General features: G+C 37.8%; 19 protein-coding genes and 2 long non-coding RNA genes across 22 annotated transcripts; 10 read left to right on the top strand and 11 right to left on the bottom strand.

Moving 5' to 3' along the window:
• Positions 1-3,048: 3,048 nt before the first annotated feature.
• On the top strand, positions 3,049-6,141 carry LOC119766088. Its single transcript, XM_038250480.1, has 5 exons — positions 3,049-4,105; positions 4,793-4,990; positions 5,032-5,137; positions 5,289-5,394; positions 5,656-6,141. Exons 1-5 carry the CDS (start codon positions 3,049-3,051, stop codon positions 6,139-6,141), a joined length of 1,953 nt encoding a protein of 650 aa, XP_038106408.1.
• Positions 6,142-34,613: 28,472 nt separating this feature from the next.
• Positions 34,614-41,232, bottom strand: LOC119767207. The gene is made up of 2 exons (XR_005277393.1): positions 41,158-41,232; positions 34,614-35,536 (listed from the first exon to the last, which is right to left on the bottom strand). It is a non-coding gene; the product is annotated as an uncharacterized LOC119767207 (long non-coding RNA).
• Positions 41,233-55,608: 14,376 nt separating this feature from the next.
• Positions 55,609-104,364, top strand: LOC6048287. Its single transcript, XM_038255257.1, has 8 exons — positions 55,609-55,884; positions 59,067-59,355; positions 59,429-59,894; positions 64,453-64,579; positions 91,981-92,101; positions 92,812-92,888; positions 96,009-96,390; positions 102,844-104,364. Exons 1-8 carry the CDS (start codon positions 55,848-55,850, stop codon positions 104,024-104,026), a joined length of 2,682 nt encoding a protein of 893 aa, XP_038111185.1. The 5' UTR covers positions 55,609-55,847; the 3' UTR covers positions 104,027-104,364.
• A 10,965-nt stretch (positions 104,365-115,329) lies between these two features.
• On the top strand, positions 115,330-124,658 carry LOC6048289 (sodium- and chloride-dependent glycine transporter 2). Its single transcript, XM_001865192.2, has 7 exons — positions 115,330-115,489; positions 115,559-115,772; positions 115,906-116,323; positions 121,009-121,747; positions 124,019-124,228; positions 124,305-124,478; positions 124,537-124,658. Exons 1-7 carry the CDS (start codon positions 115,484-115,486, stop codon positions 124,630-124,632), a joined length of 1,857 nt encoding a protein of 618 aa, XP_001865227.2. The 5' UTR covers positions 115,330-115,483; the 3' UTR covers positions 124,633-124,658.
• Positions 124,659-124,704: 46 nt separating this feature from the next.
• LOC6048290 (ankyrin repeat, SAM and basic leucine zipper domain-containing protein 1) lies at positions 124,705-132,372 on the bottom strand. Its single transcript, XM_038255022.1, has 3 exons — positions 132,149-132,372; positions 125,176-126,131; positions 124,705-125,117 (listed from the first exon to the last, which is right to left on the bottom strand). The coding sequence occupies exons 1-3, from the start codon at positions 132,230-132,232 to the stop codon at positions 124,772-124,774; spliced, it is 1,386 nt and encodes a 461-aa protein (XP_038110950.1). The 5' UTR covers positions 132,233-132,372; the 3' UTR covers positions 124,705-124,771.
• Positions 132,373-132,556: 184 nt separating this feature from the next.
• On the top strand, positions 132,557-133,875 carry LOC119767159 (zinc finger protein 43-like). Its single transcript, XM_038255024.1, has 2 exons — positions 132,557-133,092; positions 133,150-133,875. The coding sequence occupies exons 1-2, from the start codon at positions 132,635-132,637 to the stop codon at positions 133,871-133,873; spliced, it is 1,182 nt and encodes a 393-aa protein (XP_038110952.1). The 5' UTR covers positions 132,557-132,634; the 3' UTR covers positions 133,874-133,875.
• A 5,349-nt stretch (positions 133,876-139,224) lies between these two features.
• On the bottom strand, positions 139,225-140,872 carry LOC6048291 (zinc finger protein 135). The gene is made up of 3 exons (XM_038255021.1): positions 140,298-140,872; positions 140,014-140,244; positions 139,225-139,959 (listed from the first exon to the last, which is right to left on the bottom strand). The coding sequence occupies exons 1-3, from the start codon at positions 140,774-140,776 to the stop codon at positions 139,248-139,250; spliced, it is 1,422 nt and encodes a 473-aa protein (XP_038110949.1). The 5' UTR covers positions 140,777-140,872; the 3' UTR covers positions 139,225-139,247.
• A 31-nt stretch (positions 140,873-140,903) lies between these two features.
• On the top strand, positions 140,904-142,351 carry LOC119767158 (zinc finger protein 286A-like). Its single transcript, XM_038255023.1, has 2 exons — positions 140,904-141,438; positions 141,498-142,351. The coding sequence occupies exons 1-2, from the start codon at positions 140,987-140,989 to the stop codon at positions 142,348-142,350; spliced, it is 1,305 nt and encodes a 434-aa protein (XP_038110951.1). The 5' UTR covers positions 140,904-140,986; the 3' UTR covers position 142,351.
• A 328-nt stretch (positions 142,352-142,679) lies between these two features.
• Positions 142,680-146,217, bottom strand: LOC6048292 (zinc finger protein 665). The gene is made up of 5 exons (XM_038250479.1): positions 145,505-146,217; positions 144,684-145,443; positions 143,760-144,265; positions 143,609-143,710; positions 142,680-143,550 (listed from the first exon to the last, which is right to left on the bottom strand). The coding sequence occupies exons 1-5, from the start codon at positions 146,101-146,103 to the stop codon at positions 142,770-142,772; spliced, it is 2,748 nt and encodes a 915-aa protein (XP_038106407.1). The 5' UTR covers positions 146,104-146,217; the 3' UTR covers positions 142,680-142,769.
• A 53-nt stretch (positions 146,218-146,270) lies between these two features.
• Positions 146,271-149,910, bottom strand: LOC6048293 (zinc finger protein 91). Its single transcript, XM_001865196.2, has 4 exons — positions 149,094-149,910; positions 148,310-149,034; positions 147,258-147,876; positions 146,271-147,203 (listed from the first exon to the last, which is right to left on the bottom strand). The coding sequence occupies exons 1-4, from the start codon at positions 149,603-149,605 to the stop codon at positions 146,525-146,527; spliced, it is 2,535 nt and encodes an 844-aa protein (XP_001865231.2). The 5' UTR covers positions 149,606-149,910; the 3' UTR covers positions 146,271-146,524.
• Positions 149,911-149,987: 77 nt separating this feature from the next.
• On the bottom strand, positions 149,988-152,123 carry LOC6048295 (zinc finger and SCAN domain-containing protein 12). The gene is made up of 3 exons (XM_038255020.1): positions 151,356-152,123; positions 151,229-151,291; positions 149,988-151,169 (listed from the first exon to the last, which is right to left on the bottom strand). Exons 1-3 carry the CDS (start codon positions 151,952-151,954, stop codon positions 150,392-150,394), a joined length of 1,440 nt encoding a protein of 479 aa, XP_038110948.1. The 5' UTR covers positions 151,955-152,123; the 3' UTR covers positions 149,988-150,391.
• On the top strand, positions 152,076-156,672 carry LOC6048298 (zinc finger protein 62). Its single transcript, XM_038250478.1, has 7 exons — positions 152,076-152,171; positions 152,248-152,852; positions 152,909-153,664; positions 154,872-155,288; positions 155,330-155,578; positions 155,644-155,706; positions 155,763-156,672. The coding sequence occupies exons 2-7, from the start codon at positions 152,257-152,259 to the stop codon at positions 156,610-156,612; spliced, it is 2,931 nt and encodes a 976-aa protein (XP_038106406.1). The 5' UTR covers positions 152,076-152,171; positions 152,248-152,256; the 3' UTR covers positions 156,613-156,672.
• LOC6048299 (zinc finger protein 501) lies at positions 156,664-158,282 on the bottom strand. Its single transcript, XM_001865202.2, has 3 exons — positions 157,720-158,282; positions 157,503-157,664; positions 156,664-157,445 (listed from the first exon to the last, which is right to left on the bottom strand). Exons 1-3 carry the CDS (start codon positions 158,184-158,186, stop codon positions 156,713-156,715), a joined length of 1,362 nt encoding a protein of 453 aa, XP_001865237.2. The 5' UTR covers positions 158,187-158,282; the 3' UTR covers positions 156,664-156,712.
• A 184-nt stretch (positions 158,283-158,466) lies between these two features.
• LOC6048300 (ATP-dependent RNA helicase abstrakt) lies at positions 158,467-160,501 on the top strand. Its single transcript, XM_001865203.2, has one exon. The coding sequence runs from the start codon at positions 158,568-158,570 to the stop codon at positions 160,425-160,427; it is 1,860 nt and encodes a 619-aa protein (XP_001865238.1). The 5' UTR covers positions 158,467-158,567; the 3' UTR covers positions 160,428-160,501.
• A 3,174-nt stretch (positions 160,502-163,675) lies between these two features.
• On the bottom strand, positions 163,676-165,575 carry LOC119767965. The gene is made up of 3 exons (XM_038258072.1): positions 165,465-165,575; positions 164,486-165,407; positions 163,676-164,427 (listed from the first exon to the last, which is right to left on the bottom strand). The coding sequence occupies exons 2-3, from the start codon at positions 165,392-165,394 to the stop codon at positions 163,735-163,737; spliced, it is 1,602 nt and encodes a 533-aa protein (XP_038114000.1). The 5' UTR covers positions 165,395-165,407; positions 165,465-165,575; the 3' UTR covers positions 163,676-163,734.
• A 1,958-nt stretch (positions 165,576-167,533) lies between these two features.
• LOC6049609 lies at positions 167,534-169,176 on the top strand. The gene is made up of 2 exons (XM_001866301.2): positions 167,534-167,739; positions 167,803-169,176. The coding sequence occupies exons 1-2, from the start codon at positions 167,641-167,643 to the stop codon at positions 169,075-169,077; spliced, it is 1,374 nt and encodes a 457-aa protein (XP_001866336.2). The 5' UTR covers positions 167,534-167,640; the 3' UTR covers positions 169,078-169,176.
• On the bottom strand, positions 169,166-184,118 carry LOC6049608 (superoxide dismutase [Cu-Zn]). Its single transcript, XM_001866300.2, has 4 exons — positions 184,003-184,118; positions 183,837-183,919; positions 169,943-170,314; positions 169,166-169,632 (listed from the first exon to the last, which is right to left on the bottom strand). The coding sequence occupies exons 2-4, from the start codon at positions 183,900-183,902 to the stop codon at positions 169,201-169,203; spliced, it is 870 nt and encodes a 289-aa protein (XP_001866335.2). The 5' UTR covers positions 183,903-183,919; positions 184,003-184,118; the 3' UTR covers positions 169,166-169,200.
• Positions 184,119-184,643: 525 nt separating this feature from the next.
• LOC119767989 lies at positions 184,644-185,418 on the top strand. The gene is made up of 2 exons (XR_005277835.1): positions 184,644-185,004; positions 185,061-185,418. It is a non-coding gene; the product is annotated as an uncharacterized LOC119767989 (long non-coding RNA).
• Positions 185,419-194,580: 9,162 nt separating this feature from the next.
• LOC6049606 lies at positions 194,581-243,870 on the bottom strand. Of its 2 annotated transcripts, none has more exons than XM_038258156.1 (8): positions 243,702-243,870; positions 226,099-226,521; positions 216,403-217,074; positions 199,630-199,914; positions 199,318-199,517; positions 199,059-199,214; positions 195,335-195,638; positions 194,581-195,272 (listed from the first exon to the last, which is right to left on the bottom strand). In XM_038258156.1, exons 2-8 carry the CDS (start codon positions 226,217-226,219, stop codon positions 195,106-195,108), a joined length of 1,905 nt encoding a protein of 634 aa, XP_038114084.1. In that variant the 5' UTR covers positions 226,220-226,521; positions 243,702-243,870; the 3' UTR covers positions 194,581-195,105. The 2 variants fall into 2 exon arrangements, with proteins under 2 accessions (XP_038114084.1, XP_038114086.1); XM_038258158.1 differs by lacking the exon at positions 243,702-243,870 and adding an exon at positions 243,223-243,489.
• LOC119767988 lies at positions 227,976-228,878 on the top strand. Its single transcript, XM_038258160.1, has 3 exons — positions 227,976-228,219; positions 228,279-228,456; positions 228,512-228,878. Exons 1-3 carry the CDS (start codon positions 228,164-228,166, stop codon positions 228,629-228,631), a joined length of 354 nt encoding a protein of 117 aa, XP_038114088.1. The 5' UTR covers positions 227,976-228,163; the 3' UTR covers positions 228,632-228,878.
• Positions 235,977-237,910, bottom strand: LOC119767987 (proteoglycan 4-like). The gene is made up of 2 exons (XM_038258159.1): positions 237,293-237,910; positions 235,977-236,234 (listed from the first exon to the last, which is right to left on the bottom strand). Exons 1-2 carry the CDS (start codon positions 237,737-237,739, stop codon positions 236,040-236,042), a joined length of 642 nt encoding a protein of 213 aa, XP_038114087.1. The 5' UTR covers positions 237,740-237,910; the 3' UTR covers positions 235,977-236,039.
• Positions 243,871-288,358: the final 44,488 nt, after the last annotated feature.

Here is a 288,358-nt window from a genome sequence, read left to right as displayed (position 1 = left end):
TAAAAATCGCAACACATCAGGCACTTTAGTTGTGGTGTAAAAATGATAAATAAACTGCCGGACGAGTGAGTTACACACTAATTGACTGTTAAAAGCCGCTCACATGGCTCATGACTGAGGATGTGAGGAACTAAAGGAAGGAAATAAACAGTGAGTTTGTGGCATGTCCGCTATTTTTGAAGAGTGCGAGTCTCTCCTCCTTCGCGTGACATTTTAGTAAAATTAAAATTGAATAAGTCAATTCCTGAATATCGGAAGATCGTTCCTCAAATACAATCGCTAGCAAAACGGTGCTGTCATATTTTGCAGACGACCAATGTTTGCAAGCAATTTGAAAATGATAATATCTTAAGATGATTCATAAAATAAAAATATTTCAATGATTGATGTTCTTTTGAGAGTCCGGCAGAGATTTTTGTATTTCATCACGTCTCACGATTTATGAATTTCCATCGCCGACTAATACTTTGTATTAACTGATAAAATATTATTGAAAAAAAAAAGTTTTTTGTTCGACAGTGTTAGGATTATTTGCTATTTTTTGCTTGATAACATGAGCAAACATTTAGTAATCAAGACAAATGAATGTTAAATTAGTAGAAAACATTGAACAAAATTGTCATTGTTATCCGAGCATTCGTTGGTGAAGGTTGTCTGAATCAACATGACTCGTCGCGTCCCGGCGCAAAACGCCGGCAATATTGCCCTACCTGCGGCTCAAGCAGGCAAAAAAGTGGGAATTTCCAAAAGGAAGGTTGAGGCCTCAACTGATGGCCAAAAACCGGGAATTTCCAAAAGGAAGGTGCTTTTGGAAGTGACATCGAACAGCAAAAAGACGAAAAAGAGCGACGGTACTGTACCGATGGACGAGGAGGAGGAGAACTCTTCGTCGCACGAGGAGCAGCTATTGAAGAACAACAAGTTTGCTGGACTGCCTGACGAGGACCAGGTAGCGGAAGCAAAGGAGAATGAAGTGAAACAGCGAAAGGAGAAACTGCCTCCTTTTTATGTGAGGCAATCAGCAGCAACGATCGACTTTCGTGCGGGGCTGGTTGAACTCATCAAGTCTGGGAAATCCAAGGCAACATTCGTCTGTGTCAGGACGGATTTAAGGTGCTGGTGCAATCCAGGCAGCACTATCAACTGGTCAAGGATTACTTGACCGAAAACGAGGCGGAGTACTTTACCCATGATGTCGTCATGGATAAGCCGTTCAAAATCGTCGTCAGAGGTCTGTACGACATGCCAGTGGAGGAATTAGCTGCCGAGCTAAAAGTTTTGAAACTGGATGTGTTGGCCGTGCACAAAATGAGCCGACGCAACAAAGACATCAAGTACCGTGACCAGCTCTACCTGCTGCATTTGGCTAAGGGATCGACGACGCTTCCTGAGCTGAAGGCGATTCGAGCGGTTTTCAACATTATCGTGTCGTGGGAGCGATACCGACCAGTGCATCGTGACGTCACACAATGCTTCAACTGCCTGGGCTTCGGGCACGGAGGTAAGAACTGCCACCTGAAGCGTCGTTGCGCCAAATGTGGTACCGATGCGCACATCACATCCCAGTGCATCCAAGATTCGCTGGTGAAGTGCCTCAACTGCAACGGTGAGCATTCGTCAACCGACCGAAAGTGCCCCAAGAGAGCTGAGTTCGTGAAAATTCGGCAGCAAGCATCGACGAAGAATCAGCCTCAGCGTCGTAGAACTCCTCCAGCCCTGGTGGAGCAACATTTTCCACCTCTTCAACCGCGACGCCAGGTCCCGAACTTGGCACCGTTGCCGTTGGATCCCAGGAAGAGAGCTGAGATGAATCATCCACGGCCGGGTTCCAGCCAGGAGCCGAGACCGCCACCACCGGGCTTCAGCCAGGAGCCAAGACCAACCCAAGAACCAGCAGTTGAGGAAAATGGTAATGATCTTTACACCTCAACCGAACTCCTCAATATTTTCAAACAGATGTCCGCTGCACTGCGTGGATGCAAAACCAAGACCCAGCAGATTGAAGTGCTGACCTCGTTCGTCATCCAGTATGGATCGTAGGTCCCTCAAGCTGCTGAATTGGAACGCTTGCTCCATTAGGAGGAAGAACTTAGAGCTGGTGGATTTTCTTCGCGAGAAGGAGATCGACGTAGCTGCCATCACGGAAACTCATCTGAAGCCCGGTGAAAAAGTTTATCTGCAAAACTACAAGATCGCGACGCAGCTCGATAGGACCACCTCTGGAGGAGGAGGTGTGCTTGTCGCTGTTCATCGTGATCTCAAGCCACGCCGGCTGCCACACTTCAAGCTGGACATCATCGAGGCCGTTGGGGTGGAAATTCCCACTTCGGTTGGCCCAGTACTCTTCATTGCTGCATACTGCCCTCGTCAGGTGAATTCCAGAGATGGTTCAGCAGCAAAACTGAAGGGCGATATCCAGAAGCTGACACGGCGGAGCTCAAAGTACATCATTGCTGGTGACCTCAACGCGAAGCATGAAGTTTGGGGCAACAGCAGGAGGAATCGGAACGGAGTGATTCTGCACAACGATCTGCAAAACGGATACTACAACGTTGTGAGTCCGGATCGTCCAACGAGGGTGGCTCGGTCTGGGAATCACTCAATCATCGACTTCTTCATTACCAATATGGCTGAGAACGTGGCTCATCCTGAGGTGTTTGAAGAGTTGAGTTCTGATCACTATCCGGTGGTTGTGGAGGTTGGAGCTTCCGTTACTCCACAGCGGCAACCAACCCGGAAAGATTACCACAACGTTGACTGGCAGCAGTTTCAGCAAGTGGTCGACAGCAACATCGACTATGATCAACACCCGGAAACTTCTGCCGATATTGATCGTTCGCTGGAGGTGATCCAGCAGGCTATCAACCAAGCAGAGGCTGCCAACGTTCGGGAGGTTCCAGTTAATTTTAAGGTAACTGATATTGACGTAGATACTAAACACTTGATTAAACTTAGGAATGTTTATAGGAGACAATATCAACGGACTGGGGACTATGACAAAAAGATTTCAGTGAACAATTTTTTTTCGACTTCGCCACCTCCAAAAACATGGCCGTACGAAGTACCTGCTTCCAGCACAACCTCCGAGACAAGTACACCTGGAGATCACCGCAAGGAACGGAATCACAAATCGACCACGTCGTAATCGACGGTAGACACTTTTCCGACATCATCGACGTCAGGACCTATCGCGGCGCCAACGTCGACTCGGACCACTATCTGGTGATGGTGAAAATGCGCCAACGACTTTCCCTGGCGAAAAGCGTTCGGTACCGCCGCCCTCCGCGGTTGGATCTGGAGCGGCTTAAGTTACCGGAAGTCGCATCCCGGTACGCGCATTCGCTGGAGGCTGCGTTGCCAGGGAGGGTGAGCTGTTGGAAGCTCCTCGAGGACTGCTGGAGGAGCGTCAAGGCAGCCATCACCAACGCAGCGGAAAGCACCATCGGATTTGTGGAACGAGGACGACGGAACGATTGGTTCGACGAGGAGTGTCGAGCGATTTTGGAGGAGAAGAATGCAGCACGGAGGGCAATGCTGCAGTACAATCTCCGTGATTACGAGGAGGCGTATGGACAGAAGCGAAGGCAGCAGCACCAGCTCTTCCGAGCAAAAGTGCGCCACCAGGAAGAGTTGGAGTTTGAGGACATGGAGCAGCTGCATCGCTCAAACGAAACGCGCAAGTTCTACAAGAAGCTCAACGGATCCCGAAACGGCTTCACGCCGCGAGTCGAAATGTGCCGGGATAAAAATGGAGCTATCTTGACGAACGAGCGTGAGGTGATTGACAGGTGGAAGCAGCACTTCGATGAACACCTGAATAGCGCAGAAGCAGAGGCAGGGGTCCAAGGCGGCAGGAGAGAGGACTTCATCGGTACAGCGGGAGAAGGAGAGGAGCCAGTTCCCACGATGAGGGAAGTTAAGGATGCCATCAAGAAGCTGAAGAACAACAAAGCAGCGGGTAAGGATGGTATCGGTGCTGAACTCATCAAGATGGGCCCGGAGAAGCTGGCGTCCTGTCTGCACCGACTGATAGTCAGGGTCTGGGAGTCAGAACAGCTACCGGAGGAGTGGAAAGAGGGAGTAATATGCCCGATCTACAAGAAGGGGGACAATAGGGTGTAATATCAAAATCGATTTTCCAGCACAGCACTTTTCCAGTTCCTTTTGGGGTCCTAAACAACTCCCCAAAGTTTGGGCATGATTGGTTTAGTCCTCACTTTGCGCAAAGCGATTCAATTTCCCATATAAATTTGTATGGGAAAAACCATTTTTTTGAATTTTGATATTTATAAAATCCACGTTTCAAGCTGTACTAAATCCGGATTCATATTCGGATGCTCTGAAAGGTGCTCTACAACTTTCCCGAAAAGAGTATGGTGCTAGCATGTCCCTGAAAGAAGATACAGCGTCCTCAAAACTCGTCTAAAACGTGATTTTCGAGCAAAAAACACGTTTTAGACGAGTTTTGAACACGCTGTATCTTTTTTTAGGAGCAAGTTAGCACCATACTCTCTTCGGGAAAGTTGTAGAGCACCTTCCAGAGCATCCGAATATGAATCCGGTTTTAGTACAGCGTGAAACGTGGATTTTATAAATATCGAAATCCAAAAAAATGGTTTTTCCCATACAAATTTATATGGAAAATTGAATCGCTTTGCGCAAAGTGAGGACTAAACCAATCGTTCCCAAACTTTGGGGAGTTGTTGAGGACCCTAAAAGGAACTGAAAAATTGCTGTGCTCGCTAAATTTGGACAACTTTATTTTTTTCCATACAACCATATTACACCCTAGGGGACAAGTTAGATTGTGAGAACTACCGTGCCATCACAATCCTCAACGCGGCCTACAAAGTGTTCTCCCAGATCCTCTTCAGCCGCCTATCGCCAATAGCGGAAGGTTTTGTTGGAAGTTATCAAGCCGGATTCGTCATGGGAGATCAACAACCGACCAAATCTTCACTGTGCGACAAATCCTCCAAAAGTGTCGCGAGTACCAAGTCCCCACGCACCACCTTTTCATCGACTTCAAAGCCGCGTACGACTCAGTCGATCGCGAAGAGCTATGGAAAATTATGGACGAGAACGGTTTTCCCGGGAAGCTGATCAGACTGATCAAGATGACGATGGATGGGGCTAGGTGTTGTGTGAAGATATCGGGTGCGGAATCGGACTCGTTTACTTCACTTGGGGGGCTTCGGCAAGGCGATGGGATCTCTTGTCTTTGTTTCAATGTCGTGCTAGAAGGTGTTATGAGACGAGCGGGCTTCAATATGCGGGGCAATCTTCAGCAAGTCCAACCAGTTCATCTGCTTCGCCGACGACATGGACATTGTTGGCAGAACGTTCAAGGCGGTTGCGGATGCGTACACCGACTTGAAGCGGGAAGCAGAGAAGGTTGGGCTAAGGGTGAATGTGGCGAAGACAAAGTACCTGCTGGCAGGAGGAACCGAGTCCCTTAGGGCTCGCATTGGACCAAGCGTTACAATCGACGGGGACGAATTCGAGGTAGTGGAGGAGTTTGTATACCTCGGATCGTTGGTAACGTCGGACAACAGCTGCAGCAGGGAAATTCGGAGGCGCATCATCGCTGGAAGTCGTGCCTATTTCGGTCTTCACAAGAGCCTAAGGTCCCGGAAATTCTCCCTACATACGAAGTGTTCCATCTACAAGTCGCTGATAAGACCGGTCGTCCTCTACGGGCACGAGACGTGGACAATGCTCGAAGAGGACTTACGAGCGCTAAGCGTCTTCGAACGTCGAGTGCTAAGGACCATCTTTGGCGGCGTATATGAGAACGACGGATGGCGGCGGAGAATGAACCACGAACTTGCACAACTCTACAACGAACCAAGCATCCGGAAAGTCGCGAAGGCTGGACGGTTGCAGTGGGCGGGTCATGTTGCAAGGATGCCGGAACGAGCCGACCACTTGAGCCAACGGAACCAGAAGATCAATCCTGCGAAGTTGGTGTTTGTGTCGGAGCCGGTAGGAACAAGACGTAGGGGGGTGCAACGTGCGAGGTGGGTGGACCAAGTGGAGAGCGATTTAGAAAGTGTGGGTGCGCCGCGAAATTGGAGAAATGCAGCCATGGACCGAGCTTGTTGGCGGAGAATCGTGCAGCAGGCCAAGCTAATGGTGTAGCGCCAATAAAAGTAAAAGTAAGTAAGAACAATTTGAACAAAATCATACAAGACCGACTTGACAATATCAGAAATCAAGAATTTTCAAAACATGTAAGCCAGCTTGGGAATTATTCAAAACCATTTTGGAAACTTTCAAAAGTTCTTAAAAACAAACCAAAGCCTATTCCTCCTCTTATTGTTGAGGATTCTCCTTTGATTACATCTGAGGAAAAGGCAAATGCACTTGGGCTTCATTTTGTTAGTTCTCATAATCTTGGCGCTTCCATGACCAGCCGTAAAGAAACATCAGTTGCCAATAGTATTTCAACAATTAATAACTCTACCTTTGAATTTCCAGCAGATTCCCATGTTTCTGGTGAGGAAGTCAAAGTTGCAGTAAAACAAATGAAAAATATGAAAGCTCCTGGCTTTGATAACATTTTTAATCTAGTGTTGAAAAAACAGAGTGATCAGTTCTTTCAACATCTAGCCAATATTTTCAATAAATGTTTGCAACTTGGTTACTTCCCCACCAATTGGAAACTGGGCAAAGTCATACCAATTTTGAAGCCTCAAAAAGATCCAACATCGCCAACAAGTTATCGTCCCATTAGTCTTTTGAGTAGTCTGTCCAAACTCTTTGAGAAAGTCATCTATTCAAGGCTTTTGGATTTTACCAACGATAATAATATAATTTTGAATGAGCAGTTTGGCTTCCGAAAGGGGCATAATACTGCTCATCAGCTTACGAGAGTAACTAAAATCATCAAGCAGAACAAGCTTGAGTCTAAATCAACTGCTATGGCTTTGTTGGATGTTGAGAAGGCTTTTGACAATGTTTGGCATGATGGTTTGATACATAAACTGTATTTATACGGTTTTCCAATGTATCTTATCAAAATTATCCAGCACTATCTTTCGGAGAGATCGTTCAGGGTTTTTCTGAATGGGATTGCTTCTGGATTATTCAACATTGATGCTGGGGTTCCCCAAGGAAGTATTCTTGGCCCACTTCTGTACAATATTTTTACATCTGATTTGCCTACTCTTCCTGGTAATGGTGTGTTGTCACTTTTTGCTGATGACACTGCCGTTATTTATAAGGGTAAAATAACCAGATATTTAGTTGGCCGCCTTCAGAAGGGTCTTGACGTTCTTTCCGAATACTTTGGCGACTGGAAAATTCGCATTAATGCAGCCAAAACTCAAACCATCATTTTTCCACTTTCCAAATCGGCCAGATTTGCCCCAAAGGATGATGTTTTGATAAAAATGAATGATGTTTCGATACCCTGGTCGAAGGAAGTTGTCTATTTAGGTCTCATACTTGACTCGAAACTATTGTTTCGGCAGCATGTAGATAAAATATTGAACAAGTGCAGCATTCTCATCAGGTGTTTGTATCCTTTAATTAACAGAAAATCAAAGCTATCTTTGAAAAATAAGCTAGCAGTTTACAAACAAATAATTTACCCCGTTATTGAGTATGCAGTACCTGTTTGGGAGTGTTGCGCTAGAACTCATAAATTGAAGCTCCAGCGTGTCCAAAACAAGGTACTCAAAATGGTTTTGAATGTTCCTGGCTGGACAATATCAAGTGAGGTTCATGAATTAGCAGAAGTAAAAATGTTGGATCAGAAGATTCAAGAAAAATGTTTGAAATTCAGGGAAAAATGTGCTATATCTGAATACCCCTTGATTCAAGGATTGGTTTAGTTTATGGTAAGATTAAGTTAGTTTTAGGTTAGGTTATGTTTTCTTAATTTTTTTTTTCCTCATTGTACTTAGTGTTACAAAAATGATAAATCATATACTTTTAAAGTTAAGAAAATGAACAGTGTTTAAATCACGAAAAGCAAACTAAAGCTGAAGAGCCACAGCTGACCACTTATTATGTAAACCAAATGTAATTATTATAAGAAAGATTCAATAAAGAATATTTAATTCAAAAATTGAACAAAATTGAAGAAAGAAAAACAGTTTTTACAAGCGTTGGCAAAATCTTTACCAAAGGAATTTTACTGAACAGTCACGAAAAATTGGTAAATGTCGTGAAAATCTAAAAATCTAAATAAATATTAAATAAAAAAATCTAAATAAATATTAAATTTTCTCTTTCGGGCAATATCGGCAAAATAATAGTTTATTCTTGGATTTCTGAGATTTTAAGAAGAATGTGAGTCGTGATTTTGAAATTCTGAAATTATGTTTTTCAAAGCGATAAGAAAATTTCAAAAAGGTCCTAACCCATGACGGATAGGTTGTTTTGAAAATTTAATTTAGAAATAACAATTTAATAAATAACAATTTATCCTACACCTAAAACTGAGAATAGTGGTACCATTCACGGACACAGATAACACAGCTCGAGATGGGCGAGAGAATTATTCTCTAGAGGTTCATTTGCAAAAAAAGTTCATCGATCAAAAAAAAAAAAGTGTCGACTACGGGAATCGAACCAGAGACCCTTGACAGACTAACCCAACGACTTAACTGGTTCGGCCACCACATCTTGGTGAGTAAGGAGTGGTCAGATGTCGATGAATGACACTTGTTGGAGATTTATTGTATCAATTGACGAATGAACACATTTGTTATAATGGTGTGATAGAATTATTCTTTCGTTTTTGGTTTTGAGCTCTCAATAAATTTTGAGGGAACGATTCTCTCGGCTCTGGATTTTTAGTATACTCTTCATTCTTTGAAAGGTTTTACCTCAGTTACCAAAGGGCGTATCGACAATGTATAAAAAGAAAACTGCAGCTATTTTAATTTTTTCAGAGAGGTTTTTTCCCCTAAGGTTTGGTTATAATTCGAAACGATGCACATTAAGTGCAAGTAGCACAAAAGTACTTTTCGATTGCTAATACAATTTTAAATTCAAATATGAAGAGACGAATCCACGAAAGTGTAAAATTACTACAAATAAATTAAAATACAAAATCCAAACATGAATTTTGAAAAAGACGGTGTTTTACTGAACTTTCGTAAATTAGGAAAAAAAATCTATTTAGAATTTTTGTCCCTCGGCCTTAAGCCTAACTATCAAAATTTTGTTGCAAAAAGTATCACAAAATGCTCTAAGAGAAAGTGTGGCAAGACAACCATGTGGGGCAAGCCATAAGAGGAACAATTGCTCGTGTTTAGTCACACGGGAAATTCTGGAGTTTTTTTTTTAAATGGTCCAATAACCCAAATTTCCAGTTTTTGCTTTTTGGGTTTGGGTGTTTTTGAAACCGCCTTGCGTCAGGGGTACTAAAATACTCCCAAAAAGCAAAAACTGAAAATTCGGTTTATTGAACCTTTTCAAAAAAAAAATTCCAGAATTGTTCCTTTTGCCCCATACAGCCGTCTTGCTCCGATTTCCCCTATAAATTATTTTAGTACCGCAAATTTGGAAAATATCAATGACATTATGAATATGTTTTTTCCTAAATATTTATTTTAATCTTTTTTTTTTTTCTTTTTACGTTAAATTCAAAATTTAGCAAAACCTAAAACTTGATTTAAAATACAAAAATAAACTTTGTACTTTGTAATTTATTTAAAATAGTTTGCAATTAATTGTACAAGTTTTTTGAATGATTTTTTTTATTAGTTATTATTTCTTTGTCCCTTGATTTTTTGGGAAATTTTTGAAGGCGAGTGAAGTCGAGTGAAAGCGGGGAGAATGTGCAATGTTCTTACTATTAAAAAAACATGGCTTGGTCGAAATCGTCGAAAATAAAAAGATCCTTCATCCTAGAATGCGGATCCCTTTGGGAATTGATTCCAATTGAAGTTTCGTAATTTATACCGAAATGTGTAACTTTTTTTACTGCAGATTTTATCATATAATTTTGCTTGCTGAGTCTGGATCGAGCTAAAGGATTTAAAAAAATGCTGTTAGGACATCATTCGTCCGAATTTCAACAATTAGGGGAAAGTGGGGCAAGTGTAACAAGCTAAGGAAATGCTCGTTATAACCCATTAAAAAGTTAAAAAATCTGTCGGATTTTATATAATCATCTTTTTCTAGGTCTTGACTTAGACTTTGTTAGAAACAATTTTTAAAAATCCGGTTTTTTAATGTAAAAAATTGATTTTAAAATTTTTGATTTTCCGTACGTTCTACTCAACTAGTGGGGCAAGACGAACAACCCGTTGGGGCAAGAGGAACAATGCATGAAAAAACATGTTAATTTGCTAACAATTGAACTGTTATCACTTAGATACATCAGATTAGAATATATTTGAAAGGTTTCTTCCATTTTTAGATTAAATAATAATATTTTACTAAAAAATTTATCGTTTTTACGAATAAAAAATATTACTTAGATGATAAATAGTAAATTTTCATAACATCACTTTATTTTGTATGGACATTTTTTTTAAACAATTGTTTATCAATTTTTAAGTACTATCAAGTATTTATATCCCAATAAAATATGTTGTTGCAATTCGTATTTTTTTCATACTAAAAAATCCATATGGTACACTTGCCCCACCTGAACAAGATTTTTTAAAAGCTCTCAACAAAAATAACCAAATGTTAAATCATACTTCGTAATAGGTGCATGTCATTGGTAGGGACACCCCGAGCAGGGGTAAATAACACGGGAATACCAAATTTTGGTATTACTTGGCCAAATAACAGGGACCAAAATGTGCCCTTGGTTGCACAGTAATAGATGGTAAAATACCATGAAATCATACCAAAGTCTAGTATGTGGAAAGGCACAACAATACCAAACCATGTTATTCCAAGGGTAAAATAATACCTCAAAATAAAACCATTTCAATACCATGTTGAAGTCTTCTGGATTTTTGAACATTGCTTGAATACCAAAACTTGGTATTGCTATGGTTTAATTTTAGGTATTCCCGCGCCCTTGGAAAATCAGATTTTGGTATTCCTGTGGTCTTCCAAATACATGATTTTGGTATGATTTCATGGTATTTTACCATCTATTACTGGGCAACCAAGAGCACATTATGGTCGCTGGTATTTGCATAAGTATTACCAAAATTTGGTATTTTCATACCATTTTTAGTGCAGCAGTTGCAGTTAGTGAAAAAACGGAAATGATCCATATGCAACAGCCAACTCTACTCACCTGATGATTCCATGTTGTTATTAGTGATATTCTTCACCACACCGAATGCATTTGTCATTGATGAACGGCCTGTGCTTGAAGTTCTTGAAGCTTCTGAAAAATAACAAGATTGAAAAATAAGTATTATTAAAATGAAACTGAATTGAAATTCACCAAAATTCAATAATCTTTCGATTGACTTGTTTTTAAAAGTATTTGGTTATAGCGACTTAGAGAAATTTCAACGTTTTTTTTTTTAAATATTAGTGGGTATATCACAAAAAAAATTAAATCATCTTTATTGTTTTTGGTTTGAAGTCATTTTAGCGCAAAATTAATTATCCCGTCAAATTTTTTTAAAAATTTCCCATATTTTCAGAGAAAATCGATGAAACCTTTCAATACCAAAATGTGGCATCCTGACTTTTCCACATTTTTCCACAATTTCAAGTCATTTCTTTAGGGGGTATATCAAAAATGTTTAAAATCAAGTTTGATATTTCCAGTTTTCAATGAAGGCATTCGCTTTGAGACATCATTTTAGCGCAAAATTAATTATTTTGTCAAAATTGGTCAAAATTTTCCCATAGTTTCAGAGGAATTTGATAAAACACTGTAATACCAAAAGAATACCAAAATGTGCCATCCTGACTTAGAAAATTTTCCACAATTTCAAGTCATTTCTTTAGGGGGTATATCAAAAATGTTTAAAATCAAGTTTGATATTTCCAGTTTTCAATGAAGGCATTCGCTTTGAGACATCATTTTAGCGCAAAATTAATTATATTGTCAAAATTGGTCAGAATTTTCCCATAGTTTCAGAGGAATTTGATAAAATACTGTAATACCAAAAGAATACCAAAATTTGGTGTTCGACCATTGACAAATTATGCAATTTTGCAATATCAAAACAATACCTTAAATTTGTATGCTACCACATTTTGCTCTTGCATAATCCTTAAGACAAATTTTAAAGGGTCCAGGAATACCAAAATTTGGTATTGATACCAGAGAAAGGTATTATTACGCATTTCCCTTGTTATTTACCCATGCTCGGGACTACTGATCTAGGAAAAATAATATTTTTATAAAATGAGCCTTAAAACGAACCCAAAGCCTTATTTTGTACTTTCCAAATATTATAAGAAAACGAAGGTTTAAAAAAAAATCAATAAATCTTATGCCCCGTGGCGTTTACGTCGTTTTGGCGGTTATGTGGTAGTAGAATCAGCTAATTGCATTGCTAGCAACAATTCCTCATACTGGAAATAATAAAAATTGTAAAAATTACTGCCGTACGAGCAATTGTTCCTCTTGCCCCATATGGTCGTCTTGCCCCACCTTCCCCTAATCCAAAAGTCAAACGCTACCCAATGCAATTCTGTTTGTTTAAATCATTAATGCAAACTGCGACAACGCCAACCGAAGCTAACTCACGACAGACTGCACTATTCTGCATCGTGCATCGCGGAAATTTCCACTGCATTTTCTAAACTTGGGTATAAAATCTGCAGCTGTGCATCGGCGCAGCCGTGCAATTCGCCACTTGAAAGTTTCGTCAAGAGAGGGCAAAAACTTGTGTGATACCACCGTCGTCGTCGCCGTCAGAAAGACAAAAGAAATTTCAAAATAATTAAATGACAGAGGAAACTTGAGCGCTATTTGGGAAATCGAAAGAAAAACTGAGTGTCGAAAATCGCGGGGAAAAAGTTTAACAAGATAGATTAAAACTGCTTGAGGCTTTTTTTTTCATGTCGCACGTCAAAAGTAACAGCTGCTTAAATTGTTCCCAAAGAGGCGTAACGGCAAAATAAAGCAAGCAAAACAGATTAAACGACACCACCACCTTAACGAGAATCTTGGCCACAGCGACAAATTGGGCGTGGGAACTGTCAGTTCACCCAACGCAAAAGTGTCTGTGCATCATCGTAATACGAGGTGAGTCAACACGGTGAAAACTCGATGGTTTGACAGCGATGTTGTTAAGTCTTTTTGTGTCTTTCAGTCTTATTGTGTGGTAAACAAACAGCTGTCAATATTAAAAAGCCGCCTGTTACAAAATGCAGACCGAATGATTGCTAAACATCGAGCAGTTGAAGTCGATCCAACAAGAAAAAAATATATATTTTAATTGATGTAAAATGAAATCATATATTTTTTAAAAACATTGTTCTAAAAAATAAAAAATAAAATTAAATAGAACCTTTTGAAAGACCTGATTGTTTTTGTATTTTTTTGGCTAGAAAATTGGTTTTGATTTCCGTTTGAATGTGTTTGTCGATATGAAATGTTGTCAAACTATCAACGTTTCACTGTAGTCAGGATTGTTTGCCAAGAAAAAAACCAAATTCATCAGCCCGCCAAAAGTTCAAAGTGGCACTTTACGTCACAATCTTTGGCACTCTTTTGTGCGGCGCCCGCTCTGCCACCTGTTGGTGGCCGACGTCGACGATTGTTTTTGTTTGTGGACGTCACAATTTTTAAAGTTTGCAATTTAAAACGGTTTCGGTCTAGTGCAAGGATGAGGTCCAAGTCCTTGAAGCCGTACACGAGAAGCCACACTGTAAGAGCTGACTGTTGTGGTTACAAAGCATGGCACGACACGACACCAGAGAGTAGCAGCAGCACTCTTATATAACAGCATTAAAACTTTAAAATCCGTCACGCCATTGCGAAGGGGATTTTCGCCACACAAAGTAATTTTGTAACACGATAAAAATTGTTGTAAAATGCTTGGAAAAAAAATCCTGTTTATATTGTTATTTGATCTTTTGATCCAATTGAGAAAATTAATTAATGTAATTTTTAACTACTCGTCGACGTGCCCTCCGAGCTGCGATGCCATGCGAAGGACTATTTAGCCAAATAATTTGTTGAATCATTTAAAGTTTTTGCTGAGTTCTGTGCAATCTGAGGAAATTCTTTCAAAATTGTTCTCAACTAACAGTAGACGTGCCTTCCGAGTTGCAATGCCAAGAAAAAGGACTTATTCAGCCAAATGAACTGCCAAAGATTTCAAACTTTTCACTGTGCGCAATTCCGTGCAATCTGAGAAGGATCGTTCATGCGAAAGCTGCTGCACAATTTATGCCAGTGCAATGCGGTATGCAGCAGCTCCTCCAGAGTGGATGTGGGAAGAAAATTGTGAAAACCACAAAGTGGGGACAGGGGGGTCCTGCATTACGACACAGGGAAAATAATGATACCGATTTTCCTAACTCTTTCAACTCCCGGCTCTCGTGTGAGCGACGTCACACATCCACACGCGAAACGCGCGCGCCCATGCTAATGTGCGAAACGCCACCAGGAAACGGCTTGCGTCAGGAAAATGTGCCATTTTTCAAAGCGTTAGGAAGGGGTTGGGAGCGGGGAGGGTAGCTTAGAAGGTCAAGTTCGTGTTGTTTTTCCCATGACCATGTAAGAGCGCCAGGCCCCCCCCCTTTTAGTTGAGCGTTGCAGATAAAGGAGGGAAGTAGCACTTCTATATGGTATCTCCTTAAACTAGGACCAGTAAGTATAAAGAGGGGTTTCTTCAATTGAAAACAAAAAGGTTTATCTGTATCATAGTCTAACCATGTTAAATTTTATGTGCGAATTAAAACATTTCACTTTGAATAAACATTAATTAACATCAGAATTTATACATTGATGATGATTTTTAAAACATATTTTTTCTCCACTTACCTAGTTCGAAGATTTGAAAATTCAGAAAAACAATGAATTTATGTTACAAATGTTGTTTTGGTAATTTGAGCTGGATGCTGAAGCGTGTCAACATTAACTAATTACTAACTGCGTCTCAAAAAAGCGTTTAGCTACGCTAGGCTGAAAGTAGAATGATTGACAGAAGGACAACATCAGATCGCCATTATGCATTTTGTAGAGCAAGCAGGAAGCAGGAAAAAAGACAGTTGACAAACATTGCAATGTTTGTTTTGCTTCACGAATCAGTTAGAAATTTGTTTTTGTTTTTTAAATTGAGTATTTGAAATATCTAAGGTATTTTTAATTGTCTTCTTTTGTTAGGTTTTTCATTAGATAATTTTATAATTGTTACGCATTTTAGGCATTGATGTAACTTAAAAATTGAATTGAATTTAAAGAAACTTTCGTTTTTTTGTTGTGCAAACGAGAAGCACACAATTTAAAAAATGTTGAACTACCTTAATTTATGAGTAAGCTCTTCAAAAATTCAAAAAAAAAAATTAACTGTGTACCTCTGCAAAATTTTGATTGGCCAGCGTTTAAAAAAAAACAAGGAAAAAATAATGTTATTTTCGATCTTCATTTTTAGTCAGTGTTATTTATAAACTAATGTCATTTTTCAAATTCATTTTTTTTTTAAAGGAATTTCACCATTTTTTTGGGCATTGGAAATCCGATCAAAACTTTTCAAGATAAAGATCATTTCTATTTTTTATTCTTTTAAAGGACATTTTATTCATTAAAGATCAGATCGAGAATGTCAAAAATATAAAATTATAAATGATTTTCCAAGTACTTGAAAATATTTTTATCAGTGTTTTTTTTTTCTCATAAAATTGGAAAAAAATAAATTTTTTGAAATTTTAAAATTAGAAATGGAATGTATGACAAAAAATCGAAAGACATAAGGTCGAATGGACAAAAGGTCGAATGCCAAAAGGTCGAATGGACAAATGGTCGAATGGACAAAAGGTCGAAAGTGGACAAAAGGTCGATTGGACAAAACGTCGAAAGGATAAAAGGTCGAATTAAAAAAAACGTTTGATGTGAGCCTAAATGCATACATATCGAAAAGCAGCTATGAAAAAGGTGTTTTGAACGGTTTTCATTGATTTCACTCCTTTATTCTTGAAGAACTGTTCATACCTGAAAGAATGGACAAATTCACCAAAATATTACGACAGTCATGAAAAGGTTGCCTAATAAAAATAAACTTAAAAATATTATTGAGGTCGACCTTTTTTAAACAGAACTGCTCATGTTTGAAAGAATGTAAAAACTCTCAAAAATATGATGTCAATCAAGAATAATATTCTATGTTTTTGCCTTACTTACGTTACTGAGGAAAGGCTATAAAATCACTCGAAAAATGAACTTCTAAATCAGATCTCCTAGACCCATCTTCATGTATACCTATCGACTCAGAATAAAATTCTGAGCAAATGTCTGTGTGTGTGGTGGGATATTGATCAAAAAATTGTCACTCGATTATCTCGACATTGGCTGAACCGATTTTGTCCGTTTTGGCGTCATTCGATCCGTCTTGGGGTCCCATAAGTCGCTATTAAAAATTATGCAGTTTAGTTCAGTACTTCAAAAGTTATGCTTAAAAAACGATTTTAACAAATGTCTGGAAGATTGTAAAAAGGGTGTTTTTTGTAAGAAAACCCGTCATGCTATACATTTTCAGAAAGGTATTTAAAAGACCTTTCCAACGCCATTGAAGATCTGACAAATCTATCAAAAGTTATAAGCACTTAAGTGTTATTTATACGCTTTGAAAAATATTTGCAGCGGCCTAAATTAAAAAAAAAGTTTGTCGAAATCGAGTTCTGTGAGTCTATGAAATTAAAAAATTACGATGAGCATTTTATGAAGACACTCATTCTCTTTTGGAATCTAATTTTGAGTTAAACCATTTTTCTTGTCAAAAACTTAATTTTAAAGGAAATTGAAAAAAATGATGGCAATTTTTTAATTCAATATAACATTATTACGGTTTACAGTTACCGATGTCAAACTTTCTTGAACCGCTCATAATCTTCCCTAGACATCGTCGTAATCCCCACCCAATCAGTGCCAAAAGCTCAAAAGATCCTTTTCCGCCAAAATTACGCAACTCCGCAAGTTCTAACGAAGCTTTCAAGTAAATCACCACGCCATCGTCATCATCATCCTTCCCGTCTCTGAAAACGCTTCCATCCAAACCAAAGTCTGCAAAAGTAAGTGCTCTTCAAATATTGCCAAGAGTCGCCGCCGTCGCCGCTCGCTAGCCGGTCGTCTTGAAGGTTATTAAATGCCATCACTGACGTAATCCTGGCCAACCAAGTCCCTTTTATTGAATTTAATCTAGCGGAGGAATGTGCTCCAGGGCGGAATCTACAAAAAGCCACCCGCCACTTCTAGTAGAGCGGGGTTTATGGGGTAAATAGACGTCAGGAGATTTCTAGCGTTTATTTTTCGTCTTAATTAAAACATGATCATCTGTTTTGCATTCAGTGACGCGCCTTAATTACTTTTTAATGGTACGCGGCATCTGGCATTTTGGTGCTTTGCATACTCATAATCAAATCGATCAAAAAGTGTCCCCACAGAAAATGCTTCCGAATTCCTCTCCAGCACGGTCCAGTTGAATGACGTCAACTGGCATCGGTCCAAAGCGTTCCAATCGATTATTATTCTTTTATGATCCAATCCTCGTTGAGCAGAGTGACGTTCTGACCAGGGTCCAGGGACTGAGTTAATTGAACGATACCAATTTTCAATTTCCGTCCCTCTTTCGTAACATCGGCGTGCATCAGCCCACCAGGGGAATGCAAAACATCTACCGACTGACCGGTGTGACTATTAGCAAACGGTCCTGTTTTTACCCCTGTGGGAGGCTGTTTGAATTTGTGTATGTGTGTACGGAAGAGCGTCAGAATTCAATTAAATTATCCATTCATACTTCAAAATCGATTCGATGACTTTGACTGGTGTACCAAACAAGACAGTGACGGTTGGAATTTGTTGAATACACATAAAAAAATAAAAGATTTTTTTAAATCAGCATTTGGATGCTCGAGACATCAGTTTCACAAAATTTCATAACTTTAAAGTATTATTCTTTATTTACAGTTGATAAAGTCTTACCCTCACAGATCGATGAATAATTGAAAGGATAAACGCATATTTGAGCTTGACATTTCAGTCAAGTAGGTTTCCCATACTGGTGGGCTACTTTTTTTTGTGTACTACTATGTTTAAAATAAAGTTTAAAGTATTTAAGAAATATTTTAAAAGGTTGGTAAAAAAATCAAATTGCTCAATGTCACCCTCGCTAACGATAATTATTGAAAAGGTAATATTGAAATGACCATTTTAAATTGTCAATGTTGGTTACAACATTTTTAAAAACATTTTTTCGAGGTGATTAGAAATTTTTTCCATAACTTTTTTTAACATTGAAAGTTAGACCATTAGTTTCTGAAATATTGGTTCTGGAAAAAGGATGTTTGGATTAGACTTAAAATACTTCTATTTTCTAGTTTCTTTTTTTATTCACATTATTTCAGAAACCAGCGGTAAAAATCTTCAATGTTTCTTAGGCTATTTGATTATCAATTTTCTGAACTGTTCGGAAAAGTATTTTGAGGAAAGGACATTAATGGGCACAATTAGAAAAAACGAATAATTGTAATTTTTCAGTTCAAATTAAACTTCAAGTGGCTATATCTTGAAAACGGTCCACTTTTTCAAAAAAATATGTAAAATACTTTTGCACTGCAAATTTGATTTTACATTAGGAAGCGTTCTTTTATTACGTAACGCAAAAAATCGGATTTAAAAAATCATGTTTTTTTTTCTAAAAGTCATAACTCAACTTCAAAAAGAATTTTAACACTTTTCTATGGTTCAAAACTTGCGATTTTTTATTCCATAAAGCTGGTACAAATTTTATCTAAAGTTTTTGTCTACCTCGGCCAGAAAACTTTGAAAAACATTTGCATCAGCCTAAATACATCAAAAAATTTCAAAAATTAAAAAGGTTGATTATCGAAAAAAAATTGTGAAAAAAAGTTTATCAAAAAATGAACACTATTTCCAGTTATTAGCAATGTAATTAAGCTTATATCTGGAAACCTTAACATTCAATTGAAATGCTGTCAAAGACAAACTTATAGAAAATTGGAAGAGCTTTCCGGTAAAAATATCTACTGAAAAACCAAGTTTGTCATATACTGCCCCTGATCGCATAAATGTCCCATATGCATTTTTATCGATTTCGAGTTATTGATGCAGTTTGATTCAAAATTGTGTGCTCTTTCGAAAGAGCCTATAACATCCTGTACTGCCCACCATTGAAAAAACGGCTAATATCCACTTTTGGCAAAAACGAGATATTAGCACCAGGTGGTAGAGGATGTACCAACGCATCTTCTGAAACTTGAATTTCACTGAAATAATGTTTAGACTTGGCTGCCGATGCGAAAAACCAAACGGCTAATATGCCACTCTAATGGGAAATTGCCTTGACGGAGATTTTGTGACAAACACTAAATCGCGTTTTTCTCGGAATACTTGATTTGGCATAATAGCCGAATTTTCAATTATGGGCAGTGTACTTTGTTCTAGAAATCAAGAGGAAATCCAGTTTTTTCGCAAAAACTTAACACGTAGCCTTATGGATGGGACAAACTTCAAATGCGTTTTTCTCAGCTTGCTGTGCATATGGGACATTTATGCGAACATGGGCAGTATAGAAATTGCCAAAAACCACAATAAACCCATTTTTTTCAACATTTTTATTTTTAAAACCGCTGTATCTTCCCAATGATTGGACGTAGGACAATGGTCAATATGGAGACTTTTATATAAAATTATTTGAGGAATCGATTCCCGCTACCGGTTTTTGAAAATTTTGACGTTTAGACCACTTTTCAAAAAAACTGTTTTAGTAAATGATTTTTGTATTTTTTTAGGAGAGACATACCATCCTGCATTTTTTGTCAGTCTTTTGGTTACATCTTAGGGTATTTCCTCAAAAATTTTAAGCGAAAAAAAATTTGACATCACCTTCAAATTTAACTTTTAGACTTAAATTTGAATAATGTCATAAAAGGGGCGTGTATTTTTCTTTCAGTGTATTTTCCTACAAGTTTGTCTTTGACCACTTTTTGATACGACGCAACGACTTCGAGATACAGTAATTTTTAAATTGCAAAATACATACAAACATATTTAAATACCTTACGCCCTTCTCAAATGTTATTCTCGAGTACTATTGGCTCCATATACACAAAAATGGCTTATATAGGCCTAGGATAACATGTCTACAAAGTTTCATTGAAATCGGAGAGGGTCGGGTACAAAAGTACCAAAAAAATCCTGATTTGAGCTGGAATTGCTCAATAGATGATTAATTTTTTTTTATTAATACAGTCGACTCTCTGGCTGTCGATCTTCTCGATATCAATAATTCTCCATCTATCGATGAATTCTTCAGTCCCTTCAATCTGCATACTTCAATTATCTTCATTCCTCGATATTTTCTCTTGCTTGAAGGATCTCTTCCTCGACGGTCCCTTGGATTCTGTTTGCTTTAAAAATCTCTTCCGGTTGTCAATAATTTCACTTTCTCATGGCTTGCATAGACATTTTTCTTCGCGAAACGAAGCTTTTAAGGGTGTTTGACATTAGTTTGTTTTTGTTTGATGGACGTTGCCATGATTCTCTCCCATAGCTGGGTATCAAGAAAAAAATATTTTCAATCGAGTCTTCATTTTGCATCGTTCTGTAAACTGATGATTCTCTTCCTCGACGGTCCCTTGGATATTGACAACCAGAGAGTTGACTGTATTTATATAATTTCAAAAATGTACCTTTTCATTCTATTTTTTTTTTTAATATTTTAAAGGTCAAGACAATTTAATTTTCTTGTTTTGTAATTCTTTTTTTAATTTTTGATTTTTTTATAGAAATTTTTATTTTTTCAACCAAACGCTTGAAAAAGTTGTACCAAAAATTGTTCAATCTTTCAACCAGTAAAAACTGTTTTGATCAGCAGTGTCTGTGCACAATGTTTCATCCAATTCTCGCAGCAGAATGCCGGTAACGAACGATGACCATCCCGCTGCCACTAGGTGGGTAAATGGTCAGGACCCTCCGGCAATCAGTTTCATCGTTTTTTGACCCTTCCACACTAAAAAGGCAGAGCACAGGTGCTTCCATCTATAGCAGATGCTATTTTTTGTTTATTTTTTTTCTTCCTAGCAATGAATCGATTTGTGTGTGCGAGATTGATGTTGATTTTGATAACTAGCGCAATAGATTGTGGAAGAAAGTGGTTCAAAGTTTGTGACTCAGAAAAGAAGAGAACTTTGATGTTTATTTTTCATAATGATTTTTAATTCATCTTTAGAACAATTATGTTAAACAAAAAATTGTTTAATCAACTGAAAGTAAAATTGTCTTCTCTATTTGTCTTTGATCCAAACACTTTCATCGAGCACCTTTCCATTTCGGTGAAGCATTCTCGTTCTGCGCCACTTCAGTTTATTGGAGTCGTTTTTTTTTCTCCGTCGAAAAGGAAGAGAAAATTATGATTGGTTCGACTTTCGTTCACCTGAGCGGTCTCGAAGGGCGAATATTGATAAATCGAAAGCAAATCAATGGCTCTTGCGTTGAACCGTGAACCATTAAGTGCCAAGGGCATTCAAACAAAATTTATGGTGAGTTTTCGCAGGATGTTACGCTAATTTTAGGTTAAATGTTACCTAAGACGTAGGCTATTTAAAAAAAGGTAGTTCAAAATTAGAACGAACTGTTGACAAAAAGTGACTTTTTCAACTTTTTGTCAAAAATAACGCTCTTTCAGGGGCGCTTACCACAAAAGACACGACGGTCTTTCACGGTTAGTCACACTCGCGTGTGCAAATTTCACGACGATTTGTCAATTTTGCCTCCGTTTGACAGGTGTCTTGCAACTAAACGAAATGTGTGACAGTCACAATTTGTGAATGTCCCCCGGTTTGGAGTGATGCCCTCTCCCATGGAGTTGGTCGCGTATGCGCTGCTGATGTGGCAGACATTTCGCGATTTTTGAACAGTGATGCGAAATTTCTTGTAGCTGTCAAACATTCGAGAGGAAAAAAATCACAGTAAAACCTCGTTAGCTTGACAATTTTCATTTGGTAAACACATATTTAACAACAAGATATAATTTTCCTTTTCATATTCGCTTTATATTTTTGCTGATAAGATTAAAATTTGGTCAAAGAAAAGTTCCGTTTCGAATGATATGGAGGTGTGGCCGCATTAAAGGACCATAAACAAATGACTTGCTCAAAGTGGTGCCAAGCCTTCCATTACTAGAATCAATAGCATGTCATCCTCCATCGGACATTAATTTATCACTCTAGTATTTTACGCTTGTCACTTTCCAAACCTAAATAAAGGAATTGTCAAGATGATCAAGGTTAAAACTAACATAGGTTAGAATCCATCAATTTTGAAAACTGAAAATCGTGAAAAAATACAAATGATAATTTTGTTTTGTTTTTATCTAATAATATCATAATCATAACAATTTTTCAAGACCTTGACCAAAATTTGACCGTTTTTGACAGTTCTCTAGCATTTAATCTCGTGATTCCACCTCCTCCATACAATCACCCTAGCGTCGTGACTCGCGTGAATGAGTCACGACGGCAGACCGACTGTGACTTTGCGTGACGTGACCGCTGCCACGCAGCGTGAGTTTCCGTCATTGTTTATCCGCGTACTTGAGAGGAAATACTGCGGTGAAATGGGTGTGGTCTTCCGTCTTTTTTCCGATACATGCGGGTGACCTTTGGAGCGAGCAGACACGAAAATTGCGCGGCACGTAATTGTTTCGTTTCGAGTTGTTTTCGGAAGTTGATAACAGTGAGAGCAAGTCTTACTCATTTATTTTTGTGAAATATACACCCCAAAAAGTGGGTCAGTTTCTACTGCCATACACTGAACATGGATTAAGAATCTACTCAAATTCTACACCCAAACGACAAATCTCTGACCAAAAATTACGATTTTATTCAAGTCTGTTATTGTGCGTCTTTTTGACGTCTAAGAAACTCACGAGCGCGTGCTGCTCACGCTTTTTCTCTTTCTGGCATTCTCTCTCTTTCGTTGATCGGAAAGTATGATGCAACCGCAAAATGAACCAACTTGCATGCAAGTTTTAGTCGAATTTTTCCAAGAGTAATTTCACCATGCAATCCCAAAGTGATTCAATGTTGAACACCACTAACTAACACAGTTAATTCTCAATAATGATTCACAGAAAATCACGTGACCACCCCCTTAATTGGACGTTACCTTAAATGACCATTTTCGTCCAGAGTGGACAAACCCTGAATGACAGCACTTGGCCAGAACTGCCCTTCCTAAAAATAAGCGCAATGCTTCATTTACCTCATTTGAATGCCGCTGCCGCCATCATTCACCAGGAATGCAGTTTGCTTGTGGCCAGATGGATCGGGTCCAACATTGCGTTTGACAGCTTTTTTGGGGTGACAAGTGGTATAAATTTCAAAAAGGCAAATCTGATTTATAAAGCGCATGAAATCTAGACCCCTAAATGATTCATTCGTCAAAACCTCAAAAAATGCCGCCTTTTGCGCAGTTAAGCTCCCTTCAAACAATTCCCAGCTGCCCCATAAATCGAACCACGTGGTCCGCGGCGGCAAATCTGGTCGTAATTCTTTTGCTGGCCACAGGTAATGAAATATTCACGATGCACCCGGGCCAAGTCGTCGTTGTCGCATTCGGGGCAGGTTGCCAGCAAAATTTTCGGCCGGGCCAAATGAATGTATCAGAAAACACGATAAATATTTTCTAATTTTATACCAGGCGGCGACCGGCGGCGGCGGCGTTTCCTCCAATTGGCAAGATTCACTTTTTCGGGACCGGTTTCTGGTTGCACCACCAGCTGTTGTTTGGCCTGATGAAAGTGGCCCGTATCTTGTGTGTTTTTATTATTTCACAAAAAAAAATCCCGCTTTGTATCATATTTCAAACGCGCGATAGCCTTCACCAAAATAGAGAACCTTTCTTCTGTCACTTTTCACATTTATACCAGTGGAGGAGAAGGAGAATGCCAATGCCAAATGTGAAAAAAAAACTTAGTAGTAGGCGGTTGCGTCAAGTGTGTTGTAACGTTACAACAAAGTAAATTGTACCGCCTGTCAAACTATTTTTACAGCTGGGTGCCTGTCCGCGAAAACGGATTTGAAATATAAAAATTCAAAAAGAAAAAAAACTGCTGTCGAAAGAGCCATGTTGTAACGCGATGTCGATGGGTTTTGATATTGTCGGGCGGTTTTTTTTTGTTTGTGGCGCTTTTTTAACTGACTGACTGTCTCTCTCTGTTATGATAATGCTATTTTTACAGGGTTCTTGTGTCGTTGTGACGTGCTGCCCCCCGCGCCATATCAACACAACATTGAACTCGAAGAGTTGCGTTAGGGTGGTTCAGTGTGAAGTTTGATAAAAATTAACACGTTGCTGACAGATTCACACCTTGAACTATAGAAACCTCGCCAGTATGACACCTTTGTTAGTTGATAGTTTTATTGCCAAATGCAGATGTCTCATCAATGTTACCGTCCAATCCAAAAAAGCAATTTTGCCTAATTTATTCCATTACTCCATACAATTTTATTCATTCAAAAGTGCTATGAAAATGTTCATGATCTTTGTCTTGAGAAAAAAAATGAAAAACCCTTAATTTCGATGCTTCAAAAAATACTAAAATTCAATTTTATTTTTGATTTACAAAAATGGAATTTAAAATATTTAGATTCCTTAAATTTATATATTTTTGAAACATCAAATTTTCATATTTTTTTATTGGATTTTTTTTCAAATTGTTGATTTTTAGAGCTTTTTTTATTTTTACAATTTTGAGTTTTTTAGTTCTTGTTTTTTTTTTGTTTGAAATTTTTGAGTGTTTTTGTTGTATTTTTTTCTATTTTTTTAGTTTTTTTTTTATATTCTGAAATTTAGAATTTTATCTTCAAATGTTTCAGCAGATTTAAATTTTGAAAGTTCTGAATTATTATGTTATTGAATTTTAGAATTTTCAGAATTTTTGAAATTGTTAGATTTGTTAGTTTTTTTTATTTTGAATTTTTGGTTTGATTTTTTGAATTTTTATTTTTTTTTTTTGAGTTTTTGAATTAGGCCGTTGCAAATATTTTTTGAAGTTTATGTCCCTCGACTCTGGTCGAGGTCGAGGGGGGGGGATCAAAAAATATAAAAATTGAAATAACAAGGCATGGTCTCAACATTTGTATGAAAAAAGTGTTTTAAGGTGCATTTTACACCTGCCCAGTTGTTTTGCAATTATTAGTTTTCAAAATATCCAAGTATTGAAGAGATTTTTTTTTCGTCAAAAAAAAACTTTTTGCGGTGCTGTACATCGAAATTCCACAAAAATTGAAAATATTTTTGATCGATTCCAGACATGCCAAATATGATTTTAAACGCAGGAAAATACATTTAGAATTGTTTTCAGTTGATTAGACTTCTATTTCTTTTCAAATTTTGAAGTTTTTTGAAAACATATTTTTTTGCCCCCTGATTTTTCGCAACGATTTTGAAGGGGGGCGACATAAACTTTTCAAATATTTGCAACGGACTTATTTGAAAACTATATTTTTTTTTTATTTTGAAAATATAAAGTTTTGAATTTGGCCTCCGAGTTTTGAAATTGTTAAGATTTTTTTTAAATTGATTGATTTTTAATCTCAAAATTTTAAGATGTTGAGATGTTGATTTTTTTGGGTTTAAATATATTTTTCCAAATTTTCGTTTATTTTTTCATGATTTTTATGTTTTAGAATTTTTAGCATAAGCATAAGCATAGGTGCCCACCCGCAGTTGCTACTCCGTTATTGACCAGGACCTCCAGAAGTTACATCCACGAGCCGTGGAAGATAAGTGGGAGCTATCTTTCCTCGCTTCGCAACTTCTCAAAGGCCCCTATCATGCTGATCAATACCGGCGCCGGCCACGACCAGTGGTAGGGTCACGGGGAAGTGGATGGGAATGTTAGTCCGATACTTGAGTGATAGAGACCGCCCAATCGACTGCATCTCCGACAAAGTATCACATGAGTTTTGAGGGGTTAGTAGATGGGTATGAGGTCAGGATTCACGAGTGGCAGTGATGTGACCATGAGCATTTTGTTTATCGGTTGAAAAATTTAAATCTTAGGCAGCCGGCTGCGGAAAGATAGATAATTGATCATTTAAAAAGTTTTTTTTTTATCGAACGCGTGCCAGCCGAGCAGTAGTGCTATTGGCTGGACTTATCAGTATATTTTTATTACTTTCAATTTAGATAACGCGAGCAAATTTCAAAAATAGTAAATAAATGACGCTTTACTCTTCATAAAATCGATCGATGCCAGTTGGAATAAATTTTTACGATCATTTACGATGAAAATTATCGCGAAAAAACAGGACTGCGCGTCCCCAGAAGCACTGCACTTATGATGTCCAATAAGTTATAATAACCAATCGGCCCCATGCACACAAACAGCGACATAAAAGAAATGAAAATGAGCATGCAAAAACAAGACAGCGCGTCCGCGTGGTCAGTGCACTAATGATGCCATTATTTAATGATGCCATTATTTAATTATAATAACCACTCACCCAAGCACACAAACAGCGACACAAAAGAAATGAAAATAAGCATGCAAAAACAAGACAGCGCGTCCGCGTGGTCAGCGCACTAATCGATTTTTATGTTTTAGAATTTTTATATATTAATTTTTTATGGTTTTTGAATTTGAATTTTGTTGAACCTTTAATGTTTTTTTTTTGTTTTTCTTTTTTTATTTTTTTTGTTGCCTTCCTCACTGAGGTAAGGCTTTAAAAATTAACTTTTTATATATAAAGCTCGGACACCCACCTTCATGTACAGTCAACCCCCGGTGGTTGGTCTCTTTTTCGTTTGACTTTTTTTTTGTTTTTACCCCGTTGGCTGGTCAAAGTCAAGCTAAAAAGTGACGAACTGTCACTTTTTACAAGGCACTCACGCACACTATCAAAACAAACGTTTGGTAGGGTATGTGAACTCCGTGTAAAAGGGGTGTTAAACTAAAAAGTGACCCCGTTCTTTGACAACAGTTGGAGTCAAACCATTGGGGTTTGAGTGTATATGTTTTTGGATTTCAATTGTTGAATTTTGATTTGATTTTTTTTTTCAATTTTTCTACTATTTTTTGGTTTGAATTTTAAATTTTTAATGTTTTTGAATTTCATTTATGTTTATTTTTTTTATAATCATGAGTTCCATGGTTTTGAAATTTTCAAGCTATTTGTATTTTTTTGGTCTTTTGATTTTTTTAACTGTTTAAAATTAAAATTAGTTTTTTTTTAATTTTTTTTAATTTTTAGATGTTTTTATTTGTTGAACTTTTGAGTATTTTTTATTTTCAAGAGTTTTTTTCCTTTTCAATTTTTATTGATTTTGTGACTTTTTTGATTTTAAGTAACAAATTTAAATTTTTTGAGTTTTTAGATTTTATAGTTTTGAATTTTTGTCTTCATCACTGAGGCTTAAAAAAATGATATTTTTTTGGAAACTCGGAGAAGAAATCGAATTATACTTATCGACTCAAAGTTGAAAACTGAACAAATGTTGGTGTAACCATTTTTTCTCAGTTTTCTCAGCGCTTGCTAAACCGGTTGTAGTCATTTCGGTGGCATTTGACTTGGTTTAGGGTCCCACACATCGCTATTATTTTTTTAGAAGTTATGATAAGTAGTTTAAAAGTTATGTATAAAATTTGTGTTTTGCCTATATCCGGATATTCTAAAAGTGTTGGAAGGATAAATTTAAAAAAGAAGATGAAGATTCTAGCAACTCTGTCTGATATCATGATATTTATGTTCTTTTTTGAAGCCGCATCTCAATTATCTGTACAGGAAACTATCTTTGGATTTATCGTCCGACCTATCGATGGTAAGGTAACCCTTAAAGACCTTTCTAACGATTCCAAATGTTTGAAGATCTGGCAACCCTGCCTCAAGTTATGAGGACTTTTAAGTGACATGTTACTTTTATGAAGCCGGATCTTACTTGAACTAAGTTGGTTCCGTGTAAATAACTTGTTTTCATTTTGCTTGGATGATTCGACGCACTAAAGTTCAATTTTTGCACCGCCCTACCGTCCCAAACCATGTGTTCACTTGCCACACGACAACTACTCTCGCCATAACAGCTGTTTTTTCTTCTTCGTCGTGGTTGCTATTGTCGTCGTTGGCATATTTGAACACCACACACACTGCCAATTTAACATTCAACACTCTTATCGTGTTGAATGCTGTCAAGTGGGCGCGAAAAAGGCAAATAGAACACACACACACTCGATTTCACTCACCATTCAAAACTGGTATCACTCCCGCCAAGGTCAAACAATTCAAAAGGGTTTGAGGGCGCGCAAGGCCCCTAATTGACAAGCTGCTGGATGTGTCCGACAGCTGCCGCTGCGAAGTTCGACACCGAGAACAGGAAGCTTAAAATGTTACTCTTTGTGTTGTGTAGAATTGACACACGTGTTAAACCGGTTCTAGCAACGTGGAAATGTTTTAACTAATCGAGTGTTTTTTTTTTCTCTTTATCCTTTCCTCATTACAGGTACGTCCAAGTGTCCTGATCTGTCTCGTCAAACCTCCCCAAAACGAAGTTCACTTAATCACTGCGGTAAGACCGAGCGGAATTTTCCCCTTAACGGCCATCATCATTAGCATTACTCACTGCAAAGAGCGCATCTAGACAAACGCAGCTCACCCACCTCAATCAATCAAATTAAGTCAAACTGGCTGAAACTAGTGGCGCGTGTGTTAGGTTAGCTTTGTGTGGTACTCCTACCGATCATTATTCATGTCGCACCACCACAACTGTGTTGCAGCTGAAATCAGCTGTGTTGAGAAGTACGATTCTCACGAGAAAAAAAAACGAATAGGCAAATTGAAGAAGAAGAAGGGGGTTTGAATAATTGAATCAATTAGCACGGGCAACGTACACAAGTCAGCAAAGTCGGCAAAGAGGCCGTCAAATGATACAGGAATTGTGCTGCTGTTTTGGCTTGATTTGTGAGACACACGAATTTGAGTTGCCAGTATGTACTCCTGTTCTGCAAACATGAAGGAGGGATGTGCATTAAGAATTGAGATTTATGTTTTTTTTTTTTACATTTCTTAGCAAAGAAAATTATTTACTTTGTTGAGCTTTCAGACTATCCTGATGATTGAAAATCTAGGTATCAACTCAGAAAAAAAAAGTTGCCCCAAATCCTCATCGATTGTTGTGAAACCTTGTTCCTTGATATTAGTCCTTGATCTCAAATCCGAGGTCCATCTTTCGAGGGAAGGGAATGCCCCAAAAAAAATATTTTTCAAAAAAGAGAATTTCACCTTTTCAATATATTAAAATTTAAAAAAAATAAATTTATTAAAAAGTATTAAATCCTCTGCCAGTTTGCGTTACTCAAGTGTACAAGTCGTGAACCATTAGGGTGTAATATCAAAATCGATTTTCCAGCACAGCACTTTTTCAGTTCCTTTTGGGGTCCTAAGCAACTCCCCAAAGTTAAGGACCGATTGCTTTAGTCCTCACTTTGCGCAAAGCGATTCAATTTTCCATATAAATTTGTATGGGGAAAATAACTTTTTTGGATTTTGGTATTTATCAAATCCACGTTTCATGCTATATCAAAACCAGACTCATATTCGGATGCTCTGGAATGTCCTCTACAACTTTGCCGAAGAGAGTATGGTGCTAACTTGCTCCTGAAAGAAGATATAGCGTCCTCAAAACTCGTCTAAAACGTGATTTTCGAGCAAAAAACACGTTTTAGACGAGTTTTGAACACGTTGTATCTATTTTTAGGGGCAAGCTAGCACCATATTCTCTTCGGAAAAGTTGTAGAGGACATTTCAGAGCATCCGAATATGAGTTCGGTTTTGATATAACATGAAACGTGGATTTGATAAATATCAAATCCAAAAAAAATGGTTTTCCCCATACAAATTTATATGGAAAATTGAATCGCTTTGCGCAAAGTGAGGACTAAACCAATCGGTCCCAAACTTTGGGGAGTTGTTAAGGACCCCAGAAGGAACTAAAAAAGTGCTGTGCTCGCTAAATTTGGACAACTTTATTTTTTTCCATACAACCATATTACACCCTAGTGAACCATGTTATTTAAGGGAAAATTTAATGTACTTTTTGCAATTCCTTTCATTCTATAGTAACGAAATCGTATACTTATCATCACTGTAAATAACTGTATCAAAAAGTAATACTTTTCGACATTGCTTAACCAAGTAAACCAAACACAGGGACGCCAACCTATGCGCGGAAACAAACGTTTCACTGAAAAATCCTGTTTAAAACTGTTTTTTTTTCGGAATCGCATCAGCAGAGTCTAGAGTAACACGAGAAAAGGGCGGATAAGCATTTGACAGTTTGAAGTATTTAGCAAATTTTCAAGCTTCATGAAAGTGTTGAAAAACATCATTTTGCAACATGTTCTACACCTTTTTTGGACATTGTTACACTTTAAAAAAATTCTTGCAAAGTTACGAAAAACACGTCACTTTAAAATTAAATCAATGTTTTAAGGGTGCACACGCACAGCAACCAATGAAGTTGTTGTCTTCTTATTCCGAAATTGCCAAACTTACGGACCCAATCCTGCAAGAATCTGATTGTAAAAATAGTCAAACATTGTTGTAAATAACATTGAAAACTTTAATTTAGGGGATGAATAAAAAATCATATCGATAGTACTAGTAGTTTAGAAGATACTAAAATGTCTGTAACAGAAATCTGGGTGCAAAAGCTTTGGTTGATGTGTACCGTTAAATGAAACTTTGACCTTTCTGTTTCTGAGGAATGGAAAAAAGCCATTAAATTCCCCTTTGAATGAGATATTTAAAAAAATACAGCAAAGTAATGAAAAATAGCTAAAGTTTACAAAAGTGCGAATTTTTTTTTCTGATGGGTCATTCACCGCCAACTCACACAGCCTTTTCCCAACCCCTCTTCGATTTGCGTGAAACTTTGTCCAAAACTCAAATTTTGGCCCCTGATCACGAATCAGAATCCGATGTCCATTATTCGATATCTTGTGACGGTGGGACGGCACGACCCCTTCATTTTTGAACATTCGAAAAAATACGCATTTTTGAAAATAATTTGCAGCTTGAAATGGTGATGATTTGGAAATTTTGTGTCGCCCGACGTGATGGCTTACTCAAATACGTATTTTTTCATTGAAAAAAAATACAAACATAGTTTTAAAGCATCTGCCATTTTAAGTAGTTCAACTGTTAAAATAAAATTGGGACATGGGAAATTTAAGGTACTTTTGCAAATCTGCAATAATCCAATAATGCAATAATTTTCTCACTTACAGCAAAAATTTTCATTTTAAAATATCGTGTTTATGCAACTTAACAGGGTTTTTTTTAGGACCGTACGAATATTCTACATATTTGTTGAGCAGATAATTCAATGCTGATGTATATATAATCATAAGGGGTTTGCTTGTAACCATCAGGAGTACAGGTGTTATTGCGATTTTATGGAAACAAGTTTTGAAATAGAAGCTTTTTTTGTTACACGTAGCCTCTTATGTTTGTACATTTTTTTAATTTTCTGCTCTTTGTAGAACATTGTTACACTCTAAAAAAATCTCTGCAAAGTTACAAAAACACAATATTTGAAAATGAAAAAATATTTTTTTTATGGACAATTGTCCACGAGAGGGGCAGGGAGGTTGAGACTTCCAAAAAAGTGTTCACGTGGTTTATGGATGGACCCCAGGATTCGTGAAGGGAACTAAAATATGTAAGTTTAAAAAACTATCAGCTAAAGCTGGTACCGTAATCTGGGGTGAATCGGGACTACAGTCTGAATAGGGACAGCAATTTTAAGAGCTCTTAAAGCTTTTAAATTTGGAAATGGATGTACACATTTTGTTGGCCTAAATCTGCTCTAACCGAAACCAACCAGAAAAATCAAAATATTGTGCTCGAACATGGTTAAAACTGCTGTCCCAATTCGCCCCATGTGTCCCGATTGACCTTAGTTTACGGTACACATATTTTTTTAAGTTTTTACACAATGAGTTTGTTTGCGCACGCATTATGTTCAGATTGTAGATTTGTATCAGTTCAGTCAGATCTAGTACTACAGAATAATTCTAAGCATCTCCAAATGAGTTCTTGGCATTGTTATAGAATTTCCCGCTAGAACTACCAGCTTTGGTCACAAGAATCTTCTCGAGAAGTGGCCATTGCTCCGCGAGACACAGTACAGAACAGTTCAGACAGAATAGAACCGTCCTGTTTTGAAATACAGCTCAAGATGTAGAAAGTTACAGTTTTCTCGTCTAATTACCGTCCAGTACAGTTCAATAAACCGACAGAAACCAAGAGCAATAAAGTTTTGATTATAATTTACTGTGCACCAGCTAACCCGCGAGTTTCAGTTCTGTCCAGATCCGATTATGCCACGAACCAAGCACCAGACGCTCTTATGTGCGTTAACAGAGTTATTTTGGATGAGCTTGTAAAGCAATCGTTTTTTATAAAGCAATTGAAAAAAAAGTTATGCTTAATAAAAGTTGATCAAAATCCCTAACTTTAAAATATAATAAAAACCAGCGAAAAAATAAAGAACCTTGATTTTGAAAACATTTTAAAAAATTTCACCGAGCATGTTTTTTATTCCTACAAAAAAAAAGTGTTCTTTCTAAAATTTATTATTTAGGGGAACAGTATCTAATTCCAGCGTGCCTCTATTGTTGTCATATCAGCACTTTGACATTCAATTACAGCTCTCTAAAGCGTTTTCAACTGAATTCGAGTGATAAATAGCTTAATAAAATGTGAGCAAGCAAGTTTCTATCAACAGTTTTGCAAAATTAGTTAGCTGAAACTTTTTTGGTGCCTTCGGTATGCCCAAAGAAGCCATTTTGCTTCATTAGTTTGTTCATATAATTTTCCATACAAATTTGTCAGCTGTCCATACAAAAATGATATGTGAAAATTCAAAAATCTGTATCTTTTGAAGGAATTTTTTGATCGATTTGGTGTCTTTTAATTGGTGATTTTAATTTTTTGAAAATATTTTTTTCGAAAATATCCGAAAATTTTACGAATGTTTCATGTTTTTACATTGTAAATCGGACCTATAGTTGCTGAGATATCGACATTCGAAAATGGTTGGTTGTTTGGGTGAGACTTAGAAAACATCATTTTTTCTGTTTTTAACCTTTGCATGGCAATATCTCAGCAAATATGGGTCGTATCAACAAAGTTCAATAAAGCAAAATATAGAGAATTTTCTCAGCTTTTCAAAATTATTTTTTTCAATGGTGGGCAAACATGGGCACTAATTAAAAAAAAAATGAAAAACTGCGACTATTTTCAAAAAAGTTACCTAAAAATGGTTATAACTTGAAAACAGTGCACTTTATCAAAATTTCACTAAAGTACTTTTTGATTGCAAATTTGATTTTACATCGAAAAATGAAGTTTAAAAATTTTTGCAACCGATATTCGATTTTTTGAAAAAATCTGTATTGATTCAAAAAATCATAACTCGGTCAAAGATTTTTTGCCCATTCTGGTGTGTAAGCTTGTGTAAGCCTAGTCTCTAATATCATTGGGATTTCTTTCATTTTTATTCCTTTAGCACAGAACGACACCATTTTCACTTTAACTCCAAAAATATGTATTCTTAGATTTTGCTTAATTTTATTTTAACATTTTTCACTATGCCCCGTGGCATTTTGGTTGAATCTGTGCATCGTAGCACTTACATAATCAACTCCAACTCCCAACTGCAACTCTCAACTCCCACTCTTAACTCTTTCCTCATTTTAACTCCCCTGATTCTAAATCTAACTTAGGCTTTTATACTCTGAAGCGTTTTTAGTCAAGACGCATGCGCAATATTCATCTCTACGGGAGTAGCTCAGCCACGTGCGTTTTGACTACACCGCGTTGATCTTGAAATCTTTCTGCTCGAAAATTCTCAGCAGGGATCCTGGCAGAGTTCATGACCCTTCTGTTTTTGCTTTGTGCTTTTCCTTCCATCCTCCTACTGTGTTTATTTATATCTTAACCTACGTGCTCCTAGAAATATAACACTTGACTCGTGTCAACATGTGTTAATGAGTGCATCTGAAGATGTTGCACTTCGTCTGATTGTAAAGACCAATGTACTTCTGACAAATTCTTCCCTGTTGGTCGAACTAAAAATCTAAATTTATATTCTGATTAACTGAGGGTCGCTACATACCCTTACACTACCCAGCTAGATGTTTGTCTGCTAAGATAATCATCTACTGTAAGCCTACGCTGGTTCTTGATAAACGTTGATTTTTGGAAAAAATGTTTTTGTATATCTGAGTACTAAATATAATTGTTGTTCACGTTCTGTTGTCTCCTCTGCGTTGATATAATTGATAAAATAGCTGGCTTGATAATTCGTCGATGTTGTTCTTCACTTGACTTTTGGTTTGAAACTTGAAAACATTCAATAAACCACATAGATTGAGACATTTGACTTTGTTGATTTGACTATAGTGGATCAATTCTGCCAAACATTATTTGATACATTTTCCTTCTTGTCCTTTCCTTGATGCTTTTTTCTTATTGCATAGAGATCTGCGTTAGTCCTTCTTTGTGTTCTGCAGTCGATAAAATTTTCGTGGACCTCAATCGAAACTTTTCATTCCATTCCATAAGATCTGATTGTAGTGTACAGATCATGTTTCATCATTTTGCCATACTTGTTCCTTTCCATTAGATCCGAGAATTGTATTTGGATGTCTTGCCTTAATTGTCAGTTTTGATATATATTTTTCCGGTTGAGAAGTTTTTGCTTCTGACTGAACAAACAGAAACTATTCCATGTAATATAATTTAGCATCATAACCATTCTTTGCCTTGTATCTCCATCATTGTTATGTTCCACCATTTTTTTATACAACTCATCTCCTGTCTCAATTTTCTGCAATTTATGAATGCAATACTTCCAATAATTCGTTGATGCCAAATGTGTTGTCCGAAATGTTGTAGTTGTATTGCTGCTATCCGCTGTATCCGAATGTTAACGTTTGATGATATTTGTGTTCGTGTAGGTGAGATTTTACATATTTGTGTAGTGTCGTGTTACAGATTTTTTTTTTAATAATTTCCTAAGTGACTATCAATTTAACAATTCTTTGTTTAAAGTTGATATTAATCATTGTAGCAAAGTATATTATAATTATAATTTCCTAAGCCTATCCTGCATCTACTGCTCATTGTTTTTGTTTTTTTAGTTTAAAATTTAATCGGATGCCTTTCTTTTACTCTAATAATTTTAAATCTACACTGGCATTGGCTAAAAAGTTTTTCAAAATATTAGTTTTTTATACTTACTCCGCTTACTCTCACGTTTTTTACTTCAGTTCATCGATAATATTTGTGTTTAAGGTGCGTTGTAAAGATTTTGTTTGCAAAATCCTCTTCCCCTCTCTTTTTCCAGGTAGAATTAGGCTTGTTTGAATAAGGACCTAAATTTTTTCCTAAAATGAAACTAAATACATACTTTATCATGTGATGTGGGATAATCTATTTGTGTTTTCTCGACCCACACTGCATTTTATTTTTCACACACAAACACATGTATTCTGGGCTGCAGTCCCTTGTCCAATCACGCATCAAAACATCATTTATCCATCTCAATTATACTGTGATATCATTTATTGTACTGATCAGTAGAGTGCACTCTTTTACTTAATAATCCCATTAAATATAATTATTGACGTCTTTAAACATATGTTATAATTATGTACCACGTGGATTTAATTTCAGTTCATGTTTTTTTACCTTGATAATCTTTCTTTTCTGCACGTTGTAATTTATAATCTATATTCATCTTTTACCTTCCCAATATCTTAGTCATTTGTTTATAATAAAATGCTTGTTCATAAATAAAATCCTCGTTAATCATTGAATTTTCGCAATCTATTATTGTGAATCTTTTCCAACTTGTTTCCATTCTTAATTACTGTAGTTTGTTCACTTGGTAAATCAACAACTTCATATGGACCTCGCCATAAACTTTGTAACTTCTTTCCTACACCTGTGGGAATGGTTTCTACAATAACCAAATCCCCCCACCAAGGTTGCCATTCTTTTGCATCTTTGTCGTAAATTTCCTTTCTTTTATGTTTTGAAGCAATTACGTTTTCTACAGCTTTGTCGTGGACATTTTTAAAATTTGCTTTCATTTCCTTTATGTAATCATCGTAATTTAACTCTCTGTCAGTAATGTTATAAACTGTATTTGGAATTCTCGCTAATCTTCCGTACAATAATTCAAATGGTGTAAATCCAGTAGACGAATTAATTGTTGTATTATACTGGAAAGTGAAAAATGGAATTAATTGATCCCATGTTTGCGGATTTCCAACAATAAAGTTTCGCAAATAGATTTTCAGTTCTCTATTTGATCGTTCTACTAAATTTGCTTGTGGATGATATGCACTTGTATTTATTTTCTTTATTTTCAAAATTTTGCATACATTTTTCAGTAAATTACTCATAAAATTTGTTCCTTGATCGGTAACTACCTCTAGTGGAGCACCATAGCGACAAATAAAATGTTCCACGAATGCTTTAGCGACAGTTGAGCTTTCCTGATCAGGCAATACAGCAACTGTTAAAAATCTTGTTAGATCATCTTGAATCACTAAACCATAACGATTATTGTCGTCAGATGGGGTTAATATTACAATATCCATGAATACTTTTGGAAGGGTTCCGTTGAAGTCGTTGTTATCTTCATAGGAATCTTATTCTTGGGCCAAATCTTGTTCTTTTGGCACAGTTCACATTGTCTTACATAGTTTTCAATATCTCTACGCATGTTTTCCCATGTGAAAAGTGGACTTATACGTTGAAGCATTCTTTTACCTCCCACATGACCTCCAAGGGGAGCATCATGAAATTCTTTCAAAACCGTTTCTCTGTCTTCTACTTTTACAAACATTCTGTCTTCATTAGATGCATATAGTGTAAACATTTTATCAAATTTTCCTGCCATAAATCTTAGAATATTGACATCGGGAAGTTGCTGTAAATTTCTAAATGAAATAATTTGAATATTATTAGCTGATTTGGCAAAATCAGGACATTTAACAAAACTTTCTAACAAACCCTCAAATAATTCTTCTCTATTAGTAATTGAACGTTTTGATCCATTCAAAATAAAACCCCACAATTTGTTATCTGGAAATGAAAAAATTCTTCCATTTATATTGTCCTTCATACCATGTGGTAGATCCACCAATTCACTTAGCTCTTTGAACGCTGTCTTACTATTAATGATGACAAAATTAGCATCTGTATTATTCACATTGATCATTGTTTTTGTAAATTTAAGTAAACTAAAATTAATTTCTTCTTTGTTTTGAGCATCGAAAAAGTCATCCAATGTAAACTTTTTCCATGAATCATCATCCTTTTTGTCCATAATATCGATAGCCTGTAAGGAATCAATAGTTATGTCTAAATCATCATCATTGTCTGAAAGATTATCAGTAGTATAATTTGAATTCTGTTGTAATAAAGATTGATTATTTCGAACAGGTTTTGAGTTATCAATTAAATTTGAATTTTGACGTGTTTGTTGTCTAGTAACAACAGCAATTAAATTATTATCTGAACTTTCCGAAACATTTTCAATGTTTGCATTTGAATTTTCTTCGTGCTTGATACGAGAAAGAAAATCAGCAACAACATTCTCTTTTCCCTGTTTATATCGGATATCACATCCAATACCTTGAATTTTTAATCTTAATTTGGAAAGAGTCGGTGAGGTCTCTTTTAGTTTCCAAATTGCAATCAGCGGCCTATGATCAGTATAAACAATAAACTGTTGGTTAAAAATATAATGTTTAAAATATTCAACTGCCCAAACTATAGCGAGTAATTCTTTTTCAATAACGTGATACTTCTTTTCAGAAACACTTAATGCTCTACTAGCATAAGCGATTGGGTTATCATTTGTTTTAGCATTTGATAACACGGCTCCAACAGCATAATCACTAGCATCTGTTGTAATGACAAAGGTATCCTTATAATTCGGACGTACTAAAATTGGTTCTGAAATTAAGCAGTGTTTCAAATCATGGAACGCTTTTTTCACACTCTTTAGTCCATTTAAATTTTACATCCTTTTTCAATAAATTATTCAAATGTTTGCGTTTATCTGCCATATTCGGAATAAACTTGCCGTAAAAATTGATTGTTCCCAGAAATGAACGAACATCCTTAACATTTTGAGGACGTTTTAATTCTTTGATTGTTTTGATGTTATCATCTGTAGGCATAATTCCATGCTTATCAATCGTATGACCCAGGTAATTAATCTGTGTCTTCAGAATGGTACATTTTGATGTTTCTACCTTCAAATTATTTTGGTATAATGCTTCTAAAATCTTGAATAAGTTTTCATTATGTTCTTCAATAGTTTTTCCAAATACAATAATATCATCGAGATAAACAAATGCTTTAATTGGTTGAATCGAGTACAAAATAATATTCATTAATTTTTGAAATGTTGCTGGGCTATTTCTAAGACCCATAGGCATTCTTAAAAATTCATAATGTCCTTTGAAGTTGAAAATGCAGTTTTAGCTGCATCTTTGGGGTTTATAGGTATCTGATAAAAACCTGACTTTAAATCAATTGACGAAAAGTATTGTGCATCGCCAATGTTATCCAAAATTTCATTAATTAATGGAATCGGGAAAACAAATGGTTTTGTTATCATGTTTAGTGATCTAAAATCTACAACAATTCTATATTTCTGTTTGCCGTCAGCTCCAACCTTTTAGGTATACATAAAACAGGAGCATTCCACGGGCTTTTACTAGGTTTAATAATACCCAGTTTGAGCATTTCATCAATTTGCTCATCAATGTGCACTTTTGTTGTCTCAGGCATCCTATATTGCCTCTTATTAATGGGAATATTCGTTGTGGTTTCTATTTCATGAATTGCTGCATCCGTAAAAGTCAATTCATCTCCTTCAATAAAAATAATTTGCTAAATTTTTCAATCATAGAAACAATTTCATCAAAATTATGTTTATTCAAATGTTCTAGATTTACTAAATCAATTATTTTCTGAATTCTTTCCCTACCTTTAATGCTTTTAAATTTTTGAATTCCGTTACATCACCATCTTTATCAATGTCTAAATTTAATTCTGTTGGCATACAAGGTTGATCATCTAATTTATTTTCAAATCCATCACTTGTTTCATCAGAGTGTACAATATTTTCGCAAAACGCAACATTATTTAGTATTTCTCCTTCATACTTGACTTCTTGGTCTTTTTGAAAACCACTGGCATCATTTTGATAGTTAGTAACGCTTGATTCATTATTTTCAAAATTATTTTTCTTATAGATTTGATTTGATTCAACATTATTCGATTTAAAATATATTTTTGGCTTTTGTAATACAATGAATTTAAAGTTTTTATCGATGAAGAGAGTGTGCTTCTTTAAAAATTCTGCTCCAATTATACCAGGCACAGACAAATTCTTCATAACATAGAATTTTGTGTTATAAATTGTTTTACCGATTAATAAATCAATAACCACCGATCCTATCGTTTCAGCTAATGTATTACCAATGCCAGTTAAAGTAATTTTGTCCTTAAAATTAACATGAGTGTAACCTATTTGATTCAAAATATTACTACTTATTACATTGACACTAGCACCTGTATCAAGTAAATAGTAAATAGAATGAAATGGATTTTGTTTAGATGAAATTCTTAATCTAAATTGAAGATAAGGAGTTAAAATTATTCTTAGTACTTCATGGGGAGGATTGTAGAATTCTCTCTGAGAAGTCAAATTAAAATTATTACGAAAAATATTGTTTCGTTTTCTATAATACCTAGGAGCAAGATAATTGTAGCGTCTGTTATATAGATTCGCATTTTGTCGGGTGTTTCGGACGCCAAAATGATCGAAAACCCCATCATTCAGTTTTTTCGCTGTGTATAAAATTGTTTAAAATTATTCCTGAATCGGTTTTGATAATATCTTTTGTTTGAGTAGTTATATTGATTTCGATAGTTATACAATCGATTTTGATGGGTTGAAAAGTTACGATTATCATTCACGTCTTGCTTTTGATTTGAATATTCATTTTTAATGTTTTGTGAATTTATTCTTTGTTTGTCCTTGTACAAATTTTCAAATTCCTCATTACTTATACTTTTTTCTTCTAGAATACTCAAAAAATCTCTAAAGTTTTGTATTGTTAAATTTCTTGCACTTTGTTGCAAATAATTATTCTTTAGTCCCGCAATAAAATGAATTCTTAGATTTTCCATTGCAAAGCTATCAACATTTTTATCGATTTCTAAATCGAATAAAATTTCTAGTGCCCTGTTCTTGTATGCTTTAAAAGTTTCATGTTCGTACTGCGAAAGAGTATCGATCCGTTTGAAAATATTTAAAGGAGACTTTTTATCACCAAACTCATGTAACAAATTCTTTTCAATTTCTTCCCAAGTAAGTTTTAAAATAGTTTTAGTAAATGGTTTAGCTTTACCTTTTAATTTCAGTTGTATTACATTAATCAATGGTGTAAGAGAAACGCCTTTTGGAATTTTATTGTAAAAATAATTAATTTGATCAAGGAAAGAATTTAAATCTTCTGATTTACCATAAAAATCTGGAATACACTTAAGCGCAGAATCCATTGGAAACTCGGTATCCTCCATCACATTCAATTTTAAATCTATCAAACGCTCTTCTTGATTTAGTTTACTTGCAAAACATTCAAGAGTTAACTGAAATGATTTGACAGTTTCATTAAAATTGTTCACAATCTTGTCATATTCTTTGGGAATTGAAATCTCTCGTAACTCAATCAATTTATCTTTGTAAGAATTGACTGTCACTTTTGCTTCTTTCATTTTTAAAACAATGTCTTCCTGTTCATTAGGAAAATTATTGGAAAGAAAATTCATTTCCTTAGCAAAATAATCATCTAGTTTCTTTAAATTATCCATATTGAAAGAATTTAACAATTTCCCTTTTCAAAATAACATTTAATAAAAAAATGCCCATGAACAAAATTATCCACTTCAATTTAATTACAAAAATAGTAAAATATTACAACTTACCCATTTTTCTTTGCTGGTTTTCTGAATGTTCTCCATGGCTGGCGGTTCGATGAAAAATATTTCGATAATCGTGATCCTAAAGCTTCAATCGTCACAAAACTGAAGTTGATTTCCATGGTTTTGGCTGATGGTTTGTCACATTTTTTTAATCATCATGGCTGGCGTTTGAACTGCCATCTTCACTCGTCACTAAATGTTTGCTTTGGCATTGGCTAGCGGTTCGACACTGGTTTTTTCACTTGTCCGAAAAAAACGTTCCTGTTTCAAATTGAAACTTTTACGCTGTCACCACATGTGTAAGCTTGTGTAAGCCTAGTCTCTAATATCATTGGGATTTCTTTCATTTTTATTCCTTTAGCACAGAACGACACCATTTTCACTTTAACTCCAAAAATATGTATTCTTAGATTTTGCTTAATTTTATTTTAACATTTTTCACTATGCCCCGTGGCATTTTGGTTGAATCTGTGCATCGTAGCACTTACATAATCAACTCCAACTCCCAACTGCAACTCTCAACTCCCACTCTTAACTCTTTCCTCATTTTAACTCCCTGATTCTAAATCTAACTTAGGCTTTTATACTCTGAAGCGTTTTTAGTCAAGACGCATGCGCAATATTCATCTCTACGGGAGTAGCTCAGCCACGTGCGTTTTGACTACACCGCGTTGATCTTGAAATCTTTCTGCTCGAAAATTCTCAGCATGGATCCTGGCAGAGTTCATGACCCTTCTGTTTTTGCTTTGTGCTTTTCCTTCCATCCTCCTACTGTGTTTATTTATATCTTAACCTACGTGCTCCTAGAAATATAACACTTGACTCGTGTCAACATGTGTTAATGAGTGCATCTGAAGATGTTGCACTTCGTCTGATTGTAAAGACCAATGTACTTCTGACAAATTCTTCCCTGTTGGTCGAACTAAAAATCTAAATTTATATTCTGATTAACTGAGGGTCGCTACACTGGAAATTTCTGAAAAGTTGGCATTTAATGTCCTCTTAAACATATAAAAAAATTAAAAAAAATAAAAATAGTGTTTTTTTGAAAATCACGTTTTAGTGACAAAAAGTTAAATAAAAAATCACTTTTTTTTACCGTGTATTATTTTTTTACAGTGTAGTCCATATCCATACCTACAACTTTGCTGAAGACATCAAATCGATCAAAAAATTCCTTCAAAAGATACGGATTTTTTAATTTTCATACATCATTTTTGTATGGACAGCTGCCAAATTTGTATGGAAAATTGTATGGACAAACTAATGATGCAAAAAGGCCTTTTTGGGCATACCGAAGGCACCAAAAAAGTTTCAGCGAAATTAAAAAATCAAATGACTGAAATCGCAGAGAATTGCTCAACTGAATTTCAGTGATAATTAACAAAGTAAAATGTGAGCAAGCAAGTTTCTATCAACAGTTTTGCAAAATTAGTTATTTAAATACTGCCCACCATTGAAAAAACGGCTAATATCCACTTTTGGCAAAAACGAGATATCAGCACCAGGCGGTAGAGGATGTTCCAACACATCTCCTGGAACTTGAATTTCACTGAAATAGTGTTTAGACTCGGCTGCCGATGCGAAAAACCAAACGGCTAATATGCCACTCTTATGGGAAATTGCCTTGACGGAGATTTTGTGACAAACACTAAAACGCGTTTTTCTCGGAATACTTGATTTGGCATAATAGCCGAATTTTCAATTATGGGCAGAATAATGAAAACTACTTTCTATATTTTTTGTTGTTGTAATTATACAGCAATTCCCCACGAAAACAGCATGGAAAAAAACAAAAGTCCTCGGATCGGGCTCAAAATTTTTCTGGGGGTTCCCTGGCCGAAATAATTAGACCCGTATTTTTTTGTTTGGCCATTAGGGTGACCTACGCCGTGTTAGGGTGGTCTGAAAAATGGCCATTTTCGTCGATTTTCGCAAAAACCACTTTTTTCGAAAAATCATAACTCCTCGCCATTTTAACCGATTTCAATTGTCTTATACGCAAATGAAAGGTGATAAGTTGGGCTTTCATATAAAAATAGTAAGAAGTTTCAAAAATCTAGTCTAACATATGAAAAGGGCTTATGAAACTTTAAAATGGCGTTTTGACTGTGTCTGGACCAAAGAGCCTATGTCTGGAAATATTTTTATCGGATTCCCCGGACATTTTTACATAACATACTACAAAATGGGAGGAGTTCATTAACAGGATTCCGAGATATGATTTTTTGAAAATAAAATCCATGTTTTTTGACGCACCGCTCGCAAAAACCGGAGAATGACGAAATTGGCAAAAAATCAACATTTTTCACTAAAACTGCGATAACTTCAAAATTTCAGCGATGACCTATAGATGTTTGGGTGCCAAAATTTTCGTAATTAAGAGACGCAACTTTTGGTACCCAGACATGTATAGGTCATCGCTGAAATTTTGAAGTTATCGCAGTTTTAGTGAAAAATGTTGATTTTTTGCCAATTTCGTCATTCTCCGGTTTTTGCGCGCGGTGCGTCAAAAAACATGGATTTTATTTTCAAAAAATCATATCTCGGAATCCTGTTAATGAACTCCCCCCATTTTTTAGTATGTTGTGTAAAAATGTCTGGGGAATCTGATAAAAATATTTCCAGACATAGGATCTTTGGTCCAGACACCGTCAAAACGGCATTTTAAAGTTTCATACGCTCTTTTCATATGTTAGGCTAGATTTTGAAACTTCTTACTATTTTTATTTGAAAGCCCAACTTATCATCTTTCATTTGCGTATAAGACAATTGAAATCGGTTAAAATGGCGAGGAGTTATGATTTTTCGAAAAAAGTGGTTCGACGAAAATGACCCTTTTCAGATCACCCTAACACGGCGTAGATCACCCTAATGGCCAAACAAAAAAATACGGGTCTAATTATTTCGGCCAGCGAACCCCCAGAAAAATGTTTAGCCCGATCCGAGGACTTTTGTTTTTTTTTTCATGCTGTTTTCGTGGGGAATTGCTGTATAATGAGTTCTCTTGGATCTTTTTATTGAAATTTATTTTTTCCAACCTCTCTATTTCTCTATTTCGAAGAAATTTATTATATTTTTATTAATTTAAGATGAAAGGCTCCACATAAAATAAAAGAGACTCTACCTCTTTCCTAGATGGATAACACCAGCGTCTCTTCTTGACAAGAAGCAGCACTGAGCAATAAGCCTTTCGGTCGATGAAAGAGAATCCTGTGTAATTGCACATTGCTTCTCTTTTATTACCATCGTTATCTCGCAGGACGGGGATTACAACATCTTCTGGTTTTCTTTTTGCATGTGACATGATGCCCTCTCCCATAGAGCCTGCCGAAGAAAAAAATCAGGAACAGCTTTGAGATGCTACTAAGAGTAATGTACATCTTGATGAGGGATAGACCCACCAAATTATAGCTACGTATAGATTCTAAGTATAGCTTTTATTCTGTTTATTTATGGTTATATCGTATAACATGTATGATTTCTCTGAGAATAGTTTTAAACGTAAAACTGGCATTCGCACATTTACAACTTATAGAGCTTTATGACGTTTCGCGTACGCACAAAATTTAACCTCACTTTTTTTCGTGTTCGTACACGCAATACATACGCACGTAGATAGCTCGTCTTGGATAGCAGCAAGTAACTTTGATCGTAAAGAATCTTGGCAGTACCTAGTTTGAGCATTTTCATTTAAAATTAGTTCGGGTTGTAACGTCATAACCTCTACAACCTAAAGCAACTGTTGCCATTCGGTCTGACAAATAGTAACATTGTCAGCATCACCGAGCATCACCAAGCATCATTAGCTAGTTGTTGACGGACATTTCCCACTCTCAAATGACTTCCCCGAGGATGGAAGGCATCGGTTTGCTGCTGATTCAGCCAGCATTAACCTACCACTTTAGATGTGGCGATTTTCTGAGCTACTTTAGCTCTGCTAATCTACCCTGAACTGCCCATTAATCGAATCAGTAGCGAGTTACTACTGTTCTTTGTCTCCACCAGGAAGGTTAGATAGCGGTATTCAATACGGACAGTTTGCCGTTTTTCGCTCATTAAACGCGTGAGAGTTCAACTCAGCGACGTCGCTTTGTTCTATAAGTTGTAAGGATTAGACTCGTACTACTTTGTGGCAAACGGAACCGGGAACTATTCTTAATCATTTCTCTCGGGATTTTTTTTGCTTTCAGCGTGTCAGTACTCGAGTGGAAAAGTCACGTACAAATATAGAGCGTCCAACTATCTATGCCATAACAGGCGAAAGAATTTGACTTCGTTATCTGCGACTAACGAGGACTTGGCAAAGTAGTGCAAAGTGCGCATTAATACGCGGGAAATGTGTCGACGTGAACCTACACCAGCTTAAAAAGTGTGCGGTTGCGTTTGTGTAGAAAAAAAAAAGAAGCAAAACGTCGATCAAAAATAGTTCAAGTGCTTCGGTTAAATTACGTTGTGCTGGCTGTATGTTTGCGTGGGATGTACTAAGGTTCTTCAGTGTGTTGTATATCGAACACTTCGTTCGTTCATTGACGGCAAGTCGTGGACACGTCACGGATTTCTGCTGTTGATGTGAACTCAGTGCATCAATGAAATCGTCGAGCATTGATGAAAGAAAAACAGTGTGGGAAGCTAGTCAATAAGGGTAATTTAGCCGTCCTAAATTGGGCTCGTTGAATTCAGGTGGGTGTGTAACTGAAAGTTTGGCTATTGAGAGAAAATCAAGTTGTCACGATCACACACACAATCACAGGCACAAAAAAAGTATTTACATTAATGCATCTTGATTTTTATCATATATTTTTGAAATTTAGGGCTAAAACAGTGTTGTTGTTATTGTTAATATACTGTTAACATAACTGAAATTATTCATTTTGTGATCTAACAACAACTGCTTTTCTTCAATTCTTATTTATGAATACTATTTTGAAATGTTTCTATAAACTGAACCACATTATATAGAAAATTAGTTTGTATTTTCCCAGGTGCTGAAAAAAATCGAATAAACAACTCATATTTTGAAAATTGCGACGCTTGATTTGGATAAAACTTTATCATTTCCTATGTCAAAAGAAGCTGTTATGCCAAGCTGAAAAAATCTCAGGGGTGTTTTTCTTTAAACTCGAGATATTTTCATTTGAAAAAGTCTAATTTTCAAGGGAAAACCTTATGGGGCCACCCTAACGAATTTCGAAAATTGTCCAAATATATGTTTTTCTATGTAATTTTGCCCGCTGAATCTGAATCTGCCCTCAGAATTTACTCAAAGTGTCGAAAATCGATTTTTGGTCATATTTTGAGTTTAAATGATAATTTTACATGGAAACCTAAAATATGTCTGCAACAACTCTTCTGAAGACACCAAAGCTCCAAAACTTCATCATTTTACGGAAAATCCATTTTCCACTTAATTTTGCGATCTGGACCACTGTGCAATGTACAGAAATAAACTTTTTTTAATACTTATTTCAATAATTTGCCACCGGTTTTTGTGATTAAATTTTTAATTGTGAGCAAAATTTGGTTTAACCCTTGATGATGAAATTTTAAAGGGGAAGAGACAAAAACATGAAATAAAATTTGCATTGGTCTTAACCAATTTTATTTTTTTGTTTTTCTATCTATTTAGGGGACTTAGTCATCAAAAATCTGATACTAGAGTAAACAAATACTAGAATGAAAAAATAAGATATGTTCAATAGTAAATGAAACACAGTTCAAGTTGCCACACCCGAGCATGGGTAAATAACAAAGGAAATTTTGGTATTCCTGGACCCTTTAAAATTTGACTTAAGGATTATGCAAGAGCAAAATATGGTATCATACCAATCTAACATTCCAACGCCCAGGCTCCAAAAAAGTTGGAATGGTATCTTCAACTCAATGGTTCTCGGGCATAACTCAACGAATCAAGATGACTCTTCTTTCTAGTGATTTGTTAGGATGTCTAGATGATTCTAGAACTTTTCAGAATTGAATTTGCGATCAAAAACATCGTTCCAACTTTTTTTTTTGCGTGTAAAAAAAAACGTCAAAAATTCCTCAAAGGCAGTTGTTTTAAAAAAGGTGGAACGATGTTTTTGGTCGCAGAAATTACAGATTTGTTCGAATCAAGTTCTGCAAAATTTTAGAATCATCTAGACATTCTTACAAATCACTGGAAACAAGAATCGTCCCGATTGGTTGAGTAATGCCCGATAACCAGCGAGTTGAAGTTACCGTTCCACCTTTTTTGAGAGGCTTGGGCGTCCGTGTACGTTGGACATGCGTTGGGCGTTCCAGTGTTAAAGTATTGTTTTGATATTGCAAAATTGCAGAATTTGTCAATGGGCGGACACCACATTTTGGTATTCTTTTGGTATTACAGTATTTGTCAAATTCCTCTGAAACTATTAGAAATGTTTTACCAATTTTGAAAAAAATAATTAATTCAGGATACCACATGTATTATTTTGGTATTAAAATGTTTTATCAAAATCCTCTGATTTTCTAAGGGTGCGGGAAGACCTAAAAATAAAATCATGGCATTACCAAGTTTTTGTATTCAATCAATGTTAAAAAATGTAGAAGACCTCAACTTGGTATTGAAACATGGTTTGGCATTGTAGTGCCCTTCCACATACAAGACATTGGTATGATTTCATGGTATTTTACCATCTATTGCTCGGCAACCAAGGGCGCATTTTGGTCCCTGTTGTTTGCCCAAGTAATACCAAAAATTGGTATTCCCGTGTTACCCCTGCTCGGGCTTCAAGTTTGCAATACAGTTTTAGGCTAGGTTTTAGGCATTTAAAGTATTTTTTTAATCTTAAATATTTGAATTTTTTACATATTTTATAAAGACAAAGCACCCAAGTAAAAAACATTTTTTTAAAGCGAGTCTTACTTTTGAAAATCCTTGTTTTTAATCCCTTTTGGAATGTTGATCTAAAAAAAAATTACTGAGAAACCAATAAAAGATAGGCTTCACTTTTTCAGTCTAAATTTCTATTTTCAACTCTCTTAAACCTACCCGAGCTTCTAAAAGGGATTCGACATCAAAAAATTACAATCAATTTTTGATTGCTGAAAGCAGTTCTTACAATTTATGCAAAAAAAATGAGTTAGAAGTTTGACTAGTTTTATGTGAATTTTCCAATTTAAAAGGGGGAAAAAGTGCAAAAAATATATTTCAAGCATAATATTCAATTTTTTCAAAAATGGCATCACAAAATACTTTATGTGTTGTGTCGGAAATTCTCCTGCATTTTTTTTTTCAAACTATAAACTACTACTACTAAAACTACGTACACCAACGAGTAGAGCAACTTTTTGTGAACATTTCTGTTTATTTTCACTTCTATTAAAAGTTATGCTTTTTCTTTTACAAGCATTAAAAAAATATTTCCCAAATGCATTCTAATCAGTCGAGTGCATTGGGTCACGCCCATTTTTCTATTTTCAGCTTAGGCTGGTACAAATATTTTTAAAAGTTTTTGTCCCCCCCCCCCCCCCCCCTTCAAAATTGGCCCGAAAAATCAGGGGACAAAAAAATATTTTACAATAAACTTCAAAATTTCAATGAACATTCAAGTGCAACCAACTGAAATCAAATTAAAATACATTCTCCTGCGTTTAAAATCATTTTTAGCATGTTTGGGTTTATTAAAAATCTTAATATTTTTGAAAATTTTCGATGCAAAATCTTTTTTTCGATACAATTTTTGTTTTTGTCAGATCTTAGATTTTTTGAAACCTAATGATTGCAAAACAACTGAACTAGTGTAAAATGCTTTTTAAAACACTTTTTTCATTTAAATGTGAAGACTATGGCTTGTTATTTAAATTTTTATATTTTTTTTATTTTTTGCCCCCCCCCTTGACCTCGGCCAGGGCCGAGGGACAAAAACTTTTTTAAATATTTGCATCGGCCTTAGTTCTTTTTTTCTTCCAGCGCTCTTTTGGGTCTGCTTAGTGCTGCCAAAATTGATGAAATTATAAGCGAACACACACGAAAAGTAGCAATTATAGAGAAAATTTCCTGGCATCACTGGCTTACTCCAACAGGCGCTGCATGTTGGTGGTGTTGGTGGCCACCCTTTGTTCTTTATTTGCCTTCGCTTGCCTCGGTTTTCTTCAGCCTTCGATTGGAATGGGTAGTCAAAATTGAAACGTCAAAAGACTTAGCGCGTTTGTTTTATGGATGACGCTTGCTAATTATTTACATGTTTCGGAATTATTTTTCCAGTGAGTGACTAAAGAATGTGCAAAAGAATATGTTGCCGGTAATTGGAAGCAATTTTATATCTTAGCGCTTTAAAATCGTTAGCGCAAGTGAAAAGATTTTGATGGCGACTTTCGTTAAGCAGTTCACCTCTCATCTTGCGTGTGGATGTGTGTGCCACCAAAATGGTGAGAAATGGTCTCGCAAAATACAAATTATGATCAAAAGTGCATTAAATTTGATCTTTTGGGCCAGTAAATGGCATAAATTTGCGTGCTAACTCGAGGCGGTGCCGTTGCTGGTAAGTTTATTGCCTAAATAGTATTTTTGGAGCTTTAATCGAGCATCAAACTCTTCATATTACGAAGATAGGTGTTTGATTAGAATGGGTATATTTTCCCTACATCTTAAACGAAATGTACAAAAATGGCAAAAATAAGAAAATCAAAAGAAATGTGACAGCAAATTCAATGGAGCCGTATGGTTCTTCAACCAACCCACTGAAAAACCTCCTCAACCACCTCGCGTCTCCATGGAAACAATCAAGCATTTTCCTGCTCACAAACTCATTTCCAAATTTTTCCATCACTACCTGGAAGTGTGTCCGCATGGCAACACGGATTTCGAAACGCCCCCCAGGTTTAAGGTGACTTCCATCCTAGTGCACGCTGCCAGGCCTCGGCGGTCGTGTAAATTGTTTATTTTATTGCACTTTCCTGCAAATCCAAACAAAACCAGAACTTGCGGTTTAAGTCGGTCTCCGACACTAAGCGCGACGACACGCGCTCGACCCGTTCTACCCAGTGTTACCACATGCTCGTCTGTATCAGAGGGTCCAAAAATCTGTCTTATCTGCACCAAGCATGGCGAATATCTGTACCATTATCTGTACGGTATATTTTTTGTAAAAAACTTTTTTTTAACATGCATTTTGCACAATCTTATGACAACATTATGCAGCTCGAAAGGAACGCAAAACTCCATATAAAAAACACCCAAGAAACGGCCAAGGAAAGAGTTTCTTCGCGTGACGTTCCTTCGCGTGACGTTCCTTCACGCGATGTTTGTTTGCAAAAGTTCTAGTGAAAAAACTTAAATATTCAGAATTTGTTTATTTTATTGCAACTGAAAGTCATAAATGTATCAATAATCTTGTAATCGATACTATAATATTGAAAATTCCGAATTGCCTTTTGATGCCGAATCTCAAAAAGCAGAATCTTGAAATTAAAAGGAAGGATTTTGTATTTTGCATGAAAAGAAGTTAACCAAAGAGAAAATCCATAAACACACAGATTCAAAAATACAAATATTAAAACTAAAAAAATCTAAGATTAAAAAAATAAAAGAAATATATATGCAAAACAAAATTTAAAAATAACAAATTCAAAGCTTTAAAATTCTAATAATTAAAAATTAATAAAATTAAAAAAAAATATAATTTAATAAATCATATATTCAAAATCCTTCAAATTCAAAATTATAATCCATAAAATTTAAAATTCTAAATAAAAATCTAGAATTTCAAATCATACCCAGATTTAAAATTTAAAAAATATCAAAGAATTTAAGAATTCAAGAATTAAAGCATTTATGAATTTAATAATTTAAGAATTTAAGAATTTAAGAATTTAAGAATTTAAGAATTTAAGAATTTAAGAATTTAAGAATTTAAGAATTTAAGAATTTAAGAATTTAAGAATTTAAGAATTTAAGAATTTAAGAATTTAAGAATTTAAGAATTTAAGAATTTAAGAATTTAAGAATTTAAGAATTTAAGAATTTAAGAATTTAAGAATTTAAGAATTTAAGAATTTAAGAATTTAAGAATTTAAGAATTTAAGAATTTAAGAATTTAAAATTTAAGAATTTAAGAATTTAAGAATTTAAGAATTTAAGAATTTAAGAATTTAAGAATTTAAGAATTTAAGAATTTAAGAATTTAAGAATTTAAGAATTTAAGAATTTAAGAATTTAAGAATTTAAGAATTTAAGAATTTAAGAATTTAAGAATTTAAGAATTTAAGAATTTAAGAATGTAAGAATTTAAGAATTTAAGAATTTAAGAATTTAAGAATTTAAGAATTTAAGAATTTAAGAATTTAAGAATTTAAGAATTTAAGAATTTAAGAATTTAAGAATTTAAGAATTTAAGAATTTAAGAATTTAAGAATTTAAGAATTTAAGAATTTAAGAATTTAAGAATTTAAGAATTTAAGAATTTAAGAATTTAAGAATTTAAGAATTTAAGAATTTAAGAATTTAAGAATTTAAGAATTTAAGAATTTAAGAATTTAAGAATTTAAGAATTTAAGAATTTAAGAATTTAAGAATTTAAGAATTTAAGAATTTAAGAATTTAAGAATTTAAGAATTTAAGAATTTAAGAATTTAAGAATTTAAGAATTTAAGAATTTAAGAATTTAAGAATTTAAGAATTTAAGAATTTAAGAATTTAAGAATTTAAGAATTTAAGAATTTAAGAATTTAAGAATTTAAGAATTTAAGAATTTAAGAATTTAAGAATTTAAGAATTTAAGAATTTAAGAATTTAAGAATTTAAGAATTTAAGAATTTAAGAATTTAAGAATTTAAGAATTTAAGAATTTAAGAATTTAAGAATTTAAGAATTTAAGAATTTAAGAATTTAAGAATTTAAGAATTTAAGAATTTAAGAATTTAAGAATTTAAGAATTTAAGAATTTAAGAATTTAAGAATTTAAGAATTTAAGAATTTAAGAATTTAATAATTTAAGAATTTAAGAATTTAAGAATTTAAGAATTTAAGAATTTAAGAATTTAAGAATTTAAGAATTTGAGAATTTAAGAATTTAAGAATTTAAGAATTTAAGAATTTAAGAATTTAAGAATTTAAGAATTGAAGAATTTAAGAATTTAAGAATTTAAGAATTTAAGAATTTAAGAATTTAAGAATTTAAGAATTTAAGAATTTAAGAATTTAAGAATTTAAGAATTTAAGAATTTAAGAATTTAAGAATTTAAGAATTTAAGAATTTAAGAATTTAAGAATTTAAGAATTTAAGAATTTAAGAATTTAAGAATTTAAGAATTTAAGAATTTAAGAATTTAAGAATTTAAGAATTTAAGAATTTAAGAATTTAAGAATTTAAGAATTTAAGAATTTAAGAATTTAAGAATTTAAGAATTTAAGAATTTAAGAATTTAAGAATTTAAGAATTTAAGAATTTAAGAATTTAAGAATTTAAATTTAAGAATTTAAGAATTTAAGAATTTAAGAATTTAAGAATTTAAGAATTTAAGAATTTAAGAATTTAAGAATTTAAGAATTTAAGAATTTAAGAATTTAAGAATTTAAGAATTTAAGAATTTAAGAATTTAAGAATTTAAGAATTTAAGAATTTAAGAATTTAAGAATTTAAGAATTTAAGAATTTAAGAATTTAAGAATTTAAGAATTTAAGAATTTAAGAATTTAAGAATTTAAGAATTTAAGAATTTAAGAATTTAAGAATTTAAGAATTTAAGAATTTAAGAATTTAAGAATTTCAAATTTCAGAATTTCAGAATTTAAGAATTTAAGAATTTAAGAATTTAAGAATTTAAGAATTTAAGAATTTAAGAATTTAAGAATTTAATTTAAGAATTTAAGAATTTAAGAATTTAAGAATTTAAGAATTTAAGAATTTAAGAATTTAAGAATTTAAGAATTTAAGAATTTAAGAATTTAAGAATTTAAGAATTTAAGAATTTAAGAATTTAAGAATTTAAGAATTTAAGAATTTAAGAATTTAAGAATTTAAGAATTTAAGAATTTAAGAATTTAAGAATTTAAGAATTTAAGAATTTAAGAATTTAAGAATTTAAGAATTCAGGAATTTAAGAATTCAGGAATTCAAGAATTTAGGAATTTAAGAATTCAGGAATTTAAGAATTAAATAATTTAAGTTAGACTGTAATCCATATTCATACAGACTGCAGTCCCGATTGACCCAGTTGACGGTACAAAACATGATTTATCGAAAACTTTCAATAAAATTTACTTTGACCAGATTCCATTTATTAAATAGTTTAATGTGACATAATGGCGTTACCTTTCAAGAAATAAATAATAATATTTTGAAAAACGAGGATTAAATTTTTTAATATTCAGGCAACTACAAGGCGGTTGTAAATATTTTTCATATTTAGGGCATGTAAATAGAGGGTGACGATTCTCGAGATTTTCAATTTCCCGGGAATCGAGAGTTGAATTTAGCAATTTCCCGGGAATTCCCGGGACCCGGGACTTTTTTCAACTATGCCAGTAGTGCCAATAATGTATAAAGAAAAGTAATAAATGTGTTTCTTTTCAATGAATTCAATTGCAATTAATTCATACTTATTCAATGAAACGTTATTTAGTAGCCTCATCATTTTCGCAAACTATGAAACCTTTTATTTTTTTTTCCTGAATCTGCAAATACAAGACCGTTTCTTGAGCTTTTAAGGACTCAAAACTGTAGGTTAAAATGTCTACGAATCTTAATCGCACTGAGTGATTTTTCAATAAAAGTAAAAAATTGTTATTAGATTATTGTGATGTAAAAAAGTTAATGTATAATTTCCTAGTATCGGGATTATTGCAATATGATAAATAAAACGACGCAGAACAACAGTTTAAATTCGTTTTCTTTCCCTTTTAAGATCAATTGTACATATTCATTCAAGAAATAGTAAACAGGAAACCCCGAATGTTTACATTTGGCAGACCAAGATTTTCCAAAATATAATTTTATAATGAGGTTGATTCGAAACACAAAATGAAATGACTTATTGAAATAAAAAAAACCTTGATAAAGCGTCATTAACTTAATGAGAATAAAAAAAAAACAAGATTATGACGGTTACAATGCTCGAAAGAAAACATGGAAATTATACTTAAAATTTAAAGGCCTCTCAGAAATAATAAATAAAAATAATATTTGAAAAACTTTAGACTTCATTTCTGGGGTACAACAGCTAAGTATGTTTTAAAGTAAATTTTGGGGTCCACATTATTTTGGGTTCTCTCAATTATAGTTGAATTTTTGATAAATTAAAATTTACACTTTCTGAATAAGAATTTTAGATCAGCATTGGTTTATTTGAACATTAAACATCCAATGTTCTAAACAATTTCGATTTTTTAAATGTTTTACTGATAAGTTTATATAATTTTGCTTCGATATTTATGAATTTGAAATTTCCCGGGAGTCTCGACCAAATTTCCCGGGAATCGAGAGGTAAAAAAATGGTCGATTTCCCGGGAATTCCCGCTCGTCACCCTCTACATGTAAAGTATGGAATGCTAAAAAGATAATTTTTATTATCAAACTTTTTTTTTTGCAAAAAATGCTTTAAATGCAATAAGCAAGATTATGAATATAAAAAAAATCTTGTTGTTTTCATATAATTTAAAAATATACTCAAATTAATAAAAAAATACAATAAACTTTATGACTCATTATTTTCTGTATGATTCAGTACAACTTTTAATAAATTTTTGAAGTATTTTAGATTGTATTTTACCTGTGTTCTCCTTAATTTCAAAATCATTTTTGAGAAGAATGGGAAATGCTGGAAATTATGTTATAACTTTATTAGAACGAAATGCTATAAATTATTTTTATTAGGTCCTTGTCGGTACTGAAACCTGGTTAGCAATGAGTCTGCTATTGTAAATGCAGTTTTCTTAAACCTAAGAAAACCTAAAACTACAGAGGATCTTGTGTGTAAATGTTAGTGGGAGGGAGCCAATTACCCGCGGCGTACTGGGGGTTAGTATTAAGAGAGACTCCTAGTTCAAAATATTCTAGCATAAATGGATCTAAGATCGTTAAAAAATATAAGCTTGATCCATTTCTAAATGTTTCAAAAGTTAAACTAGATTTAATCAATGAAAAGTTCTTAAATGTTGAGATAATTGCAATAACTTAACTATTCAATAATATCATTTTGAGTAAGAATCTGTTTTATCTGAAAATCTGTAAAAATCAGTACGGTGATCCAAATATCTGTCATCTGTAGGTACAGATTCTGTACTCAGATCTTTGCTGAAAATCTGTACCATGACAGATAAATCTGTACATGTGGCAACGCTGGTTCTACCACCGAAAACAAGAGAGAAGAGAGCGACTTACCCTCGCTCCCTCTCTCTCTCTCTCTGCGTTGCCTGCGAGTATTGCGCATTTCGCTCCAATTCTAGCGAGAATCGTCGTCGCCGCGCAAAATTCGCCTCAAAGTTCCGATCTTCGGCTCGGCCGCTCTCAGTCGTTCGCGAGCAGTCTCCAAGGAAGGAAACGTGCAAGTTGGCAGTTTACTCTCGAGTTGAGAATTGATTTTTTCGTTTTTGAGTGTTACTAAGGCTAGTGTCGCCGAGTCTGGGTCCACTTGAATTTGATCCGTGCATTTTTCCGTAGAAGGAACAAGAAGAAGTAGTGTTGTGTCGTCGTTTCAAAACACGCGGTTCATCGTGCGAAACATGACTCACGAATGATTGCCGCGTCGGGGATTTACGCCAGTTATCAAAGTGAGTTCTCCAGCGGCTTTTTTTCTGTTTTATTCCTGAGAAGGAGGAAATTCGAAACCAAAACGACGGCGATAGAAGAGAGAAGTTTTTTGTTTGGCTTTCGGCTCATCGAAGACGGCTGTGTTTTGACTGCGGAACCTGCTGAGTGATCCCGATCAGCGCCAAGTCACATGAACCCAACAGTGCCACACGAAACTCGTCGCGAACTAAAACAGAAGAAGAAGACGATCATTGGCGATAATTATCATGGGCACGCGCGCGCGCGTTGACACATGAAACGAAAGTGAATCGTCGGCAATTTTACAGACACACGCTAGTCTGAACCAGTCTAACTTGTCCAAATTAGGGGGAAAAGGTCGGTTAGGTCGTAATTCGGACAAAGGCTCAATTAAAATTTTGCTGACGACTGGCGGCGTTTTGATTTATGTCGGCAGTTTTTAGTGGCTGTGTGGCATGACATGAAACTTTTCAAAGATTTTGAGTTTTCTTTCGGGGCAGATGTGTTGCATTTCCCGTCGTCGCTCGAAAACGCCAAAGCAGAAGTCAGCATCCTGTTTAGTGAGGATTTATGGACTTGTTTGTTGGTGTTGGGAAATTCGGATGTGTAATTTGTGAAGAGTGACCAAAATAGGCAAATGGTTTAGAGTGACATAGTGTGACCGGCAAGAATGTTAATTAAAACAAGTGAAGAGTGATTTGTCTGAAAAAGTCAAGTTTCTAAAAATATGAATAAAAAAATATATGATGAGGAAAATTCAAGAGTATTTACATCAGATAGAAATCAGTCCTTGAAGTTAGAATTTGTGAAGCTTCAAATTCTGCATTTCGTTTGAAATTTAATAAACATTTTCCTTAAACTAAATCTGAGCATTTGAAAGTGATAACGTTTGTTGGGGTGAAGTCGTTAAAACCAGTGGAATGGAAATCTGGCTGAAAAACGGAGATTCTTAGCATCCTGTTGAAGTATTGCAGTTTAGTCAATAGTTTAGTGCTTTGATTTTAAAATATTAAAAATATTAAACCATCCTTTGTGTAGCTCGTTAAAACTGTTTTTTTAAATAAATATAAGCATTCTATAAATAAAGTTCATACAGCCTAAATATTTGATGCAATACACCGTAAGGTTCAAGAGAGCTTTTTTTATCAATTAAGTTAGTAAATCAATAGTAACATGTTTAAAAACACGCGGATGATTTAAATTTTTTTCAATAACAAATTATATAGATAGTAACAATGAAATTAATCACGAAAAATAACAATTTGGATGTATATTAATTGAAAAATATAAAGGATTTACAGAACGAGCCAGGACTTCGAATTTGATGTTCAGTATATATTAATTTTCCCAGAAATCAGCTATTTCATTTATTTATTTTTTTGGTAATTTTTACTTGCCTTGAACTTTGTAGTGTTACTCAAACAAACAAAGTTGACTGCAATCCATACAAAAGTTGTAGGCATAAATAACTGAAGATAAAAAGGTGCACTCTAATAAAATGCCTTTTTTCTTTTCACATTTTAACTCATAAAATCGATGTGTGTAAAAACAATATTTTTTGAAAATTTGATTTTTTTTACTTATTTTAAAGAATTTTTAAAAGACAAGTTTTGAGCTTTATTTCAGCAAGGGCAAAACAATATTTGGCAGTGTTGCCAGTTTTTTTAAATCATGATCAAAATTTCGCTTCTATTTGAATTGGTTATTAAATTAAAATTGGTTTTGAAATTACTGAAATACTTTACAGAAATTTTTTGTGTGCAGTTTTCTCTATTAATCCACCTCAAGTTTGAATTTTACGATAATTTTATAATTTATCATTTATTTTTTGAACTAGTGTCCAACTTTTGAAATATTTGTTTCCGAAAATTTCAGCAAAAAAAAAGAAAATCTATAAATTTGTCTAACGAACCTTGAAGATTTGACTTCATGTTGCTCAAATACAGCAACAAAATGAAATGAAAATTGGAAATTGGGCTTTTTTTGTTATAACTCAATCCTACACTGTACTCTACATTAAAATGCCGAAATCTCAGTAATCCGGTTCCAAATTTTAAAAACCTTAAAACACGTTAACATGTTTGCTTATGTCGATAAAAATATTATCGAAACGAAACTATTGGCACTACGCCCCCCGGGGCATGGCCTTCCTCTAACGTGGGATTTCTGCTCCAGCGCCTCTGACGAGACAGGAGAAACCGGGACCGACGTTTTACTTCACCATCCGATAGAAGCTCAGTGGATAAGGCGGGAATCGAACCCGCGTCTCATAGCATCATCGGGATCGGCAGCCGAAGCCGCTACCCCTGCGCCACGAGACCCACAAAAAAAATATTATCATAATTTTTAATTAATTACTGACAAGCTCCGTTTGTAAAAATATTTTTTGCATTTTTTTTAAACGGCTTAGTTTGTAGATATGTCAAATTAATCCGTTTTCAAACGTTAATTTTGAGTGTAAATTTTATTTGCGTTCTTTCAAAAGCTAAGCCTTGATTTCAAAATTACAATATTTAAAAAAGCAACTCACAAAATTTCATTTTGAACGTGACAAATTTAACCAAAAGTTTCAGATATCGCGTGTTGACAAATAAAAAAATAATAATAAAAAAAGGAAAGTGTAGCGATTTTTTCTCAGGTAATATTTTTGCTGAGGTGCCTTTACTTCATTAGGGTATTTTTAAGATTGGTTAAGGTGAAACAGGATCTAGCATTCAACGTCTAAAAATTGAATGAATAACTCCGGACCCCCAAAGGGTTTGCGAGTTTTCACGCTCCATACAAAAAATATGTTTTTTGTCTACGAGATAGGAGGGGGTGAGATTTACAAAAATGTGACCATTTGGTTTATGGATGGCCCCCTACCTCCAATCAGTTTCAAAAAATGATTTTGTTTTGTTTCTATCGCATCAAATTCTACAATTCTGATCTCTCAAAAAGAAAAATTGCATCAGCCAACCGCAAATTTCACTACCCTCTCTGCTGCATGACAATCTTGGCACATAATCCGACTTAAGTGCGTGACCTCATTCCTGAGATAACTTTCAGAAAGTGTTCTGTTGTGTCTCGTCTCGCATTGATTGACTAAAATTTGAATTAGTTGCATGCTGTTGAGTGTTTTAATATTTATGACCTTCTCGATACTAACTGTCTTCTTCATTTTCTTTCTCTCCCTTTTTCGCAGAACCATTAACCGTGACTAGTAGTGCGGTGGACAGTGTTCAGTGCCATCGTCAGTGGCTGGTAGAGCCGACGGGACATTTCGTTCTCAAGTGCATAGGAAAATTCGTTAAGGTGGCTCCGCAGGCCGAACAACGTGGTTTAGTGAGTCGAGCAGCCAGGTTTCACTTTCCGCCGGTGGTACTAACGGGTACGCCCCCGCCTGACATTGACAAACACCCTTCCCCACCGCCACCGTCGTTACAACAAATCGTTACACGTTGCCGACCGAGGGTACAAATTTCGCCACAAGGGTATGGTATATTTTCTGGGACATTGGGGCATGGGAGATACTGAACGCACTACAACTCAGCATGTCTCCAATAGTGTGCAACAGAAGCAAAACAGTTTTGTTTACAACGTCAGTAGCCAACAGCAGCAGCAGCAACATGCAGAATTTGGCCAGCAACAACTTCAGCAGCAGCAGCAGCTCAGACAGCCAAGCTCGACGCCCGTTGTCGTTGACTCGTCGGCGCTCATTTCCAGCTTCTGCCTAACGCCGAAACGGCGAAGCAGCGCCAACGAACTCTCGCCGTACTTGAAGGATCACCACCAGCAGCAGCTCGCCAACGCGCATCACTTTTCCGGGGTCGTGCAGACCAGCTGTGCGCTCGAAGGAGGTGGCGTCGGGGCGGAGCAGTGTTGTTCGCCGAGTTTTCAGACCCACCACCAGCACCACAATCACCACGCGCATCATCATAATAGCAATAGTATCCACCACCATCATCAGCACCAGCAACATGACACGGAGAGTGACGAGGACGAGATCGCGCTGTATCCACTCAACAATCAGGTGAGTTGTTGTAGACATTTGTTGTGTGGAGGGATTGTAATCAGAGTGTCGATTTATGGGTTATCTTTTCCAGCTTTGAGTCTTTTTGACAAGAAGATTCAACAATGTTTAGAACCATTTTGATTCCTTGAAATGTGCACTTCCCGGAGAAATAAGTAACCTTTTCTATATAGCAATGTCAGTGGGAAGATTTACTTTTTTAACAGGACAAGGGAAAATCTCCACGGTATCCTCCACGGTATTCTGCAATTTTGTATAGTCCTGAAATTCAACTTGAAGTTTGAAACTTGTATTCAAAGCTCAGTCTTGGCTACCAATGCTCCACGGTGAAGTGGAGAGCATTTTTGCTTGCCAATCCAAAGGACAGGATTTCGAGAACCCCGCCGACGACTTTTTTTTTAATTTAGTAATTTTTTGACAGTAAATAAGATTTGTATAATTTTTTTATGCTTTAATGATGCCTCTGGTCAAAGGCAGGGTTGCCAGGCCAAGTTCTAATAAAAAAATCTGGAAAATGAAGCAAGCAAAATGCAACAGTGGCGGATGGATTTTATTTGTTTGGAAAATACACAGAAAAAAAATCATGGTAATATTTCATCTGGGAAGGGGTATATTTTTATGTCAGAAAAAAGGTGTAATTTTACTTCTGGAAATGTGTAATTTTACCACTTTTCTGGTGTAATGTCACTTTTTCAGTCTAAATTGAGGTAAAATTACATCATAAAAGAGGTAATATTCAACCTTCCAAAATTACAGCTTCCAAATTTACATTATTTTTTTCTGTGTATGTAATTCGCCACGTTAAGACCATAATTTAATTGATTTAGAGGTATTAAACTATGAACATCATAAGCTTAAGAAAGAAATGTTGTGATTTTTACGTTTATTTTGTTCACAAATTTATTCAAAATCGGCAGAAAATTGAAAATCTGGTAAAATCTAACGAAATCTGTAACAAAATTTGGTTTATCTTTATCCTGTGGGGCATTTTGAAAATCTGGCAACCTGGCAATCCTTAGTCGAGGTCGCCAAAATTGTTTTACGATGTATAAAGGAGAAAAGCTCGGAACTTAACCTCAAAGGTAAATAACCAAATGAACTTTTTTGACAGGTGTCAGTGCCGGGACTTAGAATTAAAAATTAAAATTTTGTTCCGGCTGTTCCGTTTTGCATGGACACTAACACACGGTTAGGACACGGCCACAGGAATGTCCAGGAACAGGCACCTACACGGCCAGGGACACGAAAACGGTCAGAAGCACGGGCACGAACACGGGCAGGAGTCCGGACAAGGAAACGGCCTAGAGCACGGCCACGGGAATGACCAGGAACACCTACGTAGTCAGGTGCACGTACACGAACACGGCGAGAAGCACTAAAACAAAAAAAAACTCGGGTTATGACGTTTCGCGCAATCGGAAGCAAATTCAAATTCAAAAAAAATGCTAAGTTCCCTCATTGACACCTGTCAAACCACTCAAATGGCACTCACAAAATGAATACTGAGTTCTTTGAGTTCATTTGCTACGTCACAGTTTTGCTTGCCTTATTATAAACAATTTTAAATTAATTGTACAAGTTTTTTTCAATGAATATTTTCAACATTTAGTATTTTGCCCCCTAATTTTTTGAACAAATTTTAGAACGACAGAAAACTTAAGGGGTTACATACATATAAATCGGCAAAAAAGTCAGAGAGTGGTTTGAGCATACCCTTAAAGTTTTTTTGAGATCTGTTTTCAGGGCATTAAAATATACATTTTCATCAATTAACAAAACAAATTTGAAAACATTTGCATTGCCGAGATATACCTATTTGAAGTTAGCAGTTTAAAAAAACGGGTGCCATGATATCTCAACACTGCTTTGACCAAATCGGATCAAAATTCTGGTGAAGACTCGTTAAAATGGTTCTGTGTCCATTTTCAAAAAGTTTGTTTTAAAAATAAAATAAAAATATTTTATTGTTTTTCATATAAAAAAATCGCCAGTTTTTGGTTTATGTAGGTATGTTTATTGCCGAGCTTCCGTGGCCGTGAGGTTACGGGTTTCGCCTTGTAAGCGGAAGGTGATGGGTTCGATTCCTGTCTGGCTCGGCAAAGTCAGATCCCTTCAAAGAGTAAATCTGCTCACTGGGAATACTGACCGGTAGGGGATGGGTTTCGACTCCAGAGGTCGTGAGAGTTTTCAAGCCAAATTTCAGCCAATTAGGTCCATCCCATATCGACATATCGTGGCACCCGTAAATCAACTCGGTGTTTAGAGAAAAACGCTCAGAAATTTTGATAGTTCGCTTTGCGCATGGAGAAATTTTAAGCTTAAATCGTCTGTAACTCAGTTTAATCATTAAATATCATATTGTTTGTGGATTCAATAAATTTTCAGTAATATGATTTTTTTTTTAATTTTCCTTAAAAAAAACATTGTCGAACTAAAATGAAGTAAGTAGGATTTTTGTGATGCTGTAAATCAAATTATTGATGGCCTGAAATTAATAAAGTTCTTAATTTGCTTTCGATTTTATGTCCATCGGCACGTTTTACTACAGTAATTTTCTTTGAAATGAATGGTGATAGCTCATGAGTAGACTTAGTGATTTTTCACGCTCGAAAATAGCAAATTTCACGGGGACCTCAATTTTAAAACACCATATTTCACGCAAATTTCGCGGAATGTGAAAAATGTTAAAATAATTCTGAAAATCTTATGTTTAAATCACAGAAACTACTTTTTATTCTTGATTATACATTGTTACAAAAAAAATCTTCACTAAATTTGACCATGACACAAAAAAAAATCTCCTAGTTTTCAAAAAAGTTTCCACCAGGTGGATTATGGGTATTTGAATCTACTTATATTTTGAAACAAAATGTAGCGCATGACTATTCTCATTTATTGAACTGCTTTTTTAATATTCGACGATATATCAGTTTACATTTTTTTAAATTTCATATCGAAGCAATATTTAATAATCTTGTCAAGCCAAAATGAGTAAAACGGTTTGAATTTTCTGCGACATTTAGCCCATTCGAAATAATTTTTAAGGTTTTCATCTCTCTTTTCAAAAACTAAATCTAAAATCAATACACAAAAATAATGTAATTTGTAACGAAATCAATATTTTTATTCAAAATTAGAAAAGAAAACAAAAAAGGTGGTATTTTTTAACTTTCATGGAAATAATCACCCAGATTCCACCTAAATATCAAAATCCACCTAAATATATATACTTTCGCGAGAATCATTCACCCAAATAATCGAATTTCGTTAAAATTAAATAGGACTCAGAAAAAAACTGAAATGTTTTTAAAAGGTTATTTGAAAGATTAAAAATACTGTTCATTTTATTTTGAATAAAACCAAGTTTGATTCTTTTAATTTCTTTTGAAATTATACCATTCAAATAAAAACGTATTAAAATTTTCCTACAGCGAATGAAAATATTTTTAAATTTAGTTAGTTCCTAAAAATACTTCAAAAACTGATTAATTCTTCTAATTGTTCATATCAAGCTTTTCAATTGATAACTAATTAAATTTACTTAAATAGTCTATATGGTTGAAATTTTTATGATGATATTATCTGAAAAAAAATATTAGGGAAAATTAATAAATTTCAAGAATTTCACACAGTCTACGAAATCAAAATTCTCTAACCTGAACGAGTTTATGTACTACTGTTCTTAAGATTATTTTTATTCCTATTTGAGTTTGATAAAATATGTTGAGAAAAATTGTTACAGCTTCACACAAACATAAAATTTTACGGGATTTCGCGGAAAAAGTCAGATTTCACGGATTTCCGCGAAATTGTGAAATTTCACTAATCCTACTCATGAGAGCGTTGCCAGATTTTTTTTATTTATGAAATACAAAAAAAAATCCTATCAAATTGAATGTACAGGAAAACGGATCAGGATGTCTTTTGCACCTAAACTTAGGATGTTCATCGTCAAAAATTATGCAATTTAAACTAACTTCTCACCATTTTAGAAAGTGTTACAGTCCAGACTCGATTATCCGATGCCTCGAATATACGAAATTTCGATTATCCGAAGGTTTTTATGGGATTTCGAATAACCGAGTCACGACAAAAAAAATCCCATTTTATTCAAATTTGTATGGTTGATTGCCTAATACAATTAAAAAAAGCATTTTTTCAATATTTAATTACCGCCATTTTGGCCGCCATCTTGGATTTTAAAATTCTAAATCACTTGAGAGTAGTTTAGATTAACTATCAAAAATCATCATAATCATTATCCGAAGTGAATTTTTTGAATTTTGACATCGTCATTCAAATTCGAATCTAAAATTATATGAAAATCCTCGTTATTATCGATTACTACTTCGAAAAAATAATAGTTTTTATTTTCGCTAATTAGAATAATTTAAACATTATTGGGTTCTAAATCGACACTTTGACTTTGGACTTTGGTAAATTTCTTAAACATTACTTTATCCCTATTCATGCTCTAGGCTTGAAAGGGTGGAGTTAACAAAAAATCCTGAATCTAAAATAATACTTATGTTTTCCTTATAATTACTTATCATCCCAGGTCGGCGGCCACACGCGCCTGCTGCTGTTGAACCAGAGCACCGTCATCAAACCGTTGAACCTGCGTGAACTAGAGTTCTACCAAAACATTCCTAGCGACATCCAGCAGTTCGTTCCCAAGTATCGAGGTAAGTTCCGATTTGTTCGCTGTTATTTTATTGTTTCATGGGTGTGACAAACTTTTTCGTGAACAGAGCGGATTTGCTAGTTTGATCGCAGTTTATTTGAGTAAATGACAGAAGGAACAAATACATTCCAAATATTGGAATTCCAAGTAACGTATCGCATCTGTACTGCACGAGTTGTTGCCCTTGAGTGCTTTTTTCCAGAGCGGAGTGCAGAAACCTCGTTCTGCCATTGACATTCGACCATTGTCGTCGTCGTGTGCGAGGTCAATCGGTGCCAGAATCACACACTCATACGAGAGTACACATTGGCTTTGCTGTCGTACCCACTCGACGCACGTTGTGTTGTGCAATTGTTATTTAAACGAATGTTTTCATTACATTTTTTACTTGAAACATTTAATAATTGACAACTAAAGTCAAAACAAAATATTTGAAAATAAAAAAACTGGCAACTCTGCAATCAACATTACAGCAAAAATGGCAACACTGTACTTCTTTTTGTTCTCATTTTTGCTTGTTAAGTTTCAATGCATCAATCCAACGGGCTGGTACTGTACTCCAAACCGTCTCCACGCCAAGAGATCACACCACTGACGATTCTTTCCCTCTGTGTGAGTGCCGCAAAAAATGCATTTTGTGCTGTGCGAACGTGTGTGACACTCATGGCGGTGGTTGCTGCCTCAAAAGGGACACTTTCTATTTTGGGAAGCGTTTTTCTTTCGAGCGCCGTGATGCAAAAAAAAAGCACTCCAAGTTTGAGCATGTGTGTGTGCGGGTTTGTTACTGTCAAGGTCGATGTTAACTAGAATTCCACACCGTATTCTATAGCTGCAGCAGTAGCACTACACCATAAATATCTTCTTGCTGTCAGAAGGGTGAGCTGACGTGGCATTACCGAGAGGGCAAGGCTAATTAAATGTCGTGGAAATTGCGAAAAATGGGAAAGTGAGTCAACTAAGTTAGTTTTTTTATTGGTATTAAGGACAGATATTCTCAGAAATACAGAGAAGTTATTTTCCTATGAAAAAAAGTTTACTTACCCACATTATTTGAACTTTTTTATGAATTACTTTTAACAACAGCAAGGCTGTCAATCAAAGAGCTCTGGTTCGGTTCTCAGTCAGGGAAAGTTTTTTTTCAATGCAACATTAATGTCGAAGTTTATTTTAAGAGTTTTGCGGAAAGGAAGCAAATTTTCCGACATGGCGCCATACAAAGTCTCACAAGCTCATGTGTGTTGAGCACAAATGGTGCAAAAGGTGTGACAATGATATATTCTGGACACGTTTCGCCACCGATTGTGTTGTGTGTCGTGTAAATTGCCGTGTCTTTCTCCTCCTTTCACAAGAAAGTGTGGTCGTTTGTAAAGTGATGGTAGCAATTGTTGTCGGATTTAATTGAAGCGTTCTGAATGGTGAATGGTATCATCATTTATGGACGAACCCCTTCTTTCCATACAATACAAAAGGAGAGTGTTGAACTGTTGTTTGCTTTTTTAACACGTTTGCGACAGTTACACTTTTCAAGGTGTAGGTCAGTGTCTTAGAACAGTGTCACACTGGAATCTTGACATTTTTTTTTTATTTTTGCTTGTGTTGATTTACAACCCTAACAAATTTAAATCAAGATAAGTTTAAAAGGTGAAATAAGACTTCTCGACTAATCGAATTTAGATTCAACCTAATAAATCACCCAGAAAGCAAGAAGAATACCAAATCTAGAATACATTATCAAAATATCAGCTGTTTGAAGCTTTGTCCCCTAAACAAACATTTTCCCCCTTCCCAACACGTCCCGATAAAAAAACGAGATAAGACTGCCAAATGAAGCGCGTGTCGCTTGCTGGGATCCACACAAAAACCGGTTCCGAACCGGTTCTGGTTGGTTGGAAGCAATATTGGCCCAAACAATGACCACAATTAGACGCGTCGTTGGCGACATCGCACGTCAATAAATTGAACGAGATAAGGAAAGTGGAGTGAGTTCTGGAAATTTATGGGGCGTTTTTGTTGCATTGTTTGCAGTTTTTTTATTTCAAATTTATAAATAAAGATTTGAAAAGAAAGTGACTTGCAATATTAGGCCGAAATGAAAATTTTCCAATAAAATTGAAGCGTCGCACTCAAATCGACAGCACGTTTCTGCACTAATGAGTTTCCTCCATCATTTGTCGGGTTTTCATAAATTTTTCACCGCACGAGCTGTCACCAAACATACCGTGGCGCGACGGGGCTAATTTGGGAAACATGTCCAACGAAATGATCGACAATCAGTCATTCGTTTTTAACCCTTTACTGCCCACATTTGGAGGTCGTTTTGAGCAATTTTTGTTCCACAAAAAACTTGAATTCTTTTTTTTCGTTTTTTTGCCTTCCTCACTGAGGTAAGGCTATAATCCTGCTCTAAAAATGAACTTCGTATAAAAACGTCGTAGACCCACCTTCATGTATACATATTGACTCAGAATCGAAAACTGAACAAATGTCTGTGTGTATGTGTGTGTGTATGTGTGTGTGTGTATGTGTGTGTGTATGTATGTATGTGACCAACAAACTAGCTCATGTTTCTCGGCACTGGCTGAACCGATTTGACCCAAATCTGTTGCATTCGACTTGGTTTAGGGTCCCATAGATCGAGTTTTATACAGATTGAAGTTTTGATAAGTAGTTCAATAGTTATGTATAAAAATGTGTTTTCACATATATCCGGATCTCACTTAAATGTATGTAAACTATGTCCGGGTCCATCATCCGACCTATCCTTGGTTAGGTTATCAAAAGACCTTTCCAACGAGCCTAAAACATTGAAGATCTGGCAACCCTGTCTCGAGATATGGCCACTTAAGTGATATTGATTTACTTTTTGGAAGCCGGATCTCACTTAAATGTATGTAAACTATGTCCGGGTCCACCATCCGACCCATCATTGGTTATGTTATCAAAAGACCTTTCCAACGAGTCTAAAACATTGAAGATCTGGCAACCCTGTCTCGAGATATGGCCACTTAAGTGATATTGATGTACTTTTTGGAAGCCGGATCTCACTTAAATGTATGTAAACTAAGTCCGGGTCCACCATCCGACCCGTCGTTGGTTATGTTTTCAAAAGACCTTTCCAACGAGTCCAAAACATTGAAGATCTGGCAACCCTGTCTCGAGATATGGCCACTTAAGTGACATTTATGTACTTTTTTGAAGCTGAATCTCATCTAAATGTATGTAAACCATGTCCGGATCCACCATCCCACCCTGCGTTGGTTAGGTTATCAGAAAACCTTTCCAACGAATTCAAACATTGAAGATCTGGCAACCCTGTCTCGAGATATGGCCACTTAAGTGACATTTATGTACTTTTTGGAAACCGGATCTCACTTAAATGTATGTAAACTATGTCCGGATCCACCATCCGACCCATCGTTGGTTAGGTTATGAAAAGACCTTTCCAAAGAGTTCAAAACATTGGAGATCTGGCAACCCTGTCTTGATATATGTACACTTAAGTGATATTGATGTACTTTTTAACTCCGGATCTAAAAAAGAGATGAAATTTTTGTATCTGAAAGAGATGAAATTTCATATCTGCCATTGTTGGTAATAAGTGAGGAAGGCTCTAACCACATAAGTGGATTAAGTTAGTTTTTTAAAATAATTTTAGTCCGCGAAAATATATTTGAAACTTTCTAAAATTAAAAAAAAACTTTTAGTGATAAAAAGTGACATAATAAGTTGCAAATGAGCAGTTCTCTACGATTTTTTTATTTATTTTAATTTTAGTGTTTTTTAATCCGGCTGAAACTTTTATGGTGCTTTCGGTATGCTCCAAAGAAGCCATTTTGCATCATTAGTTAGTAGGCCGTCCCAAAAAAATGAAAATTTGTCAAATCTTCGGTGCTCATCCCTAGAATGATAGATTAGAATCAGGAACAATGTTTTCATACAACAAAAAATTCCCAAAAATGGTTTACAACTCGCGCGCTGGGCTTGAATGAAAAAAGTGCATTTTTCGAGTATTTTTCAGAAATGCGCGTAACAATCATACTAAAGTCATTCAAATTTGGTCGCCTTGGGCTTCAAGTTATAGTTTAATGTCCCCTGAACAAATTCCTGTACAGACACAGTCCATAAAAGCTTGTGTTTGGGCTTTGCAGGGCGTTTTAGGGAGAAAAATTTGTACCTTTTATCCAAAAAAAATCAAAAATCACTTCCCAAAACGAGTTAGAAAATTTTGTAGCCAAAACTAATGCATTCAGCTTATAGGAAATTTTACGGAGATCATTTTGCTTTTTTAACATTCAATTTATGTTCACGCAAAGCCGAGATATTTGCATTTTAGTGAACAAAAAGTGACGAATTTTCAAAATTCTTGGTATATAAGCGTTTTTAGCATAAAACATTGGCTACTATGATTACAAACGGGAAGGCATATATTTTGAATATTTTTATTTTGCTCGCTCAAAACCGATATTTGTTAATAACATTTCATGAAAAAACATGAGATTTTCTCACAATGTGACGTAAACGACATATTTATAAGTACTGCTCTGTGCTCTTCTCGATATGAACAAATAAAGCTCTAATGGGTAACTTTTTTTTGAAAAAGTAATTTTTTTATAAATGAATTTGTTTCATTCGAATGTACATACATAAAAAAATCACGTTCACAGCTTGGAGATATGAACTTTAATAAAATTAATTTTGATTTATGATTATTTGTCGTTTACGTCACATTGTGAGAAAATCTCATGTTTTTCATGAAATGTTATTAACAAATATCGTTTTTGAGCGAGCAAAATAAAAATATTCAAAATATATGCCTTCCCGTTTGTAATCATAGTAGCCAATGTTTTATGCTAAAAACGGTTATATATGTACCAAGAATTTTGAAAATTCGTCACGTTTTGTTCACTAAAATGCACATATCTCGGTTTTGCGTGAACATAAATTGAATGTTAAAAAAAGCAAAATGATCTCCGTAAAATTTCCTATAAGCTGAATGCATTAGTTTTGGCTGCAAAATTTTCTGGCTCGCTTTGGGGAGTGATTTTTGGCTAAAAAGTACAAATTTTTCTCCCTAAAACGCCCTGCCAAGCCCAAACACAAGCTTTTATGGACTATGTCTGTACAGCAATTTGTTCAGGGGACATTAAACTATAACTTGAAGGCGACCAAATTTGAATGACTTTAGTATGATGTTACGCGCATTTCTGAAAAATACTCGAAAAATGCACTTTTTTCATTCAAGCTCCGCGCGCGTGTTGGTTATGGTTATTTTTTGGATTTTTTTGTTGTATGAAAACATTGTTCCTGACATCCTAATCTATCATTCTAGGAGTGAGCACCGAAGATTTGACAACTTTTCATTTTTTTTTTGACGGCCTATTAGTTAGTCTTTGACCAAGTTATGAATTTTTGAACCAATACTGATTTAAAAAAAAAATCGAAATATTGGTCGCCAAATTTTTAAACTTCATTTTTCGATGTAAAATCATATTTGCAATCAAAAAGTACCTGAGTGAAATTTTGATAAAGTGCACCGTTTTCAAGTTTTAGCCCTTTTTAGGTAACTTTTTTAAAAATAGTTTCAGTTATTCATTTTTTAAAATTAGTGCACATGTTTGCCCACTTTTGAAAAAAATATTTTTGAAAAGCTGAGAAAATTCTCTGTATTTCGCTTTTTCGAACTATATTGATTCGACCTTTAGTTGCTGAGATATTACCATGCAAAGTTTTAAAAACAGGAAAACTGATGTTTTCTAAGTCCCTCCCAAACAACCCACCATTTTCTAACGTCGATATCTCAGCAACTAATGGTCCGATTTACAATGTTAAAATATGAAACATTCGTGAAATTTGTCGATCTTTTCGAAAACAATATTTTCAAAATTTTAAAATCGGGACTAACATTTCAAAAAGGCCTAACATACAATATTACGCCCTTTTGAAATGTTTCATCGATACTGAAATCACGTAATTAATTGCTTTATGAGCTTTACAAGAAGTAAGCCATCAGATTAATCTCGAAAATTTTGCAAAAAAATGTTAAATTAGTAAAAATATTGAATTGGGAAAAAAATTAATAAAAATTGAGAAAGTGTTTTCTTCTGGTGAGATTTCAAAAAAGTGTCCACGTGGTTTATGGATGGTCCCTAAGGGGTATGTCCTGTTTGTGAAAACGCTCTTAATCTATCAAGATACATAGATTTCCCCTAGTTGATAAAAACAACAATTTTAATTATTGTGCAAAAAAACTTCGTATTAGAGGTGGGCAAAAACGCTCGTTTTTAGGAGCCGCTCATTTTCGTTCGCTCACTTAAAAGAGCCGCTCTTTTGAACGGCTCTTTCGCTCTTTTTCAAAATTTTGATAAAAATGGTGTTTTTAAGAATTGTGTCATTTTGCGAACTCTTTTCTAAATTCTGATTTAATCGATAAAGTCTATAAACACTGAAGTTAAATCAGGCAAGAGAATTATTTTTTTTCCATAATCTCTCAGCTATTTAGTAGATTTTTGGTAATATTTACAAGCGATGCAATTTTAAATGCTCAAATTTGTATTCGGATAATACTTTAATGTACCGTCAGTGGGGGTGACATTGGGTCTGGGGGGTGAGATTGGGTCAAAGTGATTTTTTACGGATTTTACCATTTCTCAGATTCTTTTCAATGAAACTGAATTCTGTTAAAAGGGTTGTGTAGGGGACATCTTAAGATGACTTCGCTGAAAAAAATTCGTTCCTAGAACATATCCTGTTATTTTGGCAGGTGTCTAAAGTTGGGGTACGTTTTTGGCCAAAATGACCTCTCGAAAAATCATTTTTCTAATATTTTTGTTAGAATTGCTCGAAAACTACCCAAGTGTTTGAAAATCTCCACTTCAAACATTGTAGCGTGTCAATACGATTCCCTCGAACAAGAAACGCTGTTGGATGACTTGTTTTTACCATATCTTTGTATTTCAGCATCATTTTAGTTTCATTTGACCCAATGTCACCCCCTCTAAGGGGACCATATTTTGGGAAAATGTTAGTAAACTATCTAAGAACAAATCTACGTTAAAAGATTTTCGATGTTATTTAAATTGTTTTTGTTATTAAGAAATTTCGAGAGGTGTTTCGTTTTTTGACCCATAGTCACCCCCACTGACGGTACGATCAGTTATATAAAGAAAAGCTTTTTCATTTTGTTTAGTAAATCATTTACTTTTGGAATTTCAAAGAAAACTAGGAAACTGAAAATATGTTTGAAAAGTTTAAAGTGATGTTTGGCAGCAATGCTATTTTGGGAATAATTTTTATAAGCAATTATTTTTCAATTGAGAATTGCATTTTCAATTCTAAAAACAAATTTTGTGATGCAATTTGTTCGATATTCGATAAATTATATTTATAACAAGTTTAAACGTCATTCTATCTTGGAACGGTTCTTTCAAAAGACCGGAGATTCAAAAAAAACCGCGGTTTAAGAGGTGTAGGTAGGGATTGAGATTTAATGTTTCGTTTTTTTTGTGATGGGATGTCGATTTTTAAAAAAATCAAACGAGAATTGTTTCGACAGGAGCCTGAGAATAAAAAAATAACCCATAACTCTATTATTCCAATGTTCGTAACGCTTGCTTAGGGCGTATCCTTTGATTTTCTCATCAATTTTCTAACTCCAAGCGGTACTTATTTAAGGATACGGTGGAAAGTTTCCCATGTCCCCGTAAAAAAGTGGAGCATGAACCCTTCTCATCTTCAAAATCATTTTCCTTACCTTCGGTGTCCGTCTCTAAGCGAAGTGAAGCGATAAGAGGAAAATAACGAAAAATAATTAACTAAAACTTGATTGAAAAAAAAATAATTTTCAAAGCAGATTAAAAAGTTCTTAAATTAAAAAGCAGAAATTTCACAAACGTTCCTCATTTTGCTAACCTGTTCTGGATAATACAAAATTGAACAGTCATCAACATTCCGTGCATTACACATTTTTTTGTAAGACTATAAATAAGCAATCCGTCCCAAAACTCAAGCAGCTCAAAATAGCTCCAAAATGCCATTAAACTTGACGTTTCTTATCTCATTCAGAGCCGACGCCAGCCGACCCGCCCAAAGCTTGCTACGCCTCAAATTACTACTTCACACACAAAAAAAAGTTGCACACTTTTTGGTCGAAAAAATCGTAAATAAACAAACGTGCAAGCATCGAAAGATCAGACCGAAAATATTTCGCATCCGCGTACTTGAGCGCCATCGCTTTTTTTTCTTTTTGCTTCTTATTTTGGAAGCAGCAAGAGTTGTAAACAACCACTTTGGTACATTTCATCTCAGGAATGGTCTCTGATTTACAATCTGGATTTTGACCGGAATAAATAAGCAGTTGCTGGAGCGAAGCTGCAAGCTTAAGCTGATGTTTCAATTAATGAAATTTTTGTGATTGGGAGTGGGGGAGCGATCATTCACAAATTACGACTCTACTCTAACCTTAATGATTGCTGCTGGACGAACGTTGCGTCATTTAAGGACGGTTCCCCTTTTTCCCGTGCGCAATTTTCCGCTTTTCTTGCAATTTGGGTTTTCTTCACGTCGATCGCTCGTCGAAAGTAGAGTTGAGCATTTATATAAATAAAATCCGTGTTTTAATCCATAAGAGAGCCAAAGTGGTGGAATTTCTGACCACGACGGCGACGCCGCGTCATGGCGCCGTCGCCAGTCGTCGACGACGACGTCCAGGGCCACTTGTTCAGAGTCCGGAAAATCCACTCACAGCTTGATGTTTTTTTTTCTCGGTGTTCTGTTTTTCAAAGTGCGAGTGTATAGTTTAGATTTATGGGAATATTTTGCTCGCTCTCGTTCAAGAGCAACCGCATGGCGAGATGGGCACTTAAAATAATCAGTTTGATCGACTTTCGAATGTTGTTTGGCAAAGCAAATTACGAATAAAATATTTCAACTGATTTTTTTATGCAAAATAAGCTATGTTTCAAAATAATTTTGTATCTTTTTTAAATATAAGGTGAACAAATAACTTTATCCTACCAACAACTTTTAAACCTGGGAAACTTATTTATGAGTGCAACTTTCGTTTCAGTGAAATCTTGAAATTCCGAAACATTCATCACTAAAAGTAAGTTAACTCGGAGAAACGGAATTCCAAACCACCACTTCAACGAGCTGTTGACTTCAGCTGTTGTGCTACATCATTTTTACGACTGCAGTCCTTAAGGAAGAAAGTTCGCAAATTCCGTTACGAATTCGAGTTTCTATTTATAGTTCAAAATGTTAGACAATATTTCCTAAAAATATTATTTTAAAAAGCGAAATTGAACTAAAAGATAGACCGTTTCGTAATTTCCCGTCCTCCCCCGCATTCCAAAAAAAGTTTGCAACACTTTCACCGTTGTTGCCAGGCGGCCCACAATCAAAATATGTCGTAAATTGTTTCGAAAATTGTTTTCACCGTGGAAAGGTATTTTTCGACTCCCCAAAAAAACATCATATAGCTGTATGGCGAAGATTTGTCAACCGATTTCTTTCAAAAATAAACCATTCCAAAAATCCTTTTTATAGCCCCCATCAGCAGCCCCCCCCCCCTTTAACTGCTGGAGTGCCAATATTACTTCTGGGCGACACGCTATTTGACTGTCGGTAATTAACTTTTAAATGTCAGTTTGAGTCCCTTCCCGAAATCCACAGCAGTGGGTTCTATTTTTGGGGCCTTTTCGACCAATCTCGGCTTGTTTTATTGAAAGTTCGTCGGCGTTGTGCTTGCTTGCCGTTGTCGACATTTCGAAGTGTTTTATTCTGTTTGAACTCTGCACAGTAAGTATTGTGAATGAAAAGAAACAATGCGATATGTGATTTCCGAATGATCCCCACTAGAGAGCCTATATGGAGAGGCGAAATGTCACTCTCAGGGTTCCAATCGAACTGTCAAATCAGGGTTCCAATCGAGCAACAAGATCATGCAAGAACAAGGTTGGAATCAATTTAAAATAGTTTTGGCAATAAAACGAGACTTATAACAATCACAAGTATTGTAAAACTATTGTTGATAATAATCTGGTAGTTTTTGTTATTTTTGTGCTTGTTCGGTACAAGAAAAGTGCCAGCATCAAAGAAAAACTACAAGTTTTTCAACCTTAAATTTGAATAACTTTGGGTGTTTGAAATTTCGCCCAGAACATTTCATTTCCCTATGTAGGTCCCTAACCCCCACTGCTGCAGTTTGTAAACATAAACAAAGTAGCAGGCTTTGTTCAAGCTCGAACATGAAACATTTATGAGTTTAATGATGCAACTTTGATTGTTTACCTTTTCAACAAAACATGTGTTGCTAAAGCAGAAAACGTCATTTGACCTGAATCAAGTGCCAAAATGGCCTGTACGACAAGCGACTTTTAGTGCAACAAATTTATTCGGCAGAAAGGTTCCAACCTGTCACTTTCCGTAATGGTGCACTTGGCATCGATTTGGTTCACGATGATTAGGTGAATCAGTTAAAACAGAGAGATTGTATGCGTGTGTGTGTGAATGTGTACAAAGGTTGATGTCACTTTCATTCATTATCACGAGTTACGATAGACCGTCGAAAAAACACGAAAAATCTCGAAAAGACAAGCAAAAATAAACGAATTTCGACGGATTTATTGTTGTTTAAATTTTCTTCCTTTCTTTCTTTTTTCTGCACGAAAATACGTGTAAACAAAATTGTTGAATGGGTGCGAGTGTGAAAAAATGTTGGGTTTGAAAAAAGTGCTATTATTAATTTTTAAGTGGATTCACAGCAGGGGGAAATCATGCAAGTCATCGCTCGAAAAATTAATTATTTTTCTGGGGATTTAAAATTTCCTACAAATAATTGGCACTTGCTTTTATTAATTAATTATTTAAGTCAATTCCAACATTGGCACCATCATTCAATGACTCCCAAAAAAGCACTGTTTGGAGGCCGATTTTTGCTTTATTATTTATTGCAGTCGAAGTTTCCCAGACTCGCCTTGCTCCATGACCTAGAAAAGAGAGCCTGTGTGCATAATTCAAATTGAAGATTCCATTATAGCATGGTCGGGTGGTCACTCGTGCCAGTGACAGTTTTAGAATAAATAGAATTTACGCCTCGCTGCGACGCACAGTGGTTCTTGAAAACACATATTGAGTAATAAAAATTTTAAAGAATCAATACAAGAATTCAAAATTCAAGCCTATTTTTTAAATATTGAGACAGAAAATAACAGAAAATATTTAAAGCATTACCACCAAAAATATGAAAAAATCGAAGAATTCATGATTTTGTTTCATGAAATTTTATGTCTTTTTTCCAATCTATGGACGCAAAATTCAACAATTGTCCCAGTTGAATAAAAAAGATAAATACTATTGTATAAATTTATGTTTTCAATGAAAAATCCATCTACGGTAATAATTTGTTTTGCTCTCTGATTTTAGAGATTTTTTTACAGAGGTTATCTGCCGTTCTAGGCATAATTATCCCATGTCATTTTTTGAAGATTTTGACCTTTTGACATTTTTAAGTTTAGTTTATAGTATACTTTTAGAAAAACATATAAAATCTAGTACTTTGTTCGGAAACTCATCAAAAACAACACCAATTCTGTTTGTCATATCGTTACACTTCTACGCATAATTGTCCCACCAAGAATTTTTCTTTCACGGAATCATTAGTTACACGAAGCATTGAGTCTTGTTTACATACTGTATTGCAATAGGATCATAAATAAGAGTTATAAACTTTTAACCGGGGTGATTGGGGACATATAGGGCGAATAGAGACCCACGGGACAATTATGCGTAGAAACACAGAAATCGATGGAAAAATTTCAACCGCGTTTTTCTCAGTTGCACTTTTTTGAACATGGGACAATTATGCGTAGAACGGCAGTTATATTCAAGGAAACATTTGTTCTTAAAAAAAAGTTAAACTAATCTTTTACAAATTAATAGTTAGTTTTAACATACATTTAAGATATTTCAAACTAGGTACATTGATCTTTAGGCTTTCAGAATAATTTTTTTTTTAAATTTTAATTGTGTTTAGTTTAATTCTATACTACTCAAAAATAATCCTTTTCAAGTTTGATTTAATTTTGACAGATTACTTGCAACACCATTTAAAAAAAAAATGCAAATTGTGCGAAGCGATCCGAATGATTCAACCTTTTTCAACACAAGTTTATTGCTTCCCAAAAATTCTAAATTAATAAATTCCGTTTTGAAATACCTTTCCTGTCATTCTATAAAGGCGGAATGTCTTATTTATCATCACCAAAAATAACAATGCTGAAAAGCTCAATTTAGCACAAATTTGAGTGCTCAAAAAAATCTTATTCAAAGTCTTAAACAGTATTGCATACAAGATTGTATGCAACTCGCTGCAAAATTTATTTTTTTTTTGCACTAGTCTAATTTATTTTAATGTACGATTCGTGCTTGAAAAACCATAATTTTTCAACCAAATCGATTACTTGCTGTGAAACCTTTCAAAAAAGTTCTTCTCAAAATTGCAAAAAAATTATGAAAATTGCAAAAAGAAGCTTTTTCGCAATTCCGTCGTGAAACTACTTACTTTTCCTGTCATTCTTGAACGACGAAATAGCCTACTTTTCTGTACCAAAAATTACGGAATCGAATAGCAACACTTTTCAAAATAAATACTGAAAAGTTTCAGCACTGAAATGGGTGCTGACAAGTTGAACTTTTCAGCACTTGTTTCAAAAAGTTACACTTTTCAACATTTTTTTTTTTTTTGATTCGAACGATTTATTGACAAAATACTTGAAAATTTGGCTTAAAATTTCACTCAATGGGTGTTTTCCGAATTGCAAAAAATGTTGTATGGAACTCGTTGCAAAACTTGATTTTTTCAGCACTCATCGTATTTATCCAACTCGGTGAATCTCGTTGGATAAATGTACGACTCGCGCTGAAAAATATCTCTTTTTGCAACTTGTTGTAAAAAGTACTATTTCGAAACAAGTGCTGAAAAGTAGAAATTTTCAGCATTTATTTTGCTATTCAATTCTTTTATTTTTGGTACAGACAAGTTTGCTATTTCGTCGTTCAAGACTGACAGGAAAAGTAAGTAGTTTCAAGACGAAATTGCAAAAATAGCTTTTTTGACATGAAAAAAATCACAATAAGTGAAAACCCAAAAAAACATTTTGTAGATATTATATTTTATTAATTTTATTAATAACGTTTTTTGGACAAATTTGATTTGTTTTTGCACCCACTATGCAATGACGTGGACAATTCCCCCGCTGGGGTCCCATAAATTCTGATGCAAACTTTTCCTTCATTATTTTGGAAGAGGAAGCTCCTGGTATCTGATGTGTGTTTGTATGTGTGTGCTGAAATAATAGAGTAAGGTTGAGTAAGTGTTGAATTGTTTTGCCAAACGAAAAAAATACACAAAAAATCAAATCTTGTTGAGATAGATAAAAAAAACTAAATTTAGGCATTTTTGGCACGAGAAATAAATGTGTTCCAAAATGAAAGCACTTTACCCTTGCGTCGGAACGACCGAGTCCAGCGAGGGGGACATAAATTCTACGCCACATTATGTGCCAGAAACAGATCCGACGACGTGCCTCCCCATGGAGCTTCTCCGGATTCTGGGCCAAGTAACATTGCTGTGTGCGGAAATTTTAGCATCAGCCACTAAGCAGGGTCTGCTCAGCTGGTCGTTCCAAGAATTCTTTTTAAGCATTTGTGAAAACATTTAAAAGTCGATTCATTGTAGAGCTTAAATTCCTACTTAAACCTCCAAAGTAAATAAGTCTTTTTTTACGAGGAAGCCATACAACTTTAGTGGCACATTTTCCGGGAAAACCCCATCAACGACGACGACGACGAAAACAACGTAATTACACACGGGAAATTATTACAAAATAAAGCGACGAATAGAATTCCACTTTGGAGATGCAGCGACCTCAAATTTAAATCATTAAATTTGTCCATTTTTCGAACCTCACCACAGTTCTGACCATGCGCGCTTACGCAAGCATAAATAATTTTACCCGTCGACTCGCGTTGCGCGACAAATAATTAAGCTTATGTACTGGTGTGGATCATGAGTCATCCTCACTTGAAAAGCCCTTTATTAAATTTCGCCAATTGTTAGGCAATCAATAAAATGGTTAAGCTTTCAATTATGAATGTGCGATGTTATTCCACAGGGGAAATTGAGGGTGTGGCTTAACCAAATTCATTGGCATGTTTGTTCAATGGAGAATTCGACCTTCTCATTATTGACCAACATTTTTGAGAATGTTTTAGGAACATAATTTTGATATTCCAATAACATAATTTAAAGTCTCACGACAATGGTTCGAACCCATGACTTCCGATTTTGAGGTGTACTCACTACACCATAGGGAACGTCATGAAGAATTGCAGAGATCTGCATAATTTAATTCATGAGGTTCATCGATGCTTCTCATCGAAACGGACCACTTTTAGTAGAACAAAATTTAGTAGAGTTTTCGGGGACTGACTATAAAAACCCCAAAATTCTTGAGGAGGGCAGTTAGTTCCAAAATTAGTTCCAGTCAGTTCCAGCCAGCTCCACTCCAGTCCAGTTCCAGTTCCAGAAGAAGCCCCAGACCAGCCGGACCCGCCAGCAGCCACCAGTAGCAGAGGCCCCAGTCCAGCCGGACTTAGCGGTGGAGGCCGCAGTCCGCCGGGACTTAGCCGCCGGGAAGAGTCCGCCGGGACTTAGCCGCTGTGAAGAGTCCGCCGGGACTTAGCTGCCGTGAAGAGTCCACCCGGGACTTAGGAGTTCGGGGTCTGGCATGGCTCGGCGCAGAGGTCTGGAGGACAAGTCTGGCTTCGACGTAGAGAATTGGCTCTACGAAAGTCTTAATGAAATTAGCAACAAAAAGTTGAGTGATGTGATCGTGCGCGTAGAAGTTGAAAGTGTTACCGCAAAAATGTAATCTTCAAAAAGTGTAATATACAGATAAGTGATGTTTACGGATCTGTTTTGACTCTACAAGTAAATATCACAAAAATCCTGAAAGCCTAAACCGCTCGGGCCGTTCAGGTGGTGACTAGCGGAAAGCAACGCTGTGTGTGTTTGGACACGCCATTATGATTGGACAAAACCGAGAGTTGAAAATGTGACTATGTGTGCAGTTAATGAACAAAATGATGTCGCGAAGTAACAAACAGTTAAAATAGTGAAAAAAAAACGTTAAATTGAAGAAAATGTTATGTGAGGAGTTCTAAGATGGAAGCAAATGTGCAGCAATACGAGATGGAACCAAAACGGGCTCGACCAATGGCAGAAGCATCGAAAATTTCAAAACCGGCCAACGATGGACAACACTAGGGATTCAACAATGACGAGATCATCTGGATCAACTGGAGACGAAATTCAGCCGCATCGAACACCCAAGAAGACGACCATGGAAATCTGGCAGTTTAGGGTGAGTAAACAAAAGTTATACCGAAATTTGATGTAAATAGTTAAAAACACGCTTAAAAGGGTGCACAGCAACCAAGGAAGTTGTTGTCTTCTTATGCCAAAATTGACAAACTTACGGACCCAATCCTGCACAAATCTGATTGTAAAAACAGGCAAATTTTGTTGTAAATCACTTAGTAGACAGTACTTTAGGGGATAAATAAAACATTATATTGATAGTTCCCGTTGTTTCGAAAATACTAAAATATCTGTAACAAAAATCTTGGTGCAAAAGCTCTTGTTGATGTGCACCGTTAAAGATGGCGAATTTGGAGATGACGGATTTAATCGAGCTTATTCCAGAATTTGATGGGTCATTAGACTCACTGGAGCAATTTTTAATATTAATAGATTATTATGCTGATCAAATTCCTGAAGGCGAAGATCAGAGTAAATTTTTAAATATTGTTTTTATGAAACTAAAATTTAAAGCAGCAGCACGTATTAACCGAATTTATGCAAGCACTTGGGAAGAAACCAAGACAAATTTAATTAGAGAGTTTGGTATCAAAACTACTTTTGGTAGTATAATTGAACAAATTGAAACTCTGAAACAAGGACGGGATGAATCATTTAAATCATATGCAGGAAGAATTCTTGACATAAAATACGAAATCATAAAAATTGATCAAAGTTACAACGAAAATTCATTTACAGCTTATTGCTTAAAAAGCCACTTTATAGTTGGAATCATAAATAATGAAATCAAAGCAATTGCCACTAATAACCGTCATATGAAGTTGGAAAATTTGCTAGAATTTTTAGAAAATGAACGAATGGACAGAGAGTCTTTAAGAACTCTCGAACAAAGGTTACTTGCTAGTACTGAAAATTCAAACCTTAATTTTGACAGAAAATTCAGAAATTTCTGGAACAATAAAAATAAAAATTTTTATCAAAGAAATAATTATCAAGCTAACAAATTTTATGAATGTTATAAAACGAATACTGCAAAGAGCACTTTTAAACGAACTTATACAAATAGTCGGCGCAATAAAAATCAAATTCCAAATAATTTTAAAATGCAATTTAACGAATACATTCCACCACATGAAACATTAAAAATCAATTTCAATAATGATTCAATATTTTATGCAAATATTGCTACCTTGGCAAAGCCAACAAAATTTCACAAATTTATAATTGACTCCGCATCATGTAACAATTTTGTAAGATGGGATGTGGTTAGTAATATGCGTTTAACTAACATTGATTTCAACGATAGAATTTCCATTAGAGGGGTTCATGGAATAGCAGAAGATACAGTAGGATCTGTAAATATGATTTTATTAATAGGAAATTCAAAATACGAGGAAAAGTTCTACATTTTGAAGCATTTCGCTGATGATGCAATTCTTGGAGCACATTTTCTAAAGAAATACACTTTATATATTAGTCAAAGTTTCGACAACATAGTTTTACGAACGCCTGACACAAATAATATGCAATATACTAATCATGAAATGACCAATTTATTTAGAATCAATGACATTGAAAATATAAACAAAGTAAATATGACAGGTATTGGAGCAAATAGCTATGACAATTTTAATACAAATTATAATGAAAATAATGAAAATAATTATGATTATGACAATGGCTGCAATGGCAGAATCCAACCGTACATTGAAGAGTATTATGACGATCAAATTGAAATTGATGATGATAACCAAGATTACCCAAAAGAGATGAATTTAGAAAACGATCGGGATTATGATGTGATTGAAAACATGAAGCATGAGAAACTTACAGGCAACGAAAGAATGAGAAAAATTTATGAATTGGTTAAAACAGACCACTTGAAAGGTGATATCAATCAAGAAATTAATAATATTTTGAATGATTTTAATGAAATATTTTATTTAGAGGGTGACGAGTTGACTTATACCAATTTAACCATGCACGATATAGAGACAACAACTGAAATTCCAATTAATAAAAGACAATATAGATTTCCTGAAGCTACCAAGAAACACGTAGAAGAACAAGTGGAAGAAATGCTAAAATTAGGGATAATACGCTCAAGTAAAGTCCGTGGAATGCACCAGTATTATGCATCCCAAAGAAAGACTTAGACGCCGAAGGCAACAAGCGCTACAGAATTGTAGTGGATTTTCGAGACCTAAATACAATTACTAAACCATTTGTGTATCCTATACCGCTTATTAGCGAAATTTTGGACAGTATTGGAGAAGCTCGATATTTCTCAACCATTGACTTGAAATCAGGATTTTATCAAATCCCAATTAACCCAAAGGATGCTGCGAAAACCGCATTTTCAACATTTTTAGGACATTATGAATTTTTAAGAATGCCAATGGGACTGAAAAATAGTCCATCAACATTTCAAAAATTTACGTTCACACTTATTTATGAAATACAACCAGTTAATGCGTTTGTATACTTGGATGATATTATTATATTCGGTAGAACTATCGAAGAACACAATGAAAATTTATATAAAGTTTTGAATGCATTACATGAACATAATTTAAAAGTTGAACCATCAAAATGTAAAATTTTACACAAAGAAGTCAGATATTTAGGTCATATTATTAGTGAAGAAGGGATTCGACCAACTAGTGAAAATATTGATACAATCAAAAACATGAAAAGGCCGCAGACGATTAAAAATGTGAGATCATTTTTGGGAACTGTTAATTTCTATGGAAAATTTATTCCAAACATTGCAGATAAACGTAAGCCACTTAATGCATTATTAAAGAAAAATGTGAAATTTATTTGGACAGAAGAATGCGAAAATGCGTTTGAAGAATTAAAAACCATTTAATTTCAGAACCAGTTTTAGTTAGACCAAACTACAATGACAAATTTGTTTTGACAACTGATGCTAGTGATTATGCTATCGGAGCAGTTCTTACTAATGAGAAGTCAAATGATCACCCCATCGCTTACGCAAGTCGTGCGCTTATCGGGGCTGAAAGAAATTATTTCACCATTGAGAAGGAACTACTAGCTATTGTTTGGGCAGTAGACCACTTCAAACATTTTATTTATAACCAAGATTTTATCGTTTACACAGATCATAGACCATTGGTAGCTCTATGGCATTTGAAGGAAACTTCACCAACGTTGACAAAGCTTCGTTTAAAAATCCAAGGCATTGGATGTGAAATTCGTTACAAGCAAGGAAAGGAAAATGTGGTTGCAGATTTTCTCTCACGTTTAAATAATGATGAAGATCATGCAGATGATAAACAAGCATCAAAATTAGTAGCAATTACAACTCGTCAACAAGCAAAACAAAATAGACAAAATATTTCAGATAATCAAAACTCAACAAATACTCCAAACAGACAGAATTCATCTAGAAACAATAATAATTGGAATAATAATATGAATGGACTTCAACAAATTGACATAAATTTAGATAATGACGATGATAGCAACGACAAAACATTTACCTACAAGGATTTCCAAGATACAGATATCGATTTTAACGTTTTAAAATTTTCTAAAAATATTATACCATTTGAACAAGCCGAAGCTACATTTATGATATTAAACAGTGTTACGGTACACAAAGAATTGAGTAAATACATTGACCTTCCACATGGTATTAAGGATTACACCAATGAAAATATATTTGTATTCCCGCAAAAGAAAATTTGGGGTTTAATTTTGAATGGAACATTTCGTTCAGCAGTTAAGAATGAAGAATTTTTCGATGGTTTATTAAAATGCTTTGATGATTACCCTGATTTTGCTAAACATGCATCAGTGATACAAATTATTTCTCATAGAATATTTAAAACAGAGTTGGAACTAAACTTATTACGATTTTTTGCAATGAAACTTTCAAAGTCATTTATACTATTTGCAACAGAAAGTGAACGAATTTATGTAAAACCAGAAGATAGAGATCAAGTGCTTAAAGATTTTCACGACGCACCGTTGGGTGGTCATGTCGGGGTAAACGAATGATTAAAAGAATGAGTCCTTTATTTACATGGGAAAATATGCGAAGAGATGTTTTGAATTATGTAAAGCAATGTGATTCTTGTCAAAAGAATAAAATATGGCCAGCAAATAAAATGCCAATGAAAATTACGACAACATCGTATGAACCCTTTGATAAAATTTATATGGATGTGGTTATGTTACCAATTTCTAATAATGGAAACAATTGTGGACTTGTGATACAAGATGATTTAACAAGATTTTTGATTGTAGCTCCCATGGAAAACCAAGAAAGTACTACTGTTGCTAGAACTTTTGTTGAAAACTTTGTTTGTAAATTTGGTGCTCCTAAAGAAGTTGTAACCGATCGAGGTACAAACTTTGTAAGCAAATTATTGCAACATACATGCAAAATATTACACATTAAAAAGATCGTTACAAGTGCATATCATCCTCAAGCTAATTTAGTAGAGATCAAATAGAGAGTTGAAAGTTTATTTACGAAATTTTATTGGCAAAGATCCACAATGTTGGGATGAATTAATACCATATTTTATGTTTGAATACAACACTACAGAAAATTCATCAACTGGATATTCTCCTATGAACTTTTGTATGGAAGAAAAGCTACTATACCAAGCACAATTTATAAAATCAATGATTCAGATTTAAATTATGACGACTATATTTGTTCAATGAAAGATATATTCAAGGATGCTCATGAAACTGCTAGAAACAACTTAATATTGTCAAAAGAAAAAGAAAGGAAATTTATGACAAAAAGACAAATGATTGGGTACCAATGTGGGGAGATAGAGTTTTGGTACAAATGGTACAGACAGGAATTGGTCAAAAGTTACAAAATAAGTGGCGAGGCCCTTATGATATCGTTAAATTTAACAGCGATCAAACGACCACTATTAAAAATGGAAACAAATTTGAAGATGTACATAATAATAGACTAAGAAAATATAATGATTAACAAAACACTAAATGATAGTTCACAATGTACCCGTATTAACATACATTTAACATAATTTAAAATCAAATGCTCTAATACAAGAAAAATATTTTGAAATGACTATTACAGTACAATTAAAAAAAAAAAAATAAATAAGCGATTTATGCAATGAATGACATAGTATCATAAACGATTAATATCAAAAGACTACAATGAAGGAAAATATTTATTTTTAACACACGGGATTATTTATGTATATTGAACAAAAAAATAATAATAATATAAAACTTATTGAATTGATATGATTGATGAATTAGAAAAAAACGATTGTTATCAAGAGAACTAAATGAATCAAAACAAATGTGTTACAAATACCGATTTTTTTTATATAGAAAAATAAACATGAAAAAAAAGAATATATGATTGATTTGATATGATAAATGAATTAATGTTGAGTTAAACAAAATATGAATGATTATTATCAGAAAAATGCGCAAACAAGAATGTTATGAATTGGGGATGAAAGATAATTTTTATAAATGATTGAATTGATGGGGTTTAAACAAGAAACAGATTAAAGAAAATACCAGTACTGAGTTTATACATTTTTTTTTTTTTGAAAAACACGTGAAGCGATAATGATCAAATATAAACATAATAATGAAGCAGTGATGAAACACGTTAAAACAATTATGAATCAAAGTGCAAAATCGTGCCAACCTTGGCGAGTTTCGCCGACTCGTAAAATAAACAGACGTGTTTGGGGACGACACCACTTTCTTCAGGTTGGTCAGCGGTTCGTCAAACTTTGTGAATGACCGTGCGTTTCCAACGGGAAAAGAAATTCCAAGCGCAGTGAAAAATGATGTTTACACTCTGAATTTGTGTTAATATTGGACATTTGGATGATTTATGCTGGTGTTGTTCGTGGAAAACATGGTGAAAACGAAATGTTTATGAATTCCGCCGAAAAATATATACACCGCGATCAAAGTTGAGTGACTTTCATTCAGCTTTCTTCGCGAGCGCGAATGAATAGAGCAACGTCTTTAAGTTTATGATATTTTTGGAGAGGTGAAATGTTACTCTGTTATTCTATTATAATCGAACTGTCAAATCAGGGTTCCCATCGAGCAACAAGGTTAAAGTAACCATACAATATTTTGAATAAAAAACTAGATTTTGTGCATCAAAAATTTGGAGAAACCTTTGTTTCTAAAATTTGTGTTGTTAGAAATATCGTTTTTTGTTCGAAATTATTTTAACGTAATTTCAACCTAATTCTGGCAAGGTCTTGGTTTTCGATTCCACTTTTTTTGAATTTTATATCAAAAAAAGAGGTTAGATCGAATTCAAAATAGTAGTTTATGCAACAAGTTGCAAAAAGAAAAATTTTTCAGCACGTGTCATACATTTATCCAACGAGGTTCACGAGTTGGATAAATATGACAAGTGCTGAAAAAATCAAGGTTTGCAACGAGTTCCTTACAACATTTTTTGCATTTCTGAAAAACACCCATTGAGTGAAATTATAAGTCGAATGTTCAAAATACAATAAATCGTTTAAATCAAAAAATATTGAAACTTTTCTTGTCATTCTTGAACGACGAAATAGCCTTCTTTTCTGTACCAAAAATAACAGAATCGAATAGCAACACAAAATAAATGCTGAAAAGTTCTACTTTTAAGCACTCAAATGGGTACTGAAAAGTTGAACTTTTTAGCACTTGTTTTGAAAAGTAACTCTTTACAACATTTTTTTGATTTAAACGATTTATTGACAAAATAATGAAAAATTGACTTAAAATTTCACTCAGTGTGTGTTTTTTGGAATTGCAAAAAATGTTGTAAGGAACTCGTTGCAAACCTTGATTTTTATTTATCCAACTCGGTGAACCTCGTTGGATAGATGTACGACTCGTGCTGAAAAAATCCTCTTTTTGCAACTTGTTGCATAAACTACTATTTTGATTCACTTCATCCGAGATAAAATCGCACTCCATTCATCGATTTGTTTAGAGAAAAAAAAAACAAAATTTCCCTCGTGCAGCAATCTTGATCGATGATTTCGACGAATGCAATTTCCGGTTAACAATGTTGCTGCTGAGAAAATCAGACCGATCTTTGCAAAAAAGGTCTAACGGCTCAACCTCTCAAATTAGCAGCAGCAGCAACGTATAGAACAAGCGCGTGGATCTCATTTGTAGGGCACGTGTTCGGATCGTTAGCTACCACCAGAAATAAGTCTAATTAAACAAGTCATCACAACAATTCGGTCTTGTTGGTTAGTTTCAAACAGAAAACCGGTTAATAGCGCTTGAAGAAAGTGATTTATCATCCCGCCCTCACTTTGTTGTCATCAACTGTTTTTGTATCTGTGGGGTGACATCCGAGGGAACGGAATGTGACACATTAGTCGAAGCAAATTGAAGAGAGGGCATGTTTTCTTGATCTTGATCCTCCGGTTTTTTTTTCTCAGCGAGCAACGATTCTAGATCATCTGTTACACAAATTTGCAGCAGCTTTTTAAGATGTTTTAGTTTCATGACTTCATGACTTGCAGATTTGTTTTTTTTTTTTTTTGCTGAAAAAAATAACTTCATAGCCGGCCTACCCCGCTATTGAATTTATAATTTGCTAGAAAATTAAGTTTTTCTTCGCGTCATTTGTGACAATTTTGCAAACAAAATGTTAGACGCCAGCCATTTGTTTTCGTAGCACAATGCGGTGCACTGTTTTTATTTTTACTTTTTTTATTTGCAACTTATGGTTAACCCAGTCTGTGTGATTTCAGCTGGCTAATGTTTGCAGCACATGTCGGTTATTTAACTACGTACAGTATGTACACAGAAAAAAATATGTGAATTTACTCGACCCGGAAAAAATGAATCACATGTAAACTCAGTTGATGTAAACTTGAGATTCGACGTAAACGGTTGAATCACACGTAAAATCATGTTTTTACGTATAATTTGTTGCAAATTTACATCAAATTACATTTAAATTTAAATGTTTAATGACGTGCAAAAGTGTTACATCATAAATGGGTCATTCCATCTCAACTGTGCACGAAAAAGTGCAAATTTGAAAATTACCCTCTCCGATCCTGCTCAAATTTGGCAGAGCTGTTAATACTATCAAAACATGCAAGAATCCAGAATTTCATCAAAATCGGACCACCCCCTCAATTTTTGTACCTCCCCAAAAAATCGACTTTTTGGCGATTTTTGACCAAACCTTCAAGTTTCAAACGTCGATAACTCAGGAACCACAAATCTTAGAGGGTCGGTCTTGGACTCAATTTTGAAGGAAATTGGACGTAGAATCCATTTCTGTGGTCAAATTTTTGATTAATTTATTTTTTCTACCTGTATTGCGCAATTGAAAACTTTAAACGGCCGTATCTCAAAACACCCCAACTTATATTTTTAATTTGACCTCACCATCGTGTTCCCCGGCCAATTTTACATAAGAATCACTTATCGACAAAAAGGAATATGTTTCGTTCCAGAGATATCGAATTTTAAAGTTTTGTGTTTTCGAGATTACCTACATCAGCTTCATTCGCCGCATCTGCTAGAAGCACACAGGCGGGCTGATCAATAACTGCTACCTGGTGTTCTAGGAGATGATTAATTTAATTTATATTTTCATAATTTTACGCAAATATTTATTCAAATGGCTAATAGGGAAATTCTGGTATGTTTGGCAGGTTAAGTCCTCGCTCCTAGTTTCGTCCAATTTGCTCATTTTCACTATTTAAACAACAAATTTTGCAAAACTTTTGATAGAAACTTGCTTGTTCACTTCTTATTGAGCTATTTATCACTCGATTTCAGTTGAAAACGCTTTTAATCAGCTGTAATTGAATGCCAAAGCGCTGATATGGCAACATAAGAGGAACGCTGGAATTAGATGCTGTTCCCTACCTTGATCAATCTATTTTTGTGAAAGGAATATTTATTGGGTTATTTTACGTGTTGCTAACCGTTTTAGAGTACCTCCGAGGCCATGACTAGGGCCTTCATCATGAGCGGTAGCAAAATAGTGCCATTCAGCAAAAACCCCAAAACCTGCTTTATTATTATTGTTATTATAGTTCATTATTGACACTTTACCATAATTTGGCAAATCCTATTTATGGTTTAAAAGATTGATCATATTAAATCAATTTTAATATTGTGAGCCAGCTCCATTTGATTAAAAGAATCCAAGAATGATGTAAGGAAAAAAATACTGTTGTCCGGACGGTGTCGAAATCATCGCAACTAAATTTGGGGAATTAGCCGCTTTGCAGCAGATCAAACTTTGTGATTTTCTTACATTTTTCAGTTTTATACTTTCCAGAAATCCTTTTCCTACTCCTTGTGATCGTCCTTCACTAGAGTACAACGTATCAACAAATTTTATTAATTTTTGTTCATATTTTTACTCAGTAATGTATCGTGTACTTATTGTTCAGTGTTACTAACAAGATTAATTGCATTTTCCTGCTCGCTCCGTCGGAATCCAATTCTGCCCTTTACTGTGTGTCGTTATTACTCTGTCCTGTGGGTTAGCACAGAAATTCACTTCATTCATTTTTTTGAGCAGATAAACATTCGTGACTCAACTCCAGTTTCCTACAGTGTTATACAGTAAATTTTTGCCCAATTTGATAAAGATTATTTATGATGAAAATTATTTCAATAAATGACCAGGTAGCAGTTATTGATCAGCCCGCCTGTGTGCTTCTAGCAGATGCGGCGAATGAAGCTGATGTAGGTAATCTCGAAAACACAAAACTTTAAAATTCGATATCTCTGGAACGAAACATATTCCTTTTTGTCGATAAGTGATTCTTATGTAAAATTGGCCGGGAAACACGATGGTGAGGTCAAATAAAAAAAATAAGTTGGGGTGTTTTGAGATACGGCCGTTTAAAGTTTTCAATTGCGCAATACAGGTAGACAAAATATATTAATCAACATTTTGATCACGGAAATGGATTCTACGTCCAATTTCCTTCAAAATTGAGTCTAAGACCGACCCTCTAAGATTTGTGGTTCCTGAGTTATCGTCGTTTGGAACTTGAAGGTTTGGTCAAAAATCGCCAAAAGTCGATTTTTGAGGAGGTACAAAAATGGAGGGGGTGGTCCGATTTGGATGAAATTCGGGATTCTTGCATGTTTTGATAGTATCAACAGCTCTGCCAAATTTGAGCTGGATCGGAGAGGGTAATTTTCAAATGCTGTTCCGCTTCAGATGGAATGACCCAAATGATGTAACATTCAGAAATATTTTTTTGTGTGTACGCCTGAATATGTTGACATTTGTGATTCACTTAAACTCTCTGGAGACGTGCGATTGACATTTCTTCTGAGGAGAACATTTAACGATGGAAATATCTTAGATTCAATTCGCTCGAAAAACGTTACTCAACTTTGATCGCTGACCCAACAAGATGTTTGCATCAGGCTTTCCGCAAACAACACCAGCGTAAATCATCCAACCGTCCAATGTTAACACAAATTCCGAGTGTAAATATCATTTCTCACTCCTTGGAATATTTATGCATTTTTTTTATTCTTGGATGGAAACGCATGGTCATTCACAAGTTTGACGACCTGCTGACCAATCAAGAGAAAGTGCCGCCCCAAACAAGTCTGTTTATTTTACGAGTCGACGAAACTCGCCAAGGTTGGCACGATTTTGCCTTTTGATTCATTGGTGACCAACCGGCTACTCAACAACAACGAGACATTCTCCATCTGGTGGCGCCGGCTGGGACTAGTGAACCAAAACAAAACGACAACAGTCATTAATTCGGCGAAACGTTTTTTTAAAGGCTCGCATTTGAAACGAAATTATTTGGCAATTCTCACTCCTACACAATGTAAACTTTTATTTAAAAGTAGGCGTCAAAGTTACGCCCTTTTGAAACATGACTGTTTGGCTGAGTTTGGTCCAAACCTGTTCGGACACTCAAGAATTGGACACGTTCCCCTTTTGACCTCCATTCGGGAGGGTTGCTGACAGCTGACTGATCGTCCATCCCTCTGGAATGTGAGAGAGATTGTTTTCAAAATTTCTAAAATTTATAAAATTTCTTAAATTTTTTAAATTTCTTATTTTTTTAAATTTTTAAATTTTTTTAAATTTCTAAAATTTCTAAAATTTCTAAAATTTCTAAAATTTCTAAAATTTCTAAAATTTCTAAAATTTCTAAAATTTCTAAAATTTCTAAAATTTCTAAAATTTCTAAAATTTCTAAAATTTCTAAAATTTCTAAAATTTCTAAAATTTCTAAAATTTCTAAAATTTCTAAAATTTCTAAAATTTCTAAAATTTCTAAAATTTCTAAAATTTCTAAAATTTCTAAAATTTCTAAAATTTCTAAAATTTCTAAAATTTCTAAAATTTCTAAAATTTCGAAAATTACTAAAATTTCTAAAATTTCTAAAATTTCTAAAATTTCTTAAATTTTTTAAATTTCAAAAATTTCTAAAATTTCAAAAATTTCAAAAATTTCAAAAATTTCAAAAATTTCTAAAATTTTTAAAATTTTTAAAATTTTTAAAATTTTTAAAATTTTTAAAATTTTTAAAATTTTTAAAATCTTTAAAATTTTAAAAATTTTAAAATTTTTCAAATTTTAAAATTTTAAAAATTTTTAAAATTTCTATTTTTTTAAATTTTTCAAATTTTTAACATTTTTAAATTTTTAAAATTTCTAAAAAAAATTTAAGTTCCAAAATTTCTAAAAAAATTAAAAATTTTAAAATTTCTTTAAAAACTAAAATATCTATTTTTTTAAATTTCTAAAATTATTAAAATTTATATTTTTTTAAATTTCTAAAATTTTTAAAATTTTCTATATTTTCTTAAGTTTCTGATTTTTTTTTAATTTCTTTTATTTATAAAATTTCTTAAATCCACAAATTCAATAATTTAAACAATTGACATTTAAAAAATATTCCAAAATTTAAAAAAAAATTAAAAATATTTAATTATTATCTTTTTGTACCAATGCAATCTCTGCAATTTACTAACCAATCCGATCTTCTTGTTGTCTTTCCAGGTGTTATGCAGGCCACAACGATGGGTGGAACCAAGCTGGAAAAACGCTACTCGCCCAGCTTCCGTGACGATCCGGGCCGGAAGACGGCCGCCTCCAAGCGCAAACGGGAAGAAGTGCTACGGTAAGCGTCCCTTTTACCCACCTTTCATATGTAGAAATAACATCAAAAAATCAACATATTTAAATTCCCAAATAGATTTACCCTTACGATCCTCCTTGATTTTTTTTTTATGTTTTCTTCCTCTTTTTTGCGACCCATTACCATACCATATTGTGTTTTTGTGTGTTTTTTTGTAATCCAAATTGCAGCTCTCTCTGTCGCTCTCGAACTCTTGCTGCGCCGCCACATTGTGTGTGTGCGCGACATGGCCCTAAAAAATGCAAAAGGGCAAATGCACACACGTGGCGCGCTCCTCTCACGTGGGCTGTCTCGCACGCAACTGAACTGACGACGGCGCGCGCCCTCCCCCCCAGAGTCAGAGAGTGGTGTGTGTGGTGAAGACGATATGGTAATTGACTACACTTACCTACCACAAAATATCAAAACCCGAAACCTTAAGAAGTTCTGTTCCTCTTTTTGCATATATTAGATTGAACAGCGAGTGAAATTTCCTTTTATTGAAAATAAAATATAAAAACTTCATATTTGCTTAAATTGATCATTGTGATTGTCCACATCGAATCCTAATAAAAAAAATCGACATTGATTTTCCGTCTTATATCTCAAAGTCTTGAGTACAACAATCACCCTCACTACCCTTCTTTTGTACCAGATCGAATACTAATCGTTTACTTTCCCCCCTTTATCTTCTCTTCTCTCTTTACTTGCAGGATGAAAATACATAAGAACGGCATACCGTCAGAAGTGTTAAAAAGTATTTCACAGATTGACAACTCCAACAAACAATGTTAGTATCTGCTGTCACCCGTGTCTGTCACACGCCAACAACAACAACATGCATCAACCGCAAATGCTCTCACCTACACCTACATGATGCTACGCCGCGCCTCCAATTTCGTCGCCATTTCCGTCAAATCATTTGCTTCCCTTGTTCCCTTTCCCCTTCCTCGAATTAGAACTCGAAACATCACTAGTTTCTACATCACAGGGTGGCAACTCAATTACTCCGTAATCTTTAATAAATGTATTGGTATTCTTTACTGAAAAATGGCTTAAAATGTTCCTAAAAAAATATTTTTTTAAAAAAAGTACTAAAACGCTAAGCAATTCGATATTCTGGCAACTCAGTTATGAAATATCGTCACTTTAGAGGAATTTATCGTACTTTTAGAATGTATTTTTTACAGTGATAAAAATGATAATTCGATTTTGCTGTAACTTCGTTAAATTATCTAGATTTCCTTTGGAGTACCATCCGTTTCACTCTTTTTGAAATATAGGGTAAAGTACCCAGACTCGTCAAGAAATATAAGGCAAAAAGTCTTTTTCAAATCAAATTTACAGCCAAAAAGGCGAACTTTTTCAACTCTGAATAAAAAAAAATTGTTTCATTGAATTATATCATTTTTTTAACTCTTTTATGGTGATATTGAACCCATTAAAAATTGGTAATATTAAACTCAAAAATCCAAATGATGTTTTAAAAATTGTAACAGCTTATTGACACTCAACAATCCCCTGTTTTCACTTTTTGTTCGTGTATTTTGGCACAATACTTTTTTCCGCGTAACCCAGCAACAACTTGATCATTCATCTAACTATGTATACAAATTTAAAAAAACAGTTAATCATGACTTCTACAGAAGTAATTCTATACAATTTCGCAATATTTTTCATCATTTTTAATGTTGTATCTCTTGATTGGGATGAAACTTTGTCCACGCATTTCTTATGTCAAAGATGCCATTTTGCATCATCAGTTTTCGAGGCTTCCAACAAAGGCTGATCATACAAACTGGGCATGGGAATTTTCGAAAATATGTGTTTTCGCAAAATACGTGTTTTTTAAAAACATTTTCGAGATTTTGGATATTGCATCTTTTGCGCTAGATTTTAAGGCGGTGAAAAAAATACATTTTCAGACACAAAATCAAATTTGCGCCATTTTCTAATCATAAGCATTTTAAAGTTAATTTTTTTGCAAAATTCTCAATTTTTGTAAATTTCAAATACTTCATAACGCAAAAGCACCCATGCATAAAAATCGTAAACCTACTCGTAAGTAATGTGTAAATATTGTGAAAAGAAGAAGCTTGGAATTTTCAATGTAAAAAAATAAACTGTTGTGAAGTTTTCTGCTGCTTTCTACAGAAATAATGGCGATTTTTTGAATCAAGCTCAATGTTGAAATTTCCAAAATAAGTGTTCAAACGTTACGTTTAAGTAAGCTAAATGTATCCAGCTTCAATTGATGATATCTCCAAAACATTTTTTAAATAATGTTGAAATCAACGGGTCAAATTTGTACGGACGTTTTTTAAATGTCTGTCTATTTTGCAAATTTCAGGCAACGGGGGACTTATTCACAAAACTCGAAGTTAAAAACAATAACTGGTTTATGCTAGGGACCTACATAGGGAAATGAAATGTTCCGAGAGAAATTTTGACAGTTCTATTGGAACCCTGAGAGTGACATTTCGCCTCTCCATATAGACTCTCTAGTTTATGCAGCTACCTTCACACAAAAGCACAAAATCAACACTGTGGATTTTTTAAAGTAGTTGCCTGTTGTCTCGGCATTTGCAGAAAAGTTTCAGCTGCCAACATACCTATGCGCCCTATTCAAATATTGTTCCAGATGTGTAAAATTATGTTTTTAAAGTAACGCATAATTCGACAATTTTATTTTTTGAAGGAATAAAAATCCCATATCCATTAAAAAATCAGCACTTTGACGTTTAATGAAGCCTTCTAAAAGGCCTTTTCTACAAAAATCTAGTAATAGGCAGCTCAAGTTTCCATCAAATGCTTTGCAAAATTATTTGTTCCAATAGTTAGAAAACAGCAAATTTGATGGTAATAAAGGAGAAAAGCTCGGTACTTAACCTCAAAGGTAAATAACCAAATGAACTTTTTTGACAGGTGTCAGTGCCGGGACTTTGCATTAAAAATTAAGATTGTGTTCCGGCTGTTCCGTTTTGTATGGACACTAACACGGTTAGGAGCACGACAAGGACATGGCCACGGGAATGTCCAGAAACAGGCACCTACACAGCAAGGGACACGAAAACTGTCAGAAACACGGGCACGAACACGGTCAGGAGTCCGGACAAGGAAACAGCCTAGAGCACGGTCACGGGAACGACCAGGAACACCTACGTGGTCAGGTGCACGTACACGAACTCGGCCAGAAGCATGGACAAGCACACGGGCACTAATACTGAAAAAAACTCGGGTTATGACGTTTCGCGCAATCAGAAGAAAATTTAAATTCAAAAAACTGCTAAGTCCCGATTTGACACCTGTCAAACCACTCAAATGGCACTCACAAAATGAATACTGAGTTCTTTGAGTTCATTTGCTACGTCACAGTTTTCTTGTCTATAGGCAATCGAATCCTTAACCAGTCAAACATGCAAGAATCAGGATTGAGTTTCCACCATGTTCCTCCTCAAAAGCTAAACACTAGCTTCCCATGTGCGTTTAAATCGCTTGCATTCGCGCTGTTATATTAGCTTTAATTCATTTTTTTTATTCCGACCTCCCTCTTATCAGTGTTGAATTTGTTTTCTAAATTAAACCCACACCCCCCTGCGCTGCTTTTCCCAAGGCCGTCTTTGTTTATGTTTTGTGCGCGACGATCATCATCCATCACATCTCCGCATCACGTCGCATCCCACGTGGCCTGCAGCAGCCTACTAGATCATACACGGCATCCAGACCAGAAGCGATACCGGAGAACCCCGTGAACTCGCGTCTTCTGTGTCAAGATTTGTGTGGTCACCTCCATCTCTCTCTCTCTCTTCCTCATTGCTCTATCAAGCGTGCGCGCGCGCCATGTTGGAACTTTGCTCGTGCAAGAATTTCCGGATAAATGTTGGTCTCTTTTTTTTGTCTCCCTTTGCAGACTTCCTGATGCTGGAGAACATTACGTCCGCGTACCGGCAGCCCTGCATCCTGGACCTGAAGATGGGCACCCGGCAGCACGGGGACGACGCGTCGGCGGAGAAGCGCTCCAAGCAGATGGCCAAGTGCGCGGCCAGTACTTCGGCCTCGTTGGGCGTTCGCCTGTGCGGCATGCAGGTCTACCAGGCGGACATTGACCATTACATGAAGAAGGACAAGTACTGGGGCCGCGAGCTCAACGAGGACGGGTTTAAGGGCGCGCTGCACAACTTCTTCCACAACGGGTTCCAGCTGCGGGTGAAGGTGATCGCGCGGGTGCTCGAGAAGCTGGAGCAGCTGCGGCGGGTGATCGAGAAGCAGTCCAGCTATCGGTTCTACTCGTGGTGAGTGGCTTCGGGGTGCTTTATAGTTGTTATCAATCTTGATATTTTGGGATAAACAAATGATCTTTTTGAGGAAGGAAGGGGTCATTTTTATACAAAATAAGCTGAGCTTTCCAAAAAAAAACTGTCAAAAGCACACGATTGAGTTTTAGGGGTTAAAAATTCGAAAAACTGGTCAAAAATGGTCAAAATCATAACTTTTTCCAAAAACTTTTTTTGTAAAATTCCGATAACTCGTGAAGAATACTTGCAAACCCCTTATGTCTGTGTATCAAAATTATTGTTTTTGTCTGCTCTACTACTTTGTAGAACATTGTTACACTCTAAAACGTAACCCTGCAAAGTTAGAAAAAACACGTAATTTTAAAATGAAAATTTTTGTTCTAAATGTAAAAAAAACCCTTCTGGGTTATTTCAGATTCGAAAAGTACATTAAATTTCCCATAAAATTACATGTCTCACGATTTTTGACAGTTGAGTAACGGGAAATGGCAGCGATTTTAAAACTATTTTTTAACTTTTTTTGAAAAAAATACGTTTTTTCTGAATTTTGAGTACGCCATCATATCGGGCGTCTAATTTTAAACAAAAGTCCCTTTGACACCAAATTTCTATCTCTTCACGGTTGCGAGCTACAAATCACTAAAAAACGTGTCTTAGTAAAAAACCAGAAAATTAAAGGGGTCGTACCGCCCCTCCGTCACGAAATATCAAAAAATGGACCTTGGATTCGTGATCAGGGACCAAAATTACCCAGAGCAAAGAGAAAAGTTTTACGCAAATCGAAGAGGGGTCGGGACAACTGCTGTGTGAGTTGGCGGAGAATGACCCATTTCTGTTACAATTGAGTTTTTCAGAAAAAAAATTATTTTTTCATACTAATGGAGACGCCTGCTACTAAATAAAAATATAAAAAATTATTACAAAATACTTTTTTGAAAGCTTACACTAATCAAAAGTAAAAGAAATGCAAAAATATTTAAATACAACCTAAATAAGACTTATTTAGAAAATATTAAAAATCTACTTGAGCGACCATGCACCTCCTCCGATGCTACCTTACATGGGAAAAAAGTTTTTCCCGTAAAGCACAATTTTCTCCAGCGGATTTTTTTAAATCGAGCATATTCTTAATAAGGAAGGTGAAACACAACTTTCTACGTGTAAATCTTTTACGGATCATCTCGATTTATAATATTTTGCATCCGCCATACCGTGTGGCCTCTAGTTACTGAAATACAGCGGATAAAATAAAGTCTTAAGTCTTTCCTGAAAATATCCCCTCGTCTGTTTTTAGATATCTCAAATTGAAATTGTCAGTTTTTCATCAATTTATTTATAAATTTTATACGGGATCATATTGATAACGAGGTGATGATTGGTAAATTGATGGGTAAATTGATTGATAATTATGGTGAATTCATTTCTTTTTGTAGAAAATTACTACAAGCGATTAAAAATCAACAATAAATGAGAACATCTTTAGCCCAAACATGTTATGGGTTAACATTTAAATGAGCAATTCTCTACTAAAACCGGAAATGGATTTTATTTGTATTTTTTTGATTTGGCTGAAACTTTGTGGGGACCTTCTCTATGACCAAAGAAGCTATTTTGTGTCATTGGTTCACCCATACAAGCCTCCATACAATTTTGGCAGCTGTCCATACAAAAATGGTACGTTAATTTTCAAACAGCTGTAACTTTTGAGTGAATTTTCTGATCAATTTGGTTTCTTCGGCAAAGTTGTAGGTATTGTGGAGGACTATTCAGAAAAATAGGTACAGGAAAAAAAATGCCGATTTTTTTATAAACTTTTTTTCCACAAAAACTCATTTTCCCAAAATACGTATTTTTTCGATTTTCGAGATTTTTGATATGTTTTAAGGGACAAAAACCCGCAACTTTTGAGACATAGAGACGTATGGTCATAAAATCTACCGCCAAGCTATAATTTTTTGAAAAAATAGCGATTTTTGGAAAAAAATCATAATTTCATGCAAAAACAAATTAGAATTAATTTTTAAATGTAAAATTGAATTTCCAATCGAAAAGCACTTTACAGATTTTTTGATAAAGTGCTTTCGTCGCCATCGTGCTAACTTGTCGTACGTGCATTTTGGGCCAAATTGAGTTAAGAACGCCATTTTGTGCAGCTCACAATGCCTCATCTTTTGACCTTCACAGATCCCCGAAATTCGATTTCAATCCTGAGATATTCAATGAAAACCAAAAAAGCTCCGAAAATTTTTGTCACTCTACATATAAAAGAAGTTTCAATCCTGTCGTGCTATCTTGTCACTCTCTGAAAATTGATGTAAGTGCGACAAAGGGCAAAGGGATTTCAGGTCAGGATGCGTTTGACGCACGTACAAGTTAGACTACCGTAAACATTTTTAATTATAACTCGGGACTCCAGCAACCAACTTCAACCAAACTTCGGGACAATGCACAGAATAGTCAGCCAAACAAAACGTGTTTGTTATTGTTTACATTGCGTGCTTTCGTTTTTGTTTATTCAAGGTCAAACATTAAAACGCGTTTTTCTCGGAACGTCAAAATGGCGGGTGCGACATGATAGCACGACGACGTCGCTTTGTTTTCAAGATATAGCCACTGAAAGTTTGATTTCAGCGAAATATTTGCAGTTTTTTGATTTTAAAAAATAGTGTTCATGACTGACCATTTCTATATTATTTTTTCCAAATGTTCAGAAAATTTGCTATAAAACTGTCCAAAAGACATTGAAGATAAAGAAAAAGATTCAGGAAAATTTATGTTTTCTAAGTCTGGTAATATTGAATGTTTGGTCCTTTTAAAATGTTAGTCTTGATTCAAAATATTTAAAAATATTGTTTTCGCAAAGATCGGAAAATTTCACTAATGATTCATTATTTTAACATTGAAAATCGGACAATTGGTTGCTGATAGAGGTGCTCTTTTTAGGAGCCGCTCATTTTCGTTCGCTCATTAAAAAGAGCCGCTCTTTTGAACGGCTCTTTCGCTCTTTTTCAAAATTTGTATGAAAATGTTTTTTAAAGAATCGTGTGATTTTATAAGTTATTTTACATTGGACTTTCATGAATATTTCTAAAGTTTTTTTATAGGTCCTATAAACATATGAAAGACAACAGTTTATTGGAACTTTTCAAAAAAAAAACTCTAGATTTGATTAAAAAAAACTGAAAACGAGAACATGCAATTTGAAATGCTCAAATTTATATTCCGGTAATACTTAGTTTCCAGGAACAAATAAAAAGTACAATCAATTGTACAATGAAAAGTTTATTTCATGGGAATAAGTTTTATAAGCATTAAAGTTTTTGAAATGATATTTTCAGTTCTCAAAAACAAATTTAAAACTACTTTTTTTTTTGGAAATTCAATAAATTATATTTGAAACACAAATCATGCCATAATGAAAGGTTCTTTCAAAAGACCGGAGTTTAAAAAAGAACCGCGGTTCTTTTTTTGTGATCCACGGTGTTTGTTCGCTCTTTCCAGTGAACCGGCTCTTCGAGCGGCTCGCTCTTTTTTTGCCCACCTCTAGTTGCTGAGATATCGACATTATAAAATGGTGGGTTGTTTGGATGAGACCTAGAAAACTTCAATGTTCGTGTTTCTTTTTCTTTAAGCCGCTGTATCTTCTTCCAATCTTCAATGTCTCTTAGACAATTTTATAGCAAATTTTCTGAACTTTTGAAAAAAACATATTTTTAGAAATGGTCACTCATGGTCACTTTTTTTTAAATCGAAAAACTGCAAATTTTTCGCTAAAATCCCTAAAATCAAACTTTTGGTGGCTATATCTTGAAAACGGAGCCTTTTACCAAAAAATGTGTAAAGTAGTTTGCGATTGCAAATTCAATTTTACATCTAAAAATAAGGTCATTTTTTTGCATGGAATTTTGATTTTTTCCAAAAATTCTTTTCAAAAAATCATTACTCGGCGGCAGATTTTTTGATCATGCTTCTCTATGGCTTAAAAGTTGCGGGTTTTTGTCCCTTAAAACATATCAAAAAATCTCAAAAATAAAAAAAAAATACGTATTTCGGGAAGTTGGGTTTTGTATGGTGTTTTCGGAAAAGTTGTTTTAAATTTAATGAAGGTCCTGCATCTGAGAATTAGGAAGATTGGACGACTATTGCGCCCTTCACAGGTAAAAAACTGAAACAGTAGCTTTTCTCCATACATTCTGACAATTTTCACATACAAACTTCAAGCGGTCAATCTTTGATTTCAGGAGGTTGCCCCGAGAAAGCTTGAATTTGGACCACCCTACTGTTGATATACAAATTAAACTAAGTAAAATGTTTAAAGAATAAGCTTAGGTCCAATTTCCCAAACGCAGAATAATCTAGTAAAAATCGAAATTCAGAGAGGTCTTTAAGAAAAAACGTTACTTAATCCACCTAGGTGAATGGGGGCTTCCTCTTCTCGGTTCATACACAAATAAATGTATTGAGAATGTACATGTATGTATAGAGACGATTCGTTGATTGAGTTCTAAAATTCAACTAAATTGCTAATATTATTGTTCACAATGATAAAGCTTAATTTTCTGGGTACAATGACCCTTTGTACGACCGCAAAGGATTTAAAATGGATTTTTAAAACAATTTCAAATAATAACTTTGCGATCCTTTTGACTGAAAGCAGAATACTTAGTATATAGTCTAGAGACTTACTAAATCGAATGCTATTCAATCCGAGTAGAAGTAAAATACGCCTATGTTCGTCGACGAAAATCCATGTAAGCAAAGCACGCGAGTTTTAACACCGTGACGGCATAGGGGGATGGCGTCACTATTTTTAGACCACGTTTTCCACTTTTTCTTATCGAAACCGACTACTTTATCGACTTCATTTTGCTGGGTGAGATAGGACGCCGTCTATTTTTAGACGATGATTCAGCACTTTTGCACTTAAAAAAACCAGATGGCAGCACGATGTAACGCCACGTCCCTATGCAGTGCTCGAACGAGTCAAAATTTCCGTAAACTCTCTCCTTCTCTCGCCTTGCATTCCGCTCTCACCTTCTACAGCTAAAGCGAAAATTTAAGAAAGAGTAAAAAGTGTATCGCTAACGGAGTCGATCGATGACTCATGGATAGGTATCTAAGAACACATTACATATTGTCATTTCCCGAAATGACTTGACTTGTCTTGGCTTGGCGAAGACGTTTTTGAGGCTATTCTGGTCCTAATTTAGGGACGACAGAATCTTAGCATGCTGGACGCGATTCACAAAGGGAATTTTATTTCCTAAAATGACATTCGAAGCACGATGAAAAATGCTTTCGAGTGAAGTATAATAGTTCTGGGTTTTTAGCCGGATGGGCGAACCAGCATGTGATAATGCATTGGTATCGTCAAAAATAGCAGTTTAGTGCAGATATTAGCGACTAAGCCTAATAATTCGTCGAGATATGTATCTCATTGGATTGGGTTTTGAAAAAGCTTTACAAAAATGTGCAACATGCCGAAATTTTGGTTAATTTTGGCCACGTTTTAGTCGATTTGGAAGCGGCTGAATGCAAACAGTTTTCTTAAAGTGGCTGTAACTTTGGCAAATTTCAATGGATTTTTGTCCCGTTTCAGCCGTGGATGGAGGACATTCCAGACTACCTAGTTGTGCAAAAATGAAGCAATTTTGAAAATTTTTCATCGTTTTTTGTTTTTTGATTTTAGTTTTGCAAATCGTTTTTCGTAAATATCTTTTGACAGGAAAGGGCTACGGGGAAGATTTTCAATAGCGACTTATCGGAAGCTAAGAGGGATCGAATGCAACCGGAAGTGTCCAAATCCGTTCAGCCATTTCCGAGAAATCGCAGTGACATTTTTTGGCCAATTTTCAAGTGATTTTATAAGGCATTCCTCGGAGAGGAAGCCAAAAAATGTGATTGGGAAATATCTGACCCTTTACCGTTTCGTGCTACCGTTCCCAAACATAATTTGTCCACAACGGAAGGAATCGGTTACAATTAATAACCTATTGGGGATAGGTATGTCTTGGAGACACAACTCGACATTATCGAAGTTGATGTCACTAAACGCTTCAGTTTTGTCAAGGTATGATAGATTTGGGCTCCCCGAACGTGCGCTAATCGATCAAATTGATTTTTACTGGATTCTCTGCTAATAAATAACAATTTGGATATACGTCTTTTAAACACAAACAAGGGTGCGCATGGTTGCTTAAAATAATTCCATAGAATTTAAATTATACCAGAAATTTAAAAAAAAAATTTGCAGGGAATCCACTAAATTTATCATAACATGACGAAATTCAAGCGTTTACTGACACTAACTTCAATAATGTCTAGTTGAGCTATCTAAGGTCATATGAACGTCCTGTGACCAATTCCAAGGTCATGAAAAATTTCCAAGGCATTCATACCAGAAACAGTAAATTTAATCATTCTTTCTCTTTTCTCTCCCTTCCCTCACAGTTCCCTTCTGATCGTCTACGAGGGCTACGAGGAACCGGTATCGCCCAGCGTCCCCGTCCCGTCCGACAACGCCTCCGACTATCACCTGCTCGCCGAAACCGAGTCCAACTCGTACTGCTACGACGCGGACGCGTCCAACAGCTCAATCGAGCAGTTTAACCTGTCCTCGTCCCACGAGGATCAGCACGCGCCGCACCTCCACGAGCACGAGCTGGACATGGCGGCCTCGGCCCACCACCGGTTGAACGCCTCGATGGCCACGGTCGCCGCAGCGGCGGCTAAGGCAAAAGCGAAGGCGTCCTCGACACCGGCCGAGTCCGTCCCGTTCGTGCCCATCTCGGAGGAGACGGTCTACCCGGGCGTCGCCGCGACCATTCCGGCCGTTCCGATGGGTACGCCGCAGAACGTGGTGACGAGCTCGAGTCCGCACTCGATGGACTCGTGGATGAACTACAGCAGCAACAGCAGCAGCGACGATTACGCGACGGCCTTTGTGGTGCCGACGCACGTCCAGAACGAGGCCGGGGCGAGCTCGGACTTTGAGGGTGGATTCAGCGGTCGGGTTCCGCCGGTGAGCGGTGGCGGCAGCGAGGTGGAGACAAAGTTGGCACCGCCGACGGCGACCAAGACGACGCCAGGCAGTATTAGTATTAGCAATACCAATAACAATAGTAGTAGTAGCTGCGGAGGAGGTAAGGCTTACGACCAGTCGGACGCGGGCTACCACGAGGACGAAGAGGTGGACGATGATCTGGACGATGACGAGGAGGGTGCCGTTGATGACGATGATCACGACGACGACGACGAGGAGGAGCATCTCCAGGAAACGATCGTCAGCTCGAAGCGCCACCGCGGCAAGGACTCTGGCAGCGGCGGCAGCAGCAAGGTCAAACCTGCCCTGCCCCAGCAAACGTTCCGGCGGAAGCTCAGCTCCAAGTCCAAGTCGTCGTCGATCGGTGGCGTTGGCAGCGGTGGTGGCCCAGCCGCCGGAGTCTGCCCCTCGGGGTTGGCCGACGTGCGGATGATTGACTTTGCGCACACGACCTTCGAGATCAAGAACGGCGGCACGTCCATGTGCAGCCCGAGCACAAACGTCAAGGTGCACCACGGCCCCGACAGTGGATTCCTGCGTGGCCTGGACAGTCTCAAGCGCATTCTGGCGGAGATTTGCCAGGAGCACTGAACAACCTTCTTACACCCGTGAAGAAAAATAAAAAATATCTCTCTTTCTCATCGTCGTCGTCGTCGTGGCTAGGGGTTCGGATTATGTCGTAGCAGCTGGAAGAACAAAGTTTTCTTTTTAAGGAACACAAGAAAAAACAAAAAAGCGATCGCGCGCACTCGTTCGTTTAGAGTTACTCGATTTCGGTTTAAGTTTTTTGTCGTCGTCGTCGTCGCGAGAGAGATATTGTGATACTAAAGCATTTTTTTCATCCAAGGTACATACATTATAAAACGTATATATTTAATATGAAGAGAAGAGATAAAACAAAAACAAAAAACCTTTGAAAATTAAACCCCGAAAATTGTAATCGGCATTGATTTTTAGAAGAAACATCCTTTAAACCGATTGGACTGTTGGAGTTGGCTTATCCCTTAATTTTTCAAGAAAGGGGATAAACTTTGATCTGGGAAGTGCACGTTTCAATGAATGGGTCTGGTGGGGATTTCGACGAGTTGTATGTTCACTTTGTTCTGTTTTTTTCGGTTGGACTTTTCTGTTTTCTGTTACTAGTAATGATGACTTTTTGGAAGAGCTGATTTTTAAGTAAGTACATTTTATTAAAGGATTTATTTAAAATAAATATTATATAAAATCATTTATTTAAAAAAAAATCACATTTTAACATTTTTGAAGTTGATGTCAGTAAAAGCTTCAGTTTCGTCAAGGTATGACAGATTTGGACTCCCTGAACACGCTATAATCGACAGAATTGAATTATACTAAATTTAAATGCTCAGAAATTATCTTAATTAACCATGCGCATCCCCTTATTTTTGCTACCTGACAGATAAGCGTGGGTGCGCATGGTTACTTAAGATGTTTCCATAGCATTTATACCCGAATTTTACCATTTTGTATACACTCAACCCCACTTTTTCGTTTGACACTTTTTAGTTCGTTGGTTGGTCAAAGTCAAACTAAAAAGTGACAAACTGTCACATTTTACACGACGCTCACGCACACTATCAAAACAAACGTTTGATAGTGTGTGTGAACTCCGTGTAAAAGGGGTGTCAAACTAAGACGTGACCCCGTTCGTTTGACAACAGTTGGTGTCAAACCATCGGAGTTTGAATGTATTGGCAGGAAATTTACTAAAATTCAATTCTGTCGATTGGAGCACGTTCAGACAGCCTTGACTAAACTGAAGCGTTAACTGACAGCAACTTCTAAAATGTCGAGTTGTGATTGATTGATAGCAAACAATTTCGTATTGAAAACATGAAAAACACAAAAGGGCACAGAAAAAGTTCACTTCAAACCAAAAAAAAAGTTCAAATGTGCCCTTTTTTTCGTTAGTTTTTCATAGTTGAGCAACGTTTTGTGTTATAAAGTAAACTTTTCATACATTCTTAACACTGATTAACTTCAAAACAAGGTTAGGTTTACTTTTCACCAAGGATTTCTACAAAAAATAGTTCGTCTTATCTACATTTTTCTATCACAAAACTTCACCAATTATTAAAATTACCACTGAATTCCTCATTGAAATCACAATGAAAGGGCCCGTTAACATCATTCAAGCAAGCAAGGAGGTATTAGACTATGGCAAACAAACAAACAAATCCGCACTTTTGTGTTTGACAGTTTGCCAAACTCGCAAACGAAGCCAGGGTACAGGGTGACGTTTCTGCAAACAAATGCAGGCAAAAACAAGGCATGCAAACTGTCAAAGATTTTGCTTGTTTGCGAGTTTGTTTGTTTGCCATAGTCTAATAGCTCCTTCAGTGTTAATGCTCTTTCAGTTCTCTTCGAAATTGCATATAGAAATTGCCCATTATGGACAACAGTTGGAAAATTAAAAGGGCCTAATGATAAGAAATTTTAAATTATGAGTTTTATTTAAAAAAAATCCACATAAATTAAAAAGCATCGTAATAGCATGATAATACATAATTTTTTCGTATGATCAGTGAAAAAAGCAGTGCCCTAATGAAATGATTGGCTCGATGTGTTGGATGGAAGAAGAGTGGAAATTCATTCCTCATCCGTAGAGCGTCCAATTTCCCGGGGTTACAAAATTCCCGGGAAACGGGAATTTTTTAACAAATTTCCCGGGAAATCCCGGGAATTCCCGGGAAATTTAAAATTTATTGAAAATTGATCTTATCCTGCTTCTGTTTGATATTTTGCAACAAAATTGTATAGAACTGCAACTTTAATGTTCAAAATGAGTGTAGGGGCCAATTAATGGCTTGACTGCTTATAAAAATCATACAACTTAGTAAAAAAAATAAAAAAAAATTATTCTATCAATTGATTTTTTTTGTTAAGAAGTATTATTTTTTTAATTAAAATATTGAACCAGTGAGTAAAATCCATGCTTCTTAACCATAAAAATGCTTTTAAATTTGTCTCTGTTACCATTTCAAATGAATATGTTTAAGAATAACGTTGACTCATAAAACAAAAAAAAATAAAAGCATGCAGAAATTATGTTTTTTCATGGCAAATAACTTGTTCTAGACCGTAATTTTATCAACAAAACTCATTTTAAAGATTTTTAGGCAAAATTTTGACTTTTTATCAATTTCACCAAAAATTTATAGGTAAATTGTTAAAAACTTATAAACTATGTTAAGTAAAATTTACACATTGATTTTCTTTTTCTTCTTAAAAACTTATCAGCAACCTTAGTGATTGTGTAAAATTTGAACACATTAAATCTGATTTTAACAACAAATATTTTGTACAAAGTCACCCCAATATGCTAAATACAATTTTCAACGCCACTAATATTCAAATACTATTGAAAAACATTTTTTCCAACAATAGTGCATGGACCTTGTGTGGCCCCAGTACATGTTTTACAAAATAATAATCTTGAAACAAACCTTACCAGTTGGAAAAAAAAATATAAAAACAGAATGAAATCCTATCATTGAAACCCCGTTTTTCTTATAAGTTCAATATGCACAGTAGATTAAAATGAATAAAATTAAGTTAGGTTCTCTCTTTAATATTTTTTTTTAATTAAAAAAAATTAGGACCAAAAAGTAAGGAAAATGTATACTTCCGCTTGAATTTCGGGAATTCCCGGGAAATTTAAAAATTTCCCGGGAAACGGGAAATATTATTTTTCGGGAAATCCCGGGAATTCCCGGGAAAAATTTTCCCGGGACGGGAAATTGGACGCTCTACTCATCCGCCATTTTCTTCATGTGCAGATTGATTGTGATAAAAAAAAATAAATCGTTTTTTAATTTTTGGTAATTACAAATAATTGAAACACAAATAAAGATTCTATGAAAATGAACATAATTTTACCGAAAATAAGTTGAACGATAAACGACATTATTACCGAAAATCGGGAAGATTTGACCGCATTTTGAAAAAAAGTAATCTAAGTGTATTGGCATCGTTTTTGGAGACATTTTGAAGAAAAAATGTAAAAATGTAAATGAAAACTTAAAAAAGCAAGAAATTAAGAGTTTCTAGTTTTTTTTTTTTACATTTCTATCAAAATATTTTTTTAACAAATATTGTTATAATAACAGAAAGTGTTATGGAATCTTCTTGATAAATCAATTTTTGCATAAAGGTTTAATAACAGTTTATGTTATCATAACAAAATTTGTTATTGGTCTGATATTGGTTGAAAGCCAAAACAACTATGGAATAACATTTTTTGTTATGGAAGAATACCTCCAACTATTATTGGAATGATCGGATTAGTTGTTAAAATAACAAAAAATAATAACAAAGATTTGTTTGAAGAAAAACTAAAAATTTTATTAGTCTGTTATTACAATAACAATCCAATAACAAAAAAATCATAACGACGAATAACAAATCTTGTTATGATTAACATAAAATCTCGAACTTTTTTTAAAAGGTCCTATAAACAAAATTTTCACTTTTTGCTTTTTTGGTGTTTTGAATTACCCCTGACTCAAGGCGGTTCTAAAAACACCTAAAAGCAAAAATTGAACATTTTGTTTAGGCCGATGCAAATATTTAGGTCAAGGGGGGGGGGGGGGCAAAAAAATAAAAAAATATAAAAATTTAAATAACAAGCCATAGTCTTCACTTTTAAATGAAAAAAGTGTTTTAAAATGCATTTTACACTAGTTCAGTTGTTTTGCAATCATTAGTTTTCAAAAAATCTAAGATCTGACAAAAACAAAAATTGTATCGAAAAAAAAGATTTTGCATCGAAAATTTTCAAAAAATCTTAAGATTTTTTAATAAACCTAAACATGCTAAAAATGATTTTAAACGCAGGAGAATGTATTTTAATTTGATTTCAGTTGGTTGCACTTGAATTTTCATTGAAATTTTGAAGTTTATTGTAAAAATATTTTTTTTGTCCCCTGATTTTTCGGACCAGTTTTGAAGGGGGGGGGGGGGGGGGGGGTGACAAAAACTTTTAAAAATATTTGTATCAGCCTTATAGGACCTTTTCAAAAAAAACTCTAGAATTGTTATTGGCCAAGTATTTTCAAACATCAAAAAAATGCTATTCCCACGTTATTTCCGTCTGCTCGGGAATGGGAAAAAATTGCGCTTCGAAACGAGTCATGTGGAAACATACAGTTTGGGTTACCTTTCGAATAAAAAAAAAACATGAGAGCCGAGCAGAATTGGAAACAAATTTCTATGAAGAAACATTTTTTTAGCATTATTTTTTATTTTATTTTTTGACACCGAAAGTTCCGCTCTAGTTTCCATAACATTGTTTTCATGCTGAAAATTTAAATAGTGAGCCAAACTCCAAGAACAAAAAAAGGACTCATTCAACGAAGAACGTGCATCTTTCCCCAAAAATATTAGCAAATTAGATTCGCTGTGCGTTAGAATTGACTGTTTGTCCTCCTGCCAGCCAGGACCCAATTGTCTGGCCTTGCAGGCCAAAACGTGTTCTTTTAGCAATAGGCTGTGAGTTCGCGCAATGTACAGAATTCAAACACATTTTTTTTTGTTTATTTCAACCTTGACACGTTTTTTTTATAATGCTAGAACGCTGTCGTAGAAATGTTTCGATATTCTGTAGTAGTTTAACGACTCACGTGAATTTCTTACGTTTTTTGACTGTTCTTAATTTCGCTCAAGTATCAAATTTGTAAGGAAGGAAATGTTATTATTAAATCACGTTACTTTTGATCTCTGTCTGCAACAAACCCTTAAACTTGTCGTCGTCAGTATTATGGTTTACATATCGTACTGAGTGTGCGTGCACTTTTAGTTGAATTGATCACTAGAATTACGTTTGGTGTCTTTTGTAATTAGGTTCAACGAGGTGATTCTGTGCATAGGTTATAAAAAGAGTGGTGTTTGTTTGTTTCATTAAAAAAATACTGTTCTTAGTTGGATTTGTACAAGAGTTAGGACGTTAAAAATGGGTAATTTACTAACACAGTGGAATCAAAGACCTGAACATACCTTACTAATATTACCTTTAAACAAACAAACAAAAATAGTACATAGACATAATCACGCAACAACAACAAAAACGGAAAGTTGTAAAAAAAAACAAATCCAATCTTACTGTTAAAATAAACAAAAAAAGAATTGAAATGAAAATGCCAACAAACAAAAAAGTCATCTATGTAACTACTCCAGCTAAATCAAACACAAACTAAGGAAATATGTAATCTTGAAGAAAAAACCTGCACACAAATCGAACAACCTTGCATTAAAAAATACAAACAAAAATATATTGGTAATTGTAACAAAGACATGTACATTGTTGATCTAACCAGACAGAGAAAAAAAACAACAACACAAAATTGTGCTCTATAGTTGCCGCAGTAGTGATGAATCCGTTTTAATTTTAAAAACTCAAGCAAAAACTTGCACATGTTTAACAGTTAGCCATCCAGTTTTTTTTCCGATCACTGCGTTGAATTAAAAAAAAAAGTTGAATGCATGCAGTTAAAAATTGTCCTAAATTTCGTATCCTTGTTCTGAAACAAACTAAAAAATGTTGATGAAAAAAATGCAATACACTTGAGGAAATTTGCCAGCATAGCGCATTGATGTGGTTGAAAACCGTAGTGCTCTTTCTTTCCCTAGAAAAACAAAACAAAAAAAAACAGAAAAATAAAACTAGCGATACACACACAGACACACCTTATAACCTTTGACGAAGTTGCTCTTATCCACAAACAGAAAAGAAATCACACAAATTAAATAAAAACCTAGCAGCAGACTCTACCTTAAACACTTGGAAGAATGAAATATATCGATCGAGTAACGTATTTATTTGTATAAAAACAAAAGAAATTGCGGAAGATAAATAAAAAAAGTCCTAGCATTTTGAAAAATTTAATCTGGTCTTGCCTTTAGTTATTACACAAATGATGACATCTCCAAAAAGGGTTGGAAACCATGCGCTTTTAATTTGATTATTTTTCTACAATTTTGCGGAACGAACTTCTTTTCTCTACCAACAATAAAAGAATCGAAAGGTAATACTTTTCTATACAAGGGCTAAAATGTAATACTTTTCAGCACTGAAAAATGTGCTGGAAAGTTAACCTCTCTAACGCCCATGGTTACAACAGAGCACCACTTATTTTTAACACTGCACTGATTTAAGGAAATAAGCTTAAGAAACTTGAGAAATTTAAAAAAAAAAACATGAAAACTAAAGAAATCAGAGATGTAAAAAAATACAATAACCTAAAATATTAAAATTAGGATATTCTCAAAGGTACTTTAACTACATAGTATTCTTCAAGTACCGTTATCTGGAGTGAATCGAGACACATGGGGTGAATTGATCATCCATAAACTTCGTGGTTTTAAAACCACTCTTTAAAGTACATAAAATGAAAAACTTAAACCACAAAGTACATACATTTTAATGTCAACAAATAAATAAATTCCACCTTCACCCTAACTTTCTTGCAGTTTTGATAATGGAGCACCCGCAGTCGAGCAGTTTTTGACAGTTCGCTCCATAAGAAATACAAGGTAGAAAAAAGCAAAAACTGCTCGAATGGAGATGCTCCATTTCGAATGATTTATAGGAATATGGTGGGCAAAAATTGGCGAACCGCTCAAAGCTCAAAACTAGAAATGCACGTGTAAAACAAAACATCTAAAATATAAGATAATTTAACTTTGAATTATTTTAAGTTCAAATGAATAATCAAATTAGAGCTTTTAAACATCCTCAAATGTGAATAAATATCATGATGAAAGAGTTTTAAGAATGGCTCGCTCTTTATTATTAAAAAAAAAAGTTAATTTTCGTCCCTAATCACTAGTTAATAAGAGCCGCTCTTTTTATAAGCAAGCGAAAATGAGCAGCTCATCAAAACGAGCGATTTTGCCTAGCTACGAATGGTATTTCCCCCCTTGGATGTACTACGTGAGTAATTTTTAAGAATTTCGCGTAAGAGATGCTTTACGTATTCTTTTATGTGGATGAAACTTTGCAAAATTGTAAATATGAGCACTACTTAGAAAAAAAAAACTTGGTTCACGAAAAAAAACACTTTGCACATTTTCTATTATTTTTTTTCCAAAAAAATAATTTCCCAAAATTTATAATTTAAAAATTTTGAATTTTTTAATATGTTTTAGAGGACAAAAAATTGCAACTTTGGATGGACAAAAAATTGCCGCCGAGTTATGATCGTTTGACTTTTTTTAATAGAATTTTAAATTGAAAAATATTTTTGGATTCAGTTTTTTAAGTAAAATCAAATTTGCAATTGAAAAGCTGGGTGCAGAATAGTGATTCGCAAAGCGGCCTCAATTTAGAACTGTCAAAGCGGAACCAATTTACTGTTCGCAAAATGCTACCAAGAAGTGGCAAGTATTGGGATCGATCTATAACTTATTTTGTTTTGTCATCACGTGGAAAACAAAAAAGGCCTCTTTTGGCTTCCCATCCCAAGCGCAAAGCACTTAATTTTTCAGCGAAAACTTTAATATCAACAGATCCTAATTGTTTCTAAACAATTCACTTAAGCAGCAAAAAATATGTCACGCTTGAGCTTGAACATAGCCTTCTACTTTGTTAATGTTTACAGCTGTAGTGCAGCTGTATTAGTGGGGAGCAGTGGAGAGCTTTCAAAAATCACGTTACGCAGTCTGTCTTTTCAGCACCCAGTTGAAAAGTATTTCACAGATTTTTATAAAGTGCACCATTTTCAAGATATAGACACTTTAAGTTTTTTTTTTAAAGTGTTTATGATTTTCCATGAAGGTGACACGAAAAAAATTAAAAATTGGAAAATCTTAAGAGATACCCCCTGGTTCAAATCTTTAGGTAAAAATAAGTAACTGTGCTAATTTTGAAGCAAACCGGTTAAGGTATAAGAGTCACTTTTTATCGTTGAACTTTGTATGGAAAAACCGCAAAAATGTACACAGAAAAAAATGTGTAATATTACCTCTGAAAATGTGTAATTTTACCACTATTCTGGTGCAATGTCGCTTTTTCAGTCTAAATTGATGTAAAATTACATCATAAAAGAGGTAATATTCAACCTTAAAAAATAACACCTTCCAAATTTACACATTTTTTTACTGTGTATTAGGAAAAGCAAAAATTTCAAAATTCCACCAAAAGGAGGCGTTAAATGTAGGGGAGAGTAGGGAGACTTGATCCCCGGGGACACTTGATCCCAAGCCTGTATCTCGTCAACATGTGGGTAAAAAAAATAGCTTTGTTCTTGAAAGTTGTGCGAAATTAACTAAAACTCATTGTAGAAAACAAAGCAAAAAATTAAAAAATGTTTAGATTGAGTTACACACATTTTTCTAAAACGAGCTGCAAAAAACTTCCAAGAGATCTTTTTTTCTTTGTTTTTATATGTATAGAAAACACTCAAAAAATATTCAAAAAAATATTTTTTATACATGAATTGTTTGATAAACTTATCAACTCCAAAACCCTTACGCATTTGATGTTAAATTTATCGTCATACTATTTTTACAATCAATTGTTTAAAAAAGTGCGTTTAGGGAGACTTGATCCCTGCATTTTTTACAGTCACTGGAATCAGCCTCAAGATTAATTAATTGGGCTGGGTTTTCATACATAGTTTCCTTTAGTATAGTTGTGCATAACTTACTGCAGTTTGAACTTTTTTTTCAAAAGTTTTGTAAACACAAATTTCCAGCATTTGTAAAAATGCTTAATTTTGGTCTAAAAAATAATATTTTAAGTTTTTAAATATTTTACATACTAAACTTGTTATATTTTGAACACAAACGTACAGGTTTTATGTGAAATTGCTGTAAATTATAGAAAATTAAAAGTTTGGATGAATAAGAAACATTTTGCGTAAGATTTCTTCAAGATGTTGAAAGGAGGATCAAGTTACCCCTAACATTTTTAAAATGCCGGTTTGAAATATTTTTTTAAAACGCTTGGCATGATTCGAAGAGTTCATCTGATGAAATACCCTTATTAGCCAACCATAGATAATGTTTAAGCTTTCAATTCATGCAACAAGTTTATAGTTTTGTGAGAAATTAAAAGAGTTATGTGTGATACAAAAAAAGGGGATCAAGTCTCCCCACTCTCCCCTATCTGATTATTGTCAAGTGTGAACTTCTTGAGTAAAATTTTATGACAAACAACATTGTCCAAGACCGCAACACGATCCGAGTTACCCCTAACAAGTTATGAGGGATTTAAAGATGAGTTTTTTTTTTCGCTCAAAATTTTTACAGTTACTTATTTTTGCTTAAAGATCGAATCAGGGGGCATCCCTGAGGTCGATTTTCTTTTATTGTCAGCGTATTGTCCATTCTTGAAAGTGCTTTTTTATAGAATGAGAAAATTAAAAAAAAAATTACTTAAGAGACATTGAAGATTGGACCTCTGGTTACTGAAAACAGCGAATAAAGGAAAAATATACAAGAAAATTTAAGTTTTTGAAGTCTCATCCAAACAGGCTTTTAATTTCTAGTTCTACATACCAATATCTCAGAAACTAATGATTCTATTTTCAATGTTTCAAAATGAAACATTTGTGAATTTTATGACCCCTTTGAAAAAAATATTTCAAAAACGTCAAATTGCTTTTTGCTTTTTTAAAATAATAAAGTTATTTCCAAAATTTCAAAAAAAAATCGGCAAGTTGTTATATTTTTGTATTTTTTTGACATGTTGAAAATTTTCTATAATTTTCTACTATTTTAGATTTTGTTGTATGGCTTCATCCATAAAGTACGTCACGCTGAAATCAGCCAAAATTTACCCCCCCCCCCTCCCCCCTTTTGTCACGCTTTTCCTATGCTTATAACATACAATGTCACATTTGCTCAGACCCCCTCCCCCTAGTGCGTGACATACTTTATGGATGACGCCTATGGAGTGCTGCTTACAAAGGCAGACTTTTATAGTATAAATCTTGTTAAAATGAGTTTTCTTCAGTTTTTCTAAATTAACTCTTATTTTTAACTGACGATGTCTCGGAAACTATTGGTTCGATGGTTATTATAAATAACATTTCATTCTCAAAAGTTTGTATTCAATTCTTTTTTACTAATTTTGCAGACAAATCTCCTAGCAATCTCACCCCGGTTTACAGTACTATTTTTCTTTCTATGTTACCAGGCTAGGTTATCTTATCTCCAAAACATCTGATGACGAGCAGTCGTTTGTTGTTTGTTGCAAATTTGGAAGCTTCTCGAGCGAGACCCGCCCCCGAACAACAAACATCCCATACACAAGATAAGCCGAAGGCACTTGCCCCAAATCTTGTGTTTGGTTAGGTCAGGTGTTTTGGTATCTATACATTTCCCCCTTGGGTAGACTATTTTCGCGCACTCATCTGTTTGGTGCAAACAGTAATTAAAAATGACTCCCTTTTCGTCGGCTGGTTTTAAGCCGCCACGCGGATGCAAAATATTTGCACGGAATTATAAATAGAGCGGGAGCAACCGAAGCTGGAGGATAAACGTCTCCGTTGGCGGTCGGATCAAGTGGGCAAATATTTAGCACGCCGGAACCCGGAGCATCATTTGAGTTGCGAACGTGTTCGAACAAAATACGGATGCTAATTAAACGGCGTGCAGGGTGTTTTTGACCTTTTGGAGGATTAAAAGAAGAATGTGCTGTGGTTGCACATTGAAATGGGTCGTTGAATATCAATAAAGAGGCCAAGCAATCTAAATTATTAAAACGTTTCATCTCCAAAGAATACTTCACGTTTGAAATTTTCACACATTTTGTGCTTGTAATCCGGCCTGGAAAATTTTCCATCAGGTACGATTTACACTCTTTACACTATATTGATAAATTGCATTCTATGACGCACACAACACTACCCTTGCGGCATTGACCGTTGAAGATGTGCCACAATTTATGCGCCCATGCGAGATGTTTAACATGTGCGCGCCAAACCTCCCTCCGATGCGTTGGAGCTGGCCATCCGGACCGTGACCATCACTCAGTGGATGCACTCTCGCGGTCGTGACGAGTGGCCACAGTGGTGAGGAACAAACATGGAGGTAAGAGCTTCTGTGATTAGTTTGTCTAAAGTGGAAGTTCTTTGAAGATTTAACCATTTCTCTCAATAGTACAAACCAAAATTACGACGCGTGAGTACACAGACCGGCACGTGGGTTGACCGGAGTGTTGCGTCCGGTGTCGCGGATGACGAGCAGGACGAAGTTCTGACCCGGCGTGGTTCCTGGACTGGAAGGTTCGATTTTCTGTTATCTTTGCTGGGGTACTCCGTGGGACTGGGAAATGTTTGGCGATTCCCGTACCTTTGCTACAACAATGGAGGTGGTAAGTTGAGTTACGATGTCGATTTCTTCCCAAAAAAATGATTAAATGGAGACGGATGGTACCTTGTGAGAAACAATGTACCAAGCGTCTCCATGAAATTGAACCCAAAATTTAAACCATTCAAACTCCCCAGGTGCCTTCCTAATCCCGTTCACCGTGATGCTCGTGATAGCCGGACTACCTCTAATGTTCATGGAACTCTCCCTGGCCCAGTATGCCGGCCTTGGACCAGCAGTTCTGTTCAAACGACTGTCCCCGCTTCTCCAAGGACTTGGCTTTGGAATGGTTCTCGTTGCCCTGGTCGTCATGCTCTACTACAACGTAATTCTAGCGTGGACCCTGTTTTACATGCTGGCATCGTTTGAGGAACCGTTGCCGTGGAAGGGATGCCATCATGCGTGGACCAGTCGGCAGTGCTACTCGTACGACGAGGAGAGCCAGTGTCTGGATCTTAATGGGACGTACTATATGAGGGAGTGTTATGCGAACGCTAGCTTGATTGCTAACTTTACCAAAGTGGCGAAGAAACCACCCGCGGAGGAGTTTTTCAAGTAAGTTACGGTTCCAAGTTGTACACAAATATTTGTTCGATTTATTTAATTAATCGTTATATCAAACCGCGTACAGGTCTTCCTTATATCTGCAATTTTATTAGATTTTTAAATATATTTTATTAAAATTAATCGGAAATCCTATTTCGATTTTGGAAGCGTTCATAAACTACCGTGCGCTTCCATCAAATTGCTTTGATAATAGTCATTCAATGGAAACGCATGGTAAACATCACTGAACTGTTTTTGTACTTTAAATTACAGATTTGTACAGATTTGAAGGTTTTTAAGCAGTATCATAATCTTAGTTTGCGAATAACTTCAAAAAAAATAAATCATAGTGCATTTCTTGACTTTTTTTTTTGATAAGGTCCTATAAACAAATGTAAACATTGAGTGTATCCCGCTTACTCCGATGGACTTTGACATAAGGTGTGAAAGGGATACACTCAATGTTTACATATGTTTATAGGACCTAATCAAAAAAAAGTCTAGATTTTAACCATTAGAAGATACCCTATAGTGGAACCGGGTTCATAATCCGATTGTGGACCCGGGTCCACTATAGGAAAACCGTAATTTTTATATCAAATTTAACTGATATTTGATGTTTTGATGCATGGTGTTGGTCTAATGATAGATATAATGAATAAAAAAGACCTTTTGTTCACTTTTCATTGTAAAAATATATGTTTTGTAAAAAAAAATATGGCTTAAAACAACATAAAAACCGAACAGACTTTTAAACCATTTTTTTTACAAAAATGGTCAAAGAAAACGTGTTAAAAATCACTGTGTATATTCATGAATAAAAAACGTAATTTTGATGTAGATTTTTCCATACAAATTAGTTAAATACATAGTAGAAAATAGGGTCCTAAAGCCCTATGTCAATTTTTATGTATAAGGCCGTTGCAAATATTTTTGGAAGTTTATGTCCCTCGACTCTGGTCCAGGTCGAGGGGGACGGCAAAAAATATAAAAATTTAAATAACAAGCTATGTTCTCAACATTTGAATGAAAAAAGTGTTTTAAAATTCATTTCACACCTGCCCAGTTGTTTTGCAATCATTAGTTTTCAAAATATCCAATTATTGAAGAGATTTTTTTTTTTTCGCCGATAAAAAAAAACGATAGAAAAAACGGTGCTGTACATTGGAATTCCACAAAAATTGAAAATATTTTTGGCCGTTCCCAGACATGCTAAGTATGATTTTAAACGCAGGAAAATGCATTTCTTATTGTTTTCAGTTGGATGGACTTATATTTCCTTTAAACATTTTGAAGTTTTTAGAAAAAATATTTTTTTTGTCCCCTGATTTTTCGAACCGATTTTGAAGGGGGGGGGGGGCGACATAAACTTTGAAAATTTTGCAACGGCCTTACGGTAAAAAACACGATTAAAAACCATTCACTATGATCACTTTTTAATAATTTTAATGCAATAAAATAAATTGACAAGACAACATTTTTTTCTGTAGATCAACTATGGTCCCATTAGAACGAGCTTTCAAGTAGTACCTTCCTGTCAAGTAGGTAGTACCGCGAGGTTAATTTTTCAAAATTTATTTAAAAATCCATTTTAAACTTTTTGTGGTCGTGCAAAGGGTCATTGTACTCAGAAAAAATAAGCTTTATCGTTGTGAACAATAATATCAGCAATCTAAGCCTAATTTAAGGACCCAATTGTGTAAATTTGGAAGGTATAATTTTGAAAGATTAAATATTACTCTTTTAAGATGTGATTTTACCTAAATTTAGGCTGAAAAAGTGACATTACACCAGAAAAGTGGTAAAATTACACCTTTTTTATCTGACATAAAAGATGTACCCCTTCCAAGTACAGATTGTCAAGGGAAACAGATTGGTCGATGCAAAATAAATCGGCATTGGCAACGTGTGTTTTGCGCTTGCAACACTGCCAGTTTTGCTGGGTGGTTGGTGTCCAGCGCGTTTGAATCTGTAAGGCATTGGCCAATCTGTTTCCCTTGACAATCTATACTTCCCAGATCTAATATCACCATGATTTTTTTTTAATGTGTAGTTCACCAATACAAAACAATAGATTTGTTTACAGTTGCTGATAAAACTACACATTTTGATTTTCAAAAAAATGTTTTGTTATTGATTTATTATTATAACTTTTACCCGACAAACTTCGTTCTGCCTTTTTTCGTATGTTGACGTTTTTAACTTTTTTGCTTATTCAGCCTCCTGTGATCAAAATTTGATTTTACGTAACTTTTCCCATACAATCTCCAGTTTTCCGGAATCGGTTCCAGAGTGGCCAAAGTTGTAACTTTTTGACGTAAGAACCTTCCTTGAACTTATACGGACCCAACGCAACAAAAAGCAGCTCAATCCGATGCTCCGTATTGATCTGATTCGCGTTTGAACAAAACCGTCGAAATTTTTTATATATATATAGATAGATATCATTTCAAACATCAATTATCATGTTTGTGTTAAGTACAATAAACTATAGCATTGATTTATTGTAAATTCTTACGGTTTCAGCAACTATAATACCTTTAACATAAAAACAGTTATTTTTCTATCATGATTGAACAAATATGCAATTTAGTTGATCAAACAAGCATTTATTGCATGTTTAAGGGGTTACATACATGTAGAAAATGACAAAATTTCATATTACAGAAAATTTATTAAATCAACTTAAAAGATGATATTCTATCACTCCTGAAAGTTTTATGAAGATATTTCATGATTAAAGTAAGTTGCAGACGATTTTAGCTGGAAATTTTGCCATGCGCAAAGCGAACTGTCAAACTTTGCGAGCGTTTTTCTCTGAACACCGAGTTGATTTACGGGTGCCACGATATCTCGAGATGGGATTGACCAATTTGGCTGAAATTTAGGTGAAGACTCGCAAGACATATCCCGTGTGCATGACGAAGCCCGATTTTGAAATTTTGCATTTTAAAAAAAAACAAAAATCAAAAACTTTCGATTTTTTATATGAAAAACATACAACATATTTTTATCTTTTTTGAAAATAAACTTTTTGAAAATCGGCCTTCATCATGCACACGGGACCGGTTTAACAAGTCTTCACCAAAATTTTGAGCCGATTTGGTCAAAGCAGTGTTGAGATATCGTGGCACCCGTTTTTTGAAACTGCTAACTTGAAATTGCTATATCTCTGTAATGATGCAGCCAAATGTCCTCTAATTTATTTTGTTAATAGTTGAAAATGTATATTTTAATATCCTGAAAACAGATTTAAAAAAAGTTTAAGTTAGTGCTCAAACCAACCTCTGACATATTTGCCGATTTACATGTATGTAATCCCTTAAGAAAAACTATTGTTCAAATACAACATTTTCTTAATTTTTGTAGGTTAAATTAATAGGGTTCCACTTTTGGATAAGTTAGGATTTTCATTGCAATATTTTTCAAAGTTAATGTCGCACTTTCACTTTTAGTGATTTTTTTGGTTGTACATTTTTGCTCAAGGGATCCCTAAAATCCCATTTTCTGGTGAAAATTTTATCAAATTCGTGTTCCTGAGTAAATTTTGCAATAGAAACATGCATAAAAATGTTTATTTTTATCCATTTAAACCAGGCCTGCCCAACCTTTTCGGCTCAATTTTCACATTTTTGGTTGTCAAAATTACAAATGTTGATTTTTTTATGGTTTCTTTGATGGAATCGGTTCTCAGATGTCCAGTGAACATAACTTTGATAAAAGTTTGGAAAAATATTTTTGCAGGTCGTTTTTATGTAAGTTTTAAGTGCAAAATTGGTCCGGCCCGCGGGCCGGATTGATTTTTGACGTAAAATGTAGATAAAAACGACTTGTATAGATATTTTTTCAAACTTTTGGTAAAGTTATGTTCACTGGTCATCTGAGAACCGATTCTTTCAAAGAAACCATGGAAAAATGAACAATTGTAATTTTGACGATCAAAAATGTGAAAATTGAGCCGAAAAGGTTGGGCAGGCCCCTGATTTAAACCCTTGAAAAATTAAAGATTATGCATGCATTATGCATGCATGCACTAATAGCAAAGGGGGAGAGTCCTGCGACTCGCAGCAATCATGAATACTGCCCATTTGCCACTTCTAATATATTGTGAATATTGAAATATACAAAGAGACGAGTTGTTCCTTTTAATTCCGCTATATATAAGGAACAACTCGTCTCTTTGTATTCACAGTAATGCATTCTGCTAAAACGCTCAACCAAACCACAATTGAAATATAATTGAATTTTGCCTAAGTTACAGCCTTTTTAGGATTTTGACGTTTTTGAACTTTTAAACCTTGTGTTCCGATTTGCCCCACTTCCCGATGACCCCTGAAAATTTTAGGGAAATTGGTGGGGTGCAAATGACGTCCCATTCAAAGGAGTATGCCCTGTTCGTGGACTCGCTCTGAATGAAAATATTTTTTTACAGTCACCATAAGATGAGTGACTTCAATGATTTCATATTTGAGCAAGCAAGAAACCTTTCATATCTGGAGCAACATTTGAAAGGGGTGGTATGACACTGCTCTTATGGCTTTTCGTTCCATTTGTTTAAATGGGATGAAAGGCCGTAAAAGCAATGTCGTACCGCCCCTTTCAAATGTTGCTCCAGATATCTGACCAAAAATATTTAAAAATTCAATAGAATATTTTAAATATTTTTTACTAATATAAGTTGAACCTCATTTCAGAAACTACGTCCTCCAACTTTCAAGTGGCATCGAGCACACCGGAAATGTTAGCATATCGCTATCATTCTGCCTGCTGGCTGCCTGGCTCATCGTGTTCCTGTGCCTCTGCCGAGGAGTCAAATCTTCCGGCAAGGTAGTCTACTTTACGGCCCTGTTTCCATACGTGGTCTTGATAATGCTATTCGTCCGAGGAATCACACTTCCCGGTTCTTACACCGGAATCATGTACTATCTAAAACCGGACTGGGAAAAGCTGAAAAGTGCCCAAATTTGGGGCGATGCCGCCGTCCAGATCTTCTTCGCACTGAGTCCCGCCTGGGGAGGACTGCTCACGCTCGCGTCCTACAACAAGTTCCAGAACAATTGCTACCGGGATGCCATCATCGTGGCCGTCACCAACATATTGACTTCGTTCTTCGCTGGATTTGTGATATTTTCCATTTTGGGATTCCTGGCGCACGAGTTGGACACCGAAGTGGGAACCGTGCTGGACCAGGGAGCGGGACTTGCGTTCGTGGTGTTTCCGGAAATGGTCACAAAGCTGCAGATGCCAATGTTCTGGTCGGTGTTGTTCTTCTTCATGCTGTTGACCCTTGGCCTGGACTCGCAGTTTGCGCTGATGGAAACGGTTGTGACCGGAATTTTGGACACTTTTCCCCAGTGGCGGCGCTGGAAGCTGAGGGTCGTGTTTGGTGTGGCTACCGTGGGATATCTGGGCGGGTTGGTGTTCATTACAAACGTAAGTCAAGAAATTTGATTTTTTATGGGCTTCAATTCGCGTGGGTTTGTTTGTTTGTTTGTTTGTTTGCATATCCATGTCAGATCATGGTATCAACAAATTTTGCGATTCGGGACTATAATCTATTCAGGGCCTTTGATGTTTTAATCAAATTATTATTCTATTGAGTTGGTTTTTTTTTATTTTTATTTTATTTAAACATTTATGGAACTTAAAGCATCATGCGTCTCCACCTAAATATATGTAGTTAGAAAGATTTTTGTGAAAATTACGGATTTGAAATGTATGTTTTAACATGTTTTGTGAAAAAGAAGGGGGTGACGAAAATCGAGATTCTTGCTTGTGTTGATGTTATCAACAGCCCCATCCAATTGAGCTTGATCAGAAAATGATGATTTCAATTTAGCACTTCCTTTTTTGTGCACCCATTTAAGCACTTACTGATACATTTTGCTTCAAAATTTCAAAAATCAGGCTTGATATTTGAAATAGGTGGTTATCTTGAGCAACTTTTGTATTTCTAAAAGTTTACTTCTTTTATTTAATGTTTCTTTAAGATCGTTTTTAAGTAATTTTATATGCATTAATCTTGTTTATTTTTTTTTAAATTGTTAGTTAAGGCCCGCTTTAGGGTAGAGAGTCAAAGTCATCAATAAATCAGCAATAAAATTTAGCCTTTGGGATATTATTGTTCACAACGATTAAGCTTATTTTTCTGTGCACAGTAACCCTTTGTACGACCGCAAAGGATTTAAATGGATTTTTAAATCAATTTTAAACATTAACTTCGCGGCCCTTCTTGACTGAATAGGCTCTACTTGACAGCTTGCTTTAAGGGGACCATACTGCCCCTGATCGCATAAATGTCCCATATGCATTTTCATCGTTTTTTAGTTATTGATGCAGTTTGGTTCAACATCGTGTGCTCTTTCAGAAAAGCCTACAACATCCACACTTTGTTCTAGAAATCGGGAGAAAATCCAATTTTTTCGCGAAAATTTAACTCGTAGCCTTATGGGTGGGACAAATTTCAAATGGGGTTTTCTCAGCATGATGTTTTTGCAAATGGGACATTTATGCGAACATGGGTAGCATAGTTGAACCATCGAAAAAATGTTATCTTGTCAATTTATTTTTTTGCATTTAAATGAAAAAAGTGATCAGAAATCACGTCAGAAATGGTATTTTATCGTGTTTTTTACATTGTACAAAACAATTGAACGACTATTGGAACGACTGACAGCTGTCAAAAGCATGAAACCACGTGCTCGGAAATCGACGTATGAAAGATACGCATTTTTTTATTTTCGATTTTTTTTACAGTCCAGACTCGACTATCCGAAGCCTCGATTATCAGATGTTTCGATTATCCTAAGTTCGATTATCCGAAGGTTTGTATGGGACCTGGGATAATCGCATCACAAATCAATTTTTTATCATATTTTTTATTATTTCCTTTTTTTAAACATCAAATTCTGCAACCCCATATTAGTCAAATTTGAATGGTCGATTGCCTGTAAAATAAAAAAATTGCATTTTTTTAATACTCGGGTGAGTTTTCAAAAAGCCGTAAGAGCCACCATGACCTCTGACACTAATATTCGTATTTCTTCAAATTATAACAAAATTTCATTTATTGGGGCACTTAAAAGACGTGTAGATTAACAATATTTAGCATTTTTGAAATTGCTTTTCCGTAAGTAGGTCGAATACCGAGGCAAAAAAAGGCTTTGTTTACCTCTTAAGGCTTTTTGAAAACTAATCCGAGAATATTTCATCATCGCCATTTTGGCCGCCATTTTGGATTTAAAAATTATTAATTACTTTAGAGTAGTTTAAGGGAGATACTAAAGCTCAACAATCAAAAATAAGACAACGAAAATATTTTTTTTCGTGATTCGATTATCCGAAGTTTCGATTATCCGAAGTGAAATGTTGCCAAGGCCTTCGGATAATCGAGTATAGACTGTATTTGTTTCAGGGGACTAAAAAATACATCTTTGAGCCAAAAAAGACATTTTTCGAATCTGCAATCGAAAATAACTTTATTTTTTTATAATTCTTTAAAAGCACCGCTTCAGTGGCCAAAGTGGTTAACATTATGTAACAATATAAATATTGTCTGAAAAATAAATGAAAAGCACATAGCAGGGAAAAGAACATTATACAACAACAGAAAGTATTTCATTAATCAAATTTGGCTTAAAAGGTCGTGGTCGAGAAAAATATAATTTCTATAGATATTTCGACGTTCTCAATCCCCTTTTTCAGAGTGGCATGTACTGGTTCCAGCTCGTCGACAAGTACGCCGCCAATTGGTCTGTGCTGCTGATCGCCACCATCGAATGTGTGCTGGTCGCGTGGATTTACGGCTCCGAGCGATTCATCCAAAATATTGAGGAGATGATTGGCCAACGCTCCAAGTGCTTCGTCGTCTTTTGGACCATTCTCTGGAAGGTGGTTACGCCGGCAACGCTGTTGGTATGTTTTTTTTTTTTTTGGTTTAAGTTTTAGATTACAAATCAAGGTTGGTTATGGATTTTTTTTCTTCTTTCAGTTTATCCTCTGCTTCAACTGGATCCAGTATAAACCGGTCTCGTACGGGAAGTACGCTTACCCCGAATGGGCGGACATTGTCGGTTGGATTATTGGACTGCTGCCAATGGGGGTGGTGGTCCTGACGGCAATCTACAAACTCATTGCGGATATCAGCGAAAAGTCGCTGGTGAAGGTTTGTAATTCAATGGTGGTGATTTAAGTCGTTTATTTGTACTTCAAATTTATTTCAGAAAATTATCTCACTAGTTCGACCAACCGACGAATGGAGGGCAGCAAAAGTTGCACTTTATCATTTTGAATATGATGAACCGGTTACAGAGCTTTGAATTACAATGTGTTAGTTCCTTTTGCTTAATTAAATATATGGAAAGTTTCTCAAAACAATCAAAAAGGGCGTGTAGTCATTCTAGTTCTTTATAAGATAACATCGATAGAGGCTATAAAACATCGTTTTCAAATATCACCTCAATTCTTGAGCCGCCTGTAAACCATAAACGATACAACTCCCGAAAGTAGCGAAAACTTCACCATCTTCACCAGCCATCGACCTTTAAGTTGCGCCTCCCGCTTCCCATCAATGTGCATCACTGGCCGGGGTGCGGTCAGCTCGTGAATTCTTTTGATCTCCTCGCTGAACTCATCCACGGCTTGCCGCAGCTCTGTGGCTTTCCGCAGGCAGTCCCGAATTTGTGGCGTGAGTTTGTTCTTGATCTCCGCCGGGGGCATCATTTTGGCTACGAACACCAGAGAAGCCTGCATCACCGTCACCTGCTTTAGGTGGGCGCAAACCGTTTCTAGCAGGTCGAAGGAACTGGAAAGGGGGAACTGTTGTTAGTTATTATTTACATTGATGAAAGAGGAAAACTCACTCGAGTTGCCGGTCCTTGCTGAACTTGCACATACTTCGCTTGCTCCAGGCGCGTCGATGGAACTTCAGCAGTCCGTACAGAATCTTCTTCCGCTCGAAGGGCAACGTAAACCCAAGCTCTTTCAACTGATCGTCGTCCAGCGTGAGAAACCGCGTCAGATCAATGTTCTCCTTGGCGAATCGCTCCAAATGCTGCTCGCTGTACATTCCGTACAGTAGCAAGCCGATCTCCGGATAGTACCCGGGTCGGTCCACTTCACTCTCCCCCTGCGTAATGTCCTGATAGCGGGCGTAGCTCATGTACTTGAACGGAATGTTAAAGTGATTCTCGACCGGAAACAGCGCCACAATATCCGCGTAGCCCTCGAACTCGGCCTCCTGCCTGGGCGTGAACCCCCGTCGGTTGATTATATCCGTTGCACTACCCGCCTTCAACAGCATCTCCACAATCTCCACGTTCTTCGAGTTAACCCCGTGGAACAACGCCGTCAACCCATCGTTATCCGTTGCCTCCAGCGATGCCTGGTCGACCAGCAGCCGTACAACCTCCGTATGACCCCGCGTGGCCGCAAACATGAGCGGCGTCTTCCCCTGCCGATCCTTACAGTTTATAACCGCACCAAACTCCAGCAGCAATTTCACAGTCTCCAGCACGCGCTCCTCATCCGCCATCGAGTCACACGCAACCATCAGAGCCGTCTTCAGGTCCCAAGTTTCGTTCACATCGATTCCGCGCACCTCCAGCAGGTAGCTAACAATCTCCGGTCGGGCCTCGCTGGACGCCACCAGCAGCGATGGCCACCCGGTGCGCAGACAGGCCAACTCCAGCGTACGGTCCAGCTCGAGGAGGCGTCGCACCTCCGGCAGGTTGCCCTCCAGAATGGCCCGGTACAGCGCGTCATGGTGGTCCTCCCTGGCCGGTTGGGCGAGCCAGTGGGTGTTCGGGGCGGGTTTGCGCTAGTGAAGTGAGAGGAAATATGTTTTAAAGGTTTTTGTTGCGATTCTTGAACGAAAAGCATCTACATTTTTTTAAATCTATGCAGAAATCATAATTAAGAAATCCAAAAGAATCTCATTGAAAAATCGTCAAAAAATCATTTTTGACCAAATCCTGTTCTCTTGGTCTTGAATGAAATATTAGGATATCTTTCAGCAGACTATTCTACTGCGATCTTCATCGTTCATCACTTCTAGTACTCCTCCTCGACGTGATCCAGTAGTAGACCGATTTCTTCACACAACATCTTGATCTGCAGGTTCTGCAACGGCTTCGTAAAAATGTAAGTCAACATCTTATCAGTCGGACAGTACTACAGATCGAACATCTTCTTCTCCATCAGGTCGCGAACGTAGGAGTATCGGGTTTCGATGTGCTCGATCTTGTAGCCGTCCACGAGCTTTATATAGCTTTGATTGTCCTCGTAGATCAGCACAGTTGCTGGCCTGCCCAGTCCACGTACATCTCCAGTCCAGCACCAGTAGATCCCAACTGCAGTTTGTGGTCGCTGTTCCCATCAGATAGCAAAGCACTCGCTTTGCTTCTTGCCAATCCAGCTGCTTCGTACGACTCGACTTCTGGGCAAGTATCGATATACTAACGGCAATGTCCGCTCCTGTGTTAACAGCTCTCGTCAATTCGGGCGACATGGCCGGCCACCTGAGCCTCCCGATCTTCGCCTGGGTGACGATGGTCGGTTCTTCAAGAAACGGTTCATGCGTCATCGCCACACTCCGTCAGACACCTGCACTCCACCATAGATCGTTCGTAGCACGTTCCGTTCGAAAACTCCAAGGGCACGTTCGTCCTCCTGCCGCATCGCCAGGTTCGTGCGGCGTTGCACTCGATCCGATGTGATGGTCTTCCGTAATCCGAAGTAGGCACAATTCCCAGTAAAAATACGAGTCCGGATATCTTTGCTAGTATCGTTGTCGGCAGTTACCAGCGATCCCAAGTACACGAGCTTGATCATCTCCTCCAGCTCATCACCATCCACAGTTAGAGGGGTGAGACTCGGGGACCGACGTCCTTCGAACCCCTTCCTATCATGTACTTCGTATTCGTCGTATTCATGCCAAGTCCTACACGCTTTGCTTGTACCTTCAATCGGGTGTAGATATCTTTCGCCGTCTCCAAGTTTCTTGCCACAATGTCGATGTTATCAGCAAAATCAAGCAACTGGTAGGACTTGTTCATAATCGTGCCACTCGTTCCGATGCTCGTCCTTCGAATAATGCCCTCAAGGACCATGTTGAACAGCGCACAGGATAAGCAATCACCTTGCCACTGCCCTCAGCGTTTTTTCCTTGGATGGCCCACCTCTTACCCATACACAGTTTTTGTAGCATGGAAGGATTACGAGGAGATATCTTTCGATAATTCTATCGTCTATTATTGAGAGTGTCCTTTGATCTAACTCTACTTCCGTGTGTGCCCATCCGTTCCTCTCTTACTTCATCTCAAGGCGCTCTTACAAAATCCTGTGTAGAGTCCTTTTGTCTATCACTCAGATTGCAGCTTCCATTTAGGGTATTGAGATCATTTGCTATCCCACACACATATGAGCACATAGGGTTAAAACCGCGCCCAGATTCGCGTTACTTTTGATCAAGCTTACATCATATGAGGCCCAAAGTGATCCCATGCGACATGTACCGATAATGAAGATGGCCGGCCGTCATAACATGCTCTTCCTCACAGTACAGTCGTGGTTCACTTTTACTCCATCGGTCGTTGACGCACGAAATTCTTACACAAGTTTTTGAACTCGTTGATGTTCCTGGTGTTCTTTGCTGCTTCCGGCAGCTGGTTGTACATTAGCCCGGGTCAAAAAAATTAAAAATGCTCAAATCAAAAAGTATATGAGATTGCCCGAAAGAGTACTCAAAATGGGGCCTCCAGCCCAAATTTCAGCCCATTTGGTTGAAAATTGGCTTGCCTTGAGCAGGAACAAGTTTAAATGGGAATTAACCCGTATAACTTGAGCAATTGGGTACATTGCTCTGTACAAGTCTGTCGTTGAAATTTAACGACTTTTGCATACCTTGGGGTCCAAGGGGATGGTCTGAGAAACAATTCCTCTGAAGGGTGCAAGATGATCCGAGGCCTCTAATCTTGCCTAGAAGCAGATTCATTCCGGCGTCGCCGAAATTCTCATGGTCCCAGCAAAATGTTCAGGGATAAATCAAAGCACACTAAGAAAGCTGCCTCGATCAGAGGACGCCACATGTCAATTAGCCAGCACGTGGCAGGGTCTCGTGGCGCAGGGGTAGCGGCTTCGGCTGCCGATCCCGATGATGCTATGAGACGCGGGTTCGATTCCCGCCTTATCCACTGAGCTTCTATCGGATGGTGAAGTAAAACGTCGGTCCCGGTTTCTCCTGTCTCGTCAGAGGCGCTGGAGCAGAAATCCCACGTTAGAGGAAGGCCATGCCCCGGGGGGCGTAGTGCCAATAGTTTCGTTTTTTTTAGTTACACGAAACACAAAAATTAACGTATTGTACTCGATCCTTTGACGAACAGACATCCACTGTAAACAATCCAGCATGTTTTGCCTTGGTGTTAAACGATCACATTTCAAAATAAGTTGCATCACTTTGCTCTGCAGGACCTGCATTCTTTTCAGTTGTTGACGAGTTGCTAAAAACAGGATAGAGGCACAGTAGTCGAAATGAGGAGCAATCAGGGATTTGTACACGTTTATTTTGGCTTCAGTCGTCAGTTAACGGTTAATTCTGCAGAGTACTCCAAATTTTCGGGCTGCTTTCCGTATTGTGTAGTCAATGTGGTCATTAAAGTTCAATTTTTCGTCCAGCATCACTCCGAGATATTTGATCGTCACGACCCTCTCGATTTCCTCGCCATCTATCCGAACCGCTCTGCTTACGCCGTCGCTTGGTCGTGTGGTCACTATCATGCATTTTGCTTTGCTGACATTCAGCTGTAGTTTCTTCCATCTCAGCCATTCGGTAAAACTGGCAAACTCAGTATTCATCACGTTAAAGCAATCTTTAAAGCTAGTTCCGGTCAGAAACAGTACAGTATCATCAGCGAAAAGATTTACTTGAACTCGTCTCAGTGCTTGCTTCAGGTCGTTGATATATAAAATAAAGAGAAGCGGTCCAAGCACACTGCCTTGAGGAACTCCAAGATCTACTGCCGTGGCTGCTGACGTGATGCCGTTGTAACGAGTCACCTGCGTTCTGCTGTCCAAGTAGCTGCTAAACCATTTGAGCGCTGAACCGCGAACACCGTAGCGACGCAGTACTGCTTTCAGTTGTGTTCGGTCAATGGTCTCGAAAGCTCGCTTCAGGTCTACGAACACCGATAGGACGATTTTCCCTTCTTCAATTGCCTGTTTCCATTTCAGCAGTAACAGGTTGAGCGCTGACTCACAGGAGTGATGCTTTCGGAAACCAGACTGCTCTTCGAGTAAAACTTTCGTCCGATCCACAAACGCCAGGAGCTGCTCCTTTACTATAGTTTCCAAAACCTTCTCATAGAGTGGCAAAATGTTGATCGGTCTGTGATCTTCCGGGCGCGTCGATTTCGGTACCTTTGGTATCGGTATCACCAAAGTCCGCTTCCAAGGTTGTGGGAATTCTCCGCTTTCCAGGGATCTGTTGACAATCGCCAACAGCTGCTCTCCAACAACGTCAAATGAATCCGTCATGACCCGTTTTGTCACGCTATCAACACCAGCGCAATCTTTTAGCGAGTAGACTGTTTCTTTCAGTTTCGTCAAGGTGATTGGTTGAAGCTCCGTTAATAAGTCCTCGCTGCCATCTTCGTTTACCCTTACTTCTGCTGGTGCTACTGCTGGTTCCACTTGGGCTGGTGGGATGTTTCTATGGATTGTCTCTACACTTTTCACGAAGAACTTATTCAAGCGTTCCGTCGTTTCCCTTTCGCTTCGCGCTCCCTCGAAAACAATTTCCATTGGAGGTTCTCCACCAGGCCGAATCAGCGATTTCAGGCTTCTCCAAAGCTTCTTGGGATTTCCGTGACAACTTCGAATTTCCTCTTCTACTGCCAGGTTCTTTGATGATCTCAGTCCTCGGACGTAGCGGTTTCGAAGCACTTTATTAAGGTTCCAATCATCCAGCCTTTTTGTATGTTTGCAGGTCCTGTCGGCATCATCCCGCTCGGTTTTCAGGTTTCTCAGCTGTTCTCCATACCACGCGTTTGAGACTTTCCGGTCATTGCTACATAAATCGGTCAGATCCGCAACCGCCGTCGCCAGTGTTGAGCCAAAAGTTTGTGCAGCTTCTCCAACGGTCACTCCAGCGTCAGCTCGATCAAAAGGGTTCTCCCGAAACACGCACCTGACACATCACACCATCCAATCAGCCAGCCTTGATCAGCCGAGTCGGTTAATCCGGGAACTCGTTCTCGTGCATAATCTGCCAAAGCTGCTCGCGGTCGAGTGTATCCGCCTTGAGGTCGATAAAGATAAGCCCGCTTGGTAGGGCCCCACGAACCTCCTAATTACCGCAGTCCAGCTTACCAGTTACCACAAACCGTTCTCCTTAAGTGATCTCTACCTCATCGTCTATTGCATCATTTCACAGCTTCGACAGCGGGATCTCGAGTCGAGTCTCGCCTCCACTTGTTTCCTAAACGATCTCATCATATCCAGAGACCGACCTGGATAACGGGTACTGATCACAATGACCACCGGGAATCTGCTAAAACCGTGAAGAGACTTTTTGAAGATCCCAACTTTGCCGAAAATAGTTGATTTTTTTTTTGAACAATTAACTTCAGTACCAACACTTTCCAATTTGTAATGTTAGAAGTTTTCAAAAATATTATAAATTTTATATTTGAATCTACTGTACTGCCCATGATTGCATAAATGTCCCATATGCATTTTCGTCACTTTTGAGTTATTGATGCAGTTTGGTTCAAAATCGTGTGCTCTTTTAAAAGAGCCTATAACATCCAGTACTTTGTTTTAGAAATCAGGAGGAAATCCAGTTTTTTCGTGAAAACTCAACACGTAGCCTTATGTGTGGGACAAACTTGTTTAGCGTTTTTCTCAGCTTGCTGTTTTTGCATATGGGACATTTATGCGAACATGGGCAGTGTACACATCATACTAATTGGGTACTAAAGCCCTATGTCAATTTTTATGTACAACGGTAAAAAACACGATTAAAAACCATTTCTGATCACTTTTTTTCATTTTAATGCAAATTTTTTTTTCACTGGACAACATTTTTTCGATGGATCAACTATAGTCCCCTTGGAACGAGCTGTCAAGTAGGAGCTTTTCTGTCAAGAAGGATCGCGAGTTTAATTTTTCAAAATTGATTTTAAAATCCATTTTAAACTCTTTGTGGTCGTACAAAGGGTCGTTGTACTCAGAAAAATAAGCTTCATCGCTGTAAACAATAATATCAGCAATCTAAGCTTCATTTTAGGACCCAATTGGGTACTAAAGCCCTATGTCAATTTTTATGTACAACGGTAAAAAACACGATTTAAAACCATTTCTGATCACTTTTTTTCATTTTAATGCAAAATTTTTTTTTGACAGGACAACATTTTTCCGATGGATTAACTATGGTCCCCTTGGAATGAGCTGTCAAGTAGGAGCTTTTCTGTCAAGAAGGACCGCGAGGTTAATTTTTCAAAATTGATTTAAAATTCCATTTTAAACTCTTTATGGTCGTACAAAGGGTCATTGTACTCAGAAAAATAAGCTTTATCGCTGTAAACAATAATATCAGCAATCTAAGCTTCATTTTAGGACCCAATTGAGCATAAGCAGCATAAGGTTTAAACACAGTGGTGACTCTTTTTTACTCTGTAGTTTAAAGCTTTAAGATTCAGTTAGATTTAGTTTTTAGATTTGTTAGTATATGTTGGATCAATTGTAAATTTCCGGCTAGTTCCTTCCTTGACTTGTTACATAGTTTAACTAACAAGTTATCGTACCGAATAAATACTTAATACTTAATAAATAACATACTTCAGATTTGTCGCGACCATAGCAGAAGTCATATTCTGAGTCGGAATACGAATCCGAATCGGAATATCCAGCCGGACGGAACATTTCTTATCCAGCAGCACGCACTATTTAAACGTATTCACGGCAAGCACTCTTTTAATAATTTTATAATCGACACGTTTTTCGAGACAAATTACGCCGCCAAACGGGATCCATCACCATCAGCAAAAAAAACCGGCAAGCATCAGCGTGTAAACAAAAACAAAACGCGCAACCTTGACAATGACAGTTCAGTCGAGACACAAACCCGTGCACGTTTGCCGGCTTCGTGGTTGGAACGGGCGGAAAGTGAAACGAAATTTGGCGATTCAGTCAGCTGTTTCGAGTGAACGTGTATGTTTTGGAAATTGAATTTCCAAAAAGGATAACTCGAAATAAACGTGTTAAAATTGTTGACAAACAAATCAGTGCTGAATATCCGTTTCGCGATTCTGAAACTCGGTCAGAATGTCCACCACTCGGGCAGCGGACCTGTGCCGCGTATGTGCCAACCCGCCGGACGGTACGTCAATGTGCGCACTATTCGACGAAGCGAACAATCCCCGGGCTCTGGCCTTTATCCTTGCGAGGGTTAGCGACCTCCCGATTATGACCGTGGACGCCGGAATGCCGCGGAGCTGCTGCTCTGAATGTAGGCGGAAGTTGGAGGAGGTCGAAGAGTTGCGGAAGTTGTGCCAGGAAGCGAATATGAAGTTGAGGAAGATGGTGCAAGATGAGCCGGAAGAGTTGGCGGTTAAGGAGATGTGTCTGCAGGAGATGGATTCCAAGGACGACATTGTGAAACAGGAGACGAGCTTCCTGTCTGAGGAGGAAGAGTGCGATTCTGAACCGTTTGAAAACAGCGACTCAGACTATGTCGAGGAGAAACCTAAGAAGAGGAAATATGTAAGGAGAATCACGGAGAAGTAAGAAAACTTTGAACACCTTGAAATTATTTCTTAAAAATATATATTTAATTTCAGCTCAAATTCGCTGAAGAAAACTAAAAAGCACAAAAAGGAAAAGAGAACATACCAATGCGCAACCTGCGGTCACTTCTCCTCCACCGCTGGAAGTTTGAAAGAGCACGAAATCACACATCGAACGCACTACCGGCCCCACCACTGCGACAAATGTCCAAAAACATTCGCCCGGCACACTTCGTTCCGACGACACCTGGAAACCCACGAGCCAAAGACCCACTCGTTCCGCTGTGAAGAATGTGACAAAGCCTTCAGCTCCGACCGAGCCCGCAAGGAGCACATCCAGGCCGTGCACAAAAAGGAACGCCCATTCAAGTGTAAGCTCTGCCCCAAATCGTACCCCCGCGGATCGACGCTGTGGGCGCACGTGCAAGACTTCCACCACAACCGGAAGCCGTTCAAATGCGACACGTGCTCGCGCGGATTCTCCTCCAACTACATTCTCACCCGCCACAAACTGACCCACGAGGGCAAGAAGCTCTACCAGTGTCCGCACTGCGACAAAAAGTACGAATCGAACAACTACCTCAAGCAGCACTTTGCCGAGCGGCACCCGGAAACGATGCCGAACGTGGCGCGGTGCGCGTACTGTGGCATGGGATACTACGCCGATGGGCACTACCGGAAGCACGTGTCGCACAAGCACCCGGAACGGTTGGACGAGCTGCTGGAGCTGTTGAAGAGGAAGAAACAAGAAGAAGTGGGTGGTTCTGTTGTGGTTTAGAAAATATGGCGTTTTATTTGCTTTTTGTGAAAATGTCCCTTGTCTAGGACATTAGACCTTTCTCGACAACTTACAATCCCAAGCTGACAAAATATTTAGACCACTTTCAACTCATCCAAGAGTATGTTTATGGACGAATCAACGCTACAATCTGACCCTGATACTCACTGTGACTCTACACGGACATGAAGCGGGACGCTAAAGAAAGCGACCAGGCACATGCATTTCGAGATGTACCAAGACTACAAGCATGCTGATATCGTGAAGGACGGCGAGAACCGAGCGTCTTGGACATCTTCGACTAGTTCAGCGTTGGGTCTATAGATCTTTGCTGATAAAGTAAGGTAAGTACGTATTTGCGCTTGTGCACGATCCACCAAGATTTACAACCAAATTCTAAACCCTGATGGAGCTTTTCTTCTCAACACGACATAACAAGCCACTCCTCAATACCCATGCGGTGTTATGACCATACTGGCCCTATTCCCAGGGTTGTTACGGACGGCGCGGATTTGCTGGCTAATTTTGCTCGAGCGGATGGCAATTTTTATATATAAATTAAAAGAGAGAGATAGAATTTCTTTCAATCAAATCAAATTATTCGCTCTACAGCATTACCTTGGCGTTCTCAATTACGAGATTCCTACTCGAAACTAGGTGTCCGAAGGTTTGATTGTTGAGGCAATTGCAAACCTCTTTTTACACCTTAGCATCCATCCACCCCGGGATTCGAACTGACGACCTTTGGATTGTTAGTCCAACTGCCTACCAGCGACTCCACCGAGACAGGACCCAGGGAGACGACTCCTACACCTGGACTGAGCTAACGACCTAACCTTTTTAGGTTAGTCCGGGGCCAACATTTACTTCCCGTCCGATGGAAGGCGTGATCAGACAAACAAATCTCGTCTCAAAATTTGCCACCGGGACCTTCTGGGATCGAAACCAGGCCGACTGGGTGAGAGGCAATCACGCTTACCCCTACACCACGGTCCCGGTCAAATTTCTTTCAAGTTATTAAGAAAAATATTATCAGGAATTACGATAATTTATTTTTTTCCTTTGAGTGCAAGAATTTAAATTGTTTATAGATTAAATTTTCTTCTGAAAATGTTTGTATTTTCTTAATACAAACCATCGAAAAATGAAAATGAAGATTATGTAGAGATTAATTTTTAAATGTATTGTTGAGGATTTCTTAAATAAATTTATTACTACACTAAACTCATTTCTCAACATCTCCGGCTCTGAATATGTATTTAATAGGATGTAACAAAAATGACTTTTTGGCGGGCATTCAAGGGTTTGTTCCGGTGGGCATACTAAGCCCAAATCCAAAATATGAGCTTGATTGGACGTAACAGGAGCTGGCGCTCCGCCCTTCAATTTTAAATAAGATTTAACCCGTAAAAAAATATTTTTTCAAAAATGTCACTTTTTGAGGCATTTTGGCCACTGAAGCGTTTATTTTCAACATCATTGGCGTGTAGGCCAGATCCTTGCGCATCTGTTGGTATATATAACATCGACATTTGGAGCACCCTGGAGCTCGGTACAGACCTTCAAAGTTTGGCATTTTTTCGAAAAATCGGTCCCGGCAAAATCAAATGGCGTCTAGGGCGTCGCAAGGCGCGACGCATATCTTTTTTGCCGGGACCGATTTTTTGAAAAAATGCCAAACTTTGAAGGTCTGTACCGAGCTCCAGGGTGCTCCAAATGTCAATGTTATATATACCAAAAGATGCGCAAGGATCTGGCCTACACGCCAGTGATGTTTTTGGTAAACGCATTGGTGGCCAAAATGCCTCAAAAAGTGACATTTTTGAAAAAATCTTTTTTTACGGGTTAAATCCCATTTAAAATTGAAGGGCGGAGCGCCAGCTCCTGTTACGTCCAATCAAGCTCATATTTTGGATTTGGGCTTAGTATGCCCACCGGAACAAACCCTTGAATGCCCGCAAAAAAGTCATTTTTGTTACACTCTAGTATTTAATTTCTTTTGAGTTTTGAGTAATGTATTTTAACCTTTTTTTTTTTGATTTTATAATTTCTAAAATAAAAATTTCTAAATTTTAAATTTTAAAAATCTGAAATTCAAAACTCCAAAAAATTAAGTAATCGAAAATTTAAAAATTTCAAAAAATTTCAAAATTTAAATAGTCAAAATTTTAAAAATTACAATTACAATTACAAAATTCAAAACAAGAAAAACAAATCTCAAATCTCAAAATAATTTAAGAATTCCTAATTCCTTAAATTCCTATATTCTTAAATTCTTAAATGCCACAATTTTTGAAGTCATATTTTAGGATAGAGATGTTGACATTTTGAAAGAAAATATTTTAAATATCGGAAATGAAATTTCTTTCGGAGTGAAATTTTAGCGAGGATTTTGGAATACAAACTGTATTTAAATTCACAGATTTTGATTTTTTTTAGACTTTCGAAATTTAAAATTAAGGGGCTCCGTAAAAAAATGTCATAGGGTGGTATGAGCACACGATTAAACTTTTTTTTAAATCTTTTTGCAGGGAATTCCCATTTACATTTTCATCTATTAACAAAATAAATGTGAAGACATTTGAACGTTCCATTGCCGAGATATAGCTATTTTAAGTCCGCAGTCAAAAAACGGGTGCCACGATATCTCAACACTGCTTTTACCAAATTGGCTCAAAATTTTGGTGAAGATTCAAAAAAAAAATAATTAAAAAAAAGATAAAAAAAAAAGATGAGGAAAAAAACTATATAGGGTATTTTAACCATCAGTGGACCCCCTAGTAGAGCCGAAGCACATTTTTCACAAATTTTCAATGTTTCAAGCACTTTTTCATAACCCTTTGTACAAAACAATGGAAACTGAAGTCTTTTGAACAATTTTGACTACACTCAACCCCCGGTGGTTGGTCACTTTTTCGTTTGACACTTTTTTAGTTTGTACCCCGTTGGTTGGTCAAAGTCAAACTAAAAAGTGACGAACTGTCACTTTTTACACGGTGCTCACGCATACTATCAAAACAAACATTTGGTAGTGAGTGTGAACTCCGTGTAAAATGGGTGTCAAACTAAAAAGTGACCCCGTTCGTTTGACAACAGTTGGTGTCAAACCATCGGTGTTTGAGTGTATTTGTTTCATCAGTTTATTTGTTTTTGAGCAGAAAAATAGCCATTTGAAAAAAAAATTATTTGCCTGTTACGGACCCCCTTTTCCTATAGTGGAACTGGGTCCATAATCCGATTGCCCTTCATAATGTGCATAGACATCCAGGATTGGTTTGACTTTTTCTCATAGCTTTTGCAAATTACTGATAAAAATTGATTTTTTTAAAACCTTAATAACTTTTTGCAACAGCCTCCAACACCCATACTCCCAAAAGTTAGGGAATTTCATGAACTATAAGCCTACGGTATTAACTTTTTGGCCAATCGCAGTTTTTCTCATAGTTTTACGATTTTTCTAAAACAAACATTTTACAACGTTGGTTTTTTCCCTGTAGGTTTCCATAGAGGCACTTTTTGGTCCCAATTTTGACATATTCGGAATCCTCAGAAAATTTTACACTAGATTGAGGTGTTGGAATTTGGAATTTGATTGGAAAAAAATGCCATTTAGAATTAATTAGAATATTATTTAGCATTTTGTCGGATTATGGGTAAAACAGGTATTCGCCTACTTGATATTGCATTTGACGTATTGAACACAGGGTATGAAAAATCTAACTTTTTTCATAAATATTTTATTTAATTATTTTCTTAATCAAATTCAAAATTCCAACACCTCAATCTAATGTAAAATTTCCTGAGGATTCCGAATATGTCAAAATTGGGACCAAAAAGTGCCTCTATGGAAACCTACAGGGAAAAAACCAACGTTGTAAAATGTTTGTTATAGAAAAATCGTAAAACTATGAGAAAAACTGCGATTGGCCAAAAAGCCGTAGGCTTATAGTTCATGAAATTCCCTAACTTTTGACCTATAGGAGTATGGGTGTTGGAGGCTGTTGCAAAAAGTTATTAAGGTTTTAAAAAAATCCATTTTTAACAGTAATTTGCAAAAGCTATGAGAAAAAGTCAAACCAATCCTGGATGTCTATAGCACATTTTGAAGGGCTTCAAAAGACCATTCGAATGCATCTAAGAGAGTTTTACGGAAATGCGAGCAATTTTAAGATTATAAAAGTTAAAAAAAAATAAAAGTTAAAAAAAATCTTCGATTCACATTTATTGAAAATCAAGCTCGTTTCCAAGGATACTAGATGACACCAGAAAAAGCAGCTTTTTATTTTTTTTAACCGTTTTGGTCTCATTCGATCTAACATTCGATCCGTTTTGGGGTCCCATAAGAAGCTATTATAAATTGTGCAGTTTAGTTAAATACTTCAAAAGTTATGCTAAAAAAAGGATTTTAACAAAAGTCCGGAAGATTGTAAAAAGGGTGTTTTTTTGTAAGACACCCCGTCATGTTATACATTTTTAGAAAGGTTTTTGAAAGACCTTTCCAACAAGTTTAATAGATTGCAGATCGGACGATCCTATTAAAAGTTATAAGCACTTAAATGTTATGGCCTATCTACAATCACTTAGCTTAGAATAATTAAGTAAAGTAAAATGAATGAGTTACTTAGAAAAGTACGCAAAATAACGGCCGTCATCTACAATCAACTTAGAAAACTTGCTGGACTGATATACGTTGCTACGCAGTTGTTTGTTTACCTTTGATATGGAAACGTCAACTTATCGTAGATTTTAAAATTTCCGAACCATACGTAAAGTTTCTAATTTGATTACTTTTCCATTGTAGAAGAATAGATTCTTTTCAATTGATTCAAATTCCTAAGCTAAGTGCAATGTTCTAAGTAAAGTGATTGTAGATAGGCCATTATTTATGCACTTCTTAGAGGTCGGATCTCAGATAATATCAATATATTATATTGAAGAAAACGTTGTACGGATTTATCATGCGACGTGTTGTTGTATAGGTAATCAAAAGACCTTTTCATCGACTTCAAAAGATGAATCAAGTTGATAGCACACTGAAAGGTCCGCCCTTTTTTATTCTATTCTGGTTAGCATTACCCTCTAAATGTGAGGAAGGCACCACTAAGGGTGGATTAAGTAACGTTTTCATCAGATACTTTCTGTATTTTTTGTTTCTTGTTTTTCTTCATTAAAAAATAAAATTTCTTAAATGTTTGTCGCGTTTTTTTCTATATGGCGCGGATTTCGCGCGGATTGGGTTTTAGTTCGGCGCGAATTTTTTTCGGCTTTCCCGTAACAACCCTGTATTCCGTTAAACTCGAGAAAGGATTAGAAAGGGGCAGCTTCAAAAGGCAATATTAAAACAAAGCTTCCTCGCTTACAGATCTAAGTTTATTCAATTAAAATTATTCAGTGCATCTCGTTTCGCTTTCAAAACCTGATCCAGCTCAGCCAAATGCTCCGGATGCTTCTTGGCCACATGCTTCCGGTAGTGGCTATCGGTGGTGTAGCCCAGCCCACAGTACAGACAGCGCGAGATATCTCCCGCCTTTTCCGGATGCCGCTCGGCAATGTGCTGATGTAGATAGTTGTTCGACTCGTACTTTTTGTCACAGTGCGGACACTGGCTGGACTTGATGCCCTTGTGCTTCATCTTGTGCCGATCCAGGATGTACTTGGAGTAAAAGGTGCGCAAACAGACGTCACACTTGAACGGTTGCTTCTTCTCGTGGAACGTTTGCACGTGCCCGTACAGGGACGATGCGCTAGGGTACGTTTTCGGACACAATGTGCACTGGAATGGCCGCTCGCCTCGATGCTTCACGCTGATGTGGTTCTCCAGCCGCTTGTTGCAGTGGAACGCCTTGTCACATTCGTTGCATTTGAATTTGCCCTCGGTTTCGTGCATTTTAATATGGCGTTTGTAGTAATCTCGTCGGGCGAATTCCTTCGGGCAAATGTGGCATTTGAGAGGTTTGTCCGACGAATGAGTTGTTTCGTGTTCCTTCAGGTTGTGATTGGTTTTGAAGAAGCGACCGCACCATGCGCACTGGAATATTTTCGCTTCCTTGGGCAGCTTTTGCTTGGGCTCGGAAGTTCTCTTTTTTCTACAATGGAAATTATTAAACAGATGGTACGAAACAAAAGCTTTGGCTGCTTACCTCTCTACTTTCGGTTTATCGTTATCTTTCTTAAGTTTCTTTGCGGTATTCGGTGGCTTTTCCTCTTGAAAATCGGGATCACTATCGTCTCCGTCGGAGTCATCTGAGGAGTGGTCAGATTCTTGATTTTCTGTCCCACCATCAATAATGGGCTCCTTTTCTGGTTTCTCTGGTGATTCTTCTGGTTTTGAGAGGTTTTCTCGCGTCGATCTCCGTAGATTTTTGCTGGGTCTGAAACAAACCTATTTTAATTTTATTTTATTTTATAAGAAGCGCCAACTTGCCTGTTTGTTTCGGCCTTCTCTTGCTTTCTGCTTCTTGTTTTCCGAACTTTTTCCTCTTTCGCCACATACTCCGGATCACTATCGTCGTCACTGGAGCTCAACCTGTTTTCCGCATCATCCCAGTACGAGTACGTTTCCGGCAATTCAATCATCTCTACCTTGGGAATAGCCTCAATACCACTCCCATTGAGTTCCTCATCCGGCTCTTCTTCTTTTACCTCAATGCCAACCATTTTGCGCAACTTCCTGTCCGACTCCTGACACAGCGTCCTCAAATCTTCCACCTCCTGCAGCCGGTTCCGGCAACGAGAGCAGCAACTTTTCGGCAGTCTGGAATCCGCTACGATTCCGGCCACCTGCAGGAAGATCTCGGCCAAGGCCAGCGGGCCAACCGCCTCGTCAAACAGCCGGAACATGGCGGAGCCCTCGAACGGACTGGCACAGACACGGCACAGGCCCAGTTCCTCGGCGGAGGACATCGGGGAACGGTGAGGATCGATTTCGATGCTTCTATTTTTAAACAGGACTCTGTTTGCAAACAAAATTTTCGCATCGCTTCTGTCAGAAAAACACGATCGTGAAAAGTTACTCAAGTTGTAGGGTAAATTCGAATCAGTGCCGTCCTCGTCAAACGTTAACAAACTCAACAAAACAAAATGTAATCGACGATTCAGGTCAGAAGCGTCCAAATGTCTTCAACGGCGGAAACGGCCCTGTGCCGAGTTTGTGCCAACCCGTTCGAAAGCTCCACCATGATCCGGCTGTTTGACAAAGCGAATGGTCCGCTGGCGTTGGCGGAGATCTTCCTGCAAGTCTCCGCAGTTTCAGTTGGAGATTCCAGACTTCCGAAATGCTGCTGCTTGCGCTGCAAGAACCGACTAAAGGAAGTGGAAGATTTGAGGGCGTTGTGTCAGGAGTCGGACCGGAAGTTGCGCAAAATGATTGGCGATGATAGGAACGAGGAAGAAAGCGTCGATATTTTGCCAAAAGTGGAAGTATTCGAATATTCAGAATCATACTCTTGCTGGAGTGACCCGGAGCACAGGTTCAGCTCCAGTGACGATGAACAGGCTTCTGACTTTGTGGAGCAAAAGATGGCTAAAAGACGCTCAAATCGAAAGGTTAAGACAGAATGCAAAAGGTGAGATTGTCACTTTGTTGTTGAGTACATATTATGATTCTAAACCCAGTTTTTTATAGCGATGTTACAAATCAAATAGATCCAGAAAAAGAGGTTCCTGTCAGCCATAAGAAATCCGAGAATGATCCAGACTATGTTGAACCGATTTCGAAGAAATCGAAGAAGGCAAAGTCCGAATCGCAATTTAACAAAACGCCTAACCCGACCGGAGAACCCAAGGGCAAACGAAAACGGGTATACCAATGTTCTTTATGTGGTCAAATTTTTGCTTCCGGATACAACCTAAAGGAGCATGAATCAGTCCACAACCCAGAACGTCTTATAAAATGTCCCTTGTGTCCGAAGGAATTCAATCGGCGCAACAATTACAAACGCCACATGGTTGTGCACAAAGAACAGTTCAAATGCACCGAATGCGACAGATCATTCCGGAATGGCTCAACACTGGAGGAACACATCAGCACGAAACATCGAGGCGAACGTCCCCACCAATGCAAGCAGTGTCCCAAAACGTACCTAACCTCTGCCTCGTTGTTTACCCACGTTCAAGCGATCCACAAGCAAAACTTCCGATTCAAATGCGACATCTGCTTCAAGTCGTTCCTCACGAAAACCATCCTGGAGCGCCACACGCTCAAGCACCAGGGAGTAAAGTTCAGCCACTGTCCGCACTGCGACAACAAGTACGAGTCGAACAACTACCTCAAGCAGCACATTGCCGAGCGACATCCGGAACAGATCGAGAACCTCGCGCGGTGTGAGTACTGCGGACTGGGATACGCAACGGATTGCCACTACCGGAAGCACGTGGTCAAGAAGCACCCCGAGCGGTTGGTGCAGTTTGACGAGTGGTTGACGGCAAAGCGAGAATCGGTCAAGAATGGTCAGCAAATAAATGCGAAAGTTGAGTGAAGTTTGAGATTATTTTTTTTTAACGAAAAAAAGTTCCCGAAGCACACCAACATCTTAGCATAGTGCTCCCAACGAACAGTTGCCTTAAACAACACTCAGTGCTCAAACCCAACCCACTTTAACGAATCGTCGCTGCGGTAAACTTTACGCAGTAGGCCTGGCGCACTACAAATGTTAATAAATGACAAGAAGAAGGCTAGGCGTAATCCTACCAATATTAAGGCTTTCTCCAAGATCCCTTTGAAAGAGTGGCTGCGCTAGGATTAGATTAGAAAAAAAAAGTTCTGTGGGCTGTGAATTATCTGTTCTTCAAAATATATGCGTTGTTGTTAGTTGCTTTGGAGATTTTAATTCAATTTTTTCCATTAACAAACAATATACTGAGTTGGAGCTGGAGATTATAAATACTAAAAGGATATTTAACCAGTGATATCCAATCCGTCAGATCTACCGACATCCGGAATCGGTGTAGTTGCAGGCTGTGTTCCCCCAAGCAACGCGTCACGTTTCGCTTTTACCCACTGATCAAACACTTCCAAATGCTCCGGATGCTTCTTGATGATGTGCTTCCGGTAGTATCCGTCCGTACTGTATCCCATCCCGCAGTACTGACACGTACTGAGATTCTCCACCATTTCCGGATGTCTCTCGGCAATGTGCTGCTGCACGTACGCCTTGAACTCGTAATCGGTTCCACAGTGTGGACATTGGTGCAACTTTATTCCCCTGTGGCGGCCATTCATGTGGCGATCGTAGGCGGTTTTGTTCACGAACGACATCGTGCACTTCTCACATCGGTACAACTTTTTCCGGATCTTCTCGTGGACCGTCTTGACGTGCATGAACAGCGTAGATGCACGGGGATACGTTTTCGGGCACAGTTTGCACTGGAAGGGACGCTCGCCGCGGTGTTTGATGCTGATGTGCTCCTGCAGCAGCTTATCCAAACTGAAGGTTTTGTCACATTCGTTGCATTTGAATTGGTTCTCCGTTTGATGCATTTTAAGGTGCACTAAATAGTAGTTTCGTCGGGCAAACTCTTGCGAGCAAATGTGGCATTTGTGGTTCATTCTGTCCGGAAAGTGGCTCGTTTCATGCTCTTTCAGGTTTTTGCTAGACTTGTAGATTTTGCCGCACAGCGTGCACTGAAATGTCTTAGGATCTCTGGAAGGTTTTTCCTTTGGTGTCGCCCCATCCTTGCTAGAAGTAATAATTTCAATGTTGATATCAATTGCTAAAGATTAGGTCGTTACCCTACCCTGCTTCTGGAGTTTTAGGAGTTCGTTTCTTGCTCTTCCTTTTTGGTGTCTGCTCTACAGTATTTGGATCAAAATGGCTATCATGAGATTCAAATGACGTCCTGAAAAAAAGCAACATTAAACATAATCCAAATTGACAAGTACTCGTACTTTTCTGATGCTATATTTTTGCTTTTTCTGGATTGCTTGACTTTAGGCAGTTCTTCCGTTCCGTTTTCTTCTTTATCAGATTCATGTCTGTTTGCCGTATCATCCCACCACGAGTAAGATCCGGATGCTTCGTGTATCTCAATCTTGGGAACGACATCTACCGTACCCATCCCGAGATCCTCGCCCTCTTCCTCCTCGTTCAAGCCCAGGCCAATCATTTTGCGCAACTTCCGGTCCGATTCCAAACACAGCGCCCTCAAATCTTCTACCTCCTGCAACCGGTCCCGGCACCGAATGCAGCAACTTTGCGGAAATCTTGAATCTTCCACCAGGATCTCGATTTCCGACACTCGCCAGAAGGCTTCCGCTATGGGTAGCGGCTCGTTCCGTTCGTTAAACAGCCGAATCATGGTGCAGCTTTCGAACGGAATGGCACAAACACGGCACAGGGCGTGGGCCTTGCCGGAAAAGGACATTTCTGAGGATGTTTGTCTATAAGAAGTCGTTCAAAAGTCGACTGGTTTCGTGAAAAGTTGAACTAAGAATGATTTGACAGCTTTCACAACTGGGTATTTTAGTATCTTGGAAAATGTTTGGAAACAAATCATTTGTCAAAAAAATAATAGATGTGTATACGTTCATGAAGAGTCACCCAAAAACTGAATTGAGTTCAGCCAAATTAACTTGCAGTACTGCACCTTTTTTGATAAATAACTCCTGGGGTTGTTCCACGTTATTCTTTCAATACGAAACGTAAATTTATATTTTATGTATTTTATTACGATGCGGAACAATAAAATTCAACCTTTAATATTTTTTTTTTTTTGGAGATAAAAATGCACAAACTGAACCTAATTCTTTTATTGCAACTGAGAATTAAATTAACTTCAAATAACAATTTATAACATGCCAAAACATTATTTAACTTGAAGATCCACCAGCATCTTGATTTGCTGTGATTGGAGATTGCGATCCAGCAGTCATGGCATCACGTTTTTCCTTCATGCATTGGTCGAATTCTCTTAAATGTTCCGGATGTCTCTTGACGATGTGTTTCCGGTAGTATCCATCCGTACTGTACCCTACCCCACAATACTGACACCGGCTTAGATTCTCTACCGTTTCCGGATGTTTCTCGGCTATGTGCTGCACCAGGTACGCCTTGTACTCGTACTTGGTACCGCAATGAGGACATTGATTCAGCTTTAAGCCTTCGTGGCTGTTCACGTGACGTTCATAGTGATGTCTGTTTAGGAACGACTTTGTACATTTGTCACATCTGTACAACGCTTTCTTGATATTTTCGTGGTTTATCTGAACGTGCACGAACAACGACGAAGAACGTGTGTACGTTTTTGGACACAATTTGCACTGGTAGGGTCGTTCGCCACGGTGCTTGGTGCGGATGTGCTCCTGCAGCAGCTTGTCCTCGTGGAACGCTTTGTCACATTCGTTGCATTTGAATTGGTTTTCCGTTCGGTGCATTTTGAGATGCGTTGAGTAGTACTTCCGTCGTGCAAACTCCTGTGAGCAAATGGGGCATTTGTGGTTCTTCCTGACTGGGTAGTGGCTTGTTTCGTGCTCTCGGAGACTTTTGATGGATTTGTAGATTTTACCGCACAACGTGCACTGAAATGACTTTGGTTTTCTTGAAGACTTCGATTTTGGCGTTTGGTTCTCCGTCCTAGAATTAAAAAACATTCATGTTGAGATCATTGTCGTATTATATTAAATCGTATCCATACCCTGCTTTTAGAGTTTTAGGAGTTTGTTTCACATTAGATTTAGTCTTTCTCTTAAATATCTTTTTTGGAGTTTCTTTCACTGCGTCAGCATCGTTCCCTTTGTTGGCATCTTCTATCGAATCAAGAAACTCATTTTTATTCGTCGTATCTCCTACCGTATCAGCGCTCCTACTAGGTCCTTCGATGTCGGCTTCTCCATTGGAATCAAGTCTGCCCTCCGCATCGTTCCAACACGAGTACGATTCGGAAATGTCGAATGCCTCTACCTTGGGAAACGATTCAATGTGACCAATTCCATTGTCCTGCACTTCTTTGTTCTCCTTCAAGCCAACGCCAATCATTTTCCGCAACTTCCGATCCGATTCCAAGCACAGCGCCCTTAAATCTTCAACCTCCTGCAACCGGTCCCGGCACCGAAGGCAACAGCTTTGCGGGAATCTTGAATCTTCCACCTGGATCTCGATTTCCGACACTCGCCAGAAGGCCACCGCTATCGGCAGTGGGTCGTTCCGTTCGTCGAACAACCGAAACATGGTGCAGTTTTCAAACGGGACGACGCAAACACGGCACAGGGCGGAGACCTCGCCGGAAGAGGACATTTCCGAGAATGTTTTTTTTTTTTGAAAGTTGTTCAAAAGTCAACTGGATTATTAGAAAGTAAACCGCTGAAAAAAATTGATAGGGATGTGCGTGAAAAAATGTTTGTAAACAAATGGTTTGTCAAAAGCAACACTTTATTGTGCACGTTCATGAAAATTCACTCGAAAGCTAGTTTGAGTTTAACGATTTGAGCTAGCTTGAAAAAAAAATCTAACCAAATTTTGCAAGATCTAAATTTAACAATGGACTGTGAATTATCTGATCTACAAATGTTTTAAACAAATCAATGTTACTCAATGTTTCTGTTATTTTTTTATCCCAGCTATGCCAAAGGACCATTAGTATCATGCACTTGATTATGACCTTGACCAAAAGTAGCTGTGATTTGCGTTTCCGCAAGCATCGCCTCACGTTTCGCCTTCATCCACTTATCAAATGCTTCCAAGTGCTCCAGATGCCTTTTGACGATATGCTTTCGGTAGTATCCATCCGTACTGTACCCAACCCCACAAAACTGACACCGGCTGAGATTCTCCACCGTTTCCGGATTTTCTCGGCTATGTGCTGCAACAGATACGCTTTGAATTCGTAGTTTTTACCACAATGCGAACATTGGTTCAGCTTAATTCCTTCATGGCTGTTCATATGCCGTTCGTAGGCGGTTTTGCTTTCAAACGTCCGCGTACATTTCTCACATCTGAACGTCTTTTTCCTGATCTTCTCGTGGACTGCCTGCACGTGATGGTTTAGCGTAAATGATCGCGGGAATGTTTTCGAGCAAATGTTGCACTGGAATGGACGCTCGCCACGGTGTGTGATGCGGATGTGCTCCTGTAGCTTCTTATCCGACGGGTAGATTTTGTCACACTCGTTGCATTTGAATTGGTTCTCCGTTTGGTGCATTTTCATGTGTCGAAGGTAGTAGTTTCGCCGGGCGAACTCTTGCGAGCAGATGTGACATTTGTGGTTCTTTCTGTCCGGGAAGTGAGTTGTTTCGTGTTCCCTCAGATTGTTGCTGGATTTATAAATTTTACCGCACAAAGTACACTGGTAAGACTGTGGTCCTTTGGCAGTCTTTTCCTTTGAGTTTGACGCGTTTCTAAAAGTAAGGTAGAGAGTTAGAGAATTTTCATTTTTATATGATCCATCTCACCCTTCTTCTAAAGTTTTAGATTGTCGTTTCGTCTTAGGTTTGGTCTTGGTTTTACCTTTAGATTTCTTTTCTGTAGCGTTTGGTTCAAAGTCCGAAGCAGGAAATGCTCCTTTTTTGGCTGCATCATCCGTCCTCTCTCCGAGCCTTAGTTCTTTAGTTCGTGGTTTCCTGGCTTTCTTCGGAGATTTTTCCGTATCACTTTCCTCTTCGCTGGAATTGAATCTGTTTTCCCTGTCTTCCCAGCATGAATACGATTCGGGAACTTCTTGCACCTCGACCTTGGGAACAGCAGTTACGTTACTCATCCCGATATCCTCGCCCTCTTCCTCCTCTTTTAAGCTAATGCCAATCATTTTGCGTAATTTCCTATCCGATTCCAGACAGAGCGCCCTCAAATCCACAACCTCCTGCAACCGGTCCTGGCACCTAGCGCAGCAACTTTGTGGAAATCTGGAATTTTCCGCATGGATATCGATTTCCGACACACGCCAGAAGGCTTCCGCTAGGGGGAGGGGCTTATTCCGCTCGTTAAACATCCGGACCATGGCGCTGCTCTCGAAAGGTTTGGCACAAACACGGCACAGGAAATGAAACCCACTGATGGAGGTCATTGTCGGAGATCAGTTTCGTGCCGGTTGTCTTCCCGGAATTCTGTTTGCAAACAAATCGTTTGTCAAAACAACATTTTGTTGTGCACGTTTATGGAGATCTACCGAAATGTTACTCTTGCATTTTTCTCTAGATTCAACAAAAATTTGTGTGAACTCCAAGAGTTTATCTAAATGACCACGACCAGTTAGGCCAGTGTAAAACGATTATGTCATTTTTGTTCAAAGTCAATCATTTTAAACCCTTTATGATCGATTAACTTGAAACAAATTGGCTCGAATTTTGATTATCAGCTAATTTTTCGAACTGATCTTCACCCTGGTGAATCATAAGTGGACTGTGAATTATCTAGTCTATAAGAATACTTGTTTAATAAAAATGTGCCAATGAAAACTATTTCAATTCCACTCAATTTCATATCAAACAATCAACTATTTCTCAACACGTTGAAGTTGAAGCTTCCTCACGTTTTGCCTTCATCCACTGATCAAATACTTCCAAATGCTCCGGATGTCTCTTGACGATGTGTTTCCGGTAGTATCCATCCGTGCTGTATCCCACACCGCAATACTGACACGTAGTGAGATTCTCCACCGTTTCCGGATGTTTCTCGGCAATGTGCTGCAGCAGGTACGCCTTAAACTCGTACTTGTTACCACAATGGGGACACTGGTTCAGCTTGATTCCTTCGTGGCTGTTCATATGCCGCTCGAAGGCGGTTTTGCCTTCAAAACATCGCGTACATTTATCACATCTGTACGTCTTTTTCCGTATCTTTTTATGGACTGACTGAACGTGCACATGAAGAGAAGAAGCACGTGCAAAGTTTTTCGGACAGATGCTGCACTGGAAGGGACGCTCGCCACTGTGCTTGACTCGGATGTGCTGCTGCAGCAGCCTATTAGTACTGTACGCTTTGTCACACTCGTTGCATTTGAATTGGTTCTCCGTTTCGTGCATCCGGAGGTGCTCCAAGAAGTATTTCCGTCGTGCAAAATCTCGCAAGCAAATGTGACATTTGTGGTTCTTTTGGTCTGAATTGTGACTCGTTTCGTGCTCTTTAAGATTGTAGCTGGTTTTGTAGATTTTACCGCACATCGTGCATTGGAAAGATTTCGGATCCTTCGGAGTTTTTGGTCCCTTTGTTTTTGGTGGTGGTTTATCCGATCTAGAAATAAAGAATTTAGTGTGAGAATTGTTAAACGCAAAAAGCAGAACCATATTAACCCAGATTTCGTAGCTTTAGGTTTTCGTTTAACCTTAGATTCAGCATTTTCCTTAGTGGTCTTTCCGGGGGTCTGTTTCACAACGTCTGGCACTGAGTCCAAATGATTTCCCTTGTCGTTATCTTCTTCGCTGGATTCAAATCTGTTCTCCATGTCTTCCCAGCATGAATAAGATTCGGGAACCTCTTGCATCTCCACCTTGGGAATCGCATCTATACTATCCATGCCGATACCATCGCCCTCTTCCTCCTCCCTCAAGCCAATCCCAATCATTTTACGCAGCTTTCGGTCAGAATCCAAGCACAGCGCCCTCAATTCCCCCACCTCCTGCAACCGGTCCCGACACATTAGGCAGCAACTTTGTGGAAATCCGGAATCTTGCGCCAGGATCTCGATTTCTGACACTCGCCAGAAGGCGTCAGCTAATTCGTCCAACAGTCGAAACATGGTGCTGCTTTCGAACGGCTTGGCACAAACACGGCACAGGACGTGAGACTCGCCGAAAGAGGACATTGTTGGGGATTGTTTTTTGAGCTGTTGAAGGAGTTGATGAAAAGTCGACTGGTTTCGTAGAAAGTGGAACTTAGAATGATTTATATGCCGTTAGGTCTACTTTGATAGTTTGAGAATGTCCCTTTGTTTTTTTCAAAACGTTGTTTGCAAACAAATCATATTCAAAACAAAACTTCCAAGTGTACGCTTATGAAGATTTACTCACAAAATGCATAAAAAATGCAAAAAGACCTTGCGTTACGCGTTACAGGGTGGTAGGGGGGGATCGCTCATCTGTCACGATTTGTTACAGAGGTGGGGGAGGGGGGGCGTTACGTAATAAAAGAACGCTCCCTTAACAAGTGGACTGTGAATTATCTGATCTACAAATTATGCAATCGCCTTTCAACATAACTAGCAATGGAACAATTTTTAAAATTTACATTAGCCACTCATAAAAATTAAAATTATTGTAATCTAAATATTTATAAACAGAATTTTTCTCAGAAGACAAACTGGGTAAGAAAGTGAACAAGAGAGCATATTGTTTTCCTCAAGATTATACCGGCATAACTTTTGGGCTTAATGCATTTTAACCTGTTGGTTTTACCTATAAGGCTAGTACGCAGATCGGAAGGAAAGGGGTCAAGAAACAGCTTTACGAACAGTAGAACAAGGAGCGGCAACGATTTCTTGGAGCTTTTCTTCACCCTCTCTGGCTTGCTTTCACTGCCGCTGCTGCCCATTTGATTTCTTTTCTTGACCGGTTCCTTCCGAAGTGCGTATACCACTATAACGACAACAGCTTTAACTGAAAGAACCACCGGTTTCCTGACTCGTAACAGTTGTCGTCGGCATTCCCGCTAGTATCGCTTCTCGTTTTTCCTTCATCAACTGATCAAACAGTGTCAAATGTTCCGGATGTCTCTTGACGATGTGTTTCCGGTAGTATCCATCCGTGCTGTATCCCAATCCACAGTATTGACACCGGGTGAGATTCGGCACCGTTTCCGGATGTTTCTCGGCAATGTGCTGCAGCAGATACGCCCTAAACTCGTACTTGTTACCACAATGGGGGCATTGATTGAGTTTCAAGCCTTGATGGCTGTTCATGTGACGTTCATAACCGTGTCGATTCACGAACGATCTTGTACAAATATCACATTTGTATATCTTTTTCTTAATCTTCTCGTGGAATGTCTGGACGTGCACATACAACGAAGATGCTCGGGGATACGTTTTTGGACACAACTTGCAGTGGAAAGGGCGTTCGCCACGATGTCTAATCTGAATGTGCTGGTTGAGCAGCTTTTCCGTATGGAATGCCTTTTCACATTCGCTGCACTTGAATTTTCCCTCCGTTTCATGTCGTTTAACGTGCAAGATAAATATGGTTCGCTTGCCGAATTCCATTCCGCAAATTTCACATTTGAACCTCTTTTCTAATGTATGAGTTGTCTCGTGTTCTCGCAGGGCAAACAGCGATTTGTAAACTTTACCGCACGCAGTACAGCAAAGCGATTCCGATGCCTTTTTCTTTTGCTTTTCCTCCTTCGGGTCTGCGTTTGGATCCCGGATTTTGGGTCTAAAATAAAAGTTCAAATTATTAGCAAATAACTCTTTGATACATTTTGAAAAGCATACTTTCGACCACGCTTTTTGAGAACCTTTGGTTGAGCTTCTTGGGCGGGATCTTGGATTTTGGGTCTGAAACAATCAACACAATCGATATAATATTAATGTTTTCCAACTGAAAAAAACGACTACCTACTTTCTTCCACGCTTTTTGAGGTCTTCCTTTTTCTTTCTACCCGTATTTTGAGAAGTTTTCTCTGCTGTAAAGTCGGGATCTCCATCTTTACTGTCGTCTGAGAAATAACACTTTTCTACATTTTCCGAAATACCAATCGTGGCCATATTTGTTTCGTCTCTCTTGTTTTGTAAAAAATCAAACGGTTTATCATCATCATTACATTCCCTCCGGCCATCGTCAAAATCCAACTGATTCCCCATGTCATCCCAGTGAGAGTAAGATTCATCAAGTTCCAGCATTTCCACTTTCGGAATCGCACGACCGTCATTTCCATATAGCTCCTCACTTTCTTCCTCTTCCTTTACCGTAATGCCAATCATTTTGCGTAACTTCCGGTCCGATTCCTGGCACAACGCCCTCAAATCTTCCACCTCTTGCAGCCGGTTCCGGCATCGTTGGCAGCAGCATTTGGGAAGTTTAGAATCCCCAACCTGGATGGCGATTCCAGACACTTGCAGGAAGATCTCGGCCAGCTCCAGCGGCCCCTCCGCATCGTCAAACAGCCGGAACATGGCGGAGTCGTCGGCCGGGATGGCGCAAACCCGGCAAAGGGGCATTGTGATTACTTCCTTTTTCTGGTAAAAGTATGAGCTAACTGGATATCATAAGCAAATAAAATTCAAATTTATATCAGGTCCACTAATCCTGTTTACAAACAAATTTCTCTAATTCTGACAGCAAACACGCTGAGTTTAAGCAGTTTCATTCATGAAAACAGCTTGAGTAGTATTATTTGACTGTGTAAAAACATCAATATTTTCGATTTCTGCGAAGGTAAATGTTGTTTGTCGATTATTTCTTTAAAATTTTCTCAACATAACTGAAGCATCCAATCAAAATCCTCCGGCAGGCACCGGTCATGTCCTCCGAGGGCGACGAGCAGGAACTAGAGCTATGCCGCGTTTGCGCCAACCCGTTCGAAATCTGCACCATGTTCCGGCTGTTTGACGATGCGGAACTGGCCGACATCTTCTGGCTGGTGTCCGGCATCGAGGATCGTGATGTCGATTTCAAGCTTCCGGAAAGCTGCTGCCAGGGCTGTAAGCAACGGCTACAAGAGGTGGCGGATTTGCGGGACTTGTGCCAGGAGTCGGATCGAAAGCTGAGAAAAATTATAGACGGAAGTGACGCCGGAACTATTCTTAAGCTGGAAATACTTCAGCTTTCACAGTCGTGCTGGGAAGATAGTGGAATCGTGGCCGGTTCTGATGATGAACAAAACGAAATGGTTCACATTGAGGAGGAATTAGAGGAACTCATTCCAAATGAAACAAAGCCTGAATATATCGATAATGAAAATGCCGAAGAGTCAAACGTATTGCTCAATCTAGAGGATGAAGTAATGCGTATCGAGCCGGATAATGATAACTCAGAACATGAAACCATATTAGAAAAGCCAAAGAGTACAACCAAGAGAAAAGAATCTGTATCGCAACCTAAAAAACGTGGTCGAAAGTAAGTATCAAGATTAATAGAATTTAGAGCACGTCTAACTTTGCACTCTTTTCTAGACCAAAGCATCTAGTCTCCGAGCCAAATAACGATGGCTTGAAAAAGACAACTAAACGCAAGTTGCCCAAAACATATCAATGTGCTTCGTGTGGTCGTACTTTCAAATCTTTGCACTCTCTGAAGGAACACGAAACAACTCATTCGCCAGAAAAAGCCTGGAAATGCCACATTTGCCCGAAGGAATTCGGTCGACGTGATTACTACAAACGCCACATCAACATGCACGAAACCGAGGGCCAATTCAAATGCAACGAATGTGACAAAGCCTTCCACGCGGACAAGCTACTGCAGGAGCACATTCGCATAAAACACGTCGGAGATCGTCCCTTCAAATGCAAACTGTGTCCAAACGCGGCCTACGCACGCGCCTCGTCCCTGTACGCCCACGTTAAAATCAATCACGAGAAGAAGCAACCCTTCAAGTGTGACATCTGCTTGCGCACGTTCTACTCCAAAAACTGTCTGGAACGACACAAAAACCGCCACAACGGCATCAAAACAAGCCAGTGTCCGCACTGTGCGAAGCGTTACGAGTCCAACAACTATCTCCAGCAGCACATTGCCCAGCGGCATCCGGAACGGGCGCACGATCTGCCCCAGTGCCAGTACTGTGGCGCTCCGTACAGTGCCGACAGTCACTACCGGAAGCACGTGGCGGCGAAGCATCCGGAGCACTTCGAGGCGTTTGAGCTCTGGTTGAAGGCGAAGCGGAAGGCGATGGGGCCCGCTTGGCGTAGGTTGATCTCAAAGAGCTAGTCATATTTTTGTGGATTTTATTTTATTGATTTAACTTATACATTATTAATTTTTAATTTGATATTTAAGTTGCAGCATTATTAGTTTTATTATGCTTATATTTATTTTTGATTGTGATACACTTGATTTTAGACTGATTTTATGTTTTGTGAGTGAAAAAGTCAAATAAATGAACCAAAATTTGGTTTTAATATAGCTACATTCACATCTTTGATTTGTTGCTCGTAGTTCTAGTCCCTGCTGTTTAAGCAATTGGATCCAAGAAAAGAATTGGGTCCTAAAATGAAGCTTGGATTTCTGATATTATTGTTTACAGCGATAACGCTTATTTTTGTGAGTACAATGACCCTTTGTACGACCACATAGAGTTTAAAATGGATTTTTAAATCAATTTTGAAAAATTATCCTCGCGGTCCTTCTTGACAGAAAAGCTCCTACTTGACAGCTCGTTCCAAGGGGACCATAGTTGATCCATCGAAAAAATGTTGTCTTGTAAAAAAAAATCGCATTAAAATGAAAAAAAGTGATCAGAAATGGTTTTTAATCGTGTTTTTTACCGTTGTACACTAGGTTGTACATAAAAATTTACATACACTGAAAACCCAACCATGGTAGTTGCTACCATATTGTAGGGTTAAATTGAGAACACGCACCGACGTATTTTGGCTAAAAACATTCCGTGCTTGGATTGACTGATTAACGCAGTCAGTTTTACTATGTCGTGAGCGGTATGGTAATTTTAACCCTCCAATATGGAGAGAATGATAATGATTTCGTAATTGCTACCATGCAATTTTGTGGAAGCATGGTTCATTTTACCATATTTGCGTTTACTTTTACAAAAAAGCCGCAGTTAATTTAATAAGCAGCATTTTTAGCAAATGTTCTTAAAATTACCATGGTCGGACTTTCAGTGTAGGGCTTTAGTACCCAATTAAAATCTCGGATCAGGTTGCCAATTTAAGTACACATAAGAATATAGTTTATTTTTGAAAGCAAAATCGCCCTTTTTTAATTTATTGTTAAGATGTTTTTAAAATGAATTTTAGAAAAATTGATTTTCATCATTTAATTTAAATAATTTTTTGACATTTCGTACACGATAAATTCTAAATAAACATTTATAAAACGGAGTATTTGTTTAACGTATACCCTGGCATTTATGTCACAATCTGATCAACGTCCAGTAACCGTGCACAAACAAAGCCAACTCGGCTCGTTGGTAAACAGATTCTCCCGTTCGACAAGCCCGTGCTGCCGAGGCCGACTTTCTCCGCCCGCTACCATGTCTTCCGTCGAGGCCCTGCTCCTGTGCCGGGTTTGTGCCAACCCGGCCGACGACTCCGCCATGTTCCGGCTGTTTGACGACGCGGATAGGCCGCTGGCGCTGGCGGAGATCTTCCTGCAGGTGTCCGGAATCGCCATCCAGGTCGGGGATTCGAAACTTCCGAAAAGTTGCTGCCAACGGTGTCGGGACAGGTTGCAGGAGGTGGAAGATTTGAGGTCGTTGTGCCAGGAATCGGACCAGAAGTTGCGCAAAATGATTGGCATTACGGTGAAGGAGGAGGAGGACAGTGAGGAACAAAACGGGAATGATGTGGATGCGATTCCGAAGGTGGAAATGTTGGAACTGGACGAATCGTACTCTCAGTGGGATGATACGGGAACCAGCTGGATTCGGATGATAGCCGGAGTGAATCATCGGACGATGAAAAACCTTTGAAATCCAGGAAAGCGAAGAGAGAAAGGTCTGAGAGTAGGACGAAAATGGAGGAAAGAGATTGCTTTTCAGAGGATGACCCGGATGAAGATCCAGATTTTATGGCGAAAAACAGTCCGAAAAAGGTTGGGAGAAAAAGGAGAGAGGAGATTATCAGTGATGAACCTAAAATCCCGAAAAAGCGCGGTCGGAAGTAAGTAATCATATCTTTGATTGAAGTACTTGAATCTACTAAGTTTTGATTTTTTTTTTATTCAGACCCAAGATCCGAGATCCAGCATTGGAAGCCATTCCAAAAGTTTATAAAAAGCGTGGTCCAAAGTAAGCATATTAAAATTTATCATGAGGTTTTTCGCTACTAATAATTTGTCTTTTAGACCCAAAAATCGAGATCCTAACGCAGACCCGGAGGAGGAGAAGGAGCGGAAAAAGAAAGAAAAGAAGGAAAAGGTCCAGCAGGAATCACTATGTTGCATAGTGTGCGGGAAAGTGTACAAATCTCTGTTTGCCCTGCGAGAACACGAAACATCCCACTCGAATGAAAAGCGCTTCAAATGCGAGATTTGCTTGATGGAGTTTGCTCGGCGGAACAACTACAAATTGCACCTGAAACGGCACGAAACGGAGGGACAGTTCAAATGCAACGAATGTGACAAATCATTCTACCTGGAAAAGCTGCTCACCCAGCACATCCAGATACGGCACCGCGGCGAGCGTCCTTTCGCGTGCAAGTTCTGCCCGAAAACGTATCCCCGGGCATCGTCGCTGTTCATGCACGTCCGAACGATCCACGAGGGCATCAAGAAGAAAACGATGAAGTGCGACATTTGCATGCGACAGTTCGTGTGCAAGTACGGCTACGAGCGCCACATGAACAGCCACAAGGGCATCAAGTTGAACCAGTGTCCGCACTGTGGCAACAAGTACGAGTTTAAGGCGTACGTACTGCAGCACATTGCCGAGAAGCATCCGGAAACGGTGCCGAATCTCACCCGGTGTCAGTATTGCGGCGTCGGTTACAGCTCGGACGGATACTATCGAAAGCATATCGTCAAGCGGCATGCGGAGCATTTGGCAGAGTTCGATGTGTGGATGAAGGCAAAGCGCGAGGCGTTGATGTTTCCCGGAAAGCAGGCCATACCGGTCGTTGACGCCGTTGCCAGTGCGGAACCCACACCGTGTCAGGAAACGGCTGCGTCTTTCCCTGAAAAGACTAGTATTAATTAAATGTATGGCGTTTTATTTTGTAAAAGTGATGTCGATAATAAAACCACTGTCTCAAATTTATTTTAGTTTATTTTGTATTGCAAATATAACAACATTCTTCTCAAGACTGCTCAAGCTCCGCCGGAGCTGGTTGAACAACCACACCCCGCTTCGCTTTCAACCACTGGTCGAGCTCCGGTAAGTGTTTCGGATGCTTTTTGGCCACGTGCTGCCGATAGTGACTGTCCGTGTTGTAGCCCAGCCCGCAGTACTGACACCGGGACAGCTTTTCCAGCGTTTCCGGGTGCCTCTCAGCAATGTGCTGCCTAAGGTAGTTGTTCGACTCGTACTTGTTGTCGCAGTGCGGACACGCGCTCTTTTTGATGCCCCGGTGCCGATCCTTGTGCCGCTCCAGATCGGTACTCGTTAGAAACGATCGGAAGCAGACGTCGCACTTGAAGCGGAAGTTTTGCTTGTGGATCGCTTGCACGTGACTGTACAACGCCGCAGCGGTTACGTACGTTTTGGGGCATTCTTTGCACTGGTGGGAACGCTCGCGGCGGTGCGTCACGCCGATGTGCTCCTGCAGCTGCTTTTCGAAACTGAACGCTTTGTTACACTCATTGCATTTGAATTGGTTCTCCGTTTGGTGCATTTTCATGTGTCGAAGGTAGTAGTTTCGACGGGCGAACTCTTGCGAGCAGATGGGGCATTTGTGGTTCTTTCTGTCCGGGAAGTGGCTCGTTTCGTGCTCTCTGAGGTTTCTGCTTTCCTTGAAGATTCGGCCGCACCAGGGGCACTGGAACGATTTGGGTTTTCTCGGCGGCTTCTCTTTAGGCGGTTCGTTGTCATTGCTTGAAATAAAGAGTTGTTGATTATTTATTCACTTTTAAAATAAGACAACAGTATACTCAGTCTTTGGTGGTTTAGGTTCTCGTTTCTTTCTAGGCTTGTTCTTGCCTCGCCTTTTTTTGTATTTAACTGTTTCATTATCTGGATCATAGTCCGAATCATTTCCGTTATTAGTATCCTTATCAGAATCTGATTCCTTCAATTGCTCGTCAGATAATTTCCTAAAAAAGGTATTTTTATCCTAATGTTTCAAGTACCTATTCGAAATTATCATACATTTCAGATTTCATTCTGTGACTGCTCCTTCGGGATGACTCAATTCCAGGCAAATCTTTCGATTTGCTTTCCTCCTCGCTGGATTCAAATCTATCTTCCATATCATCCCAGAACGACTCAGGTTCGTAAGCTTCAACCAACTCCACCTTGGCAATCGCGTCCGTGTCCCCCATTTCGATATCTCCGTCTTTCTTCCTCAAGCCAATCATTTTGCGCAACTTCCGGTCCGATTCCAGGCACAGCACCCTCAAATCCTCCACTTCCTGCAACCGGTCCCGGCACCGGATGCAACAACTTTGCGGAAATCTTGAATCATCCACCTGGATTTCGATTTCCGACACTCTCCAGAAGGCTTCCGCTATGGGCAGTGGGTCATTCCGCTCGTTAAACAGCCGGAACATGGTGCTGGGCTCGAACGGGACGGCACAAACACGGCAAAGGGCGTTGGCCTCGCCGGAAGGGGACATTGTTTAGTAAAGATTTTCAGTTCTATGATTTTGTGGAATTTTTCAGAGAATGCTTTCAATCTGTTTCAAAAGTTGTTGGCAAACAAAATTATTTAATTTTGTTTTGTACGTTTAAAAAAGATTACCTCAAATTTCATATTAGCTCGAAAAAAGGTTTGCACGCTGAATTGTTTTTCTCCAAATAGATCGAAAACAAATTAAATGACTACTTTTTTCTAAACGTGTTCAGATTGCAAATCGCTTCAAACTTTTCAGAGTGTAATTTCTGAACTGTCATGTTTGTAAACAAATATTTCTGTTTGGAGTTCGCAAAACGAATTAGTTTTGCGAAATCGTGTTTTTTCAACAAGTGAATTTAATTATCTAAGCGCAAATCCAGCGATGGCATCGGCGGCGCCTCCCCCCGTCAAGCGGTACCGCCGCGAGTCCAAGGAATCGGCGGAAAGTGACGCGGAAGACGACGACAAGTACGTGCCGTACGTTCCAGTCAAGGAGCGCAAGAAGCAGCAGCTGCTCAAGATGGGCCGGATCGTGCAGCTCACGGCGGAGGCCTCGAACGTGGGCAAATCGTCCAGCGAGAACGAACACGACGAGGAAAATGCCGAGGAGGCCTGGGGCCGGAAGTTCAACATCAGCCTGCTGGACCAGCACACGGAGCTGAAGAAGATTGCCGAGGCGAAGAAGATTAGCGCCGTGGAGAAGCAGCTGAAGGAGGAGGAGAAGATCCTGGAGAGTGTGGCCGAGAAGAAAGCGCTTATGGGTGTGGCCGAGTTGGCCAAGGGCATTCAGTACGAGGATCCGATAAAAACGAGCTGGAAGCCGCCGCGGTACATTCTGGCCAGGGCGGACGTGTCTCACGAGAAGGTCCGGGAACGGATGCGCATTCTGGTGGATGGTGAAAACGTCCCGCCTCCGATTTGCACCTTCCGGGAGATGAAGTTTCCCAAGTCGATTCTGGCAGGGTTGGAAAAGCGTAACATCCGGAAGCCGTCTCCGATTCAGGTGCAGGGCATTCCAGCGGTACTCGCCGGGCGGGATCTTATTGGGATCGCCTTCACCGGATCCGGCAAAACGCTCGTATTCGTTCTTCCGATTGTGATGTTTTCGCTGGAGCAGGAAATCCGCCTGCCCTTCATGGCCAAGGAAGGTCCGTACGGACTGATCATTTGTCCGTCGCGAGAATTGGCCAAGCAAACGTTCGACATCGTGCAGTACTACTGTCAGCATCTGCAGCAGGCCGGAATGCCGGAGATCCGATCCGCGCTGGCCATCGGAGGAGTTCCCGTGAACGAAGCGCTCGCAGTCATCCAGCAGGGCTGCCACATCATGGTTGCCACTCCGGGCCGCCTAATGGACATGCTAGACAAAAAGCTGGTCAAGCTGGACGTGTGCCGCTATCTGTGCATGGACGAAGCGGACCGAATGATTGACATGGGCTTCGAGGAGGACGTGCGAACCATCTTTTCCTACTTCAAAGGTCAACGCCAAACGTTGCTCTTCTCCGCCACTATGCCCAAGAAGATTCAAAACTTTGCCAAATCCGCTCTGGTAAAACCAGTCACGATCAATGTCGGACGAGCGGGAGCGGCCTCGATGAACGTCACCCAGGACGTGGAGTACGTGAAGCAGGAAGCAAAGGTCGTCTACCTGCTGGACTGCTTACAGAAAACGCCTCCACCCGTCTTAATTTTCGCAGAAAAGAAACAGGACGTCGACGCAATCCACGAGTATCTGCTCATGAAGGGCGTCGAAGCGGTGGCCATTCACGGTGGAAAAGACCAAGAGGAACGTTACCGCTCCGTAGAGGGATTTCGCACCCAGGAAAAGGACGTCCTCGTGGCCACGGACGTCGCCTCCAAAGGTTTAGATTTCCCCGACGTGCAGCACGTCATAAACTACGACATGCCGGACGACATCGAAAACTACGTCCATCGAATCGGTCGTACGGGTCGTTCCGGCTCGAAAGGCCTCGCGACGACGTTCATCAACAAGGCCACCGAACAGTACGTGCTGTTAGATCTGAAACATCTGCTGCTTGAGGCCAAACAGAAAGTGCCCCCGTTTCTCGCGGAGCTCTGTTCCGAGACGGAACAGTACGCCGACCTGGGCGATGGGTGCAGCTATTGTGGCGGTCTTGGCCATCGTATCACCGAGTGTCCCAAGCTGGAGGCCATCCAGAGCAAACAGGCGTCCAACATCGGGCGGAGGGACTATCTGTCGAATACTGCGGCGGATTATTAGGTTTAAGGTGTATTTTAAACTATATTTGAGACGGAATAAATTGTATGCTTATGAAATAAAATAATTAAGCAAAACTGTTAGTCTTCCTTACTCAAAGTATTCACATCGATTTATTCATGATGTTGATTTGTGAAACAGTCCGACAAACCTTACATTGTAATTTTGTGCTGCTTTTTTGCCTCTGTGATTCACATTTCCCTATTCACACAGTTAGCAATTCATGATTTGATTAATTGATGCTCCTTCAATCCCCATACTCTCCGAAAAAAAAGTATGAAAGAGCTGAAAGATTTGCAGCAATTAACCATAATGGTTATCGTTATCGTCGGGCCGATAACGATAATCTATCGTTATCGTTATTCCGATAATTCTATCGGCAATAATTTTATCGACGATAACGGACGATGTTAATAGGTATATTTCTCAAAAAAAAAAATCAAATTATCCGCTCTACAGCATTGCCTTGGCGTTCTCGATTGCGAGATTCCTACTCGAAACTAGGTGTCCGAAGGCTTGATTGTTGAGGCAATCTCAAACCTCTTTTAACACCTTAGCTTCCATCCACCCCGGGATTCGAACTGACGACCTTTGGATTGTTAGTCCAACTGCCTACCAGCGACTCCACCGAGGCAGGACCCAGGGAGACGACTCCCACACCTGGACTGAGCTATCGACCTAACCTCTAGGTTAGACCGGGGCCAATATTTACTTCCCCGTCCGACGGAAGGCGTGATCAGACAAATCTCGTCTCGAAAAATGCCACCGGGACCGTCTGGGATCGAACCCAAGCCGATTGGGTGAGAGGCAATCACGCTTACCCCTACACCACAGGTTCCGGTATTGTATACAATACAATTGTAAATAGTAAACAGTAAAAACGTTATGCAGTAGATGTAGAAATAGACAATAGTTAATACATAGAGATAACTAGCAAGCTTAGATTACATTAATGAAATCTTATAGGGCATATGAAAAATTATCCAAATACACAATTAAATAAGTACACTCAACCCCCGGTGGCTGGTCACTTTTTTAGTTTGTACTCCGTTGGTTGGTCTAAGGCAAACTAAAAAGTGTCGAACTGTCACATTTACACGGCGCTCACGCACACTATCAAAACAAACGTTTGGTAGTGTGTGTGAGCTCCGCGTAAAATGGATGTCAAACTAAAAAGTGACCCCGTTCGTTTGACAACAGTTGGTGTCAAACCATCGGGGTTTGAGTGTAATTCAACAAAGAATTGGCAAATGATAAACAGAACCCCAGACAGAACTTGAAATCGCTACCACATTGAGAGTCACAATTGTTGTTAACAGTTATAAGTTATAAGATCAAAATCTAATGGTGAAGCCGTTTTAAAAAAATGGTAAAACAAAGGAAAAATAGTAGCTGAAAATGGATTGAAGAGAAACCCCCTTCAGCGATTTTTCAAGTAAATCCACAACAGTTTGTTCAACATCAACATGCAGCGAATCAAAACAATACCGTCTACAATCATAAATTATTTCCCGATCCCACAATGCACTATGGGGTATTTCCATATAAGCGAGCGGCCAAAAATATTTTTTTGCTTTTTTGTGACTTTTTTGTGCTGTTTGTACTTAGTATAATGAAAACAAATGAATTTTGATATTTTTCCAAAAAAAAAGTTTAATTTTCGATTTTTCCATATATTTGAGGCCACATGCATTAAAGTGGTGAATTTTAATATTCTTGCTCTGTCTATTTGATGCACGGAATGGCGGTTTATGCTATGTTAATGTTTCTGATTTACGTTCAATCTCCCTCCTCTTTTTCTTGAGTTTAAATCCACCTCTCTTTGAAGACCCCCATCCTTCTCCAATTAAAATTTGATTTTTGCGGTGTTTAAGAATTTTAGACGGTTTATTTTATGGAACATTGTATGGATTCTCGTCCACGTTTTTGGTTGATCCACTAGCAAAATTCACGTTTTCCACGATAAATTCTTCTAAATCAAAATCACTATGTAACCGATTGTCTTTAGATTACTTCAAATATGAACTTCTTCTATGGGCTTTTGTATACCTCGTTTTGAAGCTACAGAACAGCATGCGTAGTTTTTCCTCTGTGGGTTTTTCCTGAGTTGATCATGTGATGGTTCTGCAATGTTGTAATTCTTACAAATATACTCGAAAGCAGTTCTCACGTTTTCAGAATAGTGCTTCGTTATATCGTACAGGGACACTATGGTATTATTATCCATACTTTCAAAAGAACACAACAACGAACTGATATGAATATTCGACGAATCGTTTCTGTAAAATACTTAGAATAGGAATTTCTAATTTTATTAAACGTACTTAGGGTACCAACAAAGTCATGAATATCAAATCAATTTCAAAACATACATAGCAGGTACGTCATTTCTGCCTCCGCAGGTAAATAATGTGATTTTAACCAAGCGTATACGCGAAATCATTAATTTTCTTGCATGAATCAAAATGTTCAAAATGGCCTAACTCAAAAAGTGCACATAAGTGCACTTTGAAATTTGGAGACAAGTTAGGACATAGTTCAAATTTTAAGCTGCAAAATTTTCAGATCGCACAAATGCACACAAAAAAAGTACTCCATTAACAAAGTTGAAAAAAACTAAATTTTGAATAAAAATCCATCTTTTTTGATTTTTATTATTTTTTTTAGCCTGTAAAAGTGTGTTTGTAAAATGTTATTGAAAAGTTGAATCAATTACCTTTCTGAATATATATAATGATGCAGGAAAAAATACATAAACAGCTACACAGTACAACTATGAAAAATAATCATTTTTTTGTCAAAAAACATGTTTTTCTTACCATTTTCGCCTTTGAAGGTCTGCAATTCAGTGAATTTTGAACCTACAACTTTCAAACTCCGGATTTTTCTTAGTTAGAATGTTTATTTTCGAAAAAAAATACCAAAAAAATAATTAGAGTATGTCGGTTTTTCGATTTATGGCCGCCTGAAACCCCATAGTGCAATGGCGTGCCCTTTCTTTTAGCCGTGTTGACTTTTGGATCCTCGCTGGTCAAAGGATTACGAGCCGTTCCCACAATCCACCAGCAACCAAGCCAACGTATGGATGAAAAAATAGGACACTTGCAAGGAATATCGGAGCATTACTATTTGACCATACAATTCGATTGATCTAACAGCATTACGGATGTAGTTGCGCTCCTTCCAGTATGTTCCTCACCTGGATGTTTGTATGCTCAGCTGGGTGAGCAAAAAAAGAAAAAAAAAATAACTTTAAAGTCCGAATTCATCACATTTTATTTAAATGATATTTAAGAGAGAGACACTTGCTTCATGACCGAGTAACGTACTTCAACATACTCAAGGTTGTATCGGGGATATACTTAGAACGTATATCAACTATCAGATGGGAATGATTTTCAACAATCAATTCCAGTGCCTCGTACGTGATGGCGCAGTAGTGAATGGTAAGCTGTTTCAGTTGGGGAAACCGACCCAAACCCCGAACAAATTCGTTGTCAATCGTATCCATCACATTAAAAGCCAACTTCTCCAGCCGAGGACAGCGAAGAAGCAACTCAACGAGCATGTCTGCGGAAATGTTGCACAAGGACAACTTCAGTTCGTTCAAACAGGGCAGGTTCCGCGGAACATTCATGACATTTTGCGCCACCTTAACGTTCCACAGACTCAAACGGCGCAGCGATTCCAGACGAGCCTCGAAAATGTCTGACCAACTTTCCAGCGAACAATTACCCAATTCCAGCTCTAGGAGATTTGGATAATTAGTCAGGCAAGTTCGCAAGCTGTCCTTGGTGAAGCGAAATAACTCGAACTTCAAGTTGATCAAATTGGCCCCTTTGAAGTGTTTCAAGTTTAAACTGATCTCTTCCAGCCCCTCTAGATGTAGCAACGTCAGCTGAGGCATTTCAGCCGAGAACGTGGGCTCCAGATTTTCTAACTCTTCCAGCACGACAGAGATTTCCTTCAGGTTGGTAAGATTCCGGGCGATTTTGCAGAGAGCCTGTGGAGACGGAAGAAACGATACAAATAGATCCTATTGAAATTTAGACTCTTCGTACCTCGTTTGAAGCAGTTGCGCGGAATTTTTCAATCGTTGGCTGAATTCGACTTAGCTGCACGACTTGGTCGCCATCTGCTATAGGAACTACAGCCTCTGTCAATCTAAGCCGGTCCATAAGGGCCATCTGTTCCAGCATAAACGGCGTTATGTCGCAAAACAGAAACTTCAACGTTTCCTGAACCGACTGCAGCAATCGGCACACGCTTTCATCGTCTTCTTGTTCGTATGACAGCTCTAACTTTCTCAAGCGAGGAAAAATCTTTTCGTAAATGTCGAAAACTTCATCGCAGTTAAGATGTTCCAGTTTCTCCAGTCGAAAATCAATCTCTTCCTCTTCAACGGAAGCGTAATTGATGCTACCCGGACCCAAGCTCGTAAGATTCGGAGTGTGCCTCAGCATTCCAAGCAAAACTGGAAGAGCAATCTCACATCTCGACAAGTGCAGGTTCGTCAGTTCAGCGCCGAACAAAGGCCACCAGCCATTCACAGAGGTTATCGTTGACTTGAATAGAACCGCTTGTGTTGCCTGCAACAGGTTCTCCGGCTGGAAGTGTTCGTCCATGGTTTTTCCTTCAAAACCAACGGAAAACTCCTTTCTCAAGCATTCGTTCTGATCGACGATGTCCTTCCAACGGCGGCAGGTTGACCGCACTCGTAGCATGGAGCGTGTGTTCAAGTGCCGGAAGATTGTGATCCACAGCTCCGGGGGCAGGTCGGTTCCGGAGCCGGCTCTGGGCTGCAGTTCGCCTCTCTGGTGACACTCGGGACAGAGCCACAGAAGTCCGGCGGGCCGAGCGGATGTGAGCAGTAAACTGGCGGTTACCTGGTCCATGTTGACGGCGGCCGGATGGAACCGCTTTCGGCATGGTCCGTTGCACGGAACATCTACGGCTGTTGGCGAATTCATCGTCTACTGCGGACTGTTCGAGAGTTGATTATGGGGAACATGGGAAAACGGAGATTAAAAGAAATTTTACCAGAATTTGTGACGAATTTCTTTATAAATTCTGTTTGCACGGTTTGAACTGTCGAAATCACACCATGGTGCACGCAACGAAGATTTTTTATGAAAGATTAAATCAAATTTTGACAGGTTTGAAAAAGATACACGCACGTTCAAAATCACTCAGTTTTCGTCACACCCAAGCTTACTCATAATTGAGTAAATGGGGCATCTGTCAGATTTGAGTGAATACTCAGAATTTTCCCAGTCGCGACGTTCTAACAGGATTCTAGCAGAGTTCTCACAGAGCTGGATATTCTTACAGCATTCTAGAAGAAAATGGTCCACCGTTCTAGCAGAATATTTCGTGACTGGGTTGGGGCCAATGTGCTGTACACTGAGATTCAGTATTACACATTGTTCAATTAACTTTTACACACTTGTATGGGATTTTTTAGTTTTGAGTTCAGATTCAATTGGGTACTAAAATGCCGCTCGAAGCTAGTCCGTCCCATATGTAATTTCGTCAATTGGGTTCTAAAATAAAGCTTAGACTGCTGATATTATTGTTTACAGCGATAAAGCTTATTTTTCTGAGTACAATGACCCTTTGTACGACCACAAAGAGTTTAAAATGGATTTTGAAATCAATTTTGAAAAATTAACCTCGCGATCCTTCTTGACGGAAAAGCTCCTACTTGACAGCTCGTTCCAAGGGGACCATAGTTGATCCATCAAAAAAATGTTGTCCTGTCAAAAAAAATGTTTGCATTAAAATGAAAAAAAAGTGATCAGAAATGGTTTTTAATCGTGTTTTTTACCGTTGTACATAAAAATTTACACATGGCTTTAGTACCCAATTTAGAGGTGAAGATGCAGTTTGGTTCAAAATCATGTAAACTATCAGAAAACTCAATAAAATTTAGTACTTTGTTCTAGTAAACAGGAGAAAATCTATTTTTTTTGTTAAATTCTAACACGTAGCCTTATGGGCGGGACAAATTTAACATGCGTTTTTCTCGGCTTGCTGTTTTTACATAAGGCTTTCTAGTCAGAAATTTACCAACACATGCAAAGTATGTTTACATTACAGCTGGAGGTTTGTTTGCATCAGGTTTCCTATCTCTTTCTAGCAAAAGTTTTTTGTCAGGTGACTTTTAGCTAGTTTTTTTGACTGACCGCCCGATATGTCAGCCAACATATTTCGCAGGGCTGTGACAGCTCGAGCTCGATCATTGTTTGCATCAGTACACTATGACGAGAAATTCATCATTTTTGGGTTAAATTATATTGTTTCCACTAAGCCTAGAAAGCCTTATATGGGACGGACTCGATTAGAGTGGCATTAAAGCCCTATATGTCAATTTTTATGTACAACGGTAAAAAACACGATTAAAAACCCTAGTAAAAACCATTTCTGATCACTTTTTTTTCATTTTAAAGCAAACAAACATATTGCAGATTACAACGATTTCTAGACGATCGAGCAAGTTGTGGAAAACTCTTCACAAATGTGCACACCTCAAACTGCAGCAGAAAAAAACTGTCTAAGACACACCCGAAAGCTTTGCTTCAAATCAATAATAGCTTTTCTCCTAGACACTCACCACAGTAGGCAAGCGGGTTGAAGAGGAGGTGTGCATTCTGATATGTGCATATTTGAGGTGTGAATATTTTCTGGCTGTGCGTCGAATTAGGTGCAAAATTGGCCATATCTTTCTCAAACTAAAATGAATGATTGAAGTTTGCCCAGAGGAACATCACAGACAACATTTTGGGTATCTAAGTGGAAATCACCCAGCTTTTGTCAAACCCGCTTTAACTCACAATTGAGTTTTGTGCATTTACTCAGACCTGAGTAGGTTCCGTGACCGAAACAGCATGGTTTGGCATGGCATGAAATGAATTATGCTAAATATGTGCGTGCGTGTATAAACACGTTACCCGATTTAGATTATTTTGTTTCAGCGTGCACAAATAATTTAATCATCCCTGCAGGTAAATTTCCCAACCGTCATTTGACGATATCTCGACAGCCCGTTCTTGTCGTCGTTTCTCAAGGGGCGGCGCACGCAAACTTTTTGACAATTCGTTTTTGTTTTGATGTTCAACTCAAAACGTTTTTTTCAGCACGATTTCCATCATGCTCTAATTCCGGTCTCGCAGGGGAAATCTTCCTCCTATGTTTCGCATAATTCCGAAATCGGTGAATGAAAATGGACGCTTTTGCCCAGCTAGTCCGGCACCGCGAACAGGCGGCGCGGAAAATCAAGGTCCACAAGACGTACATCAACGAGGATCCGAACGTGGTGAGTTTTTGGTGTGGGATTGGTTATCGATTTTGATTTGATTGGGGTCCGTTTGTTTTTTAGGAGGATGTCACGCACTGCCCTAAGTGCTGGTCGCGGAACCAGCAGAGTTCCGTCCGGTACATGTACATCAACTTGAACGAAGCGATCTACAAGTGCGAGTCGGCGAGCTGTATGTACCCGTTCCGAAATTTCAAGTTCAAAAATTACACCGACAAAACGGTTTATTATTACACGGCGTTGGACGCAGAGGAATCGGCGGTGGCTGCGCCGGTGTTGGATGACTTCTTGGAAGTGAGTTCGCCGAGCAAGGGTCAATCGTCGCCGGTTAAAGGGCAGGTGGGTGCCAACACTTCGCTGTTCGATTTCAACCTGGACTGTTTCTCGCCGGAGAAGGTCGCTTCGGGATCGTCGCCGTTGAGCAATATTAAAACGCCGGATCGGAACATTTTTGGGAGTCCGTCGTTGCTGAATTTGGTGAAGGACTTTGACACTGGATTTATTGACGATATTTTGTCGGAGCTGGGTGGCGGGGCGGGTTCCCCGGAGAAGCAATCTAGTCCGGTCGTCCGGGTGACCCCGCCGAAGCCGGTTGCAACTAGCAAGCAGCTCAAGCGATGTCTGCAAATGTTCCAGCAGAAGACAGAGGTGGGGGATGTTCAGAGCGTTTTCAAAGTACCTCCGGTTCCGGGCACGGAACCGCCAGTTTCACCAAAGAGCAAGACTCGAAAGAGTCCCGGCGAGCATCGCCGGCGGCACAAGCACCCGCGACGGCCAAAGCACAGCTCGTCCAGCAGTGCCGTGTTGGACGGTCCGCTGTCGTCGGAGCAGATTCTTCAAAAGAGTCGACTTTCGCCGCTGCAATTTATCGAATCGCTCAATAGTAGGAAACCGCCGGACGGCGGCACCAAGGAACCGACCCCGACTCCCGTGCCGGGCATCAAGCGGTTGGGCAACCAGAAGGTCGAACGCATGCTGAACTTTATCGAGCGCAGCATGAAGAAGCGCACGCCGGGGACGGAATCGCCGTCGACATCCTCCGATGACCGGTCGCCGTTGAAGCGAGCGAACCAGTTTACCTCGGCGCGACGAAAGGACACGCGAAAGTTGTCCCTGTCGGCAGCGGTGCTGCAGGATTCGCAGTTTCGGTACGAAGGGGGCGCTGAAGAGGAGTGCGCGGAACCGGTCGTCGCTGCGAGTCCGGAGAAGGAGGTGCCACCGTCGCCGCCGAAACAACAAGCGGAGGCGCCGCCGCCCGTGCTGCCCTCGTTCGACGAGCTGATTGACTTTATTCACCCGCCCAATCCGAGTGACCCTCGGTGGAATCACGCGGCGTGATCGCCACACCAAATTGTGTTCAAATACCGTCAAGTATTGGGGCTAGCTTAATTTTTTTCGCTTTAGATGAATTGAAATAAACTTGAACTGATAGAAGAATTTGCTTTATTTTTTCGGTCGCGTCTAGTCATGCGTGGTCAAGTGGCGCCGCTCCTGGAAGTACTCCTCCGGCGCCACCCCAATCATTGCACAGGCAATCTTGTTTCCAGAATTTCCCGTGGTTTTGCTGTAGTCGTGTCCCCCCTTTCCCAGATCGTCCTCAAACTCCGTAATCGAAAGTGTCCGCCCCAGAATGCTGTGCTCCCCGACCAGCGTAATCTGGTGGTCCACCATCTGGATCTTGGCCATTCCACACGGCCGCACCACCAGGTTGCCCAGATCGCCCGCGTGCCGGTTCGTGTCCTCCGGTCCGCCGTGATCCCGCCCGTACGGGTTGTAGTGCGGTCCCGTCGAGTGCCAACCGCGGCTGAAATCGCCAAACTCGTGAATGTGCAGACCGTGCTTGCCCGGGGGCAGCCCCTCCACGCAGCCCGTCACGGTCACGGCGGTGCCACCCTGCGAAGAAGAGTTGGAAGTTAAGGTGGCCTCTTCAAATGAAGTGATGGAACACGCAGCAGCTAGGTTTAGCTTACAAGAAATAACAAAAAATCAATTTTTATTTTGAAATGACCAAACAACGATGAGTTTTTTTTTGTGTGTTTCACTTAGAATGGAATAGAAGAAGTCTCGTTAAGGACACAGGTTCCACTTTCCCGGGAAGGTGTTTTTTTTTTGTTACGGACGCGTCTCGAATTTGATTCGTCGCGTCAACACTGCCTACAGCTTGCTACATCCGGCCGCCTTAAGCTTTGCAAATCCCAATCACGCCACAGGCCAGCCGGGCGCCCGCATTTCCGGTGGTCTTGCTCAGCTCGTGTCCGCCCACGCCCAGATCGTCCGGGTCGGCGTGCACGACCACGGTGCGGCCCAGGATGCTCAGCGGTCCGCTCAGCGAGATCTGCTTGTCGGTGATGTCGACCTTGGCCACGCCCCCCGCATCGGCCACCACATTGCCCAAATCTCCGGCGTGACGGACGGACGCGTCCGGGGCGCCGTGTTCCTTGCCGTGCGGGTTAAAGTGCGGCCCGGCCGAGGTGCACCCGTTGGTGTTGTCGCCAAATTCGTGGATGTGGAAACCGTGGTTTCCGGCCTTCAGCCCGGTGACCTCGCCCGTTACCTTCACGGCGTCGGAATCGGCCTGCACAATGGGTGGCGCATGAAATGAGAGAAATGAGCATGATGAACATGCGTTAGTTGACTTGATAATGAAAATTTAGTTGAACTTTCCCCACAGACAAACAGACATGAAAGTCGAGGTCACTAACTTGTCCCAAAAATGTAACGGTCATTTTTCAAAAATCTAAAAGCATGGTCAATACCTCTCGGATTCACCGCCAGAGGCGCCCTTGTGCTCAGCAACAGTTTTATCAAATGACAGCTTTGAGCTTTCATTTTTATTTTGTTTTGGTTACCGACAACACGTGGCTCGAAGTCGTGTTTTGGAGTAGGGTCGATTATTACGGAGACTTGATTCCGCCGAATGAACAGAACTCGGAGGTGGTTCCGTCCGGCCACTTTCAGAACCTGTTGCTCCGGTGGATTAAGCTGCGATTTTTTATGCGGAGTGCTGGTTTGCCTGGGCAGATGGTTACATCGATGCAGTTAAAAATCGCTTTAAAAGCGGAACATGCCACCTACTGCACAGCCACGATCTTTTCGGCGCGTTTGTTGCAACGTTTGTGTTGACTTGGTGGAAGACCCCACTCGTCTATCGGTGAATAGAATGGCCAACGCTTTGAAAAAATGTCGCTGTTTAGGTCAGCTTATGCTAGGGCATCGCGACCATCAACACTGCAGTATTCTGGACCCTTCCACCAAGTCAACACAAACGTTGCAACAAACGCGCCGAAAAGATCGTGGCTGTGCAGTAGGTGGCATGTTCCGCTTCTAAAGCGATTTTTAACTGCATCGATGTAACCATCTGCCCAGGCAAACCAGCACTCCGCATAAAAAATCGCAGCTTAATCCACCGGAGCAACAGGTTCTGAAAGTGGCCGTACGGAACCACCTCCGAGTTCTGTTCATTCGGCGGAATCAAGTCTAGGAGAAGATGTTTTGGCGACCGTTTTGTTGGTCAGCTGCACGGCAATCGCTGGCATTGTGAGACTTTACTTGGCCGGGAGAAATAAACTGTCCTTTCAGCCTCAATTTTCCTTTGGTCGTCGAAACGGAACGTCTTCTCTCTTGTATTGAAAGCAAACATTTTTTCTTTACAATGCCTTTTCAACGTTTTGTTGTTATTGCCTTTGATGCACGCTTTTGGTTATCTGTCATGATTACTCATACATAGATACACATGTTCAGCTGTCATTTGGGAGAGAGTGATTCTAGAAATCGTAGATAGATGTCGTTAGTGAGCAAACCAAATTCAAATGTCAACTGGTCCCACTTTTTGAACAAAAATTTGTTCTAACTTTCATGTCTGTTTGTCTGTGCTTTCCCTACAACCAACATCAACAAATACCTGAATCAGTCAAGTTCAACGATGCCAAATTACGCAAACGGCAAAACAAGTCTGATTCCGCCTAGCCACGAATGAAACGCAAAAATAAACGCTAAAGTTTATTTACTAGACACGATGACGAAATAGAGTTGCGATTGTGTGGGTGTGTGTCGGTGCGCAATTCATTGATAAAATCGATAGCTTGAAATTATGCAAAATGTTTGACCAAACTTTAAACAAATTCAATGATAAGCCGCATAACAATTGAATGGTCAGACATGCAAATCCAAAATGGCAATCGAAGACACCTTTTAAAAAGGACTAATTAGTTAGCAAATGCATTCATTATCGGGAAGAAAAAAATCAAAATTCAGCCAAATCATCGCCGACTGATACTAAAGATAGCCTAGAACTTTCTTAGCCTGCTTCGTCGAGTACACTCTTGAGTGTGTTTGTTATGTAAAGTACACAATCGGTACAATCGCAGCAAGCACTGATAAATACACATATTCATACGTACGAAATGTAATGGCGGAAGATAGCGAGCAAAAAAAGTTCAAGATGGTATGTCAGAGACATAACCGAAAGACATAGGACAGTACAGGGCCTTAAATTTTGATTAGGATTGCTGATGTTTTCGGATAGATAGTTAAATGTAAAACCAGGTTATTTTATTTTGCTTGATTGAATGATTGCAGAACAACTCTTTCGTGATTGTATTGGTGGTCCTGAAAAGAACCGTTCAATTTTTGTCCTGGAATGAAGAAATGAGATTAGGCTTGATCCTGGCTGGGTCTATCAGCGGTGTTCCAAGAGGGCGGGGGATGGTTTCCTGTTAATAAACAATTGATGACGGTTGAATGAATCATTAAATACGTTCAATATATGAATAAAGCGGGAAGGAGAAGGATTGGTTGGAAAGGGGAGAGGAAAAGGGTAAGGAGGCGGTTGTTTGGTAGGATTTAGTGTGTAGTACAGTATGTTTTCGGATAGATATTGAAATTCAAAACCAGATTATTTTATTTTGCTTAATTGGATGATTGCAGAACAACTCTTTCGTGAATGTTTTGGTGGTCCTGAAAAGGACCGTTTAATTTTTGCCCTGGAATGAAGAAATGAGATTAGGCTTGATCCTGGCTGGGTCCATCAGCGGTGTTCCAAGAGGGCGGGGAGATGGTTTCCTGTTAATAAACAATTGATGACGGTTGAATGAATCATTAAATACATTCAATATATGAATAAAGCGGGAAGGAGAAGGAGAGGGTGGAAGAGGGGAGGGGCGGTTGTTGGGTAGGTTTTAGTGTGTAGTACAATATTGTTCTGTTTCTTAAAGTAATATTTACATTTCATTTGGTTCCTGATGTAGTGATGTTAATGTTTGGGGGGTGGGGGAGGGGTCAGTGTGTTTAGTTAGTGTTTACAAAAGTTTTCTGGTATACTTAAATTAATGAGTTTACAGTTCATTTGTGAGTTGGTGTTCGTGTAGGTGTAACTGGTAATTTACATTTCAATTTCTTCTTGTAAAATCCGATGATAACATCGTCGTGTCCGGCTTTGAACGTTTATGGATCAATGCAACTGAGATGGCTCGGGTTCTTCAGTTCGTAGTACAGACAGCATGGGTCTGTGGTAGGAAAAATAGCATACATACCGCGAATTGCTCGCCACATGTATGCCTCTGGTAAATGTGAGATCAAGGACCGTTCCACGATTTGTGGTCGTCTGTCTCACGTCGTTAGCTAAGGATAGTTGGAAGTGCTCGCCCATAAACTTAATGAATTCGACATTTTCTCGTTTGGAAACGTCGACATTAAAATCACCGGTTACTACCATTGGCAAACCAGTGCGGGCAGTCTGGAGCAACTTCCGTGCCAAAACCAACCTTTCTGCTTCAGTGTGGTTCCTGGGATGATGTACACCGAGAACAGCAGTACCTCAGTGCCCATCACATCCACTGTAGCAGCGCAAACGTCACCGTATTTATCTGCCACACCGAAAAGTTCGTCTCGATCTTGACTCACCAATTCGGGAGTATACGGGACTGCCATGCTGGTTTTGGTCGTCGTCTTTCGATAAATTGCCACACCGCCAGATCTTGCGTCATCCCTTTTGGACTGGACAACACAAGTGTAGCCTTCAATCTCGACCGAGGAGTTATCATCCAACCACGTCTCGCTTAGGGCCAAGTAGTCTACACTGGTCAGTATGGAATCGATCGATATATCCTGGTGATGAGCGCTCAAGCTTTGGACGTTGATTGTCATCAGGGTGCATGCTGGTCCACTACTCGCCAACACCTCAGAAAAATCGTCTCCGATCGTTCGATAACGGTTATTCCTCAAGCGCTTGTATTCGTCCCGCAACTCACGCATCGCTGGAGAGTTGTTTGCCTTGGCGTGGTGGAACACAGGTTTTTCCTTAGACGGATCTAGAGAGGGATTGTCCGCGTAGGTTAAGTAGAGTCCTTCCAGCGAAGTAACCCGTGACAAAGCAACGTACACCAGCCTTTGCTCCTGCGAGCGACTGTACTGGTAAACGACCTTGGAGAAAGTTCCACCTTGTGACTTGTGGATTGTCATGGAACAGGCACTCGCAATCGGAAATTGAATCCGCTTGCATTTGATCGTACCTCCAAGAGCGATGTTCACGTGCTGCTTCGTGATGGGGTCCAATCCTGCTGCAGGAGATGGGGTCGGGCGTTAACGACTGCCTGCGCCTTAGATCTTGCAATGGTTCCGATTTTCTCCGTATCGAATTGCAACCAGAGTCTGTAGATCACTTCTTCGCCGGCGTCGTTTTCCCGCATCTCCACATACTTCAGCTCGCCGATTGCTCCGTTTACCAGATTATCATCGCCATCGATGTTGGTAGTGATCATGTAGGGCTTTCCAATGCAAAAACGAACCATATATGGCAGCCCACTCGTTTGGGCTGTGCTCATTTTATGTAATTTCGTTCGTGCACTGGTTGCCTGAGCGGATGTGCTGTGACCTGTGATCATATCGTCGGCAAGACAGTCCAGACCCTCGAGCCCACTCAACGCTTCTCTGTTGAACCGATCGACATCAACGTTTTGATGGAACAGCCAAACGGCGTTGGGAGCTTCCCGTTGGCAGTCCTCCACTGACTTGAACCGACTCTCGATCAGCGTCTTCTGTTCATCCGTCAGTTTCTTGCCTTCGCCAATCGCGGTGAGGATGGTGGAGAACACCACATCGGTCTGACGCATGACCTGATCCAACTCGTACAGTCGGATGTAATCCCACAGCCAAGATCCACCAATCGAATTTCTCGGAGCCTTATAGATTGGTAAAGCATTGACTGGATTCAGCTGATGTAAATCTCCGGTAAACGTAACGTCCTGGTCAGCGAATGGGTGAAGGTAATCCAAATGAATATCCTGCAAACGTATGTGCATTGTTCTGAAGTTACCTGCGCTAAGCATACTAACTTCATCTACAATGTGGAGCTTCACGTTCCGGAATTCATTTCGGTACGTCTGCAGCCATTCAGGGCTAAGCTTTGAGTCACTCTGGCGCGATATTGCAATGCGGTAGGCACGATGGACCGTAACACCGTCAATGTTAACGGCGGCTTTGCCTGTCGACGCACATGCAATATACGCGTTGTTGCGAGAGTTGTGACCTTGGCTGTACCGGTTATAGGTTTCCATCATCAGACGCAGTGTGAACGTTTTACCACTACCCGCTGGTCCAGTCAGGAAGATCTGCATCGCTGGAATTTCAGGATCAAAGCTCGTCAGTCGATGGATGATGTGGAGGATCAACATGCGCTGCTTCTCGTTAGCCTGCCGCATCCAGGCACAGTAGTCAGCTTTTGGCATGACATTCGAACGTTGTTTCACAATCGCTCGCAGTGCAGAAGTCGGCAGGTTTTCGATGTCATCGTTGTTTGGCTGCATGTCGATGCTCCTCACGTACTCGTTGTGCTTCTCCGTGGCGGCTCTCTCTTGCTCGCCATCGCCTTCCTGTGCGATTATTCGGAGGTATTCCTCAACGGTCTGCTCCAAATTCAACTCACAATCGTATTCCTTACGTTTCGCGATGAGCTCTGTCTCATGCGAATCGTACAATTGGAGGAATTTGTTCTGGTCCAGCAGGTCGACTCGTTCATTCCGGAACGGCAAAAACAGGAGCACTGCCTCTCGCTTGTACTCGACCATTTCGCTCATCGGGTATCCTCGCCATCGCAGGATTTTGGCAGTGCCTCGCAGCTTGTAGCTGTTTTTGGTGCTTTTCATCGGTGCATACCATGCGACGAAATCAGCCAGGCACACATCCTCCAATCCATCGCGGTCCTCATACTTCTGGACGATGTTTCTGGTCCACACGTCCGTTGAGTCGTCGTCGAGTCCCTCGTTGTCCATCTGCTGGTGTCGCTTCCGGCATCGGGTTCTCTCATTTGGCCACATTGTCGGCACAAATTCGATTTTCCGGCTTGCTTCGGACATTGGTAACCGGAGCAAGATCCACGCTGCTTCCTGTGAGCACATCTCAACACTGTTGAGTACTCTCACGCCCAACTTCTTCAGCAAGCCTTGATAGTCGTAGTCGGGATACTGCTCCTGCAGCTCGAGAAGCTCTCGGTGAAACGCGCTGATGCCTCGATTTGTCTTGTTGACGTAATCAACCAAATAAGAGGCGCACGAGTACTCGTCCATGATGAACTGCAGATCACTGTTGGAGCGAAGTACACCGCCAATCCAAACGTTGAATGGATTCATGTAGAGCTGATTCATCGGACGCTTGAAGAAGAACGCTGGTCGCTGTAGCCATGCACGAATCACTTCGAGGTAGTATTCCTCGGTACACTCACAATCGGCCAGAAAGTCTTCGAGAGTTTCGAAAGTCTTCGTTTCCAGAATCTCACGAAACTCGAGAGCACGTTTCTTCAGTGCAGAACGACGACTGTCATCAGCCGGAAGGGGCACCAATACCCGATCCTCGTTCATCGGCCAGTACGGAATGTTGAAACGACAACGTTTATCGTTGTGTTTGTAACATGTACGTGTGTGAGCGTGCTCTTGCTTCTTGCCAAGCAGTGGTCCCAACCAACGGAAGGCATCGATGGAGCAGAGAGTGTTGATCATTTCAATGGTGGCGGGCATGTCCTCGGAAACGTCCTCACGAGGATCGTTTGCACACCAGAGCATGATGTGGGCATGCGCGCTACCACGTTGTTGAAACTCGATCCGCTTGAAGTAATCCACAACGTAGTATTTACCAAATGGACTGAACCGTTTGGACTTCAAGATGCGCATTATGACGTCGACAAGCTTGTCGATGTATGCAACACACGTCACGGGATCTTCAACGACCAACTTTGCCTTTGAAACGCGCTTAACTCCGACAGCGGGTCGGCCAATTCAAGGTCATCGTAGTCACTGGACAATTTGTGCAGCACCTTCAACAGTTCTTCCCATTGAGTTTCACTGGCGCTCAAGGTGAGAAACATTGTTGGTTTACCCAACTGTCGAATCATGGCGAAGAGGTCCTGTTTGCGTCCTTGCCAGTACTGCACAGAGTTCGGTATCCCTTTGAAGAAAGCCAAGCCAATCTCCATCATATTCCTCTGGAACTCTGGATCGCTGAGCTGGGCACGTGTGACGTTATCTGTTCCCACAGATTTGAAGTGACATTTGAGCCCTTCAATCATACGGCAGTATAACACCTTCATGGCCATGGCCAGAATGTGATCTGGACGAGCACCCCGCCTGTCAGCTCGCCTAGCTTCACTGCTCGCCTTGTTGAACACAGTAGCTTGTACGCCTTGCTTGATCGTTGTCGGGACCCCAAAGTATATGTCGGGATTGCTCAACTCCTCGGCATTCTCATCGTACAAAATACTCGAGGGCATTCGGTTCATGGTAGGGCAAAGCTCCAGGTACATGTCTTCGTTCCACATCGCAGTTTGTTGCATGCTAGCCAACAGCTCGGCTTCATCATCGATGATATCCAGTGGCATGGCTTCTTCCGCCCGCGAGGGACCCTCCTGTGGATCTGCTCCGAACGCATTCAATCGTTCTTCGTCAAAAGTAATGCCCTCACGTTTATACAACGGAGTAGTTACGAGATACTTGAGCCAAGCATAAACAGTCCCCTTGCAAACCCACCCCGAGTAATGGCTCGATTTGTGTGCAGTGTGCTTCTTGAAGCTCACATTAATCGCACAGTCATTATCAAGATCGCGAGGAAGAACCCGAACCATCTCCTCAACGTCTACCGGCACGTTGATCACCTGCCCAATGATACCATAGTTGCCCAAAGCATGACACAGACGACGAATCACCAGAAAGATGAAACGGGGAGAAATCAGCCGCTTGCTGATCATATCCAGTTTGGGAAGACCCGGTGGAATCGGCGGGTAAACAAATCCGTTGCTTTTGGACAGGGTTGGGACCTTTCCACGATTCAAGCTGCTGTTGCAGGTTTGGCACACCATGAAACCTTCGGTTGAATCAAAGTCGCCGGCTTGTACCAGTACATTTCCCCCAGCTTCAGTGATGGGCTTCAGGTCGTTCTTGAACCAAAGTCTGTCGCAAACGCTGCACACAGCACCAAACGAGTTCTCAACGAAAAGCTTACGGAACTCAAGAGTGGCCCTGTCGTAGTTCGGTCTGCTTGCATTGCGAGGACCTGGCTCTGTGAAACACGATAGAGTTGACCCAAACCTCGAAAACTTCGCATAAATCTAAAGACCTACCCTGGCTTGCCCCATCTGAAATGCTATCCGACTGACTTGGTGCAGAATTTGATGGCATTTCTAAAAAGTTATTTTTCATGTTTAGTAAATTTTTCACAATAACACAATGTGTTTAACGTCTCACCTTCTTCATCAATCTGCACCACCGGATCATGGAGGCTTATTGCGTCTGCCTCCATGGGCGGAGAAATCCCTAAAAAGTTGCATATATAGTTACTTTGAGAATTTGAAAATCTAAATGAAAAATCGCATAAACTTTGCATTATTCATTATAATTGCACTCTCAGAATTCTACCTAAAAGGTGCTAAAATCTGTTTACAAAATTGGTATGCCTCTCAAGTTGTGGGTTCGTGCTACACTAAAACTAAAACCCCATTTGCGTTATTTTATTTGGGGACATAAACGAGGAGAGTGCGCACATTGAAGAAGCGTTATTTTGTAGTTTAAGTTTGGAGGTTTCTTGTTTTTGAGTTCTGGCACAAATGGTTTTGAGTTTGCGTTAAACTAGGGATCATTTACCGGGGCAGCGTAAAACGGAACTCTAGTGTATTTGATTTTTTTCCTTTTGCTGAAAACTTAAGTTTCAATTTTAAGAATGAACGCAAATGCTTGTAAATCCATTCGTTAAATTTCGTTGATATAGAATAACCTCAAAAATTTTAAGCAAATATTAAACGCAAGCCAACTGGTTCTAACTTCATCAAACATTGATCACGTCAGAACTTACCGTGCACGGGATTTTCCGCTACCAAATTGTCTGCGAGTCCCCGTCCACCACGCCGTCGCCTTCCAGCAACGAAACAATCATCCGTGGTCTCGCCTCCTTGGTCGCTCCGACCGAACGTATTTTGTCCAGTCCGCTTCCTTCTCTCCCGGAGCCGTCTCATACGTTCGGCAGATGTGCTGCCGGACGCATTTGACCCGCCCGGGTTGCCTCCCTCTCGTCCCTGCCTCCTTCGCTTTCCGATGTTAGACACCGACGGTCCAGCACCAGAATCATCCTCCCCGTGCTCTCCACCTCCTTCAGCAGCTCGCTTCCGTCCCATGCGCTCAGCGTTGTCCACTGGCACCGCGGCAGACTCATCCGCCAGCTGCCTCTCCTCCTCTCTCTGCTCTCTCTTCCGCTTCCGAAAAGCCGCATCGTACACCTTCTTCAAATGCCTCGACATCTTGCCGAGCCAACGTTCAGTAGGGTTTGGAAGCACAAAATGATGTGCGATTAGGTACTTGAATCTTACATCCCAAGAGGGGAAGGCCAATGCTTCGAACCCAATTAGCGTGTAGCATCAAATTTTGTTTACAAAATCTTCAGGGATGCCACTTCGTCATTTTCAACTGTCTGAACAAGTTTGGTGAAAAAGTCTGTGCATGTATGTTTACTTGTCGAAAAGTTCTTCGTCAAAAATCCAAATAAATCAACCTGAACACTATACCAAATGAGTCTTTAAATAAATATCATGGCACTGAACAATAAGTTCAGATCAATATTTGCAATAAATATTTGTAAATGGAAACATTACCAAGCATGTGCACCTCAAGTTATGCGTAAGCTCAAATGTCTGTAACCTCAGACAAATCTGTATATCTGGCTTCCCTGCCATTGCGGGCATGAGCTGTTTCGAGGTGTCAAACTCGAAGTTTGTTTTGTTTATATTTTCTCCCCCGAAACCACGGTGGTATTTGTGATTTACGATGAGTTGGACCGGCGGAAGGAACGGCGCGGAAGATAACTCGGCTAGTGCGTGTCGATTCCAATCGCTGCTATCGGCTGGTGCCCGGTCGAGATCCGAAAGCTTTTTCTGCACCTTTTGGTGCTCCGGCAGGGTATTCGTTGGTGTGGAAATGATTGGCAGAGGTGTTGCGTTCACTTGAAATTCAGCGGGTGGAACCGGTTCGCCTACGGAACAACGTCACGGTGGTTCAACGTTTCATAGTGTGTCTTCAACACGGCATTACGTTGCCTAGTGCCAGCCGTACAAGAATTGTTGAACGGTAGCGCTGAGACTCAGATGGCAGTGGGTACCCGGTCCAGATCGACCGTTTCACAGATGGAACCGGTCTTCGGATGTTAATGGAATCATTGTCACCGGACTTTTGCCGTCTGCCGCTTCCGTCATGGTGAATATTTGTGGTCCTGTGCAGAGGCACAACCTGATGTAAACAAGAGCCAATCCACATCGGAACATTTAACGGCCGGGTCGCCGGTGGCTCAGCTACCTTTGCCAAAGAAGCTTGAGAATAAAGTCGGTCGGAAATATTACCGGTGGTGGTGGGTTCAAGTTCAGCCTCAATTTGTCCAAAACGATCCCTTCGTCAAGACTCACTCGTGGCTGATCCTGTGGGCAAGCGGAAGGCTCGATCTGGACCTGGTACCCGCTACAATCTATCCAAGTCTCAGCGCTGCCGCCAGCGATTCTTATTCGGCTGGCACTAGACAACGTGATGTCAACCGTGTTTAAGGCAAACTACGAAACGTTGAACCACCGTAACGATTTCCGAGACGGTGGTCCGGCCCCCGTTTGTGCCGAACTAACGAACTAGATGCAAATACTAAAATGGCCTGCTGGAGCACGAAACAGTGCAGAACAATCTTAATCCTTAAGAAGAGAAGACCAGTCAGTATCAGGAACGAAACGTGACTCTATTCTCAACACTTCTTCTTTTACTTATTTTAATTCTCTCTTCAACCTTTATCATAAAGATGTCCCACTTAACCTGCCAACATCGGGGTGCGTAATCCAGCCACGGTCTAGCTTTCTGCTGAGGGTCGAGCTGTCCTACAGGACCATGTAACCGTGGTCCACTTGTGATGTAGTACAAAAATCAAGAGCTGCTGAATCGCGGAAGCATCGGCATTAGCGTGCTGTTCGTGCCTAACGGACCAGCTGAACTTCATCTACAACGATCACAGCGGGCTCATGTTTCCGGCTGTGTTCAATTTTCTAACACACTTTCGAACATGGTTACCATTGGACTGCACCACGTCTCGCAGGATATGCTGAACCAGATTTGCCCCGACGAGCACGATTAGGCTGATGCTGGAGAAGAATACTCTATCATATAAGGTATGTTTCAAGAGTCGGTTTTTAATTTTTCCGTAGAACCAAACCATTTAATCTGATTCTTTCCTTAGCACACAGTCGTCGATTTCGCCGAATGCCTGCGCAACCCACACCACCTTGAGATTATGCTCACGTGAATCAACAACTACATGTTCTTATCAGCGAAACTGCAACACTGCAGTTCAGCACCTAGAACATCGCCTCGAAAAGCAATTATGTATGAAAATAATGATTATTTTAAAAATACAAATAAATTGTTTAAATAAGCTGGTGCAAACATAAAAGGTGGATTCGTGAAGCTGAGAATAAGAATTTGGTTTCGGTCGTGCCAAGTTGGCTCGATTTTTCTCACTGGGTTAAATGAATTTTTGTTCAAGATAATAGGCATTTCGATGCCTCTTTGCTCTCTTATGCTAACTAGATAGGAAAACCAGCAAGCTTAGCACGAGAGAGCACAGAGGCATCGATTAAATTAAATTTGCTGTCTTCTGATAACTAAAAGTCGAGAATTTTGAGACTGTTTCGTGACAATTTGAATGGCCCAGAAAAGGGCCGTTTGTTTTAAGATTTGTGTGTGCGATGCCGGTTTAGGCCCACATTAATCCTTGGTATGGATCGCACACAGGTTCGTGTCCTCAAATAGCCCAACCAAGTAGGCTTCGTTCGGTTCCTGCCTCTCGAAGTCCTGGGCTATTTCACGCACCAGCCGCCGGAAGGGGAATCGTTAGCATCCCGATGAGACTTTCTCCGGTGGCCCGCGTTCTTTTGCAGGCTGCCTTCGTGGCGAACTGCTAACGCGGGGACTTTCCTCCGGTGGACTTGCGAGCGGTTTGCTTGGTACGTGCCATGACTTGAAAAATTTTTGACGAAAGAGTTTATCGTCATTCACGCAAAAGCTCCTTTATTATCTCAATTTCCATACAAACAACCCCCTCCCCTGTCCACGTGGTTTATTTATGTCCAACATCCTAGCTAAAGCAATTTAGATTGGTATTTTTCGGTTCTGACCTGGAACCCTAAAGCAATGTTTACATGAGAGAGCAAATTATTCAGCTCCTCGTCCTTCCGGGTGGCGTGGAATGATTTGCGTCTTCTTGTTCTGAGTAGCATTCGCAGCGAACTCGAGAATTTCCATCTTCAGTCAGTCAGTCAGAAACAAGATCATCCTCAGTTTCCTGGCTGACCCGGCTGTGCAGCCTGGGGCCGTGACCAATTACACGAGCCCGTAGTAGATTCGTTCTACTAATTCATGCAACAAATTTCACAATCTATGTGGTTAAGCGATTATACTCCTATGCCTAAAAGCTGTCTCCGCTTGCGATTTTGCTCGTCCCCGGGTGTATCTGTTGTTGGTTGCCGTCTCTGATAGCATTTTCAGGGGACGAATTTAGATACATCAATCGAACATCCGTGGAAGGGAAACTCGACGCATCGAACCCAATCAGCGTGTACCATCAAACGGGAGTGTGCGCGTGTGTGTTAACCCGAATTTTGGCACTTTTCTACGGCATTCGCACACAATTTGCCTTCTTGGTTATTGCTCTCCGACTCTCTCTCTCTCTCTGAAGTTAATTTTCTGGGCAAAGGTTATCCATAATCATAGAAAGCAAGAAATATTTTTCGCGACAAAACATGCAAGTTTGGCTCGCTTTGTATGCGTGTGTGTGTTTGTGAGAGAGTGTGAGTGCGCAGGCAAAGTTTGTCCACAGTCTAGAAAGCAAGAATGATTCTTTCGGGATCAGTTTGGTGGCCTTGAAAAAGGCCGTTTGTTTGAAAATTTGTGCTTTGGTTTACTTCCCCAGCAATCCAATCCGATGAGTGATGCAAGCCGTTTTCCACTCCTGTTGCTTTCCCCGCGGTGCCCGTCAACAGCTATCGAGTGGGCAGTAGAATTATTGCGGCTGAAATCCTTCTTCAGCAAGAGAGAATTTGCGTTGCTGCTGCTGGTAGATGTTCACCCGTCCGCGGCTCAGAAATTATGAGCCGACCCGAGTTGTTCAGCATCTCCGTGGCAACTAAGTGGAGTGGAGAGGGTAGCACGTAGTTTTATACTTCTACCTCGCCTCTACTTCCCTCTTTAACGATCGTCGACGGCCACCGCTGCTGCGGTGATTTTCCCTCAAAATCGTTCGTTTTGTTTGCAAATTTCAAGCATTTTAAAATTGAATTGTTTGAATAGTTATACTATTGCGCCAATACTGAAAATTTTATAGAAAATTGCTGAATGTTTTCCGAATCGAATGGTCCAAAAATTATGTAATTTCAATGTGTCTGGATAAAGATATTATCGTTTGAAATAACGTTCGCCAAATGTGACGCTTGGGATCGAAATTTTGAACTGCCCCCCCAGTATAGTAAGTAAAGACATAGTCCTATGTCAAAAAGATTGACCTCTAACCGGCGACACTAATCAAATTCTTCAAAAACTCACATTCTGCTCAAAGTAAATCGTCCCCTTAACGTCTCCACTCAGCACGCAGACGGCTTTGACGGGCATCCTGTGGGACGAATAGTCTGGAAAGTGCAAAAAATAAAATAAAAATCAAACGCGTTGAATAACATGGAGGAAGCGCGCTAGTTGAAGCTGCTAAACCTACCTCTTTCAAGCACGAGGAGCAAAAACTTTGCGAAATGCGACTTCACTTGCGAACGGCTGTGAGGCGAATGAAGAAGAGAAAAGGAGCCGGCGGCGAGGCGACCGCTGCGATCGGGATTTCTGGCACACGTCAATTGACGGATACTGAGAATGTGTGCCATTCAGAAACGGCTTTTGCTTAACTTGCATGCAAGTTGACTTATTTTATTTTTTCCGGTTTACACGAAAAATCTAGATGTCACAGATTTTTTTAAAATTCTGCACACTGTAACTGAAAATCACACTTTGCTGAGTTCGTTTTCGCACTTTTTCATACGATTTTTTCAGTTCAACTATCGTATACGATTACACTTTTTTGTGCGATTTTCAGTTACAGTGCACAGATCCCCCAAACGTACACTCAAAGTAAAAAGTATCCTTTTTTCAAGTTCACCTGTCGTCACTAGAGAGCCTATATGGAGAGGCGAAATATCACTCTCAGCATAGACTAAATATATATAGATACGCCACTCCCCTGTTGGGGCTGGCGACACTACCGCCACGCCAAAATTGCACCTGGTGGCAATTCACAGGTACTAATTTTGAGTGTTGCCCTTTAGGAATATTGTCCTAATCAGTTTCAGTTCATTTGGTTCAGTTGGATCGCAGCAACAGTGGTTTTTCAAACATTTATCAACTGTCAAAACTTCAAGGAAATGTGAGACGATTTACAAATCGTTATTTTTCGAATCTTCCAAGAAACGGACATATCCGCTCGCCGCGGATTCCATGTTAGGAATTTGCTTATAGCCAGGTCCTGAATCTGCTGCTGCAATTTAGAGAAAAAAAAAACAAAACAAGAAGCTCAGCAGCTGTGCCGCAACCATTTCAGCGACGACGGTGCAAGTGAAATCGTCGGCCAATTTGTTTGGAGAAAACAGTGGATGTCGTGGATCTAAATACATATAAATGGGACCGATTCCAACTGTGTTGGTCAACGTTTAGTGTGGAGACGTGTAAGCAGGTTAGTAGACTTAAATTCTACAAAAAAATGGCATATGAAAAAGTTTTTTTTTACAGCCCCATGGGTTGCTTTCTAAATCAAAAGGCATATCTAAGCTTCCCGACAAAACACGAACAGCACGGATTCCAAACAGCGCAAATCGCTGGGCCAACAACAAAGATTTTCGACTATTTGGGTAGCTCTGCGGAACAAGTCGGCGATGGAACCATCTGTCCTCTAGCTTGGACCGCCTTCAAACATCGTAAAAATTCACCTGCAGCCTTTGTCAGCGATTCTTTCGTCTACGTTCGGTGCGCGGGCAGTTTGACGGAGCCTATTTCCTCAAGAACCACGTCGTGAAATAAAGCAAAATCAAATGTTTTATTGCATCATGTTCTATGTAATCAGTTGATAATAAACTATTGGATTTAAAAATCTAGTGTCTTGTACTCCGTCCGAGGATCAAGGTTGTTCACGCGGCTCCAAGTCACTTCTGGGTTTGGATGGTCAGAACCACCCTTCCCTTGAAAGCTTCATACCCTTGTTCATACCATTTCATTTGATATCCACTTGCAGCCAGTGGGATCAGTGCTTTATTATTGATTCAGCCCAGCACTTTGGCAAATATTTTATGGCCACTTCCGAGGCCACTTCTCACCTGGAAGAAAGTAAAAGGAGAATGGGCAAATTTGTATGGGAGCTGGTCCAAGGATGTACACGAACGGGACCAACTTTTCTCGAATGATCTCGCCGAGACATGAAAAAAAGTCTTCTGGACCAACTCTCTAAACCCCGGGGTTCAAGTTGTTGAAGCTTGAGCATTTTGGGTTAAAATGTACAAAAATCGTATTTTGCTATTTCTAAAATCATTCATAAAATCTCTGTTTCATTATGGATTTCGATATTCTGACTTCATTCGACGCGTATCAGCAAAACTATGAGTTCTGATATGTCTTAGCATGATTGAAACATGATTTCTCTTGTTTTTATCCGTTTGAACCGTTTGTGCAAGAGGCATCCCATAGAAACAAGTCGAAACTTCAAGGATTTGAAACCGGGTCCAACCCAGACTGCTTCAGTGAGTACGGAAGTCTTCAGTGCAATGTTGTAACAACTTATTGGGATGGTCTGAGTCATCCGAGAACTCCTTGAGTTAAGACCGGTGAGTCTACCGCCGTAACAAGCAAGATGTCGGCGGTTTTTTACCACGGACCATACCCGCATGGCTTCAGTGAGTATGGTAGACTACTATGCTGATGTGTTGGAGTGTCCTGGGTTCTCCTAGGACTCCTTGGAGTTAAGATCTGTGGGTCTACTACCGTAAAAAGCCAGTGGTCGACGGTTTATGACCCCGGAACATACCCGCATAGCTTCAGTGAGTATGGTAGACTGCTTTGCTAATGTGTTAGGATGTCCTGGGTCATCCAAAGACTCCCTGGAGTTATGATCTGTAGGTCTATGGCTGTTACAAGGACTCCCTGGAATGGTCCAGAACATCCCAACATAACAGCAATACAGTCTGCCATAATCACTGAATCTTTGCGGTTATGATGCGTGGTTAAAAATCATCGATCTTTTTCTTGTTACAGTGACCCAAATATCTAAACTCCAGGGAGTCCTAGGATGACCAAAGACATCCCAACACATTAACAAAGCAGTCTACCATACTGTTTGAAGCTATGCGTGTATGTTCCGGGGTCAAAACCGGTCGACATTTTGCTTGTTACGGTAGTAGACCCACAGATCTTAACTCCAGGGAGTCCTAGGAGAACCCAGGACACTCCAACACATCCGCATAGTAGTCTACCATACTCACTGAAGCCATGCGGGTATGATCCGTGGTCAAAAACCGCCGACATCTTGCTTGTTACGGCGGTAGACTCACCGGTCTTAACTCCAAGGAGTTCTCGGATGACTCAGACCATCCCAATAAGTTGTTACAACATTGCACTGAAGACTTCCGTACTCACTGAAGCAGTCTGGGTTGGACCCAGTTTCAAATCCTTGAAGTTTCGACTTGTTTCTATGGGATGCCTCTTGCACAAACGGTTCAAACGGATAAAAACAAGAGAAATCATGTTTCAATCATGCTAAGACATATCAGAACTCATAGTTTTTGCTGATACGCGTCGAATGAAGTCAAGAAAATCGAAATCCATAATGAAACAGAGATTTTATGAATGATTTTAGAAATAGCAAAAATACGATTTTTTGTTCATTTTAACCCAAAATGCTCAAACTTCAACAGCATGTAACTTTTGATCCCCGGGGTTTAGAGAGTTGGTCCAGAAGACTTTTTTTTCATGTTTCGGCGAGATCTTTCGAAAAAAGTTGGTCCCGTTTGTGTACATCCTTGGACCAAATTTGCCCATTCTCCTTTAGCTTCTAAAAAGATGAGCCTGAGCCTATTAAACCACCTTGCCTCAGCAAACATTTCCACTTAGCGCGGATTGTTTTTAAATTTGCCGGAACCACATTAGAAGAGGCACAATTTTGCTGCGCTTTCGCCATTGTCCACGATCGACTTGATGTGGGGCACCTTCTGCTCTTGTTGGATCCTTAGGTTTGGATTGCTGCTCGGAATTGTCACTGCTGCTGGCCTGGCCTGGCGACGGAGGTCGCGTTCCACTCACTTGATTTGGGAATAATTCGAGCAAATTACGATCGAAAAGCACGCGTTGAGCCATGATGGATGACATTTTGTCAAAAACAAACAATGTTGGGGCACTTGCAGAGGGTGCTTTGATTTTTCCAAACATTTTAGTACCTGTAACTTGACTGTGGTGGCGCTCGGAGCGCTAAAGGGGTGTCGCCAACTCGATGTATGGAAGAATCTCGAAGTGAGACATCTAGGTAATTAATAATCTATGCTCTCAGGGTTGCAATCGAACTGTCAAATCGGGGTTCCAATCGAGCAACAAGATCCTGCAAGAACAAGGTTGGAATCAATTAAAAATAGTTTTGGCAAAAAACGAGACTTATAACAATTACAAGTATTGTAAAACTGTTGCTGATAATAATCTGGTAGTTTTTGTTTTGTTTGTGCTTGTTTGGTATAAGAAAAGTGCCAGCACGACAGAAAAACTACAAGTTTTTCAACCTTAAATTTGAATGACTTTGGGTGTTTGAAAATTCTCCCAGAACATTTCATTTCCCTATGTAGGTCAGGTAGGTCCCTAGTCGTCACCCTTTAAAATGGTACACCCTTACCAAAAATCATGATTTTTTGAGTTCCAAATCCCACTTTTCATACGATTTTTTTAGTTCAGGTACTTCAACCATAAAAATGGTTATATGGGTTGAACTGAGAAATTCGTATGAAAAGTGGGATTTGGAACTCAAAAAATCATGATTTTTGGTAAGGGTGTATCGAAAATGGAATGAATTTGACATACCCTTTTAAAAGGGTGAACTTTAAAAAAGGATAGAAAGTATCCTTTTTGAGGATTGAAAGGGATAATTCTGACTTTGAGTGTAGGAATACGTCGAATCGGTGAAAAACCTTGAACACAGAAATGCTTATTTTTTACCAGCAATTTATGTAAAATTCTACACAGATCTGGGATCCTTGAAAGCGACAGTGTCTTTCAATCAAATCGATGACAGGCTAGAACGGGTTTGAATAAAATATTCTAGTAGAGCTGCTCTGCCAGAATCTTGCTAGAATGCTGTAAGAACATCGTGATTGAACAGTAGCGACCACTCTCCTACACCCAGTTACGACGTTCCAGCAGGATTCTAGCAGAGTTCTTATAGAGCTGGATATTCTTACAGCATTCCAGCAGAAATGTTCGGGAATCTGTCCCAGTCACGAAATATTCTAGCAGAGCTGGTTCTGCCAGAATCCTGCTAGAACGGTGGAACATTTCTGCTAGAATGCTGTAAGAATATCCAGCTCTGTGAGAACTCTGCTAGAATCCTGCTAGAACGTCGTGACTGGGGTAGTGTGACCAGGCTCTGACAGAAAAGGGGGGCACACACATAGGAAATATTTTGATTATGGTGTTTGTGAATGACCCCTCGGACAAATTTAGAACAAATTTCTGTCGAAAGGGGGGCACAGGTCCCCCCTGGTACCGCCTGTGCTGGGAATAGTTGAACCACTGATCCCCCCCCCCCAATGGCGGGGCCCACTTTGGGAAACACTGCAGTACCAAAAAATCAAATTATTCGCTCTACAGCATTGCCTTGGCGTTCCCGATTTTGGGATTCCTACTCGAAACTAGGTGTCCGAAGGCTTGATTGTTGAGGCAATTGCAAACCTCTTTTTACACCTAAGCTTCCATCCACCCCGGGATTCGAACTGACGACCTTTGGATTGTGAGTCCAACTGCCTACCAGCGACTCCACCGGGACAGGACCCAGGGAGACGACTCCTACACCTGGACTGAGCTATCGACCTAACCTCTAGGTTAGACCGTGGCCAACATTTACTTCCCCATCCGACGGAAGGCGTGATCAGACAAATCTCGTCTCAAAATTTGCCACCGGGACCTTCTGGGATCGAATCCAGGCCGACTGGGTGAGAGTAGAGACCCTAAATAGGGAGACTGGTCTAAGCTGGCTAAATCGATCTGGCAACGTATGTTTTGAGCTTGGCAACACTGATAAGTTTTGCTGGGCTTAAAGGCAAATGCTCGTTTGGATACGTCAAACTCGTGTCTGTTTGGGTACGTCAAATTCACTTCGACCAGTCTCCCTATTAAGGATCTCTAGGTGAGAGGCAATCACGCTTACCCCTACACCACGGTCCCGGTCACTGCAGTACCATAAGGATGTAATAACAAAATCGATTTTCCAGCACAGCTATTTTTCAGTTTATTCTAGAATCCTGAAAAATATCTTAAAGTTTGGGAACGATTGGTTCAGTCTCGTTCAGTCCCCACTTTGTGCAAAGCAATTTAATTTATCATTTATGTTTGTATGGGAATTTTTTTTTTGAATTTTGAAATTAAAAACAAATTTTCGGGCAAAAAAATAAGTTTTAGACCAGTCTTGAAAACGCTGTACGAGCAAGTTAGCATCATACTCTCTTTGGGAAAGTATACTATAGTAGAGCACATTTTAATATAGCTCAAAACGTGGATTTTTAAAACATCAAAATAAAAAAAAATCCTGATTTTTTCACTGATGCCCATAAAAATAGAATCGCTTTTCTTGGCCGAGAGTACAGGAAGTGTTCAAAACACGACGCCAAGATTGTCATCGGCGATTAAGTCGCTCGGCTCGGCTTAAGCTAGTTAGCCAGGAGGAGGAGTTAGGACCGGTTATTGGGAGGAAAACTTTTTTTATATATTTTTTTCACACTATATTATAACCGGATTCATATTCGGTTGCTCTGGAATGTTCTCTACAACTTTCCCGAAGAGAGTATGGTGCTAACTTGCTCCTACACGCAGAAAAATAAGGCATATTTGAATCAACAAAACGTTTTGTTGATTTGAAAATCATAGTTTTTGTTGAATCAACGCTAAACGTCAAAGCAGCTTTTTCAAAACAACTTCAAACAAACTTTTTCTACGTGTATAGAGTTATCAGAGCCCGAGCTCACGCACACTAGCACCCCATTTGTTATGCTGGCGGGTACAAAATTTAACCTCAATATTTTTCGTGTACGTACACGCAATACATGCGCACGTAGATAACTCTATAAAAAGCATAAAAAGATACAGCGTGTTCAAAACTCGTCTAAAACGTATTTTTTGCTCGAAAATCACGTTTTAGACGAGTTTTGAGGACGCTGTATCTGCTTTCACCCGGTCACGAGATTTTCTGGCAGAAATGGTTCTGCTAGAATCCTGCTAGAATGATTCTAGCAGGTCTGTCATAATTTTGCTAGAAATGTATTAGAATGTTCTAGCAGGGCGAAATCTGTAAGAATTCTGCTAGAACTTTACTGGAATGTTCTGACAGAACATTTTTTCGCCATCCGGTTGGTGGCGAACAAGATTTTCGCCAAAACCGCATGTTTTCCGACGATCTTTCTTTTTTTAAGAATTGACAAGAGGAAAGGTGTTTCGTGAATCTGGTAAGTCGGTGCACACAAAATTTAAAAAAAAATATAGAAAAAGTGACATGATTCTGTTTTGTCGAGCCGTACAAATCTTCATAGGGTTCAACAGACAATTCCGTTAAATCTTATGTTCTTTTCTTTGTTTTTGCAGAGATCTTCAAAGATGGCTGAAATCCGTGAATTCTCCGTTGAATATGAATACATACAGAAATGCCGTCGTTCGCGATTATGTCGTAAGCTCGGTCGCAAGCATCGCATGCGTATATGTTGGTCGATTCTCCGGATGATGAATGGCCACGCACTCGGAACGCTCGGAACTGACGGAAGCCAGTAGTGAATATTTATCCAAGAAAGACTCATCGCATTGCATCTGATTTTCACTGTATAATAATTTTGTAAAGCGAGAATAAAAATTGTGTTGATTAAATACAAAGTAACTAAAAATTTATTAACTTTTTTCAATAATTCTAGCAAAATTCTAGCAGGATTCTAGCAGATTTTTTCCAACTCATTCTAGCAAAATTCTTACAGAATTCTAACAGGAGGCCTGTCAGAACAGTTCTAGTAAAATTCTAGCAGGATTCTGACAGAACCGATTAATTTCGCCAGCTCCTGCTAGAACCGGTTATTGCATTTGAGCTAGAATTCTTTGAGAATTCTAGCAAAGTTCTGGCAGGATGATGGCACCGTTCTTGTAAGAATATTTTCGCTCTGCTAGATTTCTGTAAGAATCCTATGAGAACGCCGTGACTGGGCAGGAGCAAGTAAGCACCATCCCAGTCACGGCGTTCTCACAGGATTCTTACAGAGTTCTAACAGAGCGAAAATATTCTTACTAGAACTGTGCCGTCATTCTGCCAGATCTTTGCAAGAATTCTCAAAGAATTCTAGCTCAAATGCAATAACCGGTTCTATCAGAACCGGCGAAATCAACCGGTTCTGCTAGAATCCTGCTAGAATGCTGTTAGAACTGTTCTGACAGGCCAGCTGCTAGATTTCTGTTAGAATCTTGCTAGAACGAGCTGGCAGAAATTTTCTGCTAGAATCCTGCTAGGTTTTTGTTAGAATAGAACGGATAGAATTTTTTGGGTGAAAAGGTTTGTTTTAAAAATTTATCTTTATTCAAAAATCACCTCTTACAACACATTTTTAAGCAAGCACTTTTCACTTAAACACTTATTATTTCACGTTTTCTGGTGCGATTGGAGCAAACACTTTCTGCAGGTCTTGATTCCACCTCACGTTTGTTCGCATGGTTTTAATGTGCCGGTTCCGGATGACACACGACGACTTGAAGTAATCGAGGATAAACAATATTCCGTGGTGGAACATTTCGATTGCGCAGTTTTCTGGGATGCTCCACGTGTGGAATCGCCGACATCTCCGGTGCTGCGCTCACCGGCCTCCGAGAAACAGCTATCTGCGAATTCATCTGTGAATTAAAAAACAGAATGTTTTGTGTTTTGGATTGATTAAAATTACTCAAGTTCATTTTACTTACCGAATTAGGCAGTGCAGGGAAAAATGCATCTCCATTCAAGGCAAGAACGTTAGAAAAAATGAACTTGCCTGAACATGTTCAATGACAAGATGGTAATTGCGGAAATCACATTCGCCACAAAGCGGTTGGGCGGAAATGACATCATTTTCGACAGATTTTGCCCTGTCAGAATTTTCTCACAAAATTCTTATAGAATTCTAACAGATTTCATTCTGTCAGAATGATCTAGCAAAATTCTAACAGAAATCTAACAGGCCTGCTAGAATCATTCTAGCAGGATTCTAACAGAGCCAACTCTGCTAGAAATTCCCGTGACCGGGATACTCTCTTCGGAAAAGTTGTAGAGCATCCGAATATGAGTCCGGTTGTGACATAGCGTGTAACGTGATTTTTTTTTAAATATCAAAATTCAAAAAAATGATTTTCCCCATACAAATTTATATGGAAAATTGAATCACTTTGCGCAAAGTGGGGACTAAAAAAATCTTTTCCAAACTTTAGGAAGTTGTTTAGGTTTTTTTTTTATTCTTAACTTATTTTTATTAGGTCCGTTTAGGTGCTGTGACCAGGTTGGGACCGAGGGACGGTTCATAATAATTTAGAATACATTAAAAAAAACTCATTTTCCGCCGTATTTGCCGAGCATGTAACTGACGAGTCTCAACTGGTCCACGCGGGTCTTGCAGGTCTGGAACCTGAAAATGTGCCACAGCTCAGTCGAACTGTAAAGCACCTCCTCTCCTTCCGCCGTGAAGGTGGCACCGGCGCCGGCGCCGGTATTTTGTTGACTGCTTCCTGCGGGTCGAGGGCGATCCTTCGGCTTCACGTCCGGAACCGCGCCCGGCAGCGGAGGGAACTCCGCCGGCGTGAACGCCGGAACTGCTGGACTCGGCTTCTCCGCCTTCTTTGCCGGCGGTTTCGGTTTCGCCGCCTGCTGGCGCCTCTGGATGAAGTCTTGGGGCAGCTGCGGTCCGTGGCTTCGTGGGCTCCAGAGCAGTTGGCACACCGCTTCGGATCGGCTTCCTGGACTTTGCACTCGTCCGTCTTGTGAGGACCCCCACAGTTGTTGCACCTCTCCTTGAGGTGACAGTTCCTGGTTCCATGACCCAGCTGCTGGCAGTTCCTGCACTGGGTCACGTTCGGCCGCTTGTTCCGGTAGGCTTCCCACCGGATGATAGTGCTTGCCAAAACTTTCATTGTAGAGAGCTTCTTCAGATTGGTGTATCCCTTGGGGTAGACCACAATGTACGGAGTTTCGTCCACGGTGGACTTTTCCTTCCGCTTGATGACATGCACCTCCAGCGCGTCCAGCTTGAGATCCCTCTTCAACAGGTACTTGACCTCATCCGGTTTCAGTTCATCAGGTAAACCACGAAGAACGACCCGGTGAAATCGTTCGCTTCTTCGGCCGTGAGTGTAGAATTCCACTTTCTTCTTCTTGAGGAGCTCTTGCAACTTGTCAAAATCATTGACAGAGAAGCAGGTCACCTTGGTTCCGAATCGGGTTAGTTTGTAAATCGGGTCGAAACCAAATTCACAACTTTCCACTGTCGCTACGAGCTTGTAAAAATCCGTGGTGTTCTTCACCACCAAAGGTGGTTGCTTTTGTTTACTTGCCGACTGACCGGGTGCTGGAACCGCCGGGACGTCCACTCCTCCTGCTGGGCTGGCATTGTTGTTGTTTTCCGCTAGCGGGCTGAACTTGTTGTTGTTGAGCAGATTCTGCTCCACATTGCTATCGTCCTCTTTCTTCCTTTTGCGCTCGTTCGCCTCCATTCCTCGGTATGTTGGGGCGGAAAGTCCACCGAAAGCACCACGACGGCCACTATCGGCACTTTTGACCCGCAAAACACGACACCTCCAAATGTAAACAAGGCCGCGAGCGCGCGGCTGCCACACGTCCGTCACACAAGAGCACAGCAGGAGAACTGAAGTTGTTTAGGTTGGTGTGCTCACTAAATTTGGACAACTTTATTTTTTTCCATACAACTATGTTACACCCTAATGCCCTATAAAGTTTGAGCCAAAATAACTAAAAAAAAGACATAAGAAAATTCTTTCTAGGGCAAACAAAACAAAATGCTTTAATTTTCCAACTATTTATTCCTCGCTTTTCAATAACAATAAAAATAACAATCCGTTTCACTTTTCGCTGTGTATTTACAACCATTACATTTGAATACTTAACGGGAACATACTTTTCTTCTTCGCTTATCAATCTCGAATCACATTTTAAAGTTTAGCGTTTTTTTTTGTTTAGTTGTGAGATAGTTCAACAACTTTTTTTTTATCAAATTTTCAGCACGTGTGATGGATGGTTTTGAAGCGTCACGATCACGCTTCTGAGAGTCGTCACACGTGCGCGGTGTTTACAAAAGAGCTTTTAAAAAATAAATAAATAACTGATGCATATCGATAGCATGCTCACGTGGAGCACCACATGCGAGCTGATGGCGATTTGAAGTATATAGGAAGAGGGTGAGGGAGGGGGAAAAGAGAGTTTTAAATAAATTATTAAAAATAACAAATAAATAGATTTGCCCTAGCATTCTAGAATGTGTTTTGTGGGTGGAGAGTGTGCGATTTGTAGGATTTGTGGCGGGCGGTTTTATCGCTTTTTGCACTTGAAGTGGGGCTTCTTTCGCGGGATTCCCGTTGGGCCATCCGTCATTTCGCAGATGTGCAGACCGAATCGCTTCAGCGGATGGCACCGATTCTTGGGGTTGCCCCAGCGACCGTTGAACTTGAGCCACTTGGGGTTGAGGGAGGTTCGTCCTAAAATGTTAAACAAATGCAATTAATTTGAAATGAAATTACCAACATCTCTTCAAACTCACCCCTGGAGTCACCCTCGTGGATGACCTCGACGCTTCGCCACGTGGTCCACGGCGTTCCGAACCCGTTGACGTCGTACAGCCTTGGCACGCGGACATACTTGTGTTTGCCCGGAGCGGTCCACAGGCCGTGTGAACCCTCGGCCGCGAACAGCACCGGATGGTTGCCGGAGGTGATGACCGTTTTGGGAAACGTCGGTCGCTGCAGGATTCCTTTGCGGGTTTCCTGACTCCGGTACTCAAAGGTTCCCGTGAGACGTTCGTACGAGTAGAAGGCGCCGGCGTCGTGCGCGGACACGTACATTTCCTGTGGGAGTTGGATAAATTTAAATTTAAAAAGAAAAAGAAAAAGAAAGAGATTTTTTCAGCGCGAGGTGTACATTTATCCAAGAAGGATTATCAAGTTTGATGAATACGACGAGTGCTGAGAAAATCAAGTTTTGCAACGACTTCCATACAACATTTTTTGCAATTTCGAAAACACCCTTTGAATGGAATTTTAAGTCAATTGTTTATGTGTTTAGGTAATTCGCCGATAAAATCATAACAATATTGAAAAGTATAACTTTTCAGCACATGCAGGTTTGTAAACACATCAATTATCAATTGTCAATCCTGAATACTCATGCCCCAGATACAGATGTTCTTCCTTCCGTATTGATACTCTCAGCCAATGCTTGAAAAAGGAATCTATCACTGAATGGGACTGCTCGATATTTGATAGAACTCTCTTTCAGCGATCATTTCCCAAAACGAAATTTGATCGCTGACACACAGCGCTTATCATGATCGTCATTGATCGTCATGCACGGTCGTTGAACGTAAACACAAAGACGAAACGAACGAAAAATATGCACCACTCAAGCAAAGCAGCCGCCCAAACGAGACAACAAACTCTTTCTCTTTCTCTCGTTTTTGCCTCTCTCGTCCATGTGTTTGCTGGGTGGTGACAGAAGTCATATGATTGAAATCACGGGAGAAATGATCGGACTCTCGGTAGAATGTCAAACGACCGTTCTCTGAGCGATTGTATTTCTAGAGAGAAGTTAATGACTGTGTGAGTGACTTTGCGTAGCACCCATTCGTTTATGTGTAAAATGATCGAAAGTAGAATATAAAAATCAGGTTGTCGTGGTGAAGACGATTGGAATGTTCAGTCGAAATTTCGTAAGCACTGCTCTCAGCGCCGAACATAGCCGAACACGTTGTTGTGTTTACACACTCGCGTTTGATATTCTCTTTTTCTCTCTCATTCCCGCTATGACGATCATGCCCAGCGTTGCTACATGTACAGATATTTTTGACACAGACTAAACACTCAAACTAATTATTTTTACAGTTAACCCTCTACTGCCCAATTTTTTTTTTCGAAAATATTTATTTTTCCCGTGTTCAGGAGGCCATTTTGAGTAACTTTTGTTCTACGAAAAATTTTACTTCTCTTGTTTTATGTTTTTCTTGTTTTATTTTTTGTATTTTAATTTGCATTTATCTTGTTTAGTTTATGTTTGTTTTTGGTAGTATTTGGCCTATTCTATCACCTAATATAATTACATTTTGCCTATCTAATTTTTTCACGTTTTTACAGTCACTTTTTCAATTTTTTGTATGTTTTTCACATTTTCTGCTATAGAGTGGCAACATCATCATTTAAATTGCAAAACAATGCGTAGAGGCCTAGTCTGGGACACTACAAAAATTACTGCATACTTCTGTTTACTGAAAATATAGAAAATGTTAGTAAAAAACTTCACCCAAAGTTCACCCCTAAAAAAATGATATTTTTAAAAACATTGGCAAAGTCACATAAAATAAGTTAAACTTCCAACCCATAAATTTTCTAAAATTTTAAGAGTTCTTCTTTCCAATGCTTTTAAAAGATCAAAAATCGGTTGGAAAATTGATTTTTGGCGATTTTTTAGATCGAAGCCCGTCTAAAGGCGGGGTTAGGTTGTAGAGGGTTAAAATACACTTGAGTAGTTTTTGTAAACTGCACTAAAAAGATAAACATTTTTTGCATCTTTTTACTTGTTTAGTTTTTGATAAAAATGTTTTTCTTTAAAGTTATACTTGATTGAGTGTTTGGTCTGTGCCACAAATATCTGTACGTGTGGCAAGCCTGATCATGCCACCGCAACAGCGTCTAACCACAAAAGCCGACACAAAACCAATTTCGCAGCCTAGTCCCTCCTACCTAGTCGTCCGACTCAGCGGTGAGAGCGCATAGTCAAGGAAAAGGAGAGGAGTGATAGAAAGAGAATGCCATCAATGGAAATCACTAGACACAAGAAGAGATCTTACAAGCTTAAATGACGGTCTATGACGTTTTGGAGCAGAGACCATCAAATGATAGCTTTTTCTATCACTCATTTGCAACACTGAGCACTTGTATAGAAAATTATTACTTTTTGATTCTTTTATTTCTAGTAGAGAAAAGTAGGCCTTTTTGTCATGCGAAAATGACAGGAAAAGTAATTAGTTTCACAACGGAATTGCACAAAATTGTTTTTTTTTGTGATTCCGTTGTAAAACGACTTACTTTTCCTGTCATTTTGAATGATGAAAAAGCTTACTTTTCTGTACCAAAAATAACAGAATCGAATAGCAACACTTTTCAAAATAAATGCTGAAAAGTTCTACTTTTCCGCACTTTTTTCGAAAAGCTCACTTTTCAACATTTTTTTTTATTTAAACGATTTATTGACAAAATACATGAACATTTCTGGAGTTTTTTTGAAAAGGTCCAATAAACCAAATTTTCAATTTTTGCTTTTTGGGTGTTTTTAGAACCGCCTTGAGTCAGGGATGTTCAAAAACACCCAAAAAGCAAAAATTGAAAATTTGGTTTATAGGACCTTTTAAAAAAAAACTCCAGATTTGACGCATAATTTCACTCAATGGGTTTTTGCGGAATTTCAAAAAATGTTGTATGGAACTTGCAATTCGAAATTTTCAGTGTAAGAACGGGCCTTGACCGATCTTATGCACCACACCAGCGAATATATTTTATAAAAAATCAAGAATCAATAGTATGAGAATGATGATTGTATTTTAAAGAATAAACATTGAAGCTGCATGTAATAGATGTAAAATTATCCAATAGTTGGTAAATAGAGATACAAAAAAACAAGTTTAGATTATAGTAATGATAATTTATAGGACAGATAAAGAATTATTCAAATAACGAAATTCGCAATAAAATCAAAAAAGATTAAGACAAATAGATTTGATATTATTAAGGAAAAGTATATTTTTAAGGAAAAAACACAAAGTTTGTTACAGCAGTATCAATTGGTAAAAAAGAGTGGAAAAGCTTTGAGAGATAAGATAATCAAAAGTTAGTAAAATCAAAATCAAATGATGGATATTAAATAGAAGGATCAGTGAAGAAATGGGAATCAGAAGAGCAAAATAAAAATAGGGGATAGGTGGTAGCTGAGAATGAAGAGAAGAGAAACCCCGTTGTGCGATGTTTCAGGTACATCCACAGCGATGTACGACTCGTGCTGAAAAAATCTTCTTTTTGCAACTTGTTGAAAAACTACTATTTCGACATTTCAAATAAATATTAGGGATTTTAAAACAAAATTCAAACGTTAATACACAAATGTGGTATAATCTCGAGAGCTGATTAAATCGATGGAGATACTTGCTGTCTCAAGCAAAACGAATGACCCTGATGAGTTAATTAGTGGTTCTTTTAGCTCTCCTCTAGACATGTACTCACGTCCGGTTCCTTCCGTCCGCGGAAGAACAAACTCATGTGCTCCCAGTCGCCAATGTGGCTGCCAAACTCCTTCTTAGTCCCGAGGCACATCCCGAAGATGAGCGGAATCGGCCACGGTCCGAGCGGCCCCAGATTGACCGTGCAGATAACCTTACCCTGGAACGAGAAACGAAACCAACCGAGGTTTTCGGGGTTCAATAAAGGGGCACCTTACCTTAACTGATCCTTCTTCTTGATCTTCTTCATGTTTCTAATGTACCTGACTGTACGGATAAAACATCCAGTAAGTCACGTGAAAGTGCGGGTACTCGTTCGAATCGTCACCCTTCTGGATGATGATGTCGTCCCGCCGCTCGGTGATGGTCTCCCAGTCGTCGGAATCGTTGTCGATTCCGCTGGTGTTTTCGTCCTCGTCCTCGTCGTCATCGTCTTCGTCACGATGGTCGGCTATTATGGAGGCTGAAATTATCAAAATCATCAAATTATGAATCAATCAAAAATTGTCTGAAACAAGTTAGCTTAATTAATATAAACAATATATTAATATATCTCAAATCCAATTGAATATTACATAAGTGCTGCTCCACGGTCGGTTCCTCAGTGCTGTCCTCCTGCAATTGTGGCTGTAGTTGTGGCCCATGGGGCGGCTGAATCTGTCCACCGGGTGCCAAATCTGGCGCAACCTCGATGGAAATTCCCCGCCGACGGCGTCGCTTTCTGATCAGCCGGATGCTCTTTTCGACCTTGGTGATGTCCTGTCTCAGCTCGGGCTGCAACTCGAACAGGTTCTTGTGGACGGGAACGTACGAGGGGCGCTTGTAGCCGCCCATCCGGTCGATGGTGTTGTACACGACCTCTGAAAATAAAAGTTGAAAATGAAGGTTTTCATTTGTTTAGTTTTTCAAATTTGCAGTTTGAAGTAGTCTAAGTATGTACGATGTCAATCAGAAACTTCAACCAACATCAACTTTTTTTTCAAGCATTCTGAACAAATGAAAGCATAAAAAAGAAGATCTCCAGTATCACGGATTTTTTTTTTTTTTTCATTATAACAGTTATGCTACCTCAACAAATTTTAAAATGGTTAAAATTCTCCACCAACTCATATAGCACTTGAACCGACCTCTCTTCGATTTGCGTGAGTCCTTAGGGGTAATGTTTGTCCTTGATCGCGAAATCGAGCTCCTTTTCGGCTATCTCGATACGGAGGGGCAGTAGCGGTACGACTAATTCCATTTTTGAACATTCGAAAAAAGACGATTTTTTTTCAATAATTTGCAGCCTGAAATGGTGATGAGATAGTGCCAAAGCGACTTTTATGTAGAATTGGACGCCCGAGTGATGGCTTACTCAGAATTCCCAAAAAAACATACAAAAATACTAAGTTGATTGTGAATGACGGCCGTAAGTTACGTACTTTCCCAAGTAACTTATCTATTTTACTCTACTAAGATGTTCTAAACTAAGTGGTTGTCGATAGCCCATTAGAGAAAAGTGAAGTTAAGGGCTGATGATAATTTTAAATAGAAACCCAAAATATGACCAAAAATCAATATGTTGACACTTTGGCTCAATTCTGAGGGCAGATTCAGATTCAGCGGGCAAAATTACATGGGAAACATATAGTTATGTTTTGAATTACATCTTTTGCCTTCCTTACTAAAGAAAGGTATAGGGTTTGCTTTTGGCTCCGACGCCAATTCAAGCTTCGTTCCCAAATCATTTCTCGAGAAATATTCATTCGAAAAATCTGCAAAAAAACATGGACGATCGATTTTCGACGCCTCGTCGACAAGTTGTTAAGTTGAGCTTCACATGCAGACGCGAGCAATGCTGGCGCGTGATGCTGGCGCGTATAGAGTTTTGATACTAGATTACCCCCTTTTAGTGCAAGTTGCTTTATCGATTGCTCGTTCATCACACATCGCCTGTCATGATTATCTATGCTAAGCTTCAGTGAACGCAAACTAGACGCAAGCAGCTATCCGTTCTGAAGCCCCATGCTCATTCTTTTGCCTTTCTTTTTTGTTTTGCTCATTCTCTGATCGAACTCTGAGCGAACGAATTTCTGGGGAGCGTCCAAGCTTCCCATGCGCCAGTGGCAACGCACATCGCGGGTTTGGTTTTCTAGCTTCGGTACGAGCCTTTTTGTGTATTAGTATTTTGGTTCATCGTACCAGCGCACCGGTGGTTCATTCGATACGTTTGCGTTTGTCGTAGTGAAGTCTCACCGAGCGCTTAGTCGCAGTATGCTTCCCAATCCCAAAAACGCCTAAATGCATACTACATAATTTTCTGGCTTGCTTATTGAAAGCTCACAATTTTGCCTAACGCCTAAATGACAGTTTAGTGAATTACAGTAGGCAAATTCTCGGGTGTTGAAATACTTTCTGCCAGTCATTTTGTAACCACTTTAACACATTGGAGCAAGACTTTAACACTTTAACGCATTGGAGCAAGACGGAATTATTTTGTTTTCTCGTTAATTCTTGATATTTTGAAAAGTGCAAAAAAACACTCAGAGAATACGAACAATTTAGCGATATGCAGAAAACATTACGAACATCGCAAATTGTGAGCTAATTCTCTGCCTCACAAATAATTTGTTCTGATTTAAAAAATCAAAAATGCTTGTGTGCGAGCACAGCTTACACCCGGCCATGGCAAATGAGGCAAAAACCAGCGCTTTTCAGTTTTATGAAAATATCATGTTGAGTTTTGAATTGATTAATGAATGGACCATTCTTAATTTTGCTATTTCTTTGCCGTTATCTTCCTTTTGTAAGAAAGGCTCTATCTCACCCCAGGTGGGATTAAATCGGGTTTTTAACCTAAAGTGAGCATTCTTTTATTACGTAACGCAAAAATTGATTTATAGACCCCCTCCCCCCCTCGTAACAAAATTTCCATACAAATATTAAAAATTTTGTATGGAGCGTAACACGGCCTCCGATACTGCCCCCCTCCCTCCCCTACTGCGTTACGTAATAAAAGAACGCTCCCAAACCCTCTACTGTGTTTTTTTTTATTTTACTGTGTTCAGGAGGTCATTTTGAGCAACTTTTGTTCTACGAAAAATTCTAAATTCTTGTTTTATGTTTTTGTTTTTTTTTTTTATTTTTAGTATTTCAGTCTCTTTTTTTTAATTTTCTGCTATAGAATCATTTAAATTGTAAAAAAATGCGAAAAGGCATAGTCTGGGACACTACACAAATTATTGCATACTTCTTATATATATAGGAATATGATATTAAAGGAAATGAAATGATATTAAAAAATACAGCCAAAGTTGACCTCTAAAATAATACATTTTTGCACATTTGCAAAGTTACATAAAACAATTAAAAGTTCCAACAGTAAAATCGTCTAAAATTTTAAGAGTTCTTCTTTCCAGTGCTTTTTAAAGATCAAAAATTGATTGAAAATTTGATTTTTGGCGATTTTTAGGTCGAAGCCCGTCTAGTGGCGGGGTTGGGTTGTAGAGGGTTAAAATGGCTGTAATTGTTGACCCATTTGTACAAATATATTTTAGAGTTCTAAGGTTGGTACAAATTTTATTTAAAGTTTGTTTCGCCCCCCACCCCTCAAAGTTGGCCCAAAAAATCATGGGACAAAAAAATATTTTTTCGTAAAACTTCAATTTCAATCGAAATCAGCTGAAATTGATTTAAAATGCATTCCCCTGCGTTTAAAATCGTTTTTTGCATGTTTGGGTTGATTTAAACATCTATTGAATTTTTGAAAATTTTCGATGTTTAGTATCGCAAAAAGTTTTTTTTCGCTATTTTTTTTGTTTTCGTCGAATCTTACTTTTTTGAAAACTAATGATTGCAAAACAACTGAACTAGTGTAAAATGCATTTTAAAACACTTTTCTATGCAAATGTTGAGATTGTGGCTTGTTATTTCAATTTCAACCCCCTCGACCCCGGCCAGAGCCGAGAGACAAAAACTTTGAAAAATATTTGCATATTTGCATCACGTTTCTCTTAAACTTAACCCTGAATTGCTACTTTCATAAAACTGATTTTTAAAGGTTCACTAAGATGCTTTCTCTAAATTTGGTCGTAAAAGGTGTAGATTGTGAGATAAAATTTTGGCGTTTTAGACAAAGTTGCTTAAAATGGCAAGCTCAACAACTTTTTAGAAGACAAAAAATCGTGAACCACCCTAATTTTCTACTCAACCAAAAAATGCCACTTTCCATTTGCAATAACACTTCTGAAGACACCAAAGCACACAAGTTTCACATTTTTTGGGAAAATTCAGTTCCATTTAATTTTGCGATCTGGACCACTGTGCAATGTATTTTAAATAGTTGTCAATTGTACAAGTCATTTCAATGATAATTTTTAAAATATTTGTTTTGTCCGCTTGAAATAAAATTAGACTAATTAGAAATGACAATACGTCAAATTTGTAAATAACCTTGAAGTTATAAAACTTTCTGATCTTTCTAATCAAGCTTTTAAAGCTTAAAATCAGGAAATAATTACAATTAGTTTAAGTCCATTTAGATTAGAATCCGGGTTTTTGAGTCGATTTTTGTATGAATACTTTCATTTCTAGATTACATTTTCAATAGTCCTATCTGCATAGGAAACTCATGACTCATAGGTTGTTTTGAAAATTTACTCTACATTTGAGCTCAAAATAAGTTTGCTCAAAAACTGGAATTATTACGGTTTTTAAAGTTTGTTTGATTTGCATATTTTAAAGGAAAGTTAAAGTGAGGTTAAAATTTATTAAAACATGTGTGCAAGTTACTGCTATTTAGGTTTCCGAATAATTTTGTTCAAGTTTCATGCGTACTCACTTACACTTGCATTGAAGTCACTTGTTTCATATATCTCAAAACAACAACAACTTCGCAATTTATAATTTTTTTTGATTGACCCGAAAAGCCTGTGCCCTCGTTTATTTATCCGTTTTTTTTTATCTACGGTGATCGGCGCCGAAATGCGATCGAACCTCCTCGAACCTCGACTTTGGCGCCTTTTTTCTCTTTTTGAACTTGTAGTCGGCGTTTGGTGGTTGACTCCTCCATCAAAAGCCGCAAGCAGACCGGGTGTCGACACTGCAGTAGCCTTGGCCACAGACACTACCACCGCCGCTGCCGGTTCGCCAGTCCACTGCACCGACGGACATCATTCCAAACAAACAATTACATATTTTTTTTTCTTCTTACGGTTAGTGCACCCTTCGATGATCATCGCACAATCACGTGATCCTCTGCTGAGCAAAACCGTTGAAAAACCTCGCAGTAAGTCAACGTGACAGACGCGCACACACACGCATGGCTTAAGTCTTGAACCAAATGTGTACTAACTTACAACGCGCCACCCAGATCGAACTGGGCTAGACCGTGCGTGTGCGTCAGCCGTTACAGGTCTACACACCACAAACGATCGTTAACCCACGCATCGTGTCGGTCGATGGTTTATCACGTGAAAAGTAAAAGTCATACCTGCTGCTGAACTGCACTAAACTGCTTGATTAGTTGTTTGGGAAGTTTTGATGGAAACTGTTGAATTATTAAAAAAAAATCGAACTCGAAGAGGATGTTTGTATTTTTAATAGCTACACCCAAAGGAAAAATATATCTCAAAATCTGCAGTTCTCACCAACACATATAATGCTGGCCCGTTCCCAAGCAACAATCCAAAGACAAGAATATGTTGGTGCTCTTTCACTCACATTTCATCAAGCTTCCATGGCGCGGTGGCAGCGTGTCGGATCAGTAACCAAAAAATTGGTGGTTCAATCCTCGTTCTTTAAAGGGTTTTTTTGTGAAATACAACCAAAGCCATTGGTAATGTAGATAATAATGTCATACCCCTATATCGCAAAAATGCATGAGGACAGTTTTCATGCAGATTCTGATTCATGCCGCCATGCATCAAAATCATGCGACCGGCGGTTTTGATTTTGATGCATGGCGGCATGAAAGTATATCAGAATCTGCATGAAAACTGTCCTCATGCATTTTTTGCGATATAGGGGTATGACATTTTTGCCCGTTACCGACAATTATCGACATTACCGACGGCTTTGGTTGTATTTCACAAAAAACCTTAACAGAACGAGGATTGAACCACCAACTTGGTTATTAATCCGACACGCTACCACCGCGCCATGGACGATTGATGAAAAGAGAGTGAAAGAGCACCAACATATTTTCTCTTTGGATTGTTGCTTGGGACCGGCCAGCTGTATATGTTAGAGCAACACAGCTTTATATGTGTTGGTGAGAACTGCAGATCGCTGAAATATTTACACGCGGGCAAAAATGATCTAGGGGCTTGCTGCAAAAAATGTTATAAAATGTGACATTTTCTGCAGCAAATCCACTGTTGCAGATTTTGAGATATATTTTTCCTTTGGGTGTAATTTTAGGATTTTTTTTAAGTTCATCAGAAGGTTTTTTCTTTATTTGGGACTAACAACCCAACAAAAAAAACTTTATTGTATGAAGCGTGAACAATCGCCAAAATGTGATTGTAATCCTTAAATTTCAAATAAAGTGTAATTCTGATTAGATCGTGTTATTTAACACACCCTGCAAATGCCAGAGAGATTTGTTTTAGCTTTTTAAAACACTTTTTTGTTGTGTTGTGGTACTTTTATTTTATGAAATATTCACATGACTTCGGTACCAGATTTTGCACCATCCTAAACTCAAGCTTAAAGTTGCCTTTTTTAGTCTCCTGAAACATAAATAAAAAATAAAACCAAAAATAAAATAAATTGAGCGGAACATTCCCTCTCAACACACAGATTTTAGAAAATTCAGAAATGATGTTTTGACATAGGATAAATTTTACCAAAAATAAAAGTTATACACCACGCAAAAATTTACTCAATTCTAGAGAATTACTTAATTATTTCTGTAAAGCAATATCTGATTGCAAAAGTATTGTCTCATTTTAAAATGAAGCTAAAACACATGTTTTGAACAATGATGAAAACATCATTTCATATAATACTATAACAAGGGACCAGCGATGGAATAATCATCATTAGCATTAGCATTAGCATAGCATTAGCATTTGGAGGACGCCCCACCACCGGAAGGCTCCACAACGCTTATCCCACTGTTTGGTGTGGTTGTGTTAGACCCTCATCCGGAACAATAATCCAACACGGGAGATACCATGTCTTCATCTTTTGATGAGTGTGTAATACAACCCAGGGCATAAGGGGGTCCTGGCCGGGTCCAAGCTATCCTCAGGAATGGGGAGGATCGTTAGTAAACACCTATCTAAAGTGCGCAAGGACCCCTACGTCACCTTAGTGGTATAGATGTTTGTAGGGAGGTTTTGGACTCAATGTTAGTAGGAGAGGTAGAACCCTAGGATACACCTCGAAAGGCATTGCGGGTTGGTTGTAACAGTATTCCAAATTCCAATCTTTGCTCACCAAGTCGTCATGGCCTGGTGGTTAGAATTTTTGCTTACCAATCCAAAGGACGGGGGATCGAACCCCGCCTCTGGTGACTTTGGTTTTTCGTTCATATTCATCATTTCAAATTTCTGTGTTCTTAACTTTTCTCGTTGGGAGCAGATGGGAATCGAACCCAGAACCATTCGCTTACAAAGCAAACACCGTAACCAGTCAGCCACGGCCGCACTATGGGGTTTCAGGCGGCCATAAATCGAAAAACCGACATACTCTAATTATTTTTTGGTATTTTTTTTTCGAAAATAAACATTCTAACTAAGAAAAATCCGGAGTTTGAAAGTTGTAGGTTCAAAATTCACTGAATTGCAGACCTTCAAAGGCAAAAATGGTAAGAAAAAACATGTTTTTTGACAAAAAAATGATTATTTTTCATAGTTGTACTGTGTAGCTGTTATTGTATTTTTTCCTGCATCATTATATATATTCAGAAAGGTAATTGATTCAACTTTTCAATAACATTTTACAAAACACACTTTTACAGGCTAAAAAAAATAATAAAAATCAAAAAAGTTGGATTTTTATTCAAAATTTAGTTTTTTTCAACTTTGTTAATGGAGTACTTTTTTTGTGTGCATTTGTGCGATCTGAAAATTTTGCAGCTTAAAATTTGAACCATGTCCTAACTTGTCTCCAATTTTAAAGTGCACTTATGTGCACTTTTGAGTTATGCCATTTTGAACATTTTGATTCTTGCAAGAAAAGTAATGTTTTCGCGTATACGCTTGGTTAAAATCGCATTATTTACCTGCGGAGGCAGAAATGACGTACCTGCTATGTATGTTTTGAAATTGATTTGATATTCATGACTTTGTTGGTACTTAGGTACGTTTAATAAAATTAGAAATTTCTATTCAAAGTATTTTACAGTAACGATTCGTCGAATATTCATATCAGTTCGTTGTTGTGTTCTTTTGAAAGTATGGATCATAATACCGTAGTGTCCCTGTACGATATAACGAAGCACTATTCTGAAAACGTGAGAACTGCTTTCGAGTATATTTGTAAGAATTACAACATTGCAGAAGTTCATATTTTAAGTAATCTAACGACAATCGCTTACGTAGTGATTTTGATTCAGAAGAATTTATCGTGGAAAACGTGAATTTTGCAAGTGGATCAACCAAAAACGTGGACGAGAATCCATACAATGTTCCATAAAATAAACCGTCTAAAATTCTAAAATACCGCAAAATCAAATTTTAATTGGAGAGGAAGGGGGGGGAGGGTCTTCAAAGAGAGGTGGATTTTAACTCAAGAAAAAGGGGAGGGAGATTGAACGTAAATCAGAAACTTTAACATAGCATAAACCGCCATTCCGTGCATTAAATAGACAGAGCAAGAATATTAAAATTCACCACTTTAATGCATGTGGCCTCAAATATATGCAAAATCGAAAATTAAACTTTTTTTTTTTGAAAAATATCAAAATTTATTTGTTTTCATTATACTAAGTACAAACAATACAAAAAAGTCACAAAAAAGCAAAAAAATATTTTTGGCCGCTCGCTTATATGGAAATACCCCATAGTGGGCCGCTCCTACCAGCGATGGAATAATCATCATCAAAAGAAAATCATTGGACGTTCATCAAGAGAAAAAAATCCGAAAGGAGCATGACTCTCCCCTCTTGCGTACGAAAGATCGGTAAAAGGAATTTAAAAAAATCATCATCTTGATTATTCGGCGGAACATCTTTTTCACTACCACACTTGCAAGTGTCGTCACAAGTCGAAAAATCACCTGTCACTTTTTGTTGATGGGCAATTTATGTAAACAAAGCGAAATAATTAATTTTAAGTGGTGCTAACAAGGAAATCAACAAAAAATCAACAACAGATTGATTTTCTTGGAGAAGTTCGGGAGCGATTTTCTTTTGCGTGATTTGCCTCCTCTCTCTTTCGCGTGTGAAAAAAGTTCGCAAGCGAAAATGATTTTTTTTTGCGATTATTCCATCCCTGCAAGAAACAAACAAAATCTCTCATCAAATCATCTCTTGCTACTGCACCTTTATACAGATATAATTAATAAAGCTCAAATTAAGGTCGTATTCCTTCCCATTTTTTTTTGTTGCCCAATGGGCATTGGGTTAAGTTCACTGCGACCACCTGAGAAGGCTATCTTTTGTGATGTACCCTGGTTACTGTCCATACTACAAATTACTCGTATCCATTGAATCGGAAGACGAGGGGTTATTTTGCAGACATGGTTTATCCCAATCCGGCGCAATACAGTCGATGAACTGTATGACCTTCTTGGGATGGGTGTGGTGCCATACATCGTACGGCGTAAGAAGGTGCGATCCAAAGAACCGCAGCCTTCGAGACACAAGTGCTCCGCAGAAGCAGAGTAAATGTGCCGAGCTTTCCAGCTCAGTTAAACAAAAACGACAGAGGTTGTTAGGCCACCTGCCGATTTTGTGCAGGTGATATCTGGCAGGACAATGTCCTGTTAGAAGCCCTGCGAGTATTCGTAGTTCCCTACGGTTTAAGCCAAGAAGTTTCCTGGCAATTGAAGGACTTGGAGTGATAAAAGTTTTAGCTTGTCTCAATCCTTGCATCTCGCCCCAGATTGAAGCGATTTGCAATTGTCCCCAATTAGTTATTTCTTGCTTCACGGCACATTTTGAGATTCCAAGGAACGGCTCGGGACCCACGAAGATGTTTGATGAGCCTTGTCTGGCAAGTTCATCAGCCATTTCGTTGCCTTCAATGCCGCAGTGCCCTGGGACCCAAAACAGCATCACTCTGTTATGCCGAGAAGCAAGTTCCTGAGGGAAGCGACGCACTCCCAAACAAGTTTGGATTCGCATTTAGAGGATTTTAATGCCAATAGTGCAGCTTGGCTATCCGAGAAAATACCGATTTTTGCGTGTCTATAATTTCTCATAATACACGTCCTCGCACAGATGTGTATGGCATACACTTCTGCTTGAAAAACGGTAGGCCACTTTCCCATAGATATGGTTTCCCTGGTTCGAGGACCGAAGACTCCAGCTCCAGTAGAAGTGCCCATTTTTGAACCATCCGTAAAGAAACGAATAGTTCCTTCTGGAAGTGTAGGTCCTCCATTACTCCACATTTGGCGATTTGTTTCAATCACCTCATATGGAATGTCCATGTTGGGCCTCACCTCCATGCAGTCCGAGACTGAAGTTGCAAGGGGGGAAATGTCAAAAGCCTTCACGATCCGCGAGTGACCCGTTCCATCTCCTTCCACCCAGTTGTTACACCGTTGTAGTCGTAGAGCGCCAAGCGCTGCCTCCTGCTTCACATGTAAATGTAAAGGCAGAATGCATAGCATGGCTTCCATGGCCGCGGTGGGGGTTGTTTTCATTGCACTCGTTACAGAGAGACATGCCAGTCGTTGGAGCTTGGTCAGCTTCGACTGACATGTCTTCTGTTCAGTCTTCGGCCACCAAACGGTCGACGCATAGGTTACCCTAGGTCGAGCGATGGTGGTGTAAGACCAGAATGCAAGTTTCGGTTTAAGGCCCCAGGTTTTGCCGAGCATTTTGTTGCACGCCCAGATAGCAGTAGTTGCCTTCTTTACCGCATAGTCCAGATGTGCATTCCAGTTCAGCTTTTTGTCAAGGATTACTCCTAAATATTTGACCTCAGAACTGAAGGTCATTTGGGTTCCTTTCAAGGTAGGCGGCCTAAGGTCGTGTTTCCTCCTGTTAGTAAACGGGATTATCACGGTTTTGTTGGGGTTTATTGTCAGCCCTTCCTGCTCACACCACGACATGGTGCAGTTTAGAGCTGACTGTAGACGGTCCGATAACGTTCCGTCGTACTTCCCCCGGATGATTAAGACTACGTCGTCAGCATAGCCAATGACTTCGTAGCCGAGTAGTGTAAGTTTTCTTAGAAGACTATCTACCACCAGCAGCCAAAGCAAAGGAGAGAGTACTCCCCTTGCGGACAGCCTTTGGCTGCTGTTATTGTGATAGATGTGTCTCCTAGCGATGCTGAAATCTCTCTGCTCGTAAGCATAGCATGAATCCAGCTCGCAGTTGTTCCATCGACGTTCCTCGACCGGAGCGCTTCATTGATGGCTGTGTACGAAGTGTTATCGAAGGCACCCTGAATATCAAGAAAAGCACAAAGTGCAGATTCTTTATATTTCAGTGCGTTCTCGATACGTGACACTAGCGTGTGTAGGGCAGTTTCGGTCGATTTGCCCGCTTGGTATGCATATTGGTGTTTATGCAAAGGGAAGTCCTTCAAGAACTCCGCCCGGATGTGGTTATCCGTGATTTTCTCCATAAGCTTGAGCAGCGTCACTGTCAGACTTATGGGTCTGAAGGCTTTGGCATCGTGGGGTCACTTCTGCCGGCCTTAGGTATGAAGATCACCTTAACTTTACGCCAGCTTCGAGGGATGTAGCCCAGGGTGAAGCTGGCTCGAAGTAAGTTGATCAACTCAGCCATTATGGTGTCGGCTGCTTTTTGGAGAAAGATTGGAAGGATGCCGTCGGGTCCTGCAGCCTTCAGTGGTTCAAATGTGCCGAGGGCCCATCTGATTGAAGACTGGTTGAACATTCGACGGGCTAGGTGGACTGACTCTCTTGATGGTCGACACCATACGCCATCTGCAGTCCGGGTACTAGCTGCATCCTCCTCTCTTTCAGTTGATTCTGGAAAGTGCGTACTCATGAGTACTTGCAGTGTTTCCTTGTTTGTGACAGTGAGAGTGCCTTGCTCGTCTCTCACCTGTCCTAGACCGTTGGAATGGTCTTTTGACAACGCTTTTGGAGTCGGGTTGCTTCAGACATCGAGCTTATGTCCTCACAGAAATTAGCCAGGCTAGTTTTTTTGGCTCTCCTCAACTCCGCGTTATACTTCGTTAGGGCTGCTTTGTAGGCATCCCATTTGGAAGTGAGCTTAGCTCTGTTGCTCAGGCTTTCGCTCCACCACGGTACGTCCCGACAGATTTCCCTCACCTTCTTAGGGCAGCTTGCCTGGTAGGCTGCCGTGATCCTGCGTTGAAGAGTATTCGCTGCAGTATCCAATTCTTCGGGGGTTCGTATTCGTGAAGGAGCGTCTTGTTTGGACCGGCAAAGGTGACCTCGAAAGGCGTTCCAGTCCGTGTCATTTGGGTCACGAAACGTTTCCCTTTTCAGTTGACTGGCTTCAATGTCAAAGACAATCTGTCTGTGATCAGATAGACTAGCTTCTTCAGAGACATGCCAGTTTTTTATTTTGTCTGCAAAACAGCACTACAGTAACAAAAGTAGGTTCATTGCCCTTATTGCATACATTGACGTTGTTAGACGTCAAGTATTCAAGAAGGCGCTCACCTCTATCGTTAACATCCGTGCTTCCCCATATCGTATGGTGGGCGTTCGCGTCACAACCGATGAGGAACGGTTTATTGACAGCCCTACAGTATCGCACAAGTGCGGCCACTTCTGGCGGTGGAACATCGTCCTGGTCACCAGGAAAGTAAGCAGATGCAACAACCATCTCCTGCTTTCCCTTGGTGGTCGGGACGGTCACCATTGCTGCAACGATGTCTCGTTGGACGAATTCCGTGATTGGAGTACACTTGATGTTTCCGCTCAGCAGAATCGCCGTTCTTGGTGTTGCCTGCGTATTGCTGTAGATCAATCTACTGCTTTGACAGGACAGTCCAAGGATTTTGTTGTGGTTCACCCACGGTTCTTGAACGAAAGCAATCCCAAATTGCTCTTTAGTGAACCTCCGACTAAGGATACTGGAAGCACCCTTAGCATGATGGAGGTTAACCTGGATGCAACGGATATTGTTCATTGTTCAGTTGAACCTGCCGTTTTCTCCAAGATGTTTTGATGATCCGGGAACAGGATGGCAGTGTCCTGCAGCTTGGTCGCTGATGTGTGTTGAGGATGCGGGTTCCTCTTGTATAGTACATGAAGTACTGGAAGGCCACATGAGGTCGGTTTTGGATTGTTTATCTGTACCTGAGAGTTTTCTGAAATGCTGTTGACGAGTGGTAAAATACCGTGCTCATCGTAGCGGGGGTGCTCAAGCGGTGAGGTTGTTGCGTGAATTTTCAGAATGTTCAGCTGTACCGGTGCTATATTCGCAGAAAAGCGAAAATATGCATGTGGTTGCCTAGTTTTCGTCAAAGACTGTTGCGTAACCTTACCATCTCTCGCAGAATTGCTCCGAAGAACAACAGAAGGTTCTCGTTTGGTACTGGATAACTCTCCTACTTCCTTCCACATGTGAACCTTCCTGTGCATGTCTCTCATGCGTTCCGACACCGCAAACTGCACTCTACAGTTTTCCGCCGACTCTTCTCTTCTAGTGGTGTCCTCTCTTCCGGCGGATTTCATGCTTCTTCTTCCTTTCTTCCGCGTTGGTTCCAGCTGAGGGAAGCAGCTGGCACTTGGGTTTTGGTTTTGATCAATTTCCATGTTGATAAACCTTGTTTTCAGGACTCCTAGAAACTTCAACTGTGACTCGGGCCTGCAAAGACACAGAGGAGACTACATACTGCGTGGGGCGTCTTGGTACCACGCAGGCTCCGTTCAGACCTGGATACTTCTTGCTCCCCTCCAGACATACATCCCTTGGCACGGGTCGCTTGACACTGTAGATTGGGGATTGGGATTTGGGAAAGGGATTGGGGATGGGGATGGGGAATGGGACGTGGTTCTCTGTATGGCTTTTTGCGAGATGAGAGCAGAGGACAACAATCATCTCAACGTTTCCACTTTACCCGGGCTAACGACCGGCAGTTCCAGTTCACGATGATTTCCCTTCATATGTTAACAAGACCACTTATGATTTTGGCACATATTCCGTTTGTCAGCGTTTCCTGTCATCACTGGCGGCTTCCCATACCCACCCCATATTTGCATTGATTTGATGTAACACCGGCTGAAAATGTACCTTATCGCGATTGCCTGCCGGTTCGGTAATTTTATTTATGCACCGCATATATTTGTTTTGTAATTTTTTACTTCTTTTTGTCTATATGCGATCGCCGCGTGTGGTTTCGTGTGACGTCGAGTCATCATCATCATGTGGTTTGATATATTTTGCAACATCAACACCAGAAATCGTATTTCCGTTGCGTCTCTTGCTTTTTTATTTAATTTGCTTTTGGTCATGTACAATCGCGATGCCATTCGATTGTTTTGTGTTTTGATATGCGACCATATGTGTGTAGTATATGTTATTACATGTGATTTGCGTACATGGAAATCGTATCAAATTTCGAGGGTACCATGTAACACACATTGCTGTCTATTGAAACCTTGGAGTCGAGCGTGACTCAGCTACTACTGATCGTCAATTGCTGAAACTGGGACAGAGTAGCTCACTTCCCATTATTACCTGATTTCAGTAAAAAAAAACTTTTTTAAAAGTTGTTATTGAACGTCAAACTAAGAGTTATCCTTTTCCTGGTAGAGAAAAAAATCATCAAAAATCTAGTTTTTGATCAAATTTCGTTCTCGTGGTTCTCATGGCAGATGTCCATATGAAAATGCTATGAAAACGTTCAAAATTGATTTATTATCTTAGAAATAGTTGTAGAATATAATAAAACCTTTGCAGAATAAAGTTAATATAATATGTTAATATCTTTAAGTGAATCAAAAGTGCTCACGTTTGTGCTAAAGTGCATGACAATAGTTAGTTTTTTTTTGGGTTTTTTATTGAAACATAGGGATTTTTATAAAGTTTTGAAGAAAGAAAAAAAAACAATCGAATTTCATTTTAAAATATATTTTTGCATTTGCAAGCGTTATTTGAATTCATCTTTTCCGAATTTCCGCTGATTCGAACGTATTTTAAATAAAAAGAACTCAAACGTCAAAACCAGGTTTCAAACTGATGTTGACGTTTTAACCCTATCGGGAAATTAAAAGTGAGAGTGTGTGCAACATGGAGTTAAACTGTCTGTGAAGTTGCTGTGAAGATTACCATAGCACTTTGAAAAGTTTAACTCCATGTTGCACGCACACACTCTCACTTTTATTTTTTCGATTGTTCGACGATTTACAAGCACGTGATGACAAGCTTATGGCAGCTGTCAGTTGTTCCAATAGAGCTTTATGACGTTTCGCGTACACACACTAGCGCACCATTTGATTTTGCTGGCCGGATAAAATTTAACCTCAATCTTTTTCGTGTATGTACACGCAATACATGCGCACGTAGATAACTCTATTAGCGTATTCAGATTCGCTCATTCGAATACATTTCCATTCATCCAATCAGTGAATCGATTTTGTAGCTGAAAAAATGCTATAGGGAGCGTTCTTTTATAACGTAACGCAAAAATTTGGGGTTTTAGACCCCCCTCCTTGTAACAAAATTTCCATACAATTTTCAAAAACTTTGTATGGAGCGTAACACGGCCTGACTCCCCTCCCTCTATTATTTTTAAATTGACGATATCTTGGAAACTGTTGATCCGATTTTTAATGAAGCAAAATTAAACTTTTGTGAAATTTTCTCATCTCTTTGAGACTAATATTTTTAGGATTTAGAAAAGCGCAATCTTTGAACAAGATTTGTATTTATTTCCAAAATTTACAACACCAACGCTATTTAAAATTCCGAAAATATTACTTAAAGATAATAACTTTAGGAAGATATATACTAAAATGTTTTTGCAAAAAAAAAAAAAAAACAATGCCGTCATCTGGTGCGAATTGGGACTACAGTCTGAAAAGGGACAGCAGTTTCTAGAGCACTTAAAATCTTGAAAGTTGGAAAATTATGCATTATTTTTGTCAATCTATGTTTGTTCTATCCGAAACCAATGAAAAATATTCAAATATTGTGTAACAAGGCTAAAACAGCTGTCCTAATCTATATAAAGGTTAGAAAGGTACCACGTACCGTAAACCGGGGTGACATAGATCGGATTTAAATTTTTATTTTTGGAATATTTTTCAACTGGTAAGGTCTGTCATGTACTGGGGTTGGTCACACAAGGTCTAGGCATTATTTTTGAAAAAAAATATTATTTTTAGTGTATAAAATGTAAAAATATTTTTTCGTTGATTTTTTTTAATTTCAATTCCGGGGTGACTATCAACATTGTATTTCTTATTAAAACTAAATTTAAGGTGTTAAAAATCTATTTTTACAAATGCCACTTATTTATCATTATATACGCGCTGATCCCTGTTGTTCTATGTTTAGGCGGGTAAAATTGTAAAAAAGTCAAAATTTTGTCCGAAATTCGTAAAAACTAGTTTTGTTTATAAAATTATCGATTCATATAAATGAATTCGAAGAACCAATGAAAAGTTTTCACATTTTATATAAAATGTATTCTATTGAAAATGCCTATAAATTTAGAGATTTTTTTTAATTATGTTTCAAAACACATGATATTTATTATTAAAAAACTTATTTTATCTACTTCTAGTGAAAAAATGTCCAAAGAATCAAAAAATGCATTCCGTTTTCCAATTCGACATCATATTTATTGGGAAAATAATAACATTTTGAGAAGATTAAAATAATGCTATTCATCAACATTTTCTTAATTATAGTTTACAAACTTGCCAAAAGTTTATGAAAATTTCTTCTAATAGTACTTTGAACACATCTACACCACGGCCAGTATCAAAGTTTTACGGTATTATTAGATTTAGTATGGATTTATTACAGAGGCGCTTGGTATCATGCTAATCCATCGAAATGAATTCCCCTTACATTTTGCTGGAGACACATGTTGCTTTATGTTAGATTTGTGTACAGAAATCCGATAATTTTTTTTATATCTCGGAACCCTATAATTGGATATGTCACGTAAAGCTTCCCGAAAAATCATGAAAAGAAATGTTCAGCTTTGAGTTCTTTGGTCCCGAGACCTTCAAATCGCTATACTACGAAAATGCCCATTTTGACTACATAAAAAAACCATCAAACTCACCATTCTCCTGATGGCTACTAAAGTGGTGCATTCCGACCGACACCGGCGTTGGGAACGTGGTCGTCGACGGCTGCTGCAGTGGCACAGTGGACGAAAGTGGCACCGGTTGGACGGTTACCACCGGTGGGGCTACTCCAGCAGCCCCAATTCCGGCTGCTGCCGCCGCCGCCGCTGCGGCAACGACGGCCATCGGCGGAGATCCCCCGGGCCGGACATCCACGCCAGCCCCGGTACGGCACATGCTGACGACGGCATAAATTGGCACATTTTCAGTTTGCGGATTCTGTCCGTGAATGAAGGAACTCTTGTCCGCTATCAGCTCGTCGATGTCGTTGTTCGTGACCAGGTACCAGTTCTTGGACTCGTTGCCAATCGGCAGGTCAAACAGCAGATCCAGCGACGTGGCCGGATCGCGGAAGTTGCGCTTGTTGCGGTTGCGCGCCTGACGCACCGTCGGATCATAGTAGGTCAGCTCGTTCTCGTTGTCATAGTAATAGGGCGAGTAGTGGTGCAGTTCGCTCACGTCCTGCAGCTCACTGCCCGGGTAGACCGTTACGATTTTGGCCTTCTCGGCGTGGACGTGCTCCAGGAAGGTCGTTACTGATCCTGGGAGGTATTTTTCGTTCGGCGCCAACCAAACCAGCGGGGCCCACTTTCTGACTAGTGCATCCACTGAAAATAAAAGAAAAAAAATAGATTTATGTACTAAAAAATATTACAATCAAAATTAACAGACAACAAAAAAACATTAAATGAAATAGAAAAAATGCTGTACACATGACCTACGACAAAACACCTCCAAAAGATGTGATTCACTCATTAAACGATTACGAATGTTTTGAACAAAACCATCAGACGATGCGAAGAAGATCATAATCAAGCTTGGGAGAAGTGAAAATCGACGGCTTTTGCCACCCAGCTGATCAGCTGCACTGTACTTCGTCACATTTCGGTGGCTTTTGGCGGAGACGTTTTCAAAGTCGGCGAATCATGACGCGATTTGAGAGTGAAGCTATTCACTTTGAGATACTTGGGTAAATAATTGTTTAAGTCACAATGTGTTTAAAAAAAAGAAAAAAAGAAAACTTTTAGAACTATTGAGAAGCAAAAATTTAAATAGGATCAAAAATACCAAACATAAAATTCAACTTAGAAATGATAAATTAGTGTACTAGATCGTAAACGAACCGGAAAAATCGTTGATAGTCTTACGCTCTACATACGGTGCAGTGTTACACCATGTGCCTGCGTTTGAATTAATTAGTCCAAGCTAATGATACACATTTGATGTAACAACAGTGCCAGTGGGAAGTCATTCTGTGGATCAATGTTTGTAGGTGATAGAGTAATTAATTTCTAGGTAATAAAACACTGCAAAAGATGAGTAGAAAGCAATAGGGAGAGAGCCTTATTCAACCCTAGCTCTAGCTTTAAAATAAACATTCGCGCAATAATGAAAGATTTGGGGAATAAGATTTTGCGATCACATCAAACCTTAATGCTTTACTGCAGAAAGCTAAATATTTGAAAAAATCATTTGACATTCAAATTTTCTATTATTTTAAAAGAAACTTGTTCTTCTGAAATGGCCTTTGTTTTTAAGATATTTTTTAATTCTTTTTCAATAAAACTTAGAATAAAACCTTTTCTAATCTAATCGAACACTATCATAGTCGGTCCCAAGAAAGCATCCTGGAAGAACTTGAGGTTAAATTACGCCCCAAGTCCATTCTGGTCAATATTGATGAATACATTACATCCGAGTCACTTCGAAAATGTTTTGCAAAAATTAAAGCGGCCAGGCCTACTGCTTTGCATTAACTACCGAGTCATATTCTGTGAACGGATCACATTTCACAGAATAAACAGGGTAGGATGGATGCGTGGACATACCGTTTCAAACGCTCACGATTCTGCCAGATAGCAATTCCTCAATTATACTTAAAACTTGTTACCTAAAAACTAATTTTATCGAATCCGATAAGGACTGCATCATCGTTTTCCGATTCGAACACATTTTTATGGAGAAAGTCTGGCCTTTTTAAAAGTGTTAATAATCCCATATAACAATGTTTTCATAATCATAGTCAAAACAAACTTTTGAAAAAATATATAAAATAGCTGAAAACTTCTTCTTGAGGTACATTGAACAATTCTGAACAAACCAGGCGCATTATTACTATTCCGTTCGTATTTTTCATTTTGCAGAAATCATTTCTTCGTTTCTTAATTGTATTGAACAAAATTACATTCAATCACACAATAATCAACAGGAAAGTTGAACTTTGTTTTAAATGGTTTCATAAGTAAAACATTTAAAATTTTAAGCTTAATAAAATTCAATTTATTAATAGACCGAAATATTTGTTGGCCCGAATATACAATTGATCAGTGAATATCTGCAGCTATTCCCGTTTTAATATTTCAATTATTTCACATCACTTTTATCGCGATGGATTTAGTTTATTATGAACCTCTCCTTCCTTATGAATACAAAGAGACGAGTTGTTTCTTTTAATTCCGCTATATATTTTTAATATCTTGACAGATACGTTTTTCGTCTACTACTTGCAGACTTCATCAGTGTTCTGTTCTCGTCGTCGAGTCGAGAACTAACTTAATCCACCTATGTGGTTGGAGCCTTCCTCACAACAATGGCTGTACACAAGTTTCATCTATTTTTTATATCCGGCTTCCAAAAAGTACATCGATATCACTTAAGTGGCCATGTCTCTAGACAGGGTTGCCAGATCTTCGATGTTTTGCACTCAATGGAAAGGTCTTTTGATAACCTAACCAACAATAGGTCGGATGATTGACCCGGACATAGTTTACATACATTTAAGTGAGATCCGGCTTCAAAAAAGTACATCAATATCACTTAAGGGGCCATATCTCGAGACAGGGTTGCCAGATCTTCAATGTTTTAGACTCGTTGGAAAGGTCTTTTGATAATCTATCCAACAATGGATTGGATGATTGACCCGGACATAGTTTACATACATTTAAGTGAGATCCGGCTACAAAAAAGTACATCAATATCACTTAAGTGGCCATATCTCGAGACAGGGTTGCCAGATCTTCAATGTTTTGGACTCTTTGGAAAGGTCTTTTGATAACCTAACCAACGATGGGTCGGATGATGGACCCGGACATAGTTTACATACATTTAAGTGAGATCCGGCTTCAAAAAAGTACATCAATATCACTTAAGGGGACATATCTCGAGACAGGGTTGCCAGATCTTCAATGTTTTAGACTCGTTGGAAAGGTCTTTTGATAATCTATCCAACAATGGGTTGGATGATTGACCCGGACATTGTTTACATACATTTAAGTGAGATCCGGCTACAAAAAAGTACATCAATATCACTTAAGGGGCCATATCTCGAGACAGGGTTGCCAGATCTTCAATGTTTTAGACTCGTTGGAAAGGTCTTTTGATAATCTATTCAACGATGGGTTGGATGATTGACCCGGACATAGTTTACATACAGTTGAGTGAGATCCAAATATTTGTGAAAACACATTTTTATACATAGCTTTTGAATTACTTATCCAAACTTCAATCTGTATAAAACTCGATCTATGGGACCCTAAACCAAGTCGAATGCAACAAGTTCGGGTCAAATCGGTTCAGCCAGTGCCGAGAAACATGAGCTAGTTTGTTGGTCACATACATACATACACACACACATACACACACACACATACACACAGACATTTGTTCAGTTTTCGATTCTAAGTCGATATGTATACATGAAGGTGGGTCTACGACGTTTTTATACGAAGTTCATTTTTAGAGCAGGATTATAGCCTTACCTCAGTGAGGAAGGCAAAAATCTTAAATTTTATAGGCATTTTCAGTAGAACAAATTTCATATAAATTATGAAAACTTTTGATTCGTGCTTCGAATGCGGTTTAAAATGCAATATAAATTGATATTTTTATAAACAAACCTAGTTTCAACGACTTTCAAGCAAAATTTTGACTATTTAACAATGTTTACTAAAATTTATATGTATTTTGTTGAAAAAGCTTATAAACTTAGTTAACTAAATATGAAACATTGTTTTTTTCTTTAAAACTATATCAGCAACATTATTGATGGCACATTTGACGTAAACATAACATTTGAACACCTCAAATCTGATTTTAACAAGAAAAACTATGATTATTTAAGTCACCCCGGAATTCAAACTGAGAATTTCTAACGTAACTATTTTTTAAACGTTATTGAAACAACTTTTTTTACAAAAATAGTGCATGGACTTTGTGTGGCCTACCCCAGTACATGTTTTAAAAATAATAGTCTTCATAAAAACCTTACCAGTTGGAAAATATTCCAAAAAATAATTGAAATCCTATTTGTGTCAACCCGGATTACGGTAACTTTAGGTTTTTCATTTTAAATTTTGAATAGAAAAAAAATAAATGAAATTGAATCAATAGTTTCCAAGAAACCGTTAAAATGAGGGCTAAACGAGTAACAATTAGAAAAAAAAACTTTGATATGACAATCACTGCCCACTGTTATTGGTTACGGCCTAATAATTAACATTTTTTTCAGTAATATATAAAAAAGAGAATTATCTTATGAATATTTTATTTTAAATTGAAAATGAATTTCATCAGAAAAATCAATGTGGTAGAAAATCGATGAAAATTGCGGTTTTGTGAGTGATTCTTTTGTCAAAAATCCTACTCTCTACAAAGCATAACCTACTACCTTTACAAATCGATTAGAAATTCTTCTCATTATACTGATGTTCTAATATTTTTAAAGCACTTTGTTTTGTGCTTTTGTATTTAAGAATCAACGATACAAAATTTGTCCTTTGGGCATAAGCTGTGTGGTGCGAGCTCTGTCGCCGTTTTCACACCAGCTCAAACTGTCAAAATTGCACCAGCGTTTCAAGGCTTTCAACGCTAATGGTATGGCAGATTTTCGAATCAAAATATATTTTTTCAATGTTTTTTTTTTTTTTAAATTTTATTAGTTATTATTTTATTTTATTAAAGCCTTTAAAGGCTTGATAATTTTTTATACTTATAATAAAAATTAGAAGTTGTCAGATTTGTTTATGTCAAGCTTCTTGTGTGTACCGGGTTCGAGGTTGCTTTGAGCTATTTCGTTTGCTAATTCTAAACCAATCAAAGAAATTATTTGAAAAAAATCGTTGTTTTGTGAGTTATTTTTATTATGTTTAGTCTTTTGTAATTTGTGAATCAAATCCGGATTTGTTTCAGATTCTTGATGGCCGCAATCTGCGTTAAATTATGTGTTAAACATGGTTTTAATTTTGCGAAATTTAATCAGTTGTGAAAACATTTAAATTCAGCCCCTTTAAAAAACATTTAAAAAAAGTATGATCAAATTTACATGATATCACTTTAATATCAGGCATACCATAATTTTCTATGTACCTTGACCATAACTGACGGCTCGCACGACCTAGGGCATAAGGAATGATTAGACAAGAGTGTGCCTACAGAAATGTACCCCAAGGAAAAAAGCAAATATTTGAATGGGAATAGCACCGCCAATATCTTTAAAAATTGGTTTTTCGATAATTTTTGTTTTAATTTTTCCCATGTAAATCTCGCTCATGCGTATGGTTTATGTCGACCCATTTTGCTCATATTTGACACAGCTACCATAAATACCTCAAGCAATAATGTTGAACTTGTGGAGCGAGGTTTTAAAATATTTTTTCATATTGTGGGCACCCAATATTATTTTATTAAAATAATTAAATTTTAGATTTGACAAACAAATCTTATTTTTTTCAAATATTTTTTATCTAGCTAACTAATATCCTCAAGATAACAAAACTCTTTCTTACAAGTGGATAAAGTGAATTGCCCCATTACAAACAACTATCTCTTAACCAAGGAGTCTCATACAGAGTGCCAATTAACTATCCGATAATGGTAGCATTTATTCAATTCCCACACAACTTTTCCCATTATGTTGTGTTCAATCATTTCAAGCTGTTGGTACTTTTTTTGTTGCCTTATCAATAACATTGAATTGAAACCATGAGCTTAGTTTTACAGTGGTCAAGCTGTTTCGCATCAAATTGCATTCAAACGAGAGGGGGGAAAAACTAAATAAAATGCTTTTCAAGTAATTTTTTTTCCGCACCGCAATCTGTTTCGGAGCGGCATTCATCTCTTGTTTATTGCCTTTTTAAGTTATACCGCGCGCGCGTCGGCTCGCCTAAACATCATAATTGCACCCGATATTGATTTTGAAACATTTAATTCAAATTATCACCGCGGCAATGAAATTTTACGCACCGCCATGTGAAGGCGCGCAATTTTCGCGGTCAGCCACTCTTATTTGGGGGTGTGGTGTGCTGTTTGAAAATTGACTCCCCAAAATGTTTACCTTAAAATTAACGAATTTAATTTTGAAGCAGGTTTTAGTGCACAGTAACAATTTATTTAAAAAATTTAATTTTGAGAATTTATTTACATTTTGGTATTACATAAAATTGCTAAATAGCTTAAATTTAACTACATTTTTACATTTTTTACAACTGTGTAGTTTTTTTTTACAATTTTGACCACGTGCTTCATAGGCCCTATAGAGACCCCGTCGTTGAAGACGAGGGGTGCGAAGATATTGCAATCCTCTGTAATAATGACGAAAAAGGGGGCTCGAACCGTAGACAAATTGAAGCAATACGGTTTTTGTGCGATTTGCTGGTGGCTTGTTGCAGACATCAAGTACATTAACATTGATGACGGGAAGGCCCAGCAGAGGTGTGAAATCATCAGCTAGTTTGTGCGAGCAACGTTATTATGATTACATTACTTCAGTCAGGGGTAAGGGCATTTTTTAAATTAAAGCTCAAGGACGTTTGGAGTAATACAGCAGTTGGTTTGCCTCAATGATAGAAATCGAAATTGAATTTACTTTTTTTTTTACGTTGTACAATTAAAGTAACATTCCTGAAAAAATACCTTTCTCATAAAAAGATAAAACCCTGAAGAAATATTTAGAACGGCCTTATTGTTTAGTTATTTAAATCTCAATCCTGCAATCCTCCAAAATGAACTCTCCTGTTAAACAGGAAAACCTGATGCAGTCATAATTCCAAAACTAGCTGTCATTAGCTGCCAACTTCAAAACTAGCATTAAAAGCAACTTTGAACTTGACTTTGAACCAAACTAAGAGACTTCCACAAAACCTGTCGCGTATACACAGTTTGTTGTTGCTTGAGGTGATGATGACCGTCGGGTCTGGGTTCAACACCACTGCAAGAGAAAGTACCAAAATCAAGTTTTTTGTCCTCTTCTATTTACTCACGTATGTGACAGGGACATGACACGATGGTCGAAGGTGAACTAGAAATATGCTTGTTTTAGGCGGTTTTTACACGTTTGTTTGAAGCAAAAGCAAAATAAAATAAAATAATAAAAAAGCTCTATTATGCACTTTAAGCCACAAATTCAGTAATCATAAAAAAAAGTAAAATAAAAATCATGCCGGAAGGCGATTATGGTGTTTGTTGTGAATGACGTGACAAAATAAACCAAAGAAGGTGGTCATTCCGGTTTTGGGCGGATTTTGGTTAACAAAACCAGCCGGATACAGGGTAGGTGATCCTATTTTTAGACTAGTTTATACGTAAGCAAAACAACCCATTCGGGAGGTGCCTGTAATTCGTGAAATTAAATAATAATAGTTTATGCAAATGATTTTTTTTTCAGCATGAGCACGAGAAAAAAAATTAATTTTGCAGGAAGTTGCAATTCCCACATTTTGAATAGGAATTCCAGTAAAACGTCAGTTTTAACGATCGTGTGTTTGTTCAATTCAAAAACCTAAACAAGTTCGAAAGGTATTACTTTTCGATACAAGTGCTGAAAAGTTTTAGTTGATGATAAGCAGGCCATTTTATCACTTAAGAATTTTTTAAACGAAATTAGATTTATATTTTTTTTTAAATTAGACCAAATTCATAAATCGATTGAAATTCTGCCCATAACATTTTTTAGCCTGCAACCAAATCGAACATTTTTATAAAAGTTTATTTTAAGGCGAAAATGTCAACTACACAGGAAACGCAACATAAATTTACACATCTCGAAAGAGCAACGATCTAGAGAGTTTGCTCACGCTTTCGTTTTCCTAATAAGGAGTTGCACGATTATCCATGTCGTGACTGAAGATAAATGCCATCAAATTGTTTAAATTATATACAATGAAGGTAGCAGCCATAGTTATATGTTAAAGTAAAAATTTAGTGAAACACTTTTTTTAAACAAAATATTAACTTTTTTTCCTGCTGTTTGAGTTATTTTATTGTACTTTCATTTAATTAACCTGTAACTTAACATTTAGATCGCAATTTAACAATTTAACAATTTAACAATTTAACAATTTAACAATTTAACAATTTAACAATTTAACAATTTAACAATTTAACAATTTAACAATTTAACAATTTAACAATTTAACAATTTAACAATTTAACAATTTAACAATTTAACAATTTAACAATTTAACAATTTAACAATTTAAAAATTTAACAATTTAACAATTTAACAATTTAACAATTTAACAATTTAACAATTTAACAATTTAACAATTTAACAATTTAACAATTTAACAATTTAACAATTTAACAATTTAACAATTTAACAATTTAACAATTTAACAATTTAACAATTTAACAATTCAACAATTTAACAATTTAACAATTTAACAATTTAACAATTTAACAATTTAACAATTTAACAATTTAACAATTTAACAATTTAACAATTTAACAATCTAACAATTTAACAATTTAACAATTTAACAATTTAACAATTTAACAATTTAACGATTTAACAATTTAACAATTTAACAATTTAACAATTTAACAATTTAACAATTTAACAATTTAACAATTTAACAATTTAACTATTTAACAATTTAACAATTTAACAATTTAACAATTTAACAATTTAACAATTTAACAATTTAACAATTTAACAATTTAACAATTTAACAATTTAATAATTTAACAATTTAACAATTTAACAATTTAATAAAGTTATAAATTTAAAAATTTAAAAATTGATTCATTGCAAAAATGCAAAAAAAGTCATGAAATAAAATCACGTTATTGTAGGATAGAGTAACCCTAGTGCTTTTCATACTAAACACAGTTGAATGAACAGATTAAGAGATAGAAAATTTGTGTCTTCAGCAAAGTTGTTTAGAATGGCAATAGAGGAGAAAATCAACTCGCGGCAAAATTTTGAGGCTAGGAATTTTGACAGGCATGGTTTTCATAAAGTATTCGCCTCCTTTTCTCTCCCACAGAAAACTAATAACAGTATAGCTGTCAAACTAGGCCAAACTGTTAATGTCACTCACTAAATGATATTTGAGTGATTTGAGTTCATTTCTGACGTAACGATTTTCTCCTCTATACTGTTGTCTTTTCAGGATTCGGAGGTAACTTTTACAAAAATAGGAATAGTTAGGACCACCCCAGTATCTATATAACCAAAAGCCGTAGAGTTTTATACTGAAAAAAAAAATCCAAAATGCATGCTATCCCGAAGCAGAAATATTTTTCCCGCTAAATTTGCTTATCAGATCAAAAAAGAACTCCAGATATGAACCTATGGTCTACAAAAAAAAAATAGTTTCATGGTAATTACACTAAATTTATTCCTTGATACCCACCTACTTCTCTCTCCGACAGCCCTGCGAACTCATCCGTAGCTACAGACTGGCATTTTTCGACGGTAAACAGAGCTAGAACAATGACGACGATACTTGGCCAATTGGAGCACCAAAAGCTCATGTTCCTCGCGTGATTTGTTGTTTGGCGAACTTTTCTCTTCCCGGGCGTGTTCGTCGCTTGGCCACGCGTTGATGTCTCCCGACCACAAGCTTAACTGACAGATGAACTTTTTCTTCTTCACTTTTTGCACCGCTTCACGATCTTCACATATTTACAGATTTTCTTCCTCCAAAGAATTTGCTCACATTCACTCACTTCGAGCTAGTTGATGCCGATTTCACCGCGGCACCGGCAGCACAAACAGTGAAAGTACACTTTCCGAATGCACTTTTTCTTCTCTTTCTCAGCCTCATTGATTCAACCTGGACAAACGATTTAAAGAACAAAAAAAACGTTTTTTTGAAACGGAAATGTGACCAAATGTGCTCGATTCAAGATAACCCTCTCCGGCTAAAGCTTAAATTGCAATAATAACAACATTCCAAAAAGAAAACAACAATATCCAAACAGTTCGAAAACGATCAATTTGATGCAAACCAATCGATCTCTCCTCGCGCCGTAATTCGTTTCGGATAAAAATCGATAAGATAAACCTCATCCTCCTACTGCTGCTGCTTAGTACAAAAATGTGAACGGTATTGAGGCTACCGAAACGAAACCAATCCGTGAAATTTAACAATCTACCCGGGCACGGACACACGTGGTAAATCCACGTGTGCCATTATCGGTGGGCAGAGCCGAGTAACGGGTTTCAAAGCAGGTGGTATACAAACAAACACGCTAGAGCAAATTGCCATCTTTTGTGAGTGGGTGGTGAATGTTTGGAAGAAAGCCACATTGATAACGCGTATTTTTCTTGCTTCTCTCTCTTCAGTGGAAATTATAGGCGGTTAATGCATGTTGCGAAGAGAGTTGATACAGTTAGTTAATTATCCTTGCAAACCGGCAAACAAGATGTTTATGCAAGATGCGAAGAATGATTTGAAAGCTAGTTGTTCAACGTTTAATTTTGTTTTTATGTTTTTAAACCAGCACTTATTAATTGATTGATTGATGTAAAAACAAACTCGAAACAACATGAGGTGTGAAGCATCCCAGTTGGTTAAATCTGAAGGAAGTTATTGGCATTTTAGTGAAAAAATATCCAAAAACACAGAAAAAAAAAACAATTCCCGTAATCGTGAATTAAGTTCACGAATGTGAGATCCACGAAGGAATTTATTCATGAGTAAGGTGCATTTGCACCATAAACGTGAATATATTCCTTCCTGGTTCTCATAATCGTGAACTGACTTCACGGTTTCGAGAATTGATTTTTTTCTGTGTATCAACTCGAATCGACCTGGAGCTTTTAGGGGACATCTGAAACAATTTAACAATTTAGACTACCTTCTGAGACTAAGAACGCTTGGGTTAAGGCAGTTTAACACAAAAATATATACTTTTTTAGTTAAATTTGTGGGTGTGGAGTTTTGCTCATTTTCTAGTGATTCAATTCAATTCAATTTATTTTACTAGTAAATAATTAATTTACAATTCCGTAATTCTTATAACCTAATAGAAGTTTTGGAGTTCCTTTCAACTATGGTTCGAACTGTAATTCATTTTGATGTAATTGGATATTCTAACAATGCATTTGGCAAAAGAAGGTTTGCTAGGGATAATTTTATCAAACTCGTACACTGAGAAAAAAGCTCCTATTAATATCATAAGTTAAGTCTTATGAACGAGGTCCCAGCTGTGTCCATTGAGGCCCTCACGAAATTCATAATTAAGCTAATGAAAGCAATAGCTAAGCTTATGATATCAGATCGAATCAGCGCATGCTTTACATAAGATTTTCCAATGCTGTTCGACCAATGCCATGTTGTTGTTTTTTTATAAGAACTGGCAACAAAGTTCATAAGATTTTCCTATGGATTTTATAGCTTGGACATTCGCTATTTACAAATGTCAGCAGTGTGAAAATAGCTTAAGACAATTTTATTTCACCCAAACTTTAAAATGGCGTCGGAAGAGCAAACTTGTTGCAAGTTGTTTCCAAGTAGAGGACCCGTAACGTAAGTTATTGCTTTTTAATTCTTTATGGCATATAACTATTACTTCATTACATTCACAGGACCTTGACTTCAATTTCACAATCGAAGCCGATTCCGTATGCTCGGTCCAAATCAATAGTGAAAACGAAGCGACGAGCCCATCCCAGAGCGCCATTTCACCGATCGAGACGCCAGTTGGAGGCTCCGGCAAGGACGGCATCTTGTGCCCCCGGCCAAAACGGACTCGCAAAATCTAACGTAAGTACACATGTTTGAAATTGAACCAGAATTTAACCTAAATTTCACTCCACAGACCGATCCGGTGGAACAAATCCCGAGCTTCAGCGAGAGTGACGCGACGAGCTCTTCCCGGAAAACAATTCTGCCGATCGAGACGCGAGGCTCTTGCACGTCCCGGATCGCCGTTCTTTGACCGCCAAGGGCACAGATCTCGTGGCCGCCGGCTAGATCTGGTTCGGAATCGGAGAAATTCGGGAAAGTAAAGAACCCAAGTGAACCTGCCTTGGCGCGACTCTTCGGGGACCGGTGATGAAAACGGATCAGAGAGCATCGTTCTGGAGAACTTTGGCCTTCACAGTTTTCCAATCAAATCTAGATCTTAATTTAATATGTATGCCAGTATAAAACAATAATAATAAACAATGATATCCATAATAACATAATTATTAAAGTCACAAAAAACTTCTTACAAATATCATAAGATTGCTCTATGAAGAACACTGATATCCATAATAAAATAATTGTTGAAGTCATAAAAATCTTCGTACCAATATCATAAGATAGCTCAATGGAAATCTTAAGTGACGGCTTTGTCAAATTTCCCCTCCCAGCCATAAGAAAATCTTATGACATCCGAATAAAATCCAGATGTCGAAAGGTCATAAGACGTTCTTATGGATTTTGCCAGTACTTTTTTCTGAGTGTATGTTTATTTTCATCGATTTACACCCTTTAAACAATTAAAGTACAGTCATCCCACATATTCGGAACACCCACAAATTCGGAACACTTTTATGATAATTTGATAATTTCACTAGTAAAAGTAGTACTTTTTGAACAAAAAACTTCATTACAAGACTATTTTGTCCAGAGCAGCAAAACACTGCCTCCAAATGGCCTGTTTCATAATTGTGGGATGTTATTGTGCCTCCCACAATTGTAGAACACCTGAGTTTATCTGATATTTTTACAAAAAAAAAGATATCAAACCATGTATAAAACATCACTAAGCTTGAGTTTCATTGGTTCCAGTGTGTGAAGTCATTATTTGATAATAAATATGTACTCCTGGAGAGATCCAAAGTTTGTTTACTTTCGTAAGAAAAAAGTGTTCCGAATTTGTGGATTTCAAGGGTCAAAGTAATTCTTCAAAAACTTCATATAACAGTTAAAATTTACAGATGTTCGATACAGCATTCGAAAGATCGCAAGAAAAGCTTTCAAATGAAGGTAAAAGCGAGTCATTAAGTTCAATTACCGATTTGCTATGATTTTTTGAACATTGGCCGATCTGGAAACCGTTCCGAATATGTGGGATGACTGTAAGAAAATCTCCAAATCATATCAATTGAAAATCAGTTTCGTTTCCAAGAATACAAGATGTCACCCGGAAAAATAGCAGCTTCTTATTTTTTTTCCACTTTTTTTTATTTTTGAGGTCCTTTTTGCAATTCCGTCGTGAAACTACTTACTTTTCCTGTCATTCTTGAACAACGAAATAGCTTACTTTTCTGTACCAAAAATAACAGAATTGAATAGCAACACTTTGTAGCAAGTATGAAGATTAGTCCAAAAATCTGTAGTGATTAGTTTGTATTTGGAAAAAATGTTTGTAAACTCCGCACAGCGTGCAAATGCCGAGAAAATTACCCCCCGTTCGTGAACCAAATTCGCCACAACACGCATCGGGCAACACCGAACGCACACCACCGTGCAAAAGCACTTCCGCTGCCAGCTGTCATTTATTTGGTGCTTGCCTCGATAGGAGACGGTCGTGCACTTCGACCTCCGCGTTTTCGGGTCCGAGAAAAACCGCGTGCGAGGACTGGTTCGCGGTCGCGCGTTTGCACTTCGTAGACACCGCAGGGAGCGGGCATTGGGTTAGATTAACCCGTGAATTGCGGATTGTTCATCTGCGGCTGGCATCGGCCCAAAATCAACAAACGGCCACTTCCGCAGTTCTGGTCAAAACTCGTCTCAGAGTGAGCGCAGCCTGCTCATCACAGGGAAGGCCGCCCGCGAAAAGACACGACCTACGAAAGCCTACACTGAAGGAAGGACGGCGCCTGCCACAGAAAGGGAAGGAACATCTGCTGAAACCGGTAAAACCAAAATCTTGGCCCCACTCTCTAAAGCATCGCTAAAACCGCAATTCTCCTTAGATCCGGCCGCGACGGCTCGACCATCAAAAGTACTGCAACCGGTCCAGGCACGCGGAACTTCGCACAAGCGACCCCGGAAGGACGCGAGAAAAGACATTTCACCCGAAGAAAGGTAAACGGGAGCTTCTGGGGAGTAAACCCGCTTGTTTAACGATTTTCCTTTCCCAGATCGCACATTGCACATCGTCACCTGCGAAAGCGATCAAAAGGAAGAGTCACGCACGCTCGCACACGGGCAAATCCAGGCCGCACGCTCACACACAAGCAAATCCAGTACAAAAGGCCCCGGAAAAGGGTGAGTGTGCGCGTAAAGCCGCAAGTCGACAGGTCACTGACGTGCTCTTTTTTAGGGCCTTTTCTTTCGTGTGTCTAGCTCATCCGGCTGTGGGAAACGGACGGGATTCCGGTCAGCATCGGCAAGATCGTCCGACGTGGACGTGACCGATAGGCATCGGCTGTGGCAGTTGAGGACGGCCAGGCCAATCGGCCGCGAACAGGAGAGGTCGTCACAACGGCGACGGCGGAGAAGGACACGCCGGCGGCATCGCTCGGCGGACACTCGCTGGAGCGGGTTCGCGACGAACGGGTCGAGACGAACCGGCTTTGAAGAAGGCGGAACGGGGGCGAATAGCAGCGCGCGTGAGTCTAGCTTGTAAGGATGCATCCTTGAAGAAAGCCTGAGGGCGAAGAGAAAGCGCACGTAGCGCCACACTTGCGCATGTATCGCTAGATGTTAAGCACAACACCCACACCTACACATGAATCCTGTATCGCCTTTGTGAAAACATGATTATTTGATTTGAATTGTTGGGTTATTTTTGTTTATTTAGTCTGGTGCAGCCAAGATCTCACTTTCGTTGTTCGCATTTGATGTTTATCGCTTTGTGTTTGAGATTACTGGTAACAACTTTTCATAATTAATGCTGAAAATTTCTACTTTTCAGCAATTAAATGGGTGCTGAAAAGTTGCTCTTTTCAGCACTTGTTTCGAAAAGTAACACTTTTCAGCATTTTTGCCTTCTTCACCTTACTGAGGAAAGGCTATAAAATCTAAAATCACTCGAAAAATGAACTTCTTAGTTCGACCTCGTAGACCCTCCTTCATGTATAACTATCGACTCAGAATCATGTTCTGAGCAAATGTCTGTGTGGATGCGTGTAGGTGGGTGGACAAAAAAATTGTCACTCGATTATCTCTGGACTGGATGAACGGATTTTGACCGTATTAGTCTCATTCGATCCGTCTTTGGGTCCCATAGGTCTCTATTTAAAATCAGCAAGTTTAGTTAAGTACTTCAAAAGTTATGCTAAAAAAACGATTTTGGCGTATGTCCGGAAGATTGTAAAAAGAGTGGTTTTTGCAAGAAACCCTATCATGTTATACATCAGAAAGGTATTAAAAAGACCTTTCCAATGAGCCCAAAACATTGAAGATCTGACAACCCTATCAAAAGTTATTAGCACTTAAGTGTTATTTATACACTTTTTGGAGGCCGGATCTCAGATATTTCAGTAAAAATGATGTCCGGGTCCATCATGCGACCCATCGTTAGTTAGATAATCGAAAGACCTTTCAAATGAGCCTAAAACATCAAGGATCTGACAACCCTATCAAAAGTTATTGGCACTTAAGTGTTATTTATATACTTTCTGGAGGCCGGATCTGAGATATTATGATAACAATATTGTCTGAATCTTCCATGTGAACTTTCGTTGGATAGTTTTTTTTTATCAGACCTTGCCGATGAGCCAGAAAAATTGAAGATCTGCGAACCCTATCAAAAGAAATCAGTAATAAAATTGATTTGTTAAACATGTTAAGGGAATGTTGCTATTTTTACTGAATGTATTTACTTTATGAATGTGAGGAAGGCACCAACCACCTAAAGGTGGATTAAGTATCGTTTTTTTTATTTAAACGATTTACTAACAAAATACATGAAAATTTAACTTAATATTTCACTCAATCGGTGTTTTTCGGAATTGCAAAAAATGTTGTAAGGAACTCGTTGCAAAACTAGATTTTTTCAGCACTCTTCGTATTTATCCACCTCGGTGAACCTCGTTGGATAAATGTACGACTAGTGCTGAAAAAATCCTCTTTTTGCAACTTGTTGCATGAACTACTATTTTTATATCCCTCCAAATGCATTTTGAGTTACAGCCTTTTTAGATTTTTGACGATTTTGAACATTCTAAGTTAGAATTTCTTACTTTGTGTCCCGATTTGCCCCACATCTCGTTGACCTAGAGTGCTCATATTTGGCCCAGAAGCTAGTTTTATATGTCCAAACAACCCCTGAACATTATTACAGGCAGATTGGTGGGGTCGATGCGAGAGATGGGTATGCTTTGCTCGTGGACTCGCTCTTTAATCCAAACTAATAGGGGGACAGGGAGTAATATGCACCCCCAAAGGGAAAACTGTGATTTCTCAACCATTACAGCATTTCTGTGAAAGAGTTTCGTTAGATGTTCATAAATACCTTTTATTCAATGTCATCCAAGTGAAAAAAGTCTTCAAAAACCTCAAAATTGTTTAAAAATAACAGATTTCTAAAAATATTTTTGATTCATTTCAAACAACAATGCGGGGCAATATGCACCGCAACATTGGGGCAAAATGCACTACAACAACGGGGCAAAATGCACCACAACATGGGGCAAAATGCACTGGCTAATAGCAGTTTCCACTAGTCACCACTAGATGACACCGCTGTTTTTACAAAGGTGCTTCACAGCGGTGCATTTTGCCCCGACCACGCTTTTTGCAGAAAATTTAATTAAAAATGCATTTTTTGATGTTTTTGGGCTCATCTATCTACACAATAATGAAGATTATGGCAAAAACTATATACCTCAACGCATACAATAACAATAAATACTTTTTATATTGTCCAAAAATCATAATGAAAGTTCAATGAAAATTCGATGAAAACACAACATTTTAAAGTTTTGCAAATAACTTAAGCTGTTTTTATACCACGATGGTCAAATTTTTCCAGCATGGTTTAGGAGTTTTAAGCCTCCAATTTATATGATTTTCCCCCCGAAAAATTCTGCTAAATACAGAAAAAGCAGGGGGTGCATTTTGCCCCGGAGGTGCATATTACCCCCTCTCCCCCTATTTTGTTCAAAAAGCCACATCCTAAATTTCATAGTTTAACTGTATTTCCTTCTGTTTTGTTGCAAAGTCAATTTTGTTAGATTGTTATACATATTTGTATTGCTATCATGAAAAAATAAACAGAATTATTTTGCTTATTGTAAAAAGAATAATTACAAAAAAGGCTGAAACCGTAAACTTATTTTACCCTATTTTTTAAAGGAGCAATTCCATGTCAAATAGGGAATCGGTTGTAACCGACCCTCTCCGATTTCAATGAAACTTTGTAGACATGTTATCCTAGGCATATATAAGCCATTTTTGTGTATATGGAGCCAGTTACACTCGATAATGACATTTGAGAAGGGCGTAAGTGTTTTAAATATGTTTGTATTTCGTAATTTAAATATTGCTTTATCTCAAAGCCGTTGCATCGTATCAAAAAGTGGTCAAAGACAAACTTGTAGGAAATTTAACGGGCTTTCCGAAAAAATACACTGAAAGAAAAAAACACTCCACTGTTATGAGATTTTTTGATTTTTAAGTTTAAAAGTCAAATTTGAAGGTGAGCCCACGATTTTTTTCGTTCATTTTTTTTGTGAAAATAGCCTAAGATGTTACAAAAAGACTCACGAAAAATGCAGAATGGAGCAACGCACCTAAAAAAATACAAAAATCATTTACTGAAACTGTTTTTTTCAAAAGTGCTCTAAACATCAAAATGTTCAAAAACCGAACACGAGAGTCGATTCTCCAGACAATTTTACATAAAAGTCTCTGTCCACGCACTGGACACAAGTTTCGGCCGTCCCGGATCACCGACGGCCTGTGTCCCCAAACAATTCACTTCCCCCAGAATCTTCCTTTTCCTTGCACGCACTTCCTTCACTCCTGCTGCATGTTCCTTCCACTCCTTTTCCTTTATTCCGCTCTTCTTGCATGGATCCTCCTCCCACTAATCACTCCCGCGCGTTAGTATTTCGGACTTGGTTCAAGTAAAATTGCCGCTTTTACTGTGACGCGAACTGAACTCCGCGACGGTTCGTTGTAGACTTTAGTTTTATTCAATTATGCTTTGTGTTTACATCTGTTATGCTGCGCCGAGATGACAGATCTCGCGTAGCAGTGGTGCTGGTTTTGGGGTTTGTATATGTCTGTACAATTTGTGTCGTTTTGTCTGTAGGTATTTACATGTTTGGTGTAGGGCTTACAAGTTGGTATGTTGTGTGTTTGTGTGTTTGCATGTAATTTGTGTGTGTTTTACAGGTGGTTTAGGTAACTAGGGTTAGTACACTTATTATTGTCTATGGTTAGTTGTCAGGGTTGCAAAACATCAAATTTCATTACAAAACTAGACACATAGTATTAAACATTCCGGCCGCCAATGAAATTAGGGTTTTCACGGACGCAACCGCGAATCGACACATATGGACGAGACATGTGGTGGTCAAGTAGATGACGATCACTTGTGGTAGTCAGGTTGAAGCATCTTCTTCGTTGTTTTCCCGCTACAGCTTCCAGTGGCCGACGTCGAGCCGGCGGTAGATGTCCAAGTGGTGGCAAGCTGTAACGAGAAGAGGTGAGCGCAGGGGCTGCTGGTACGGTAAGCGAGTACTTAACTTGGGTTAAGTCTCAGTCACGGGGTCCAGTTTGTCTCCCAGACCCACGTGACGAGGCTTTTCGTCGACACTAAAGATGCTCCTCGTACTACTGCTGGGTTGGATCGACGGTTCTGGCGCGGCATTCTTCAGCTGGTGTGGTTGTTGCTGGAAAGAATGGGCGACTGAGGGTCTGGTAAGAGAGGAACACAATGGGTACTTGCCTGTAATCAAGTCCCAGCCGCGGGGTTCCACGAACCCACACGGCGAGGCCTTGTTCCTCTTTACAGATGCTCCAGGAACGTGCTCGATTCCCCCGAGCTTGGGCCAGGAGTCCACTCGACTGGCGACTCTTCTAAAGAGTGAAGACCGGATCTCACGCCGGCGGCTCGTTCCCCGTGCGAGGCCAGGAGTCCACTCGACTGACGTGCGGATGCGTGAGGCTCCACCGTGACCGGTAGAGTGCGAGGACAGCTCGCTGGGTCGTTTCGGTTCTCGTGATGACCGCTGTAACCCGAACAATGCTGCTTGTGTTTGGACGACGATGTGACGTCTCCGGAGTTGCTGGATGTCGTTGTGCCAGCGCGACGTATACCGTGGCGAGAGTTGCTGGAATCCGCTCCAGCGGGTTGGTGTGAGTGTAGCCGGCCGCCATCGCAACTCGTGCCGTACAGCAACGGCGGTTGGTGATAATGTCGCTTCGTCCGGTGGCGAAAGCGTCGTGCGATGAGCTGGCTACCTTGCAGCTTGACGCGCTGCTTCTTGGTTTGTTGGTTGTATTGGCCGGCCGCCATGGAAGAACCATGCTTGCGGCGCCGGTACGCTTGGCGTGGATGGCTCTCGCTGAGCCGAGGTGGTCCGATCCCGCCCAGGTGGCGGAAACGACGATTCCGGATGATCTGCCTGGTGAGATTCCGGAACTGGTGGGCACTGCAGAAATTGCGTGTGAGTTTCTGGCAGTCGCGTGCTGTCCCGTTTGGCACGGGTTGAATCGTCCAAATCGACGGCTTGAGCAGCTCGTAGCCGGTCATGTGCAGACCGACCGCTGCGACGGTTGGGTTTGGGGTCAGATCTCGGAGTAGGCTGGTCTCTCGTAGCTCCATCGTGCGCCGACGGACTTGAAATCCTGCTGAAGCGGGTTCGCAGGGCACATTGAGAGGGCTATCCTTATCTGCCACGATGCGACGATCATCGGTGGACTCACGTCGTGGAACTGGCACGGCCAGTAGGGTGTGGTACGATTCTTTTGTGGGGCTTGACGGGACAGCATTGCTGACCCCGTGTGCGACGGTCTGCAGCTCGAATGCCTTCATCGGTAGAGAGTCACGCCACCAGATTCGCAGGAACAACTGGCCCGACGGTCGGACCAGAATCTGCCGGAACATCCTGGTGATGTCCGCACAGACCGGAAGCGGGTGCAATCTGGTGCACGAGATGGCGGTGAAGTTTACCTGGATGCTGTGACCAGGGTTTCTTCAAGAAAGTCCGATTCCGAGCGACAAGAGTCCTCGAAGCCGGCACTGAGCGTAGGAACGGAGTTGGTCTTTGGTAGACGCGTTAGAACGTGCTGTGGCAGAGTATCGACCTTGGCACGGACGACCTCTCGTACGTGCCCGAGCTGTGCGCGCTCGGCGATGTGCTTGTGGGGAAGCTTGATTGTGTAGGAGTGCGTAGCGGAATGTCGGTTGTCCGTCAGCTGCAAGAGCAGCTCTTCGCGTTTGGGGAAAGCTCGAGGCAGGACTCGAGGCACATCGTCCAACAAGCAGCGAGCGTAACGCTCTTGATGAACGTGAGGACGCGAAGCGGACCGAGAATGCCGAGAAACTTGGCACTGTTTCTGGCCGGACATAGTGGGAATGGCTTGCGATTGGTTCGCGTGGGACAGAGAGTCGTGCTTCGCTGCACGATCGGCAGTGCGTGCCGGAACATTCGTAGGAGGATTGGTTGGGCGATCGCAAGTAGCTTGGGTTTGAACTGGTTCGACTTACCGGATCCGTCCCATGGGAAAGTGGCTTACGGATGTCCGGACTCAGGCGGAGATGGTTGCTGCCGTGCTTGGCGCACGGCTTCGTCAGCTTCCCGTCGCGTGGGATGGCTGCCGACAAACTGCTTGCTGGCTTCGCTTCTGCTGTCACTGTGGGAGCGACAGGCTTCATTGATGGCTTGGAGCGGGAACTTGCTTGAGCTGGAACTGCCTGCTTTGGCGCAGCAGACTGCATTGGTGGCTTGGTGCGAGTGCTGAGCGTAACGTTCGATGTGATTCCAGTGGCTGAGTAACCACTGGACGTTGGTACAGCCTGCTTTGGCACAGCAGGTGTCGAATGCTTGAGCTTCCGGTGTCGCCTGGTTGACTTCCGGGTTGGCAAAGCGGCTGAGGAACCACTTGTTGGCTGCGCTTCCGGTTTTGGCGCAACAGGAACCGACGAAGTTGGCATAGATTCGGAGGAGGAACTGTGCTGTGCTGACAGCGGCGACAAAACGACTTGAGAAGCGGCGGCTGAGGAACCGCCGTGGGGTTGCGCAAAAGGTTGCGCTGCAGCATTACAAGGCAACGTGGGCAGCGGCGGAAGTACCAACGAGTTCAAAATGTGGGCAGAAAGAGCGTAGTACTTGCCGTCGAACACCATCCGTTCCAGCTTCAGGTTGGCTGACGTCATCACCTCAAGCCTGGCCACGATGTCGAAGTACCGGTTGTACACCTCGTCCAGCTGATTCTCCCACACTTCCGGTTGCACTGTCAGGTTCACTTCCGGTCCGCAAACCTTTGCAGAACGCTCTAGTATGGCCAGAGAGTCGAGCAAGATCGACTTCTGCTGAACCAATTCTTCAGCCATTTTGTCTTCGTGACGTCACTTCCGGTCACACACGCGCACACAAACTTCCGGGAATTGCGAGCAAGTGTTGGTGAACGCACTGCTGTTTGTCGTCGTCACTACGAACACTTTCACTCGATGCACTTTGTTGGTGATGGTGGAGAAATCTTGTCTCGATTTCCACCATTTTCCTTCGGGCACAAAATGGTCACTGAGGACGCTTCGGTTTCGCGCACTTTTCACCCATTTTGTTCTGGGGCACTTGGTTTGGGACACTTTTCTACCCGTGCGACGACGGGGTTTGCACACTCCGGCGGACTTGGTTCCACACCGGCACTGGTAGTCTCTTCGATCCGGTTCGAAGGACCAAATTATGTCCACGCACTGGACACAAGTTTCGGCCGTCCCGGATCACCGACGGCCTGTGTCCCCAAACAATTCACTTCCCCCAGAATCTTCCTTTTCCTTGCACGCACTTCCTTCACTCCTGCTGCATGTTCCTTCCACTCCTTTTCCTTTATTCCGCTCTTCTTGCATGGATCCTCCTCCCACTAATCACTCCCGCGCGTTAGTATTTCGGACTTGGTTCAAGTAAAATTGCCGCTTTTACTGTGACGCGAACTGAACTCCGCGACGGTTCGTTGTAGACTTTAGTTTTATTCAATTATGCTTTGTGTTTACATCTGTTATGCTGCGCCGAGATGACAGATCTCGCGTAGCAGTGGTGCTGGTTTTGGGGTTTGTATATGTCTGTACAATTTGTGTCGTTTTGTCTGTAGGTATTTACATGTTTGGTGTAGGGCTTACAAGTTGGTATGTTGTGTGTTTGTGTGTTTGCATGTAATTTGTGTGTGTTTTACAGGTGGTTTAGGTAACTAGGGTTAGTACACTTATTATTGTCTATGGTTAGTTGTCAGGGTTGCAAAACATCAAATTTCATTACAAAACTAGACACATAGTATTAAACAGTCTCCATATTGACCATTGCCCTAAGTCCAATCCTTATGAAGTTACAGCGGTTTTAAAAATAAAAATGTTTCTATGTGACAGACTTGATTTTTCACTCTCGAAAATATTTTTATCGGAAAGCTCATCCAATTTCCCATAAGTTTGTCTTTGACCACATTTCAATTGGATGCATGGGCTTACAGATAAAAGCTAATTACATTGCTCATTCATAACTGAAAACATTATATTTTTTCAGTGTAGTATAGTAACCTGGATAGTAAATTAGCTTATATCTAGGGTTAGTGAAATTTCACGATTTCGCGGATAGCGTGAAATCCGCGAAATTTGGCTTTTTCCGCGAAATCCCGTGAAATTTTATGTTTGTGTGAAAATGTAACGATTTTTCATGAAATAACTTATCAAACTTAAAAAGGAATAAAAATAATGTTATGAACTATTGTAGAATAAAGCGAGTGAATACCCTGGTTTTATTACTAATATAGGGTTAATGATTTTTGACGGTTTCGTAGACGGCGTGAAATTCGTGAAATTTATCAATTTTCTCGAATCATTGAATGCAAATATGGGCAAAAAAAATGAATATTGAAATAACAAGCCATAGTTTCAACATTTGCATGGAAAAAAGCGTTTTAAAATGCATTTTACACTAGTTCAGTAGTTTTGCAATCATTAGTTTTCAAAAAATGTAAGATTTGTCGAAAACAAAAATTTAAGCAAAAAAAAACATTTTGCGATAACAAACATCGAAAATTTTCAAAAATTCGAAAGATTTTTAAATCAACTCAAACATTCTTAAAATGATTCCAAACATTCCAAAAATGGAATGAAAAACGCAGGGGAATGAATTTTAAATTTATTTTAGCTGATCCATTGAAATTTTTAAGTTCTTTGATAAAAATATTTTTTTCTTCCCCCTGATTTTTCGGGCCAACTTCGAAGGGAGGAGGGAGACAAAAACTTTTAATAAAATTTGTACCAGCCTAACAACTTAATGAATATTTCATCCAAAAAGAAAAGAAATTAAAAAGCTTGATTATATATGTGTGTCAAGTTGATTGAACCATTTGAAGAAATGTTGAGATTTTTGAGTTTTTTTAGAAACTAACAAAATTTAGTAATATTTTCATTCGCTGTATTCAACATTTTAGTGCTATTTTAATTGTAAGGTATAGTTTTGAAAGAAATTAAAAGAATCAAGCTATGTTTTATTCAAAATAAAATTAGGAGTATTTTTTTTATCTTTGGAATCATTTAAAAAAAAATATAACAAATTAGTTTTGGGCCTGTTAAAGTTTAACGATCTCATTTAGAATAAAAATTTCGATTTTGTTAAAAATTATACTATTTTTGCAAAATGTTTATAATTTAGTTTTTGACAAATGAGCTAAAATCCCTAAAAAATATGGGCTAAATGACGCAGAAAATTCAATTTATTTTACTCATTTTGACTGGACAAATCTAGTTTTGATATGAAATTCAATAAAATGTAAAATGATATAACAGAAACAAATTAGCGAAAATATTTGAGCTTTGTTAGTCTAATATTAAAAGAGCAGTTCAGTAAATGAGAATACGCGTGCCCTACATTTTGTTTCAAAATGTATATAGAGCCCATCCAATAACCAGGAGGATTTTTTTTTAATTGGAAGAATTTTTTGTCGCATTCAAATTTATTATTATTAGTTTTATTAAAGACACTTTACCATTGCAATGGCATTCGTGTCGTATTTTTGAATATATAGAGTTCTAATTCGGTTTCTAAATCTGTTCTTTAAGCTTTGTAAGAGTAAGAAATTTTATAACATTTTTTTCATTTCATTCAAATTTAATAAAGATTTTTTTTATATAATAATACACAATAAAGCATAAAAATTTGTTTCTGTGATTTAAACATAGGATTTTCAGAGTTATTTTAACATTTTTCAAGTTCCGCGAAATTTGCGTGAAATTTGGTGTTTTGAAATTGAGGTCCCCGTGAAATTTGCAATTTTCGAGCGTGAAAAATCACTAAGCCTACTTATATCTGTTAGCCCATACATCCAATTGAAATGTGGTCATAGGCAAACTTATTGGAAATTGGACGAGCTTTCCGATAAAAATATTTTCGAGAGTGAAAAATCAAGTCTGTCACATAGAAATTGCCAAAAACCATAAAAAACCCTATTTTTTCAACATTTTTAATTTTAAAACCGCTGTAACTTCACAAGGATTGGACTTAGGACAATGGTCAATATGGAGACTTTTATGTAGAATTGTCTGGAGAATCGACTCTCGTATTCGGTTTTTGAACATTTTGATGTTTAGAGCACTTTTGAAAAAAAAAACAGTTTCAGTAAATGATTTTTGTATTTTTTTTAGGTGCGTTGCTCCATTCTGCATTTTTCGTGAGTCTTTTTGTGATGTTATCTTAGGCTATTTTCACAAAAATTTTGAACCAAAAAAAATCGTGGGCTCACCTTCAAATTTGACTTTTAAACATAAAAATCAAAAAATCTCATGAAAGCGGCGTATTTTTTTCTTTCTGTGTATTTTTTTCGGAAAGCCCGTCAAATTTCCTACAAGTTTGCCTTTGACTACTTTTTGATACAATGCAACGGCTTCAAGGTACAGCTATATTTAAATTACGAAATGCAAAAAATATTTAAAATACTTACGCCCTTCTCAAATGTCATTATCGAGTGTAACTGGCTCCATATACACAAAAATGGCTTATATAAGCGTAGGATAAGATGTCTACAAAGTTTCATTGAAATCGAAGAGGGTCGAGAAAAAAGTACCTAAATAATTCCTGTTTTGGGCTCGATTAGAACCAATTAACTTCCAATCTGTGATCCAAAATGGCCTTACTTGATAATTTTTTTTAAAAGAATTAATATTATATGTTGTACCCTTACTGCTTACATTTTATTGTACAGGGTGTTTTGCAAGTTTAATCATTTTGTTGTTGTAACTCATAAGAAATAAAATTGTTTTGTTAAAAACGAAGTTGACTTTATAGCTGTCGGCCACTATTGCTAGTACCAACCGCTAGTGTCTTCCTTTTAACTACAAGGAATTTGCCGCCTTTGGCTCCTAAGTGTTTGAGTACGGCACGGAGCGACGGCGCCGGATACCCATATTTACACTTAGAATTTTTAAGAGCGCCCGCCGCGGGATTCGAACCAGCAACCTCTGGATTGTGAGTTTAGTGCGCGGTCCGATTGATCCACACGGGCGGGACGATAACATATAACAAGACTATTTTATTTTATTTTTTACATTTTGTTCTCATCAAAGTACCTAAGTTTGATTAAAAAAAACGAGTAAATAAAAACAAATCAGCATATCTCGTGATCTTCATCTTTATAGGGACGTGGCGTTACATCGTGCTGCCATCTGGTTTTTTTAAGCGCAAGAGTGGAAAAGTGCTGAGTCATCGTCTAAAAATAGACGGCGTCCTATCTCGCCCAGCAAAATGAAGTCGATAAAGTAGTCGGTTTCGATGAGAAAAAGTGGAAAACGTGGTCTAAAAATAGCGACGCCATCCCCCTATTGCAAAATATCACTAATGTCCAGCACACGACAAAAAAAAATCATCAATAAAAACCTCATTCAACATGCGGCTCCTCCTCACACAAAAAACAACACTGCACCTCGGCATATCCATTACAATTTCAACACACCAGCTCAGGCAGACTCAATGCAATCAAACAATTAGCATAAACCATTGATACTCTTCTTGTGCGAGTGCCCCGCACGGGCCAAGTTGGCTAATTGTGTGGCCTAATTGTCCAAGCGTCGCTTCGGTTCGATTCCAACCAATGGCAAACAAACAAACAAAAAAATCGGAGAGATAAAACGGTGGAATACAAATGAAAACATAAAATTTAAGCACACTTTGGTCACATTTCACCTAGAAATCGTGAGTTTAGTTTGTTTTGCTTTCCATAGTTTGCACCTATTTTCAGCTTATTAGAACCTATTTTCTTCCCATTTCGAAAGCCTCATTAGCGACTGCACGATAACAAACGGTACATAATGCTGCATGTTGTTTGTTTCCTATTTTCACTGCGTGTGTGTGTGTGTGCACCAAATTCAAGCAAGTCATCGTGTAAACATATATTGTTGATATCGTGCGTTGCATATTACTTATTTACTCGAATTTGTACACCACGCGACGCTGAGTAGGCTATGTTTTCCGATTTTCAGCGCATTCCTCTTTTGACACGAAACCGACAATACTCTCTTTACATCACACCAACGCAGCATGCCAAACACACAATACTTTCGCCTCGGCCAACTTGATTCGGAGCGAATTCCTCGCCAATATTTCGCACGTATAGAACCGAATGTTGTCTCAGGCGTGCGAGTTTCTTCCTCCCACAAAAGGTATTGCACCTTATACTAAATCCGGTGGAATTTCACTTTCTCGCGCAAACCCAATTCGTCCAGACGCAAGTCACACTTGGCAAGCACTATAACATAACCTCGAAAAACTTTAGCCCACAGCCGTAACGTAACGGAACAACCCGTTGGTCACTTTTGATAACACTTTGGCCGGACACACTTCGTTGGATTTGGCTGAATTTGTTAGAAATTTCTCGAAACAAAACATATATGTAACATAAAACTCTACCGCATCAAAAGATCACCCTGCACACTAGCGCCACTAGTGGAGAACCACCGAACTCGTCACCGGTTCTTCGTGCATCGAGCAAAATTCACGACGATTTCACGAAAAATTAAACTCGCAATCTCGGAGCAAATCGCAGAGAGAAAGAAACGCGCGCGTCCGTTTCGAAGCACGAATGTGCAGAAACTGAAATCACGCGATCCGCCAGCCAACGGCAGGTAAACTTTCGTTTGGAGCGTCAAGCTCGACCAGCTGGTTTGGGTTGAGGGAGAAGCCTCTGGGCTGCGAAAACCCGATGGGGAGTCGGCAGCGGGACCATGTGTGCGGTGTAGACAAACATACATGCGCCAATACGCGACGATAGGATAGGGTGGGGTGACGATAGAGGAGGAAGATTTTTGGAATCTCTGAATTTTAAATTTTTAGAAACTTTCGAATGCAATGAATCTTCTGGAACCAGTAAATCTCAAAGTCTTTCGATTCACGGAATCATTTCAATGTTTTAAATCTCATGAAATCAAGTAATGGCCTATTTACAATCACTTTACTTAGAAAATTGCACCTAGCTTGGAAATTTGAATCAAAGGAAATGAATCTAATCTTCCTTTATTAGAGGAGAAAATAAACTCGCGACCAAAATTTTGAGGCTAGGAATTTTGACAGGTATGATTTTCATATCTTTCCAATCCTAACATTTCATATGGCAAAAAAATACATTTTGCCTCATTATATTTACAAGTCTCTGCGGGCTCGTGATAAAAAAAAAAATATAAGTGAATCAGCTAAAAATGAATGACCTACTACACGGAAAAAAAAGTGTTCCGGAAATCATGCAAATCGTACCATGAAATCGTGAATATCGCGATTTTTGCTTTACGAATTTTTGAACTATGCATATTGGGCACGAATTATCCAGGAATCGTGAATAAATATGCATGACTTTCCATGGCCGATTTCACTCGTAAACGTGAATAATGTTCATGATTTCATGAAATAGATGCATGTAGTCGTGAAAAATATTCACGATTTTATGAATAAAAATTCATGATTACGGTCGAAAAATATACATCGTGAATAAAAATTCATGATTTCATGCATAAAATTCATGAAATCGTGAATTTTTATGCATGAATTCGTGCACAAAATTCATGAGTTCTGGAATATTTTTATGATTTATTTTTGAAGGCGTAAAAATTCGAGATATCATGTATAAACTTCATGAAATCATGCATAAATTTCATGAATTCGTGATTTTTTTTTATGAATTCATGAATTTAATTCACGTTTACGAGTATATTCGGGCATGTCTAATCATGCAAATTTATTCACGGCTACTGGTTTATTCGTGCCCAATATGCATAGTTCAAAAATTCGTAAAGTAAAACTCATAATATTCACGATTTCATGGTACGATTTTCACAATTTCCGAATTACTTTTTCTGTTCATTTACCATATTGTTCCACTGGGTGCAAATATCGGAATTGACAAGGAACCCTGTTTTGTGAAAAACGGAGGACATTTTATGTATTGCCAATGTACTCTGGCCCCACCTGGCCACTTTGGAACTGGTCACCGGTTCCCGGTGGTCACTGGGGACAATTTGGAATGTGCAAGGAACCCTGTCATGTGACATATCAAAATTCATGAAATTCAAATCTTTGGCCATTTTAAGTGATGCCAACGTACTCTGGCCCCACTTGGCCACTTTGGAACTGGTCACCGCTTACCGGTGGTCACTGGGGACATTTTGGAATGTGCAAGGAACCCTGTCTTGTGACATATCAAAATTCATGAAATTTAAAACTATGGCCATTGTATGTGATGCCAATGTACTCTGGCCCCACTTGGCCACTTTGGAACCGGTCACCGGTTACCGGTGGTCACTAGGGACATTTTGGAATGTGCAAGGAACCCTGTCTTGTGACATATCAAAATTCATGAAATTTAAAACTGTGGTCATTGTATGTGATGCCAATGTACTCTGGCCCCACTTGGCCACTTTGGAACCGGTCACCGGTTACCGGTGGTCACTAGGGACATTTTGGAATGTGCAAGGAACCCTGTCTTGTAACATATCAAAATTCATGAATTTTAAAACTGTGGCCATTGTATGTGATGCCAATGTACTCTGGCCCCACTTGGCCACTTTGGAACTGGTCACCGGTTCCCGGTGGTCACTGGGGACAATTTGGAATGTGCAAGGAACCCTGTCATGTGACATATCAAAATTCATGAAATTCAAATCTTTGGCCATTTTAAGTGATGCCAACGTACTCTGGCCCCACTTGGCCACTTTGGAACTGGTCACCGCTTACCGGTGGTCACTGGGGACATTTTGGAATGTGCAAGGAACCCTGTCTTGTGACATATCAAAATTCATGAAATTTAAAACTATGGCCATTGTATGTGATGCCAATGTACTCTGGCCCCACTTGGCCACTTTGGAACCGGTCACCGGTTACCGGTGGTCACTAGGGACATTTTGGAATGTGCAAGGAACCCTGTCTTGTAACATATCAAAATTCATGAATTTTAAAACTGTGGCCATTGTATGTGATGCCAATGTACTCTGGCCCCACCTGGCCACTTTGGAACTGGTCACCGGTTCCCGGTGGTCACTGGGGACAATTTGGAATGTGCAAGGAACCCTGTCATGTGACATATCAAAATTCATGAAATTCAAATCTTTGGCCATTTTAAGTGATGCCAACGTACTCTGGCCCCACTTGGCCACTTTGGAACTGGTCACCGCTTACCGGTGGTCACTGGGGACATTTTGGAATGTGCAAGGAACCCTGTCTTGTGACATATCAAAATTCATGAAATTTAAAACTGTGGTCATTGTATGTGATGCCAACGTACTCTGGCCCCACTTGGCCACTTTGGAACCGGTCACCGGTTACCGGTGGTCACTAGGGACATTTTGGAATGTGCAAGGAACCCTGTCTTGTAACATATCAAAATTCATGAATTTTAAAACTGTGGCCATTGTATGTGATGCCAATGTACTCTGGCCCCACTTGGCCACTTTGGAACTGGTCACCGGTTCCCGGTGGTCACTGGGGACATTTTGGAATGTGCAAGGAACCCTGTCTTGTGACATATCAAAATTCATGAAATTTAAAACTGTGGTCATTGTATGTGATGCCAACGTACTCTGGCCCCACTTGGCCACTTTGGAACCGGTCACCGGTTACCGGTGGTCACTAGGGACATTTTGGAATGTGCAAGGAACCCTGTCTTGTAACATATCAAAATTCATGAATTTTAAAACTGTGGCCATTGTATGTGATGCCAATGTACTCTGGCCCCACTTGGCCACTTTGGAACTGGTCACCGGTTCCCGGTGGTCACTGGGGACATTTTGGAATGTGCAAGGAACCCTGTCTTGTGACATATCAAAATTCATGAAATTTAAAACTGTGGCCATTGTATGTGATGCCAATGTACTCTGGCCCCACTTGGCCACTTTGGAACCGGTCACCGGTTACCGGTGGTCACTGGGGACATTTTGGAATGTGCAAGGAACCCTGTCTTGTGACATATCAAAATTCATGAAATTTAAAACTGTGGCCATTGTATGTGATGCCAATGTACTCTGGCCCCACTTGGCCACTTTGGAACCGGTCACCGGTTCCCGGTGGTCGCTAGGGACATTTTGGAATGTGCAAGGAACCCTGTCTTGTGACATATCAAAATTCATGAAATTTAAAACTGTGGCCATTGTATGTGATGCCAATGTACTCTGGCTCCATCTGGCCATCTTGGAACTGATTACCGGTCACTGCGGAAGAATTCTAAATTTACAAAGGTCCCAGTTATGTGATATTCAAAAATGCCTTAAATAAATGAAAAATACAATCATAACTTTAGTAAAACCAACATTCAAAACTTGACATGAGCATTTCGGAAACGTTTATTGGGTACCGATCGTTTCTTTACAAAAATACAACAAAAACTTTAATTAAATACAAAAAGACCTAAGGGATTTCATGTGCAGTCCAGACTCGATTGTCTGATTGTCTGAGTGCATAATAGAATAATTGATAATTCGTATAATTAAGCCATTATTTTTTTGTCTCATTAAGAACTCCAGTTACAATAAAGTGATTAATTACAATAATGGGATTTTTTTTTGTTAATGCAGATGATTAATTTGACGAAAATAGATTCATAGAGAGTTGAATTGAAAATTTGAAAAATAAAAAAAAAACACCGAAATAAAATACTCAACATACTCAACAAATCTTAAAATCTTAAAATACTTCAAAAACTCAAACTATTCAAAATAGGCAAAATAAATTAAATACTTAAAAAACTCAAAATATTTGAAATACGCAAAATACATAAAATAAATAAAATGCTCAAAATGCTTAAAAAACTAAAAAAACTTTTTTTGTATACTTTATTAAAGAGTTTTTAAGCCGAAAACTGGTTCAACTCTTAACTTAAAATAATTAAAATACTTGAAAACTTTAAAATACTTAAAATACATAAAATACTTACAATACTAAAATCACTTAAAAAACTTAATATACTTAAAATACTTAAAATATTTAAAAAACTTAAAATACTTTAAATACTTAAAATACTTAAAATTCTTAAAATACTTAAAATACTTAAAATACTTAAAATACTTTTAATACTTGAAATACTTAAAATACTTAAAATACTTAAAATACTTAAAATACTTAAAATACTTAAAATACTTAAAATACTTAAAATACTTAAAATACTTAAAATACTTAAAATACTTAAAATACTTAAAATACTTAAAATACTTAAAATACTTAAAATACTTAAAATACTTAAAAAACTTAAAATACTTAAAATACTTAAAATACTTAAAATACTTAAAATACTTAAAAAACTTAAAATACATAAAATATTTATAATACTAAAATCACTTAAAAAACTTAAAATACTTAAAATACTTAAAATACTTAAAATACTTAAAAAACTTAAAATACTTAAAATACTTAAAATACTTAAAATACTTAAATACTTAAAATACCTAAAATACTTAAAATACTTAAAATACTTAAAATACTTAAAATACTTAAAATACTTAAAATACTTAAAATACTTAAAATACTTAAAATACTTAAAATACTTAAAATACTTAAAATACTTAAAATACTTAAAATACTTAAAATACTTAAAATACTTAAAATACTTAAAATACTTAAAATACTTAAAATACTTAAAATACTTAAAATACTTAAAATACTTAAAATACTTAAAATACTTAAAATACTTAAAATACTTAAAATACTTAAAATACTTAAAATACTTAAAATACTTAAAATACTTAAAATACTTTAAATACTTAAAATACTTAAAATACTTTAAATACTTTAAATACTTTAAATACTTTAAATACTTTAAATACTTTAAATACTTTAAATACTTTAAATACTTTAAATACTTTAAATACTTTAAATACTTTAAATACTTTAAATACTTTAAATACTTTAAATACTTTAAATACTTTAAATGCTTTAAATACGTTAAATACTTAAAATACTTAAAATACTTAAAATACTTGAAATACTTAAAATACTTAAAATACTTAAAATACTTAAATACTTTAAATACTTAAAAAACTTTAAATAATTAAAATACTTAAAATACTTAAAATACTTAAAATACTTGAAATACTTAAAATACTTAAATTACTTAGAATACTTAAAATGCTTAAAAATACTTAAAATACTTAAAAAACTTAAAATACTTATAATACTTAAAATACTTAAATAAATTAAAATACTTTAAATACTTAAAAAACTTTAAATACTTAAAATACTTAAAAAACTAAAAATACTTATAATACTTAAAATACTTAAATAAATTTAAATACTTTAAATACTTAAAATACTTAAAATACTTAAATACTTAAAATACCTAAAATACTTAAAATACTTAAAATACTTAAAATACTTAAAATACTTAAAATACTTAAAATACTTAAAATACTTAAAATACTTAAAATACTTAAAATACTTAAAATACTTAAAATACTTAAATTACTTAAAATACTTAAAATACTTAAAATACTTAAAATACTTAAAATACTTAAAATACTTAAAATACTTAAAATACTTAAATACTTAAAATACCTAAAATACTTAAAATACTTAAAATACTTAAAATACTTAAAATACTTAAAATACTTAAAATACTTAAAATACTTAAAATACTTAAAATACTTAAAATACTTAAAATACTTAAATACTTAAAATACCTAAAATACTTAAAATACTTAAAATACTTAAAATACTTAAAATACTTAAAATACTTAAAATACTTAAAATACTTAAAATACTTAAAATACTTAAAATACTTAAAATACTTAAAATACTTAAAATACTTAAAATACTTAAAATACTTAAAATACTTAAAATACTTAAAATACTTAAAATACTTAAAATACTTAAAATACTTAAAATACTTAAAATACTTAAAATACTTAAAATACTTAAAATACTTAAAATACTTAAAATACTTAAAATACTTAAAATACTTAAAATACTTAAAATACTTAAAATACTTAAAATACTTAAAATACTTAAAATATTTAAAATACTTAAAATACTTAAAATTCTTAAAAAAACTGAAAATACTTAAAATACTTAAAATACTTAAAATACTTAAAAAACTTAAAATACTTAAAATACTTTAAATACTTAAAATACTTAAAATTCTTAAAATACTAGAAATACTTAAAATACTTAAAATACTAGAAATACTAGAAATACTTAAAATACTTAAAATACTTAAAATACTTAAAATACTTAAAATACTTAAAATACTTAAAATACTTAAAATTCTTAAAATACTTAAAATACTTAAAATACTTAAAATACCTAAAATACTTAAAATTCTTAAAATACTTAAAATACTTAAAATACTTAAAATACTTAAAATACTTAAAATACTTAAAATACTTAAAATACTTAAAATACTTAAAATACTTAAAATACTTAAAATACTTTAAATACTTAAAATACTTTAAATACTTAAAATACTTTAAATACTTTAAATACTTTAAATACTTTAAATACTTTAAATACTTTAAATACTTTAAATACTTTAAATACTTTAAATACTTTAAATACTTTAAATACTTTAAATACTTTAAATACTTTAAATACTTTAAATACTTTAAATACTTTAAATGCTTTAAATACGTTAAATACTTAAAATACTTAAAATACTTAAAATACTTGAAATACTTAAAATACTTAAATAAATTAAAATACTTTAAATACTTAAAAAACTTTAAATACTTAAAATACTTAAAAAACTAAAAATACTTATAATACTTAAAATACTTAAATAAATTTAAATACTTTAAATACTTAAAAAACTTTAAATACATAAAATACTCAAAATACTTCAAATACTTTAAATGTGTTCAATACTTTAAAAAGTAATTAGCTACAATATTAAAATTATTAACATTCTTAACATACTTTAAAGAACATCTTTCAAAGGCTTGAAATACTTAAAAATTTTAAAACCTGGAAAAATAATTGAAATACTTAAAAACTTTAAAAACATAGAATATTAAAATACCTAAAAAAATGAAAATACTTAAATCACACCTTAAAAAAATGAATATTTCAAATACTTAAAATATTTGAAATACTTGAAATATTAAAATACCCAGAAAAAATTAAATGCTTAAAATTATTTAAATACTAAACAAATTTTAAACACTTCAATAATTTCAAATACTTGAAATAATTAAAAACTTTAAAAACATATAATATCAAAATACCTTAACAAATGAATATACTTAAAATCATTAGCATATTAAACATACTTCAAAAATAAATATTTCAAATACTTAACATATTTTTAAAACTTATACAATATTAAAATACCTAGAAAAAATTAATGCTTAAAATTATTTAAATACTCAACAAACTTTAAACACTTTGAATATTTAAAATACTTGAAATACTTAAAAACTTTTAAAAGTCACAATATTTACATACCTAAAAAATAAATAAAAATAAAAATACTTAAATTCATTAGCATATTTAACATACCTCAAAATAATAGTAATTCAAAAAACTTATTATACATTACAAAATTAAAGTACCTAAGAAAATATAATTGCTTAAAATGCTTAAAAAAAAGCTTATGCTTACAATATTGAAATCATTAAAATTATTAACATTCTTTACCTGTCCCCATTTCTAGCTCAAAACAAATCGCCGAAATGTCACTCAGCGCATCCACGGGAACCAATAAAAACGGGATTTTTCGTTTCCAAAACCAAAACAAACCTCGCAGTCTGTCACACGCGTAGAATGCCCCGACAATTGACAGAAAACCGAAATCCCTACGAGTCCGCGACCAAGAAACTGTCACACGCGGAGATAAAACACGGGAACAGTCTTATGGACCATGTTCCCTTTGATTCGGCAATCAAAACAAACACGCGAACCAACCGGGAACTGTTCTGTCTTTTGCAGATTGTCCTCACTCTTACCTTGTTACTCCTCCTGCCGCTCGGTCCTCCTCCCGCGCTCTGTCCTCCTTCTGCCGCTCGGTCCTCTTCCTGCAACTTGGTCCTCCTCCTGCTAGCTCTTGGCTCCGTTGCCATTTCCAACGGAACGGCCGCAGATCTTTTCCCGGTTCCGGTGGACAGCACCTCTAAATCCCGGGTCCACAAATCACGGTCACTTTCACCGGCAAACACAACAAACAGGACACGACAAGTCACAACGCGATTGACTTCGTGGCTAATAAACACGCGGCTGAACTGGCAAGCGAAAAACAAACTTGACAGTTCGAACGAAACTGTTCTTGATTGATCAAGATCACTCGTCATAAACATGGATAAAAATTCATAAACCCATGAATGTTATGCACGAATTCATGCATTTTATTCATGAAATCATGTAAACTTTCATGAAATCATGAAAAACATGATTCATAAATTCGCGAATAAAATTTTACGGCGTAAAATTTACGCATGCATAAATAATCGTAAAATCATGAATATTTTTCATGAATTCATGAAGTTTAGTCATGACTTCATGTAAATCAGTCATGAAATCATGAATAGTGATATGCATGATTTCATGAAGGAAAATTCATGAATATTCGTAAAATATTTTAGCCATGAATAAAATTCATAAATTCGTGCATTTTTATGCACGATTTCATGAATAAAATTCATGAAATCATGAAAGGTATCACGAAATCATGCACAAATTTATTCACGAATTCATGAATCGAAATTCACGATTTCTCGCACACTTTTTTTTCCGTGTACGCGACATTTAGTAAACCAAATTTTTCCAATGTTTGAATTCTCAAAATGGAAAATTTATTGCAATTTCTACAAAATAAAATTTAATGTCACAAAGCAATAGAAAATGAAGTGATATTAATTTTTAACTTAACATTTCATAATATTTTTCATTAAATTATTTTTATTAGGTCCTTTTTAGTGCTGAGACCTGGTTAGGACCGAGTCGGCTTTTGTAATTACATTTTACTTAAAGCTAAGAGTAATTGCAGAGGATCTTGTGGTTTCATAATGAATTGAATTTTAAGATATTTAAGAATCATTTGATTGTTGGGGGGAGGTGTCCACGTGCTTCCATCCCGCCAGTCCATATGTATAGCCTTAGTGTTGTGTTTGCTGTATTTGATATTTTGTGAACCACACCGTATGCTGTATTCGACAGATATGGACTGGTTCCCGGCTGGGCTGATGGGTCTCGCAGCTGGCTAGTTGAACGTACCTGTTAGAACATCAAATCAGGATGTTTTATCCTTTTGTTTCCTTAGTAACAGTAGCATAGTTAGTTCAGCAAGGGAAGCAATAGTTTGATCCGTTCAGCTGTTCAAGCAATTGCTTTCGATTCAAACTTGTACTGAACATTGTTGGACTACCTAGACTACGGTTGAAAGGAAACAAACACGAGGGTACAAAGGGATAAGCTCCCCCCGGATGGGGCTAAATTGTGGAACGCTCCCAGTGAGTTTTACTCAGCTGCTTTGGACATTTTAGGTAATAGTAGTATGAAAATAGTTAAGGCTCGGTATTAATTCACTGGGAGGTCGTGCGGAAATTCCCGTGCTTGTGAAGTTCTGTTTCTGTGTCACTGTTGTGTTAGCTTGTAACATGTTCGACATGACACTAATAACCAGCAGTGATTAGTTATGCGGAATTATCCAAGTACGGGAACACGACGAAAATTAGGCGACCCGAAGAAATAGTGAAAGTGATAATGAAAGCAAAATAAATAAAGTGTATATAAAGAATCATGAAGTGAAAATATTATTATAATTATTTATATTTAATATGATATTACACTTTACAGCTGAGTTGAAACTCACTATCATAATCTAATGTTTTCTTGTGATCTCTTTTGTTCTTTTCGTTTCAAACTGAATGAGCGAGCATCTGACTTGCTACGCAACCACAGGATAACACCAGCTGTGATCAATACCACACCGACTGACGAGGATTGCTACCAAGCTTGGTGTCCACGGCTAGATATCTAACCGAGAGACCTCCAAGGTCGCAGGGAAGTATTAATTAGTATCGCCTTTTTATGTTTGATCCTTTTGTTAATACAAATTCCTTTGCAGATTCCACTTTAAAAGTATGCCTCGCAGGCCGCTTTGATCTTTTGCTTATTCTATCCGCTTTCTACCCCCAATGCGTCCTGCACGGAGAACCTGGGGTAGCTAATGGTTGACCTGGGGAGCCCGAGGAATTATGCCGTAGGTGGCTCGTATAGTCTTACTCACCTATCTTCGCGGCAAGGTCTTCCGTAGGTCTACACCCGAACATGCGACGTGGGACTGCATGAATCTTCAGCTGCTGCCGGAAGGGTGTGTTCCGAAATTACCGAATTACCGAATTTAAGAATCATTTGAATATTATTTTTTGCAATTGAGCAATTCTCTCAAATTTCGGTCATTCGATTTTGTTTTGTATTTTTTAATCTTTCTGAAACTTTTTTGGTGCCTTTGGTATGCCCAAAGAAGCCATTTGGCATCATTAGTTTGTCCATATAATTGTCCATACGAATTTTGCAGCTGTCCATACAAAAACGAAGAATGAAAATTCAAAAATCTGTATCTTTTGAAGGAATTTTTTGATCGATTTGGTGTCTTCGGCAAAATTGTACATATGGATATGGACTACACTGAAAAAAATGATATACGGTAAATTTTTTTAATGCTTTTTTATTTAACTTTTTGTCACTAAAACTTGATTTGCAAAAAAAAACACTATTTTTATTTTTTATATGTTTTAGGGGACATAAAATGCCAACATTTCAGAAATTTCCAGGTTGTGCAAAAATCTTTGACCGAGTTATGATTTTTTGAATCGAAACTGATTTTTTCAAAAAATCGAAATAATGGTTGCAAAAAAAATTTCACTTCATTCTTCGATGTAAAATCAAATTTGCAATCAAAAAGTATTTCAGTGAAATTTTCATAAAGTGCACCGTTTTCAAGTTATAGCCATTTTTAGGTAACTTTTTTGAAAATATTAGTGGTTTTTAATTTTTTTAAACTGTTTTCAAAGTGCACATTTTTGCCAACCATTGAAAAAAATATTTTTGAAAAGTTGAGAAAATTGTTGGTACGACCCTTAGTTGCTGAGATATTGCCATGCAAATGTTTAAAAACAGGAAAATTAATGTTTTCTTAGTCTCACCCAAACAACCCACCATTTTCTACCGTCGATATCTCAGCAACTTATGTCCGATTTACAATGTCAAAATATGAAACATTCGTGAAATTTTCCAATCTTTTCGAAAACAATATTTTCAAATTTTTTAAATCAAGACTAACATTTCAAAAGAGCGTTATATTGAATGTTTGTCATGATGAATTCCGATTGGGACGAAATCAAGCGGCTCGCTTCAGACTTCCAGAATGCCCAGCTTCCAAAGTAGGTTCTTGCGATTTTTGCAGGAAGATGTCACTTTTACTTTCCATTTCTTCTCGGACAGGTTGTCGGAAATGCGTCAAAGTGGTCATTCTGCTAATTGAGATATCACCTTAAAAATATATTTCCAAGCAAGTCAAAAACATGAGGACAAACATTGTCAGATGAATGTAAATAAAAAAAAATGGCGGCTGCTGTTGTTTTTTAGTTACTTTTGCGGGAACGGCATGTATTTGCTACCATCAAAAATTTTACGAAATATCAATGAATTCATAAAAAATATACATTTTGCAAAACTTCTACGTCTTTTATCGATTTGTGGTTCAAATACACAAAATTTGCTAAAATATTAAAAACTTTTTTTTTGAGCAAGTTTTCAATCGATTCAACAAGTTAATCCATTGTTTAAATGGATAAGTCCATTGCATTTTTCCCCTTCCTTCAAATCTCCCGTTAATTAGCAGAGGCCAAAAACATGATTTAAACTGAAATTTTCGTAAAAAAAACTTGCTTAAAAACAGCAAAAAGAATATGTTTGCCTTAGATTCTGGAAACTAAACATTTATATTTTGCTTAGAAAACAAAAGCACATAAAGCTTTCAAATATTTTCAATTGAATGATATTTTGGCATTATTATAAATATCATGAATTTATTGAATATAAGAAAACCATAAATGGTCGAATCGCTACTTAAAATGCAGCTGATTTGGCAGTAATCAATTAAAACATAGAACTACATTGAAAAACAAAATAAATTATGTGTGTACTGAATGTTATGCGTCAGCTGTACATATTTTTTTATTAGCATCACTATCAACTTATTTCGAATTTCAAAATCTTGTAAATTTCTCGATGAAGGGTTTGAACGAAATTATAATTTAAATTATGCATATTATCGTTTTGCCTTCCTCACTGATATAATTCTGCTCTAAAAGTGAACTTTTCACATAAAGCTCGTAGACCCACCTTCACCTACCGACTCAGAATCGAAAACTGAACAAATGTCTGTCTGTCTGTGTGTATGTGTGTCTGTGCGTTAGCAAAATTGGCACTCAGTTTTTTCAGCACTGGCTGAAACGATTTAGGCCAGTTTAGGGTCGCATAGATCGAGTTCCACAAAATTTGAGTCTCGATAAGTAGTTCAAAAGTTATGTTAATAAATGTGTTTTCGCAAATATCCGGATGTTAGATAAATGACGATAAATGGTACAAAATATCATCATGTTACATATCGTTGGATAGGTGATCAAAAGATCTTTCAAACGATCGAAGATCTGGCAGCCCTGTCTCAAGTTCCACTTAAGTGATATTTAAGTACTTTTCTGAAGCCGGAAAATATTTCATCATCGGTTGGATAGGTAATCGAAACACCTTCCAACTGAGTCCAAAACATTGAAGATCTGGCAGTCCTCTCACATGTTATGAGCGCTTATTGATTTTTGTGTCATTTCTAATTCCGAATCTAAGAAAATTAGATGAAATTGTGTCCAACCTCATCATATCACCCATTGTTGGTAAAGAGTGAAGAAGGCATTAACCACATAGGTGGATTAAGTTAGTTTTTACATTAGTCATTAGCGAGTTCCGGTTCACAAATTAGGAAAATTTTAGCCAGGTTGGTGAGAAGAAGCTCAAAACATAAACTCTAGAAAGTTGTGAAAAGGGTGGTTTAAATTAAATAAAACCACCATTTTCTTTATTTTTATTAAGGTATTTAAAAGACTTTTTTTATAATTTACACAACTCAACAACTGTTTAAAGTTGATGTCAGTAAACGCTTCAGTTTGATCTTAGTATGTTAGATTTGGGTTTTCTAAACAAGATCGTATCAGACGTATTTGATTTTAAAATTGTAAATTTCGGGAATAAATGCTTTGAAATGATCTAAAGCAACCATGCGCACTCATTTTTTAATGGGGTGTATCGGAATCATGCAATGCTTTGAGTCTTTTAAAAATCGAAGTTGTTATTTAATTTTAATTATTGGTTCACAATCGACACCGTACCCTAAAACATAACCGAACACACGATGTCTCGGCACCAGGTTGCTCGGCCACTACTCTCTTTTCTCCGGCCGGGGGTGCAAAACTCTCTTCCACCTGTTCCACCTCCTCCTTCGAATGCATTGCATGATTCCGTTTTCGAACGGCAATGTTGGCCGGCTTGGAACACGACTGTTGCTGTTTGTTTTGGTGGGTGGGTGGATTGTGCTTGGAGGTATTTGGAGTTTCTTCGGGTTCGGGTTGAGAACAGTTCACAGTTGCGTTGCGAGTCTCACTCTCTTATCGATCACCTCATTAATCGTTGTTTCTTCTGATTGAAGTTTCCAGCTGAATGGCTCTTGAGTCTCTTGACCAATTTTACTGTTGGTTCAGGTGGGTTGGTTTGTTGAAGGGGTTTGTTAAGTGGTACTTTTGCTTGATGATCGATTGATCTAGTTTCTATGTTCGATTTTGCAATTATTTATGAGTTTTGGGGGTATTAGTTCTGAATCGTTTTACAAAATTTATTAAATTTATTTATAAGCTTTTACCAACTACTTCTACCATTTTCTAAATTGATTCAAACTTTGTCCATATTTTTTTTAATAAAAACTCATATTTATTGGGTTTACGTATATCAATAAAAAGCTAAATATATAACATAACTCAAAACTTTACAAAATTAGAAATTATTATAAGAAACGTAAAAAAAAATTGAATTCTTCATTGTTGTTGATTTTTTTTTGAAATTAAATATGTCTTTATTGAACTTTCTTATAATAATTACATTTCATTTACATTCTAAGTGGTATGGCTAAATGCTCTTCATCTTTGTTGTATTTTTCGTTTTATTATTACTGTTCACATTCATTCATTTATTTCAAATTGTTTTAAATTTTTGCTATTAATCGAATACATTTGGGTAAAAAAAAAGAAAAATCTTCATTGTTGTCGTTATCAGTTTTATTCACAGCTTGGTAAAGAATAACAAATGTTAACAACTTTTTTAAGCTAAACAGAGAAATGGCATCAAATAAGTTTCGAGCCACAAAAAAAGTGCAAATTCCTATGCGTTAGGCTCGATCCCAAAACAGTCTCCATAATTTTCGACTTTCTCCGCGTCTTGGGCGCTAGCAATTCAAATTCTGTTCCCTAATTAATTTTGTCTGAAAAAAAATCCCCTCAAAAATGACAGCCTTCTGCAGGTCCCTCATCATCAACTGCATAATCACCGTTTCAATTTTTCAATTTTGCTGGCCTCCGACCACCGGACATTGAGAGGCATTTGCGAACGAGACTTGGCGTCGTCGTCGTCACAGACAAAAACGAGCTGAATTTGGAGCGTAACTTTTCATAATGGTCTTATGGGGTATCGTGAAAATGAAACTTTTTTACAACAAAATTATGTGTTGTTGTTGATCTGAAGTTGCAAACAACGATTGGGTATCATGTTTAAGTTGGATAAGAGGTTCAAAAATCAACTATGCAACTTGTTGTCCGTTTTGTGTCCCGATGAAAACACAAGCCCGTTTTTGAAGGGAACAACCCGTCGACCACGACTTTGATGACCAGCTAAGTCAAGATCACACTCACCTCCACCACCGCGTCTAAGAGCTTCAATATGAATTCGCTGTCACGGCCACGGTGGCTCGGGGGTCCATTGTGTGTCCCCTCGCGCAAGGTGACCGAACTCGCGTGACCTCCGAGCGTGATCGAGGGGGAGGTGACCCCAGGCCCATGAAAGGGCTGTAGGAAAATGAACTTTTGCATGTGTGATCATCAGACGGATTTGGCTTCAAACACTGCTGTGGAGAGAAGTGAGCAGCAGCAGCTCGTGGATAGTTTCTAATTGATACCCGGATAAGTTGGGCACGAACCTTTCACCGGATTAGCTGCCTGGTTGATGCTGTTTTTGCTGCATTTCTGCTAAACTATGGGCTATTCACACGGAACATGCTAATTTGTTGCAAACTGCAATTGGAGGAAATTGATGATAGTCGGCTGTTAACTTTAATTTGGTGGTATTTTGTTTCTAAATCTGTGCTATTTGCAAGATCTGATAAGTTATGTTTGACAAATTAGATGAAAATTTATTACAATACTATCAACCAGGGGCGCCGACTAGTCCAAAATGTTGGGGGGGCACGGTTGTTTTTCGAAATCGATAGGTAAGAGTGGCGATTAGATGTTAAAGTTTCTTGTATATCACGAATTTTAATAATTTTATTACGATGTGATTACGGATACGGCAGTGCGTGGCCGAATGGTTACGCTGTCCGCTTTGTAAGCGGATGATTCTGGGTTCGATTCCCATCTGCTGCAACCTTCCATCGGATGAGGAAGTAAAATGTCGGTCCCGGCCTTGGGTGTTAGGCCGTTAAGTCATTCCAGGTGTAGGAGTCGTCTCCATGCCATAAGTACAAACAACACACCAAACCCAGCCTACTCCGGTGGAATCGCTGGCGGCGGTTGGACTCGCAATCCAAAGGTCGTCAGTTCAAACACTGGGGTGGAAGGTTCCTTGGAGTAGAAAGAGGTTTGGTTGCTCTCCCCATTCAAGCCTTTGGACTCCTAGGTTCGAGCAGAATCTTGCAATAGAGACCACAAAAGACCCGGGGGTCGTTAATGTGGATGGCTTGATTTTTTTTTTGACGGATTTTTTTTCATCCGGAATCCTTTTTTTTAAATAGATAATTTATTAAAACGTGATTGAGAATGTTAATTTGGGGGGAATTTTGCATATGTTTGGAAGGCGACCGAGCCACGTAGCCCAGTGGTAACGCTTCCGCCTCGTAAGCGGTAGATCGGGGTTCAAATCCCGGCTCGGACCAAAACAACTGGTGATCTTTTCCCTTCTGGAATCGATTGCTTAGTAAAGGGAAGGTAGTGTATCGTCACAAACTGGACCTTATCACGACACCTTAGGGAGGCGACCTATGGAATGTTAACATTAACCTTAACATGTTAACATTAAGTTGAGAATGAAACTGCCACTGAATCCGCTTTGTAAATGCCGGCCCCGATACTCTTCAAGGGTGTTCCCCTCAGGAACAGGGAAAGATTTACTTTTTTTTTTGGAAGGCGAATTCATTCTCATTGGTATATTCTTAGTTATTTTCTAGAAGTAACAGTCAATAATAAAAATAATCAGATATTTAGAAATTTAACAATACAAATATTCTAAAACTAAAAACAAAAGTAAAAAGCAAAAATTAAGAACTTCAGAAATTTAAGAATACAAATACACATTTAAAAAACATCCATTTTTCACATATGCAACTTAGGAAAAAAAACAGATACACCAAATTCAATATTCCAAAATTAAATAATAATAATACAGAGAAACCTCTTATTACGCGGTGGCGTTACGCTTTTTATTTCGTAGATTTCTTTTAATTTCTCGACAATATTTTTGAAAGCTTCAAAAAGCGTTTTGTAAATCTGAACCTACAACCTACAAATTGCTTTTAAAAGATTGCAAAGATGTTGCGTCGTTCCAGAGAAATTTACAAATTAGAAAAACGTAACGCATCGCACAAAAAGAGGTTTCACTGTGGTATAAAAAAATTCTAGGGTTTAAAAAACTCAAAATGTTAAGAAATCAAAAGCAGAAATTTAGAAATAACAATAAAATTCAATGTTTAAAAAAATCAAAAATTTCAAAATTATGATACATCTATTGATTTTTTAATTTTTTAAGAATTTAAGAATTTAAGAATTTAAGAATTTAAGAATTTAAGAATTTAAGAATTTAAGAATTTAAGAATTTAAGAATTTAAGAATTTAAGAATTTAAGAATTTAAGAATTTAAGAATTTAAGAATTTAAGAATTTAAGAATTTAAGAATTTAAGAATTTAAGAATTTAAGAATTTAAGAATTTAAGAATTTAAGAATTTAAGAATTTAAGAATTTAAGAATTTAAGAATTTAAGAATTTAAGAATTTAAGAATTTAAGAATTTAAGAATTTAAGAATTTAAGAATTTAAGAATTTAAGAATTTAAGAATTTAAGAATTTAAGAATTTAAGAATTTAAGAATTTAAGAATTTAAGAATTTAAGAATTTAAGAATTTAAGAATTTAAGAATTTAAGAATTTAAGAATTTAAGAATTTAAGAATTTAAGAATTTAAGAATTTAAGAATTTAAGAATTTAAGAATTTAAGAATTTAAGAATTTAAGAATTTAAGAATTTAAGAATTTAAGAATTTAAGAATTTAAGAATTTAAGAATTTAAGAATTTAAGAATTTAAGAATTTAAGAATTTAAGAATTTAAGAATTTAAGAATTTAAGAATTTAAGAATTTAAGAATTTAAGAATTTAAGAATTTAAGAATTTAAGAATTTAAGAATTTAAGAATTTAAGAATTTAAGAATTTAAGAATTTAAGAATTTAAAATTTAAAATTTAAAATTTAAGAATTTAAGAATTTAAGAATTTAAGAATTTAAGAATTTAAGAATTTAAGAATTTAAGAATTTAAGAATTTAAGAATTTAAGAATTTAAGAATTTAAGAATTTAAGAATTTAAGAATTTAAGAATTTAAGAATTTAAGAATTTAAGAATTTAAGAATTTAAGAATTTAAGAATTTAAGAATTTAAAATTTAAGAATTTAAGAATTTAAGAATTTAAATTTAAGAATTTAAGAATTTAAGAATTTAAGAATTTAAGAATTTAAGAATTTAAGAATTTAAGAATTTAAGAATTTAAGAATTTAAGAATTTAAGAATTTAAGAATTTAAGAATTTAAGAATTTAAGAATTTAAGAATTTAAGAATTTAAGAATTTAAGAATTTAAGAATTTAAGAATTTAAGAATTTAAGAATTTAAGAATTTAAGAATTTAAGAATTTAAGAATTTAAGAATTTAAGAATTTAAGAATTTAAGAATTTAAGAATTTAAGAATTTAAGAATTTAAGAATTTAAGAATTTAAGAATTTAAGAATTTAAGAATTTAAGAATTTAAGAATTTAAGAATTTAAGAATTTAAGAATTTAAGAATTTAAGAATTTAAGAATTTAAGAATTTAAGAATTTAAGAATTTAAGAATTTAAGAATTTAAGAATTTAAGAATTTAAGAATTTAAGAATTTAAGAATTTAAGAATTTAAGAATTTAAGAATTTAGGAATTTAAGAATTTAAGAATTTAAGAATTTAAGAATTTAAGAATTTAAGAATTTAAGAATTTAAGAATTTAAGAATTTAAGAATTTAAGAATTTAAGAATTTAAGAATTTAAGAATTTAAGAATTTAAGAATTTAAGAATTTAAGAATTTAAGAATTTAAGAATTTAAGAATTTAAGAATTTAAGAATTTAAGAATTTAAGAATTTAAGAATTTAAGAATTTAAGAATTTAAGAATTTAAGAATTTAAGAATTTAAGAATTTAAGAATTTAAGAATTTAAGAATTTAAGAATTTAAGAATTTTAGTATTATTTTCTACTCCCTGATTTTTTGTCATATTTTTTGAGGGTGCAGTTAAAATTTCTATAGCCTTTTTATTTTTTTTATAAATTGATCATGAATTGCAGAAGGCGATGTACACTTGTGTTTTTTAAGATTATAATGTGGATTATGTTTTAATTTGTCGGTTTCTCAGTAAAGCGGTGCTCTAGTTTTCAAAAAATTACTTTTTTTGAAACAATTGTATTTTTCGGCTACAATGGGTATACAACGGTTAACGGTTGACAAATGTATTTGAAATCTTTTTAAATCCTTTCTAAAATTACCCAAAAAATAATTGAATTTATCAGCATTTTTTTAAATGTAAAGCAGTCAACAAATGACCATTTTGAAAAGTGCTTCAGTTTATATTCGCTAAATCCTGATCTACAATGGCAAATCGCAGAATGTTGCGTTTGAAAACTTGATGATTGTTTTCGCAAGAATTTGCGTAAGTTTGATTGTAGATAATGTGCTATGGAAAAAGTACATTGGTTTTGTTTTGGAACAACATGCACAGATAGAAATCTTATGAGCAAATCCGTAAAATTTATGTTGACAATATCTCTCAAATCATATACCGGTGCCTCTGTGCTCTTGTACTAAGCTTACTGATTTTCCTAGAGAGCACAGTGGTATAGATAAAACGTTGTCGATTTAGAAAAAATGCATCTAAATCCAAAAAATTGTAAACGATTTTGTTCAAAAACTTTCAGCGATTTCGAAAACAACAAATGTTTTTGAGCTATTTTACCGATTCGCTTACAAGAATTCTATCCGTGTGTACAAACAATGTTCCATTTAAGTTTTAGATATTATTTTCAATTATTTCTGTATTTTTTTATATTTGAAATAACAATATTTTTCTTCCAAAATTTCTGGGGGGCACAATGTATGGGCTGCCACCCCAGCCAAATTTTAGGGGGGGCAAAAAGTACCGTGCCCCCCCAGAGTCGGCGCCCCTGATCAACGTAATTGATTAGTAACTGGGACAAATCGGGTTTTTTATCCACACAAAATGTATTGTTGCTTTGTTCAACAAGATGGCTCGAAGTTTGTGAACATATATTTTTTTATGGCTAAATAGTATCAAGATTTTTTATTTTTCTTGTAATATTAACCTGTAAAATGCGTGAAATTTTCTCAACTTTTAGAAAAAAATATTTCCGGATTTTCGAAATCATTTTTCAAGTCATTTTGAGATATAAGTAATAGTATTGATTTTTTTAAATCTGAAAAAAATAAAAGATTTTACACAATTTTCACTTTTAGCATAGCATAACGGGTCTGTACCACGCCACCCAAAAATATCTAAGAACGTAAATTTATTTTCACTTTTTAACATTGAAAATCTGTTCAATTAATTTTTAATTTTTGCATAGTCAAATCTCAGCAACCAAAGGTCGGATCAACAACGTCCGAAAAAGAAATTGCAGAAACTTTTTTCAACTTTTCGATTTTTTTCAATGTTTTTAAAAACTTAAATAAGATTTAATTGAATTGAACTACAAAATTTTGCTAAGATACGTTTCGATTAAGATTTGATTTTAAATCTAACTGTGACCATTAGAACTTTGTTGTGTGCATTTTCAATACCTTGAAAAAAAAACACTATATTTACAGAAAAAAACATAGCTTTTTGTCCACTAAACGGCCGTTCTATTCATAATTGTCCCAAGTTCAAAAAAGTGCAACTGAGAAAAACGCGATTAAAGTTTTTCGACCGATTTCTGTGTTTCTATGCATAAATGTCCCTCCCTGTCACGAAATATCCTAGCAGAGCTGGTTCTGTCAGAATCCAGTTAGAACGGTAGAACATTTCTGCTAGGATGCTGTAAGAATATCCAGCTCTGTAAGAACTCTGCTAGAATCTTGCTAGAACGTCGTGACTGGGCTATTCTCCCTATGTGTCCCTAATCGCCCCAGTCAGTAGTTTATCACTCTTATTTGCGATTCTCTGGCTACACAAAATGTAAACAAGACAAAATGCTTCGTTAAACTAATCATTCCGCGAAAGAAAATTCTTGGTGGGACAATTATGCGTAGAAGTGTAATGATGGGACTACTTGGTGTTGTTTTTAATGAGTTTTGGAACAAAGTATTAGATTTTATGTGTTTTTCTCAAAGTATACGACAAACTTAACTTAAAATTGTCAAAAAGCCAAAATCGTCCAAATATGACATGGGACAATTATGCGTAGAACGGCAGTAAAACATATTCAAAAATAAAAAAATCTATTAAGGTTAAGTTTATCAGAATCAAGTTTTTGTGCAAAAACTTATTTAGGCCGCCCCACCCCCTTCTTCAAAATTGGTCCAAAAAATCATGGGGCAGTAAAAAATATTTTTTCAAAAAACGTCAAAATTTCAATGAAACTAGAAGTCAAATCAAAATGTTTGGGCTGGATTACAAATCCAGACTTTTTATTTATTAGGTCCTATAAACATATGAAACACAATAGCTTATTGGACCTTTTCAAAAAAAAAAAAACTCTGGAAATATTTTGATTTTTTTTATGAATTTCCAATGTTAAGCACCGCAAAAACTTTTTTTTTAAAGTTCAATTTTTAAACTTTGTTATTAACATGCGAAAAAAGAGGTGTTTTTTTCAATAATTCGCAGCCTGAAACGGTGATGAGATGGAAATTTGGTGTTAAAGGGACTTTTATGTAAAATTAGACGCTCGATTTGATGGCGTACTCAGAATTCCGAAAAAACGTATTTTTCATCGAAAATTTTTTTTAACTCTCCCATTTTCCATTACTTAACTGTAAATTTTTTTTGGAACATGTCATTTTATGGAAAATTTAATGTACTTTTCGAATCTACATTGACCCAGAAGGGTCATTTTTTGATTTAGAATTTTTTTCATTTTAAAATTTCGTGTTTTTTTCTAACTTTTCAGGGTTATTTTTTAGAGTGTAATAATGTTATACAAAGTTGTAGAGCAGACAATTACAAAAAAAATTATATATAAACATAAGGGGATTGCTTATAAACATTACGAGTTATCGCGATTTTACGAAAAAAAGTTTTTGCTTTGCAACTTTGTTGAACATTATTATACTATAAAAAATATCCCTGCAAAGCTAGAAAAACACGAAATTTTAAAATTAAAAATTTTGTTCTAAATGAAAAAATTACCTTTCTGAGTCAATGTAGATTCGAAAAGTACATTAAATTTCCCTTAAAATGACATGCTCCAAAATTTTATACAGTCGAGTAACAAAAAATGGGAGAGTTTTTAAAACTTTTTTAAGTGTTCTTTTCGATGAAAAATAGGTTTTTTTTTTTTTTTTTTTTTGGCTCGGTCTGGGAATCACTCAATCATCGACTTCTTCATTACCAATATGACTGAGAACGTGGCTCATCCTGAGGTGTTTGAAGAGTTGAGTTCTGATCACTATCCGGTGGTTGTGGAGGTTGGAGCATCCGTTACTCCGCAGCGGCAACCAACCCGGAAAGATTACCACAACGTTGACTGGCAGCAGTTTCAGCAAGTGGTCGACAGCAACATCGACTATGATCAACACCCGGAAACTTCTGCCGATATTGATCGTTCGCTGGAGGTGATCCAGCAAGCTATCAATCAAGCAGAGGCTGCCAACGTTCGAGAGGTTCCTGTTAATTTTAAGGTAACTGATATTGACGTAGATACTAAACACTTGATTAGACTTAGGAATGTTTATAGGAGACAATATCAACGGACTGGGGACTATGACAAAAAGATTTCAGTGAACAATTTGAACAAAATCATACAAGACCGACTTGACAATATCAGAAATCAAGAATTTTCAAAACATGTAAGCCAGCTTGGGAATTATTCAAAACCATTTTGGAAACTTTCAAAAGTTCTTAAAAACAAACCAAAGCCTATTCCTCCTCTTATTGTTGAGGATTCTCCTTTGATTACATCCGAGGAAAAGGCAAATGCACTTGGGCTTCATTTTGTTAGTTCACATAATCTTGGCGCTTCCATGACCAGCCGTAAAGAAACATCAGTTGCCAATAGTATTTCAACAATCAATGACTCTACCTTTGAATTTCCTGCAGATTCCCATGTTTCTGGTGAGGAAGTCAAAGTTGCAGTTAAACAAATGAAAATATGAAAGCTCCAGGCTTTGATAACATTTTAATCTGGTGTTGAAAAAACAGAGTGATCAGCTCTTTCAACATCTAGCCAATATTTTCAATAAATGTTTGCAACTTGGTTACTTCCCCACCAATTGGAAGCTGGGCAAAGTCATACCAATTTTGAAGCCTCAAAAGATCCAACATCGCCAACAAGTTATCGTCCCATTAGTCTTTTGAGTAGTCTGTCCAAACTCTTTGAGAAGTCATCTATTCAAGGCTTTTGGATTTTACCAACGATAATAATATAATTTTGAATGAGCAGTTTGGCTTCCGAAAGGGGCATAATACTGCTCATCAGCTTACGAGAGTAACTAAAATCATCAAGCAGAACAAGCTTGAGTCTAAATCAACTGCTATGGCTTTGTTGGATGTTGAGAAGGCTTTTGACAATGTTTGGCATGATGGTTTGATACATAAACTGTATTTGTACGGTTTTCCAATGTATCTTATCAAAATTATCCAGCACTATCTTTCGGAGAGATCGTTCAAGGTTTTTCTGAATGGGATTGCTTCTGGATTATTCAACATTGATGCTGGGGTTCCCCAAGGAAGTATTCTTGGCCCACTTCTGTACAATATTTTTACATCTGATTTGCCTACTCTTCCTGGTAATGGTGTGTTGTCACTTTTTGCTGATGACACTGCCGTTATTTATAAGGGTAAAATAACCAGATATTTAGTTGGCCGTCTTCAAAAGGGTCTTGACGTTCTTTCCAAATACTTTGGCGACTGGAAAATTCGCATAAATGCAGCCAAAACTCAAACCATCATTTTTCCACTTTCCAAATCGGCCCGATTTGTCCCAAAGGATGATGTTTTGATTAAAATGAATGATGTTTCGATACCCTGGTCAAAGAAGTTGTCTATTTAGGTCTCATACTTGACTCGAAACTTTTGTTTCGACAGCATGTTGACAAAATATTGAACAAGTGCAGCATTCTCATCAGGTGTTTGTATCCTTTGATTAACAGAAAATCAAAGCTATCTTTGAAAAATAAGTTAGCAGTTTACAAACAAATAATTTACCCCGTTATTGAGTATGCAGTACCTGTTTGGGAGTGTTGCGCTAGAACTCATAAATTGAAGCTCCAGCGTGTCCAAAACAAGGTACTCAAAATGGTTTTGAATGTTCCTGGCTGGACAAGATCAAGTGAGGTTCATGAATTAGCAGAAGTTAAAATGTTGGATCAGAAGATTCAAGAAAAATGTTTGAAATTCAGGGAAAAATGTGCTATATCTGAATACCCCTTGATTCAAGGATTGGTTTAGTTTATTGTAAGTTTAAGTTAGTTTTAGGTTAGGTTATGTTTTCTTAACATTTTTTTCCTCATTGTACCTAGTGTTACAAAAATGATAAATCATATACTTTTAAAGTTAAGAAAATGAACAGTGTTTAAATCACGAAAAGCAAACTAAAGCTGAAGAGCCACAGCTGACCACTTATTATGTAAACCAAATGTAATTATTATAAGAAAGATTCAATAAAGTATATTTAATTCAAAAAAAAAAAAAAGAAACACGAAAATTGAAGTTTTCTAAGTCTCACCCAAACAGCCCACGATTTTCTAATGACGATATCTCAGCAACTAATGGTTCAATTTTCAATGTTAATACATGAAACATTCGTGAAATTTTCCGATCTTTTCGAAAAAAATATTTTGAAAAAAATTAAATCAAGACTAACATTTTAAAAGGGCCAAACATTGAATATTATGCCCATTTGAAATGTTAGTCTTGATTTAAAAAATTTCAAAATATTTTTTTCGAAGAGATCGGAAAATTTTACGAATGTTTCATGTATTAACATTGAAAATTGAACCATTTTCGATTTTTTCCAAAAATCACCAGTTTTTCAAAAAATCATAACTCGGCGGCAGATTTTTTGACCATGTTTCTCTATAGCTCAAAAATTGCGGATTTTTGTCCTCTAAAACATATCAAAAAATATGGGAGCAGCTGTGGCTGAATGGTTACAGTGTTTGCTTTGTAAGCGAATGGTTCTGGGTTCGATTCCCATCTGCTCCCATCGAGAAAGTTAAGGACATAGAAATACTTGAAATGCTGAATATAAACGAAAAATCAAAGTCGCCGAAGGCGGGGTTCGAACCCCCGTCCTTTGGATTGGTAAGCAAAAATGCTAACCACTAGGCCATGGTGACTTGGTGAGCATAGACTGGAATTAGGAATACTGTTACAACCAACCCGCAACGCCTTTCGAGGTGTATCCTAGGGTTCTACCTCTCCTACTAACATTGAGTCCAAAACCTCCCTACAAACATCTATACCACTAAGGTGACGTAGGGGTCCTTGCGCACTTTAGATAGGTGTTTACTAACGATCCTTCATATCCCTGAGGATAGCTTGGACCCGGCCTGGACCCCCTTATGCCCTGGGCTGTATTACACACTCACCAAAAGATGAAGACATGGTATCTCCCGTGTTGGATTATTGTTCCGGATGAGGGTCTAACACAACCAGACCAAACAGAGGGATAAGCGTTGTGGAGCCTTCCGGTGGTGGGGCGTCCTCCAAATGCTAATGCTAATGCTAATGCTAAAACATATCAAAAAATCTCGAAAATCAAAAAATACATATTTTGGGAATTTGAGTTTTTGTGAAAAAAAAGGTAATAAAAAAATCGGGAATTTTTTTTTCCGTGTACCTATTTTTTTCTAAATAGTCCTTAACAATACCTACAACTTTGCCGAAGACACTAAATTGATCAAAAAATTCCTTCAAAAGTTACAGATTTTCGCATATTTACGTACCATTTTTGTATGAACAGCTGCCAAATTTGTATGGAAATTTATATGGACAAACTAATGATGCAAAATGGCTTCTTTGGTCATAGGGAAGGCCCCCACAAAGTTTGAGCCAAATCAAAAAATACAAATAAAATCCATTTCCGGTTTTGGTAGAGAATTGCTCATGTTCAAAAGTTGAAGGGGTCATACCACCCCTCCGTCACAAGGTATCAAAAAGTTGACCTCGGATTCGTGATCAGCGACAAAAGTTACCCCTAAGGACAAAGTTTCACGCAAATCGAAGAGGGGTCGGGGCAACTTTTCCCGATTACGTGTGAGTTGGTAGAGAATTACCCATGGTTCGTTTTCCGATTGAACTTATTTTGAGAAAATCATGTGACTTTGAGAAGTCAAGTGAAAGTCCACGTGGTTTGTGCATGAGCCCTTAGGGAAATTTTAAAGTTTCTTTAAAATAAAACAATGTTTAGCCATCTGAATTTTTGTACTTCACTCTTGATGGAGGGTAACATTGAAAAATATATGCGACGGCTTAACGAGTGAACATTTTTGCGAAATTTTGTAAAGCTAAACATTAAAATTAATCAACTCCTTTACCAACCATACCATAAACCAGTTGTCAGAACTGATCATGGTCAACATAAACAGCCGCAATTTTCCCAACATGTCCACCATAAATCCGGCGAGGGAAAAGCAACCGCCAAAACAAAACCAGACCCTGCGCAATTCAGGCAATGCAACTCCCCAACAGTTGAAGTCACGCCAAAGGACGACAGGTTTTGCCGTTGAACTTCCACACCATGCATTCATACTACAGGTACAGTTATAGCTCATGTGAGGTTTAAAAAATGTCTTTTATTGAAGGTACAAGTCGTCCACTTTAATGCAACATCTGCATAAAAAAATGCTCTGTCAGTTACACGAAACGAGAAGGGAAAGTGGTCGCGGTCGGAACGATGCGATTAAAAATAAAAACAAAAATAAAAATAAGGGTGTTGGGGCTGGTTTTGAACTGAAATTTAGAAAAATAAAACGTAATAGGCTAAAATAGAATTTTAAAATTTTCTGATGGATTTGCCAAGCTAGAAAAGATGTTTTGCTGAGTTAGCCAAATATTTAGTATTCTCAGCTAAATTAAATATAGTACACAAAGTCTTATTTAAGTCCAACCCTAGCACCACTTACCCTAGGATACCCCTAATAGTACCGGCTCATGATGACGAAAAGAAAAACACGGCTGAACTTTGGCTGCGACTGGTAGCAAAACTGCAAAACCGGATTGCTTTTTTTTAGATAATATCATCTCCCCATCTTTCTTTTTGGTCTCCGACCGGCGAGGTAAACTTGAAAGTTTCCCAATTTCTTCGGTGGCCGCGGCGGCGTCAACCTGTGCCGCCTTCGGGGTGTCTTGGCCGTGTGGTTCCAACCTTCAAATTGGACTCTACGATATCGATCGCAAAATTCAGCCTTCACCGCCGGGCAGCCACAGTTTAACCTTGGCATTTACACCTGGTGCTGATCTTCAACACGACGGAGTTGCATTTTTGATTGCGCTCTCTCGCTTCCCTTTCGATCGGATCATTTATGATCATCACCGGCGATGACAACGGGGCGTGTCTTTGGTTATGGATGAGCTGCTCCGGCCTCCGGGTCGCTACCGAACAACGGAATATCGGGTATGCTAATTCTGGGCTGGTTCTGGGGCCAGCTTTTTCGGCAACAATTTGGAACTGTTTGTTTCTGGTTGATTTGCATCAAGAATCGACGTCGAGTTTCACTTAACAAGGTCACAACAAAAGTGGAGAAGTATGAGATTAGTTTCACTTGTGTTAATATGTAAATGGGCATGATTAGCAATTCATACTAGTCAATTTTATCACTAAAAGTTTTAGAAAGTTTTGAATATTGTTTTTAAGGTAAAGCCATCAACAGAATTTTCAAAGTAAATTGATCATCACTCTGCGAAGTGTGGGAGTTTCGAGTCGGAATTGGAGAGTAGCAGCCCAGAACCGAATTCAGTGGCAGCACATCTGGAGACAACTCATGACCCGGGGGTTGTCTGGGCAGTAAAAGTAAAGTAAGTGATCATCACTCTAAAATGGTCTGTATTTAATTAAATTTAACGAATTTCGGCACCAAAATGAATCAGCTTTGCTGGTTGTTGCCTTATTGAAGCTACTGAAGAAATTTTTGATCTAAATCTAATGTGTTTCAAAATCACGGAAAAAAAAGTGTGCGAGAAATCGTGAATTTCGATTCATGAATTCGTGAATAAATTTGTGCATGATTTCGTGATATCTTTCATGATTTCATGAATTTTATTCATGAAATCGTGCATAAAAATGCACGAATTTATGAATTTTATTCATGGCTAAAATATTTTTACGAATATTCATGAATTTTCCATCATGAAATCATGCATATCTTTATTCATGATTTCATGACTGATTTTCATGAAGTCATGATTAAACTGCATGAATTCATGAAAAATATTCATGATTTTACGATTATTTATGCATGCGTAAATTTTACGTCGTAAAACTTTATTCGCGAATTTAAGAATCATGTTTTTCATAATTTCATGAAAGTTTACATGTTTTCATGAATAAAATGCATGAATTCGTGCATAACATTCATGGGTTTATGAATTTTTATCCATGTTTATGACGAGTGATCTTGATCAATCAAGAACAGTTTCGTTCGAACTGTCAAGTTTGTTTTTCGCTTGCCAGTTCTGCCGCGTGTTTATTTGCCACGAAGTCTATCGCGTTGTGACTTGTCGCGTCCTGTTGTGTTTGCCGGTGAAAGTGGCCGTGATTTGTGGACCCGGGATTTGGAGGTGCTGTCCACCGGAACCGGGAAAAGATCTGCGGCCGTTCCGTTGGAATTGGCAACGGAGCCAAGAGCTAGCAGGAGGAGGACCAAGTTGCAGGAAGAGGACCGGGCGGCAGGAGGAGGACCGAGCGGCAGGAGGAGGACAGAACGCGGGAGGAGGACCGAGCGGCAGGAGGAGTAACAAGGTAAGAGTGAGGACAATCTGCAAAAGACAGAACAGTTCCCGGTTGGTTCGCGTGTTTGTTTTGATTGCCGAATCAAAGGGAACATGGTCCATAAGACTGTTCCCGTGTTTTATCTCCGCGTGTGACAGTTTCTTGGTCGCGGACTCGTAGGAATTTCGGTTTTCTGTCAATTGTCGGGGCATTCTACGCGTGTGACAGACTGCGAGGTTTGTTTTGGTTTTGGAAACGAAAAAATCCCGTTTTTTATTGGTTCCCGTGGATGCGCTGAGTGACATTTCGGCGATTTGTTTTGAGCTAGAAATGGGGACAGGCAAAGAATGTTAATAATTTTAATGATTTCAATATTGTAAGCATAAGCTTTTTTTAAGCATTTTAAGCAATTATATTTTCTTAGGTACTTTAATTTTGTAATGTATAATAAGTTTTTTGAATTACTATTATTTTGAGGTATGTTAAATATGCTAATGAATGTAAGTATTTTTATTTTTATTTATTTTTTAGGTATGTAAATATTGTGACTTTTAAAAGTTTTTAAGTATTTTAAGTATTTTAAATATTCAAAGTGTTTAAAGTTTGTTGAGTATTTAAATAATTTTAAGCATTTATTTTTTTCTAGGTATTTTAAAATTGTATAAGTTTTAAAAATATGTTAAGTATTTGAAATATTTATTTTTGAAGTATGTTTAATATGCTAATGATTTTAAGTATATTCATTTGTTAAGGTATTTTGATATTATATGTTTTTAAAGTTTTTAATTATTTCAAGTATTTGAAATTATTGAAGTGTTTAAAATTTGTTTAGTATTTAAATAATTTTAAGCATTTAATTTTTTCTGGGTATTTTAATATTTCAAGTATTTCAAATATTTTAAGTATTTGAAATATTCATTTTTTTAAGGTGTGATTTAAGTATTTTCATTTTTTTAGGTATTTTAATATTCTATGTTTTTAAAGTTTTTAAGTATTTCAATTATTTTTCCAGGTTTTAAAATTTTTAAGTATTTCAAGCCTTTGAAAGATGTTCTTTAAAGAATGTTAAGTATGTTAATAATTTTAATATTGTAGCTAATTACTTAATAAAGTATTTAACATATTTAAAGTATTTGAAGTATTTTGAGTATTTTATGTATTTAAAGTTTTTTAAGTATTTAAAGTATTTTAATTTATTTAAGTATTTTAAGTATTTAAAGTTTTTTTAAAGTATTTAAAGTATTTTAATTTATTTAAGTATTTTAAGTATTATAAGTATTTTAAGTTTTTTAAGTATTTTAAGTATTTTTAAGCATTTTAAGTATTCTAAGTAATTTAAGTAATTTAAGTATTTCAAGTATTTTAAGTATTTTAAGTATTTTAAGTATTTTAATTATTTAAAGTTTTTTAAGTTTTTAAAGTATTTAAGTATTTTAAGTATTTTAAGTATTTTAAGTATTTTAAGTATTTTAAGTATTTTAAGTATTTAACGTATTTAAAGCATTTAAAGTATTTAAAGTATTTAAAGTATTTAAAGTATTTAAAGTATTTAAAGTATTTAAAGTATTTAAAGTATTTAAAGTATTTAAAGTATTTAAAGTATTTAAAGTATTTTAAGTATTTAAAGTATTTAAAGTATTTTAAGTATTTTAAGTATTTTAAGTATTTTAAGTATTTTAAGTATTTTAAGTATTTTAAGTATTTTAAGTATTTTAAGTATTTTAAGTATTTTAAGTATTTTAAGTATTTTAAGTATTTTAAGTATTTTAAGTATTTTAAGTATTTTAAGTATTTTAAGTATTTTAAGTATTTTAAGTATTTTAAGTATTTTAAGTATTTTAAGTATTTTAAGTATTTTAAGTATTTTAAGTATTTTAAGTATTTTAGGTATTTTAAGTATTTTAAGTATTTTAAGTATTTTAAGTATTTTAAGTATTTTAAGTATTTTAAGTATTTTAAGTATTTTAAGTATTTTAAGTATTTTAAGTATTTCTAGTATTTTAAGTATTTTAAGTATTTTAAGTATTTTAAGTATTTTAAGTATTTCTAGTATTTTAAGAATTTGAAGTATTTTAAGTATTTAAAGTATTTTAAGTTTTTTCAGTTTTTTAAGAATTTTAAGTATTTTAAGTATTTTAAGTATTTTAAGTATTTTAAGTATTTTAAGTATTTGAAGTATTTGAAGTATTTTAAGTATTTTAAGTATTTTAAGTATTTTAAGTATTTTAAGTATTTTAAGTATTTTAAGTATTTTAAGTATTTTAAGTATTTTAAGTATTTTAAGTATTTTAAGTTTTTTAAGTATTTTAAGTATTTTAAGTATTTTAAGTTTTTTAAGTGATTTTAGTATTATAAATATTTTATGTATTTTAAGTATTTTAAGTATTTTAAGTATTTTAATTTTTTTAAGTATTTTAAGTATTTGAAGTATTTTAAGTTTTTTAAGTATTTTAAGTATTTTAAGTATTTTAAGTATTTTAAGTATTTTAAGTATTTTAAGTATTTTAAGTATTTTAAGTATTTTAAGTATTTTAAGTATTTTAAGTATTTCAAGTATTTAAAGTATTTTAAGTATTTTAAGTATTTTAAGAATTTTAAGTATTTTAAGTATTTTAAGTATTTAAAGTATTTTAAGTTTTTTAAGTATTTTAAGTATTTTAAGTTTTTTAAGTGATTTTAGTTTTATAAGTATTTTATGTATTTTAAGTATTTTAAAGTTTTCAAGTATTTTAATTATTTTAAGTTAAGAGTTGTACCAGTTTTCGGCTTAAAAACTCTTTAATAAAGTATACAAAAAAAGTTTTTTTTAGTTTTTTAAGCATTTTGAGCATTTTATTTATTTTATGTATTTTGCGTATTTCAAATATTTTGAGTTTTTAAGTATTTAATTTATTTTGCCTATTTTGAATAGTTTGAGTTTTGAAGTATTTTAAGATTTTAAGATTTGTTGAGTATGTTGAGTATTTTATTTCGGTGTTTTTTATTTTTCAAATTTTCAATTCAACTCTCTATGAATCTATTTTCGTCAAATTAAAGTGTTTGATCATCTGCATTAACAAAAAAATCCCATTATTGTAATTAATCACTTTATTGTAACTGGAGTTCTTAATGAGACAAAAAAATAATGGCTTAATTATACGAATTATCGATTATTCTATTATGCACTCAGACAATCAGACAATCGAGTCTGGACTGCACATGAAATCCCTTAGGTCTTTTTGTATTTAATTAAAGTTTTTGTTGTATTTTTGTAAAGAAACGATCGGTACCCAATAAACGTTTCCGAAATGCTCATGTCAAGTTTTGAATGTTGGTTTTACTAAAGTTATGATTGTATTTTTCATTTATTTAAGGCATTTTTGAACATCACATAACTGGGACCTTTGTAAATTTAGAATTCTTCCGCAGTGACCGGTAATCAGTTCCAAGATGGCCAGATGGAGCCAGAGTACATTGGCATCACATACAATGGCCACAGTTTTAAATTTCATGAATTTTGATATGTCACAAGACAGGGTTCCTTGCACATTCCAAAATGTCCCCAGTGACCACCGGTAACCGGTGACCGGTTCCAAAGTGGCCAAGTGAATTTTGATATGTCACAAGACAGGGTTCCTTGCACATTCCAAAATGTCCCCAGTGACCACCGGGAACCGGTGACCAGTTCCAAAGTGGCCAAGTGGGGCCAGAGTACATTGGCATCACATACAATGGCCACAGTTTTAAAATTCATGAATTTTGATATGTTACAAGACAGGGTTCCTTGCACATTCCAAAATGTCCCCAGTGACCACCGGTAACCGGTGACCGGTTCCAAAGTGGCCAAGTGGGGCCAGAGTACGTTGGCATCACATACAATGACTACAGTTTTAAATTTCATGAATTTTGATATGTCACAAGACAGGGTTCCTTGCACATTCCAAAATGTCCCCAGTGACCACCGGGAACCGGTGACCAGTTCCAAAGTGGCCAAGTGGGGCCAGAGTACATTGGCATCACATACAATGGCCACAGTTTTAAAATTCATGAATTTTGATATGTTACAAGACAGGGTTCCTTGCACATTCCAAAATGTCCCTAGTGACCACCGGTAACCGGTGACCGGTTCCAAAGTGGCCAAGTGGGGCCAGAGTACATTGGCATCACATACAATGACCACAGTTTTAAATTTCATGAATTTTGATATGTCACAAGACAGGGTTCCTTGCACATTCCAAAATGTCCCTAGTGACCACCGGTAACCGGTGACTGGTTCCAAAGTGGCCAAGTGGGGCCAGAGTACATTGGCATCACATACAATGACCACAGTTTTAAATTTCATGAATTTTGATATGTCACAAGACAGGGTTCCTTGCACATTCCAAAATGTCCCTAGTGACCACCGGTAACCGGTGACCGGTTCCAAAGTGGCCAAGTGGGGCCAGAGTACATTGGCATCACATACAATGGCCATAGTTTTAAATTTCATGAATTTTGATATGTCACAAGACAGGGTTCCTTGCACATTCCAAAATGTCCCCAGTGACCACCGGTAAGCGGTGACCGGTTCCAAAGTGGCCAAGTGGGGCCAGAGTACGTTGGCATCACTTAAAATGGCCAAAGATTTGAATTTCATGAATTTTGATATGTCACAAGACAGGGTTCCTTGCACATTCCAAATTGTCCCCAGTGACCACCGGTAAGCGGTGACCGGTTCCAAAGTGGCCAAGTGGGGCCAGAGTACATTGGCATCACATACAATGGCCATAGTTTTAAATTTCATGAATTTTGATATGTTACAAGACAGGGTTCCTTGCACATTCCAAAATGTCCCTAGTGACCACCGGTAACCGGTGACCGGTTCCAAAGTGGCCAAGTGGGGCCAGAGTACATTGGCATCACATACAATGACCACAGTTTTAAATTTCATGAATTTTGATATGTCACAAGACAGGGTTCCTTGCACATTCCAAAATGTCCCTAGTGACCACCGGTAACCGGTGACCGGTTCCAAAGTGGCCAAGTGGGGCCAGAGTACATTGGCATCACATACAATGGCCATAGTTTTAAATTTCATGAATTTTGATATGTCACAAGACAGGGTTCCTTGCACATTCCAAAATGTCCCCAGTGACCACCGGTAAGCGGTGACCGGTTCCAAAGTGGCCAAGTGGGGCCAGAGTACGTTGGCATCACTTAAAATGGCCAAAGATTTGAATTTCATGAATTTTGATATGTCACAAGACAGGGTTCCTTGCACATTCCAAATTGTCCCCAGTGACCACCGGTAAGCGGTGACCGGTTCCAAAGTGGCCAAGTGGGGCCAGAGTACATTGGCATCACATACAATGGCCACAGTTTTAAATTTCATGAATTTTGATATGTCACAAGACAGGGTTCCTTGCACATTCCAAAATGTCCCCAGTGACCACCGGTAACCGGTGACCGGTTCCAAAGTGGCCAAGTGGGGCCAGAGTACATTGGCATCACATACAATGGCCACAGTTTTAAATTTCATGAATTTTGATATGTCACAAGACAGGGTTCCTTGCACATTCCAAAATGTCCCCAGTGACCACCGGTAACCGGTGACCGGTTCCAAAGTGGCCAAGTGGGGCCAGAGTACGTTGGCATCACATACAATGACTACAGTTTTAAATTTCATGAATTTTGATATGTCACAAGACAGGGTTCCTTGCACATTCCAAAATGTCCCCAGTGACCACCGGGAACCGGTGACCAGTTCCAAAGTGGCCAAGTGGGGCCAGAGTACATTGGCATCACATACAATGGCCACAGTTTTAAAATTCATGAATTTTGATATGTTACAAGACAGGGTTCCTTGCACATTCCAAAATGTCCCTAGTGACCACCGGTAACCGGTGACCGGTTCCAAAGTGGCCAAGTGGGGCCAGAGTACATTGGCATCACATACAATGACCACAGTTTTAAATTTCATGAATTTTGATATGTCACAAGACAGGGTTCCTTGCACATTCCAAAATGTCCCTAGTGACCACCGGTAACCGGTGACTGGTTCCAAAGTGGCCAAGTGGGGCCAGAGTACATTGGCATCACATACAATGACCACAGTTTTAAATTTCATGAATTTTGATATGTCACAAGACAGGGTTCCTTGCACATTCCAAAATGTCCCCAGTGACCACCGGGAACCGGTGACCAGTTCCAAAGTGGCCAAGTGGGGCCAGAGTACATTGGCATCACATACAATGGCCATAGTTTTAAATTTCATGAATTTTGATATGTCACAAGACAGGGTTCCTTGCACATTCCAAAATGTCCCTAGTGACCACCGGTAACCGGTGACTGGTTCCAAAGTGGCCAAGTGGGGCCAGAGTACGTTGGCATCACATACAATGACTACAGTTTTAAAATTCATGAATTTTGATATGTTACAAGACAGGGTTCCTTGCACATTCCAAAATGTCCCTAGTGACCACCGGTAACCGGTGACCGGTTCCAAAGTGGCCAAGTGGGGCCAGAGTACATTGGCATCACATACAATGACCACAGTTTTAAATTTCATGAATTTTGATATGTCACAAGACAGGGTTCCTTGCACATTCCAAAATGTCCTAGTGACCACCGGTAACCGGTGACTGGTTCCAAAGTGGCCAAGTGGGGCCAGAGTACATTGGCATCACATACAATGACCACAGTTTTAAATTTCATGAATTTTGATATGTCACAAGACAGGGTTCCTTGCACATTCCAAAATGTCCCTAGTGACCACCGGTAACCGGTGACCGGTTCCAAAGTGGCCAAGTGGGGCCAGAGTACATTGGCATCACATACAATGGCCATAGTTTTAAATTTCATGAATTTTGATATGTCACAAGACAGGGTTCCTTGCACATTCCAAAATGTCCCCAGTGACCACCGGTAAGCGGTGACCGGTTCCAAAGTGGCCAAGTGGGGCCAGAGTACGTTGGCATCACTTAAAATGGCCAAAGATTTGAATTTCATGAATTTTGATATGTCACAAGACAGGGTTCCTTGCACATTCCAAATTGTCCCCAGTGACCACCGGTAAGCGGTGACCGGTTCCAAAGTGGCCAAGTGGGGCCAGAGTACATTGGCATCACATACAATGGCCATAGTTTTAAATTTCATGAATTTTGATATGTTACAAGACAGGGTTCCTTGCACATTCCAAAATGTCCCTAGTGACCACCGGTAACCGGTGACCGGTTCCAAAGTGGCCAAGTGGGGCCAGAGTACATTGGCATCACATACAATGACCACAGTTTTAAATTTCATGAATTTTGATATGTCACAAGACAGGGTTCCTTGCACATTCCAAAATGTCCCTAGTGACCACCGGTAACCGGTGACCGGTTCCAAAGTGGCCAAGTGGGGCCAGAGTACATTGGCATCACATACAATGGCCATAGTTTTAAATTTCATGAATTTTGATATGTCACAAGACAGGGTTCCTTGCACATTCCAAAATGTCCCCAGTGACCACCGGTAAGCGGTGACCGGTTCCAAAGTGGCCAAGTGGGGCCAGAGTACGTTGGCATCACTTAAAATGGCCAAAGATTTGAATTTCATGAATTTTGATATGTCACAAGACAGGGTTCCTTGCACATTCCAAATTGTCCCCAGTGACCACCGGTAAGCGGTGACCGGTTCCAAAGTGGCCAAGTGGGGCCAGAGTACATTGGCATCACATACAATGGCCACAGTTTTAAATTTCATGAATTTTGATATGTCACAAGACAGGGTTCCTTGCACATTCCAAAATGTCCCCAGTGACCACCGGTAACCGGTGACCGGTTCCAAAGTGGCCAAGTGGGGCCAGAGTACATTGGCATCACATACAATGGCCACAGTTTTAAATTTCATGAATTTTGATATGTCACAAGACAGGGTTCCTTGCACATTCCAAAATGTCCCCAGTGACCACCGGTAACCGGTGACCGGTTCCAAAGTGGCCAAGTGGGGCCAGAGTACGTTGGCATCACATACAATGACTACAGTTTTAAATTTCATGAATTTTGATATGTCACAAGACAGGGTTCCTTGCACATTCCAAAATGTCCCCAGTGACCACCGGGAACCGGTGACCAGTTCCAAAGTGGCCAAGTGGGGCCAGAGTACATTGGCATCACATACAATGGCCACAGTTTTAAAATTCATGAATTTTGATATGTTACAAGACAGGGTTCCTTGCACATTCCAAAATGTCCCTAGTGACCACCGGTAACCGGTGACCGGTTCCAAAGTGGCCAAGTGGGGCCAGAGTACATTGGCATCACATACAATGACCACAGTTTTAAATTTCATGAATTTTGATATGTCACAAGACAGGGTTCCTTGCACATTCCAAAATGTCCCTAGTGACCACCGGTAACCGGTGACTGGTTCCAAAGTGGCCAAGTGGGGCCAGAGTACATTGGCATCACATACAATGACCACAGTTTTAAATTTCATGAATTTTGATATGTCACAAGACAGGGTTCCTTGCACATTCCAAAATGTCCCCAGTGACCACCGGGAACCGGTGACCAGTTCCAAAGTGGCCAAGTGGGGCCAGAGTACATTGGCATCACATACAATGGCCATAGTTTTAAATTTCATGAATTTTGATATGTTACAAGACAGGGTTCCTTGCACATTCCAAAATGTCCCTAGTGACCACCGGTAACCGGTGACCGGTTCCAAAGTGGCCAAGTGGGGCCAGAGTACATTGGCATCACATACAATGACCACAGTTTTAAATTTCATGAATTTTGATATGTCACAAGACAGGGTTCCTTGCACATTCCAAAATGTCCCTAGTGACCACCGGTAACCGGTGACCGGTTCCAAAGTGGCCAAGTGGGGCCAGAGTACATTGGCATCACATACAATGGCCATAGTTTTAAATTTCATGAATTTTGATATGTCACAAGACAGGGTTCCTTGCACATTCCAAAATGTCCCCAGTGACCACCGGTAAGCGGTGACCGGTTCCAAAGTGGCCAAGTGGGGCCAGAGTACGTTGGCATCACTTAAAATGGCCAAAGATTTGAATTTCATGAATTTTGATATGTCACATGACAGGGTTCCTTGCACATTCCAAATTGTCCCCAGTGACCACCGGGAACCGGTGACCAGTTCCAAAGTGGCCAGGTGGGGCCAGAGTACATTGGCAATACATAAAATGTCCTCCGTTTTTCACAAAACAGGGTTCCTTGTCAATTCCGATATTTGCACCCAGTGGAACAATATGGTAAATGAACAGAAAAAGTAATTCGGAAATTGTGAAAATCGTACCATGAAATCGTGAATATTATGAGTTTTACTTTACGAATTTTTGAACTATGCATATTGGGCACGAATAAACCAGTAGCCGTGAATAAATTTGCATGATTAGACATGCCCGAATATACTCGTAAACGTGAATTAAATTCATGAATTCATAAAAAAATCACGAATTCATGAAATTTATGCATGATTTCATGAAGTTTATACATGATATCTCGAATTTTTACGCCTTCAAAAATAAATCATAAAAATATTCCAGAACTCATGAATTTTGTGCACGAATTCATGCATAAAAATTCACGATTTCATGAATTTTATGCATGAAATCATGAATTTTTATTCACGATGTATATTTTTTCGACCGTAATCATGAATTTTTATTCATAAAATCGTGAATATTTTTCACGACTACATGCATCTATTTCATGAAATCATGAACATTATTCACGTTTACGAGTGAAATCGGCCATGGAAAGTCATGCATATTTATTCACGATTCCTGGATAATTCGTGCCCAATATGCATAGTTCAAAAATTCGTAAAGCAAAAATCGCGATATTCACGATTTCATGGTACGATTTGCATGATTTCCGGAACACTTTTTTTTCCGTGATTTATAAAATTTTGTGGTACAATTGGGTCCTAAAATGAAACTTAGTTTGCTGATATTATTGTTTACAGCGATAAAGCTTATTTTTCTGAGTACAATGACCCTTTGTACGACCACAAAGAGTTTAAAATGGATTTTTTAATCAATTTTGAAAAATTAACCTCGCGGTCCTTCTTGACAGAAAAGTTCCTACTTGACAGCTCGTTCCAAGGGGACCATAGTTGATCCATCGAAAAAATGTTGTCTTGTCAAAAAAAAAAATTGCATTAAAATGAAAAAAAAGTGATCAGAAATTGTTTTTAATCGTGTTTTTTATCGTTGTACATAAAAATTGACATAGGGCTTTAGTACCCAATTAGTGACGTTCTAGTTGGCAATCATTGATTAATGACGATTTCCATAACTTTACAAGGAGGATAATAGTTACCAAAAAGTATCAACACATACATGAACAACTTGTTGGAAGAATTTTGTCAAAATATTGATAGCGACGTAAAATTCATATCTTTCACGATTAGAAACTTTAAATAAAAATCAAATGATCCACTTTAACGACTCCCAGGCCTTTTGTGGTCTCTATTGCAAGTTTCTGTCTTGAATGGGGAGAGCACCCACAAACCTCTTCTACTTCAAGGAACCTTCCACCCTAGGGTTCGAAATGACGACCTTTGGATTGTTTGTCTTTATTAGAGCGTCCAATTTCCCGGGGTTACTAAATTCCCGGGAAACGGGAAATTTTCAACAAACTTCCCGGGAAATCCGGGGAATTCCCGGGAAATTTTCAATTTAACGAAAATTATTCGGATCATGTTTCTGATCAATCTTTTGCAACAAAATTGTATAGAACAGCAACTATAATGGTCAAAATGAGTGTGAGGATCAATTAATGGCTTGACTACTTGTAAAAAATCATGCAACTTCGAGAAAATATATAAACTTTCTAATTTTTATGCCGTCTTTCTATTTTTATCAAATAAATGCTTAAAATTGCTTTTAAATTTTTCTCAGTGACCATAAAGTTAAAATGAAAAAAAAATCGTGCAGAAATTTTGTTTGTCATGGCAAATAATTTATCTCAGAACAAGTATTTTCAACTTGTGAATAAATAATTCATCATTGAATTAACCTTTACAATCTAATTTCTAGCGCTTTTAACTTGAAACACTATTTCATGAAATCACAACTCAAAGTTTTCAAATATTTGGAGCGTATTTTTGAAATATAGTTGCATTCTTTGGGTAAATTTAGTATGTTACGAAGTTGTTTTTTAATAATTTGTCATGGTTTAATGATATGATTTTAGTTATATTCCTAGTGGTATTATATTCCTAGTTGTGAATGCTTCAGAAATAAATATCATCTGAATTAAACCTTGACATAAAATTTACTGACAAACTGATTAGTTTAATATGAACAGTAGATTGATATTAATAAAATCAAATCAGGTTCTCCAATTATTATTTTTTGTATGATTTCAAAACATTTGTTCCAAAAAGGTAGGAAAATTTATACTTCTGATTGTATTTCGGGAATTCCCGGGAAATTTACAAATTTCCCGGGAAACGGGAAATATTTTTTTCCGGGAAATCCCGGGAATTCCCGGGAATTTTTTTCCCGGGACGGGAAATTGGACGCTCTAGTCTTTATAGCAGGGAGACGAATCCCACACCTGGACTTAACGGCATAACAACAACCAAGGCCGGACCCGACGTTTTACTTCCCCATCCGATGGAAGGTCTGAGCAGATGGGAATCGAACCCATAATCATCCGCTTACAAAGCGGGCAGCGTAACCATTCGGTCAAACCTGCTCCAATCTGAGCAACAGAATGTAAAAAGAAAATTGTAAAACAAATTCTGAGCTTTTCGCAACTGTTTAAATATTTTTAAATTGAAAAAAAAATACATTTTTCCAAAATTTTCTTTTTAAATGCCTTTGACTTGAAAACGGTAAACTGTATTGTAAGGTATGCACTTCGGAAGAAACCGGTCAAGAAAAATTTCAAATGGGAGCAGCGGCAGCGCAAGCAAGTCAGAGAGGGTGAAGAAAAGCCCCAAGAAATCGCTCCCTCTCCTTTGTTCTGCTGTTCGTAAAGCTGTTTCTTGACCCCTTTCCTTCCGATCTGCAGACTAGCCTTATCAAAGAAATGTAGAGTCATTTTCACGACAATTTCGAACGAAAAAAAAAATCGTGGGCTCCACCTTCAAATTTAACTTTTAAGCTTAATGTCAACAAATCCCGTAGAAGTGGCGTGTTTTTTTTTATTTCAGTGTATTTTATATATTTTATATATATACTGGGGCGTAGCCCAGTTAAAAGCAGACACACGTCAAAAAACCAAAACAAACCGAAATGACCGAGGGGTTAAAGGCAAAGAAATCCACTTTAACGACCCCCGGGTCTTTTGTGGTCTCTATTGCAAGTTTCTGCTCATTTCTAGGCGTCCGAAGATTATGTGTGGTGAGTCACTCAAAACCTCTTTTACGCTAATGGACCGACGTTTTGACGTTGATCAGGCAAATCTCGTCTGCCACCGAGTCCGTCTGGGATTGAACCCAGGCCATACTGGGGTGAGAGGCTACCACGCTAACCACTGCGCCACCAGACCCGGATTCACCGAGGGGTTAATGGATGCCAAAAGCCTGTTCAATAAAGAAAAAAAAAAACTTTTTTTAAACTTTTATTTGATTTAAGTCACAATTAAAGAAATATTGAAAGTAAGCAGCAATTCCCCACGAAAACAGCATGGAAAAAAACAAAAGTCCTCGGATCGGGCTCAAAATTTTTCTGGGGGTTCCGTTGCCGAAATAATTAGACCCGTATTTTTTTTGTTTGGCCATTACGGTGACCTACGCCGTGTTAGGGTGGTCTGAAAAATGGCCATTTTCGTCAATTTTCGCAAAAACCACTTTTTTCGAAAAATCATAACTCCGCGCCATTTTAACCGATTTCAATTGTCTTATACGCAAATGAAAGGTGATAAGTTGACCTTTCAAAGAAAAATAGTAAGAAGTTTCAAAAATCTAGTCTAACATATGAAAAGGGCTTATGAAACTTTAAAATGCCGTTTTGACGGTGTCTGGACCAAAGAGCCTATGTCTGGAAATATTTTTTTTTCAGATTCCCTGGACATTTTTACATAACATACTAAAAAATGGGAGGAGTTCATTAACAGGATTCCGAGATATGATTTTTTGAAAATAAAATCCGTGTTTTTTGACGCGCCGCGCGCAAAAACCGGAGAATGACGAAATTGGCAAAAAATCAACATTTTTCACTTAAACTGCGATAACTTCAAAATTTCAGCGATGACCTATACATGTCTGGGTACCAAAAGTTGCGTCTCTTAATTATATATAAAAAAATTTCGACGGTTTTGTTCGAACGCGAATCAGTTGAATACGGAGCGTCGGATCGAGGTGCTCTTTGTTGCATTGGGATCGTATAAGCCCAAGGAAGGTTTATACGCTAACTAACGCTAGCTAACTAACACTTTGGCCACTCTGGAACCGATCCCGGAGCACCGGCAAATTGTATGGAGAAAGTTACGTAAAATCATATTTTGATCACAGGAGGCTGAATAAGCAAAAAAGCAAAAAACGTCAACAAACGAAAAAAGGCAGAACGAAGTTTGTCGCGTAATGGCCTATCTACAATCACTTAACTTAGAAAATTTCACTTAGCTTAGGAGTTTGAATCAATGGAAATGAATCTGATCTTCTACAATGAAAAGGAATAAAATTAGAAACTTGACGTATGGTTTGGAAAATTTCAAAATCTACAGTAAGTTGACGTTTCCATATCAAAGGTAAACAAACAACTGCATAGCAACGTATATCAGCCCAGCAAATTTTCTATGTTGATTGTGGATGACGGCCATAAGTTGTGTACATTTTCTAAGTTTTACTTTACTTAACTATTCTAAGCTAAGTGATTGTAGATAGGCCATAAGGCTTGTTGTCAATAAATTTGAGTAACTTTTATTTATATATTTCATCGGGAAAATATCATGCATTAGTGGTCCCCTCGTTATTTTTCGTTCAACCTACTTAGCGAGCAGCATTCGGTGGCTGGGCTACGTTCACAGCCTAGTTACCGAACATGTACTGTATTTGAAACGGCCTTATCAAATTTTATGAAAAGAACAAGTGTTACATCGGAAGCAGTAATTTAAAAAGGTGGAAACCATACACAAACAAACATCGAAAACATTTGGTATTTTTTGTTTAGTCATTGATGTTGTATCCTAAAAACAGCTAGTGACAACTTAAAACAAGTGATTCATTTAACAATTAAAATGATTTTTTATCTAAACTTTAGATTAAGTTGCACCTAGTTTTATTTTAATAACACTTAAATCAATACCAACTTTTGATATGTTACGAAAATTTTAGTAGCTTTGCTTGGTTTTGATTTAATTTTATTTTTTGGCATTCCCATTCCCACATTTGAGAGGGCTATTCTTCCACATGCAAGATTTGGGCAACCAGCGTACATTTAGTCGTTGCAATTTGCTCAAGTAGTATCAATACTTGGCATTCTTTCTATCACTTTTTCAAATAATAATATACTGAAAAGCAAATAAAACATTTCAATCAAAAATATTATTAAAAACGTAAGTTAACTTTCCCTAATTTGCTTCGAATGAAATAGTTATTCAATAACTTTTCCACCAAACAATCGCTCATCGCATAACATTTTCACCACGTGATTGAGCCTTTGCGGGATCACACAAACCAGTCGAGTTTTCCCAGCACACAATCATATAGGTACCTCAAGCCAATATTACTCACATCGCTTATGCAGTCCCTCTGTGCACCAGCGTTAAGTATCCATACATTTAAGTGCATAATAACACACGACATTATGCTGACTTTTAACGATGCTTCAACAAGTCAACACAGCGCCTGGTTAGGCTGAAGGTCTCACGCGCCGATGATCCGGTCATTTTCAGCATTAGCTTGGGAGTTGGGATTTCCGAGGAAAGTAATTTAAATTATGAGCGCATGAAGGTCGTTAGTGGTTCGTACGTGCATTTTAATTTAATTGCTGTGAATTATTTACAAAACGTTGCATTTTTTATGCTGGGCAATTTAGACTTATTACAAAGGTTACAAAAGATCCGGTTGTTAGACAATTTTCCAAAAAGGGTAAAAAACGCAAAATAATTTTTCATTTCAAGCAAGCTTCGATTTTTGAAATAAAAAAAAAACTTTATGTAATACTAGACTTCTACTGAGGTGTAGAATATCGGAAGTGTTAGATGATACATCTTGATTACCCATCATCAATCCACTCATAACGAGCTATCGAGACCAGCTCGTCCCGAGCATGGGTAAATAACAAGGGAAATGCGTAATAATACCTTTCTCTGGTATCAATACCAAATTTTGGTATTCCTGGACCCTTTAAAATTTGTCTTAAGGATTATGCAAGAGCAAAATGTGGTATCATACCAATTTAAGGTATTGTTTTGATATTGCAAAATTGCAGAATTTGTCAATGGTCGAACAACATTTTGGTATTCTTTTGGTATTACAGTATTTTATC

Source organism: Culex quinquefasciatus, chromosome 2 (genome assembly GCF_015732765.1).
Source record: "Culex quinquefasciatus strain JHB chromosome 2, VPISU_Cqui_1.0_pri_paternal, whole genome shotgun sequence".
Taxonomy (NCBI): domain Eukaryota; kingdom Metazoa; phylum Arthropoda; class Insecta; order Diptera; family Culicidae; genus Culex; species Culex quinquefasciatus.
Note: the sequence above shows the minus strand (reverse complement) of the source record. Positions and strands in the feature narration are given on the sequence as shown.

Bases quoted from the DNA above. Each gene is read 5' to 3' on its own strand.
- LOC119766088 (XM_038250480.1), top strand. From the start codon at position 3,049: ATGGCCGTACGAAGTACCTGCTTCCAGCACAACCTCCGAGACAAGTAC. The intron at 4,991-5,031 runs GTACCAAGTCCC...TCGACTTCAAAG, and splicing joins ATCCTCCAAAAGTGTCGCGA to CCGCGTACGACTCAGTCGAT. The intron at 5,138-5,288 runs GTGTTGTGTGAA...GGCAATCTTCAG, and splicing joins ATGACGATGGATGGGGCTAG to CAAGTCCAACCAGTTCATCT.
- LOC6048287 (XM_038255257.1), top strand. From the start codon at position 55,848: ATGATTGCCGCGTCGGGGATTTACGCCAGTTATCAAA. The intron at 59,356-59,428 runs GTATGGTATATT...TGTCTCCAATAG, and splicing joins GTACAAATTTCGCCACAAGG to TGTGCAACAGAAGCAAAACA. The intron at 64,580-91,980 runs GTAAGTTCCGAT...TTGTCTTTCCAG, and splicing joins GTTCGTTCCCAAGTATCGAG to GTGTTATGCAGGCCACAACG.
- LOC6048289 (XM_001865192.2), top strand. The intron at 116,324-121,008 runs GTAAGTTACGGT...ACCTCATTTCAG, and splicing joins CCCGCGGAGGAGTTTTTCAA to AAACTACGTCCTCCAACTTT. The intron at 124,479-124,536 runs GTTTGTAATTCA...AATTTATTTCAG, and splicing joins GCGAAAAGTCGCTGGTGAAG to AAAATTATCTCACTAGTTCG.
- LOC6048290 (XM_038255022.1), bottom strand. From the start codon at position 132,232: ATGTTCCGTCCGGCTGGATATTCCGATTCGGATTCGTATTCCGACTCA. The intron at 126,132-132,148 runs GTATGTTATTTA...TCACTTCACTAG, and splicing joins ATGGTCGCGACAAATCTGAA to CGCAAACCCGCCCCGAACAC. The intron at 125,118-125,175 runs GTGAGTTTTCCT...CCCCCTTTCCAG, and splicing joins AGCAAGGACCGGCAACTCGA to TTCCTTCGACCTGCTAGAAA.
- LOC119767159 (XM_038255024.1), top strand. From the start codon at position 132,635: ATGTCCACCACTCGGGCAGCGGACCTGTGCCGCGTATGTGCCAACCCG. The intron at 133,093-133,149 runs GTAAGAAAACTT...ATTTAATTTCAG, and splicing joins GTAAGGAGAATCACGGAGAA to CTCAAATTCGCTGAAGAAAA.
- LOC6048291 (XM_038255021.1), bottom strand. From the start codon at position 140,776: ATGTCCTCCGCCGAGGAACTGGGCCTGTGCCGTGTCTGTGCCAGTCCG. The intron at 140,245-140,297 runs GCAAGTTGGCGC...GGTTTGTTTCAG, and splicing joins GAGAAGGCCGAAACAAACAG to ACCCAGCAAAAATCTACGGA. The intron at 139,960-140,013 runs GTAAGCAGCCAA...TTTCCATTGTAG, and splicing joins GATAAACCGAAAGTAGAGAG to AAAAAAGAGAACTTCCGAGC.
- LOC119767158 (XM_038255023.1), top strand. From the start codon at position 140,987: ATGTCTTCAACGGCGGAAACGGCCCTGTGCCGAGTTTGTGCCAACCCG. The intron at 141,439-141,497 runs GTGAGATTGTCA...AGTTTTTTATAG, and splicing joins GTTAAGACAGAATGCAAAAG to CGATGTTACAAATCAAATAG.
- LOC6048292 (XM_038250479.1), bottom strand. From the start codon at position 146,103: ATGTCCTCTTCCGGCGAGGTCTCCGCCCTGTGCCGTGTTTGCGTCGTC. The intron at 145,444-145,504 runs GTATGGATACGA...TTTTAATTCTAG, and splicing joins CCTAAAACTCTAAAAGCAGG to GACGGAGAACCAAACGCCAA. The intron at 143,711-143,759 runs GTACGAGTACTT...GCTTTTTTTCAG, and splicing joins AAAAATATAGCATCAGAAAA to GACGTCATTTGAATCTCATG.
- LOC6048293 (XM_001865196.2), bottom strand. From the start codon at position 149,605: ATGTCCTCTTTCGGCGAGTCTCACGTCCTGTGCCGTGTTTGTGCCAAG. The intron at 147,877-148,309 runs GTTGAGAAATAG...CACGAAACTGAT, and splicing joins GGAAGCTTCAACTTCAACGT to CTCCGACAATGACCTCCATC. The intron at 147,204-147,257 runs GTGAGATGGATC...CCTTACTTTTAG, and splicing joins TCTAAAACTTTAGAAGAAGG to AAACGCGTCAAACTCAAAGG.
- LOC6048295 (XM_038255020.1), bottom strand. From the start codon at position 151,954: ATGCCCCTTTGCCGGGTTTGCGCCATCCCGGCCGACGACTCCGCCATG. The intron at 151,292-151,355 runs GTAGGTAGTCGT...TGATTGTTTCAG, and splicing joins CTCAAAAAGCGTGGAAGAAA to ACCCAAAATCCAAGATCCCG. The intron at 151,170-151,228 runs GTATGCTTTTCA...CTTTTATTTTAG, and splicing joins CTCAAAAAGCGTGGTCGAAA to ACCCAAAATCCGGGATCCAA.
- LOC6048298 (XM_038250478.1), top strand. From the start codon at position 152,257: ATGTCCTCCGAGGGCGACGAGCAGGAACTAGAGCTATGCCGCGTTTGC. The intron at 152,853-152,908 runs GTAAGTATCAAG...ACTCTTTTCTAG, and splicing joins CCTAAAAAACGTGGTCGAAA to ACCAAAGCATCTAGTCTCCG. The intron at 155,579-155,643 runs GTAAGTAATCAT...TTTTTTATTCAG, and splicing joins CCGAAAAAGCGCGGTCGGAA to ACCCAAGATCCGAGATCCAG.
- LOC6048299 (XM_001865202.2), bottom strand. From the start codon at position 158,186: ATGTCCCCTTCCGGCGAGGCCAACGCCCTTTGCCGTGTTTGTGCCGTC. The intron at 157,665-157,719 runs GTATGATAATTT...TACCTTTTTTAG, and splicing joins CACAGAATGAAATCTGAAAT to GAAATTATCTGACGAGCAAT. The intron at 157,446-157,502 runs GTATACTGTTGT...CTTTATTTCAAG, and splicing joins CCTAAACCACCAAAGACTGA to CAATGACAACGAACCGCCTA.
- LOC6048300 (XM_001865203.2), top strand. From the start codon at position 158,568: ATGGCATCGGCGGCGCCTCCCCCCGTCAAGCGGTACCGCCGCGAGTCC.
- LOC119767965 (XM_038258072.1), bottom strand. From the start codon at position 165,394: ATGAATTCGCCAACAGCCGTAGATGTTCCGTGCAACGGACCATGCCGA. The intron at 164,428-164,485 runs GTACGAAGAGTC...CCGTCTCCACAG, and splicing joins GCGCAACTGCTTCAAACGAG to GCTCTCTGCAAAATCGCCCG.
- LOC6049609 (XM_001866301.2), top strand. From the start codon at position 167,641: ATGAAAATGGACGCTTTTGCCCAGCTAGTCCGGCACCGCGAACAGGCG. The intron at 167,740-167,802 runs GTGAGTTTTTGG...TTTGTTTTTTAG, and splicing joins TCAACGAGGATCCGAACGTG to GAGGATGTCACGCACTGCCC.
- LOC6049608 (XM_001866300.2), bottom strand. From the start codon at position 183,902: ATGCCCGTCAAAGCCGTCTGCGTGCTGAGTGGAGACGTTAAGGGGACG. The intron at 170,315-183,836 runs GTGAGTTTTTGA...CCCATTGTGCAG, and splicing joins CGATTTACTTTGAGCAGAAT to GCCGATTCCGACGCCGTGAA. The intron at 169,633-169,942 runs GTGATTGGGATT...TCTTCTTCGCAG, and splicing joins GCGCCCGGCTGGCCTGTGGC to GGTGGCACCGCCGTGACCGT.
- LOC6049606 (XM_038258156.1), bottom strand. From the start codon at position 226,219: ATGAGCTTTTGGTGCTCCAATTGGCCAAGTATCGTCGTCATTGTTCTA. The intron at 199,915-216,402 runs GTGAGTTTGATG...TTTTATTTTCAG, and splicing joins TAGTAGCCATCAGGAGAATG to AGGTCGTGTACAACACCATC. The intron at 195,639-199,058 runs GTGAGTACATGT...CAACTCCCACAG, and splicing joins GCGGACGGAAGGAACCGGAC to GAAATGTACGTGTCCGCGCA.
- LOC119767988 (XM_038258160.1), top strand. From the start codon at position 228,164: ATGGCGTCGGAAGAGCAAACTTGTTGCAAGTTGTTTCCAAGTAGAGGA. The intron at 228,220-228,278 runs GTAAGTTATTGC...TTACATTCACAG, and splicing joins CCAAGTAGAGGACCCGTAAC to GACCTTGACTTCAATTTCAC. The intron at 228,457-228,511 runs GTAAGTACACAT...TTCACTCCACAG, and splicing joins ACGGACTCGCAAAATCTAAC to ACCGATCCGGTGGAACAAAT.
- LOC119767987 (XM_038258159.1), bottom strand. From the start codon at position 237,739: ATGCCAACTTCGTCGGTTCCTGTTGCGCCAAAACCGGAAGCGCAGCCA. The intron at 236,235-237,292 runs GTAAGTCGAACC...CAATTTCTGCAG, and splicing joins TTTCCCATGGGACGGATCCG to TGCCCACCAGTTCCGGAATC.